This window comes from Ambystoma mexicanum, chromosome 9, assembly GCF_040938575.1.
Source record: "Ambystoma mexicanum isolate Mex_15411 chromosome 9, UKY_AmexF1_1, whole genome shotgun sequence".
Lineage (NCBI taxonomy): Eukaryota > Metazoa > Chordata > Amphibia > Caudata > Ambystomatidae > Ambystoma > Ambystoma mexicanum.
The window spans coordinates 136056017-136344374 of record NC_090931.1 but is presented as its reverse complement, the minus strand read 5'-3'; the positions used below and the strand labels follow the sequence as shown (position 1 = coordinate 136344374).

The 288358-nt window shown below is 45.0% G+C and overlaps 1 protein-coding gene across 2 annotated transcripts; it reads right to left on the bottom strand.

The window, feature by feature from the left end:
• Positions 1-82685: 82685 nt before the first annotated feature.
• Positions 82686-265314, bottom strand: LOC138489597 (protein EURL homolog). Of its 2 annotated transcripts, none has more exons than XM_069617305.1 (5): positions 265224-265314; positions 207067-207218; positions 88563-88691; positions 87087-87149; positions 82686-82924 (listed from the first exon to the last, which is right to left on the bottom strand). In XM_069617305.1, the coding sequence occupies exons 2-5, from the start codon at positions 207191-207193 to the stop codon at positions 82755-82757; spliced, it is 489 nt and encodes a 162-aa protein (XP_069473406.1). In that variant the 5' UTR covers positions 207194-207218; positions 265224-265314; the 3' UTR covers positions 82686-82754. The 2 variants fall into 2 exon arrangements, with proteins under 2 accessions (XP_069473406.1, XP_069473405.1); XM_069617304.1 differs by lacking the exon at positions 265224-265314 and adding an exon at positions 252677-252763.
• Between the last annotated feature and the right edge of the window lie 23044 nt (positions 265315-288358).

Here is a 288358-nt window from a genome sequence, read left to right as displayed (position 1 = left end):
CCAGAATACAACATGGCCGTCTTGACCTCTGTACATAGCTAATGTGTAATTTGCCTGCAGGCCACTTGTTAAGGTCATGATCTGAGACCTTGTCCTTCACTGACCTATGTGTAGAAGGATTACTTGTGCAATGAAACTAATCCACAAGCATATGTTAAGACAATGTATTCAAATACTGAATGAAGAACGTCTGTTTAAACTACATTGCATTAATGTTTAAGAAGGCCTGCATGGAAAACTTTAGAATACACAGTTATTGCATACGCTTGTTGATACATGTATTAAAGGCAAACCAGTTATATGCTGTTATTAGAGACTTGCCACGAGCCCTAGATCGATAATGTATTAAAAGGAATATTCACCCGAAGTGGGGCTGGGCATCGCGCCCACTAAATGTATAAAAAGCGAATGCATTCTAATGTACAGCGTCTCTCACTGAACACACTGAACCACGCTGGAGTTCGTTGTGTTGTACTGAGGGCCGATAGCTATCTGATTTTGCTCTGTTTTTGTAACTGGATTCAGTATAAAATAAAGTACTTTGTATGTTCCTTTGTAACCCGTGTTCGGTGTATTTCCTTCTGGGGTACTCAGCCTCGATATTCTTTTTCTGTTTTCACAGTTGGCGCCCGAATAGGGACCCTCAAGATTGATGCCGGTTTGGTGAAGGTTGACACACGCTATCGGACCGGGATCAGACGGTGTGACAAAAAAGAAAGGGGCCCCTGGATGAGACGCGACACCTCAGCAGCACTGCACGACCCGATCCCTGGACGATTAGCTTGTGGTCTGAGACGGCATCTTGACGAGGGTCCACTTATCGAGGCGGGCAGATTTGCCGAAATCACCATACACGAGGTAAGATTAATTAGGTAAGATTCTTAGAAGTACCGATCGGTTCTCCTTAGGTTTGGTCAGGTGAGTCGTGACCCGATTCTTAATTTAACCCTGACGATTTGAATTTTGTCGCATTGTATCTGCAGACACAATTATTGACCAGGTAACACCAAGAATTTGAGATATGCCTGGGAAATTGTCTACCTGCTTTAGGGCATTATTCTGCAGTGATAGACAATCTTTGGAATTTAGCCGTCCCGCACCACAGGAGGGGTTGCCGGCATGTACTATGTACTGTAAGTATGGCATTCGAAGTATAGTATTTAATGATATTTGGCACAGACAAACCAGACATGCCTCCGAACTTCAGTGGCCAATCAATGGTAGTTTTGAGATCCCTCGTATTGAATATTTGGAGTCAGTCTTGTTAAGGAAAAAGCTATACCTGCAGCATTTGATGTTTTGCAGAATTGGAAAAAAGAAGCGTTCCAACAACTTAAAGGTAGAGAGAAACATGCACATCGTCATAAAACGAACGCTGAAAAAGCATTGTTATATGACCAAAACAAACAGTCTGAGGCGACTAAAAATATGGATAGGGCTTTCTCACTTGGAATTCAGAAAATCTATCCTTCTAAAGATCTTCATATTTCTGATGAGTTCATTGACAAAATATTAAATGCATGAAGGCCTGGTGCCTCTGCGCCACCTCCGTATGTTCCTCTTCCCATTTCTGTACCTCTTCCTGCTGTTATTCCTGCTCTTCCTGCTCAATCTGTTGTTTCTATTCCTCCGGTTTTTGTCCCTCCACCTGCTCCTCTGCCTCTTTTTATCATACCAGTTATAGTACCTCCATCGAATTTGCCTGCTCTCTCTCTTCCAAGTGGTCCTGAGCCGCTTGGAATCAATCGAGGTACAGGAACAAAAGTTGTCAGTCGCAATACTGTACCGCCAGAGAAGAAACGTGAGTTAATTGCATGGGCTAAGCATTGTATGGAGAGGGATGAATAAGCTAGTGTTTTTGCCACACTTTGTAATACGGATAATTTTCCTGAGAAAAATGTTTTTATTGAAGGTTTAGGGATTCAGTTATGTATAATGTGGGGAAGATTAAATAATGCGGATGTTCCGCAAGGGTTAAGGGATCTAAATACTCTAGCGCTTTCTAGAGACATTGTCGAGAAGGTAAATGAGCACGTCGAGAGGTTATTTGGGTATAGAAAGGAGTTAGAAAAGTTACAGAATGAGGATGATGAAGAGGATAATATGTATGTACAGAAACGGTTCCTTCCGTGTCGTTAACCGATATTGGAGGAAATGCGAATTTGTAAGAAAGACGCGATTAGATGGATTTCAGACATAACGATAACTCCAGTTAAGGTATATGACACATATAGTCAATATATACGTTAGAAATGTAGAGGAAGGCGATACAGGTAATGGTAGAATACCTGCAGGATGAATGTGTAAAAAGGAAGATTAGTTGTCCCACAGAGTTATTGAGCATTTATAGGAGAGCTTTTTCACTTGACACTTCTTCGACTGCCTTAGCGCTCGACTTGGCTCTGTTGCTTAGTAAGCGTTCGGAGTCACCTATTTCTCAGTTGCCTATGAGAGAGCTTCCTCCGACATTTGTCCCGAAGGTTGAGGTTGCAGCCGATGCTATAAATAATATAGTCGCTGTGAACATTCCTGCACATTATGTAGCACAGTTTGTTCACGTCCCGTTCTCAAGACAGGAAGTGAATACTATTAGGCAATCTATCCCCGATATTAGGAAAAATCTGACAGGGTTCTATAAAGAGATAGAATCCGTTATGCAGTCCTCAGTGTTCACCTTAGGTGACATTGATTTGTTGTTTCCTGTACTCATGCCCGTAGATTTATGGAAACAAGTTAGAACTATTGATGATGTACCCGGGTTGGGAGATACATGGGCGAATATAACCAGACTCGATGGGGAAAGGCCAGCTGGCGAAAGACCGCAACAGGTGATATTAACTCTGCCTGATAGAATCATTGCTAAATTAAAAACCATAATTCCCAAAAAGAGAATTATTTGGGACAAGCTTGCGGCCTGCGTCCAAGGAAAGTCTGAAGGAGCTAACGAGTTCTTTAATCGGTTCGAACAGGTATTCTCGGATTTTAGTGGACAAGACTTAGGCACAGAGTCTGGGAAAAGGTTATTTGTAGACAAATTTGTACGTGGATTGCTGCCTGACTTCCAGTCACAAATTATGTCTTCTGAGAGTGCTTGGCAGGCGAAATCACAATCAGAAGTACTGCACATGGCTCAGTACTATGAGAACCGTGTCAATAATGAAAAAGATAGGATTGAAAAACGGAAAGGCGATTTAAAAACTAAAGTGCTATTGCAGCAAATTGTTAGGGGCCCCAGAGGGGGTAGTTCTCAGGTTAAAGGTCAGTATGTCCCTCAGGGGAATGTGCCCTTGGGTCCTGTAAATATTAACCAGTGTGCTTATTGTCATCGAGAGGGTCATTGGCGAGCACAAGGCCCCGTCCTTCAACAAAGGTCGAATAATACATTTGGTAATATGGGTAGGCGATCCAGAGGTCACCCGGGCGTAGGGGGCCCTGATAGAGGTCAGTTTACACAGGACCCTCAGCAACCTTTTTCGCAGGACAATCAGACTCCGAGTGCGGACACCAGGAATATATTTGATCATCCTTCCGCTGCATATTTATCTGAAGAGCTTCCTTTTGATGATATTCTGTTTCGTTAGGATTGCTCGAAGCAGGGTTTGGAACCTACACCTATTCCCGTCAATCAGAAAGGTCCCCACGTTGAAATGGTGGTGGGAAATAGGAAACATCAGTTTGTTATAGACACTGGAGCACAGAAGTGTTCCATTGATCATTCACGGGTTCCAAACAAGCCACTGTCTGGGCCAGCCAATGTTTCTGTAGGGTTTTCCGGTACACCAGTTGTTTGTCCGGTTTCTATGCCGGTACCAATTTCTTTGGGTCCCTTTACGGACCAGTGTACATTTCTGTTGACTTCGGATTGCGGAGAGAACTTGCTGGGGTTGAATTTGTTAAAAGAATTAAATGCAGTGATTTATTGTTCTTCTGATAGAGTGCACTTGATGATTTGAACCACAGCTCTTTTTGACTAGACCTTTGCCTCCAGAATTCATTGATGTACCAGAGAGCTTGTGGGCTGTTGACGACAATGATGTCAGTGTTTTACAGATTGAGCCTGTTAAAATAGTTTTGAAACATGGAATTGAGCTGCCACGCATTCCCCAGTATAAGATTTCGGTTGAGGGCGAGCGAGCTTTGAAATGTATTGTTTCCGATTGTGTGCATCGTGGTGTGATTGAAGAAATTTCAGGAAGTTTGTGTAATAGTCCGATTTTACCTGTGTACAAAAAAGGCGATAATGTAATTCCATTCCATTTTATAATTGATTTACGTGCCATTAATAAAGTTGTGGCACCAAAATGTCCAATTGTGCCTGATGTAACGAAAATCCTAACCATGATTCCAGCTACAGCTACTTACTTCAGTGTTGTGGACTTAAAGAATGCGTTCTTTAGTATTCCTATACACAAGGATATTAGATATTTGTTTGCGTTCATCTTAGCGCGTTCGTTTACATTTCCTCATGCACCTCAAGGGTACACAGAGTCCTAGTGTTTATAGTATGGCTTTGAAAGAACAACTTGATACCCTTGATTTGCCCTCTACCTGTACTTTGCTTCAGTGCGTTGATGATTTGCTTCTAGCTGCTGACTCTGAGAGTGCCTGTAAGGAGGGCACTGTGTTATTACTTATTCATCTAGCTAAGCATAGTCACAAAGCTTTGCTTAAAAAATTTCAATATTGTTGTCAGGTGGTCGCCTATTTAGGCTATCTCCTGTCAAAGAATTGAAGAAGATTGACACCTGAAAGAATAAATCACATTTCTGGCATGTCTGTCCCAAATACACAGAAGGAAGTTAGGGCCTTGATAGGTATGGCTTCTTACTGTAGGTTGTGGATCCCGAATTTCTCACTACTGATCAAACCGATGGTGGCTTTGACAAAGAAGGGCATTTCTTCGCCATTGCCATGGAACACGGTACACCAGCAGTCGTTTGACTTGCTTAAGACTGCATTATGCTCTACACCAGTTTTGGGCACACCAAACTATGAAAAGGCCTTTGTGTTGTTTGTGCATTAATGTGATGGATGTGCTTTGGCTGTATTAACGCAGGAACATGGAGGGAAGAATAGGCCGTGCGGTTACTATTCTTCCGCCCTTGATCCTGTAGCATGCACTTTGCCAAGATGTTTGCACGCTGTCGCTGCTGCTGCTGCGTCTGTAAAACAGAGTGAGGGAATGGTCCTAGGCCATGATCTAACCCTGATGGTGACTAACTCTGTAGATGTTCTATTGAACCGAACTCAAACGCAACACCTCACTTCTGCACGGTTGACAAGATATGAATTGATCTTGTTTGCTCCTCACATTCAAATTAAGAGGTGTTGTGTCCTTAATCCGGCTGAACTCCTACCTTTTCCGCAAGATACTACTTGCTGCGATGAAGAGTCACATGATTGTTTGTATACAACCGAACAAGAAACAAAGGGTAGAATTGATTTGAAAGATACTCCTTTGGATAATCCACAAGGAGAGCTGTTTTGTGACGGCTCCTGCTTTAAACTTCCGGATGGTACATCCACAGCCGCTTATGTAATCACTACATTGAGCACGGTTGTGGAAACTAAGAGAATTATGCATAATTCTGCGCAGGCCGCAGAGATTATAGCATTGACTCGAGCTAGTGAACTTTCCGAAGGGCTTGCAGTAAACATATATACTAATAGTCAGTATGCCTTTGGGGTGGTTCACAACTTTGGGAGACTTTGGTCAGAAAGAGGGTTCCTAACTTCGCATGGCACCAAGATTCAACATGGCTCCCTAATAGTACAACTACTCTCAGCGCTTGCGCTCCCTACTCAGTTAGCAGTTATGAAATGTGTAGCACATCGAAAGATTGTAGATGATATTGGAAAAGGGAATGCTTTCGCTGATCAGATAGCTAGACAAACTGCCACAGATCTCTTCACGGACATGTATGTTTCAAGGGAGACTGTAGATGCCTATGTAATGGATGAGGGTGTTGGGTCTGTATGGGATATCCAAGCTGATGCCACAGTGGAAGAGTCTAAGAGGTGGGCTGAAGGCTTAGGGAAACTTGATGATGATGGGTGTTGGGTTGACATGGTCGAAAGAAAATGGCTGTTACCTGACGCCTATGTCATGATGATGGTTGTCATGGCAAACGGCCCTACACATGTTTGTGCCCAGCAGGTTACGAAAATGTTAGAAAAGGTTTGGGCAAATGACAAGTTTTTGAAAATTGACCAGCGCTATGTCCAGAACTGCATGATTTGCCTACATCACAATGTGGGAAAGGGGAGATCAACTCCAAGGGGAAGTTTTGGCCCACCTTCTGTCCCCTTTGAAGTTATTCACTTTGATTTCATTGAAATGGAACGATACAACAATCTAAAGTATGTCCTTGTGGTCATTTGTGCCTTTGGTAAATGGGTTGAGGCTTTCCCTGTTAAAGATGCTACAGCCATGACCACTTTGAAAACCATGTTAAAGGAATACTTCCCCCGGTTCGGTTTGCTGAGAGTTATCTGGTCGGACAATGGTCCACATTTTGTCGCCGCTGTAATTCTACAGATATGTACAGCATTACGAATTGACAAACTGTTCCATTCGGCCAGACATCCTCAGAGCGCCGGACTAGTAGAAAGACACAACGGTATCATCAAGAACAAGCTCGCTAAGATGTGTGCCAGCACCAAACTAAAATGGCCGGACGACTTACCGATCGTGTTACTAGCCATGCGTACAACCCCTCAAACTAAGACTGGGCTCTCTCCATTTGAGGTGGTAATGGGGAGACCTGCCAATATCTGGAACCTTCCAAAATGTCGAATTTTAAAGAATGTTGAAAATGTACTACTTTCAGATTATTGTAGCCAATTGACTAAAAACCTGTATTTGATTTATCACCAGGTACGAGAGGCTTTACCTGTGCGATACGAGGGCCTGGGCCACGGCATACGGCCTGGGAGTTGGGTGCTCGTCAAATCATTTGAGCGCACCTCCTTCCTCGCGCCTCGCTGGCGTGGGTCATTCCAAGTCTTGTTGGTCACCCAGACAGCGGTGCGGGTAGCTGGACGAAAGAACTGGATCCACGCGTCGCACATCAAGAAACTTCCTCGCCCTGTGCCACACGCTACAGAAGAAACAGAACCCTTCGCTGATACTGCAACCAATGATCCCAAAGCAGTAAGCAGCACTGAGAGTGTGTCGGAGAATATCTCAGAGCCCGGGAGGCTTGGGGAAGCTGCCATTTTGTCTCCACACTCTCCACAAATTTTGCACCCGGAAACGGCTGTTTTAAATTCAGCCCCTTCACTTTCTTCCGACACGTTGCTTCCAGCAGGAAGTGACGACATATTGTTTCCGGATCAATCAGTACCAAGAAAAGTACGATATAACTTGCGACCACAAAGATAGACTTACGGCACGGTTTTGCTGTGCTTCTGATAGATTTACGGTTCGGCTGTGCATTCGGAGAAGGAAAAGCGTCATCGAGGGCTTGCTGTTGCCCAAATTTGAGAAAGGGGATTCTGTTGGCTAAGGGTTATGGATGCACTAAGAAGCCGCGTGACCGGGGGGTCGCCAGCAACAAACATTGGGGTTTCCATCTGAAGACTACGATGCCCGCCACCGCTACCGCTCATATGGGAATTGTAAATAAGGGGGTGACCAACCGGGACAATGGACAAAATGCCTGGGCCCCCGAAAACTTATTGCTGTATTCTTATAATGATATTTGGTTTTTTAATAGTCGCTGTTTTAGGATTATGGTACCTCGAGGAAACTCACTCTTTAGAACTTTTGTTGCCTACTGAAAGTGCACCTATTGTTCCTACTCCCTTTGTACATTTGCATACTTCATCCCCTAGGGATTCCCAGCACAGACAAAGGTACCACAATAACACTCTACTACTTATCATGAATGCTACACATGCCATTTTTAATAAATCCAACTGCTGGGTCTGCTCACATTTACCACAACACGGGGATAAGGGGCAAGGTTGGTATATTCATCCTTTACCGTTGACAACTGCCTGCTATGCTTCTCTTAGAGCACTGTTCTTTGGCCGATGGAATGATAGCATCTCAGGGAACTTTGATGGCACCAATTTGAATAGTTTTGAGAAACGTGTCTTGACTCCCCTGGGATGCTCGCTTTTTGCAAATAGCAGTAAACCGAATGTTGCTTCTATTAGGCCTTCTGACAAACTGTCTCGTCCTTTCCAATCTTTGATTTCCTTTAAAATGGCTCTGATAGGCAATAAGGATGCCATGCCTCCTTCTTACACTGTTAATCATGGCCCCGATTCAGTTTCTTTTTGCATACAGAAGAATGGAACTCAGTCAATGGGAACATTTTTAGGTTGTGCCAACGTTGAAAATTTGACTGGGGAGAACAGACCTTTGTATGTAGGCGAACCTGTCTACTTTATCTGTGGTAATGTAGCATTCCCGTGGTTGCCCAGGGATTGGCAGGGAGCCTGTTATTTAGGGATCCTGTTACCTGGGGTGTTTATAGCTAGTACAAAAGAAGTTTGGAGGTTCCGTCCACGGCGGGATGGGAATGGTGACACCCCAGCACAAGTCTTGGGAGATATAGCTAAATCAGTTGTGCCATTTTGGGGGCAGATAGCGAATTCAGAAGATATCAGAAAACTAGCGAGAGTACTGGAGAGAACCATCAACCAGACCACGGACATACTCTATAATATGACGTTAGAACAAAAGGCGATAAGATTAGTAGCACTTCAAAATCGAATGGTATTAGATGTCATTCTAGCTGAGCGTGGTGGAGTATGCAAATTAGTGTGGTCCGCTTGCTGTGTTTTCGTACCAGATTCCTCCCCAACTATCTTCAAGGCAATACAGAATCTGCACGTGCTTATTTCCGAAGTGCATGTTCCCGAGGGAAACTGGAATCTGAGCGCTTGGTTCTGGGACTTCTTACGATCTTGGGGTTGGAAGGTGCTTTCGGTCTTATTGATTATTTTTGGAATACTGTTGTTTCTTTATTGCTGTATTCAGTGTCTGCCTGGTATGTGTTCGATACTAGGGTGATGTTGCGCACAAGCGATAGGTTCAATAGGACATAAAGTGTATGCCCCAGATAAGACTTCCAAAGAATACGTATTGAAGGATATTTTAGCAAAAGACCTAATGGCAATAGATATTTCTGATAGTGATTCAGGATGCATGGACAATGATGCATGGAGTTATTTGCAAGGAGATCCAAAGTAGTTTTTAGCACTTGGCATAGGCCAAAAGGAGGGTTTGTCGAAATAGAAAGTATATTGTGCCTCCTATTGTAATAACTATATTAATATTGGCCTACGCCAAGCTGCTCGAAAGTCGCTTGCGAAAGAAATCTGTGTTGCAAGGTCCTGACCTTAAATCCATGTAAGCCGCCATTTTCGGTCAAACCGCCATTTTAGGATTTGTTGTGTAAAAGTCACCCTGGCCCTCATTACGACCCTGGCGGAAAGTGACTGACCGGACCGCAACAGCGTAAATAGCGTTTCCGCCATTGCACGAAGGAGCAAAGAGCGGTCCATTCCGACCCATCGGGCACGAGCACCACGCCATGGCGGAAGTGCAAAGTCCGCGATGGCGCAAATGGCCCCAAAACGGCCCACACCGCCGCCGTACGTCGCCCTAGGTGCAATACCGCCACCCATCACAGCGGACACCGCAGAGTGCGCCTACCGGAAAGTACGGTGACCGGAAATATACGGAAACGGAAGTAAAAACATGGGCCCGGAACGGGAAACAACCCGCCGTACACCTATAAAACCACTAAAACCACACTACCACTAAAAACACAACCCTGAGACACACCCCAACCCGTCATCCACCCTAGCGAAACCAAGAAAAATGGGAAAAGCAGCGAAGAAAGCGTGCGACCGCAAGCGGCAGGTCCACTTCTCCCGCGAGGAACTCACCGTGCTAACAGAGACCCTCCAGGAGAATGCTGCCGTCGTCTCCTCCACGCAAATGACCAGGACGGCACTTGCGAACAAGAAGGCCATATGGGCTCTGGTAGCACAGCGGGTAAGCGCGGTGGGGACCGCACCCCGCACACCACAACAATGCCGAAAGCGGTGGGACGACCTGCGGATATGCGTCCGCAGCATACTCTCTGCCAACCGCAACATTGCCACAGCCACCGGGGGAGGTCCTGAATCACCCATCAAGTTGACCCCCTGGGAAGAAATCTGTGCCTCCACCATCGGAATGGAGAGCATTGAGGGAGTCGGAGGGATGGAGAAAGGAGTGCAGACATCAGAAGAATCAGGTAGGTGGGCCAGATAAAATAATGCTAAAACCACAATGTCCAATCATGTGAAGTACCATGTGTCCACATAGTGCAACAGGAACACATGTCCAGGAGAACGTCCACACACATCGCCCTCATAGCGCACCTTAAAACCACAATAAATACATAAATAATTAAAAACCCCTAAAACACCCACCACACGTCCAGCAGGCACACCCTAACTGCAGGCTGCCAAACAACTGCACCCTCACCCCACACACAAATGAAAGCACCTCTAAGGCCCCGACCCAAATCACCCTCATGTACCACCCCAATGCATGTGATACAATGCCATTCCAATACCCACAGACCCATTAATAACCCTCGCCCTCCTTTACTCCACCACAGGGTCCGATCCAAACGACGAGCATCAGGACACCCCTACCAGCACACCTGCAAAGAGGGCCAAGACCAACGGCCAAAGACCCTCCACCTCAGCTGCACGCATCAAGACACGGCAGCAGCACAAATCAGGTGGCAGCACAGAGGAGGGAACATCAACAGGCACCCCAGCAGCCAGCATGCCCACTACACCACCACCACAGGTCCCCCCAACGGATGCCACAGAAGGCACTGGCTCTGGTGGCAGCAGCACCATAGGTGACACCCCAATGATGGCAGCATGCTCCGACACAGAAGACGGAGATGTCGAAGTCAGATCCATCCATGACCTGTCCCAATCCCCCTGTCTGTCCCATCCCGTACAACATGAGAATACCACGCAGGGGCACCCACAAGACGACGACTGCCCATCCCCCCCAAGCCCTGTGGCAAGGCAACATGAGGTCAACAGCCCCTCTGTGACCCCCCCGCAAATGGCCATGGCCCAGCAGAGGCAACAGTCCCTCGACAAGTTAATCGGGCAACAGCAGCAACTGGCCACGCTCCTCAAGGACCATGCCGATGAATGTGGGGGCACTAAGGCAGACATAGAAACATCAACTGAGACACTCAGGGCAGAAATGGAGAGAGGTACAGAGACACTAAGGGCACAAATGGAGAGAGGTACAGAGACACTAAGGGCACAAATGGAGAGTAGCACCGAGAGCCTGAGAGTCCAAATGGAGAGAAGCACCGAGAGCCTGAGAGTCCAAATGGAGAGAAGCACCGAGAGCCTGAGGGGGGAACTGCATGCGACGTCCAAAGACGTATGAGCCGAACTTGCTGCAGTGCGCCGTGTGCTCACGGAGCTCTCACAAACCCTTAGGGACATGCATGGACGTGAGCAGGCAGAGACATCTTCCGTTGCTAGTTCCGTCCAGGGCAGCCCCCAACGTAGATCTGGGAGGAACCTGCGCTCCACAGGCAGGGGTGCCCCTGACACCCGCAGAGGGGGCTTGCAATAGCGACAGTCCACTGACAATGAGCATCTTTGGACACTGGTGTTCGGGGGGGAGGTAGGAGGGTGGAGGGGGTGTGTTGGGCTCACTTGGGTGGCGGGTCGATAGGGTGTTCACCATGATATCACATATGCCATAAACAAGTGCACGATCAACCTATGAGATGTGTCGACAATGATCATTATGTACTAGGCCATCCTAGGCGTACAGTCCATATTGTGCAGGTACCAGACACACACAGTGCCACGAGTCCCGTGTCCATGTATCAGCCACCAGGCGTGAGTGCTAGAAGCATGCATCAATGAGATGCTGACGAATGTCACGGCCCTCCGGTGCCTCGCAGACTCCTTGAGGTGCTGCCACATCCCCACCCTCATCATGACCATCATCAGGTGCTTGTAGTTCTGCGTCTGGGGGCATGGGCACATTTCTACGTACGCACATGTTGTGGAGCATGACACATGCCATGACCATCTTTCCAACCTTCTCATGGCGGTACAGGAGTGCCCCGCCAGACCTGCTGAGGCAGCGGAAACGAGTCTTCAGTAGGCCGAATGCCTGTTCAATGACTACACGGGTACGTGAGTGGGCATGGTTGTAGTCCTCCTCATGCTGGTCCCGTGGGTTCCGGACTGGTGTGAGGAGCCATCTCTTCAGTGGATACCCAGCATCACCTGTATGTGGACGATAAACGTATGATGTGGAATGCCATTGCTACGTACGCACACCCCCCCCCTTCCTGCCAGGTCATTGCCGCATCACATACCCCACATCATCATGCATGAAAAGAGACTCACCGAGTAGCCAGGATCTGTTCCCTGCGTGTCGCTCCATGTAGCGTGGTATAGTAGAGTTCCTCAAGACCATAGAATCATGGGTTGATCCAGGGAATCTGGCACAACAATGTGTAATGATCCTGTTGGAGTCACACACCATCTGTACATTCAGGGAATGATATTGTTTTCGGTTGCGGTACTGGGCCTCCATGGCATGTGGGACGACCAATTCCACATGGGTGCAGTCGATGGCACCAATGCAACCCGGTATGCCGGCAAGTGCATGGAATCCCACTTTAGTGTTGGTAATGTCCTGCTCCGAGCGTGGTAGAGAGATGTAGTCGTCTGCGTGCTTCAGGAGGGCATCGAGCACTTGCAATAGTGTCCGTGAGAACAGTGGCTGAGAAATGCCATGCAACTGTCCGACTGTGTGCTGGTAGGTGCCCGTGGCCAGGAAGTGGAGTACAGACACCACCTTCAGTAGGGGTGGGATGGCGGTTGGGCTGTCTATCATGCTGACGAGGTCAGCCTGTGTCATGTCCACTATTGCGGCTATGGTGTTCCGGTCCAAACGGTAGAGGGTGTGGATCTGCTCATCAGTGAGGTTGAACGGATGTGCTCGGAGGCGTGGGATTGCGGGCTGCCTGCGTGGTGGTAGTGGCTGTGCTGGCGGCCCTTGCGGGCCCTGCCTTGGCCTCCTCCTCCTCCTGCGTCTCCTCCGTGCGGCCGGTTGTAGTTGGTGTTCGTCTTCTTCTTGGAGTTGGAGTACTTGCAGTGCTATCAGGTCCCCCAGGGCCAACATCGCGAGTCCTGCCGGTAGCATTTCGGAGTGGGTGTGGTTGTGGGAGGAGACTGGGTGTGCACTTTATGTGTTTTCAGGCTGTATGGCCTCCACCTGTGGTGATTCATTCCACCTGTGCAAGCTGCTCTCCCCTTTGGGCGAGCACGTCCCGCACACAACGCTGCTAATCGAGGAACGGCATCTTGCTATTGCAATCATGTATTTGTACCCGATGGCCGTGTAACATTTGTTGATATGTACATTCGGCTATGGTCCCATTGTTTCACATACAATCTTTGCAGTCGCGAACAGACTTGTGATGGGTCAGTGGAACGTAGTACTCGAGTAACGGTGGGCCCTCATGCATCACTGTACAGGGTTGCAACGACGGGCGGGGCGTCCCATTAGTGGGTGATGGCAGTTGACATTTTCACACACAGCTGCACTAGCTGGATTAATTTGTGATTTCAAACGGCCACAGATGCCTTTTCGACGTGATGTTGCAAATGAGGAATTCGAAGGCCGGCGCTTTCGGTCTTCGGCTAGCTGAGAGGAGATGCCCAAAGGTCTGACTGCAAGTATAATGTTCTATTGTTCGATGTCCTTGAGACAGAGGCCATGGCGAGGAAGCAATGATTGATATGAATAGTTTGGGATGCGCTATATTGACGTGGGCGATGAGGCCGGACGTTCCCAAAATCATGTAACTTCACAACACAGAAATTACGGGCTGGGACACTGTGGATTTTGCAGGCTGCATAACGCACAGACTCAATGGAAATCCCGAATGTCTTATGAGTAAATATTCCGGTGTATTTATAACAGGATGAGGGAATGATGAATGGATGCATGGCCAGCTGATTTGATACAGGGTTTGCCATGTACAGGGCTTGTTGGAATCTATCCGCCTCCCCTGCGCTATGTGATGCAGGGCTGCCATAGTGGCACCATCGTCTATCTGGCCTTGTTGAGCCCTCCCTGTCTCGACGCGCCTTCAGACACTTGTGTCCATGCACGTTGACATTCCCATCTGATGGAATCTGTTTTGACAGACGCATGCACAGGTACACTCGTTTGGGATGGTGTTTACACCTCGATATAGATAGTTATGAGTGGCAAGTGGTTTTGGGGTGGTGATGATCCTTTGGAGTGGGCTAGCATGCATATGGCTGTGGATTTAGTGTGGTCATTGGAGTGAGTTGTTCGAATGTACTTCTGATGGCCATTCTGTTCTTTTTCTTTTCTTTTTGTTGCCAGGTATCTCCTACCCTTTTGCCACTGCCATCTGTATGCCACTCCTGCAGATGGCGTTTACTCCCGACACCTGCTGCTTCGTGTTAATCAGTGGAGCAGCATTACGATCTTATGGGACGATCGCCAATGGGCCACATGCCCTTACGCAGTACTAGTGGCTCGGAGCAACATTTCGGCCTTTCAGTTGGACTAGTGCCTCCCCATTGGGACGGGCCTGCGGTTCTGTGCGCTTCCATGTTGCCTTTTCGTACGTGAATGTGGCTCTGTGTACCATGATGGGACAGGGCGTCACACAAGTAGTAGCTGGTCATTCCTTGCGGATGCAGCCCACAATGGTGATATGTGTTTTGGAGTTCATGGACTGATGGCTGTATGAGCTTGGTGATTTAGTTGTGCATTAAATTTCTATTCTGATATGGCCCGTGTAGCGTTCTTCTTTGCGAGTGATGTGGCATATTCCTATTTGGGGAGCGATGTTTTGCGAGGAGATCTGCATTGGGTTCCGGTTTCGGAGTATAGTCGCGTGGTACTGTGCTGGGCGCGTTTGCCTACGGAGCACAGTGAGGTCAGGGATGGGGGATGCCAATATGACTGTTTGGATGTTGTCATGCTCAGGGGCGGGGGATTGGGTTTTGTGTAACAGACGACGGTCAGCCAGGTGGACTGGTGGAATGTTGTGATTTTCGTATTATTGCTGGTCACAGGTGCCTGTGTTTGCGTGCGTTTCGGGGGGGGAATGTGGTCATGTCCATTGGAATGGCTTCTGTATTCGTGCCATCTGTGCCCTGCAGCTCCCATTGGCCCCTCTTGTGGATCTTTTGTTCGTTGGCATGCATGGGTGACTTGTACATTTCACTGGTAGCATTGTGACTTCATTGCACCTACGAGGAGTTGTGCTTTGTGGGCAGGAAGCGGTGTACAGGCACTCAGTGGGGCCGTTTACGGTTGATTCGCGATGCCGTACTTCTCACCATGGCGGAATGGTGCTTTCCGCCATGCTTGATGGCGTTAGGTACATGTCCGCTAGGGTCGGAATTCGCGTACCCTTGCGCCATGGTGGTATTTACGGTTTGGCATGGCGCGCGCGCGTACTTGGTGCAGTTAGCGTTGGCGTTCACTACGGTGTCGCTAATGACTTCGTACTTTGCGGTGGCGGGTCATAGTCGCACCGAGCGCTATTCGATGGCGGTATTGCATCTCCGCCATCGTTTTCCGATTTCCGCCAGGGTCGTAATGAGGGCCCCTGTGAGCTAAAATGGTGGACAATGTCATTCCAGAATACAACATGGCCGTCTTGACCTCTGTACATAGCTAATGTGTAATTTGCCTGCAGGCCACTTGTTGAGGTCATGAACTGAGACCTTGTCCTTCATTGACCTATGTGTAGAAGGATTACTCGTGCAATGAAACTAATCCACGAGCATATGTTGAGACAATGTATTCAAATACTGAACGAAGAACGTCTGTTTAAACTACATTGTATTAATGTTTAAGAAGGCCTGCATGGAAAACTTTAGAATACACAGTTATTGCATACGCTTGTTGATACATGTATTAAAGGCAAACCAGTTATATGTGGTTATTTGAGACTTGCCACGAACCCTAGATCGATGATGTATTAAAAGGAATATTCACCCGAAGTGGGGCTGGGCATCGCGCCCACTAAATGTATAAAAAGCGAATGCATTCTAATGTACAGCGTCTCTCACTGAACACACTGAACCACGCTGGAGTTCGTTGTGTTGTACTGAGGGCCGATAGCTATCTGATTTTGCTCTGTTTTTGTAACTGGATTCAGTATAAAATAAAGTACTTTGTATGTTCCTTTGTAACCCGTGTTCGGTGTATTTCCTTTTGGGGTACTCAGCCTCGATATTCTTTTTCTGTTTTCACACTATAGCTGCCGGCCCCTGAGTTGTGATTGATGCGGGGGGGGGGGGCGTTTATTGGTGGTGTATTCACGGTGAGCCGTGGATAAGAAGAGTATTGAGAAGGGCCAGGTTTTAGGGGCCTTCCTGAATTTCAGGTGGTTTTTCATTTTGCAAATGTGTAATGGAAGTGAATTCCAGTTGATTGGCACTTGGACGGAGAGGGAAGAACAGCCAAGTCTAATGCTGCTGTGGGGTGGTATCACTAGGCGAAAAGCAGTTTGAGATCTGAGGTTCCTGGAAGGTTGGTAGGGGACAATTGTGTCCCGGAGGATTTCAGGGCCAGTGTTGTGGATGGCGAGATGGGTGACACACATGGCTTTGAAGGTGATCTGATGAGCAATAGGGAGCCAGTGGAGGACTCTTAGGATAGGGCTGATGTGTTCTCTGGCGGGCGGGTTAATGAGCAGGCATGCTGCCGAATTGTGGATTCTTTTGAGTTTCCTTAGTTAGGCTGCTGGGGCTCCTAGGTAGAGGCAGTTTGCATAGTCTAGAAGAGAAAGGATGGTGGAGTTGATGGCTGAGAAACAATGAGTATATGTGAGGTAGGGGAAAATCTGCCTGAGGATACTTAGTTGGAAGACAATACGCTGGTGGTGTGTTGGGTGAGGGATAAGTCTGAGTCAAATTCACATCTAAGGTTTTTAACCACATTGGAGGGTGCCGTTGCTTGTCCTAGTGAGTTGGGCCAGGGGATTGGTTGGGGGATGAGTCATGTTTTCCCACAGACTAGGATTTCAGTTTTTCCAAGGTTGAGGATGAGGTGGTTGGTCGTCATCCAGTGATCAATGTCAGAGAGGCACGATGACAGGTCCGGGCTGCCAGAGCCTTCAGAGTTTCGGATTTTGAGGATGATCTGGGTATCGTCTGCATAGTTGTAGCAAGTAAGATTGTACGAGCGGATGATTGCAGGAATGGGTTGTATGTAGAAGTTGAAAAATATTCGCAGTGATGTGGACGCTCCTTTGGGGGACACCTTTATAAGCTACGTGATATGGATGTGAACTGGTTGAGATGCATGATTTATGACAGGTTAGAGATAAAGGAGGAGACGATATATTGGATTTGGGTATTGGACTAATAAAATAAAGAGTGGGAACCAGAAGAAACAGGAAGACAAAGCTAGACACTGAGCATGCATATATTACACACAAGAATATTAGCACACACCATTTATGGCATTCTGGAATTTCTCCAACTTGCTCATTCTCTGAAATCCTGCCATTTTCAAGATTCCCCATTATTGCTATACTCATTTAAGGAAGGAAAAACACTACTCCACCAATTGCAGTATAATCAGTATTTGCAGTAAAGCCTCTACGATTGCTATAAGCAGCCTCTTATTATAGGGCCATATTTAGGATCCTGCAAAAACATGCGGATAACCCCATCTCTTCTAAGATTGTCCACCTCACACTCCGGTCTACCTTATTGCTCCCCCAACATTTACGAGAAACAATCGGAATGTAACAAGGGAGAACCTACTACCGTTACTCCATCCCATCACTAACTACACTTCTACTAGCTCAGACCCTACTGCTCTTGTAGAATTGTACAACGACACAATCAAGCCATAGACAATATAGCACCATTAAAATTGTGCAAAGGTAAGCCGCCTGCACACTTAAACTCGTGGTTCACCCCCAATCTTAAAACATTACGGAACGAAAAAAGAAATGCAGAATCTTCTTGGAAAAACAACCTTACATTAGAGAATAAGGAAATTCTCTCCAAAATATCTTCTAGATATAAATCCGAGATCATTCAAACCAAAAGAGACACCTATAAAACTACAATCAATAAAGCCAACTCAAACACAAGAGAACATTTCATCATTCTAAGAGGATTAGAAGCCCCCTCTCCTCCATCAGACACTTGTAACAAAGACAAGGTATGGTGTACAAATATTCAAGCTGTGCTTTCTAACAAAATTGAGCTCTTAAAAAAGAAAATTGGAAATAAAAAACAGAGTCTCTCTGGGAACCCTTCCCTATTGAAGTCACGAATGACCTCTACAAAACCTGCTCACTGTTTCAAATTCACTCCACTCACTATCCTTGAAGTGGAGCACTTAACAGCCCCCCTCAAACCATCGAGATGCCAGGGGGACACCTGCCCTGCAAAGATTATTAAAGAGGCAGTTAGGGAGCTAGCTCCATTTATTACGACTCTAAAGAATTCTTCCTTCAACACATGCACTGTCCCAACTAACTTAAAAGATGCCTGGGTCCTCCCACTACTAAAAAAAAAACCCTCGACCTTTGTATACCAACAAACTACAGACCTATAATGATTGTTCCATTTTTCATGAAAATATTGGACAAGGCGGCCTACCTACAAATTCAGAACAACCTTCTTGGCTTGCCACAGTCAGGTTTTAGACCCAAACATGGACCAGAAACCTTAATAGACCTAAAAAGCCAAATTGACGACATTAGGGACAAAGGTAAACTCACCCTCCTTCTCCTATTGGACCTCTTGGCAGCATTTGACTTAGTGGACCATAACGTTTTATGTGATCACCTAAAATCAGCTTCCTTCTTTTTCCGACGAAGCTACCGCCTGGACACAACCTTTTCACCAAACCGCTATTTGTGACCTTGACAATCTGGGTGTCACCTACACCAACTATGCCAATGACACCCAGATTCCCATCCCCATTACTGGTGACCACAAGGCTGATACAATTATGCTCAACAAAATGTAGCTCATCATTCAGGCATGGATGGATACTCATTGCCTATGTCTTAATGATGAGAAGACCGAGCTCCTGCTCATTGGCTCGTCAGTGTGACTAAATACATTAAGTAACTTATTCAAGTCTTTCAACATTGACGGCAACACTATTGAAGTATCAAAGGTGGTAAAAACCCTGGGTTTTTATCGCGACTCAGCCCTAAACTTGAAAAGACAAGCACCAACATGTGTTTACTCTTTCTGTCCCCACAGGCCATCCCAGCCCCCTCTGCACCCCCCGTGATATTCCGTGTGCCCACCCCTTCACGCACACATGTGTAGACTGTTTTGCTTGATTCTTCTACCCTGCTCCCACCCCCTCCAGCCTACTTCTGCAGGAGTCTGTCCTGATACATTCTGGTTTCACCATCAACGTGTTGTGGCCAATGCTGGATTTGACTTTTATCGACTTCATTGATTCACGGTGAAGTGGGAGAATGGGACAAAAGACTCTCCCCAATCCCCTCGCGCCCCTGGCCTAGAGGATCGCGACCCCGCCACCCGCCACGAGATGAATTTGCCTATTTACCAGATGACCAAATACCCTGGTACAGGAACATACGGATGTGCCCACCAGCCTGCCCACCAGCCTGCCCTGCTCAAGCCGACACCTGCGGCATGGATGAACTCGACTGAACCATTCAACAGTAAATAAACACATCGTTAGAGATGCCATGACGACCTAGCCAACGGTCAGAACACCCGTGCAACCATGCACACTGGACACTCCCACACCAATCCACACGAAGAACATATTCAGTGCTATGACGTAGGTGACTGGCACACCCACTGACGCGCACCTTTATTATTTTTTACATAGGTTTTTCAAAATGCAGAAACGCAAGACGCACAAAGCACTCATCTAAAATGCTTGCTGACGCTTCTCCTAACCCATGCATTGTGATGAAAAATGCAACGAAGACATGATACTGGATATGAAGCAATATGATACCGTAACTTAAAGTGCCGTGCATTAAACATCCCCACCTATGCACCAGGCCCAAGTAGGCCGCAAGCAAGAGCCTCCACGAACATTGAACGAACAAGAGTACAATTGCTGACCCTGCAGAATGAGCCCAGCGAGAACCGACAGCCAAGGGGGCAGTGTTGCAACTCGCATGCCACAAGCTGAAGCCAAGGTCACACCTGCAAACTAAGCTAGACACACAGTGAAAAATACAACATTAAATGTGCAGAATTCTGCCTCAACCACGGTCTCTCCTCACGTGACCAAGCCAAACCTGACAGGGTGCCAGACCCAGGAGGGAGAAGTCGTATAGGTCCCACGTTTGAGACACAGGCTGCAACAATGAAATGACCCAATGGACACCTACAGCGGTGGGAATAGTCTGCTCTCAGGCATATGAGCAAATCCACGCATTGTCTGCATAAACACATAGTTACATATTGTTGCAAATGACAGGTACACCGCGAGCTGGGAACAACGATGGTCCCAGGCTGGGGGGCTCGTGAGTGGACCAATCAGAACATGGGGCACTCATCACTGACGCCATTAACATTAGCCAATCATCAGGGGTCGTCGTGTAACAATTTTCATGTATCTAATAGAAGGGACAACCCAAGTATACCACCTGACTGACCCTTAACGACTAACAGCGTTCTCTATACGTATGCTATACTAACCCTACCACTCGAGGAACCAATCCAGAGTGGCGATAGGTTTTTTGCTAACTTTCCCAGGTGACGCAAGTAGCGCGTCATACTGAGGCAAAAAGGGGCCTGCGAGCCCCACGAATTTCGAGAGTCAGGACGGACGCGTACGATCCTAGACCCATCCCTGCCGTTGTTCAATAAACAGCAGAACCACCTTGCTTCTTGTGTGTGTCTCATACTCATTTCTGGGATACGCGGGAGGAGTTGGGGTCTCCCTGCCCGGAGGTCCGCGGACGGCCCAGCCGACCCCAGGAGAATTCCCCCCGACAAGTTGGAGGCACTGCTGAGATCTGTTTAAGATCCGCATTTTTATTTTTCCGAGTGCTCTCGTTGCGAGGAGGCCCGGCGGCGCAGCCCCCTCTGCCGCTGCCCCCTTTTTGAGGACTACAGGACCATCGCGGAACTGCGAGAAGACCGGACAGCGCAATCCGGATATTGGCCTTCGGGAGCCGGTTGAGAAGTATCCCGCCCGCGGTTGGCGAGTGTCCAGACGTGGTCCAGACGAGGGGAGGTGGCGAGCCGCTTGGAGGGGTGCAGTCGAGCGGCCCCGCATCAAGAGAACTTGGTGAGTATGCCACGCCCAATAAGCAATGTGAAATTGTGAGGGAGGGGGGAGGAATAGAATACGGGAGGTGGGAGGTGTTACACAGGTGCGCAGCAAAGGTTTGATAAATTAGTGTTGACGGTGAAGTGAATGGTAGCTGGACAAGTGCGAGAGCAGTCCGCTACGTTACGAAGAAGGAGGGGGCGGAGCACGAAAACATCACGTGCGGCCGCTCGTAGACACTGATTGGCCTAGGTCGCAACCACCTGTAAGGGTGTGTGTGTGTGTGTGCGGTTTCCTACGAATTGGTGATTATTGATCAATGAGTAGATGAGGATCCCTATTGATCGAGCAGAAAACTCGATAGATAGATGTAGTTTCCCTGTCGGCGGTAGCTAGCTGGTTGCCTAATACGGAAGATAATTGGCTGGTTAAGCCCTCCTGTCAAGGGGCGTATCACATGCGAGGCGACGCAGCGTGCGCAGTCTGATTATATTGTTGATTACCTTGTTCCAGGCGTGACAAGAGGACAGCTGTGGGGTTAACGGGGGTAGATTGCAAACTTATTTCAAACTTTTAAAAACATGTAAAGAACTTACCGGTAGTTTTGGAAGAGGTCGGTGACGTCACCAGTAGGGCTTTGATAGGATATCTCGAGCACAAGGCATTGTTGGAGAGTGGTGGGGAAGAGAATAATGGTAAGGGAGTGGAGACGGAGATAAACGGTAACGATTAGATCGGGCCAAGGTGAAGAGAGGGACGTGGCCGCGCACGGAGAACGCCGGCCACGACAAGTGAAGAAAGAGGAGGAGGGGTGAAATAAAGTGGGACGGCTGTATAAGAACGTCACACAGGGCACGCAGCCGCAGGGGGCTACGTGCGCCTCGGCCGTAGGGGGCCGTAACGGTTTTAGGGGATGGAAGAAAAGAGAGAAAAGAATATATAAATGCAAATGCTATATTTTACTATTTTCTTTTAGCGGACAATCGCAAGTCCCCAAAATTACGGGGCCAGGTAAAACATCTGAAATTGTATAGCGCTCATTATTAGCAAGATAACCGCTACCATATAGAGGGAGGATAACAACTCAGTGCTACTATGTCATACGGGACAGGATCGGGAGGGTGGGGGAACACCCTCACTACCCTGCTACAGCATATATGTAAAACACTGTCACCACATAGGGAGAAACTGATCAAATACAGCATAGAATGGACACAGGGGATGGACAACAAAATGACGAAACCATGGCCGCCTAATTGCAGTTTCGACCCATATATCCAACACTCACTATTAACCCATCTACATAACACATATAAGGGGAAGAAGTTGACACACCACGTGGAGGTGTTTAACTTATGGAGAATGTTCCAGGGGTCCCGACCAGGACCAAACGGAATGTTCACTGTGGGGGAAACAAAGGAAGAGAAGAAGATTAAGGAGGAAGAAGAGAATGGGGAAAAAGAGAGTGAAGGCACACAGTGCACGGGGAACGGACAAGAGGGAGGAGAAAAGAGTAGCAACCTAAACGAAAAAGAAATAAAAAAGGAACAGGGCGACGACATGCCCCTAGCGAAGGAAGTGAAAAAAGAGGAAGGGGGTTATATCCTTTAACGGAACTACGAGAAATAGTGAGAGAACAATTAAGGGCGGCTGAGGGGTACTCGAACCCGGCATACAGCCCACCACCATATACAGCTACAGGTGGCCACACGGGAGGGGAGCAGACAAGTACGGCAGGGTCAACTTATACGAAGATGCCCGCAGGGGAGGGGAGGACTAGCGAAGAACAAATCGCAGCAATAGGACATGATGAGTGGGTAGCTGCGCAGGTATTATTAAAATTACGAGGTTCATTAACAGGAGAAGAGAAGGAGGTAGTAAGGAAAATGGACGAGAATAATGAGAGAAAGAGCGAGATGAAAGGGGAAGGGGGGAAAAGAAAGGAGGAAGAGCTGTTACGAGAAAAAGAAGAGTTTTGGAGGAACGATTAGCAGAATTAAGGAATGAGCAAAATGCCCTGATCAAGCAGCTTGAGAGGGAGGAAAGAGAGAGAGCACGGGAAAGGAAAGAAAGTAAGAATAAGTTGGAAAAAATGAGGGAACGAACTGAAGAGCGAAAGAGAGAAGCTGAAAGGGTAAAGGCAGTAGCAGAAAGGGTATCCCGAGCAGCACAGCGTGACAAGAAAAGAGAGGAAGAAGAGAAAGAAAAAGAAATGGAAATATGGAAGAGGAAAATACTATCAGAAACGACCAAGAAATACGAAGAAGGGAGGATGATAGAAAGCATATTAGAGCGGGAAAGAGAGAGATGGGAAAGGAAGAGAGAAGAGGAAAGGATATTGGAAAAGATGAGTAGTGAAGTAATGGAGGAATTAATAAAGAAAAGAGAGGAAATAGGTAGAGAGATAGCGGAGAAAAAAGAAGGGGAAAGAGAAGATAGGAGAGTGAAGTAAGGAGATATGTACGCAGAGACACAGAAGTAGCAACAACATCAGCACAAAGGGGAGCAATTGGTAAAGAAGAACCGGGAGGAACGGATTTAATAGACTTAAAAACAGTAACGATTAGGGAGAAAAAGACAGATTGGGGGTTGTCGCTCCTGGATGACCTTTGTAGTGAGGAAGAAGAAGGAATGGAGAAGGAAGGAAGAAATAGGGAAAGGGAAAACTTAGATAAATTGTACATCACCCGGGCTAACAGGGAATCACCATGGGCCTGCAGAAGAAAGGAAGAACTGGGGGGAAGTGAGGGGGAAGAGCAAGGAATGGCGGGAAGGCAGACACGTGCAGCTACACCCTCATCATCCCGTCCAACATGCTCCACCACCCCACACTCATCTCGTGTCTAATATGCCCACCTACACCCGCACCCGCCCCTCACGAACACACACCCTACGCAGGCAGGCTTAGAGATCTCCCTGGACGCAGGCAGGAAGAACGAATATACACGCCCGCATTAAATAAAGGAAATGATAAAAGAAGGGGAAAAGATGGAGGAGAAACAGTTACGAGCAGGGGAAATATGGACACAACAGACGATGTAGACGACACGGAAGAAGAGGAGGGGTATACGGACTCGACTCTGGGGAACACAGGGGGTCAGACAGGACACAACCTAATGCCACTTTTGGAGAGGGGAGGGGTTAGACCACAATACGTCCCTTGGAAGCATGCAGACAAGGAAAATATAAAGTGCAGGCTCCCATCATTAAGTGGAGGTGCGGGGAAATGGATATATGAAATGGAAAAACACACCGCAGGACAGAAACTGGCAGTAGGAGATGTAGAGGGCCTCCTAATATCATTATTGGGGGATGCAGCAGATGACATCTGGAAGAGAGCAGGCTTCCCCGGGGTCACAATAACAAACACATCACACGACGGGGCGCCATTCGCAAACTGCAGACATGCATTATGGCAAGCGCTGAGGGTACAATACCCAGACACATCAGACATAGGAGCGATTACATCACGCAAGATGCGTGAGAACGAAGATCCTGTTGATTATATCCAGGAAATCCAAGAGAAGTGGCGTATGGAAACTAGAGAACAATGGGACAAAACACCAGCAATATTCTATTATATACTAATACAAGGGCTCCCAGAAGCAGTGCAGAAACAATTGAAGAAAGTAGTGGGGATAGAAGCAAAAGCATGGCCAGAAATACAACTGACGATAGTACATCATTGTAGGACATGGCAAGAAAAGATGAAACAAAAGGAAGAGGATAGAAAAGCGGAAGAGGCTAAATTGGTGCAGAAAAAAATTACTAAATACATGATGGAGGGTGCACTAATAACTACACCTACAACAATGACACCAAACCCCACGCAAGTAGTGGCTGCACAAGATCCCTCCCAAATACAATCACCACAGATTGTAGCACAACAGCTGCCACCACCCCCACCATACACGACTAACATGGGAGGAGGATACTCAACATCAGGAGCTGGATATTATAATTACAACAGGGGAAGGGGAGGAATGATGAGGGGGAGGGGATACGGCTATAACACACAACAGCAAGGGGGAGGATTCAGAAGCTTCTACCCCACTGGGCAACCAGTATACCAGGACAATTCAGGGAGTTTCCCATGGCAGACCAGGGAACCACCAGTATGTTGGATTTGTGGATTATTGGGACACATGTCACGCACATGTAGAATGAGACCCGGCACACCAGCATGGGGAGAACCGGGACAACAAGGGCCTACAAGGGAACAGCAGGGCCACCAACAACAGCAGGCACTGCAGCCGGGAAATGTGCAGCAACAACTAGTAACACAACAACAGCCACAGACATACTCACCACCACAACAACAGGTAGCGATGACAAAACAACCTCAAGTGCAGCAAGTACAGCAACCCGCTCAAATTCAAGACCATAAAGTAACCTCTACCAATACACAGCTACAGCAAACACAACTGGGAAGGGTGACGGTCCTGGGACACAACCCTTACACAGGAGGTGGTCAATCATTATACCCACAATAGGACAGCCCACAGACGGCCTTGGTGTGTCCCATCCTGTCGGTAACACCTAATAGTGCGGAGGAACCACGCATAGAGGTAACGATAGGTGACAAAAAATTGTCATTTCTTGTTGACACCGGGGCAACCCGGTCTTGCATAAGGGAAGGTAAATTTAAGATGTCAGGTGAGGCCATGAACACCCAAGGATTCTCTGGGGTTAGGGGGTTGGTTCCCTTTACTGATAACATCCCCTTATCGATAGGGGATTATGACATGTCCGTCCCGCTTTTATATTCAAGAGACTCACCAGTAAACATACTCGGGAGAGACATAATGAGCAGGTTGAATATGACAATCTCCTTCACGGAGGACGGCATAATTTGTTCCACTCCTGGAATAAACATGCTCACTGCACGGCAAATTATGCAAGCATACTGTGGACAGACAGTGATTAGGGCTGAGCCAGTAGATGGCAAACTGTTCCAGTACGGAACAGACATGGCATTCGCATGGATGCCAGGAATAGAAGGAAAGATCTGGAGGAGGCCAACAGCCTATTTGTTTAGACCAGAAACACCAGCCAATGAACCAGAAGGAAAAGTGATTTCAGTGAGCATGGAGAGCATTATAGCGACTGCTGATTACATCGCAGTACATGCCCAAGACAGGGAAGGAAGAGCATGGAGGGCAGTGATAGCACTAGCTGAGGGATGCAGGCTCACCCAGGTGTCAGATGAGGAGCTTTTTTCAGAAGGAAAGGAAGAGGGTGAAATGGTATTTATGATGAGCGTAGATATATGGCTAAGAGTGACATACAAACAAGTGGCACAGAAAATTGCAATGGCACTTGAAGCACCCATATCCACCCCAGTTCCCTTTTTTGAGGAGGATATGGCAAAAGTTCCAACATCATTGTGGACTACTAGTCCCTATGACGTGGGGTGTATAAAAAGTATCGGGGGAGTAAGAATAAAATTGAAAAAAGGTGCAATACTCCCTAGAGTGAAGCAAGACCCACTATCAAAAGAGGCAAATGAGGGCATATATGAAACAATAACGGCCCTTATAAATAATGGCATATTGGTACCATCAGAATCACCATGTAACACAGCCGTATATCCAGTGTACAAAGCTAAAGGAGGGTCTTGGCGTTTCATCCAGGACCTCAGGCCCTTGAACAACATAGTGGAAGCAGAATACCCCATAGCAGCAAACCCGGCCACAATATTGTGTGGAATTCCAGCAGAGGCATCACGATTTACAGTGATTGACCTCAGAAATGCCTTTTTCTCAATACCCCTGCATCCAGATTCACAAGATCTGACAAGCTTCACGTACAGAAACACAAAATGGAAGCACACCAGATTGCCACAAGGGTACTGCGAGTCACCCTCAATTTTCAACAGAGTAATACAGATGGACTTGGGAAACATTGAATTGGAAAGCACAGTGTTGCAATATGTTGACGACATAATAATTTGCAGCACAAGCGAAAAAAGATGCAGGGAGGACTCATTGAAGATGCTGACAATATTGGCTGAAAAGGACTACAAGGTAGACAAAGAAAAGTTACAGTACTGTCAGGAACAGGTATTATACATTGGTCAGCTGATATCCCAACACGGGAGAAAGGTTGCACCACAAAGAGCACAGGCTCTATCAAAAACGCCATTGCCACAAACAGTGAGGGAGCTTCAGCAGTTCCTGGGATTGTGCAACTACTGTAGAGCATGGGTATTTGATTACAGCTCATACATAGGACCCCTACTTGAAGCATTGAGAGAAGCTAACAAAGGGGAGAAAGAATTGGGGTGGACAATGGAAATAAAAGAGGCCTTTGATGAACTGAAAGACGCAATATCAACTGCTCCGGTACTGGCCACCCCAGATTATGAACGACAATTCTTTATATTTTCACATTGCGACTCAGCAGTAATGAAAGCAGTGTTGGCTCAAAAAACAAGCATGGGATACAAACCAGTAGCATTTTACAGCGGTCACTTGGATCCTGTTATGTTAGGTCATTTACCTTGTGAACAAGGTCTCACCGCAGCTGCCTTCGCGATAGAGAAATCATCATCTATTACAATGGGGTGCCCAACCACACTATTTGTGGAGCATGCACTATTTGCAATATTGAAGAAGCCTAAGTCCACACTAACCACGCAGAGGGCGTCAGGTTATGAGATCATCTTATCTAGACCAGAATTATCCATTGTTAGATGCAGCACAGTTAATCCTGCAAGGTTTATAGCGGAAGTTATTAAGGAAGGCGACTATGCACATGATTGTACGCAGACTACTGAAATGTACTCATGTACTAGAAAAGTTGAAGAGGATGCGCTAAATGGAGGAGAGCTCTTGTTCATTGATGGGTCATCAACAATAGACCAGAGTGATGGGATAAGGAGAACTGGGGCAGCAGTTGTAAAAATGACAGAGGAATTGGTGTGTGTGGCGGTGAAATGTGTACAATTACCACAACATTACTCTGCTCAAGCAGCAGAATTGGTTGCACTGATCTTGGCGTTGAAGGAAAGCTTTGACAAAAGAGTAACTATATATTCTGATAGCGCATATGTCACGTCTACTGTCCACTCGGGATTAACAAAATGGAGGAGAAGAGGGTTCAGGAGAGCTGACGGCACCCCAGTGCAACATGCTCTCTTATTAGCTGAGTTAATTGAAGTAATAAATGATCCCCAAGAACTAGCTTTGGTCAAATGTCTCGCACACACTAATGGAGAAGATCAAATCTCAAAAGGAAATGCAGCAGCAGACGTACATGCAAAGTATGCTGCTTATTTTGGTGAGATATGGAACCCCCCAGAGTCAGAGAGAGGGAGAGGGAGGGGGATAGCTAAAGAGATGTTGATGAGAGAAGGGTACACTCATCTCCCAGCCACACAGATAATGAGTTACAAGCGGCTGCACCAATGGCAGAAAAAGAAATATGGGTGAAAAGAGGATGTACAATGTCGCCAACTGACGCACTATGGCGTCAGGGTAACACTGGAAAGATGGTAATGCCATTGGCACTATTGAACACCGCCCTGAGCCAACTCCATCACCCAGCTCATACAGGCAAGGAAGTTATTGCAGCACGAATTAGGGAAGACTGGTTCTGCCCCGAGTTAAATTCCCATGTGACAAATTTTATCAGCAATTGTCTCACATGTCAACCGTTTACGGCCGGTCACACACTGCAAGTGATAAAAGGTACTATACCCTGGCCAGAGGGACCCTTCCTGCACATCCATATTGATTACATTGATATGATCAACGTATGTCAAGGAAATAGGTATATGATTGTAGTGGTATGCCCATTCTCCAGGTGGATTGAGGCAGGACCCTGCTCACATCCAGATGCATTCAGAGCAGCTAAATTTCTAGTAAGGGAGGTTTTTCCCAGGTGGGGAGTGTGCGAGGTACTGCGGTCGGATAACGGTCCGCATTTCGCTAATGAAATGTTCCACCACATCACATCCTTACTGAACATCAAGCATAAATTTGCATGTGCATATCACCCGCAGGCCAACAGTGTATGCGAACGCCTGAATGGCCTACTGAAGGAGGCAATTGCAAAGATACAGCAAACAACAAAGAAGAGTTGGTTGTATTGCCTTCCGCTAGCTCTATTTGAGCTGAGGAATAGACCAGGCTCCGACCACCACCTCACTCCTCACGAGGTGGTGACCGGACGTCAAATGCGCCTTCCTCTAACGCCAACATCAAGAGCATTCACAGACTATGAAAACACTGCAACTGTTCTTGGTGATGAAATGTACCAATATGTGTCTTCTTTGATTACTAGTGTAGTGTTTGTGTCTCAACAGCTCGAGCGCACGCGGGGCGGGTCTAAGAGTTATCGACAAGAAGACGCGGACAAAGAATTGGAAAAGGAAAAACTGTGCAAAATTGCTAAAGGTGACCACGTGCTACTCCGCAATTTCAATAGAAAGTGGAACAGCCCACGCTTCACTGGTCCCCACCTGGTAGAGGAGGTATCTACGAGAGCAGTAAAGTTGCAGGATAAGCGTGCTTGGAATCACCTACACGACGTGAAGATCTGCAAACTCCAGACCCGCCCTAGTATCACCGACAGGCCCATTGGAAGAACAGCAACAGCATCACCTACGGAGAAAGAGACGTCTACCACAGCTGACGACATTTGTGTCTCCATACCCTGCCACCCCCCAGAATACCCAGAGACAAGTACTGAAATAGAAACTGGTAATTCCCATACCGCCCACCCCATGGTCACACGATCAAAGAGTAAAGAGACTTCCGCCAGTTGAGCCCCAAACCCTCTGCCCACAAACCCCCTACCCACTACAGCCACCACCCAATTGAAGGACATTGTTTTGCACATATACACATGTAAACACTTGTAGGTTTTCTTTTTCTTTCTCGCACATGCAGGTACCGTGTATTATTGTATTGCTAAGAAAATAAGATATCAACCAGCGCACATTGCCCAGGAGTAGATGCTACCCTCAGACGATAATTACCCTGAAGCCCTATCACACCAATTTGTATATCACATAAAAAGGCCAAAGTACCTAAAAAGAAGGAGGATACGTGTTTACTACACCGCATTTATCTTGGCCATAGAACAATCAATGCCCCATCTTCACCAACACTTACCTGCCCTAAGGGACAGGTCGCTTAGATTGGCGTGGGAACAGCTCTTCGCCTGGGCACTGAACGACTACTTGATAGGGAGGGCTTCATAACAACAACTAACAATAATAACAAGCGTATTGAGAATTTTCAGGCGGGCAACTTTAACGTCGCAAGAATAAGCTGCCGGACTGCAGCAAGGTAAGAGCAAATGCCGGTGAGACTAGCTTTTGTAATAAAGATGATAGGGGTTTTGATGATCACTGGTTTTTTGGCTGCCTCTGTATGGCAGAAAAGTTATGCTATCAATATTTTGGCTGCACCCAAACCTAATGTACCCCCACCCACGGCTGCAACAGGTGTTACGTCAGGTGGTACTAGCAAACCTCCACATAAGGGAAATAGAGTTAAACGCAGCACATACTCAGATAATAAAGGCATTGATAATTACATAACAGATTCAGCACACGTCTCGAACAACATGTGGTACCAGCACATGACCCAAATAGGTAAGCAGATAACAGAAGACAGCTGCTATGTCTGCTCATTGATCCCATACGCCATGAGCGCTTCTCGAACATTCGTTGCCACAGAAATAGATGAAAAGACAGCACGATGTATAATATACCTGGCACTATTCCAAACGAGAGGGAGATTTCAAGGGACGGTGGTGAGACTGGTGTGGAAAACGCGAGACACATATCCATACAAAAATAACTTCCTCAAGTCTTATTTGAGTTACCATAAGAGCAGTTTGCATGCTGAAGCATTCAGATACATGACAAGTGGTCCTGAAAAGGGAGAAACGAAGAAAGTAACACTGCAACACCTACCATGTGACTGGTACGCCACTGAAGTTCCTGGTACACAAGGATGTTGGGAAAGACCACTGGTAACAATAACAGGGAAGGTGTACATGAACAACAAATGGGACATAGGAGTGGTTGGCAGCAACATGGTAACAAGAGAAAATATTACCACTATTGATGAACACAATAACAGATGTTGGACGATTTGGGGCAAGTACGTACCGATGCTGACGTGGATGGAGAAGGATGAAGACCCAATGAGCATACTGCCGCTGTCTGCACCTAAGCTATGCTACCAACACAGAGGAGAAGTGGACGTGGGATACAACACCAACTGTGCCAGAGTGTTAGAGCTACCAGAGGGGGGAGCAGGAACAGCAGTATTAATGGACCACTACTGGGCCTGCGGAAACAAGGCATACCACACACTGCCCCCTCTGTGGAACGGTATATGCACAATGGTACACATTAATGTACCATCACTAGTGGTGCCCCAGAAACATGTGAACATGCCGAACTTCCCTAAAATGGATGAAGGAAACAAGAGGAAGAAGAGGTCTGTACAATCTCAGAGGGGGTCAGACAGCGAAAACAACAACAACAATAATGTCCTGAATAGAAAAAAAAGACAAGGAGAACCTCTGACAGGAAATTACCTATGGGGAAGGTCGGAAACAGCACTCACTTCAATCCCACCAGAACACAGACTATTCAGCAGAGCAGCAATGTTTTTCTAGTCAATAATACATCCGGGACTACAAGCTAACGCAAACGCAAAATGGCTCCAGATAACCCGATGGGAGCTGATGATGACAATTAATTCTACAGTAAATTGATTCAACGCAATAAAAGAGGAACTGCGAGCAGTGAGGATGGTAGCACTACAGAACAGATACGTATTAGATCTCCTTACAGCAATGGAAGGAGGAGTTTGCGCAAAGATAGGACAATCATGCTGCACATTTATTCCTGCTAACGATGCTGACAATGGTACACTCACCGAAGCAGTATTACAACTGGCCCAGATGCACTCCAAAATGATGGAAGAAAGTAAAGGAGTGAAGAAGGATGACAGCTGGTTTTCATTGTTATGGTCATGGATGCCATCATGGCTGTCGGACGGACTGAAGATTATAGTTGGATGTATAATACTGGTTGGAGCCTTACTGATCATAATAAGGTTCTGGAAAGCCCGGAAAGCATGCACTATAGACGAAATGATCGAAATGGTTGGTATGCACCCCTTGATGCCGACTGATGATGGCCAGCACACAGACACAATAATAAAAGAAAGGGAAAAATTGCGCAAACAGATCATCACCAACCACCTGGACCCGCCATCCGTGAAGCTCGAAAACCCAAGAAACCCGAGGAGCTACATCGGGAAATGGGTATACTGCACACCTGGAGGAAGCTGTGTGTATATGTATTGGTCATTTGAAGACCATGTCAACCACTATGGACACCTGGGAGGAGTAACTAAAATATGGAGAGTAAGAGGAGATAAGGAAAAAGATATGTTTGTGGTCGACAAGTCGACCAGAGGGGGGACTGAAGTGGGAGAATGGGACAAAAGACTCTCCCCAATCCCCTTGCGCCCCTGGCCTAGAGGATCGCGACCCCGACACCCGCCACAAGATGAATTTGCCTATTTACCAGACGACCAAATACCCTGGTACAGGAACATACGGATGTGCCCACCAGCCTGCCCACCAGCCTGCCCTGCTCAAGCCGACACCTGCGGCATGGATGAACTCGACTGAACCATTCAACAGTAAATAAACACATCGTTAGAGATGCCATGACGACCTAGCCAACGGTCAGAACACCCGTGCAACCATGCACACTGGACACTCCCACACCAATCCACATAAAGAACATATTCAGTGCTATGACGTAGGTGACGGACACACCCACTGACGCGCACCTTTATTATTTTTTACATAGGTTTTTCAAAATGCAGAAACGCAAGACGCACAAAGCACTCATCTAAAATGCTTGCTGACGCTTCTCCTAACCCATGGATTGTGATGAAAAATGCAACAAAGACATGATACTGGATATGAAGCAATATGATACCGTAACTTAAAGTGCCGTGCATTAAACATCCCCACCTATGCAACTCGCATGCCACAAGCTGAAGCCAAGGTCACACCTGCAAACTAAGCCAGACACACAGTGGAAAATACAACATTAAATGTGCAGAATTCTGCCTCAACCACGGTCTCTCCTCACGTGACCAAGCCGAACCTGACAGGGTGCCAGACCCAGGAGGGAGAAGTCACCTAGGTCCCACGTTTGAGACACAGGCTGCAACAATGAAATGACCCAATGGACACCTACAGCAGTGGGAATAGTCTGCTCGCAAGCATATGAGCAAATCCACGCATTGTCTGCATAAACACATAGTTACATATTGTTGCAAAAGACAGGTACACCGCGAGCTGGGAACAACGATGGTCCCAGGCTGGGGGGCTCGTGAGTGGACCAATCAGAACATGGGGCACTCATCACTGACGCCATTAACATTAGCCAATCATCAGGGGTCTTCGTGTAACAATTTTCATGCATCTAATAGAAGGGACAACCCAAGTATACCACCTGACTGACCCTTAACCACTAACAGCGTTCTCTATACGTATGCTATACTAACCCTACCACTCGAGGAACCAATCCAGAGTGGCGATAGGTTTTTTGCTAACTTTCCCAGGTGACGCAAGTAGCGCGTCATACTGAGGCAAAAAGGGGCCTGCGAGCCCCACGAATTTCGAGAGTCAGGACGGACGCGTACGATCCTAGACCCATCCCTGCCGTTGTTCAATAAACAGCAGAACCACCTTGCTTCTTGTGTGTGTCTCATACTCATTTCTGGGATACGCGGGAGGAGTTGGGGCCTCCCTGCCTGGAGGTCCGCGGACGGCCCAGCCGACCCCGGGAGAATTCCCCCCGACAACGGTGCGTCACCCTTTCTCAACACTCATGCTGTACCTCCTTTGCATCTTGTACTCATGGTGGCCTGAATCATGCTGTTCCCGTCCTCATCTTGTATCCTGGCTTGCGACATTATGTGTTACTACTGACTTCTGCAATTGTATTCACTCTCCCCTCTTGTTTCTCCACTCTTTTTGACTGCTAACTCTCTGTTCTTTCCTCTGCTCCCTTTCTCCCTTTTTCCTATCTCCTCCCCTCCTCCCCTTACTTTCTTCTATGCACTTACTCTATCAGAAATGTGCCTGGACCTAGTATGATAGCAACCTCATCGGTGTACTCCCCCCTCCCTTTACTTGTTCCATGATCCCCCCTCCTCCAGCACTATCGGAAATTTCATCAGGCCTAGTATGATAGTTACTTGTTTTGTTCTTACCCTCCCTTTCTGCACCCCTCTGTCTCACCTCTAGTTTTTCTCCAGCTCTACCAGACATATTGTCAGGCCTAGTACTGTAGTCGCCTGTCTGTCTCCATTTCCTTCCCACTCTTCCCCTCCCTTATCTATGTCTTACACTATCTGAAATGTCGTCAGGGCAAGTACGATACTTAATTTCCATCCTTACTGTTCATGGCCCGTAAAAATGTCATTGTATTTTCACTTATTTCCTCCCTTGTCTTGAAACACTTTGAAACACATTGTGTATAGGCACTATATAAATCAACTACCATATCAATGCCACAGCCTCGGCTATGGCATGCACGTGCAAGCTAATTAATGCATGCAAACCATTCCTCTCCACTTCTAGCCGCATCACCTTGGCCAGGGCACTAATTCTGTCAAAAATAGATTATTGCAACGCTCTTTACCTAGGGTCAAGTAATCATAATGTCAATAAATTGCAAATGCTGCAAAATCTTGCATTAAGAACTGCGTTAAATATTCCCAGAACACAGCACATCTCTGATGTCAGACGCAACACCAAATGGCTATCTGTGAAGGACAGAATCAACCTTAAGTCATTAACCCTTACCCACAAAAGCCTCGCTAACTCAGCCCTGAAATATTTATGGGACAAATTCTCCAAAAACATTTTGGTACGACCCACCAGAACCCCATACTCTCATTGCCTCAAGATCCCCAGATACAACCTCAAGAAAGCAAGGGCAAGTAGATTCCCGGTTGTCGTGATAAGCTTGTAGGCGCTTGCAGTAACCTGCACTTGCACTAACCTACTGAGCTATCTTGTGTATATTAGAGCTTATTCGAAGCGTGGAGGAAAATGCTGAAATCAGCCATGTCTCTCGAACTGGGTGAGCCCACATGCTTGTAAGGGGTTAACTGCGAAGGCCCTTCATGAAGACATAAACATCTAGCCTTTGCAAGAGGCTCTACGCAGACCTTGGGAGCCAGGCACAGCTTTGCACAGCTCTGCTCGTCTTCGCTCTGTGAGTCAGGTTTACTGATAACACAAGAATGCCAGGCCTTCCCCAGAACAACGTGCACGAAACCTGGGAGCCGAGACTGGCTGTTTCCAGTCTTGTTACTTTCCATGCGAAAACATGTTTACTGCCCGGAAGGATGAGCCCAGAAGCTTCTCGAAGAGCTGGTACGTCATAGTGATTGACGTGCAGCCCCTAATAAGAGAACTATACCTGGGCCAGTGAGTGAGGGACTCATCCTGGGCTGTTTGTGAGATGCGTGGACGAAGAGGAACAGTGCCTGGACGACCAGCTGTGCACTATCTGGGCCGAGACTCCTAGCATCACATCCCCGCTCTGGTGTAGGACTGTGGGGGGCTTGGCCAGTCCTCCCCTCCTCTCTTGAGGAGTGCCAGGCACCTGTAGCGGCGAGGGTCCCGGGTGTGATCTGATTGTACCGTCATCTACATTTTATAGGAGCATAAGATAATAATTGCATATTCATCCATGACTGACAATTGATATTATCAGCTTGCACTTTTATTCCCATATTACTGTAAATCGCTGCTAAGTTCTCATTAGACACTATAGAAATAAATGCAAGCATCATGTATTCTGTATGATTGGCTTTCTTCCAGACTGATTTCATTGTTCTTCGTATAACCTTACTTGTGTGGGAAGGTGATTAGGAGTGATTTATTTGCACTAAGGGCTGGTCCCAGATGGGTGCGGGTTCTCCCTTTTCACTACATTTGGCATAGTCGATTGCTGGATTTACGAGCACGATGCCTTTCTGGAAAAAACAAGCAAAAGATTAATGCAATGTGGGAGATAGTGCACTCTGTCACATTCCAGGATGGCCGGCATCAAATGCTTGGTCGGGTGTGGCAGACATTTTGCATCAGTACTCGGCACCGAGGCCATGGGACATGCTTGAAAATGATGTTTCCCCGGCGGTAATTAATGAGTGCTTGGAGAGTTTGCCACTTGGGAAATGCACACGGAAGCTAAAAGCAGCAGGAAAGATAGGCTGGTTATTCCTGCAGGCGCTCAGGAAGTTGCATGAGAATGAATTGCTTAAAGATGCGCAGATTCGCAAAATTAACTGATGAGATTTCCCTGCTCCAGGAGCAACAAATAATTTTGAGAGAGACCCTTGAATCGTCCGTTAAGCGGGCTGATCAGATGGAGGACAGATGTGCATCCTTAGCTGTGCGTGTAGCCATGCACAAGCCAGACAGTGGCAGGGTAATCCATCAAAGATAAGGATTCGCGCACTAATTAGGAAAGATAACTGGGACCCAAATTTATGGTCGGGTGAAGTTATTGACAGCGAAACTGAAGAAACATGTGACTGGGATGAATCTGTTGAAGTCAGGTTTGCAGAGTTAGACTGCTCTGACGAAGAGGAGCTGGAATGTGTTCCAAAGAAATGTGTTTATCCAGCGCGGCCGTTAATCACTAACAAGTCAAAAGGCCAAGCTGGCGGTGGAAACATTCAGAATACTAGAATTGTTCGTGATTATACACACACTGAACTTTTAGATGTTGCCAAATTATTCAGACAGAAGGCAGTTGAAGCACTTCTGAAGTGGTATCTTCGTTTGTGGGATACAGGTGCCGATGCGATCTTCTTAACCCCAGAAGAACTGTTAAAGATGGGTTCACTCACTACTAATGTAATGCTGGGGCAGATAGTACGTGGTGCACTAAGGCAGCAAGGCTCACATTCCTTGTTTAATTGGCTTCAGACTGCCCTATTGAATTTGTATGGGAGTCCGATGGATATGGAAGAGAATTGGGGCATTTGGGGATCAATAACAGAAGCAACAGATCAACTTAGAGAGATGGGTTTACAGTGTGCACTGTACAGTGCAAATTTTGCAGGGCCTGACATGGAGTTGTTTACAGCTGGGATGCGCGCATGCTTGCTGAGAAACGCTCCAAGCCATATGAATGGAGCATTGCTTTCATTGCTGGGTCCAGCGCAAGGCAAACCCATTGGTGAAGTGGCCCTTCTGTTAGGGCAATTAGAAGGGCTGGAGGTGCGCAAAGCGGCTCGCCTAGTGGCTGCGAGTAATGACTCAGAGAAAAAGCGTGGCAAAAATGTAAAGTCCAAAGAGAAAACTGATACCATCGAGGTCACACGCAGACAAATGTGGCTGGACCTGCTAAAAGCGGGAATTCCAAGGGAAGAGATAGACATAAACCCACACCTGTGCTGCTTGAGAAATGGAAGAAATTGAGAAAACAGGGATCAGGAAAAACTGAGCCCTCCTCGGCACCCCCTGAAGAAGAGGTGTTGAAGCCCAAAGAGCGAGCAAAAGGTTACCCTGATTTAACAAAGGACAAGTTGATTGAAGGGCTGGCTCTGTTGAGGTACGGTTAATAAAGCGAACCAGTCCTAGAAACAGACGCCCTTTTGTGCCACTTACATTGTATTTGGATGAGAAAGTAAAACATGTCTTGCCTCTATTAGACACAGGAGCTGAGGTAACCATTTTGAATAGCAATCCCAGTAAATTATCTGGTCCCAGAGTCCTAGTCAATGTGTATGGGGGAGCAGAAACTGTTGCAAAAGCTTTTAATGTAAAAATGTCAATTGGCGAGGGATTTCCTTTCACAGCAAATGTCTTGATTGCAGATATACCGGAATATATCCTTGGCATGGATGTGTTGTTGGGCAAAAGTGTGACTACAGATTTAGGTGAATTTGTTTTTGGCAATCGGAAAGTCCATGTGAGAGTTGTTAACCCCGTGGTGGTTGGGCATGCCAAATGGTCCCCCTTGCATTTACCACCTCCTGCTGAGCCAGTGTGCGTGAAACAGTACAGTTTGCCAGGAAGACATAAAGAGATCAGTGAAACTATTGAATCATTGGGTAAAGCTGGCATAATGAGGCCGGCAGTCAGTCCATTCAACTCGCCTATCTGGCCTGTCCGCCGCCCAGATGGGGCGTGGCGTCTGACAATTGATTACCGCATTTTCAATAAGAAGGTGCCGCCCTTAGCTGCGGCAGTGCCAGACATCATTACTCTTATTGAAAACCTTACTAAAGAAGTGGGTGAATGGCATGTGGTCCTTGACCTGGCCAATACATTTTTCTACATTGATATTGATACTGAATCACAAGACCAATTTGCTATCACTTGGGGAGACAGACAATTTACCTTTACTAAATTGCCCCAGGGGTATTTGCATAGTCCCACTCTGTGTCATGGATTGATTGCCAAAGACTTAAAGATGGTGTAGTTCGATGATGTGTATGTTTCTCATTACATTGATGACATCATGCTGACCAGTGCTGAGGAAGAACATGTAGAAAAAGCTGCTGAAAAGTTGATCACACACATGCAAGACCATGGGTGGGCCATAAATCCCAAAAAGGTACAGGGACCTGCTCAAGAGGTGACATTTTTAGGTGCAATCTGGTCTGGGTCAGTAAAGAAAATTCCCGACCCTGTAATTGACATGGTTCAGCAGATGGCTCCACCAGCAGATAAAAAAGAGGCACAAAGATTAATTGGGTTAATGGGTTTTTGGAGAAATCACATACCTCACTTAAGCCTGATACTGAAACCCATCTACAAAGTCACCAGAAAGAAACATGATTTTACATGGGGCCTAGAGCAACAGTTTGTCTTTCAGCAGGCTAAGGACGCTTTGCAGAATTACATCACGCTGGGCCCCATGACAAAAACGGATCCTTTTGAACTGGAAATTCTTGTCTACAATGATGTTGCTGTGTGGAGCTTGTGGCAAAAGCAAGGACAGAAAAGAATGCCGCAAGGGTGCTGGTCAAGAAAGCTCACAGATCCTATGACAAGATACATTCTGCTTGAGAAACAAGTTGCTGCAGTGTACTGGGTTGTAGTCGAGACTGAAAGAATCACAGGCAAGCAACCAGTGACAATTTGCACAGAAATATCGATCATGGGCTGGGTGTGCGACACTGCTGCAAGCGGGAAAAGTGGCAGAGTGCAAGACGCCACTCATGTCAAATGGAAATGGTATTTACAGCAACGTGCAAAAGCTGGCTGCACAGGGGTTTCCAGACTGCAGGAATAAATGCTGGAGGCAGTGAACTTGGAAGCGATGCTTGAACCGAGCACCCCTGTGGTGCTGCCAGAATCTCCCTTCAAAGTCGCACCCGCCTATGATACATTGACAGAGGAAGAACAAAAGTCTGCATGGTTCACGGACGACACCGCAAAGTATGATAAAGGGCAAAGACACTGGCAAGCTGTTGCATTCCAGCCCCACCGAGAAACACTGCTAATGAGAGAAAGTGTGGGAGGATCCAGTCAATATGCTGAACTGCAGGCGGTGTCCTCCGTGATTGAACAGGCAAAAGAGACAGAGACTGCATACATATACACGGACAGTTGGGCCACGTATCAAGGCCTGACGCATTGGGCACCTGCATGGAGAAGAGACGGCTGGCAGAGCAAGAACACTCCGATCTGGGGAGGGCCAGACCTCTGGGAAGAGATGTGGTGCAAAGGTGAGAGGTGCAAAATCACTCACTGGCTGCCCTGTTCAACAACGAAGTGGATCAAATGGCAAAGATTTGCCCAGTAACAACACCTGAAGAAGCTGAGGTATTGCAAGGAATGGCGGACTGGGCACACCAAAGCTCAGGGCATCTAGGGCAAACAGGAACATATCAATGGGCTAAAAGGAGACAATTGCCCATTACCATGGATCAAGCCAGACAAGCTGCCTCCCAATGTTCTGTGTGCTGCAAAGTGAAGAACTACCCTCTGGAGAGGAAGCCTCAAGGCCCTTTGAGAAGAGGTGAAAGAGCTGCTAGCGTATGGCAAGTTAACTACATTGGCCCTTTACCGCCCGAGAATGGAAAGCACTATGTGTTGACCATGATAGACACATACTCTGGACTGCTGTTAGCTTATCCAGTCGCCCATGCAGATCAACGGGCTACCTTGCAAGGAATGGAATACCGCATCAGGCACTATGGCATCCCGGATGAAATCCAATCAGACCAAGGCAGCCATTTTGCTGGACACAATGTGCAAGACTGGGCGTTAGAACAAGGCATCAAATGGACACTGCACATCAGCCAGTACCCAGAATCCTCTGCTCTGGTGGAACGCAGCAATGGGCTGCTCAAGCAACAAATAAAGAAGCTGACTAAGACTCACACTCTCAAGGGGTGGTCCAAACACCTGACACAAGCACTGTTTGAACTGAACAATCGTCCGCTGGGAAACCGCCAGACACCCTTTGTGAGACTGACAAGTGAGAAGGTAGAATCCACAAAGTCTCTTGTTGTGTGGAAAACCAACAAAGAAGCAAAGCTGCCTGTGCAAGCTACTGCAGGCAGCATTGGACTTGATCTATCTATCTGTGAGAATGATGTTATATCAGCGGAGCAAACCAAATCCATCTCGCTGGGTATTGGCATCAAATTTCCGTCTGGCACTTATGGACGCATTGCTGCACGATCCAGCCTGGCGAAAAAAGGCATTGACATTTTGGGAGGTGTGATTGATCCTGAGAATAGAGGTACTGTTTCGGTACTCTTACATAACGCTGGTGCATCTGCAGTACCATTAACCAAATATGACCGAATCGCACAATTGATTTGCGAGCAAGCAGTTGTTCTCATAGTGGTTGAAAGTAAGCAAGCCCCAGACACTACACTGAGGGGGGAAGGAGGCTTCGGTAGCACAGGAAAAAAGGTGTGGGTTCACCATCCAAACAAAAAGCCTGAAGCTGGGGGAGTGTTAAGTCAAGGTGTTGGAAGTACTTATGTTGTACTTTTGCAAAATTCTGACCTGCCTGTTTATATTCCCGCTACTAGGCTCACACCACGAACGTAGAGCAGTATGCAGGGGATGGGATTTACCTTGCTGTGGGTGCTCCTGGCCTGCCAAGCAAACACTTTCTCTGTAAAGAATGGGTTGATGCAAGACGCTACATGGACTCTGAGAATCGCATGTACTACACCTGATGCTCCAGTCCTGCGTGATAACTACAACCGCACCGTAACCTGTGAGAAAAGCGCTACAAATGAGTATCCACATGGAACTGCAAAAGTGATAACTTGGCATATTGTCGGACACCTTTTGTCACTGACTCATATGACTGGTGCTTATGAAATCTTAGGCCCAAACGTTTCAGTGAATGGATCCAATAATTTGTTTGATGTTTCATGTTTCTTCTGTCCTAAGAACTGCAGCGAGTGTACTCGCCAAGATTTTTGGGACTATAACTTGACTAAATGCGTTTCATACAATTGTACGTTGAAGCATCCACTGCCGGGTGATAGTATGGTGTCTGTATCTAAAACTGATATTGTATATGGCAGGCATCCCACATGGAGAATGGTTTTCTTCAAGTCACACAAAGTAGAAACTGTAACCATGCTAGATTTTCCAGTAGTTAGACAACACTTATACTGCAGACACGTGATGCACGCGTCTATCATTACAGAGGTGCACTTAGACATAGATTTATCACGAGGCAATGTTTCCTTAGTACTACCAAGCTGCTATAAATGGAGTCAATTTCTATGGCCCATCGCCAAATTGCACGTAGCTAGGGGGTTAGATTCATTGATTGCGGGGGCAGCAGGGGTGGGGACAGGAGCTTTAAATGCTTTTGACATAGAAACTGTGCGCAATAAGTTAGCCTCTATGGGTTCTGATGCCAGCGCCGCTATAAAACTCCTGGCCCAGTGGGGCCCATTGATAAGCCCTACCCTGCGCAACACTGCTACAAGTATTGGCAACCAATGGAAATGGCAGAATTTTAGCTATGAAGACATTTTCTCTGCCATAGGACAGGTCAACAAGACTGCTAAAGACACACGATGCATTTTATGGCAAACATTGTTAAATCAGCAGGTGTTGGCTTTCCGCTCCGAATGGGGGCGACTATCCTCAACCCACTGGCACACAGAGCTACAGTTACCAGCAAACATATGGATTAAACTGCTTGCTTTTGATTGCATGAATAACACATGCCATGCTTTAATGCAAGTTAGTAGAACCGCTCATGCTTTAGAAATATGATGTCCTTTTATAGTATTGCCTATAAAAATCAATGGTTCTTAGTGGGTGGCACAAATACGAGGCGAATGGTAAGACAGCCAAAAGTACACCTTCCACAGTCACACCTGCATGCCCTGGGATCAGGGGTGGGTGTGTCCCCAAACAGGGAGGATTCCTGACCCATGCATGCATCCCGTAGCAGGGGAGTGCACCTGGATGCAATACCACATTAATGGGACTGACATTTTCCAAATAGATCAGCATAAATCTTGCGTAGTTACTAATCATTCCTTGTTTATTAACAGTTACAGGTTATTAGGGAATCCTCAAGTATTTTGCGTAGATCAGGTTGTGACTATCTTAGACATTGTTACTCACACCTTATATTCATTAACCCAGTGGTCTCACACTACTTTGCATGCCGAGCTGACGCATTTGCTTAACTGGACTCTACCCTATGGGGTGATTACTGCCCGGCTTCAAGCTATTAGACAATTTGCCCAAACTGCTTGGAAAGATTTCCAGACGCTAGCTACCTCAGTTATTTCTGCTGAGTGCAAGCTGATAATAGACAGGAACCAATTAATCAAAACTGATGACCATCTGCAATCAGTTACTACTCACCACTGGTGGGATGTATTCAATGGATGGTCTCCCTCCTCCACTAAGCTGCTTAATATAATGCTGGCTCCATTGCTGTGGCTGCTGATTTCCCTAATATTCATTCTTATCATTTTCATTTGGGCTCTTGCGCAGAATGTCTTTCCTTTATACTAGAATGACTGTGCTAGAAAAACACGTAATCGGCCTTACATAACACTGTACATGCTTCTAAATCATGGACCTGAGTCAGCATTTTCAGGTCTCACTTCAAAAGGGGTGGAATGTTGTGATAAGCTTCTAGGCGCTTGCAGTAACCTGCACTTGCACTAACCTACTGAGCTATCTTGTGTATATTAGAGCTTATTCGAAGCGTGGAGGAAAATGCTGAAATCAGCCAGGCCTCTCGAACTGGGTGAGCCCACATGTTTGTAAGGGGTTAACTGCGAAGGCCCTTCATGAAGACATAAACATCTAGCCTTTGCAAGAGGCTCTACGCAGCCCTTGGGAGCCAGGCACAGCTTTGCACAGCTCTGCTCGTCTTTGCTCTGTGAGTCAGGTGCACTGATAACACAAGAATGCCAGGCCTTCCCCAAAACAACGTGCACGAAGCCTGGGAGCGGAGACTGGATGTTTCCAGTCTTGTAACTTTCCAGGCGAAAACAAGTTTACTGCCCAGAAGGATGAGCCCAGAAGCTTCTCGAAGAGCTGGTACATCATAGTGATTGACGTGCAGCCCCCAATAAGAGAACTCTACCTGGGCCAGTGAGTGAGGGACTCATCCTGGGCTGTTTGTGAGACGCGTGGACGAAGAGGAACAGTGCCTGGACGACCAGCTGTGCACTATCTGGGCCGAGACTCCTAGCATCACATCCCCGCTCTGGTGTAGGACTGTGGGGGGCTTGGCCAGTCCTCCCCTCCTCTCTTGAGGAGTGCCGGGCACCTGTAGCGCGAGGGTCCCGGGTGTGATCTGATCGTACCGTCATCTACATTTTATAGGAGCGTAAGATAATAATTGGCCACACGCCGTTCGAGGAGATCTCGTTTGTTGGGATGTGTCCGAATCATGTGGAGGTGAAATGCATGCGACTCGTGCCCTAGACATATCACGGCACCCGGGGTGAGAAGATCCCCAACATTCAGGGTTTACCCGCAGACATACAATATATCTGCATTTAGCGCCGGGTTTCACAAGCGAGCAGCTGAGCTTCACTTTCCTCACGGCTACTCTCAATCATGACATTACTGCCCAGCATGCAGCGCCGGGGTACTCAAGCGAACCGTTGAGCACCGTGTAACATCACGGTGGCTCTCAATTACGATATCGCAGCCCGCACGTGAAAGTGTTGTTCACTTTCGGTTTTGTTGTAGCTGCACAGCAACGTTATGCACCATAAGAGTGTATCTCACCCATCTAAACCTGACTAACTAGACAAGGCACAATCCCCGCACTAATATGCATGACCACTAAGTCACATACGTGTGCACATTATCTTAACGCTATTGAAGTGCCAACTAATGCATGTTTTATTAAACAGCATCGTGTATTGACTTTTTACCCGTCTATTTTCCCAAATAGGTACTGAAAGGTGACTTTTAGAGCCAGTACACAGCCATCACTGACTAGGAGTTAAACCGAATCCGGGTTCAACAACTTACCCTACACGTAGCTGGAACACCATCAGGGGTGAGTAGCACTCCTCACACTTTCTGGATACTGTGTAGCACCGATTGAGCACTCAAGAGGGTCCTCTTTGGGAAACTAAGTTTTCACTTGTTTCTATGTATAGATAAGACCCCTATGAGAAGACTGGTGTAACAAAATTAGAAAAAGCTAACTGCAATATGATATTTAAGACCATCTACTGCCCACAGAGACTGACATACGAAGAGGTAAGCGACCTGCTCTCTATGTCTTTTAGCATCAGGATACTAGTAGACAAACGCTGTATTGATAGATTCCCTTTTATATGTATTCCCCTTTAGGGAAGAAAAGACTGAAGAGTTTGCGGTCCCAGAGTCACAATTGAGACGCTCTCCACACAGTGATTGAAGGAGCACAAGACATCCATTGACAAAAGTGTCTTTTTTATTAAATCTTTTCCCTGTACTAGTAAGGGCTACAGGGAAGTCCTGAAGAAAGCGGAGAGTTGGTCCATACCCGCTGAAACCGGTGGACAAAAAAGTGGCTTGGCCTGACGAACCAATCCCCAGAACCCATATAGAACACACTATGGGCCAGTAGTACGATTCACTTCCAGTCATTTTATCTATTCTTTCAGTGTCCAGAGTATCAAGAATGAGACATTGAGAAATCCATGAAAAATTACTCTCCATATGAGTGTAATTAGCTGCTTGTTTTTGAACACTGTGATAAGCCACACTACATGGAGACAAGAACATTAAACTTATTTACATTGATTTCCATGACAGTGGTCAGTCAAAAAGTCGAATGACAAAAATGTGTAAAAAAAAATATTGACAAAAAAAAACTTGAATGTATTATTTTTTTATTTATATGTATTTTTTGGGTTCGGTAAGCAAAAAAAAGGGGTAAAATAAAAAAAAATAGAAAAAAAAGGGGATTGGGGGGGAACTCCCCCATTTCGAAAAAAAAACGTATTGAAAAAGAAATTCAACTTTTTTTTGGACATTTTGTTTTCTACATTTTGACTTTCGACATTTTTGTTTTTGACCAAATGACTATAAACCTTCCATGACCAAGTGTGCACTTCGTTTTTAGCATTTGAAGAAAGTAATGAGATAGGACAGGGCAAGGTCTTTTCTATCCCCTAACCTTTGTAGGTGACGCAGCAGCGCACCACAAGGTTAAGCACATCTACTTTAGGGACAGAAAGAGCACTTTAGGGAAAGAAAGAGCTCTTTACAGGGACAGAAAGTTATCTATAGGGAACCTAGCTTGAGGAATAATTTTGAATAAAGATATTCTGTCTTTTTTGTGTTAAACAGTATGGGTGTAGACAGAATTGTCAACCCAGTGACTTGTGTTGTGTGTAACTGACAATTGATATTATCAGCTTGCACTTTTATTCCCATATTACTGTAAATTGCTGCTTAGTTCTCATTAGACACTATAGAAATAAATGCAAGCATCATGTATTCTGTATGATTGGCTTTCTTCCAGACTGAGTTCATTGTGCTTCGTATAACCTTACTTGTGTGGGAAGGTGATTAGGAGTGATTTATTTGCACTAAGGGCTGGTCCCAGGGGGGTGCGGGTTCTCCTTCTTCACTACACCGGTACTAGCTTCCAAGCTATGGAACTTTCTGCCGGTAGCCTGAAGGTCAGACCCTCCTTCCACTGTTTCAGAAAAAAATCCACAAATTGGCTTGTCTCTCTTGATGTCTAACCCGACAGTTTCATACCTCAACTGTACATAAATGTCATGTAACTCTTACATAGCTGCTGCTGCCTAGCTCAACATTTTGTAATGTAAATTGCCTGTATTTTTTCATCCTGTATTCTTTGGCCTATTCATTATTATTTCCTGTAACCTATGCAAACGCACCCAGTTACCTACGGGTTAGGTGCACAATATAAATAAACAAACAAAACAAGTGCAGGATAAGCTCGGAGAATAAATACAAAAATAGCAAGCACAATTCGATGCACATTTCTCTCGGGGATAACCATAAACCCAGTCGAATAAGTATTCAGTAAGGAACGAATCAGGGTGCTTTTCCCTCTTCCACTTGTCAAAGCCAAATTCAATCTCCAACTCAGGCATAATTATGATGTAGCAACAACTTTCTAAAGTTCATTTTCAAAGAATTCTGTGGCTCAAGAAACAAATGTGCACGCCTGCTATAATATCTATAAGGAGTGCCCAATGAGAACCACAGTCCAAATGCAAATCTGCATTTATTAATCAATCCGCTGGTTTATCGTCCTCCTTCCTCGTCATCGATCGAGTTTTCACACGCTGAAATTCTTCTTCTTGTCTTGCTTCCGGACCGATCATTGGGGGTGAGACGGTCTCACCAGTAAAGAATGCTGTACCTCATAAAAGTAAATATTATAGTTGCATCTCTGGTCTCCAGACACAACGTGAGAGGAATCATTCAGTAACATTGAGGGAGTGATCCAGTCATGTTATGATGGTGAACCTAGATTTCTTCACCATGTCCTAATTAATCTATGCCTACACACTTAGCTTAATGTGGATGGCGTTCTTGAAGTTATACTCATTTCAGTAATATATTATATTAATCACCAATGTATACATTGGTATATGAATAGATGTTAATGGAGTGTTCCATAGATGGTATGAGGCTTTATAGATGAAACAACCAAGGGTAGCTCAAAGGCAGTTTAAGGCATGGTTAGAGGAAAATTATTTGAGGTTATCAAGGAAGGCGGCTACCTAGTTAGATGAACCCATTATGGTTGGGTACGTTATCTGGACAGTAGATCATTTGGGGAGGGGTAAGACTTTGGACAATGGCAGCATGCCCATTGCATTTTTCCAAGACTACTTGAAGCAATTGTCCCCAAGCTACTTGAGGTTTACAAAAAGTATTGGGGTTGTTTGTTTTGCTGAGAACAATGAGGGAAGTTGTGTTGGTTCTTCTCACCAAGTCGAGAGTAGAAGAAAATGGTGTGTGAGCTATTTGGCTGATGATTGTAAATCTTAAAATTCCTTGGTACTGGTAGGGGGATTAGGGGATTTGAGAAGGTGGTCTCAGCACTGATATATAGCAACCAAGCTGGCTTCATCCCTGAGAAGGACACCCCAAATCATCTAAGAAGGTCTTTCTTCTTGCTACACAAGTGTATCGATACAGTGTGGCTAATGTCAAGATCAGCTGCAACATGCGTAAGGCATTTGATACAGTGGATTGGCAATTTGTGTGGGGCATCATGGACTGGCTGGAGTTTAGGATCCAATATCTAAGATGGGTGGTGTTAATATATAGTTTCTAGAGTAAATCCAAATGGTGTGATATCAGGGGAGTGGATAGTATAGATGGGGTCCAGACAAGGGTGTATAACATCTTGCCATTTATATTTACATTGGGTGTGGTAGGTAACTGAAATGTTGGAGGAATTTAGTCTGATCTCAGACATGGGAATTAATTGAGCCAAACACAACATTTATACAATTGTTGTTGTGATTGGGACAGATTTGGGCCATTTAATTATGGATGTCACTTCTACGAGGTACTCATACTTGGACATCCGAGTGAGTGCACATTTTGAATGGGTATTTCATCACATTGTAGAAAGTTGGTTGGAATCGTCCTCAGGGTGATGGCACTTGGGATTGTTTCCACTTTCAATCATGCACAGAAAACAATTGCTTTACCCAGGATTTGCTATGCGTTCAAAGTAAAGATCCATAGAAATTACTCCCAGGAGTTAAATGTTCTATTGGTGCAGTTGTTGTGAGTGGCTGATCTCCCCATATAGCATTTGCCACCATCTTCTTTATAAGAAGGGGGTTGTAGGGTATACTACTGGATGGAAAGGCGGTTCAACATGGAATCTAAAGGCCAAGTGGTGTCTATGATTGAGGCAATGATATGACCCATGGTACTTACATGAATGGGCAGATATGGGAAGTCACCCTACTCTAGTAGACATAACCATTAAGGTCTGGGTGATTGTGGTGAAGAAACCAGGGCACAGGATTACGTTCCAGCTTGAAATGTTCTTTAAGAGAGTCACTTTTTGTTACTCTGGTCAAAGGGATAAGGTGTTGGGCAAACTGGTGCAACTCTTCCCTGAGGATAAATTGGTTGCATGTCAGGAAATGGTGGTTGTTCATTTTCAGACACATCTGAATTTTCTCAATTTTGCTGGACTGACTGTGTGTGCACCGGCTATATGGGCAGACTTCCTTCAGAAACCAGGAGAGGATTGGTGAATAGGATTATTAAATCCATGTTGGAGGGTGGTTGGAGCAGTCTGAAATATGTAAAGTGGGTTTTCCACAACCTTGTGTTATACTAGAGGGAATTGGAGCTTAAAGGGTGGAAGACTTGGGGGAGCCTCTTTCAGATATTGAATTGCTATAAGGTCAATCACATACTAGAGAGGTGTCACTGAATGCCAAATTCAAGCTTGCTCATTATAACGGTATAATGAGGGTGAACATGACCCCAGTAGCTTTGCCTAAGATAAATGATCATTTGGAACTCAAGTACTGGTGCTGCAATGTGGCTCCAGTTGACAGTCTACGTATGTGGTGCATAAGCAGGGCTGCCACTAGGTTGTTCAGCAGAATCATTGCCAAGCTAAACAAGCTAAACAAGATAACATGGCTTAGTCTACAAGCCTTTGTCAAGCCTTGCCTGCTAGGGTCAATCCAAAATAAGAAGAGAGGAAAAATCTATTAGAACCCATTTCTTTGGGTCTTGCACCTAACAGGAGCAAGTTGTCAATGACTTGAAAGAGGTCAGGTGGCCCAGATTTCATGGGCAGGCTTGATGATGTGAAGAGATCGATAGCAGCTGGGAGGGATATAAGGGCCGAATTGCAAAAGGAAGATGAAGACTTTCCCTTGTACACAATCTAGCATGACATAATGGATATACTAAAGAATGTCAGGCCACCATGATATATTAGCATAAACAGCATTTTCAGCGTGCATACGGGTGGCTTATTTAGACTTCACCATGGTCATAAGTAGGTTTTATGTTTAACACTGGGGAAGAGTGTGTCATACTGTGTTGATATTATCCTTCAGTAATGTAGCCAGAACAAGAATGGATGGCATGCATTCTGGGAATAAGATCTCTTTTCCACAAATGAATGGTTATTCTGATTTGGTGTTGATGTTGCCAGTAATCATGGCCCCTTGATTCTTCAATAGGGTAATTAAAGGTGTACTCAGCTTCACTATATGTTAATATTTAGTTGTTCAGTGTATTGTTAATGATCAAAACTCAAGAAATATATTTTAATAAACAGATAGACTTTGCTAATGATTTTTGCCTGAGAATGCTATTCTTTTTCTATAGGCAGAGGTTCAGCTTGACTTTGGATACCAGACATAAGTCTTACTGTCCCGATGAAGAAAACTGGAAGTCTAGCTGCTATTACCTTTGATGGAAACATATGTGGTCCATATTAGACAACCCAGAAATTGATGCAGAATGAGGAATTGATCTTCTCCGGGGGAGGGTGAATAGGAGTAGTATATGGGGCCCCCTTTTATGCACATCAACATTTTGACAGGTGGATCACCTCAGCTTCCGGTCTTAATCCCTTCCTCTTTTGATCAGGTTTTGATATAAAGTGAATATAATTTGTGTATAGAAATTACATTAAAAATGATATTGGTTTGATATCAAATGTATATTTCATATAAAGTGTGTATAAAACAATTATAAATGTTTTGATAGGATGTTGAGATGATTTTATATAAAGTGAATATACATTTTATATACAATGTGTATAAACATTGGAGCAGTGGGTGATGGTACTGCTTGGCTGACTATGGAGGGCGAAGTGAGCTCTAAAGACAGGGACTATGAATTTAGGGTTCTGCAGAGTGGTGCGGTAATGACACCGGAGAGGGGTTTAGCCTTTAATGTTATATGAAGCGCATAGAAATTCTATATATAATATCGATGATGTTATGATTTTATGATTTTTATGACACTAGCTAGAGAGTTAGCTTTAACGGATGGTAATATTAAACTTGGTTATATCTATGATATAAATAGAGGATGGCACGGCAGACCTATGTGAATTCCCTTTACAGGCAAAGTGTGGTTTATAGTGATAATGCAAAAGACCAAAAAATATTGGGTTTTCACAATGAATGTTTGAATTTTTAAGTGAAGAGTGAACTTTTACATAAAACAAGTGGCTGTTGGCATTGCGTGTTTGTCTTTCCTTTAAATGAAGAGTGCCACTTTTACATAAAACTCTTGGCTGTTGGCAATGCTTACTTCACTCTTAATGAAGACAATGCACACGCCTGAAACTTTGACATAAAAACTATGGCCTTTGACTATGGCCCTCCTTCTGATGTGGGTGGTAACCGGTTGCCACCAACCCAGAAATACTGAATCTGCCACCTGACTTCCCGGTGCCACCAGTACATTAAAAGTTCCGGCGGAGCAGGAAGTCAAGCGGCAGATTCGGAAACTCCCCATTCCCAGTTCCATAGGACTCCATGGGAGTGGGGAGACAGAAGCACCAGCACTGTTGCTAAGGGTGCCAGTGCTTCCGTGTCGACTCTGCCTACTGGGGCTGAATCACCCGGTAGGGTCAGACCTGCCGGGAACTATGGGCCCTGCATGCAGACTCGTAGTGTGGCAATCTGGAAACAAGGGTGTCGGTGAGCTTACTTGGAATGAGGCCCAATATGTGTTTCTTTTAATTAATGAAAGCAGTTCGCTTTATAAGCAAAGTGTATTTCACAGAGCCTATAAAAAAGTCCAAACTATTGGCTTTTGAATATGCACGCATCACTCTAAATGAAGACAATGCACAAGCCTGAAACTTTGACATAAAAACTATGGCATTTGACAATGTGTGTTTCTTTTAAATTATGAAAGCAGTTTCACAGAGCTTATACAAAAGTTCAAACTATGGTCTTTGACAATGCTTGATTCTTAATAATTTGCAGGGGAATTTCAACATGGGGATGTTGAACGAAGTTTGTTGAACCAAGTTTAAATAGTGTCAACACTTACCATTAAACTTTGACTTCACCAGTCCTATACAAAAAACACCAACTATTGTCTTTTACAATGTGTGGTGTGTTTCGAAATGATCACACTGCACATTTCTCTTAGAATGTTGTTTAAAAGTGCTGCCATGTGTGCCACAGAGAAATGACAGAGCTGATCAGCTGTGAAACATCACTGCGGTGGGGTGGGGATTTTTATCTGCCAAACTCAAGACTTTTATATTTTTGAAGAGCGCATCATAAAACACAGATGACAGGCCTGTTATGGATTGGCAAGCTTCACAGAATATAGGGGAGGTGGTCTGCAATACACAATATTGTTATCAATGACTGGCCAGAGGGAGCTAGGTAATTTTAGATGTGTTATAAAAGCTAATATATTTAGCAAAGTAAGCAAAAAATACATACTTTCAGGAAACCTGTTTTATTTATAAGAAAACTGTTCAGGGAGGGGTTGTGTCTGGGCTTGGGATTCTGGCAGAGCTCTGATCTGGTGTTTTCACTGCTGGATGACTAATTGACTGGAACATCTGATTGTAACACTGTGAGGAAACCTTGGTATCTGAAGTTAATTGGATTTAATCATGACTCGTGGCCCTGGGGAAGAGGAGACCCCTGCAAGGCTTTTTGATTGAAACAGGCCTTGTCATTTATTCAGATAACACCCAGATAATGTGAGTTGTATTTACTTCCAAATTAAACAACTGTGTGTATTTTAATTACATGTTTTAAAAATGTACAATTTTTATGGACTTCTACTATCGAGGGATTGACAAAACATTTCTTTAAAAAGTGTTTGCAGACTTGAGGGATATTGGATTTCACTGATATTGTGTCATGACCACTGTGAGGTCGCACAAGTTGTGCCACAAGCAGGCTCCCACCAGAACCCTGAGGGCCTTAAAACCACTGCAAAAGGGCTCCTGGAGCCAGTCCTGGCGCTTTTGGCACCAGGCTCATATGTAGGAAGGAAGGGCTGTTCAAACTAGGTCCCATTTATGTACATGGGCCTTTAAATCCAACATGAAAGCCCCTGCACAGTCTAGTTCTAAGAACCAAGTCGTGCGGTCTAGTGTTTTGGGTGTGGCAGGCCTGGAACTGCTTTCCCTGGTACTACTTTACCTGGGCTATATAAACCGCACCCTGACTGCAGAACATACTTCGAGTTATTCTGCAACCCACAGCGTGCCGCTCACCGTGTCCAGCTCCTGGTCTTCAGCATCTTCCTGTAATCCTGCAAGAACATGAACACGATTATTCTGTCTAACCTGGGAAAACACCATCCAGCACTCAGAATCTCAACTGGGCTGCAGTCTGTGGAAACCCGAGAGAAGAAGAAACATCACTCACCTGTGAGTACTAGCTTATGGACTTCCGGCTAACCGCTACCCCAGCTGCTGTTCGAACATTGCGACCTGCAATAACGAGAAAGGGAAAAACAATATTAGAATGTGCACTTCCAAAACATCAAATTCCATCAGTCTTACCAGAAATCCATTGCGCTATGCCACGCTTGCAACCAGAGCACCACAGCAACGTCTGCAAAGGAAAAGAGACATATTTAGGTTCACTTTCAATATTAAACAACCGCACATCGCTGTACTTACCTTAACGGATTCCGGGGGCCTTTTTTTCATCGCGCTCTCATCCACTCGCAGCACCACAGCGGCCTGTGAGAAGAAGAAGAAAACACAGGTTAGCTTTAAAAGACAAAAAAGGCGCTGAGCTTCGCACTTTCTCTTACCTAGAAACGTGCCTCTCCATCCGGCACGTCAGCATCAAGACCTTCGCACCTGAAAAGAAGGAGATAAAGACATTAACTAATTCCCACCATAAACAAAACAAAGACTTACTATTAACAAACCTACCTGCCTACCAGCAGACTCGGGGTCACAACAGGCCTGGGCCCAAGGAAAGCATACTGCACCAGTGAAACAACTCGGACAGCTCACCAACAAACGTCAAGCGCCCCTGCACAAGAAACGCAGGACGGATAGCTCACCCTACAAATAACTAAGGTGAGAAAAGAACCCAGTGAGAAGGGAATCGGTCAGAGGGAGGTGGGAGATTCACCCATTAGAGACAGTTATCACAAATCCTCCCTTCTGTAATTGCAGATTCATTACTCAGCACTGGGCAACTATGCATCCAGGGTTCCAGATCTCAGAGCCTTCCAGACGCCCCCGGGGATGTCAGGTGAGCGTAACATATTGCACACTTTTCTTCTTCTGAGGCAGGTTGCTTAAAATGTTTCTAGTGTTTAAAAGGGACTCAAAGGCGATAGTCTGTGTTCTGTCGATTTAAATGTAGGCTATATGCTTTTAGTGTTAAGAAAGCTTTGTGGATTTACATGCTGTCTAGGATAATGTGTAGAGGTTTTTGTAAGTGTGAAATATTTAGATTGTATTCAAATGTAAAGAGCACAGAAGTGTGTGATGTTGTATTTCACTGGTATTGTACACTTTTTTTCTGAGACAGGTTTATTTAATATGTTTATAATGTTAAAATGCACTTATAGGCACTGGCCTGTGTTCTGTGGATTTACATGTTGGCTAGGATAATGTATAGAGGAGCAGTTACACAATCAATCAGGCACTTAAACATTAAAGCTTGAAAAGTATGAGGTCAAAGTTATAGAGGGGTAAAATTCCTTTTTAATATTTCTGTACAATTATTTAAGCCTACACTGATCTAAATATACACAATGGGTGGGTTTATTTAAGTAATGCTGCAAATGTAGGCCTTTCAAGCCTATAACCTTACACCCTGCAGAGATGACAGTTTGGAACAAAATGTAATCTTCATCGGCCTGCACGGCTCCCATGACTTTAAACACTGTGCAAGTTTGAAAATGTGTTTTATAGTTTACATGCCAATACACCATAATATTTATTTATGGGTCTTTCCAATGTATTTTCAATAACATGGAATCCATCTTTATCAAAACACTTGACCTCATTACGGGTCCGGTGGTAACCCTGCTGGTGCTAGTGGCGGGTTGCCGCTGGACCCGTGATATTTTACTGGCGCCTGACTTCCTGGTGCCACCTGCTCATTACGAGTCTGGCGGCCTGGGACGTCAGGCGCCAGCAAATTGTAAGTCCCCATTGCCATAGAGTCCTTTCGGACTCTATGGGAGTGGGGACACAGAAGCACTGGCACCGTTAGCAATGATGCCAATGCTTCTGTGACCAGTCTGACTACTGTGGCTGCAGCGCCCGGCAGGGGCAGACCTGTCAGGCACAGCGGCCATGGCAGGCAGACTCAGAGTAGACACAGCTTGATCTCACTTCCAAAACTCCCCACCCTCCTTTTTTGTCATCCCTTGATTTCTGAACCCCCTTATGACAACCAAGCAGTGGGATCCATCGTGGTGCCTTTGGCCTGCATCCATAAGCTGAGACATTCCCAAGGCACCTCCTTGCCGAGGCACATTAAAGAACCAGAAGAACAACTCCACTGCGTTGGGGTGCCCTGACATTCCATCAGCGCTTACTAATAGCTGCAATCCAACCATACCGTTAATGAACCAGAACAACCAATCTCCATCGTTGGGGTCCACAAGCCTTCCATCGACCCCTGCTGGGGCTGTAATCCAGTCATGCCCATTGCAGCATTTGCAAAACAACAGTGTTGTGTTGGAGCCCCCCATCCATCCGCCCTTGCTGGGGCTACAATCAAGCTATGCCCCTTACTGCATCTGCAAAACAATTCTGTAGTGCTCGGGCCCCCAATCCATCGACCCCTGCTGGGGCTGCAATCCAGTCATGCCCATTGCTGCATCTGCAAAACAACTGTGTTGTGTTGGGGCCCCCAATACATCGGCTCTTGCTGGAGCTGCAATCCAGTCATGCCCATTACTGATCCAGCAAGAACATGCAACCCCATCCTTGGGCCATCAAAACATCCAGGATTTGTTGATTCAGATGCACAAATCTCCATAAATCCAACAAGTGACACTTGTTGGCCGGCACAGGTCATTTGTTCGTGGTCTGCCTGAAGCATCATCATACTGCTGTTAAAATACACACTGGGCCTCATTACGACCCTGGCGGAAATCAACCGACCGGACCGCCATAGCGTAAATAGCGTTTCCACCATTGCACGACGGAGCAAAGTGCGGCTCATTCCGACCCATCGGGCACGAGCACCACGCCATGGCGGAAGTGCAAAGTCCGCGATGGCGGAAATGACCCCAAAACGGCCCACACCGCCGCCGTACGGCGCCCTAGGTGCAATACCGCCACCCATCTTAGCGGACACCGCAGTGAGCGCCAACCGGAAAGTACGGTGACCGTAAATATATGGAAACGGAAGTAAAGGCATGGTCCCGGAACGGGAAACATCACGCCGTACACCTATAAAACCACAAATTCCACACAACCATTAAAAACACTACCCTGAGACACATCCCAACCCGTCATCCACCCTAGTGAAACCAAGAAAAATGGGAAAAGTAGCGAAGAAAGCGTGGGACCGCAAGCGGCAGGTCCACTTCTCCCGTGAGGAACTCACCGTGCTCACAGAGACCCTCCAGGAGAATGCTGCCGCCGTCTTCTCCACGCAAATGACCAGGACGGCACTTGCGAACAAGAAGGCCATATGGGCCCTGGTGGCACAGCGGGTAAGTGCGGTGGGGACCGCACCCCGCAACCCACAGCAATGCAGAAAGCGATGGGACGACCTGCGGATACGCGTCCGTAGCATACTTTCTGCCAACCGCAACATTGCCACAGCTACCGGGGGAGGATCGGAATCACCCATCAAGTTGACCCCCTGGGAAGAAATCTGTGCCTCCACCATTGGAATGGAGAGCATAGAGGGAGTCGGAGGGATGGAGAAAGGAGTGCAGACATCCGAAGAATCAGGTAGGTGTCCCAAATAAAACAATGCCAAAACCACAATGTACAATCATGTGAAGAACCACGTGTCCACATAGTGCAACAGTAACACATGTCCAGGAGAACGTCCACATACATAGGCCTGATAGCACACTTTAAAACTCACATCAAATACATAAATAATTAAAAATCCTAAAAACACCCTCTACACGTGCAGCAGGCACACCCTAACTGCAGGCTGCAAAACAACTGCACCCTCACTCCACACACAAATGAAACCACCTCCAAGGCCCCGACCCAAATCACCCTCAGGTACCACCCCAATGCATGTGATACATTGCCATTCCAATTCCCACAGACCCATTAATAACGCTCGCCCTCCTTTACTCCACCACAGGGTCCGATCCAAACGACGAGCTCCAGGACACCCCTACCAGCACACCTGCAAAGAGGGCCAAGACCAACGGCCAAAGACCCTCCACCTCAGCTGCACGCATCAAGACACGGAAGCAGCACAAATCAAGTGGCAGCACAGAGGAGGGAACTCCAACAGGCACCCCAGCAGCCAGCATGCCCACAACAGCACCACCACAGGTCCCCCCAATGGATGCCACAGTAGGCACTGCTTCTGGTGGCAGCAGCACCATAGGTGACACTGCATTAATGGCAGCATGCTCCGACACAGAAAACGGGGATGTCGAAGTTAGATCCATCCATGACCTGTCTCAATCCCCCTGTCTGTTCCATCCCGTACACCATGAGGATACCACGCAGGGGCACCCACAAGACGACGACTGGCCATCCCCCACAAGCCCTGTGGCAAGGCAACATGAGGTGACCAGCCACTCTGTGACACCACCGCAAATGGCCATGGCCCAGCAGAGGCAACAGTCCCTCGACCAGGTAATCGTGCAACAGCAGCAACTGGCCACGCTCCTCAAGGACCATGCCGATGAATGTGGGGGCACTAAGGCAGACATAGAAACATCAACTGAGACACTTAGGGCAGAAATGGAGAGAAGTACAGAGACACTAAGGGCACAAATGGAGAGTAGCACCGAGAGCCTGAGAGTAGAAATGGAGAGAAGCACCGAGAGCCTGAGAGTACAAATGGAGAGAAGCACCGAGAGCCTGAGGGGGGAACTGCATGCGACGTCCAAAGACGTATGTGCCGAACTTGCCGCAGTGCGCCGTGTGCTCACTGAGCTCTCACAAACCCTTAGGGACATGCATGGACGTGAGCAGGCAGAGACATCATCCGTTGCAAGTTCCGTCCAGGGCAGCCCCCAACGTAGATCTGGGAGGAACCTGCGCTCCATAGGCAGGGGTGCCCCTGATACCCGGAGAGGGGGCTTGCAATAGCGACTGCCCACTGACAATGAGCATCTTTGGACACTGGTGTTCGGGGGGGAGGTAGGAGGGTGGAGGGGGTGTGTTGGGCTCACTTGGGTGGCGGGTCGATAGGGTGTTTAACATGATATCACATATGCCATAAACAATGCACGATCATCCAATGAGATGTGTGGACATTGATCTTTGTGTACGAGGCCATTATAGGCGTATAGTCCATATTGTGCATGTTCCAGACACACACAGTGCCACAAGTCCCGTGTCCATGTATCAGCCACCAGCCGTGAGTGCTAGAAGCATGCATCTATGAGATGCTGACGAATGTCACGGCCCTCCTGTGCCTCGCAGACTCCTTGAGGTGCTGCCACATCCCCACCCTCATCATGACCATCTTCAGGTGCTTGCAGTTCTGCGTCAGGGGGCATGGGCACATTTCTACGTACGCACATGTTGTGGAGCATGACACATGCCATGACCATCTTTGCAACCTTCACATGGCGGTACAGGAGTGCCCCGCCAGACCTGCTGAGGCAGCGGAAACGAGTCTTCAGTAGGCCGAATGCCTGTTCTATGACTACACGGGTACGTGAGTGGGCATGGTTGTAGTCCTCCTCATGCTGGTCCCGTGGGTTCCGGACTGGTGTGAGGAGCCATCTCTTCAGTGGATACCCGGCATCACCTGTATGTGGACAATAAAGGAATTTTGAGGAATGCCATTGCTACGTACGCACCCCCCCCCTTCCTGCCAGGTCATTGCCGCATCACATACCCCACATCATCATGCATGAAATGAGACTCACCGAGTAGCCAGGATCTGTTCCCTGCGTGTCGCTCCATGTAGCGTGGTATTGTAGAGTTCCTCAAGACCATAGAATCATGGGTTGATCCAGGGAATCGGGCACAACAATGTGTAATGATCCTGTTGGAGTCACACACCATTTGTACATTCAGAGAATGAAATTGTTTTCGGTTGCGGTACTGGGCCTCCTTGGCATGTGGGATGACCAATTCCACATGGGTGCAGTCGATGGCACCAATGCAACCCGGTATGCCGGCAAGTGCATGGAATCCCACTTTTGTGTTGGTAATTTCCTGCTCCGAGCGTGGTAGAGAGATGTAGTCGTCTGCGTGCTGCAGGAGGGCATCGAGCACTTGCAATAGTGTCCGTGAGAACAGTGGCTGTGATATGCCATGCAACTGTCCGACTGTGTGCTGGTAGGTGCCTGTGGCCAGGAAGTGGAGTACAGACACCACCTTCAGTAGGGGTGGGATGGCGGTTGGGCTATCTATCATGCTGACAAGGTCAGCCTGTGTCATGTCCACAATGGCGGTTATGGTGTCCCGGTCCAAACGGTAGAGGGTGTGGATCTGCTCATCAGTGAGGTTGAACGGATGTGCTCGGAGGCGTGGGATTGCGGGCTGCCTGCGTGGTGGTAGTGGCTGTGGTGGCGGCCCTTGCTGGCCCTGCCTTGCCCTCCTCCTCCTCCTGCGTCTCCTCCGTGCGGCCGGTTGTAGTTGGTGTTCGTCTTCTTCTTGAAGTTGGAGTACTTGCAGTGCTATCAGGTCCCCCAGGGCCAACATAGCTAGTCCTGCCGGTAGCATTTCGGAGTGGGTGTGGTTGTGGGAGGAGGCTGGGTGTGCAATTTATGTGTTTTCAGGCTGTATGGCCTCCACCTGTGGTGATTCATTCCACCTGTGCAAGCTGCTCTCCCCTTTGGGCGAGCACGTCCCGCACACAACGTTGCAATTCGATGAATGGCATCTTGCTATTACAATCATGTATTTGTACCCGATGGGAGTGTAACATTGGTTGATATGTTCATTCTGCTATGGTCCCATTGTTTCACATACTATCTTTGCAGTCGCGAACAGACTTGTGAAGGGTCAGTGGAACGTAGTACTCGAGTAACGGTGGACCCTCATGCAACACTGTACCGAGGTTCACCGACGGGCGGGGCGTCCCATTTGTGAGTGAAGGCAGTTGCCATTTTCACACACAGCCGCACTAGATGGATTAATTTGTGATTTCAAGCGGCCACAGATGCCTTTTCGACGTGATGTTGCAAATGAGGAATTCGAAGGGCGGCGCTTTCGGTTTTCAGCTAGCGGCGAGGAGATGCCCACAGGTCTGACTGCAAATATAACGTTCTATTGTTCAATGTCCTTGGGACAGGGGCCATGGCGAGGATGCAATGATTGATATGAATAGTTTGGGATGCGCAATAGCGAAGTGGGCGATAAGGCCGGACGTTCCCAAATACATGTTACTTCACAACACTGGAATTACGGGCTGGGGCACAGTGGATTTTGCAGGCTGCATAACGCACAGACTCAATGGAAATTTCACATGTTATGTGAGTATGGAAACAGGCGTTTTCATTACGGGATGAGGGAATGATGTATGGATGCATGGACAGATGATTTGATACAGAGTTTGCCATGTACAGGGCTTCTTGGAATCTATCCACCTCCCCTGCGCTATGTGATGCAGGGCTGCCATAGTGGGACCATCGTCTATCTGGCCTTGTTGAGCCCTCCCTGTCTCGACGCGCCTTCAGACACTTGTGTCTATGCACGTTACCAATCCCATCTGATGGATTCTGTTTTAACAGACGCATGCACAGGAACACTCGTTTGTGATAGTGTTTTCACCTCGATATAGATAGTTATGATTCGCAAGTGGTTTTTGGGTGGTGATGATCCTTTGGAGTGGGCTAGCATGCATATGGCTGTGGATTTGGTGTGATCATTGAAGTGAGTAATTCAAATGAAGTTCCGATGGCCATACTATTCTTTTTCATTTCATTTGGGTGACAGGTATCTCCTCCCCTTTTGCCACTGCCATCTGTATGCCACTCCTGCAGATGGATTTTACTCCCGACACCTGCTGCTTCGTGTTAATCAGTGGAGCAGCATTACGATCTTATGGGACGATCGCCAATGGGCCACATGCCCTTACGCAGTACTAGTGGCTAGGAGCAACATTTCGGCCTTTCAGCTGGACTAGTGCCTCCCTATTGGGACGGCCCTGCGGTTCTAGGCGCTTCCATGTTGCCTTTTCGTACGAGAATGTAGCCCCTGTGTACCATGAAGGAACAGGGCGTCACACAAGAAGTAGCTGGTCATTTATTGCGGATGCAGCCCACAATGGTGAAATGTATTTTGGAGTTCATGGCCTAATGGCTGTATGGGCTTGGTGAATTTGTTGTGCATTAAATTTCTATTCTGATATGAACCGTGTAGCGTTCTTCTTTGCAAGTGATGTGGCATATTCCTATTTGGGGAGCGATGTATTGTGAGGAGATCTGCATTGGGTTCCAGCTTCGGAGTATAGTTGCGTGGTACTGTGCTGGGCGCGTTTGCCTACGAAGCCCAGTGAGGTCAGGGATAAGGGCTGCCAATATGACTGTTTTGATGTTGTCATGCTCAGGGGCGGGGGATTAGCTTTTGTGTAACAGATGCCGGTCAGCCAGTTGGATTGGTGGAATGATGTGATTATCGGAATATGGCTGGTCACAGGTGCCTGTGTTTGCGTGCGTTTCTTGGTGGGAGAATGAGGTCATGTCCATTTGAATGGCTTCTGTATTCGTGCCATCTGTGCCCTGCAGCTCCCATTGGCCCCTCTTGAGATTCATTTGTTCGTTGGCAGGCATGGATGACTAGTACATTTCACTGGTTGCATTGTGTGACTTCATTAGACCTACGGGGAGTTGTACAATGTGGCCAGGGAGCGGTGTACAGGCACTCAGTAGGGCCGTTTACGGTTGGTTCGCGATGCCGTACTTCTCACCATGGCGGAATGGTACTTTCCGCCGTGCTTGATGGCGTTAGGTGCATGTCCGCTAGGGTCAGAATTCGCGTACCGTTGCGCCATGGTGGTAATTACGGTTTGGCATGGCGCGCGCGCGCGTACTTGGTGCAGTTAGCGTTGGCGTTCACTACGGTGTCGCTAATGGCATCGTACTTTGCGGTGACGGGTCATGATCGCACCGAGCGCTATTCGATGGCGGTATTGCATTTCCGCCATCGTTTTTCGATTTCCGCCAGGGTCGTAATGAGGGCCACTGTCTCTAAAGAAATACATAAAAAAATGCAAAATCAGAGTAGGTCATTTTTTACACAATGACAATTCCTGTCAATACATATCAAGTCCAATATAAAACTGCTGCATTTGTCCCCAACAATCTGTGTTTCCCTTACACAGAAAGAATAGGCACATTTTGTTTTGCTCTTGTGCCACTTTGCGTGCAATGTAAAATAAATTGTGACACCTACTTAAAAGTATAGCATAAATTCAACACAATCTAGAACATGAACAGAGACAATCATGAACACTTAAAAAAGACAGCTTTTACACATTACGAAACACCTCTTTGAAAAATCCAAATATCCATATAAATGTAACACCCCGACACTTGGGTAAGGAACTCATGGTGGCAACAGTAAAGAAATACACAAATGATCACAGTTCAAGGGTGTTTATTAAACTGTATATGCGGGTTGGAAAAACGCCTAATCTAAACCTTAATCTAAGATGGGAGCAAGCGACGACCATCATATAATAATAAGGCCGTCCTAGTGGTGTCTTGTCAAATAAAAGGGCTTATACTAAGAAAAACTGACTGCCAATCCTTACGCTAAATGCAAACAAAGAATCTGGAATAGGGTACACAGGAAAGAAAGAAGTATTCACAAATAATAAGTCAGGATGTGCGAGTCGGGCCTCCCTTCCCCACATTTTGAGCACAGGATAAGGTGGGATTCTGGAGCACAGCACACGCTCGAGCCTTCCCAGCATGAGCCAACAGTTCCGATCTCAGCTATCAGGGCCTTTGGAGTTAAATCTCTTTTCTACAAAAAAGTCTCTTGCCTCCAAGGACCTGGTGGATCCAAAATAATAAACCAAGTGTTCCTTTCCATATGCTTGCTGGGTGATTCTCACCCCGGGATCCCCCGATTCTGGGCTCAGATCCACAAAAAGTTCTCAATGATGTCAGGACCTTTGGTAGCTGGGTTTCTTGCTTCCGAGGGCCTGACCAGTTTAGAATTGCCAAGCAAAAGTTCCAAAGTCCTTCTTCTGTTTGTACTTGGTTGATACCTCTTCATGCCTGGCTCCTCCTCTTCTGGGCTCAGACCCTTCTCGACTGTTTACCTCCCTCGGTCGGGTTCACCATGGATTTTCAACACAATCTGCTTTGTAACGTTGATAAATCTTAAGATCTTATTAAAAAGTTCACTGTGGACATCCCTCTGCCAGGTTCACTCTTGTCAACACACTATTTACTGGGACTTCAGACTCTGCCCCCTTTTCATCGGCATCCCTCCGTCGGGTTCACTCTTGCCAACTTTTGCAATTCATACACTGCAGGATTCACTTCCCTTAGCTTTACCTTCATTTGCCGGTCAAAGACTTTCGACTGTACAGAGGATTTTGCTAGACCCCGTATGACCTCTTTGACCCTCTTCTCGCACCGTTCTCAAAGTTTTCTCATAACGGTACTTTGAACAATAGGATAATCGCCCAGAGTTTCTCAAGTGAGCACCCACGTGGTGCTTAATGCCTCTGTAGCTGGTTTTCCCTTCTAGTATTAACAGATCTTTGTACTTTCTTCAATTAGCTGTTTGCTACTTTTGTCCACACAGTTCGGTTTCTTATCGGCTCTCCCTTTGACTCACCGGCTGCGATTAACCACTGGGCTTTTCTTGTCTCTGTAGTCAAGGCCAGTACCACGGAGACAAGTGTCTCTCCTCGGCTTGGTTATCAGCGCAGGAGGGCCCCATGCACCATTGACATCTCCTGCAACACACGCTGGCTATTGTTTGCGCTCTTACGATTTTTTCGGTGGAGGTTTCATGGGCCTTGGTCAAAAAGGGCAAGGTCTCTTCTTTCCTTGTCACCCTCTAGGTTTGTGCCATCTTTCTCCTCCTCTTGAACTGCTGTGCTGAGTTAGCTCTCTCGTTGTGCGGTCTGCCTTGCTCATATTGTGCTCTTGTGCTCCTCCTTTTATCCATGTGGCAAAGGGAAAGGGCCGTCAGGTGTGTGTGATTCTGGTCAATTGCCTGACTTTGCCTGAACTTTGTATTGGGACATGTGAGGTAAATGTCTCTGGTGTTAGTCTGTTGTCTTTTTTGTTGAGCGAAAGTGTTTGCATTGGAAAAGGGGGGGGGGTGTTTTGGAATATCCTACGTGGTAGGATGTGAAAAAGGTGTTGAAAGAAGGGGGATACCGCATCCCACCCGTCAGTGTTCCACTCCCACTCCCCAATGACCCCCCCATCCAGGTGATCCTGCCTCACTGGTACACCCCCAGGAACTGGGTCCAATAGCGATGGACATGTCCTGGCCACCTGGATGACAGACCCCCAGGGACTAGCTAGAGAGACACCTTCAGGGTTCTTACATATCCTTCCCCTATGCAAAGTGGGTATACCTGTTCTTTGGTTAGATTTCCTATTGTTAAGACTGGTCAAAGAGCAGGGGTGAGAGAGGTCCAGGAACTCTTGCATATTCCACTGATAGGTAGAGGTGAAGTGATCTTATCTGACTCTCTACAATAACCTATGAATTGGGTTTCAAAGGCTGTCTTGGGTTTTATTGGTTCTGAGTTTTCCCAATCCCATACTGGAGAGTTTTGGGAGTCGTACATTTCCTGCCAGGAACTCTGGGGCAGAACATCTCCAAACGGGAGGGTGGAGATTCCTGTAAGAGAGTAGAGAAGATGGGAAGTCTCGCCCCAGAATAACTTCTTCAGGGAGCCCTAGAATTATTACTGATGGTATTCTCACAGGACTTATCCCAGATTTCTATGTGTACTGGTATTTTAGGATATATTTTGTTTTAGAATATACTTCATTATCTCCATGTACACAAGTTACTCGGGCTAGGGTCGCGTGGTTTAGGCCTTGCGGTGTAACTAAATTGGCCCAAATAGTGATCTGCTTACTACCTGAGTCGATTAAGGTGTTTAACTGTTTCTCATTCACCAAAGTCTTTTCATAGGTGAACTTGGTAGGGGTTTGACATAAGCAAATGCTATATGTCTCTAGCTATTCCTCGGTTTCATCCCACTCTTCACCCTTCAATTAGCCTATTTCCATAGGTTTGTCTTCTATATTCTTTGGACAGTGTCTAGCTAGATGTCCTGTTTCTCTATAGGAAAAGAGCAGAGGAGGTGGTTTGCTTCCTTTTACTTCCTCCCTTCTGCTTTCATCTTTATTTTTTGGATCAGTTTTCGGGATCTCTACTCTTTCTCACAGCATACCTTACTTGACTCTATATGACCTTGTTTATCTATAACCTGGGGTTGAGTGCAGTGGGTGGGGTTATGAGCTCTTCGATCTTCCCATCAATGGACTAGCTGGAACTATTTAGCTGCATCTGCGTGCTTTTGCACAGGATCAATGGCCATGGCTAGGATAAGTCGATTTAATTGAAGGGTGGATTTTTGTAAAGAAGGGGGTAAGGAATTTGTAAATTGTTCTAAGGTAATCATCTCTGAGTTCTTCTAGAGTTTTATTACTAGCCCATAAGGTCACCCTGTTTTTGACCCGTTCGCCCATCTCTAAAGGAGTTTCTCCCGGGTTCAACCTAATGGCTCGTAATGTCTGCTGATAGAAATTGCAGGTTTGCCCCACTCTTTTCCACAAGCCTTCATTGATGGATACGAAGGAGGCTCCCTGTGCAAGGTTAAGTAGTTGATAGGAAGTGTGGAGTTCCCCTTTCAACAAGGGCCCCAAATGGCATCTCTTAAGGTTCTCTCCCCACCCAAGTTGTTTGGCCAGGTGTTCGAAGGTTTAGGAAAAAATGTCCCAAATCTTCACCTTTGAGATATGGTTGAAGTACGCCCTGTGGTAGTAAAGGTCTTGCTTGTAATTCAGTTAGTCTAGTTACATTTTCCTGGAGTCTGTTTTCGGCCTGCATCTGATGGGCCGCCAATTGGGCTATGATATTGGTAAGGTCGGCCATTTCTTCCAGGGGTGTAATGGTTCCCCCTGTGGTGTCTGAAGCAGAAAATAAACAACTCTTGACCTCCTTTGGATAAGGTTTTAGTATCCTCAGAGTGCTCTGATTCTGAGTCTGTCAAAGGAGTGGACTGGGAAAGATTAGGTATTAACCCTGATGGTCCATACTAAATACCATGGAGAAAAAAAAGGCTTGGAGGGAGGAGGATTTAGAGCACTGGGTCTGTTGACAGAGAAGACCGGCCAAACTTTTAGAATTATTCAGTCCCACAATTGTATCTTATAATGAGAGAGTGGAGGGGTATCTAGTAAGACTTGAGTCTTAAATAACAGATCCTGTTGACTAGATGGAATAAGTAACTGAGTGGACAACACCTCTTTCAATGTGGATACCCGGTCAGAATCTAGGAGATAAATTCTTTTACTTTCCCCTTTCGTTTGTACCACAATTATTAGCATGGGTTTCAATTTTTATCAGTTGAATCCCATCCCACTACTGACACCATATGTAAGGAACTCATGGTGGCAACAGTAAATACAGACACAAATGATCACAGTTCAAGGGTGTTTATTAAACTGTAAACGCCTAACCTAAATCTAAGATGGGAGCAAGCGTCTACCATCAAATGAAAAATAAGGCAGCCCTAGTGGCGTCAACATATTCTAAAAAAAAAAAATATTGCCAAATCCTTACAACTAATTACAGAAAGAGTGTGGGATAGGGTTTTCAATAAAGAAAGAAGTGTTCACAAATGATGTCAGATGTGATTGCCAGGGGTCTTCCTTCCCCACGTTTTGAGCACAGGACAAGGTGGATCTTCTGAACACAGCACACAATTGACCCCCCCCCCATCCAGGTGATCCTCCCTCGCTGGTCCACCACCAGGAACTGGTTCCAATAGCGATGGCTGTGTCCTGACCACCTGGATGGCAGATCCCCGAGGACTAAAAAAGGAGCCACGTTCAGGTTTGGGGTAGTATTATGGTATTTCACAGGCAGTGTTTAAAAGCGCTCAAGAAGGATGGGAACACAGGGAAGAAAGATCAGTCGCTCAGAGCCCTTGCAATTCTGAGACGATAACGGTCTGCGCAGGCAGAGTAAGTAAAAAAGATACATTTAAAAGTTTGGATACAGCAAATAGGCCTGACGGTGATTCTGCTCTTTTTATGAAGTGCACATTAAGAGGTGAAGACAAGGAAAACAGACAGACGATCTTCAGGCATAGATGCATTCAGATTGTTCAAGTTTCTCACAATGGGCATGAATAATTAGGTGCTAAGACATTAATGCTACCAAGTAAATGCAGTTTTTTTTCAGATACAACATAGTTCACCTTGCTTATTAATTTCTCTCATTTGGGAATAGGACTTACATTTGTAATGCCTCCAAATCATTTTACTCCCAATTTTGAAAATTAGGGAGTACAATACTCCCACTTACAGATCTTATCTGGGGCACTGTATGTGCCTGTTGTTTTATATGTAATGGACGCACACAATTTGCCTCTCCCAGACACACATTCTCAGAGTGTTGCTATGGGCACAGAGGATAGGCCCCAATACATCATTGAAGGCACCTGGGATGTGGGCTCACTATGTGTGCTCCACAGGGGCAAGTTTTTATGTGAAGTATGCTTGCACCAGCTGGGCGCGTGCTGCCTCACCATGTGCCCTTTGGCCAACCAAGGCCAAGGGTGGTGCCTGTGGGTGCGGGCGGTGTCCCCCCTGCATTTCCACTGGCACGTTGTGTGGTGACATTGTGCAGTACACATGCTGTCACTATGATTTTACATACTACTGCTGGTGCATAGAAACACCCCCACCCCCAGAGTGGGCAAAGGAGCAGAACTGTGACTTCACCACTCCAAATATGCACTCCACTATGGCCCTAGTGGCTACATGTGCTGTATTGTATATCACCTTAGTTGGTGTTGCAGGATTCCGGTTTGGTGTGATCATGAATGGTGACAGCGGGTAGGCACTGTTCCCTGAAAATGTGTGCATGGTTGGTATTGGCATTTATTGTCAGGGTTTGTTGTTCAGTGTGTCACATGCAAGCTTGTGCCTGACAGTTCATACTCACAGATGAGACATGCGTTGGCATTTTTTCCAGATGCCAGGGCCTGATGCAGTGGTGACTGGCGGAAGATGTAGCTGTCACATGTGCTGCAAGTAACATTGGCACACACTTCCATGATAATTCCATTAACATCACACACTACCTGCACATTAATAGAGTGCCAGTGGTTTTGATTCCGTTAGATGTGCTCCATCAATCTGGAGCTTGGGGGGTGTAGTGCTACATGTGTGCAGTCAATTGCACCTACTACACAAGGGAAGTGTGCTACTGCATAGAATTCCTGGATCACTGTCTGCCTTATTGTCAGTGTTTGGACTGTATATATATGTGCCTGCTCACATGTGCATGTGCTGTTATACATGACAATACCTGGGCATACAGCGGGATTGTGTGGCTATTGCTGTGGGTTCGCTATAAGGAACCAGTTGCAAAGAAATGGAGTGCATTCAGCACTTTTCTCGGGGGGGTAAGGGCCTGGGAGCAGATGGTGGGTGAAGCTACGTCATCTTTCCACTCCCTGACGAGGTGTAGGATTACATGGTGGGGGGAACATGTAGCTAGCATATATCTGGTCATCTGGCAACCCAAACAGCGTGGTGTGTTTTGTGAATATCCAGGCCCTGGGCATCCTCCTCCTCCTGCAATGTCCGTGCACGATAGCCCTGCTATTGCTGGGTTCATCGTGGCTGTAGACATTAGTTTGGTGTGCATTGCATGCTTTATATGCATTGGATCCTATGCATGTTGAAGTTTACGCCTGCCATCCGGTGATGGATCACAGAGTTTGCGTGTACCTTTTCCAGGTGCGAGGTTGCGCATTGTAATCCATGAATATGATTGGCTTTGCGTGTGAAGGGGCGTGTGTTTGCTTAGCCGTGGACCGTTCCTCAACATGCCCACATGTTCCCTTGTTCTTGCTCATTCTGCATGTTCCGCCCCCTATTTGGGTCTCTGCGTAGGCCTGGCCCACACTCTGTGAAATGTCTTGCGCAAGGCGCTCGACCGCACACCGAGACATGCAGAGCCTGTGCAAACTCCTTGCAAGTCCCAGAAAAGTCCTGCATAGTCGATTCCATGAATCGACGAACTGGGTTTTGCGTGCAGAAAGGTGCGCAAAGTCCTGATTTTCCCCACAATAAATTCCATGAATCGGGGCGGTATGTACATTACTGCCGAAAGACTCTGCAACCACCGGGGATCTAACCCCTTCATCCCAGGTTGCTATGGTGACCGAGCATGGGACCGACCCATTTGCCTTACTTGTCGGCATTCCTGTTCTTCATTTCCTGATAAACATTTATATCAAGCATTTGCATTTTGGATTTTTTTTTTTGCTTTAGTACAATTTTTTGGGCAATGGTTCTCTCTAAGATGACATTGATCATGTAGAACTGTGTACTCAATCAACACCTGTTTGGGCTGCGTAACTTGTTTGGGGCGACACCCTTCTGTTTGCCTTTGTCTTAGTCTAGTAGTCCTGAGGTAACTACTAGTCACTCCTCTGTGCAGCAGCCCTTTCCTCCCCTAAAATCGGCTCATTGCTTCCATTTTAAATTGTAGTTCCCATATTAGCATTTTTGTAGTCCCAGCGCCTCCTATGCACGGCATACCTCAATACAATTCCAGAATCGGGGCATTAGTCTGCTCTGTATTCAAGAAGTATGAGGTCATGAGTTTAAATGAAAATCCCAAACATAAAAATGTGCAACATTACAGCGTTCGGATTTTCACACAATGGGCCTCATTACGACTCAGGCGGTAAGGGTTTTACGGCGGCGTTAACAGCGCCGACCCTCACCGCCTGAGTACGAGGTCCCTTAGCGCCATGGCGGACTTAACACCTGCTTTTAGCAGGTGTTAAAATCCATGGCGCTAAGGGACCATGGAGTTAATTACGCCACCGTAATTTACGGTGGCGTAATTAACGCCTTCCCCACTCCCATTATGCCCTATGGGGCAAAAATGGGAATGGGGAAGGGTAAATGGGGATTGGGGACTTACCGCCCCGCCAAGGTCGGAATGGGGTGGTAAGTCCGCCAACCACCATGGCGTAAAGGTAGTTTACGCCATGGTGGTAAAGTCACGGCCCAGGCGGTAACTTACCGCCTGGGTCGTAATGAGGCCCAATATGTGCGTTGTTTTTATAAACAGATTTTAGAGCATTCTATTTTAGTTATACATTGAACTGCATGCTTCCAAGATCCCCACATTTCTAACTACGATCTCTTCTTTGACCAACGGTAGCAGGGTGCAGCAAGGAAAAGGTCATGGGGAGAAGCTGCTACCCATGTCAGTCCCCAAAGGATGTTCATTGTTACTTCCTGTGACAAGGTCATTAATCTGACCCTGCCATGAGGGGGTAAGAACCTCTTTCAGCCTGGGGTCAGAGGCCTACAAGTGTCAAAGCCAGAGTCAGTCCTGCCCCAGAGGGGACAGTGGCAATTGAGACTGCCCAGATTCCTGTTCTCTTCTCCAGTGCAGTTATGATATGGGCAGTACCCATTTGCATCACACCTTGCCTCTTGATGCAAATGCTCTCCAGGTCGTCTCTTTTTGTTCCAGCTGCAGAGTCAATGCTGCAGCCGCATGTAGAAAGAAGCCAGTGGTGAGCGCTTAACCCATCAGTATCCCACACTAGGTGCTTTGCAGTGCCAGAGATTCCAAACTGGTGAGGAACGACACGGGCGAAGCCGCAGCGAAGACCCTACACCGTAGCTTGCCAAGCAGCAGAGTGCTTCGCACTTGCACGTGAGGTATTGGTTAGTGAGTGCAAGTGGTACTTGTGTTTTGACTGTTTGTGGGAAACCAACAAGTGAAATTATTAGGGGGAGTGAATGTGAAGTGTTTGTGAGAGTGAAAGGTGCTTGACCGAGTAGAAGGTGGGGGCAACAGTCGTAGAAGTGTGAACAAAGGAGTAGCATTGTGGCGGACAGAGAAGTAGTGTGGAGGAAGGAGTAGTAATGTGGAAGAGGAAGTTGTAATGTGGAGGGGGTTGTAGTGGGGAGGAGGGAGTAGTAGAGTTCAGGAGGGACTAGTAATATTGAAGGGTGGAGGCAGCAATAGAAGGAGTGAGATACATAGGAGGAGTAGAGGAGGAAAGACTCAAGGAGTAGAAAGAGTCAAGGTGGGTGGAGTTGGGAGTAGGATAGTAGAGAGAGGAGATTAGTGAAATGAGACAGGGGGAGGAACATCAGAACGTGGCAGGAAGAAGACTGAGTGGGGCAGAGAGTCTCAAGGCACATCCCCTATTAGCCACTAACACATTGCCAATGGTGGGATAGCTTAGAAAGTCCCTGATGGAGTATAGATAGACAAGGTTTCTGACTTTAGGTTAACCCTGTCAGCTAGCTCAGATATTTGACAGTAGGGGTTGATATTCTAAATACTAACCTAGAACTAGTGATGACTGGATTAGGGTGAAAAATGCTATCTCTAGATGATAGAGAGTGGGGGCGGCCCTAGCACCCTGCTGAATCCACTAAAAAAAATTATCAAACCTTCTCTGGATGTTGGAGTATTCTGTGAGCCATCTGTGGCATTCCTCAGAACCATCTTCTATGTCCTTAAACTGCAGCTCCATTCGCAGGGTCAAGTACTCATAACAAGGGTGGCAAGATGCCCATTTTACATTTAGTGTGGCGAACAGAGCTACGTCATCGCAGCATTTAATATTTCATGGTGTGATGGCTACGAGAACAATATTTTATAGGCAAATATGAATTCAAATGACAAGAATGATAAGTTGACATACATAGGTGTCTTAATTATTACACCTATGGAATAGAGATTTCTTATCAAGGCAATGAAAACATTATGTTAAGGATTTTAATCAGGCGACCCACACCTTGGTCTTGGCCTAATATGTAGCGCACAACTGAGATCCTTTTCTCCTTATTTTAGACAGAGTCAATTTGAGATGGTACACCACTCGTGTCACACCCCCTTTTCAAATACCCCGGGTCACTATGGACCATGAACCAGGCTGATTGATAAAATGCAATATTTATTTAGTTTAAAATTCAAAAGAAATCATGCCATTTTTAATATGGGGCAGCAATCACCAATGGGGTGATAATTACAATGAGAATGTAAGCAATGCACTTGGTTTAACCTTCTAGTGGAACATACAGGGTAGAGCACTTTTTTGATTTAGGAAAGATAGCACCCAAGTTAGGATTTCCCCCTGCTATATTCCCTCAACCCACAAAAAATCAATTCTAAGTGGATGGAAAGACACTGCAGGTAATCAGGAATAAGATGCAGAAAACGGAACCCAAATCTGACCTTCCCTCACCAAATAAGAGTGGACCCCTTGCAATGTTATGAAATGACACTCGTAAATGGACAAATAAATAATTAATGTGCGGTTAAAACTCTAAGGTAAATACCATTTCTCACTAAAACAACAATGCATAGACACTAGCAACCACAAGCAATGGATTACCAAGAGCATATAATTAAAAAATGAGTGGAAAGTTTAAAACATGTCGCATCAAAATGACACGGGTAGAAGTTGCATTTTCTTCATTCCTGTTTTAAATTACCCAAACGGTTTTTAATAAAAATGGGTGAAATACTCTGATTTGGAGTGTGGTTTATGGGTTGGGGGATATATATATATATCACATGGACACTCTAGAGTTCAACATAGGTCTCTAGCTATGAAACTGGATGAGTTATGCAAGATATAAAAAGGTGCGCTTTGAGCAAAATGAAGCCTTGAAATAGGAAGGGAAATCAGTTGTGACAAGAACAATTTTACTTTAAACTAGAGTATTCAGACTAGACCACCAAAGATGGACACAGTAAGATCCAAGGCTGATTCGCGACATCCGACCCTGTCATTCCAGCGCCCAACCCTGGCGGAAACCAGTCCGATCACTCGAAATATAACTAATGGCTTCGGATTTACGCAAGAAGAAATTACTAAAGAGATGGCGCTAGCACTAGAAAGTTACCAGGATAAGGATAGGATGGCTTAGAGAGTGGCATAAGGACAAATGCAAGACAAGGTAGGCTATGGATTTCTATGGGGTAGGGATTATAATTACAATCCACTTCTAGTTTGGGATTTTTGGACCGTCAACAGGTTCTGGTCACTACGCGGCAGCGCACCTGGCAAAGGACAGCTGGGCAAAAGACAGCTAGGCAGATCGGGTCACCGGATGGTAATTCTGGTTACTGGAGGGCACAGGTACCTCTGGATGCAGTTAGTGGGCAAGCAGTTAGTGGGCTGCAAGCCAGGATGGTTTAGGATGCTTCCCAAAAGAATACCACCACTTTCCCCTTTGGTTATTTGGGAATTTTAGTGGGATTTCAGAATTGAGGCCTTGCTGGGAATATGATCAGCACTGCTTGGGTTTTGCAGTGGGCCCTGGAGTAGGGTCAGCAATGCTTTGGCCTTGTGGTGGGGTCTGGACTCAGCAGGGTGAATGGAAGAGGACGCTGGCAGAGGAAAATCAGGAAGAGTCTGTCGAGAGTCTTGTCAGGGACACTTTATATAGAGCATGGTGAAATCATAGACTATATTGCTGGGCCGGCTTAGCTAAGCACGCCTCTAAGCAACCGGATTGGACAATCAATGTTGACTGCCGCTCCTAAGATTTGACCCAATTTAGGAGGTTGCATTTTATGGTGTAAAAAGACTTCCCACAGACCTTTTTGCCAAAAATCAGTCATAACAGAATTTACACATTTGTACATATGCCGCACATTAATAAAGGACATAATCAGGTTACATATTTTATGTAGAGCATAGCAGTCCAATTCTGCAATCTGTGAGACATTGTTTGGTCCGTTTAATACTTTATAGTAATTTTGAGTATGAAAGATTCGGCCTAAATTACCATAACTTTATACACATGTGTGGAGGATCATAAGGGATGTGAGTATAAAAATGTGCATTGGCAACATCAATGCTTTTCTTGTAATCCACAATACTTTGCCACTTCAATTCCCAAGGTGTCAGTGAATTCTACCCCGTCTTCAATGAAAGCCCATAAAATCAAATTTAAACTGTAACATTGTTGCATTTTTACAAAGTCTTGCTGCAGAGATAAAAGTTTTTAAAGTTTATTTATGAAATGGTCTCTGTAAGCAAATGGCAATCCTTTGTCTGTCACTGGACCATTTCCTTTCTCTTCAGCTGCCACCAACTGTCATTTCCTTCAGAGCAAGGTCGGGGTTTTCCAGCTTGATTGAAGATGTATTGCCCCTTTCCCACTTCACACTTTCTTGAACTGGGAGTTCCATTGTCAGGGGTTTCAGCCCAGACTAGATTCTTTCCAACCTAGTAATTATCATTGGGATGTTAGTCTCTGCTGAGAGTTTTTATGGTGGTTCCCTTCCTCTGGGGGAAGCCTTGGCTCTGCCAACTGGAATAACCCATTTTGTTTAGAGCTTGCAAACTCCAGCCCAGGTGGTTTATTTTATTTTGGGTCCTGAATTTACACAAACCTGTGGAATAAAATAGCCCATGTGTGTATTATCACCAGCAACAAACCCCCGTCACATTGCTAGATAAGGCAGTCTTTCATTCAACAGTTTACTTTTAAACTGGCATTGTTCTCCTTTTTAGTTTGCAAAGCACATTTTTATACACATGTGGTGAAAAGCAGGCATTTCATTTTAAATTCGGTTTTGCATCTCCATCAGATTCCCACACTGTCTTGCAGCTATAGTAATTTCTTGAATGCAGGAGTTTTGTTTGAAGCAGAGATCCCTTGAAACTGACATGGCTCAGATAGCTGGAGTTTCTTTGAACTACTGATCTTTGATACTTTGTACAGAAAATGAAGGTGTTTTCCCGTGTGGGTAAAAGTGGAGTTCATTGTTGATTTTTCTCAGAGTTGCTTTGACAGGGCCTGTCATTCAGAAATCATGCCTGGTTTTGCTGAAGCACAATGATAGATACTGGGCATGGCAGGGCCTTATTAATCACAGTGGTTTCAGGAAAAATGGATGGAAATAGCGTCAGAGCAGCATTTTTTAAAGGTGAAAATGTTTCCTTTTTAATGGGGACTTTGGTCTGGCAGAAAAACAGCTCTGCTTTTTCACTCTGTTTCTTATGTATATGTAAGAACACACTGGCAAGATCCCTTAGTGTGTCCCCTTGTTCCATCCTGCCCACTATGTGCTTGGCAAGATTGTGCAGGCATCTTTTTGTTGCTGCAGAACGCAGTTTTGAGGCCATGGTGAGCACACTGGAACCAGCACAACCATTTTGCTGTTTCTGTTGAAGCGCAGCTTGGTTTTGGAGAAATTCTGTTCCGTGCGTCAATGTAGCCCACAATTATTGCAATAAATGATTTCCTTAGTTAGGTAGAGTTTTTACATCAAACATCCTCCAAATGTGATCAATTATAGAGAGATCAATATTATCAAAAAATGTTTATTGTAAATGATAATATTTAAATCTCCCCAAAGCATGCCAAGTAAGTTGCCGCCATTACCGCTGTATACAATCCTGATATGTGCATGGTAAGGCCCTGCTTTTTCCAAGGACAGTCCATGCCTGTTGGCAACCGACTTAGTGGCCAAACTTCAGTTTTATTACCGACTAACATGGCTTGAATTATATTGCCTTGGCAGTACTGCAAATGTGCTTTGTGACATAGAGGATCCTGCATCTGAAATTCAGATCCTAAGGTATCTGTCTGAGGTTAGACATCTCTTTACTACTTCTCAGTACCCTGGAAGCATTGACAAGAAGTACCTAAGTAGCAACCAACTGTATACCGGTATAGAAGAGAATATATTGAGCAGGGTAAAGTCACCAAAGGCGTAGCATTGTTTTGGTCCTAAACATGCATGCCAAATGATGATTTGTATCTTTGAAATAGGAGGTACACAAATAAATGGTTTTGGGTGACGATGAATGGCAGAACATATCTGTATTTGAATCCATTGTAGAACTAATACATATAAATGGTGTATAACACACATGTTTGTTAGACGGAGTGTGCTTATGAGTAGATGTATGCTACTGGGAAATGAATAACAGAGGGAAGTGTCTTTGTAAGCACGGTTGCGTTGATGGTCGGCAGCTGTGAATTTGTTCCCATTTTGAATGTACTTTTTCACATATATCATTGATTTGGAGAGGTAGGTTTGGTCAGAAGTAAATCTTTTCACTTACGTTAACATTTTTTTTGATAATATTGAGCACTCTTTGCAGAAATAATTGATCACGTTAGGAGAATGCTTGTGGTAAAAACAAATACGAAGGAATTTGTTCCAACAACCTTGTAAACACCTCGACAGGAAATCTATGTTTGAAATAGACACACTTTCTGGGTTATGCGCTTGTCCTTTCAATTAATCCAACACACAACTATTACTGAGGTTTTCAAAAGAACATCTTTGTTGCAATTTATTGATTTCTTGACTGTTCACTACTACTGACACGTGCTTCGACATGTGGTTGTTTTGAAGGCATTACTACATACAAGTAGAATTATTCAGTTCAAAATAAATAATGTTGCCATTCACATATATGGAAATGAAATATTATACAATTGAACATCCATTGTCATTACCATTCCTTGTCCCAGGTTTGTAAATTCACAGATTTTCAAAAGAAGTAGAGAAATGTATGCAGTTCAAAATAAGTGTAGAGGAGCAGACATACACATCTGCAGTAGTTCCTTCCCCCTACCTCCCCTGTATTCGAGTCATGAGACCATGCCCTGTCTAACTTCAGCTACTGTACCAATAATACAGCAAGCATATGGAAGACGGCATCCATTAAGACGACCATATCGAATGTACCCTCGAGTTGACGACAACCTACAGGAGGAACTCCCTGAAGGAATATAAGAAAGAGCTAAGATGATGAACTGAGGATACCATGGCACCTTTGTACGCCAATGCATTTATGCATCGTTTTGAGACCGAACATATCCTTGACAAATATGAATGGAATGACCAATTGAAGGTATGGCTACGATACATAGACGACATCTTCGGGATATGGAAGGGAACCAGAGAGTCATTGAAAGAATTCTTCATGTGCATCAACCAGATCGACGCACAAATACAATTCACAGCAGAAATAGGTAATCCCAACATTCATTACCTTGATGTGGAAGTTAAAGTCAACCAACAACAGATTACTAGCTCATTGTATATCAAACCCACAGACAGAAACAACCTTTTACATCGCATGAGTTTCCACCCGCAGCACACGTTACATAACTTACCATATGGCCAAATGCTACACCTCAAAAGGATGATCAGTGATCAAGTTGAATTGAACCAAGAACTGCATAAACTTCAGAACAAACTACTCGCCAGAGGATATAACCACGAGGAATTGGATCAAGCATCATCCAAATTAGCAGTTAAGACCAGAGTCAGCACACTCGAACAAAGAGCAAAGAAAGACGCTCCAACAATAAAAAATTCTCAACCCAGAGTGCAAAAATGAAGAGATGTATCACTAAACACTGGGCCATATTACCAGCGATGAACGCACAACAGAATTATTTCAGACTAAGCCAGTGTTTGTGTACCAACGCACAAACAATCTACGTGACCTTCTTGTTAACACTAAAGACAAGAAAGACACACACCAGAAGCACAAACAACAGGGAACACATCCGTGCTTGAACTGCAATAATTGCAACAATGTCATTAAAGGGACCACAGTATCGCATCCCCATTCTGGAGAAAAAATTCAACTCAGATGTTTTGGAACATGTAATACCGAGAACTGTGTCTACGGCATACGTTGCAAATGCGGGCTATGCTATGTAGGGGAAACTGGACGGAAGTTGAAAATCCAGATGAATGAACATAAGTCTTGTATATGTAACAAGAACACAAACTCAGCAGTTGCCAGGCACTTTGACCAAAAACACCACACAGCAGCACAATTGAGGTTCCAAATACTAGAGGTACTGAACAACCATCAACCAGGTATTGATCCAAAAAGAAGACGACAACAAAGCGAAGCATATTGGATAGATCGATTGGACACATTATCACACAGAGGAATGAATGAAGAATTTTATTTGAACTGTTTCCTATAACTCAACTCTATTTACTAAAAAGCTTCTATATCAAAGACCATTTATTGAGCTGAACTATTTTTTGGCTAAACATATTGGCGCTCCCAAGATTTCACCTACGTGAAATATTCCCAATTTGATCCTCAATAACTTTCTATTTTTATGCTCATTTATATTTTTTGCTATTCATGCATTTGAAGTTTTATTGCAGCTTGAGATACCACATGCGCACCAAGATACATACGTGCAGTTTTATCACTTATTTCAGTGCCCCTAACAAAATGGCGCCCATCACATGGACAAGCGTCCATGTTGAGTGTGGCGGTTACCGTAGCCACCGGAGCCTCGTTCCCATAGCAATACTTCGTGTTTACTTAGTCAGGAGATAGCAGAGGGCAATGAGTCAGCGTGAGACAGCTTCTACGTTACATAGAAGGTAAGTGACATTAACAGAGATAGGGCCGATCAGTACTCTGCAATTGGATTACACTTCAATTAAGGAACGTTACTTTATTTGCACAGGTCTATGTTTGTATCAGAACCACAGCGGCCGCACTGCAGTTTGAAGCGCAAGGAATTGCGTTCCTGTACAACATTGTTAAAAGTCAGATTCTCGCGAACTATTGCGGTTTGTATGATAGAGCCACCTCCCCGCATGTGCTCACAAATGATTTTACAATCTAGTATCAGGCACAACATTAAAACAAATTCTATCAAGATAGATAGATGTAGTACACCCACTCTGGAAGCATGATTATTTTCACACGAGGAGCACAAATTCACTAGCATATGCACGCCATCACAAACACTAAGCGTGAGATTTAACAAGGTGCTAACCATGCGTTAAATGTAATAACAAAACAGTACATTGTGGTGAAACACATGCTTAATGAAGAATGTTTATTTCTTTCTCTCTTTTCCGTGTATGTTTTATCTTCACGTATGTGGGTACCATTTTCCAATTTGTTATGTTTTCCAATCTGTTACGTTTGCTATTTGTTCAATTATTTTTTTCAATTTGTCATTTAACTTTGGTCACATTTATGAATAATACTGATATCTGTTATGTAATCTGGCTATTATGTTGATTAGACAAGGCCCTGATGAAGGACTACATAGTCCGAAATGCATTGGCCACTTAATGATGTTTGCTTATAGAAAAGCAACAGTACACCAATTTTTGAAGATTAACAAATAAATGATACAACTTATGAACCAAACATTTTCTAACTGGATCATTGAGATGTTGTAACATTTGAAGAATCCCGACGGGATATAAGGGTGTGCGTTCCATACCGCAGGCAACATTGCCTAGGTCTTTTTTTCACAGTAATGAACTGAGGATGTCATAAGAAAGTGTGCACGATGTCCCGAGATACTGAATGAAGATGATGTATAGATCCTAGACGACAAATGATGAAGTAAAGAATCAAGTGAACTATCAAAGTGGAAAAGAAGAAGATTACACATAAACAAAGTGCTGCACAAAACAGAAGTCTTTTTTTAACCTTAATTGTCATAAGGCATTTGTCATTGAACAATACTTTGCAATTCAATACAAAACCACAAAAAACATCAACAGGTTTGCCCCAACCTCCCCACCCTCCCCCAGGCTGTCTTTAATGAATGTACAGACACTGAAATGCAAGATAGATCAAGTCATTGTATAGGCTAGCTATAAGTAGCGAGTAGAATTCAGGCGAAGTGCCATTGTATAGAAACTGGACATTGGTACCAAGAAATAGTAAGCCACGAAATCATTGAGAATGAATGAAACGCTGTGTTGCAGTAGAATAGCAGGCTGGTGAAGCTGTATGGCGAGGCTGTCTAGCCTGAAGTCAAGAACTAAGAAGTCGAGGTCAGCTATCTGCTCTGAAGAAGAACAAGTGTGCGGAAGATGAATCATCTCACGTTAAGGTGCAAGAAAGAACACAAAGAACACAAGTCTTAATTCTTTTAAAGCATTTAAAAGCTTGCAGAATGAACCAAATCATGGTCTCTTTTCATGTGAGTCAAGAATGGAAATAGAGTTTGAACTTGGAGTTCCAGACACAGTAGCAAGTGCCCTCCTGTGCATTCCCACGATGAGAATACTCTGAAAGGACAAGTACAAAGACAATTTCATGGCAGACGGCATGGGTGATGAGAGAGGCTCGGCTAATTGGGTGGTGAGGTAGCTTCAAGTCCTATCTCCTTGCACCGGGGACTTGGCTTACGTGCTGCTAGATTAACCAAATGTTCCAGACATGGCACAAGTGTGCCAACCAATTTTATTAGTCTGTATTACCAAGGACCTTATAGCTTGTGGGACCAATGAAACACTGTATATCTGATTTTTCTGAAATTACATGTTTGAAGAGGTAGGCATAAGTTGTCCACCTGATAAATAAAGGACAGCCAATAACAATCCTAGCTCCTATATGATTGTATATATAGATGTTTCCCTTAACCAAACCAGACCCTTGATAGGTTTTTACTATTGCCACATAATATGACATCACTCTGATGCATAATGAAGTATAGAAATGGTATTCTTTGTGGAAGTCATTGAGAGACTGAACGTCTGTCAGTTGATGTTCGTTGTAACCTCCCTGTTTTAGATCATTGTTAATAAAACAGTAACTTGCCATCTTTTTGAGATTGTCTGGTTATTTGGACTCCAGATTATTCTGGTGCAATCCCATCTAATAACAGATGCACATTCCAAGGGCCATAAGATCATAATAAAGACAAATAATAAAGTAGAAGTATAAAGCTCCATTAGTAATCTGCTTTACTGCTGTAGTACCTAATATGAGATTGATATTAATTAATTAGAATCGTTAGCATACTAAATACTAGGTCAATGTTATAATGTCTTCATAGGTATAATTGTACTTCTGTGCACGTGTTGTCATACCATACAACAGGAGATAATATCATTGAGCACCAATTGTCTTTTATTAACAAAAGATCACACCGGTGTGGGTGAGCCACTTTCTTTAAATTCAATTATTTGGAGAATTAGGATTCCAAAGACGAATTTTGTCAAGTTTTCAAGACTAATATCTTATACCTATAAAGACATGATAACACTGACCTAGGATTCAGTATGCTAACAATTCTAATTAATTATTATCAATCTCATATTAGGTACTAAAGCAGTAAATACAGATTACTAATGAAGCTTTATACTTTCTTCTTTATTATTTTTCTTTATTATTTTGAACTGCTTCCATTTCTCAACTTCTTCTGAAGATCTGAGAAGTAACAAAACTAGGAAATGGAATGGTAATGACAATGGATGTTCAATTGTTTCATATTTCATTTCTATGAATGTACATGGCAACATCATTTACTTTGAACTGAATTATGCTAATTGACTGTATATAGTAATGCCTTGAAAACTGCCACATGTCAAAACACGTGCTGGCAGTAGTGAACATTCAAGAAATCAATACATTGCAACAAAAATAGTTGTGTGTTGGATTAATTGAATGGACAAGCGTGTAGCCCAGAAAGTGTGTCTATTTCATTTAGGGGTCAGTCTCTACTTTCACAGGTGTGCAGCTGTCCAATCCAGATATTTTTGATAAATTAGAATTAGCAGATCAAACCTAAGCGCTCCTACTATCCATGTCGCCCCTCTATACCTTACCTAGGAAATATATATAGACATGTATTTTACGCTCCTTCTGGTAATGCATTAGGGTTCTCATTACGTTTATGTAAACAAAACGATAATCATTACAGCTATACATAATCAAGTCTCTCCATAAATGGTGAATTTAAAAAAAAGGATTATAATATCTGTTGAGGATTTCTAGCGAGAACATAGACCACTTCAGGGAGCTAGGACCCTAAATACTAAAATGGTCTCAGCATCCTCCCCCATGGATTGGGTAAACAAAAAGCATAGATTACATGAAGATGGGATCAAATTCTAGATCTCAACATTTGCTTCTCACATTCACTCAAAAAGCATTATTATTTTGCATTATCTGCTCATTTTATTTAATGAATGATTTATAAAAAAGACATTGGCAAATGCGTGAAAATAATTAAAAAAACATTACCAAATAATATACAGATCACATTAAAATGTTGGTTTAATAGGACATTATAATATAATAGCTCTTCTTCCTCTGATTTATATTATGTGTTTCTTTAGGTTCACTTCTATGCTTATAAAGCATAACTTGATGATAACTTGTTTGTTTGTTTGTTTGTTTATTTTATTTATAATGCACGTCAGACCCAGGGGTATCAGGGGGCAGAGGAAACATGAATATTTTCACCTTAAGGTTTCATATTTACATACAATGAAAGACAGAGTATTTGCAGAAAGTATAGCGTTGGTCCGCTATTTGAGAGGTATACTTGATGCATAAACAGATGTACACATCTGTATATAACACAATGATGGTTAATGAACAGAGATATCTAACACAGACCATAAAACAGGATACATAACGTTCTTCAAGAGGGACAGTATGATTGGGATCACCCTCTTATGAAAGTTTCACATTTTTAAGGTTTCTCAATCTTTTCGGAAGTCCGTCCCATTATTCGGCACCAACGAACACTATCAAAGCACAACTATCTCGATAATTGACCCACATAAGACTATTTAATGAGTAGATTAAAGTCTTTGACAAGTGGCCTTTTCTGTGTGCTCACAAAGTTACATCCCACTTGTGTCGTCGTCTGTTTTGGAGCAGACGGTGCCCGGCTGCGTCATCTTCAGCTTCTCGCGGTTTTTCAACAGTTGCTCAATGGTGATGAACCGGTATTGGAGCTCCCAGAGGAGGGAGTCCTTCTGCTCGAGAGCTTCACTCAAGTCTTTAAATACAGCTGGGGAAAGGCATAAACAATATCATACGTATGTATTTGCTTTGCGCCACAATGCAAGTCTCCAGTTACTGCGCATATAGTCAATATCACAACTACTTCATAAAAAACAACATAAAGGAAGCAATGCGTCCTGAACACATTCAGCTATTATTCCATTATTGGTTCAGTAAGCATTTTTTGTACAAACAATCCCCAAGTCTGCACGAAGCACTAAAAATGATTTTCACATAAGGCACAAAGAAAATACTTATTCACAGAAAATTTGGAAAGTGCATGGCTACCAGGATATTTCATTTTCGGTTCTTTGCTTGACAAATTCCAGTCAGGTTTTCACCCGAAAGATGGTTGCAAAGTGGTGCTTGGGACGATGCTCTTCTGACAGCAGACAATGGAATGGTCACTTTGCTCTGCCTTTTAGATCTAGCAGCAGCATTTGACACAGTGGACCACGCAATACAATTAACAAAGACCCTCCCTCATGGCCACTTGTCACCTGATGGTTTTAGTTTAGTTCATTCTTTCTTTATAAGCAGAACCCACCAAGCTCTCCTGGGCTATTTCTCAGCTGCTAACATCATGTGTGGAGTCCCCCAGGGATTCCCATTATTGCTCATTTTCTATTTGAACCCCTCTTTTAATGATCAATAACTTGGAGGTATTAAAACAGTATTAATTTGATGAAACTCAACTTTGCATCCACATAAAGAATTATAAAACCTAGTCTCATTAAGTAGGGAACTGATTTGAAGCCATAAAAAAAAATCATTTGTATCCCGTTTTCCAAGATCGATGAAGACAACAAAGAGGTCATATATTTCTAGGACCAAACACAAAGCCTCTTCTTTCCTGTTGGTGTGGAATGGAAACTTATAATCTGCATTTAAGAATATTGTGAAACATAATACAACACATAACACATGTGTATATATAACTCTTCCCCCAAAAGAATATTCAGCTCAATTGTCTGTTTTTTAAAACAGCAAACCAACTCATTTCTGGATACTCGCATTACCCTTAATCTACATGTTTCCGTCCATGGCCATGATGGAGTCTTTCTTCATGTTCCATGAGGGAAGGCCTGAAGCTTGGATGTAATGTATTTATGATTCAGTCTAATCATTATTAACAGATGGAATGGTAATGATTCGAATGTGGTATCATGTTTATTACCAAAAAGGTGTTTTATTTTTGTAAAATGCATGCATCAATAACAGTTTCTTCATCTCAAATGCAATTTTTGTGTATATAATTGAGCACTTATCAAAGGAATGCTATGTGTTGTTGGCTAAGATGGCATGGAGATGCTTGGGAATGTGACAAAGCAAATGAAAAAACAATGGGAAAACATAACTGGGTGACTATTCACAGTGAGCATAGTAAATGTTGTTTTCTGAGAAAAATATGCTAAAAAATGTAGGTCTTCATTTCTAATGACATTCAAATAAAATAGAGAACTCTTGAATTGCTCCATGTCAAAATTGAGATATTCATCCAGTCCTGATTTTAGAGTCGTAAAGTTGCATGGCCCAGTGGTACATACTAGAAAGCTAGTATTTCTTAAAAGACCCGCCTGGCATAGAGTACTGTGGTGTATCCAGTGGATTCATCACTGATTCCCCTTCAATGACCTCCTCCCATGTGTCCAGGGGACGGCAGCCGGTACCTGATCCTGACCCTGTGGTGGCCGGTTGTGTAAGGAAGGATCACATGGGAGGAGGCAACTACCAGGGGAGGTGGCGGCTCCATTGGATGAGATGCAATATTTCCACCTCTCCCCTGAGGACGATCCTATAATACCTAAGTCCTTAATGGCTTGTTGTCATTTTACCCTATAATAAAAGTCAGAAAAACCCTTCCTCTGAAACATGATAGTCAAACCTCCATTTGGAAGAACAAATATGTTCGGGTACGATCCTTTAGTGGAAGGTGCTAGGGCCCGAATGTGATTAATGAAGCGGGAGGCCACGTGCTCCAAAACCCTTAGACCACCCGTGTAGGCCTATAATGAGTGTAACACAGTAAAAAGAAAGGAGCTGGGTCTTGGATATCAGCGCTCTATCCTATTGATGATCTAAAGATCCTGTTTTAGTAATTAATTGAGTGCAATTGACATTTACAAAATGTCAAGAAATGTTTTAATTGTCCGATTGGCAAATGTTGCTCAAATCCCAGTCCATAATCCGCATGTGGAATTGAAATGTGTAATTATTATCAAGTCCTTTTCAACAGACCATACGCGTAGTCCAAAACAGAATTAAATCCAAATCATGTATCATGTGTCTCTTGATTTAAGCAATCGATGATGAGAAAAATTATGTATTGTAATCAATTCCGGGTTAAATCCCTAATCCCATGCAGAGCAAAATATCCTGGATTCCAATGAGAGATGGTGTTTCGCACGGTATGGTCTGTTGAAAACGACTTGATAATAATTACACATTTCAATTACACATGCAGATTATGGACAGGGATTTGGTTGCTTAATACAGATCGAACTGCCTTGAGGACGACCCAGTTGGGGTCGAAACACGTGTTGGCTGAGCAACATTTGCCAATTGGACAATTAAATCTTTCTTGAAATTTTGTATATTTTATCAATTGCACTCAATTAATTACTATAACAGGATCTTTAGATAATCAATAGGGTAGAGCGCTGATATCCAAGACCCAGCTCCTTCCTTTTTACAGTCTTAAACCCGCATTTGGGACTCAGTCATTCAATGCTGATACATAACATGTTCTGCTTGTGATGTATTTTTATGTGAGACGTTTGAACAACATTCAAGAACATCTATGGACTTCAACTCCCATAAATCCTCAAGTACTGAGAGCAAGGAGTCTATGCAGATCAAGAGAAGCCCGAAGTCTAACGTGCAGGCTAGTTTTATTACTAGAACTAAAGTACGCGGGACATTTAAAGATGACAGAGGCAGTGCGAGAGAGGATCATGCAGGAGAAAGCAGTGAGCAAGGGACATCGAAATCGTTGCGGTGGCTCGCAATTGCGAGGCACACATACCGGCATGGCTAGAAAGGAGGAGAGGCGCAGCAGGCACACCGAGGGGATTGTGAAAGCATTGAGAGCCGCAGCAGAGCTCCTGGAGGTACGGTTGTGCAGAGAAGCAGTGTTCTCCTGTCCAGATCACAGAGGAAATCTTGCAAGTGATCGTGCAAGTGCAGGAAATGCTGGTGGGATGTCCACACTGTGTAGAAGCCGACCCAGCGAGAAAGCTTCATTGCCAAGGCACGCCAAGAGTCGGAGACGCCATGAGCAACTAGTGAGTCTGTCCAAAGTCGTTGGGGACCCAAGGGCATAATGACGTGCATGTGACCAAATGACAATGGTAATTTCAAACACGGTCAATACTCAAAAGTGGTTGAATGCAGACAAAAGCCAATACTGTTTCAAATATCCAGTAAGTTGAATATTTGAATATCAACGAGACAATGTACAGCAACAAACCAATAGCAAAATTAGGTGCATGAGATGCCAATGTGGGGGATAACTAAAACAAGTGTACCATCAGCAAATACATCGAGCACGTCAAGATGTATGTTATCGTGATATAGTGCAAAGGACAGTGAAACAAAATAATAAAAAGTCCTGACAGAGATATTTTTGGTTGTGAACACTTTGTGCTAACATCAAGTCAAGACATTTCCTTGCACCCCTTTGTTGTTTGTTTATAGTGTGAGGGTCAGTATAGAATGTGTGGACACAGGGACGGCTTTTGAGTTGCTGACTACCTGACACAGACAGGTCCTTCATTTTGGTTTTGAGGCAGGAAAGCTCCTCTGTGGATTAGGGCTAGAGGGGTGTTTTTCCAGCCCATTTTCTGTTTAATAAAATCTCTTATTTTGAAAATAGCACCACCGTGTCGGCCTGTCATTCCTGACTCGTCACAGAATCCAAGATCCAAAAGGTATTTTCTTATTCACTCAGGTGGTCTAACATTTAGCAAGAGGATTAGGAGAAAATTATTATATTTGCTAAAGGGCATTCACTTCACAAATGTAAACCTACATCTAGTAAAATGTGTTAAGTGCCTCGTATACAACACAGCATTTTCTGATTAATGAACGTACGCTTGTTCAGTAAATTCTCTTGTTCTGGAAAATAAAACGGGGCAACCAGCCTATATCTACCAATATTTGGAAAGTACCTCGTATCCGACACAGCACTTTCTGATAAATAGACTTAAGCTCGTCCAATGACTTCTCTTGCACTGGAAAATAAAATGATGAAAGAGACAAATTAATTTTAAAAAGGAGCGAACTTAAACAAAGACAACACACTTGCTGTTAATGTATCACCAATCTCACAGTAACAGTTACTCCTGCGTGGTCATGTACCACAGTGAATTTCTCCTCCATAATAACCGTTTGTAAATTAACAACATTGTGGAAGGCTGCACGTTAAAGCCCGCCCCCGAAAGGTTACTTCAGCACGTACCTTCCTCTTGACCATTTTAGGGGGTCCCCTTGCACCACCCCTCTTCTGTGTGGCACCGCAGCCCCCCTGCTGATCCATTAGCCAAGGTTGTCCCCGATCCCCCTACTTGCCTTTATCGCCCCGTGTTACAGCTTTTTTGTGGTTCTAGACCACTTCCACCAAGCGTGCCGTACAGTGTGTGGGTAAACAGGATGCAGTATTTTGTTAGTCGCGCTTTGTGGTAGCACTCTGGAGATCACAATCAACTTTTTCACTTATGTTGGACTTCTATTGTGATTCTTTATGTACTGTTTATATTCCTGTGTTTTTATTGATGTATATAAATGTTTGTGCAAGTTTTTCTTTGTAAACCATAAACAAAATAGCAAAAATAAAAAAAACAAAAAATGAAATTCTATTTTGGGATAAGCTCCCATAAATGTCAATGTGCAAAATAAAAGTGTGTGTTATATTACTTTGTAATAAATATATTTGTTATGGTAAACCTGTGTAACCATTTTAATTTAGAAAATCAATTACTCAAACCCAGAATGATATCCTTTCATTTTAATTCAAAAGCCATAATGTTTCCAAACGTATCTGTATTGGACTTTATTGTAGTGTGTGTCTCTAAAATGTGAATTACAGGTTAAACCACTTTCCCCAAAATTGCTTATCTCACCTTTTGTTTAAAAATCAGGTATTTTTATTTTCATCAATTTTTCATGAGCAAATCCCAATTCATAATCTTAAATTGTATTTTGCAAACAATTAATAAATAATCTTTCAAATCCGATAGTTATTTTCATCCATTAAAATGAGCAAATCCCAATTCATAATCTTAAATTGTATTTTGCAAAAAATGAATAAAATCTTTACAATCCAATATTGTTATTTTCATCAATTTTCGATGACCACTTCATAACCTTAAATTGTATTTTTCTAACAATTAATAAATGATCCCAATGTGTTAATGTTCAAAAATGATATGTATCTTGTAAACTAATAATTCCAACATGTTATGATCACCTCAAGTATTTGATTAATTTCAATTTTCAAATCAATGTGATAACGTTGCTTCTCCCAAGTGACTTATTTTAAGCAAGTAAAGCTGCATATATATATATAGGCTGTTCTCCTGGTCCATTAGCAAACCACCCACGCCCTAATGCGTTGTTGTCCAACTGAAAGAAGCAATTGCACCTACTCTGCTCGCCGCTGAGCGTTGGTTCCCTCGTCGCTGTACTATTTGGCCCGCCATCGTATTCCATATCTCTGTGGTTTCGCTGCATGCCGCATTGGTCAACAGCAAGATCCCCCATCTGTTTTTCAATGGCTGAAATACATGAATGTTTGGAAGTCTTAAGGGTGCAGAGCAAGGTAAGCCAAGGAACATTAGTGCGAATTCAGAAAGGAATATATGTAGACAATGATCAGATGCTTGCATCCCTGTGCATCAATAGTACGCAAAACTTTTGGTCAATTATAAACAACCAAGACAAGAAATCAATCAGTAACAGCACTCAATGCAACTTGGTTACAGAAAAGAGCTGGACAGACTATCTCACAAAGAACTTCAAGAATGCATCAGAGATCTAGGAAGAAGAGCATGAAGCAGTTCAGTGGTAACTCAAATTTGACATAAAATTAATAGAAGAACGTATTTTGAGTTCCTCATCTTCGAAGGCAGCGGGACCCAATGGGTTAACCTACCAGGTTCTGAAAAACAATGTTAAAACATGGGCAAATCTCCTGTATAATCTCTATAATGAAATAATAGAGACAAAAAGCTTTCCGTCGTATTGGAAGCAAGCAGTAGTAATACCATTCTACAAGGTGGGCAATAGATCTCAACCAGAGAATTATAGACCAATCGCCCTCCTTGATATTGAAAGCAAAATATTCATGAGGGTTCTCTTGATAGAACTATAGGACTGGGCAAAGACAAGAAATATCATCTCCAAGTTCCAAACAGGATTCAGACGTGGCATGTCCACATCATTAAATGGTTTTGTTCTGAGCCTTTTAGCAGAAAATTCTAAAAATCATGGAGAGGGCCTGTTATATGGAGCCTGGATAGATTTCTCCAGGGCATTCGATCTAGTCAACAGGGAGAAACGGTGGGCAAAACTGAGAGACTTGGGTCTGCCAAGAAGGTTGTTGTCAATACTAATCGAACTGCACAAAGACGATGACAAAGATTGATGTTAAGAGTAGATGAAGTAGGCCATCTGACAGATTCAATTAGTGTCGAACAAGGTATGAGACAAGGTTGCTTGGGGGCACCATTCTTGTTTAATCTGTATCTGTCGGACCTGGGAGACTTCCTGCAATCATGGGTTATGGCAAGTCCAAAACTGAGCTCCATCAACATCTATTGGCTCGCATATGCAGACGACATCGTCCTGATTGACAGGATAGCAATATTAAGTATTTACACAAAAATGAATGGTCTGCAAGTAAACCCAAGGAAATCCAAATTCTTGGTGCTGAAACATCCTAATAGGCACATCCATTATGGAAAAAGGTTCTTTGAAGGGGAAGCCATCACAAGAGCAGATGAGTTGGTGTACTTGGGGTATATGGTATACTCCTCACCCTCAGCCAACAAAGTAGAAATGGAAATAAGACTTAAGGTCGAGAAAGCGGTACCGCAGATGAAAAAGATCTTCCATGGCCTCTGCACATTTTCAATTATGCCATTACTAAAGTTTTATGTTGCCAAAATAATTCCAGTCATATTGTATGGCATGGAGGCCCAACCGATATTATGGGACATAGAGTGGCAAAAAGTGGAAATCCAAGTATGGAAAAGATCCTAGGGCTTGCCCAATTATGTCCCCATGGCAGTCTTAAGATTTGAACTTGGCCTCAAATCATTGCGGCAACAGGTGGCCTGGAGATTGCTCTCACTATACAAGTTAATAATAATTCCGCAAAGGAACTCTCTATACAAGGACATAAATCATTGCGGCAACAGGTGGCCTGGAGATTGCTCTCACTATACAAGTTAATAATAATTCCGCAAAGCAACTCGCTATACAAGGACATAAAACAACAATATCAATCAGACAAGTCCAAGATTTTGCAACAGATGGAAGCAAAAGTGATGAGAAGTCTGATAGAGGCTGACTTATCGGTGGAGACACTTAAAGAAAACCCCCAGAAAATAAAAAAAGAAACAGAAACAATGGACTGGATTAAAACAGGGATGGAATTGCGACTCATACAACCAAAGAATAGCTTCCCAATCATAGACAAAAAACTGGGAGGAGTACAAAAGTACTTACAAAAACATCCAGATAGTGAATCAAGAAATATCTTTCTTCGAACACGTCTAAACTTAATTCACACAGGCGAAATTCTGAGTATTAGAGGGCAAAGGCAGAATGCCATCACTTTCTGCAATGTTTGTGTAGACCCAAATAAACAAAATCTGCAGCATCTACTTCAAGATTGTGAAGGGACTTGGGAAACGAGAGTAATGTACTTTTCGAAGTTTGTAAATAAAATGGAGTACCTGCTTTCAGAAAACTTTTGCGACCTTTTGACATCAGGACACAGCACTGCCTTAACAATTGCAGTAGGTCAGGTCTTAACAAAGATCGGCCTGACCTCTAAAGAAGCACGGCAGACTGTGACCAGTGCTCCAGAGGAAAATAAGGGGTAACGCGGGAGTAGCAAGAATATTCTCCTTCCAAATTGCTCTATGTGGACACTGGAAAGACACAAGGGGGTTGAGAAATATTAGATGCTGCATTTTGGGCCTGTTGATTGAGTAATTTTTTTCTTTTTTTCTTTAATTGTAAGAAATGCAAAGAGTTACTGAAAATGTTAAAAGCTGGAAAAAGAATGTTTTAATTTTGTAAAGGTCTAAATGATCAAAACAAATAAACAAAAAAAATATATATATATGTATATGTATATATATATATATATATATATATGTGTGTGTGTGTGCCTGGAACACAAAAAGAGTGTGTATGGTGAGTTACAAAGACTCCAAGTGCATATTGCGCAATTTGTGCCTATCACACTTTCATCAGGTGTGGGTCACTGGAAATAAAGTATAACAAAGGAAGGTGAAAGGAGATTAAAACATATGATATTATTTTCTGAAATATGCTTCAAGCATTGGTGGAAGTAAGCAACTTTTGTGGAGGGGTATGACTCTCTTCCTATCTTTCCAATTTGTTTGTTTAAACCTTCTTCCACTTTACCCATCCTCTTCCCAGTGCCCATTCCTAATCCCGCTTAGACCCAGGCCTGGATAGCCGTATTGGGGCATAATATGCCACACTCCGAACAAGTCTTGCCAACGTAAGATCACTACAGTGCTGATTGGTGCAGTATCAAAGCTGATTAGCGGCACAATAACATCACAAACACGTAGCCAAATAAATATATATTAATAGCATTCCAATGAAAAGAAAACAAGTTTATCATTCATGATAAGGCTTCTTTTATTTACTGTCTAATAATATACAGTGTTGCATTGTTTGGCCCCAGGGGGGTAGAATCCAGGATTACCAAAAGGGCTATGATTTTAATGAGGATGCAGAGTATGTGAATTGAGAGTTTTTACCATACCTTGGGCATACTAAAAACCTGGTATCGCATGTGTGTGGCCCCAGAGGACCCTTGCGGCTCCCTGCATATCTTCACGTCATATCATTGGCATTTAATCTTTTGAAATATCGGCCATAGTGTCAGACTATCCAGTACAGCTTCTGGGCGCTGCAGTTACCATCTTCAGACATTTGCTACAATGCCTGGTCCCATCGCTTTTTTAATCACTGGGTGCTCCACCCCCAGAAGAACAGCATATTCATGTGTGTTTTGTACACCCTTTCCAGTGCCAAACCCCAACTCTTCCATGGTTATGACCCTCCAGATGTGCGGTACTTTAACTACCATTATCCTCAGCCAGCATGGTCATTGGTGAAGGAGGGTGACATAATGAGTAGCCCTGCGTGGTGGAGTACATGTTTTATATTTTTCTTTCATATTCCACCCCAGCCCCACGAGCCTCCACATCCATGTAGCTTGTTGTCTACTTTTGGCCCCCTTATTATTCTGATCTCCCTGTACATATTCCATCCTGAGACAAATCTGATCAGTTCATCAGCCTTCATACATGTGTTTACCAGGGAAAGATGTTTGCTATTTCAGATCAAATCAATTATCTTTTGGTCTTAAAGTGAATGACTTTTTTCTGAAAGATAAAATATGCAGCCACCTATTATCAGTGTTTCAGCTTCTCTCAGATTAAAATTTCAACTAACTTATGTTTACTGTATTTAGGACGGATTTCACGCAGTAGGGGTCTTATTGAATTCAGCCAGCGCTGTTGTATTGGAAATTAAATCGAGAAAAAACAATAAGAAAAGAGGCTTTTGCATCTCAAGAAGCACTCACGGAGTGCCAGCATTGCGGCAGTTTGCAGTGGTTGTTCAGTGTGTCTCCTTCCATGAAAGAGTCCCTGTGGCAACCTGAGAGGCAAAAGGAGGAAGCAAATTCCTCACCGTTCTGGTGTCAAGTAACTTCCCTTGCATTGGCTGGAGGAGCAAGCTATCGTACAGCAGCCATTGTGAGCTCGGGACCTCCGAGCTCCAGGGAAAACTTCGCCTCCCAGCTGGGGGATAAATAAAACACGGACACAGGGCGTATGTTGAAACACAACTTGCTTTATTCGACACGCCAGTATAACTAACTTATTGCCCCCTTCATATCCTGTTTCTCCCCACACACCCTCCCTAACCCCGAAAGTCACTTTCCTAGAGTGTTGGCCTAAATGTTGGCCATCCTCCACAACAATGTGGGAGGGCTTCATGTCTCACATGCTCGCGACATGACATCTCCCCCCTTTTTAACGTAGTAGAGCACTCAGTTTGTCAGCCCATTTCCTCAATCAGTCGTTGAGGCTTTATGCAACATATCTGCAGCCTCGTGGGGAGATGTAGCATCTGTGGGGACGGTTGTTCTCCTTCACTGATGGCTTCTTCTTCAGACTGTTTGCCGTCCCCTTGATATGACTCATCCGAACGCCTGTCATCCTGTCTGTCGTATATGTGCTCCAACGAAAGGGGTGTGCGGGTCCCTGATTTTCCTGAAGTGTGACAAGTTCCTCGTTATGGACTGTTGTCGATCTCCATGGCCGTTATCATGGTGCCCTTTTTACTGGTCATGATTAGAGGTTCAGGTGCAAATGTAGTGTCCTCCGTCCGACCCTTTGGCTGCTGTACCAACACGTGATCTCCAGGTTCTATGACACACTCTTTGGCTCTTCGTCGGGCGTCTGCCCTGTCTTTCATTTTGTTTTTCTCTTCTTGGTCCTTGGTCCTTGATTGTTGTTCCAGGAGTTCTGGCTGTGTCAGTGTGTGTCCCTCGGGTAGTCTTATCTTGATGTGTTGGAGGAACACCAGCTCAGATGGGCAGACTCCTCTGGTACTATGTGGCGTGTCACGATATTTTCACAGGAGCTGGTATAGTGCTTGTTCAAATGGCTTATTGAGGAGGGTGGCTATTTGTAGTGTCCTCTTGATGCTGGCCATGAATCTCTCGACTATGCTGTTAGCTTGCAGCCAGTGTGGTGTTATCTTTCTATGCTGGAACCCCATTTTCCCCTGGAAAGTTTAGAAAATCCTGGCTGGCGAACGGAGGGTATTACCCAAATTGACCTTTTACAATTGACCTTTTGTCCTAATTGACATAATTATAGTGGTCCTAATTGACCTTCTGCACAATTGACCTTTCTATTATTTTAGTTATTTTGGGTTGGTTTTGCATTATAAATAATATGAGGGGATTGGATGGGAGGGTGCAGGGTTTTTTGGATTGGGCGGAGGTTGCAGGGGGTTTCCCCCGCATATATGTCCTAATTGACCTTTTAAATTAGGTAAATTCTCCTAAGGTCAATTCTCTCGAGGTCAATTGTGAAAACGTCAAATAGTATACATCCGAACAGAGGACCGTTGTCTGATGTAATGATTTTTGGAATCCCGTATGTGGACAGCATGCAGTCCAGGGCGGGAATCTCACATGTGGCTGCCATGCTATCGACCAGCTGAGCATCAGGAAAGCGTGAGTGTTCATCAATTAACACAAGTACATATGCGCCATTGCCAAGTGGTCCAAAGAAAACTGCTGCTAGTTCTTCCCACACATACACTGGGAGTGGAGACATTTGTAGAGGGTTGGGATGCGGAGGCTGGGCCACTTGGGTGCATATGGAGCACTTGCCGACAATCTCTTCTACTATGGTGTCTAGCTTGGGTTACCATACCTTTTGGTGGAGGAGGCATTCATTGATACCACCCGCCGCCCCCCCGGTGGCCTTCGTGCGCCAGCATGACTGTCTTTTCCTGTAATGAGTCTGGTATGATCACCTTGCAGCCCTTCATGATGATCTGATCGTCAACGACTGTCAGTTCGTCCCTCACCAGGTCCATGCATCGTTTGTCCTCCTTCACCGACTCATTCTAGTTTCTAGCCTGATGTTTCAGATGGGAAGTTTTTCCTGACTTGATGCAGTGGGCTACAATTGTGAGGGCCCTGTCTCGCTCTGACACATTCGCAAGGGGGGCCCAGTCCACAGGGAGGGGCTGTAGATAGTGAATGATATAGTTGATGTAGGCATCCGTGATGGAAGGTCATGCTTGAGCAGGGCCTGTGGGGTGTCTAGACAAATAGTCAGCTGGGTTTTCTTCCTTTCCTGGGCGATGCCTAATGTCGAATTTGTAGTCCTGTAACCTCAATCCCCATTGTGCTATCCTTGGGGGCATTCTGGAATTTGGGTCTCTGTAGATTATCAGGAAGGCTTAGTGGTCAGTGATGACTGTGAATGAATTTCCTTATAAGAACAGGTGGAAGTACTCACAGGCCCACACGGCCGCCAGGCTCTCCTCCGCCTGGGAGTATGCCTGTTCTGTGGCAGTGAGTCTTCTGCTGGCATCAGCTATGACAAATAGGTTGGATAAGTCAGTTGGGTCCCGCTGTGGGAGTATGTCTCCTAGCCCGATGGGGCTGGCATCAACTGTTACCTCAGTTTTCCTTTCAGCATCGAAGTATGCCATTCCTTCTGCCCTGGCAATGTTGTTTTGTATGGTCTTGAAGGCATGCTGGCAGTCCGTTGACCACTCAAAAGGTTGATCTTTGCACGTGAGTAGCTGAAGAGAGTTGGTGACCGTTGTGTATTCTTTGCGATATCATGAGCAATAACTTCTGAGTCCCATAAAGGAACACAGTTTGGATGTGGTTTGGGGGTGGGGTGGTAAATCAGTATTAAGGGCTGCCACCTTACCTGGGCCAGGCCTCATTCCTTTCTCCGAGAAAAAGTGGCCGAAGAATCCGAGGGAGCCTTTGCTGAATTTGCATTTGGATTTGTCGAGTTTTGGGCCTACCGCTTCGAGTGCTGAGCAAACTCTGTGCAGGACAATATCATGCTCTTCTTTTGACTTGCCGAGTACCAGGACGTCATCCGAGTAGTTGAGGCAGTTGAGGACATGTCGAATTACTTTATGTATCTCCCCCGGAAATATTTCAGCAGCAGACGAGATGCTCAAACTGAGCCGTTTGTATTGGAATAAACCCATGTGAGTGACAAAGGTGGTAATATACTGTGACTCTGGTGCAATCTCAATTTGATGATACCCTTTTGTGAGGTCCAATTTCGAAAAGACTTTTGCACTCTGCAACAGGTGTATCATATCAGTGATCCTGGGTGCTGAGTGTCTTTCGCGCTCGATCACTTCATTTGCCCTGCGCATGTCCATGCATAGCCTTATTGAGCCATCTGGTGATTTCTTGGTACTATGGGTGATACCCATGGGCTGGGCCCTGTCACTGGTTCGATGACTTACTGTTGTAGGAGTTTGTCGATCTCTTGATCTACTTGCTGCTGTATATTAACGGGTATGTCCCGGTAATGTTGGGCCACAGGTCTGACCTCCGAGTTGATGTGCAGTTGTATTTTCCAATGGTTTCATTTTCCGAGTCCTTTGAACAGGTTTGAGAATGCTGCGTCGATGTCCTCAGGCTTTGCAAAGTATTTGTGGGCCATTAACTGGTACAGGATGTGTAATAGACCCATTTCCACTGCCGTCCTGAAGCGGAGTATGCAGCCGCTGTTGATTTCTGTTTTCAAGACGTGTAGCAGGATCTTTGCGGCATGGGCCTTGTGTGTCCACCAAGCTGTGATGACACCCTTGCATGGTAGTGGCAAGGTGGACCTGTAAGGGTAGACGTCGACTGTTGACTTCTTGAGCTTTGGGGCCTTGGAGATCGAGTTGTAGGCCTATTCACTGATTTATATTGACCCTCATCTGTGTCAATGAGAAACTCTAATGGGGGTGTAGTTGACATGTAGTGTGAGGACTGGGATGTGTTGGGTGGCTGTGCTATAGTTTAGTGCCCACACATAGCCCTTCTTCCATTGATCTTCCCCTGTTGACGGAGAGTCACTGCGGGAGGGTGATCGCATTTCGATGTATTGAACAAATCTCCTCCTGCCACTGCGTCTTGAGTTTTCAGGCGTTCGCTGATCTTCTCGAGCATATGAGCTCCTATTTTCGCATTCTTCTCGCCTCTGTCCTTTGGTTTTGCCGTCATGTTGGCTGCCCTGTGGGCTTGTCCGTGTGGTTCTCTGCCATTCCCTGAGGCCTCTCCTGCTTGAGGTAGGGGCGGGTGCGTTTTTGCAGAGGGCCCTGAAGTGGTTGACACCACCGCACCAAGCACATTGCTGGCCCAGGACTTGGTATTCCCTGGTGTGGGATATTCATATCCGCATCTGAAACATGTGGCCTCCGAGCGTCTGGCTGGCTGATCGGGTGTAGTGAACAATGTGTTAATAGCATCAGGTTCAATGGGGTTTTGCTGTATCGAGGTTTTGTCTAGCTTGTCTAGCTGTGACTCCACCGCCACTTCCGTGCGAGCTAGGGCTAGGATTTCTTCCAACAACCTCTGTTTTTGTAGGAGTTTCTTGCACAACATTTGTGATCACAGCCAGCTATGACCTGGGATTGCAGGGCTTCTTCGTTGGAGTATCGCTAAAATTTGCATTTCTTCAATTTTATTCTGAGTCTCATAACAAAGTTGTGGAGCGGTTCTCCCTTTTTCCTGACGCATTTTATGGAAATTAGGTCTCTCATAGTCAATGTTGGTGTGGGGTGCAAAGTATTCCGACAGCTTTTTGTGTAGGTTTTGGTACATGGCTGTCTCCACGTTGAGTAATTCACCCGCTATGTCCCTTACGGCTGGTCCTACTGCCATGGACAGGGTGCTCTTCAGTCGTTCATCATCCATGAGCCAGCCCCATGGCTCCGACATAGAATTTAAAGTCTTTTAACCAGGTTGCCCATCACAGCCCTAGGTTACTGCTATCCCAGAGGTCGAATGCGTGGGGCAAGTGTAATACTTGCAAAGCAACCCTGGAGGGGGTTCGGGTCCCGCAGTCGTCGATAAGATCTCGTCATCAGACATGGCATGTGTTCAATGGCTCTTTGAGTGAATTCTTTGCCTTATAGGTGTGAGGGCAGTCCCCCTGTCCCTGGTGCACATGGTGTACTTCCCGTTGGATCTAGATAACAATGTTTATAACAAAACCCACTAATAAAAATCTCATCCCTCTGCATACACCTCTAAAACTCTGAACTAAACACAACCACACCTCCAAAGCACAACAAACCACACGTACTTCACCACACGGCAACAGCAAAACAAACTACACATAGCCTTACAAAACAGCACATGAAGGCTACCAACCAAAATATACACCCTCGCTCAGTGAACAGCGTTAACCGAACTGAAGCTCCCCATAGCACATCACAGCTCTTTCACCTGCCTTGTCCCACTAACCTGCCTTACACTCTTGCCTTTCAGAGCCTTTCAGAGCGCCAGGGGACCACTCAGGTGGTGACAGTGCATGGTATAAATATCCTGTAACATAACATAACAGTGTATGCTAGAGCTCAATCCCCGAGAGAGGCAAACAAGTAATACTGCATTCGCTAGGCGCAACAGTTTATTCTGCTGTGGAATTCTCTTGGTTTGTGCCACGTGAAAAGTAAACTGTGTTCCTTCCCTCTACAACGAAAAGGAATGTATTCCCCTGAGCGAGAAGACCTTTATAGCTCTAAGCCATGAACGGAATGGCTTTGTTAAGAGTATGGTGCTAGAGGTAAGAAATGTTGGTCATGGTTTTGCTGCCATTTTTGCAGTCCACCACATAAAGAGGTTGGAGGTGAATCAATGGAAATGCCTCCAACACTTGCCTAGAGGTATTTCTTCCAGAAAGTAGGAGGAATTGTCATGACTCGAATATGGCCTCTTGTAGTTCCTCCATTCTCCAACTGAATCCTGTAGCACTTCCTAATATGTCTATCATCCCTACGTCGGGGGCCTACATTGCCTGTAACGGCTCGCCAAACCGAGCCTAAGCCGGCCTGAGCAAAGCAATGGCCTCAGCGAGGGCTCTGGGCCGTTACTGGCCATGTACACCTCTCCTACCCACCCAGACAAGGGATTGATTGCTATTCACACTGCGGGGTTCTGTCTGGGATCCAAATATATACATTTTCTTTTTTCGGGGGAGAACCGGACTCTCTGCATATTGCATGAACTCAGTTTCCCATGAAAACAAGAAGACTTCCGCCATAGTAATTAGAAAAGGGATCTCTTCCCTTTTCCATTTCGGGATATCTTGGAGGAGGAGTGGTGGCTAGTGGCGGCCTGGGGAGGCAACAGCGAGGGGCTCATTGTTGCCTTCCCACTATCAATAGGGCACCAACTAGGGAAGGGCCTTGGGGGGCTGCAAAATGTGGCCAGTGTTACACTGTGTGTTCTGGCCCGAATTTCCAGCCACCTGATTGGCTGAGTGCCCTTCCCCCCCCCCCCCCCGTGCGAATGGGGAATAGCCACATCTTGCCATCTGCAGATTGACCACAATTACAAGGTGCTGTAATGGTAAACAAGTCTAGGGGAATTACCACAGAGAAGGCTTCCAAACTCATATCGAGGACCAATTCAGGTTAACCGGGGAAGGCTGGAATATAACTCAGTAATGTAGGAGAAACAGAAAGCAACTGAAACACTACACGCCTCTGTTACCTCGTAAAATAGACCTTCTCAATGCATCCCATCAGAGTAGCCTCCTAGAATATATCGGTTTTACAGCGAACAGACCACCCATGCCCCTAAAAGACGTGACATAGGCAAATAGGCTTCTGTCATGTTACTCACAGGCTGCCAACGCCAATACATCTCTGTAGGTTTGGAACCAGCCTTCCACATGTAAAAGCATTTCTTGTATACATTAAAGAGGGGCTTTTCACACGAGCATTCCTAATAATTAGTTCAATCACAATACTGCAGGTTAACCAGGTGTGGGGGTTTATCCACAGGGGCGCCTATAGCGCTTGACGACAACTACATCAGTAAGAAATGACATGCCAGACTTAGATCGGGTATTAAATGGCGAGATAGGTCCCAGGGAGCTCATTACAGAAACGTTGCACCAGTGAACAGTTCAAGTATGCACAGTATTAGAACATGGGCAAACACTGCCTGATAGAAATCCATTTCTTTTCATTTCTTAATTTGCAGGTTTATGCATTTGCACAGGACACGCATTTGAGCGTGTCCCCATTTTGCATCATTTTATTTTTAACAATGGGGCTCTGTATTCCCCTACCTCTAAATGTTTGATATACAGCCTTCCACCTTTTCTTACATATGTTTTCTATTTTATTTGTTCCCTGAAAAACGAGCAAGACCAGTGTATATACACAAATGAACAGGTTGGAGGTGAATCAGAGGAAATGCCTCCAACACTTGCCCATAGGTATTTCCTCCAGAAAGAAGGAGGAACCGTCACGACTCGAATATGGCCTCCTGTAATTCCTCCATTCTCCAACTGAATCCTGTGGCGCTTCATAATGCGGCTATCATCCCTACGTCGGGGGCCTACATGGCCGGTAACGGATGATGCAAATCCACAAAGATACAAATGCATTTTTTTTTAAATTATTTTATTGGCATAAAAATGCCTTTAAAAAAGGAGATCGAATATTACACTACAGTTATTCACTCTTCTCTCCTTAAATGGCCGGGTAGCTCTCGTCTGTTGATACCTTAACATCATGAGTTTGTAAGTTGCGTTCGATCCTTCGCCAGTTGAGATCCTCTTTAATGCGATCTCACAGTTTTGCCCTTGTTTTAGGTGTTATCTCAGTAGTTTTTTCAACAGGCTTGCCACCAGTCGTCCGCACTTGGTGTTTGAAATTTCGTTAATTGAGGCCCTAATGTCAGTGTTCTCTCCCGATGTAGGCTTTTGCAATGGAGTGTTAGATGTTTTAAAGTTTCTTCCTTCTGATTGCAAAATCTACAGGCTGCATTGAGTTCTTCTGTTTTGCGTTGCTCTCTAGACCACTCTCTTGTTTTAAATGCATTTAGTCTGAAGTGTAAAAACAAGGCTCTGCTGCCATTGTCTGGGAACAGATCGATATAAGGCTGTAGGGTGTTTAGATTTCTTGCTTCACACGGCACCTCCTTCATTAAGTTGTTAGCTGATCTTAAGTTCCCAGTCACGATCCAGTCCAATCGCCACACCTTAATTTTTGCAGCGTCCGGATTGTCGTGTAGAGTTTTTAGGTCGATGTCATAAAAAGCCAAAATTTCCTCGCAGCGTTTATACCACATTGATAGCAGACAGTTGGGATTTCCTTTGCTAGGATTTTGTAGTATTTCAAATTGCAAGGCCACTTTCTTCATGGTTATCTTTCTGAAGAGGCTCAGCAGGTTCCAACTAACCCGTGCATTAATTGATGTTAAGTTTAGCTCGTATCTGATACATGCAGTTGATGTACCCTTTGGTAGTTGCAGAACTCTTACCCAGAAGATGTTTTCTAGGGTAGACCAAACATCCGCGGAGCAACCGAGGGCATTTTCAGCACCAAAGATCAGGGCCGGCACTACCTTTTGGCAGTAAAAGTTCCTTACCGGTTTTATTGAAAATTTTCGGTATTTCTTGTGTAATACGCTAGCTTGGCATGCAAATTGCCGGCATTTGGATTTGGCTACCTGTTCCCATTGACTGTCGTTCAGGCTTGAATTAATTTGCATGCCTAAGTATCTTGTGTTTGTTGTGTTGTTTAGCCACTCTTTTCCCAAGTGCCATTTAGGTTTTTTGTGCTTTGTTGTTTTCAAGTTTTGCAGTGTTAGCACCTCACACTTTTTTTGTTGATTTGTAAGCCTTTAGCTCTCACATATAGGTCTACTGCATCAATCTTTCGCTGTAGGCCTATGGGTGTTACGTCTAGCAATATTAGGTCATCGGCATATAGCATCCAGCTTAATGGGGCTCCGTGTATTTTTGGAGAGAAGGAGCGTACGCTGTCAATTGCTCCTCCAATGTCCGATAAAAATAAATTGAATATTATAGCAGCCAGTGGGCAACCCTGTTTAACCCCGCAAAAGGTGTTTATCGCTTTGGACAGGGTGCCTTTTTGGTCCAGACGGATTTTGATGCTTGTGCCAGTGTGTAGCTCTTTGGTGGCCGCTATCAGATCTTCCGGACATTCCCACGTCTTCATTTTCTCCCATAGTAGTTCTCTATCTATGCTGTCGAAGGCATGTGAGAAGTCTATCAGTGCGAGGTACACCTTAGTTCTTGTTCTTATGGCTTCCATTTTAAGGAGGTTGATTAAGAGAAGATTCAGGGAGCAGCCTACACCCTTGACAAAGCCAGTCTGACGTGGGTCCAGATGTTTTGAATCAGCTGCCCATTTCACAAGTTGTTGTTGTAAGAGAGTCGCGTACACTTTGCCTAACACATCTAGCAGCGCAATGGGTCGGTAGTTTGTTGGATCAAATCAATTCCCTTTCTTGAAAATAGGAATGGTTATTGCGCATTTCCATGAATCCGGACTTTTGCAATTAGCTGCTATTCTTTTGAACATCATGTGGCATAGCTCTGCCCACAGCTCTGGATTTTCTTTGATTGTGTGGTTTGTTAGACCGTCCGGGCCTGGTGCTCTAGAGGAGCTAGCTCTTTTTATTATTTCCTCAATGTCGTTTTTATCAAATTCCAACTTCCATTTTTCTAAGGTAGATGATGGTGTCTCTGCTGCGGTTGTTCTTTTGCTGTATAGCTTCGAGAAGTGTTTTATCCACTCGGCTTCAGAAATTGCGTTTGTCAGTAATGCCATTTGCGGGGCTCCTTCGTTGTTGATTATCTTCCAGAAAGCAGAGGAGTTTTTGTTTTGCAGTTTTTCCATTATTAGTTCTGAATCGTTCTGCATCATATCTGCTTTGTGTGATCGTAACCAGTTTTTGTACTTTTGTTTGCAATTTCTTTTTGCAGTTAAGTAACTATTGGAGTCAGTTTTCGGTAGATGTCTTATTTGCGCTCTTAATTCTCTCTTTCTTTTTCTCAGCTCTAGATCAAATTTATGTCTTGCAGCAAAGCCACGAGCTTTGGATCCTTGATGTTTTTCTTTGTAGTCGTCTAAAAGATGGATGTATTCAGTCTCCTTTTGCTCATCTACATATGTGGTTAGTATGTTTTTAACCTCTGTTTTCTTTAATTTCAATCTCACCCTGTTGGATTCAATCATTACCGGGAATTTCCATGTTATGGGTTTGACTCCATAAGCTGTGATGCATGACAGAATGACTAAGTCATGATCACTATTGGTCATAGGGTGCACCGTGAGTGATATTGCATGTTGATGTATTTTCTCACTGACATAAAAGTAGTCAAGCGTCGATCGTTGGGTGCCTCTAGACCAGGTAGGTTGAGCTGGGATATCACCTGCTAAGTTTCCGTTCATCAGCATGAGGTTTCTTAGCTCCATCTCTGTCGCCCATTGACTGGCGAGATGTGTTTTGTTGGGATTTTTTGGGTTCGATTCATTGTTTGCTGTTAGGCAGTTCATATTCAAGTCTCCACAGATCACAGTATCAGCACCAATGTCTGCTTCGAACCAATCATCTATGACAGTTGTAACTTGATCTATATATCCATTGCCACTTATAATCTTGTGGTTCCAGTATAGATTCAGGATATGGATTTTCTTGTTTCCTACGCTGCTTTGAGCAATTGTTGTTGCCCGAATGTATGGAGTCACGTTTTCAGTATTGAGGATTTGATATCCAGAGCTTTTTTTGATCATAGTAATAAGGCCTGCCATGGGCCTACCCGTCAGTTGTTTGATGGCTGGATTAAAACCGATCTCGTATTCTCCGGAGATGGGGCAGTTATCCAGCCACGTTTCTTGAAGGCACACGACATCCAACTCTGGGAAGCAGCTCTCTTGGTATAGATGCGCAAATCCTCTGGTGTTCCAAGAGCCAAACTTGACTGTTGGGGGCGAGTTTTCTAATTGGCGTTAGCTTTGAGTTGTTTTGTTCAGGGCTTTTGCGAGCCACCCCCAGTTATCCGATGATTAGTTTTCGTTGTTTTCCAGTTCCACTGTGCAGTTTTTCTTGTTGAAAGCTTGGGTGCCAGCGACTGTGATTTGGATTTGTTCCACCGAGTCGTTTTGGACGTGTTCCACTTTTCTCAGGCCACAGTCACTGTTGATGCACTGATTTCTATTGTGTTGGCCAACCTCTTGCGTTTTCTCAGGGCTCTTTGCTTCCTTACTTTTCTTCCAGAAGGATGAGACTAGCTGTGGTTCTGTAGTTTTATTGGAGTGGCTTTTGTGGTTATCTTCGTTGGTTAGTTCCAAAATGTCGAATCCGAGCGACAACAGCTCTGGCGATGCATCCAAGATACTGTTGGTTATCATTTTTGATTTCAGATGTAGTAGAACGAGGTCATTTTGGCCTTCCTGTGGGAATTCCACTGTTTTGATGTCATACGATTGTATCGTTCTCAGAAGCGGGACGCAGTGGAGTAGTCGTAGAACATTATTACGGTTCATGATCACGTCGTCTTGACTTTCTAATATTTCAATCTTTATTTTATAAGTGGATATGGCAGTTTTATTGCCTAGCTGTTCGTTTTGGTGAGGGGCATTTCCTTTATATTCGCCAGGCGCTTGTTTTATTGCGGGAGCTTTGATCGCAGAGGTTCCTTTCCCATAGCACTTGTTTGGTGCAAACTTTCGAACATCAGCATAAGGCTCTCGATTTTCGTTCCTGCGATCTGGTTCTGGCAGGCTTTTGAGAATTTTTGTCTTTTGACAGTCTCTATCCTCGTTTTTCTTGAGCAGCCTTTCCCGTCTTTCTGTCAGAGTGAGGAAGATAGAACTAGCCTCCACCGGTGGGGCTTTTTCGATGTTTGCAATCTTGTTGATCATTGTACAGGTTCCTTGTAGCATTGAAACATGTGAGGACAACAATGTAGATGTTGATTTTTGTTCTGTATTCCTATTTACTGTGTCTCGTGAAGGATCATTAAGACTTGAAGGTGACCCAATTGAAGTCTTAGGGTCGATTGGCTCCAATTCGTCAGTGTGCTCGTAAGTTGACATATTTATCAGCTCGTTCATTTGTTCAGCTTCCTTATCAGATTCCTCGCTTTTTTGATTTGAGAGCTCGCCTATTACCTCCTTTTCTGTGCTCTTTTTATTCAGGGTTGGATCCACGGATTTTATGTTCTGGTTTACAGTTACATTTACTGTTTTTATGTTAGGTAAGAACTTTCTGGAGTTGTTTCCACGTCGAGAGTTCTTAGTGCGTTGATTTTTTGTTTTTTTAATTTGAGGTTCCTTTCTAGTTTGGTTTGGATGTGTCCCCGTGATCTGATTAGTGTTTTGCTTGAAGATCGCAAAGATGCCCTTATTTCTTTCAGTTTCAGTGTCAAGATGCCCAGAGGCGCAGTCTTGTAGTCTGGCGCCTTTCTCGATGTCAGTTGAGGTAGTTGGTGTTTGTGGATCGAGGGAGGCTGGATTCAGTGTCGATCTTGTTTTATCTAAGATTGTTTGAAAGCAAGGCTTGTTAAATTGATCCTGTGGGTGCATGTTAGATGGAATAACTTTTGTTGCGTTATCATGTACTTCAGGATTTCTTGGCTCCTCCGATCTTGTGTCATCATATAAACTTATCTGCTGTGTGGCGTCATCTTTGGTTAGATCTATAGGTGGAGGCAGGGGGCTAGTCACCCCTTGGCTTTCGATTGTTGTGCTCTCGTATTGTTGCAATGGAGAAACTCGTTTATTCAAATTGGGCTCCAGGTTGGTGCTCGCCTGAGGACTTGTTTTGTTGTTCATACAAGTCAACTCTTGAGAGTCCGGACGGATACTCATGCATTCATCATTGGCAGACTGCGTTGGAATTTTCCTTGTTTTTAGGAGGTTGAGTGCTTCTTTAGCAATTTCTGCCAGTAACTTTTTTTCCGAACCGTTAGATTTCCTTTGGTCCAGGAGAGTATTCAAGTGAGCCTCAATTCTTTTGTTGGAGTCTCGTTGCACTTGATTTGTTAATGTAATTTTCATGTCCAGACCTACCAGTTTTGAATTAATCATTGCAACTAGTGTGGACAGGTCTCTGAGGTTCCCATCTACTTGCTCATACAGTTTTAAAAACGGAGCTATAGATATTGCAAGAGAGGACATTACAAGCGGTTGTATCTCTTTCATTATACAACTGACTATTTCAGAAGAGAACTCCTCATACTTATTTTGTGGGAGTTGGTGCATTCGAGGTTTGGGGCAGCTTGGTTTGTTGTACTGTGACTCTGAGTAAGAAGAGTCAGACGATGATGACGAAAGGGGGGTGGGTGATTGTGTCGTCTCTGGGAGGCCTCCGTGCCTAGATGGGGGTGTTGATGGTCTCATTAAAGTTTGTGAAGGGATCTTTGTGCCTTTTCTCTGTGAACACGGTAGGGTAGGAGATAGGCTGTGGTCAATGCGCCTGCGTTTCCCATGAGCGTTTTTCCATTGTGATAAGGACGGAGCTCCCAAGGTCTCCTTCATTACATCTACAATATCTTCAATGGCCTCGGTGACACTGGGCTCTTTGATCGAAGTGACCAGTTTGTCTTTTGCTGTGGCGCCTCGTGCTATATTTATTAGTGTGATGTCGTTTAGTATCTTGTTAACGACCTCCAATGAGTTTCTCCTGTTGGGTCCTGTAGCGATTGTCTCATTGATGCGAAGGGTCTCAATTGTGTCGTGATGTGCTTGGTGGAAGACCTCATCGTCATTTGAGGCACCGACCCAATCGTCCATATGTCCCGTTTTTTGCTTTAAATGCAGATGCTCTTCTCCATTTGCTGGTAAGCTCTTCGGGGAGGTTGTGTAGGAGTCGTGTCTATTTATGTATGGGCTTTCCTTCGTCGCTTCCATCTCAGTATCCTGTGGTAGGATGCCACATTTGTCGTGGATCGAGACCTGGCTCCTATCGCTTTGTAGAGGTAATTTGCAAGGAGAACCATTCGTGCCTGACTCGGCGTCACAGATATCGTTGCTCAGGGGCACGCTTGAGGGGTCACTTTCTGGGACTCCTTTTGTGTTAGTGAGAGCGAGACCTATCGCAGCTGGGCAACTTGCTATCCGGTTTTGACCCGCGTTCTGCAGACTTATAGTGTGTCGCTGGTTATTGATCATATCATCAGGAATTTTCAGTGGTTCTTCTCTTGTTTGTATCTGATCTAAGTCTTGGTGTAGATCTTGTCTATTTTCGGGGTCAGATGCTGATGATAAACGGTTTGTCTCCCCCGTGCAGTCACCGTCACAGTCTGACTTGCATTCGGGTTTGCGATGGAGCTTGGTCGACTGCCGCCGTAGGGGTTTACATGAGGTGGCCAGCGAGTTCCATCTTCGTAACTGTGATCTTGTGTGTGGGTGTGTCAAGCTTTCCGCGTGTATGCGGCCAGCAGACAGTGTTTAGTCGGTACTGATAGGTCCGCATTAGGTTTTCCAATATTGCCTTGTGTATCAGCCATTCTCTTTTTGGTGTGAGTGCTCGAGACTCTACAAGTGTGTGGTTAGCTCAGCTCAGTTATAGAATGTTCTCTGAACTGTGGGGGATTAGGGATCGAAGGGATCAGGCCTGCCGCAGACTCCCGGCAGCTCCCACCCAGGTGGTAAACTATTTGAATCTGACGTTGTACGCTTATTGATTGGCGTTCAGAAATAGATAGAATTGAATATCTACTAAGGGTGCGGGATTGGCTCACCTTGTTTGTCCGGTGCAGTGAGTTCAGCCGGTCTCCGAACTCAGCTCTGGGAAAGATTACCCAGATGTTGTTTATCCGTCAATCTACTAACATTGTCTTGTGCGCCTCCAGCGCCAAACAGCCGCACAACAGCCAGCGCCCTTTACCCCTCTGGGCTTATCGCCGCAAGGGTGGATTGGGCTGTGTTTTATGGCGAGAAAAAGGTCACGTGACTGTTCACGTGACAGCCACGGTGCTCCGCCTCCTCCTGGAAGCGAGCGTGTGACTTAGCGCGAGTTGTTGTTGACTCCCAGCGCAGGACAGCAGGACACAGCAGCAGGCAGCAGCAAGCAAGAAAAGCGTTTGTTTTTCCTTCAAAGGTTGCAAAACACACGCCGCTCGCCTGGATTGGGCTGTGTTTTATGGCGAGAAAAAGGTCACGTGACTGTTCACGTGACAGCCACGGTGCTCCGCCTCCTCCTGGAAGCGAGCGTGTGACTTAGCGCGAGTTGTTGTTGACTCCCAGCGCAGGACAGCAGGACACAGCAGCAGGCAGCAGCAGACAAGAAAAGCGTTTGTTTTTCCTTCAAAGGTTGCAAAACACACGCCGCTCGCCTGGATTGGGCTGTGTTTTATGGCGAGAAAAAGGTCACGTGACTGTTCACGTGACAGCCACGGTGCTCCGCCTCCTCCTGGAAGTGAGCGTGTGACTTAGCGCGAGTTGTTGTTGACTCCCAGCGCAGGACAGCAGGACACAGCAGCAGGCAGCAGCAGGCAAGAAAAGCATTTGTTTTTCCTTCAAAGGTTGCATTAGTGTAAATGCATATCACCAAAGAATATATATTTACACTAGGGACAAAGTTCCTCTGTGAAGGCTCCAGACTATAGGCCTCATCACAAGGTGGGCGGTATCCCACCGGTACATCTGCTGGAATACCGCCCAATGCAATTACCGTTACCGCCAATAGGTCTGGCAGTATTACCAAGTGGCGGTGTAACTCCCCATTTTTTTTATCCATAGGACTGAATGGGGCATTTTCAGCACAATTACTGTGGTGGTAATTGCGCCTCTGTAACTGCACCGAGAACGTGATTGGGCGGTACGGTAATGCGGCGGTAACTGTATTACCACTGCATTTTTACTGCAGCGGCCAATTTGTGATGAGGCCCTACGTAAAAAGGTTCTTTCCAGAATTTTATTGGGAGTCCACTTAACGTAACCCCAGAGCACTGCCACATAGGATGCACTTTTGACTGATTAATCATACATCCAGTCGGCTGTCTCTGCAGGATACCTGCAAACGGAAATGGGCCCCCATTAGCCTAGGACATTCTCCGAGCTTTCCTGGAAACATGGTTAGTTTAGTTAAATGAAAATCCCAGGAATCAAAGCAAATGCAGGGTTCGAAATGAAGATTGGATGAGCAGGAGCTAAAATCAGCTCTGCGTGTCCAGCATTAACCAGTGACCAGGAGCTACCACTGGGGAACAAGGAGCTAGTGCATAGTGTTCTGCAAGTCTAACTTTCACATAAGATGCAAACAGATCACTTTGTCCGTTATTTACGGCCCCTTATGCTTTAAATGTCATAGAGATGTGGCCTAATGCTCATTTAAACACTGTCCCAAACGCACAGATTTAAATCCACCTAGATGCGTTTCATCGACATCAGTTGGCCTGCAAAGCTAAAATCAGCTCCTGGCAGCTCTTGGTGTCTAGGCCAAAAGCAGGAGCTGAGGAGCTCCCACCTTGCCTCAATTTCGAACCGTAATATGTAGCAGAGTATTGTTAAAAGATGACTGTCTTTGGTTGATAAAGCTCTGCGTTATGACGTCATTTCATTGCGGGAGACATTTCACTGGGTTTTTCTCTGCGGATATTTTAATGAAAACATTCATCTAATTTGTTAGGGGGGTTAGAAAAGTATATATATGGTGTGTGTTTCTTCGGGAATAGATACAAAATCTAAGGGGATAGGGGTTGGGGAGAAACACCCGAAATTTTAAAAATTGTATTTGTTTTTTTCATTAAAATATCCGGAGAAAAACCCAGCGAAATGTCATCCCGCAATGAAGTGACATAGAACCAAGCTCTGCATAGAATGGTGCAGCCCCATAAAACAATGACATTAATCTCATGTGTAGCAAACATGTAAGCATGTCATGTACTGGCTGCATCAACAGTAGTGTTACACTGAACTGGAGGTGCACTTTAAGGGGAGGGTTTGCGGTGACACTGTGATGTGTGTGGCTTTTGAACTAAAATGGCCTATTCCACACTCAAGTCACCATAGCCATTACACATATCTAGGGTGGTCCTGCTTCACTATATCTTTTTAAACCCCTTTCTTCTTTTTCTCCAATGCATTTTATTGGCTTTGCATACACTGACGTGTAGACCCCACTGTGCTTTCTAGCCAGTATATAATGTCAAAGGTTTCCATAGCACAGTTAGAGGTCATGCTATCAAATCAGCTTGCTCTGCATGCAGTAATACTGGAATACGCAGATTACCAACATTTATTTTTATTTATTTATTTATTGCATTTATAAAACGCACTGGCAGCCCAGGGGCATTGAGGAGCTATTACATGAAGGTGTCTTAGTTACAGGTACATACTTTGCTTACAGGTTACATTCATGAGATGAATGGGTACAGTGTACAATAGATAACGGTACTTTAGTATGTGGGACGTCCAGCGTAACACCAACCAACACGTCGCCCAGCAAGTGTGTACGCAGATTCAAAGGTAAAGGTGCCAGGACCCAGCCCTGGTGGACATCTCGGGCCTGATGACTCACAAGAGCGTTTTTCTATGGGATTGCGCCATTATAAAGCACTTCTGTGGATCAGGCACCTAGTCTCAATCGTATAGTCTCAATCGTAGGACCAAGTTCACTTCTCAGAAGGCTTTAACCAAACCTGGGCACAATTATCTGACTGGCGTTTCATCGGGGTAGCGATAAGGAAAGGGGGACAACCCTAGGGAGGCAGACCCCCACCTTTCCACCAGCCATACTGACAGAAGCGCTGCATGTACTAAGCCCCGCCTCCACATGTATTCAGTCCAGCGGTCACATAGTCCTGACACAGCAGTCATCTCTGCACCTGGACACGATGCTCTGCATCATTTTAATAGTGTTTTAAACTAGTCATCTCTGCCAGTAATTGAGTAGTCACCGAATTCTAATGATTATTTCCATGCAATGTAATGCTTTTTTATTTCCATGTTTGCACAGACAGACTACAGACTTTCAAAGGACCTTCCACGCCACACAGCGCTTCAGAGCCAACCAATGGCAGTAGGCGTTATGCACATGTTAAATAACATAACTGGGTATGTGTTGGTGAACTCCTTTAATTGTGCAGTTCATGCTTAGTGGAAAGCCCATTTTACATCTGACAGCAGATCCAAATGCCAAGATCGTTCTAGTTATTGCTTAACAAAACCTTAGAGGAATCATTTTATAAGGTTATCAGCAGGGGAGTTGCTAGGTCTGGAAAAGACCCGGGGCTAAGCTGATGTCAGAACTGTTGGGACTGGGGGCTAGCTAGCCTTTTGGCTGTAGATTCTGAGATTCTATCCGGGGCTACAACCAAAAGATCAGGTGCTATAGCCCCCTTAGCCCCCCCTAGCAACGCCCCTGGTTATCAGCCCGGTTAGAGGGAGGTCCTGCCACACGGCTCCTAGGTACCACTCCGCGGGAAGCCAGAGACTGAAGGGTCATAGTTAGCATAGAGCATGCCCACATTTCAGTAGATCCAACGTGATACCAGAGGGCATTGGTCTTAAAAGCGGCGTCCGGGAGGGAATGGGGGGGGTTATATAATTAACCTTCTTAAAAGTAAATTGGAATATGTGTGTGTCCAAGAAAGATTGATAAGTCTGTCAATGCGAGGGCCATTTCCTCAAAGCTGCCTAGGCTGCATTTTGCGTTTACAGGCGCTTCTTTGGAATAAGGATTCTCAAGTACTGGGGCCAGATATGGGGAGCAGTATTAGTCTGAAATCCCCTCCATCTATCCCTTATACAGAACATCTGGAGCCAGTGTTCAAAAACCCCTGGGGTCATTAGATATGTCCAAGGATTTATTTATTTATTTATTACACGCACTAAGCCCGGGGGCATCAAGGCACTAGATTGCTGATGCACAACCCTTGTTCTGGCGCAAGTGATGAGATGCACAGGCTATCTCCTTCAATTGTGCCCAAAAAAAAACATAGAATCCACAAAGAGCCTCTGAACCTGTGCCCTTTTCACCCAATGTTTGCGGAGTTGCACAAATGACCCCCTCTGGGGATTTCAAAGTGCCTCACCAGTGCACAAATATGCTTCACTAAGTGCCAAGGACGAGGTATCTCGTACTTGGGATTACCTCCCCAGTGCCAAGGACGAGATAGCTCGTCCTTGGCACTTAAGGGGTTAATAAAGGAGAAAATGTTAGAAGGCTTTGCATGGTGAAATACTGAAATCACCAAAAAGGCCTTGGCACTGGGGGCAAAACCCATGGCAGTTAAAAGGTTAACATGCCCAGACAACAAACACCTCCCCTACAGGTGCAGGAGGATGAGCAATGCCTGCACGGGTCATACCTGACCCTTTCAGGTATTTGTTTTTAAGTGGCAAAGCCGTAGAGTAAACCCGCTGATGCCCCACTTGTATTTCTGACCCTCAAACAGGGATAGAAATAATTTTTTCATTTTTTAAGCATTTGGTAATTTATTTATTTATTTTTTAGGCTTACATAGCGTGCCACGCTCCAAGGCATCTGGGCGCTTTCTTACAGAAGAGGTATATTACAGTTACAATTGTTGCACAGAGTATATATACAGGACGGACATAATGCATGTTATTAGCAGTACAGAAAGAAATGAATAGGCAATGGACAGTCTTTACATGGGGGAGGGGAGAGGGCAGAGGCATGGTTGGGCGCATGTGAAGTCTGTGGCAGTGGGAGGGGTGCATTAGTTACCCTGGCTTTGAATAAAGAGGTGCGTTTTGATGTGCAATGGCAGGCCCTTTAAAGCCTGTCACTGAGACCTGCGCTTTCAGGATCCCTGTGAATGCTGGCAGCGTGTGATGCATTAGGGCTAGGAATGGACTCCTGGCACAAACGAATGCATGGGTTGAGAGGTATAGCTCCTTTGTGGATAAGGTGACCTGCCCAGGTCCAACAATTAAATGTGCACCCGCTATGGTATTTTTAGATGCCCAATTTTTGGAGATTCTGGCCCATTGTGTTTAAGAATATTATGGTCTATGCACTGGGGGTAGCTTCGGCTTAGACGGTTTGTACTCAACTCTTATGTTTCCCTTTGTTGAAAAGCAACACTTGTCGGATCCTCTTCCTTGACCAATGGCCTGGCAGTACGTGGGTTTCTCTCCCATGTAACAGACACATTTCGGGTGAATTTTCCTATGGGATGGTACGTAGAAGAAGTTGGCACTAGGTTTTGATTCAACCTGCGCAGCACTTGGGTGATTTTGACGAGCTTGTTATGTTTTTTGCAGCAAGGTCACAGGATTAGGAGGTGTTGCTCACGCCTGTTGTATTGATTTGAAGGGGATTTGTCCTGGTGTTACGCTCACCTGGTATCCACGGGGGCACCACATGATACTGGATGAAGGTCTAAGCGCTATACCGGACCCCACTCTGCTTGGTTATGTGCCAGACATTGGGTAGCGCCTATAACAGGAGAATGGAGGGTTAAGATACTGGTTCTGTGATGGGTGGACTCCCACCTCCCTCTGGTCCAAATCCCCTCCCTTGGGGTTATTGCTCACCTTAGGTTTTTGTGCATTGAACTCTCCATCCTGCGTCTGTGTGCAGGGGCGCTTGATTGGTGCGGCCATTTCGTGTACCTAGTTGCTTCACTGGTCCATGTGCCCTTATGTCGGGTCCAGACCGGCTGTGACTCCGACTCCGACTCTGCTTGCTGTCTTCCAGGTGAGTTATACTGCCTTTTCTGTCTTTATTCTGTCTCTTTCTTTCCCTCCATTTTCTCTGTCTTCTCAGCGTCTTGCTCCACTACGCTGTTCCCTAACAATGTCTCTTTTTGTATTCACAGGGATGGTTGCGATCTCGGAGTTGCCGCGCTGATGGCGAAGACCATGGTGAGTTATTGATGTGCGGAGCTCTGCGCTGTTTATTGGTGTTAATTGCTAACCTATGTTCTCTTCTCTTCTTTGTACAGGTTGCGGTGATGTTCGGGAGTGATGAGCGATTGAAGCGCTGCTTGCCCAGGTAAGTGCTTTGTTAATGCTGACCTTGTTCCTTCTCCCTTGCAGGTTGCGGTGAAACCGGAGATGGGGGCGAGGTAAAAGAAGCGCAGGGTGCTGCCAGGACTCGCTGCTTGCCCAGGTAAGAATTGTTATTAATGCTGTCCTTGTTTCTTTACCTGATGCAGGTTGCGGCGAACTCCGGAGATGGGCGAGGTAAGCGAAGCGCAGGATGGATTCAAGGCCGGTTACTTCACAGGTAAGTGTTCTTGCTCGCTAATGCTGTTCTTGTTCTTCCAGGTTATTAATGGAATCCGGATCTAGGGCTTCAGGATCGGGCCACCAGAGAAGCAGATGAGCAGGAGCTGGACACGGTGAGCGTTACGCTGCAGGAGTGCAGAATAACGTGAAGCGTGTTCTGCTGTTTGGGTGTGGTTTAAATAGCCTAGGTAAAGTAGTTCCAGGCCAAGTAGTTCCAGGCCCAGACACACCCAAAACACTAGACCGCATGGCTTGGTTCTAAAGAACTGAGCTGTGTAATAGGCCTCCATGTTGGATTAAAGTCCAAAACTGGTATTGCTTTATTCCTTATAATGAGCCTGGCGCCTAAGGCGCCAGGATTGACTGTAGGTATGTTTCAGATGGAGTTGATAGCGCAGTGTGCCTGGTCCTTATAGGCTCCCCAGCTTGTCGAAGATGATGGAGAGAACAAAATGTGGTCTTAGCTGGTGGCAAAAATGCTCGTACAATGACACTCCCAGTCAGAGCAAAATGGCCTCGCATATTTATATTGTATCTATATTTTCTTTTTAAAAGTGCCTACTGTTCCACACATGCCCAGTTTGCAAGATAAGTAGACTGAGGCATTTAAAGGTAAAGGGCCTGATTCATGGAAGTGTTTGGTAGTCTGTGGAAGTGGGAGGGGTGCATTAGTTACCCTGGCTTTGAATGGCGCAATCCCATAGGAAAACGTTCCATGAATGAGGCCCAAAGTGTTTTGCCCGGAATCACACATTCGCTGGTGAGTAAGATGAGATTGGAGCCCTGTCTCCTGATCACAAATTCTGTATCTTCCTCCTACAAAAACTTGATACAAAAATACATTCTGCCTACCCAACAAATATATATATCTATGTCCCTTGGGTGCTAGGGATTGGAATTACTTTCCTTTTTTCACCGAAAAATAGGGTGAAAAATATCTTTTTAGCTAATTGATTTGTCTTTAAGATCCGGGTACCAGGGACGATCAATACCCGCCATATGTAGGGACTTTTCATTTCTTTGACTAAAGAACTCATTGTAGTTCCATCACAGATCAACCGGATGCACTAACTGTATCATATAGAAAGTGATGGCATGAAAAAACACCAGATCCATTTAATGTCAAAGGTGAAACAGCAAATCCGAGAATTCAAAGATGGTTGGTTAAATGCCAGGATGGACACTTTCCCAAATGCCTTTCTACAGTGTCTGATGTATGGAAGGTAGACGAGAAGGTTGCCTGAACCTCCACCAGTGCGGGGGGACAGGTTTTGCTTACATGCCTCAAAGGTTGCTAGTATGTGGCGCCCCCTACTTGTGGGGTCTAGAGGTTTTCAGCCATCACCGGGCGTAGGAGTGAGGGGGCACCCTGAAGATTGCAGCCTATGCACCTTGGATTACAGGAGCTGAGAAGTAGCCCTGAATAGCCCTTAAACATTTTTTTAGATGCTCTGGCGAAAGCCAGGCGAGATCATTTGCAGCAAAAGACAGAGAAAGCAAGGCCATTGCTGTGTGAGGGAGGGCCACGAACAGAGAAAGCAAGGCCGTCGCTGTGTGAGGGAGACTCACGAACAGAGAAAGCAAGGATGTCGCTATGTGAGGGAGGGCCCCAAACAGAGAACGCACGGCCATAGCTGTGTGAGGGAGGGCCACGAACAGAGAAAGCAAGGCAATCGCTGTGTTAAGGAGGGCCACGAACATGGAAAGCAAGGCCGTCGATGTGTGAGGGAGGGCCCCGAACAGAGAAAGCAAGGCCATCGATGCGTGAGGGAGGGCCCCAAACAGAGAAAGCAAGGCCATCGCTGTGTGGAAGAGGGCCCCAAACAGAGAAAACTAGGCCATCGCTGTGTGATTCAGGGCCACAAACAAAGAAAGCAAGGCCATCGCTGTGTGAGGGAGGGCCACGAACAGAGAAACCAAGGCCTTTGCTCTGTGAGGGAGGGCCACGAACAGAGAAAGCAAGGCCATCACTGTGTGAGGGAGGGCCACGAACAGAGACCGTAAGGCCATTGCTGTGTGAGGGAGGGTCATGAACAGAGAAAGCAAGGTTGTCGCTGTGTGAGGGAGGGCCAGGGAAAGAGAAAGCAAGGCCGTTGCTGTGTGAGGCAGGGCCCGGAGCTGAGAAAGCAAGCCCATCACTGTGTGAGGGAGGGCCACGAACATAGAAAGCAAGGCCATTACTGTGTGAGGGAGGGCCATGGACAGAGAAAGCAAGGCCGTCACTGTGTGAGGGAGGGCGACGAACAGAAAAAGCAAGGCCGTCACTGTGTGATGGGGTCCACAAATAGGTCAGTATGACATTCCCACCTGCTGTCACAAACTGTTACCTCAATCCAAGCAAATGCACGAAGTAGTCTCTAAAGTCCCTGATATTTTTTTGCTGCTAAAAATACAGTACTCCAACTTCTCTTGAGAAAGACAGTTACACAGTAAACCATTTACTAAAACTGAAAGCCACCAGTTGATGTAACTTACTCTATGTTTGGTTTTTTTTGTGGGAATGAACATATAGTCACTTAATCCATATCAATAAAATAAAACATGTTAACACTTCTGTTAATTAAGCAATAATGCTGCATTCCTAGTGCATTAACAGGTTGTAATCGCCTTCAGACCAATTAAAGGCGCCAGCCAAGCAAGAGTGGTTACCGAGGTCCCAGGGACAGGGCCGCAACGAAACCTACATTTTGGGGTGTGCTAGAAGTGCTAACTTTAGAGGCGGTGTAGGAGGGAAACACGTACTTGCGCGGCGTCATCTAACTTCTTTACGCATTCTAATGAGACTCTGCTAGTGCAGCTTCAATGTTACAAGCATTTAACTCTCTCCTTTAAGTTTCAAAGCACCCACTTTAGTCGTGCTGTTAGAATGAGCCCGCTCTATCCCCGTCCAGTCACTCCCATTGCATGCAAGTGCTAACCCCACATCAGGATTTCAATCGCCTAAACAATGAGGCATATGAGCGAAGATGCTAACAGTGAAATGCTTTATGTTAGTAATTCCAGGCCTTTGTCGAAGCCCAGGCGCTGTCACAGCTCTGTAGGTCAGCCAGGTCCACCCAACATAGCCCGAAATGTCTGGGGTGGGGGGGCTGAAGCCCGCTCAGCTCAATGGAGTTGCGCCACCGCCCAGGGACATTACCACCTGGCAATAGTCTGATGAGGGGCATTGTTGCCCATAGAGAATCCACCCATTGAAGGTAGAATGTTCTGTTTAAAACCAGGAGAGGAAAAGGAGAAACCGTGGAATGTAGGAACAAAGGCCTTACCCCAGCCACTAGTGCCCTCGTGGAACTGACATTAGTCCAATGCGCGAATCATTGCATGATAGAAATCACAGGTAACTTTATTCCAAACCATTCATGAGAAAAAATTGCATCTGCACAGTGCTAAAACACGGGAGGAAATACGGAGCACAATATGACATTCTGATATTGTTAACCTTTCTTCGTGGAGAGTCTACTCTGCATTCATTGCAGAAACATATACAACACATCATTTGTTTTAATTCCAATGAGAAATCCCTGCTGCTTCTAGACTGAAAAGACGCCCTCGTCTTCTTGATGAAATATTTAAATTGCCAGTAGCATCACATGATTACAACGTTAAAGAGCTGGGAAATGCGGCTGTGACTGCTGCAGAGCCTTCAATGTGCCCTCCCGCAAAGCGTGAAGCCGTGTGCATTCCTGGCGTTGGCTTTTGCATTCTGGGAGTTGTAGTTTTGCTTTCCCAAGTATGCATGCTGGACTACAATCCCAAAAGGCACAGAGAGGACGGGGCAAGGCGAGCTAGCCACTCACGCCTGCCATGGGGCAATTCCGACCTCTGTTGTTGACGCAAAGTGAACTGTATTCTTTTGTCAACACCGAAGGATGAAAGCTGAGCGGATCGGTTGGGAGGGCAGCAGCAAGCGCTTAACCTTCTGAGTTATCACGCTTCTTGTATACAGGCATACAGGCACATTATCACCTGCGGAGACAGGCCGTGCAGCCCCAGAATAAAGACTAAGGCGCCATGATGGAAAATAAGCAAGGAAACAAAGAACGCTTTAGAATAATATTTTTGAGATTTGGTTCATATGGCGCTCTACCTGAACCGGTTAAGCTGCGTCTTAGCTCCCTCTTCCGTTTCTTTTAACTTTCTTTTCAAGGTGTTCTGGCACAAAAAAGGCAGCTCCGGCAAGGTAGAAAGCCTGCAACATTAGCGCTCAGCAAGACAGCTCGGCGGGTTGGGCTCCGGAGACAGGTATGTTGAACGCGCAGATCCAGGCATGAATTTGACAACGCAGGTTTCTGCTTGTCCGGGTGATAACACCGGTGCCGGATATGTGGGTGAAACATACGAGTTCCTAGGGTGCCCTCACACATGGATCGGTTTGTTTTGCGGCCTGCGGCCCGTCAGAATGTTCGACTTTCTACGTCCTGCAATAAGGGCCTACTCTAAATGTCTAAACTGTTGGAAGAGATCAAACACTGACCACGAAACAAGTGGTGTCTCTGGTGTGTTTCACCGGGGCACTGTAAACGGGGGTTGTCCATTGCTCGTGCCGGGCAAATGGCCCATCTCAGCCGGGTTCAGAGGTTGGTATATATCTGCCATGTTGTCTTGGGGAGCATATGATTAGTGACGTCACTCATTTGTACAAATGATCACAACGCCAATGGAAATTAAATTCGTTGAGCCAGGATTCGAATTTTCTACCCACCGGATATTGGCGTCAACCTACTTTTGGCAGAAGGAAAAACAAAGACACAACACGCAGAATCGAACAGTTCGGGGAAGCTGAAAAGGCGGGATTCGAACTCGTATCTTCTGCCCTGCTGCCAAAGAGGTCAGTTATAGTCAACAGACAACACTCGTTTACCTCAAGAGAAGCAGAACGGGGACAGCCGTGTCCGTCTCAGCCAGGGTCGTCCTCTGAACTACAGCCTCCCCTGACCTCTCCTTTCCTTCCTCGGGAGGTGGGGGGGCGGTGGAGGGCTCCACCCCCCCCCCCATTGTGCCTGTTCCCAGTATTTATCTGAGCAGATTACACTGCTGAGGAGATAAATGCACCCTCCACCTTCTGTCCACGCCCGCACCAGACTTCCAGACTCCATGTTAAAAGTAGTTGCGCCACCTAATCGGTCAACTCCAATTCGGGTACAGGCCAGTGAGGGGGAGGGGCGACACAGATTTCACGTTGTCCTGTGTCAGGAGAGGGTCTATTAACGATGGGTGTGGCCTTTAATCCTGTCCATGCTATACAGGGAGACAGAGTGGGGAAGAGAGTGACATCGGAAATCTCATGTTAGGAGTCAATGTCTCACATAACAGTAACAGGTTGGTTGAGCATTCTAGGACTGGCTGAAGGTGTCACAGACAGGCGTGCAACGGACCCCATTGGGCTATTTGGGTTTAAGCCCCCTTGTGGTGATGATAAGCGGTGATTCCTGTGGGGCAAGCAGAAGAAGGAAGGGACTGGTACTTAAAAAAAAAAACATACATTAAACAAGTCATTGTGAAATACACTGTCAAGGCGGAGCCTCGCAGGCCACTGTCTGTGACATACTTCAGGATTGGCTAAAGCATCCAGTGTGGAAGTACATGCTGGGCCGCTGCGGCCACACTGATGGATGACTCTGCCAGGTAGCCGGGTACAAGGAGCTAGTCTGCTGGTGGAGGGGTGCCTAACTCGTGCCTCAGGGCGGGCAGGAGAGCCGATTTATGAATTTCCGGGGGGCTTGTGGGGTGCCAAATACAAGAAGTGACATCACTGGCAGTTATAGGACCGCAAATGTGCATGTAGTCGCCAACTTGGTGCAACGGCGCGCGGGCGGGGGTGGAGGCGTGCGCAGCGCAGAACAGCGGAAACATTGGCTAGCATGTACTGCATATACTAAAGTCAAGTAAGAAGGAGATTTAAGCCTTCGAGTTGCATTCCAGTAGGCCATCACTGCCCCTACTCCACACCTCTATAATCATCCAGGTTGTAGTAGCCCTCAAAAGGCAGAGCAACACAACTAGGATGGGAGAACGAAATGCCGTCCCATCCTGTCTGTGTGTCAAACGTCAGAGCAAAGACTGTGCGTGTGCCTCCTACCTTGGAGCACAATCTCACTAATTTGGTGCAAATCTCGCAAGTGGGAGCATGGGAATCCCCTGCGTGTGTGTGGGCTGAAGACCCCGGATCACATGCTCACTTCTTCAGTGTGAAACTCTGGCCAAGGCTCTTTGGGCAAGCATTCAGGTTGGGTCTCACACCTTTAAACAGTGTGATATATTGAGTGGGCACCTCACTCCCTGGAGCATAGTATCAACCGTTGCTTGTAATCTCACAACTGAATGTACAGTTTCACTCTTGCTCATCTCAGTGACCCCATGTATATTAATGGAGTCAGTCTCCCATCTGGGAAGACAATTATATTTCTGTTAAAACACTCTGAATTGTCACTCCAGTTTTTTCGATCTACAGATCCATACCATATTCATTCAATGTGTGTGCAGGTGTGATAACTTGTGTCTGAGAGAGCTCATTCTTTCATTCAGGAGAGATAAAGGGGTAACAACCCCCTGTATGTGGGATCAGGCTCATTTTGCTCCATGGCCCGTCCAGAAGGAGTGAGCAGGTTTTAAGACCCTGCTGATTCTGCTATCCGACAGGCTCGAGCCTTCTATCCCTTGCCCCATCATGGCTCCCAACATCCTGAGCGGCAGCTTATGTACAGCAGGCAGCTCCGGACATGCCTGTTGCCAATTGAATGTAGACAGATCTACTATTTAGACATTGGGAGAGAGCCATGAATCCACATTGGTGGTGAAGAAGCACTCAACATACAGAACACAATGGTACAGTGTTGCAGTCCTGCTGAGAAATGACAATTCTGAGCATGTGAGCAGTAGGCTGGATCAGTGCTGCCCCATAAAAGGTGTAGAAGCCTCCGTGAGAAGCAGGGATGTCATTTCACCAAAATGCTAGGTGTAGCGGAAGTGACATCACATGACCGTTGACCCCCTAATGACATCACAGGAAGTGATGTAATTTTACCCCACCCCGAAGTGATATCGCGGGAAGCGATGGAACACGAACTGTCACCCGTTGACAAAACAGGAAGTGGCATCACATAGCATTGTACACTATGAAAAATATGGTTACGATATCACTATAATGTGATGTATACATTCATACAAGAATGTATCGCCATATGTAATGTTAAGATCAGTGTGTATAGGCCCATATTACCAAATTGATGTGAATGCAAGGAGACGTCCATGACCAAATGATAATGATGTGTTATTATATAGCACTTACGCTTAAGCGCTTTATATAGAAAAAATGTACACCCAATGTCACCCAACCTGTGTTGGTACTCATTTATCAACCTCAGAAGGATGAAATGCTGAGTTGAGGCGTTTAAGAACAGACTAAATCAGTGACTCACCCCCTGAAGTGTGCCTGAAATAAACCCTTAATGTGTCTAGCATTTATAGTATAGAATTCCAAAAAGACACATTATTTGGTATTCCTATTCTTTCTTATTTAGGGTCAGTGCTGAAAGTGTTAAACTTGTGGCACTCCTGTTCTTATTTTTCTTATTTGTTTTTTTTAAGGGGCCTGAAAAAGAAAGCCAGCCACTCCAGAAGTAAAGAGCCACATGGTGCTGGCCACAGCCCAGGAGATTGCATTACAAAAAAAAAAGAAAAAAAATAATTACATTTTTTTTATTTTAGAGGTCTCAAGGTAGACCACAGAGGTCGCAAGGGAGACCTCAGAGGTCGCAGTTGCGACCTCTGGCGACCCCCAAATGACATCCCTGGTGAGAAGTGGCAGTACTGTCCCAACGGTGAGAAGTGTAGTATTTTCACATTAACTATGCTTAAGAACTTTGGGTTATTGAATAGTGCTGCTACATTCTGAGTAATTCCATCCCTTTAAATATATGAGCTCTTGTATAACCACAACAGTGTTGAGTTATTCTGATGATGGCAGACTTGCTCAATAGTTCTGGTTCTGTATCATTAAATGTACTTCAGATCTTTAGAGTATCGGAAGGATAGCTCAGGGGCAACGTGCTCGCCTTGGAAGCAAGATGACACAGAGCAACACAGGTTCGATCCCTCGGTCCACACAACACAGGTTAGCTCCCTCGGTCCCCGCAACACAGGTTTGCTCCCTCAGTCCGCGCTTAGAAACCTCTGGGTAGTACACGCATTATAAATAACCAATTAAAATAAAAAGAAATACATCTGTTGAGAAGTGCTGGGGCCTTGTCAATAACAGTGTAGCAGCTCAACTGAGAAGTGCTGATGTTGTCCATCAAAAGTATAGCAGCCCCGCTAAGATGAACTAGCATTGCCTCAACAAAAGCATAGTATTATTGCTGAGAAGATTCAACAATTATAGAAGCCCTGTTACAGCAGTACTATCCCATCAAGAGTATAGCGAGCTAACTGAGGAGTACCAGCATTGCCCCATTTCAAATATGGCAGCTCTACTAGAAAGTGCTGGCTCATATACCTCCGCTCCCCGCCCATAGCATTCACCCTCACCACGTGCACACTCAGAGACATGCAAACAGTCTCATTTGCCCTCTCCCTGCCACCTCCCTCACTTTACATCTGTACCTCCATTTCTAAAAATCCTTCTGGGTTGGGTGTACCTCTACATCTGTTCACCCCTCTTGCCAAGAGCGGTGCACAGATGTACAAATATACCAAACCCAAAACGATTTTTAGAAATTGAGAGACAGACTTGTTTTGCATCTGTGCCTTAGAAATTGAGGGGCAGGCTTGTTTTGGATCTGTGCCTCCATTTCTAAAAATCGTTTTGGGTTGGGTGTACCCGGTGCACAGATGTAGAAGTATAACCAACCCAAAATGATTTTTAGAAATTGAGGGACAGATGGAAAGCAAGAGCCTCTTGCTTTGCATCTGTCCCACAATTTCTAAACATTGTTTTTCCCCGGCTTTTACCCGGGCCGCCAGAGAGACACAGTATGGATGGAACAAAGGGCCATCCATACTGCGTCTCTTCTCTCCGGCCCGGGGGGGCTCAGCCCGACTTCATTCTGCCGGAGGGGGGGGGCCCGGGCCCTGCAGTCCACCCGTACTCGGCGCCCCTCAGGGCAGGGACGGTGTCAGGGCCTTTCAACTTCAAATGAAAGGGGCCTCAAACCTCAGGGTTGCCTCCATATTGCCAGTCAGCAGCCTAAAAATATGGCAATATGTTCCTTTATGAATTACTTACGTTCTGGAGCTTACAGTGTGAGCTTTGCAGCACTCGCCTTATAAGCTGAGTTTGCTGGAGCTCGCCAGGCCATCACTTCCATTGGGGAAAACAGAAGTGTTATCACTTCTGTCCACGCCCGCACCAGACTTCCAGACTCCATGTTAAAAGTAGTTGCGCCACCTAATCCGGTCAACTCCAATTCGGGTACAGGCCGGTGAGGGGAAGGGGTGACACAGATTTCACGTTGTCCTGTGTCAGGAGAGGGTCTATTAACGATAGGTGTGGCCTTTAATCCTGTCCATGCTATACAGGGAGCCAGAGTGGGGAAGAGACTGACATCGGAAATCCCATGTTAGGAGTCAATGTCTCACATAACAGTAACATGTTGGTTGAGCATTCTAGGACTGGCTGAAGGTGTCACAGACAGGCGTGCAACGGACCCCATTGGGCTATTTGGGTTTAAGCCCCCCTGTGGTGATGATAAGAAGGAAGGGCCTGGTACTTAAAAAAAAAACATACATTAAACAAGTCATTGTGAAATACACTGTCAAGGCGAAGCCTCGCAGGCCACTGTCTGTGACATACTTCGGGATTGGCTAAAGCATCCGGTGTGGAAGTACATGCTGGGCCGCTGCGGCCACACTGATGGATGACTCTGCCAGGTAGCCGGGTACAAGGAGCTAGTCTGCTGGTGGAGGGGTGCCTAACTCGTGCCTCAGGGCAGACAGGAGAGCCGACATATGAATTTCCGGGGGGCTGGTGGGGTGCCAAATACAGGAAGTGACATCACTGGCAGTTATAGGACCGCAAATGTGCATGTAGTCGCCAACTTGGTGCAACGGCGCGCGGGCGGGGGTGGAGGCGTGCGCAGCGCAGAACAGTGGAAACATTGGCTAGCATGTACTGCATATACTAAAGTCAAGTAAGAAGGAGATTTAAGCCTTTCGAGTTGCATTCCAGTAGGCCAGTACTGCTCCTACTCCACACCTCTATAATCATCCAGGTTGTAGTAGCCCTCAAAAGGCAGAACAACACAACTAGGATGGGAGAACGAAATGCCGTCCCATCCTGTGTGTGTGTCAAACGTCAGAGCAAAGACTGTGCGTGTGCCTCCTACATTGGAGCACAATCTCACTAATTTGGTGCAAATCTCGCAAGTGGGAGCATGGGAATCCCCTCCGTGTGTGTGGGCTGAAGACCCCGGATCACATGCTCACTTCTTCAGTGTGAAACTCTGGCCAAGGCTCGTTGGGTAAGCATTCAGGATGGATCTCACACCTATAAACCGTGTGATATTTTGAGTGGGCACCTCACTCCTTGGAGCGTTGTATCAACCGTTGCTTGTAATCTCACAACTGAATGTACAGTTTCACTCTTGCTCATCTCAGTGACCCCATGTATATTAATGGAGTCAGTCTCCCATCTGGGAAGACAATTATATTTCTGTTAAAACACTCTGAATTGTCACTCCAGTTTTTTCGATCTACAGATCCATACCATATTCATTCAATGTGTGTGCAGGTGTGATAACTTGTGTCTGAGAGAGCTCATTCTTTCATTCAGGAGAGATAAAGGGGTAACAACCCCCTGTATGTGGGATCAGGCTCATTTTGCTCCATGGCCCGTCCAGAAGGAGTGAGCAGGTTTTAAGACCCTGCTGATTCTGCTATCCGACAGGCTCGAGCCTTCTATCCCTTGCCCCATCATGGCTCCCAACATCCTGAGCGGCAGCTTATGTACAGCAGGCAGCTCCGGACATGCCTGTTGCCAATTGAATGTAGACAGATCTACTATTTAGACATTGGGAGAGAGCCATGAATCCACATTGGTGGTGAAGAAGCACTCAACATACAGAACATAATGGTACAGTGTTGCAGTCCTGCTGAGAAATGACAATTCTGAGCATGTGAGCAGTAGGCTGGATCAGTGCTGCCCCATAAAAGGTGTAGAAGCCTCAGTGAGAAGCAGGGACGTCATTTCACCAAAATGCTAGGGGTAGCGGAAGTGACATCACATGACACTTGACCCCTAGTGACATCACAGGAAGTGATGTCATTTGACCCCACCCCGAAGTGATATCTCGGGAAGCGATGGAACATGACCTGTCAACCGTTGACAAAACAGGAAGTGGCATCACATAGCATTGTACACTATGAAAAATATGGTTACGATATCACTATAATGTGATGTATACATTTCATACAAGAATGTATCGCCATATGTAACGTTAAGATCGGTGTGTATAGGCCCATATTACCAAATTACTGTGAATGCAAGCAGACGTCCATGACCAAATGATAATGATGTGTTATTATATAGCACTTACACTTAAGTGCTTTATATAGAAAACATTTACACCCAATGTCACCCAACCTGTGTTGGTACTCATTTATCAACCTCAGAAGGATGAAATGCTGAGTTGAGGCGTTTAAGAACAGACTAAATCAGTGACTCACCCCCTGAAGTGTGCCTGAAATAAACCCTTAATGAGTCTAGCATTTATTGTATAGAATTCCAGAAAGACACATGATTTGGTATTCCTATTCTTTCTTATTTAGGGTCAGTGCTGAAAGTGTTAGACTTGTGGCCCTCCTGTTCTTATTTTTATTCTTTTTTTTTTTAAGGGGCCTGAAAAAGAAAGCCAGCCACTCCAGAAGTAAAGAGCCACATGGTGCTGGCCACAGCCCAGGAGATTGCATTAAAAAAAAAAAAAAGAAAAAAAAATAATTACATTTTTTTTAGAGGTCTCAAGGTAGACCACAGAGGTCGCAAGGGAGTCCTCAGAGGTCACAGTTGCGACCTCTGGCGACCCCCAAATGACATCTCTGGTGAGAAGTGGCAGTACTGTCCCAACTGTGAGAAGTGTAGTATTTTCACATTAACTATGCTTAAGAACTTTGGGTTATTGAATAGTGCTGCTACATTCTGAGTAATTCCATCCCTTTAAATATATGAGCTCTTGTATAACCACAACAGTGTTGAGTTATTCTGATGATGACAGACTTGCTCAATAGTTCTGGTTCTGTATCATTAAATGTACTTCAGATCTTTAGAGTATCGGAAGGATAGCTCAGGGGCAACATGCTCGCCTTGGAAGCAAGACGACACAGAGCAACACAGGTTCGATCCCTCGGTCCACGCAACACAGGTTAGCTCCCTCGGTCCGCGCAACACAGGTTTGCTCCCTCAGTCCGCGCTTAGAAACCTCTGGGTAGTACACGCATTATAAATAACCAATTAAAATAAAAAGAAATACATCTGTGTAGAAGTGCTGGGGCCTTGTCAATAAGAGTGTAGCAGCTCAACTGAGAAGTGCTGATGTTGTCCCATCAAAAGTATAGCAGCCCCACTAAGATGAACTAGCATTGCCTCAACAAAAGCATAGTATTATCGCTGAGAAGATTCAACAATTATAGAAGCCCTGTTACAGCAGTACTATCCCATCAAGAGTATAGCGAGCTAACTGAGGAGTACCAGCATTGCCCCATTTCAAATATGGCAGCTCTACTAGAAAGTGCTGGCTCATATACCTCCGCTCCCCGCCCATAGCATTCACCCTCACCACGTGCACACTCAGAGACATGCAAACAGTCTCATTTGCCCTCTCCCTGCCACCTCCCTCGCTTTGCATCTGTACCTCCATTTCTAAAAATCCTTCTGGGTTGGGTGTACCTCTACATCTGTTCACCCCTCTTGCCAAGAGCGGTGCACAGATGTACAAATATACCAAACCCAAAACGATTTTTAGAAATTGAGAGACAGACTTGTTTTGCATCTGTGCCTTAGAAATTGAGATACAGACTTGTTTTGCATCTGTGTATAATAAGTGAGTAGTGTGGAAAAGGTGGCCCAAGAAAATGTGTGGATGCGCAACCTTGAGATATTCACAAATCACACTAAGATAAGTAAAAAATGGATACAGCTGCAGCCGTGTGGTTAGACTGGTGATTTTCCACTGTCACCTTGAAAAACATGTAACTTAAAAAGTTGCTAGCCTCACAGACTGCGCTTAATCTTGCATTTATCACACTCTTGTGGCATTAGATAGGTGGATTTGTTCAATTTGTGAAATATATTCATTGATTAGAGACACACCTGGTAAGTGTTAATAAGTAGGGTTCCAAGTTTTAATATCAATAGATACACAAATCACTTAAAACACGTTATATCAATCTGGCAATGTCAATTGTTCATTGCTAAGTGCACCCTAGTATTCCAGAATACTTTACGCATTAGAACATATTATGCCAAAAATATATTGAACCTATTATACCAAAAACACATTACGCCAACACGTGTTTTGACCTTCCTAGGTCGTCTTCAGGGCGTCTAAATTACAGACAATTAATCCAACGTATAACTTAAGTAGATAAATCCTGATTTCCAGAGGTGGTCAAGGAAGGGAACATATACAACGAAGAGGTCAAATAATTTCCCAAAAGGAGAGCAAATGATAGAATCAGGGAAACAAAAAACAAAAAGACAAAAGAGCATTAGTATAATTAAAATGACATTGCTATTTTCAAAAATAAACTAATGATTTAAAAACTTAATCAAGAGGTTTTCACTTGAAGAAGATTGCAACTTTTCTATGAAGCTTATTGCTGTTGATTTGGTGTACCGGCAATATTAGTAATTATTCTGCTTCGACAGAAAATCATGTAGCAAGTGCCGTGACTTAACATAAATATCTCACCTAATGTGAAAGTCTTTTCGGGTGCTGAGGCCGTGTATTTTCCGCTGACATCATTAACAAAGACTTATTGGTGATGAAACGTTACTATTTTAGCAGCAGTCAGATTTCCTGAAAGTGCAAGTAAGTATCTTAGTGCTGGGAGTCACATTAGACCAAATTAATTTGTTTTAAAATATAAGTAACTTTTAGAATGCCTTACTTTTTACCTGAAAATGTGAACAGAGTTTTGAAGCGAGAAATAGTTTACGTTCGCCTGCTATACGTTTTCTTGCCGCGTTCTGCAACGAGAGAGGTGAGTTTGTTTGTGGTGTGCGTGTTGATTGAGCTCCTCTAATGGTATTCAGTTAGTTTAAGGATATTTCTAACCTGTCTACGTTATTCAAACTCACCGGCTTGGCTGCAATATACTGACTGATGTCTAACGCCTTCGGGCAGTGAATGAATCATCGACGGGTTCGTGTCGTTGCCATGGTGCCCTGGTTGCTGGTTCTGATCATGTGACGGTCACATGCTCCATCTATGGGGTCATCTGACTATGGTTGCTAAGCAACTATACTCAACAGGAAAAGGAAATCATTTAAAAATAGTGCTTCGTTTCACGGACTTCCTACATGATTTTTCAGCCGAAATGCAGGCAAGAAAATACAAATAGTTGTATATTCAAAGGTATTAAGAATATATTTGCACATGGTTAAGTAGTTCCGGAATATCCCAAATTTTACTGACTTACTAAAACCCTGCATCATTATTTCTTACTGTTCATAAATTTATAAAAAGACATTTAAGTCATGATCCTTATTTAGACCAAGTGATACACAACGAAGTTTGCAAATCATTTTTGCTTCCTGTTGGCGTAGCTTCAACTCTCTGTCACCTCCTCTTGGATGGGGTGGGATCTGCTGTAGTCCAACATATCTGATATCTTTTACATCGTCCATTTGGTGATGTTCCTGCCAGTGGGAAGCCAACGGTAGTCTAATATCTTGACTGTTTAAGCTGTTAAGATGTTCCCGAATACGGAAGCGAACTTCCCTTATAGTGCTCCCGATATACACTTTTTTACAAATACATTGTATTGCATATATCACAAATTTTGATCGGCAATTAATAAAATCCTTAATCTTAATTTCCAAGTTTCCATGACATTTGAATGTTTTCATTGGTGATAACGTATATTTGCAAAAATTACACATTCCACATTTATAAAAACCCGATGGTTGAGTCTTAGAAGTTAGCCAATGTTCCTGTCCAGGAGGTGCAGGTTTCAGGAAAGAAGGGCATAGCACATTTCTAAATGTGGTAGCTTTGGTAAAAATTATATTAGGACATTTTGAGATGTAATTATGAAGATCTGTGTCCAAAAGTAATATATGCCAATTTTTCTTCAACATTTGGAAAATAAGTTTACTGTCCCGTGAATATTTGGTGATAAAACTGACAAATTCTGGATACGGTGTTTCCTCGCCTTTAGACTTTGTTTCTAATAGTGCTTGTCTAGATACTTTCTGTGTTAAATCTATTGTTTGTCTAATCAGATTTTTAGAATACCCTCTTGCCTGGAATCTTGCACCTATGGACTTACATTCTCTTTGAAAACTTTCAAGTTGACTGCAATTCCGTTTTGATCGGAGAAATTCTCCTCTTGGTATATTTTCTACGACACTGCGTTTGTGGCAGCTAGCTGCATGTAAAATAGAGTTGACTGCTGTGTCCTTCCTATTTGTGCAGGTATGTAATTCCCCTGCATCTATTGTGATTTTGAGATCCAAAAATACAATCTCCTGTGAGTCAATTTGTCCTGTAAATTTAATCCCAAAGGTATTGTGATTCAGGTAGTCTAGAAAATTTGCATATTCATCTCTTGTGCCTTCCCATATGGCCAGGACATCATCAATAAATCTTTTCCAAATAATAATATGGTCTTGAAAGGGGTTGTTATGAAAAATATATTTCTCCTCAAAGTATGCCATAAACAAATTAGCCAAAGATGGGGCGTATTTTGCTCCCATTGCTATCCCTTTTGTTTGTGAAAAGTACTCTCCATTAAAAATGAACTGATTATGTGTTAAGGTGAAATCCAGGAAGTTTTTGATCATTTGGACATGCATATAATGAGAGGCAGAGAAGGTCCTGAAACTATAGTCTATTGTTTCCAAAGCCAAAGAGTGGGGGATCGATGTGTAGAGTGATGCTACATCTAGTGTCATTAGTGCATAGGTAGTTTGCCATTTAGTCTCCTTCAAAATTTGTAAGGCATGCATGGTATCCTTAAGGTATGCTGGAATTTTTGGTACCAAATCCTTAATGCTACTGTCAATATAGTCAGCTAATGGCTCCGTGGCCCCACCTTGTCCACTCATTATCGGTCTTACTGTGGGCAGATGCTCAAACGGTTTATGAATTTTCGGAAGAAAATATATTGTAGGCATGAGTGGTTTGGTTACAGATAGAAATGCCTTTTCATCGTCCGTTAAGAGCCCTTGGTCATACCATTGTTGTAGTATCAGGTGTAATTCTTTTACAGTCTGATTAGTAGGATTGTTGCTGAGTTTTTTGTAACAGCCAGGAATAGATAAATGTTCGTCTGCCATTTTGATGTAATCTGTTCTATTTAGAATGACTATATTTCCTCCTTTATCTGCCTCTTTCACAATTATAGAATTATCATTGCAAATCCCCTGTAAAGCTTCTCGTTCAATTTTGGTTAGATTAGATTTCTTACTTTTGATGGATGATTTAATGCGATCCATATGCGTATGAATGTCCTTAGTGACTGATTTGTAAAATGTGTCAATCACATTTTCCCCTCCAAAGGGTGGCACAAATTTGGATCTTTTTTTATGTTCCTTCATCTCTAAATTTCTTGAATGTATTCCTAATTCTTGCTGTATGTCTTTCATGGTTTTGGGTTCTTCTAAGGTTAGATTAGAGAGTATCTGAATGTTTTCAATTTCTTGTATACTCGTTGTACTGATCGGTGACATTCTTTCTGGTTGTGTCCAAATGATTGGTTTATTGTGAAAATATTTTTTGAGTTGATTAAGTTTTTAAATCATTAGTTTATTTTTGAAAATAGCAATGTCATTTTAATTATACTAATGCTCTTTTGTCTTTTTGTTTTTTGTTTCCCTGATTCTATCATTTGCTCTCCTTTTGGGAAATTGTTTTGCTTCTGTGCCTCCATTTCTAAAAATCGTTTTGGGTTGGGTGTACCCGGTGCACAGATGTAGAAGCATAACCAACCCAAAATGATTTTTAGAAATTGAGGGACAGATGCAAAGCAAGAGCCTCTTGCTTTGCATCTGTCCCACAATTTCTAAACATTGGTTTTCCCCGGCTTTTACCCGGGCCGCCAGAGATACACAGTATGGATGGAACAAAGGGCCATCCATACTGCGTCTCTTCTCTCCGGCCCGGGGGGGCTCAGCCCCGACTTCATTCTGCCGGGGGGGGGGGCCCGGGCCCTGCAGTCCACCCGTACCCGGCGCCCGTGAGGGCAGGGACGGTGTCAGGGCCTTTCAACTTCAAATGAAAGGGCCTCAAACCTCAGGGTTGCCCCCATATTGCCAGTCAGCAGCCTAAAAATATGGCAATATGTTCCTTTATGAATTACTTACGTTCTGGAGCTTACAGTGTGAGCGTTGCAGCGCTCGCCTTATAAGCTGAGTTTGCTGGAGCTCGCCAGGCCATCACTTCCATTGGGGAAAACAGAAGTGTTATCACCTCATTGCTTTTCAACAGTGATTCCTCCACTTGCTTACAAAGAAGGATTCATAGCCCATTTCATAGCTATTCAGGGGTCATACAGTGTTTCAGCTCCCTTCTGGCTCGCTGGCTCATGTTAATGTTAAAGGATATTTGTACCGCGCACTATCACCACTGGAGTGGTCCCCTGGCGCTCTGATGATAATTAGCGGCTATTAACCGTATCCATGGGTGCCTCAGATTGCTTTCTGTTCTAAGCAAGGGGGACCCCCAACCATCATGATGAATGTGCACCCACACATCTTCAGCCTGGCCTGCCCTGGGTGTAAGAGTAATGAGGGTGTAATGAGTGTAAGAGACATGCAGTGGGGCGCTAGTCAGTGTGCAGGACTTCCTAAACAGAGGGTCCTTGAAGTCCAGTGACACAGAGGACCCACATCTGAGTTCGCCGTTAAAATTAGTGTAGAGAAATTCGACATTCTACCCTCCAGTTTACAGCACTAACATTCTGAAGAGGGTGGAACGACTGGAGGGGATATGTCCTCCTTTCCAGCTGTAAATGCTGCTAAATTCTTTGTTTATGGGTCCAGCGTGTGCACCAGTTACATTGAAAGCATTTCTCAAAAGTCTGCGACTTTTCCTGTTTACAAAATTGTCCTTGACCTTTTCTTGACCTATGCTGTACCACCTGAGTATATGGTAGCGTTGACAGAGAAGCCAGGCTGATCTTAGGAGAGAGCTGTAGGAAAGTACATAGAACCCGTAGTATACCAATAATTCGATAGAAACACAACCAGAAGTATGATAAAAAAAAAGGTTCATTATAAATACAATTAGGCCAAGTCTTGGGGTATGTATTTTGTCATAGTCATACACATATTATAAAAACACAACACAATTCTTGAAGGTACACAGACCAAATCATAAAACATCTTCAGAATACTTGGAAGGTATTCAAGGGAAGTCAGACCTTATCATACACATTTAGTATAGGCCACACCTATTCATGGGAAGTAAAACCATTAGTTACTTTTAGCTTACTTTACAGTAAGTCAAGGGTAGTATCCTTGACCTTTCAGTAAATAAGAAAAGTGAATCTGCAGACCGAGAAATGCCTTCATTATAATGGAAAATGTGTGCAGTATATGTTAGACACCTCAGATGTTCTGTAGTTTAACTCATTTTATTACCTCTAACCCTACATCTCAGTTCAGGTGCTGGGACAAGGTCAAGGTACCTGGCCGAGGCGATGCTTTGTGCCCTCCCATCACTCCAGACCACAGACGGACCGGTACCCATAGAGTTCTTCGACTCCTGGCTAAACAACTCCCTCATTCCCCTAACCCCCTCCAAGCCCTCCACATCCCGCAAAGGAGCTACCCCCAAATGGTTACCCCCCAACTTGAAGACTCTAAAAACCCATCACCGATCCCTTGAGCGTAAATGGCGAACTTGCAGAACCCCGCAAAGCAAATCAGTACTCGCCCACCACTACAGAAATTACAAACCAGAGATCCAAAATGCCAAAAAAGCCTATCACAATAAAAGGATTCTGAACTGCCGTAGTGACCCTGCAGCGCAGCCCAGACTGCGCCCTCACAAATGCTTTGTAACTACCTACATGAACACTTCCACAAAACAGCCCTAGACAAGAAGGCCTCCCTCAATGCCAAACTATCCATCTTATCCACACGCTCTACACCTACTCTACCAGACCCAACCCCTCCTCCCCCGAGAACCCTCATTTCTGCTCTTTCAAACCTATCTCAAGCGAGGAGTTTGCAAATCTATATGTCAGCCGACCCAACGGCTCACTCTCAACTATTGTCCCGCCTCTCTCCTCAAAGAAATCATCACCTCCACCTCTGCATGAGAATTGGCGAGGTCCATTCTTAACGACTCCCTCACCTCCGGCAACTTCCCAGAATCCTTCAAAACTGAGCACATCAAACCTGTGCTTAAAAAAACATCACTCGACCCTCTCCTACCAATCAACCACAGGCCAATCTCCAACAGCAGATTTCCAACAAAAATCATTGACCACACTGCGTACTCACAGCTCAATGGTTTTGTGGAAACGATCTCCTAGACCCCACGCAATCAAGTTTCTGTCCGCATCACAGAACAGAAACCATGCTGGTCTCTATCTGGGATGACCTCAAAGTCACAGCAGACTCAGAAGGATGCGCAGCTCTAATTCTTCTTGGCCTCTTGGCAGCGTTTGACACCATCAACCACATGATCCTCCTTGACAGCATGGGCGTAGGAAATGGGGTGTCAGGGGGGATTGATTGATTGATATTTTATTTCTATCGCGCTCGTACACAAGTGTTTCAGAGCGCGACAAGGCAAGGGAGGGGAACAGGGGAGAACAAAACAGCGATCTTACTAGGCCCAGTGACATTGAGAACGCGCAAGTGCATGGGAGAGGGGGAGGGGAAAAGTGCATGGAAGGAGGGAGAAGTGGAAAGAGCGAAGCAGAGGAGAAACAGATAAATAACAATAAATAAATAATAAAGGCAGCAAACAGTGGTAATGCAGCCAGCAATTTGCAAGTGCTAGGTTTAAGGCAGCAGACAGGGTAGGTCTGATAAGTGCAGGAAGAAAAAGATGGGCTGTATGGGTACAGATACAGACCCCAGTGCAAGGGGTGGCCCGGAGGCAGTGCGGGAGGGTGGCAGGGTGAGATGGTACCTGTGCCCGAAGGACAGAGGGTGGCCAGGTGCACAGTGCCAAGAGAGAACAGATCAGCAGGGGAGAGGGGGAGCGAAGGCATAAGAAAAGAGGAAGGTCTTGAGGTGCTTCCGGAACCGGAGATGGTTCTCCTCAAGTTTTAGAATGGCAGGGAGGCTATTCCAGAGGGAGGCCCCAGCCAAAGACAGAGATCTACCCCGAGCTCATTTCTTTGAAAAACAACTGACCCCGAGGGAGTTGGAGGTTGAGGAGCGAAGAGCTTAAGAGGGGAGGTATTTGCAGAGGGATAGCTGAAGGTATTTTGGACCCAGGCCCCGCTGTGGACAATGCAGAGGGTTTTGAATTTAATCCTTGCATGCACTGGTAGCCAGTGGAGAGATTTCAGAGCTGGAGAGATACGATCCTAGGGCTTGAGGCCAAGGACAAGTCTCGCAGTCCTGTTCTGGACTAGTTGCAGAGGGCGGAGAGTAGAGGAAGGTAGATTTAGAAAGAGGCTGTTACAATAGTCCATGCTAGAGAGAACCAGAGCTTGGGATACCATGAGCTTCTGGGGGAAGGAGAGGAAAGGCAGATTACCTCTGAGGAGGTGCAGTCCCCCCACAATTTTAGGCAGGGGGGATACCATATGATTTATCCCCCCCAGAATCTGGAACAAGGGGAAAGAAGGGCTCTTTATTTTTCCAATTGCAGTGCAGGGCATCTTTTGGGAAATGTGCCTTTCTTATTCCAAATGTTTGAAATATATACAGAAACTGCTTACCTTGCAATTAACTGCTCAGTATTTATTTATTTTTGACATTTATTTCAGCGCACAAAACCCGGAGGTATCTAGGCAATAGTTACAGAAAGTGCATATTCAACTTTGGAATTTACAGGTGGTACAATTTGATCACAGCACAAGGCTGGGAGGGTCACAATTAGGTAGTTACATATAGGTACAGTTCAGTCCCAGTACAGTGCTGGGTAGGTCACATTAGATAGTTGCATGTAGGTACAGTTCAGTCACAGCGCAAGGCTGGGTGGGTCACAATTAGGTACTTGCATGTAGGTACAGTTCAGTCCCAGTGCAGTGCTGGGAGGGCCACATTAGGTAGTTGCATGTAGGTACAGTTCAGTCCCAGTGCAGTGCCGGGTGGGTCACATTAGGTAGTTGCAACTAGGTACAGTTCAGTCCCAGTGCAAGGCTGGGTGGGTCCCATTAGGTAGTTGCATGTAGGTACAGTTCAGTCCCAGTGTAGTGCTGGGTAGGTCACATTAGGCGGTTGCATGTAGGTACAGTTCAGTCCCAGTACAAGGCTGGGTAGGTCACATGAGGTATTTGCATGTAGGTACAGTTCAGTCGGAGTGTAAGGCTGGATGGGTCACATTAGGTACTTGCATGTAGGTACAGTTCAGTCCCAGTGCAGTGTTGGGCGGGTCACATTAGGTAGTTGCATGCAGGTACAGTTCAGTCCCAGTGCAGTGCTGGGTGGGTAACATTAGGTAGTTGCATGAAGGTACAGTTCAGCCCCAGTGCAGTGCTGGGTTGGACACATTAAGTAGTTGCATGTAGGTACAGTTCAGTCCCAGTGCAAGGCTGGTAGGTCACACTAGGTCATTGCATGTAGGTACAGTTCAGTCCCAGTGCAAAGCTGGGTGGGTTCCTTTAGGTAGTTGCATGTAGGTACAGTTCAGTCTCAGTGCAAGGCTGGATGGGTCACATTAGGTAGTTGCATGTAGGTACAGTTCAGTCCCAGTGCAGTGCTGGGTAGGTCACATTAGGTAGTTGCATGTAGGTACAGTTCAGTTCCAGTGCAAGGCTGGATGGGTCACATTAGGTAGTTGCATGTAGGTACAGTTCAGTCCCAGTGCAGTGCTGGGTAGGTCACATTAGGTAGTTGCATGTAGGTACAGTTCAGGCACAGCGCAAGACTGGATGGGTTGCATTAGGTAGTTACATATAGGTACAGTTCAGTCCCAGTGCAGTGCTGGGGTCACATTAGGTAGTTGCATGTAGATACAGTTCAGTCCCAGTGCAGTGCTGGGTAGGTCACATTAGGTAGTTGCATGTAGGTACAGTTCAGGCACAGTGCAAGGCTGGATGGGTCACATTAGGTAGTTTCATGTAGGTACAGTTCAGTCCCAGTGCAGTGCTGGGTAGGTCACATTAGGTACTTGCATGTAGGTACAGTTCAGTCCCAGTGCAAGGCTGGATGGGTCACATTAGGTAGTTGCATGCAGGTACAGTTCAGTCCCAGTGCAGTGCTGGGAGGGCCACATTAGGTAGTTGCATGTAGGTACAGTTCAGTCCCAGTGCAGTGCTGGATGGGTCACATTAGGTGGTTGCATGAAGGTACAGTTCAGTCCCAGTGCAAGGCTGGATGGGTCACATTAGGTAGTTTTATATAGAAGCAGCTCAGGCACAGCGCAAGACTGGATGGGTTGCATTAGGTAGTTACATATAGGTACAGTTCAGTCCCAGTGCAGTGCTGGGGTCACATTAGGTAGTTGCATGTAGATTGTAGGGTATTTTGTGGAGATTTGGGGCCTGACGGTATTTTATTACCGCCGAAAAATAACTTAGCAATAATCACTCTTTGTATTCAGATTTGGCCATGTGCAACAATAATACAATGGACATGCATTATTTCAGCACCCAGACCTGCATATTTGGTATACGTGGTTGGTGGTATTTTGGTGAGCATAATTCCCTTGTTTTATTTGTGGCCCCAATGTCCAGAATCCCTTATCTTTGCTTAGATTTTTCGTGTGATCACTAGAGAGACCTCAGACCTGCATTCTAGGAATACCACATTTCCAGTGATAGTGTTGGTGTGCCACCATGGGCGAACTCACTGACTTATTTACGACAGAGAGCTATATGTGGTAGTCTTGTGGTAATTTCCACTACCTTATATACGGTAGGGAGCTATGTTCAGAGAGTCTCTCTTCCCGTTGGCTCATGTACCTCCAACAAGCTATGCTACAGTCACTCACAATTATTCATACTGATTCTGACATGCACACATCTGTCTTAAAATGACCATTGCACTGTTTAAAAATCTCCCCACATCATCGGCATTGTAATGGTAAATAGAAAATAAAACACCCGTCTGTTTTCAAATATTTTCTGTATTATAAAAGCTGCATTTAGACACGATCTCATTCTTTACAGAAATAAATAAAATGGTACAGTCAAAGCATTGTCTATGACACACTGCAAAGAGCGTGGCGGAGAACAGAACTCAAATTGCAACATTGGTATTTGATTAAGACACGCACAGGAATCCTACACTGACTGCATATTACCGTACACACTCAGCTCCCACACTTCTCATTACCTTATCTTTTTAGTTGTTCTCTTTGTGAATGTGGCTCTCTTGGATTAACTCCAGCAAAAAGGAACGCTTGCCTTCTCAAGCCGGGGTCATTGCCTGGAATTCTCAGCTTTTTCAGATAGGAATGCCTCAGCCAGTGGAAAGGTTTTTCTTTCAGCTCTCCCCAATCTCGACTGCAGCAGGACACAGGAATCTGCATTCAGTCAGGACCCCACAGCCAGGTCTTCTCCCCAGTAGTGCAGAAAGATGTCTGCCTGTCTTTTTCCTTGATACTGCCCACTAAAACTTTCCTCTCAGCCCTCTGTATGACGTGTCCCAATGAAATCCATCATCTCTCATCCTCCTACTCTTCAACAATAGCTTCGCTTATACATTTGCAATTGTTGCAAATCTGACTTCCTTCTTCCTGCAGTTACTGTGCACAAAAACACAGAGAATCAGGCAGAGAAGAGAAGAAAAAATCTCTGCACACGCATTTAAATGGTTTTCAGAGTATGCCTAATTCTGCAGTGGAGAACACATTTTATTAGTGGGTTATGTTAAATAAGGTTTTATTAGTCAGGTTAATTGTTAATAGGTTAGCTGTTAATTTTCAAATGTGTCTCTAGCAATATAGGCATTTCAGGTGAAAACTAGTGTGCATTTTTAAATGAGCACGTGTGCTTTTAACTGTAAAAATAGATTTGCATCTTATATGTTAAAATCGTTTTTGACTGAATAGCCTGTCTTTCCTTGTTAATCTGGCAACCCATATAGCAATGCACCGCACCCTTGTGGTGGTGCTGCAAAAAAATGTGCTACTTGTGCAGTAGTGCTGTACTCTGTACTGTAACACGCCAAATATCCTTACATATACCCTCCTTTTGTTTTTAGAATCTGGCCATGATTCAAGCCAATTCCTAAAAACAACTTGTTCTTTCTTTTTCTTTTAAAATGCATGTGTATTGGGATATCTTTCTCTTCCTGACGTAGTCAGTAAAATCAGTAACATTTTCATTTTTACTGATAGCACAATCAACCATCCACCCATGATTAGCACCAGGATAGCCAAACCCACTATTGAGCGTTCCCCCCAGGTTCCCCAATTGACACAATTGCATCCTTTGGAACCTGTAAATAAAAAACATTATATTTTACCTGTTTAACCACGTATGTTCCATGGTTTAAATGTACTACCGTCATGTTCTTTAAACAGGTGCTGACCAGCCATTTACCTCTGACCATCTTAGCCTGTGCCATTTCTTCACTCCCCATATTACTAATAATCACTTCACATCCCTCTGATATATTTGGGTCAGATTTCAATCCACAAATAGCATCTGTGGCATCAGGAACAAACGGTTTACCTGGACACATATAATTTTGTTCTTTAAATGTTACACATGTTTCCAGGTTTGGTATTAAATAAACTTCAGGTTCCCATGACTGAAATGCCACCACTTTTGGAGTCTTAATCTTAATGAATTTGTCCTCTTGCCAAAATCCCACGTTGTGTACCCACTTCGTTTGATAAATAAGTTCAGGGGCTACAAATGGGATGCATAGCAAAAATCCGATCTCTAGTCTTTCCAAGTCCACATATAACGGCATTGCATTCCCCATTTCGAATGCAATTTTTACCTGTATAAGGTCAATTTCCCTCCTGGTCAATCTTTCTATCATTTGACGAATGATATCCTGCGAAACAAAATACAAGGGAATATGTCCTTGAATCAATTGTGAAACTGCAGTTTGAACTTCTCTCATATAATTCGTTAATAGTCTATCAACAGGACTCATTATGTTCAATATTTCATTTAAAGTTCTGTCATGCTTAAGTATTATTTTAGTCGCCCGTTGCATCACATCCGCTTGTTCATTTAGAATGATTGCAGTTTCATTTATGAATCTTACTTGTTCATCCAGTCCCCCTCTAATTCCATCTAATGTGTTTTGTATTATTTCTAGGTCAATACTTCGTTGTTGTGCTTTAGTACTCAGTGTTCCTACCGAAATAGAATTGGCTGTTGATATTGTGGTACCTATTATTGCTCCAATTATAGACATTACCATTGATATCGCGAGCATCACCGCACCTCTCTTTCCTCTCTTCTTCTTAATGTCTGCTGAATTCACGAATGTTTTTTCCAATTGCATTAATATATCTCTTATTGACTGCTTAGTGTCCTCTTTTCTTATTTCCAGCCATTCTTTAGTCTGTTCAATCTTAATTCCGGTATTGTTCAAGTGTTTTTCAATCAAAATCTCAGGATTTAACGGAATGTATATATTTTGGAAAATCATCCTTCTATCACTCATGATGAATCCTGGTGCGTCTTCCACCGCGATACCAGATGCTGGTCCAGGTTCAATGACAACCTGTGCTTCTGAATTCTTGAAGATCCCTCCAAATATCATCATCATTAAACAGATCATTGGTATCATCTTCAATGCTGATCGCTTTGTAGCCTTGGTCTTCACCCCTCTTTGGGGCTTTCCCGGAATCCGTCCTCGTGGGCTCCAGGACTCCATCGTCTCCCGTGGGCTCTGATCCCAGAACCTCCGACCAAATAATGTTAATTGTCTAAATCAAAATAGAAAATAAACAGATTAAGTACATAGCACAATACTAACTTCATCCTTTTGCCAAAAATAAAACATGCTTGGTAAAAATATTTCGTTTTTTTTTTTCCTTTCTTCTGAAATTAAACACAAGTTAAAAGAAAACAAACACATATAAAACAGCATTCAATATTTAATACACTTTCTCTCTGCACACCAACCATGAGCTTCCATTATATGTGCATTTATTTATTTATTTATTTATTTATTTATTTATTTATTTATTTATATTTATTTTATATTATATTTTACATATACTACAGTGTTTATGTGCCATCATAACAATCAACTTTTTAACTTCTTTGTCACTGCCTCCTGATTGTACCCATTTATTTTCTCTTTTTGTGTTCAAGTGATTTTATCTGTTTCTACATGCTCAAGCCGCCTGATCTCATGTCTGGGATGGCATGGTTTGATTTGATTTACATGGACAAACTGCTCTATTGCTGTTTCACCTTCATTTTTCAAAATGTTATACACTACAGGAGAAACCTTATCTATAATTCGAAATGGCCCCTGCCAGGCTGCTAGAAATTTAGAATTTTTCTGTTTACTTTTTCCAAAATGAAACTTGTACACCTGATCCCCTACATTGTATTCCTTTACTGATGTCTTTTTGTCATAATATGACTTAGCACTGTCAGCAGCCCTTTCCAGATTTCTCTGCACAAAAGCAAATGCATGTTGCAAATGCCTCCTCAGTTCATCAATATATTCATGAACCGTGGATGCACTCACTAGAGTTTGCTCATGTGTTCTGTATAGTAGGTGTTGTGGTAACACCATTTTCCTACCTGTCAAGACCTCATGGGGGCTAACACCTGTTGCTTTGGCAGGAGTCGACCTGATTGCCATCAGAACCAACGGTAAACGTAAATCCCAGCTGGAACCTGCTTCTGCCACAAATTTCTTTAAAATATCCACAACAGACCTATTGCTTCTTTCAACTGTACCTGAAGACGCCGCCCGATATGCGATATGTAGTTTCCTTTTCACACCTAGTATTTGCCATACCTTACTCATTAGAGTACTTGTGAAATGACTTCCTCTGTCTGACTCAATTCTTTGTGGCAACCCAAACCTTGAGAACACATGGTTCACCAGTAATGTGGCTGCTGTTTGCGCACTACAATCTGGTGCAGGAATGCACTCAATCCACTTCGACATCAAACATACCACACTCAAAATATAACGGTGTCCCCTGCTCGACCTTTTTAAAGGACCTACATAGTCTATTTGCAAATCTGACCATGGGAGAGTTAGGCCTCTTTTCATCAATGGTGCTCTATGCATTGGTGAAGCAGGTTTAAATTGGGCGCATACTAGACATCCTCTAGTATATAATTCCACATCTTGGGACATATGTGGCCAGTAAGCATAATCTTTTAGTATTTCTAATGTTTTTTTTGAACCTCTATGGCCTGCAGTTATGGCATCGTGTGCATGGTGTAGCATTAGTCCTTTGAATGAAAGGGGTACTACCCACTGTATTTGCCCTGTTATGGACTCTCTAATCATGAGTCCATCCTGTAATCTAATTCGTGTTTTGTTCTTTAATAACACCCTCAACTCTTCTTTTCCCATACAATCATTTTCTGTTAAAGGATTTTGTTCAGGATCTATCAAATGATTATAATAGATTCCCAAAATTTGATCATTCTTTTGTGCCTCAATCAAATCTTGGTCTGGCGTGTCATGACTCCACTGCACCACCGGTTGATCTACCTCCTTTGGTGCTTTAGAACGTGTGACTGCATCAATTTGTATTTCACCCATTAAATAATCAATAGGTAGCAATTCTCCCATCACAGCCCCAATCTTAGCCAGATGGTCTGCCTTATCATTTCCCTCCTTATCCTCTCCTGGTGTTTTTAAATGCCCACGAATATTTCTCCAGTATATTGTTAAATTATTTTCTGACACCAATTTGTCTATGGCTTGTATCATTTTTCCATGTTTAAGTGGTTTTTTGTTGTATGTAACCATGCCTCTTGCTTTCCAACCAGGCAAATACTCCACAAAGCTATTCCGTGCATAGTCAGAATCAGTCACCAGGACAATTTCACTGAACTTTTTATCAACTGCAGTAGCAATTGCTTTATAGATGGCTGCCAATTCCGCCACCTGACTGCTCCTATCTCCAATCCTCATCCCTATACTAGGAACGCCTTCACATTTCAACCAGACATTTCCTATTCCTGCCACTAATTGTTTATTACTGTCATTTTCAATGTGAAAAGCACAACCATCCACATATACGGTTGGCAAATCCTTGCATGTTTTTTCATCAAAAGCTTTGTGTGGTGATTGTTCAAATTCCTGTAAACTAGCTTCCACTTCCATTTCATTTGGTATTTGTTCAGCTGCACAGTCATGTAAGTCAGCTAACCCTTGAGCAATTGGGCTCTTTTTATTTTGTCCATATCTTACTTCTACGGGAAAACCTTGTAATGCCAGCGTCCATGAAGTGATTCTGGATTGCGCTAGATTGCCTGATCTAATTCTTTTACTCTCTAAAAATTGCAAAGGTTGATGATTTGTTTCAATAATCACCTTTTCTCCCTGAACAATGGGGCGAAAATGTTGTAGCGCCCACACAGTGGTTAATAGGGCCTTCTCACATTCATTAAATTTCATTTCAACTTGGGAAAATGCCTTACTTGCATATGCAATGGTTTTGTGATTCAAATCGTGTTTTTGTGATAACACTGCTGACATACAATGTTCAGAAAAGCCTATTTCTATAAAGAAATCCCTGTCCTTTATGGGGTATGCTAAACATGGTGCCTTTACAAGACATTCCTTCAATCTAGCCACTGCATCAGACTGCTCTCTTTCCCATCTCCAGGGAGTATTTGGTTTAAGCAGTTTAGTCAATGGTTGAGTGATTTCTGCATAATTCTCAATGAACTTTCTGTTATAGCCTGTCATCCCTAATAAACTTTTTACTCCTTTCACATTTTTAGGATCTTTTAATCTTTGTATGGCCTCTATTTTCTTCCTTTGTGGATTTAGCCCATGTTCAGTCACTTCATGCCCTAGAAAGTTCACTTTTTTCTTGCACCATTGTGCTTTTTGCAAAGATACTTTGGCGCCTGCTTTCTGCAATTGGCCAAGCACATGTCTTATTTCATCAAAATGGCTTTTAAGGTTTTCATTTTTTATCAGGACATCATCCACATAAACTATTGTTCCTCTTTCCGCTGCATCCGGCATGGCCTTTCTCAAAAATATGCCAAATTCACTCCCACTATTGATGTACCCGAACGGAGCTCTAAGCCAGGCATATTGAGTCCTGTCAAATGTAAAGGAAAATAGGTGTTGTATCTCCTCTGCCAATGGCACACACCAATATCCAGATGTGAGATCTAATGTGGTAAATACATTTGAACCATGTATCTGAGCTAGGCCCTGATCAATGAATGGTAGTGGCCACCTAGATACTGGTACTCTTTTATTTAACTCTCTTAAGTCTGCACACAGCCGCCATTGACCATTTGGCTTTAACACACCTAAAATAGGCGTATTGGATGTGCTATGAATGGGCCTAATTATTCCCCGTGATTCCAAATTTTTAATAATCTCTGCCAATGATTCTAAACATGCCAGCGGTAGTCTATACTGGCGTGCAAACACTGGATTTCTGCTACAACCTTCTGGTAGTGTGGCCACATGTAAATCAGTTAAACCACAATCATAAGCATCTTTTGCAAATACATCCTTAAACTCCATAAATATTTCCCTCAGGTCGTTTCGATCCCCATCGCTGTCACATGCATCCGCTAAGGAGATCTGCTCTTCTACCATTCTGGAAAATTCTGGAAACTCTTCTGGTAAAGGAATCTCAGCGCTTTCCTCTAACTGTGTGGCTGTGTCTTTTTGTAGAGCTGCCACTTTTAAATATTTTGGCATATCAGCTTCCACTTCAATGGGCTGATTTCCTGTTTCATTTTCATTTAAATTAAATATTATGCAATCCTCTTGATGGCAGCACACTGTCTCATTTGAATCATAAGGATACACAGAATGAATTTTAAATATTCCTTTGGGCTGAGAGTCCAGGTGTTCTGGCAACTCGCCCTTGGCATCTACATATTTTTCAGGAATATTCCCAATCACCATGTTATTTAAATCTGCCGTATAATGTGATTTTTGTATGGCCATTCCTAATGGGGAGTTTTCCTCTAAATGAATATCCTGACAACCTTTATTATTTACCATGATTTTTACAGATCCCTCACCAATGTCTACCAATGGAATGTATTCATAATCCAGGCCTTGCTGTTTTATGGATTCATTCAGGCATACAAATGCATCAGAGCCTTTCATCTGCTGCCCATTTTTGCATTTCAGTGTTATTGCAAACTGTTTTGTAAATGCAGGAATAATAGTATCTTTCCTTATTTGTAATTCGATGGCATAAGGAACCAGTTGTGCACAATGATAAGCCCTTCTTTTGTCTTCAAATTCAGGTGCCGGCCCACCTAGGCGTGACCATATTTTTTGATTAAGGAAATCTAACACCATACACATTCTGTGCATGATGTCATTGCCCATGTAAAATTCATTTTGTGCTCCATTCACTATCCATACATTATGGTAAATTGTTTTCTGCCCAATGCTAATTTTAAGCATGCATCTGCCTGCAATTCGGTTTTCAAAGTCTGGACTGTCCAACCCAGAAACATATTGGTTTTTAATCCTAAATTTCGGGATTTCTTCCCTCTCCATAATTTTTTGCAACAATTTCTCATTAATGAAACTCCTTTCATGTTCAAGCGCTAAAGTGGCTTTTATTGTTTTAAGATAATCATTTATACCAACGTGAACCCATGGTTGCTCATCTTCCATGTGTATTTCTGCCAGAGTGGTAATGTGTTTTTCTGAATCTGTTTTAGGAACAGTATTCTGTTTGCATGTATTCTCTTTTAAATAAAAACGTAATGTGTGCTCATTTATAGCAGTCTGCCAATCTTTCCTTGGGTCCAAGTATATTTGTACAGGTAGTTATTCATTGTCGCTCTGAACTTTGTCTTGACACATTAATATAACAGTGACACTAGGTATGCAGCTATTCTGGAGATATACCTCCACAGCATCATTTGTTTTGGCAACGGTGTGACATTCTTTTATATTGCTGTTTTGTGATTTTAGTTTCTTAGGCCTCAATGGTTTTTTGGTTAAGGACCACAGCACTCCATTCACCCCATCTATGAGAGGAGACAATCTTTTCAGGCAATCTGTCCCCATCAGAAATGGAATTTCACAAATAGATGTGATCAATACCTCTTGTTTCATTCTGTGCTTTCCTATTTTTATGTCAACCTCAGTTACACCTATGATGGGCACCTCCTCCCCATTAAAGTTATGCACTGGGCCTTGATTTTCCTTCACTGTGATCTGACTCTGTGGAGGCCTCCCTTCATTGATACTCTTTACCAGCTCCTTGGACATAATTGTGGCCTGTGCGCCAGTGTCAATCATAGCAAAGGTGTGGCATTTTTCTTCTACAGTGATGGGTGCATAATATCTGTCCTCAACTTCCTCTAATACACATAAGAAATGTGAATTCTTACTGATTTCAGGGCTCACCTTTCTCAGGTCTTTTTCACTTTTGGCTAAGCACATTGGTAAATGAAAAGACATTTTTCCCTCCTTTTTACCCATTTCTGTGCGAGATATTTTATTCATTTCTCCATGTTCAGAGGTTTTTTGGAGTGTGGCCACTGTTCGCCCATCCATCTGGGTAACATCAGAGACCACATTACAACCTTCCAACTGAACATGTGTAACAACATCATTCAGCAATTTGTCATTTTTTAATTCTGTGCATTTGTGATCATTTAGTGTAATACCAGCCCTTTCAGCCTCTTCAAAAATATGTGGCTCAAAGAATTTTTCAGGTGATTGACTTGTACCCTCCTTGTGAGTATTTCCTTTTTCTGTCCGTGTTTGGTCATTGTTTTGCTTGCCCAGGGAAGGAGCTATGGCATCCCCACTTACTCCCTGTTCACTGGTATTCCCCATGCATGAGTCATTTTTCTTAAATCTGTTCCTTTGTTCTTTTGGAATTCCTAATGTTTCTTTTTCATTTGTGCAAATCTTTACTGTTTTATTTAGCTCTAAGCTAAACCATACCTCTTTTTTAGAAATATTTGCACTTTCTGTCACAATTTCATTTACTGGTACTTTCATTTTTAATCCATTAGGCATCTCAGAGTCGTTATGCAAAATTATATCAGAGCAATCGGTCATTTTGGCACTCCAGTTATCATGAGTACTTAGTCACTTTTCGGAAGCCCCCCGGTCATTGCTATGGCCATCAGCCCCCTCTTTGGAAGGTTGTTTTTGCGCTGTATAGAGCTTTCCTATTTGCTCAGCTAACATTTTCACTTGGGCCTCAAGGCACTGGAATCTTTCCATCTCTCTAGGATCCTCTTTCTGTGGCCTAGGTCGATATTGGTTGTTTTCCCCCTGATTGGATCTATTCTGATACCTCTCAGGTGATTGATACCGGTTGGGATGGTTTCTGAACTCTTGATTCATTTGTGGAGGGGAGCGGGTTGCACCCATCCTTTGATTATAGTCCCTTGGTGGGGAATCATTGTACTGGCGTGGACTGTAGTTCACGTTTTGCCTCATGTCCTGTCTCTCAGATTGTGGGTACTGGCCCCTATGTTGATTTCCATTATCAGTAAATCGATCCACATATCGGGGCCTATCCTGATTACCATATATCATGGTGTTGGGATCAAACCTACTCTGTGTCCCCAATGACTGGTAGGGACCATCATTTCTTTGATCTTGATTTTGTCTCTGGTTATTGTTCATACCTGCCATATCAGGCCGATATCCTACTCGGGGTCTGTCCCCTTGATACCTAGGGCTGATGTAGCTCTCCCTATTACTAGGATCATGAGATTGGAACAGGAAATGGCGATCTTTGTTGATTGCCCCTTTGTTCAGGTGTCACATTATTTTTACCTTGGCTTTGAGCAGACTCAAGGGACATTTTGGCTGACCTGATTTCCATTACTGTGGCTGAGGGTTCTTTAGATTTAGGCCTAGTATCTTTCATTTTATCACTTTCTCTACCCTGACAATAGAGTACCTCATATAGCTTGGTGCTTTGATGTACAATCCATTCAAGGGACTTGTCACGGTCAAATTCACGGACCAATTGGGATATGATGTCTTTCTGTAGCCCATAGAAGTATGCGGTTTTAAACTCATTGGAATTTGAGTCAAAAGATACATCAAAGCGAGAGAATGCTCTTTTTAAGTCTTGTAAAAATTGGCGAGGGGATGTATTAGGTCCAGCAGTAATAGTGTACGCGACTTTCTTTGCCTCCTGCAATGACTGAAAAGGAGAAAAATGACGCCTAATTTCTTTTTCAAACTCCAGCCATGTCATATTCTGCTGTTCATTTAATCCCCTTATGATGCTGGCCGTCGGGGCATCTAAAGTTAAATGAAAATATTGTCTGTACTGTTCCCTAGGTATCTGGAGTGCTTTAAAAATGTCATGCACCGCTTCTAAGTGATCCTCAATGCAGCATTCACCTCCCTTTTTAAATGGTTTGATCAGGGCTTTAATGGATTTCATTATTTTTATGGGGCTACTTGTTGCAATGCATGGAATTGCACTATTTTGTGAGTCAATCCTGTTTTCAGGTGTATGAGATTGGTGACTGCCCCCAATGGGAGTATCAAATCCCCCAAGGGCGCTGCAACCAAGTTCAGTCACCGGCCCAGTCACTGGGGCACTAGCTCTTTGGGCAGAGCTAGAATTCACCTCCACTCCATTGAATGTGGTACCCTGCCGCCTCTCTTGGGACCTGGGAATGCACATTTGCTGTTCTAAGTCCTTACACTTTTTAAGGAGTCTATTGGCTTCATCATGCAAATAATTATTTTCATCACTCATTTTATTAATCACCTCCTGCATTTCGCACATTTGCATTTGGCATTCATTGAACTCTTTATTTCTCTTGTCTCTTTCTTGAATCATTTTAATCATTTCTTGTTCTGCACTCTGGAGATCACCTTCTTTTTCACAATGTTCTTTTTGTAAAATCTGCATTTCTGAAACAACCTCATCTTTATCCTGCCTAATGTGATCCACTAAGGCTTTTAAATGTGCCAATTCTTGCTCACTATCTTCAAATTGTTTCTTGCTTTTGGATAACTGAGTATCAAAGTCTCTGCATTTTAATTGCATGTCTTTTTGGCATACATCCAATTCTGCTCTCAACATTTCCTGATTTTTACTTGCCCCCTCTAATTCAGTCTTTAACCTGTTAATTAGCTGAGTATCATTCTCTTGCATTCGCAGGGATTTGTTTAAAATAAACCATATTTTGCCGCATAGCCGTATTAAACAGTCTTTCTCTGCACTTTTATCGGCTGCATTCAATAATCTTGTAAGGCAGACCTGAATTATGCTGCCTTCTGCAAAAATATTGTCTAGTTTTTCTTTCTGCACCTCACCCTGAATGCGGTTACTCCATTCTAACGTGCTATTCGAAGACCAATTCCCATGTGCAAATAACTTTGCCTCTAAATATTGCACTAGATCTGAGAATGTGGTTTCCCTTTGTGACATTCTGAAATTCGTTTTTAGTGGCACACTGCTATTATAAAATGGGTTCCCTTTAATGTGCAAATGGCAGTGTGAGACACGCTTGCCACGCCCAGTAGGTACTCTATGATCACTTTCCCGGCCAACGCACCATAAATATGTAGGGTATTTTGTGGAGATTTGGGGCCTGACGGTATTTTATTACCGCCGAAAAATAACTTAGCAATAATCACTCTTTGTATTCAGATTTGGCCATGTGCAACAATAATACAATGGACATGCATTATTTCAGCACCCAGACCTGCATATTTGGTATACGTGGTTGGTGGTATTTTGGTGAGCATAATTCCCTTGTTTTATTTGTGGCCCCAATGTCCAGAATCCCTTATCTTTGCTTAGATTTTTCGTGTGATCACTAGAGAGACCTCAGACCTGCATTCTAGGAATACCACATTTCCAGTGATAGTGTTGGTGTGCCACCATGGGCGAACTCACTGACTTATTTACGACAGAGAGCTATATGTGGTAGTCTTGTGGTAATTTCCACTACCTTATATACGGTAGGGAGCTATGTTCAGAGAGTCTCTCTTCCCGTTGGCTCATGTACCTCCAACAAGCTATGCTACAGTCACTCACAATTATTCATACTGATTCTGACATGCACACATCTGTCTTAAAATGACCATTGCACTGTTTAAAAATCTCCCCACATCATCGGCATTGTAATGGTAAATAGAAAATAAAACACCCGTCTGTTTTCAAATATTTTCTGTATTATAAAAGCTGCATTTAGACACGATCTCATTCTTTACAGAAATAAATAAAATGGTACAGTCAAAGCATTGTCTATGACACACTGCAAAGAGCGTGGCGGAGAACAGAACTCAAATTGCAACATTGGTATTTGATTAAGACACGCACAGGAATCCTACACTGACTGCATATTACCGTACACACTCAGCTCCCACACTTCTCATTACCTTATCTTTTTAGTTGTTCTCTTTGTGAATGTGGCTCTCTTGGATTAACTCCAGCAAAAAGGAACGCTTGCCTTCTCAAGCCGGGGTCATTGCCTGGAATTCTCAGCTTTTTCAGATAGGAATGCCTCAGCCAGTGGAAAGGTTTTTCTTTCAGCTCTCCCCAATCTCGACTGCAGCAGGACACAGGAATCTGCATTCAGTCAGGACCCCACAGCCAGGTCTTCTCCCCAGTAGTGCAGAAAGATGTCTGCCTGTCTTTTTCCTTGATACTGCCCACTAAAACTTTCCTCTCAGCCCTCTGTATGACGTGTCCCAATGAAATCCATCATCTCTCATCCTCCTACTCTTCAACAATAGCTTCGCTTATACATTTGCAATTGTTGCAAATCTGACTTCCTTCTTCCTGCAGTTACTGTGCACAAAAACACGGAGAATCAGGCAGAGAAGAGAAGAAAAAATCTCTGCACACGCATTTAAATGGTTTTCAGAGTATGCCTAATTCTGCAGTGGAGAACACATTTTATTAGTGGGTTATGTTAAATAAGGTTTTATTAGTCAGGTTAATTGTTAATAGGTTAGCTGTTAATTTTCAAATGTGTCTCTAGCAATATAGGCATTTCAGGTGAAAACTAGTGTGCATTTTTAAATGAGCACGTGTGCTTTTAACTGTAAAAATAGATTTGCATCTTATATGTTAAAATCGTTTTTGACTGAATAGCCTGTCTTTCCTTGTTAATCTGGCAACCCATATAGCAATGCACCGCACCCTTGTGGTGGTGCTGCAAAAAAATGTGCTACTTGTGCAGTAGTGCTGTACTCTGTACTGTAACACGCCAAATATCCTTACAAGATACAGTTCAGTCCCAGTGCAGTGCTGGGTAGGTCACATTAGGTAGTTGCATGTAGGTACAGTTCAGGCACAGTGCAAGGCTGGATGGGTCACATTAGGTAGTTTCATGTAGGTACAGTTCAGTCCCAGTGCAGTGCTGGGTAGGTCACATTAGGTACTTGCATGTAGGTACAGTTCAGTCCCAGTGCAAGGCTGGATGGGTCACATTAGGTAGTTGCATGCAGGTACAGTTCAGTCCCAGTGCAGTGCTGGGAGGGCCACATTAGGTAGTTGCATGTAGGTACAGTTCAGTCCCAGTGCAGTGCTGGATGGGTCACATTAGGTGGTTGCATGAAGGTACAGTTCAGTCCCAGTACAAGGCTGGATGGGTCACATTAGGTACTTGCATGTAGGTACAGTTCAGTCCCAGTGCAGTGTTGGGCGGGTCACATTAGGTAGTTGCATGCAGGTACAGTTTAGTCCCAGTGCAGTGCTGGGTGGGTAACATTAGGTAGTTGCATGAAGGTACAGTTCAGTCCCAGTGCAGTGCTGGGTTGGACACATTAGGTCATTGCATGTAGGTTCAGTTCAGTCCCAGTGCAAAGCTGGGTGGGTTCCATTAGGTAGTTGCATGAAGGTACAGTTCAGTCCCAGTGCAGTGCTGGGTTGGACATATTAGGTCATTGCATGTAGGTTCAGTTCAGTCCCAGTGCAAAGCTGGGTGGGTTCCATTAGGTAGTTGCATGTAGGTACAGTTCAGTCTCAGTGTAGTGCTGGGTAGGTCACATTAGGTCATTGCATGTAGGTACAGTTCAGTCCCAGTACAAGGCTGGATGGGTCACATTAGGTACTTGCATGTAGGTACAGTTCAGTCCCAGTGCAGTGTTGGGCGGGTCACATAAGATATTTGCATGTAGGTACAGTTCAGTCGCAGTGCAAGGCTGGATGGGTCACATTAGGTACTTGCATGTAGGTACAGTTCAGTCCCAGTGCAGTGTTGGGCGGGTCACATTAGGTAGTTGCATGCAGGTACAGTTCAGTCCCAGTGCAGTGCTGGGTGGGTAACATTAGGTAGTTGCATGAAGTTCAGTCCCAGTGCAGTGCTGGGTTGGACACATTAGGTCATTGCATGTAGGTTCAGTTCAGTCCCAGTGCAAAGCTGGGTGGGTTCCATTAGGTAGTTGCATGAAGGTACAGTTCAGTCCCAGTGCAGTGCTGGGTTGGACACATTAGGTCATTGCATGTAGGTTCAGTTCAGTCCCAGTGCAAAGCTGGGTGGGTTCCATTAGGTAGTTGCATGTAGGTACAGTTCAGTCTCAGTGTAGTGCTGGATGGGTCACATTAGGTAGTTGCATGAAGGTACAGTTCAGTCCCAGTACAAGGCTGGATGGGTCACATTAGGTACTTGCATGTAGGTACAGTTCAGTCCCAGTGCAGTGTTGGGCGGGTCACATAAGGTATTTGCATGTAGGTACAGTTCAGTCGCAGTGCAAGGCTGGATGGGTCACATTAGGTACTTGCATGTAGGTACAGTTCAGTCCCAGTGCAGTGTTGGGCGGGTCACATTAGGTAGTTGCATGCAGGTACAGTTCAGTCCCAGTGCAGTGCTGGGTGGGTAACATTAGGTAGTTGCATGAAGGTACAGTTCAGTCCCAGTGCAGTGCTGGGTTGGACACATTAGGTCATTGCATGTAGGTTCAGTTCAGTCCCAGTGCAAAGCTGGGTGGGTTCCATTAGGTAGTTGCATGTAGGTACAGTTCAGTCTCAGTGTAGTGCTGGGTAGGTCACATTAGGTCATTGCATGTAGGTACAGTTCAGTCCCAGTACAAGGCTGGATGGGTCACATTAGGTACTTGCATGTAGGTACAGTTCAGTCCCAGTGCAGTGTTGGGCGGGTCACATTAGGTACAGTTCAGACCAAGTGCAAGGCTGGATGGGTTGCATTAGGTAGTTACATATAGGTACAGTTCAGTCCCAGTGCAGTGCTGGGGGACACATTAGGTAGTTGCATGTAGGTACAGTTCAGTCCCAGTGCAGTGCTGGGTAGGTCACATTAGGTAGTTGCATGTAGGTACAGTTCAGTCCCAGTGCAGTGCTGGGTAGGTCACATTAGGTAGTTGCATGTAGGTACAGTTCAGTCCCAGTGCAGTGCTGGGTAGGTCACATTAGGTAGTTGCATGTAGGTACAGTTCAGGCACAGCACAAGGCTGGATGGGTCACATTTAATAGTTGCATGTAGGTACAGTTCAGTCCCAATGCAGTGCTGGGTAGGTCACATTAGGTAGTTGCATGTAGGTACAGTTCAGTCCCAATGCATTGCTGGATAGGTCACATTAGGTAGTTGCATGTGGGTACAGTTCAGTCCCAGTGCATTGTTGGGTAGGTCACATTAGGTAGTTGCATGTGGGTACAGTTCAGTCCCAGTGCAGTGCTGGGTAGGTCACATTAGGTAGTTGCATGTAGGTTCAGTTCATTCCCAACGCAGAGCTGGGTATGTCACATTAGGTAGTTGCATGTAGGTACAGTTCAGTCCCAGTGCAGTGCTGGGTAGGTCACATTAGGTAGTTGCATGTAGGTTCAGTTCATTCCCAACGCAGAGCTGGGTAGGTCACATTAGGTAGTTGCATGTAGGTACAGTTCAGTCCCAGTGCAAAGCTGGGAGGGCCACATTAGGTAGTTGCATGTAGGTACAGTTCAGTCCCAGTGCAAAGCTGGGAGGGCCACATTAGGTAGTTGCATGTAGGTACAGTTCAGTCCCAGTGCAGTGCTGGGTAGGTCACATTAGGTAATTGCATATAGAGCCAGTTCAGGCACAGCGCAAGGCTGGATGGGTCGCATTAGGTAGTTACATGTAGGCTCAGTTCATTCCCAACGCAGAGCTGGGTATGTCACATTAGGTAGATACGTATAGATGCTGTTCACTCACAGCCAACACTGGGAGGGTCACATTAGGTAGTTACATGTAGGTAGGGTTCAGTCTCAATGCAGCACTGGGAGCGGTAATTACATATAGGTACAGTCTAATATTGACACTCGAATATATCGGCTGGGAAAGCCTCGCCTCTAGATACAAGGGGCTACATCAGGCAACAATTAAGACAAGTTGGCAAGTATATGCAGACTGGGAGAGCCTCTCCTCATATTGCAAGGGGCTGCGCAAGGGGGCAGGAAGTCATGTTGGTCCGGTAACGTGGATTAGCAGGGCTTCTCCTCCTATAGGAGGGGGTTACTTAAGGAGCAAAAGTAAGGTCATTGTATCCGTGGAATAGGGGATGAGTGGATGCAGAGCTGTCACAACCCCTCCCCCCCTTTATGTAAGAGGCTGCAGGGCAAATCCCAGACATCAATGATAAGAGAATGACCCTGTCAAAGACAGTAAAAAGATAGCAGTATTAAGTCCACAAAGTAACATTTGCCTTGTATAGTTCATAGTAAAACAAGTATTATCATACAAATAAAATGTATGTAACTGTGTAATTTAGTGAAGCCTTTCTAATTACATATTTTTATGCAAATGTCACCTCCTAATAAACAAGAGTTTAGCAGATAATTTAACCATTGAGGTATCCTTCTCCAACAAGGAGAAATATTGAATCATTATTTGCTCATGTGATAGTATAGTCAGACATTGGGCCAGGTTATCAAAGAGCAGCGCAAATGAAAGGAGCGCAGCAAGTGAACTCTATTTCATTTTGCTGCTTTCAGAATTTCTCAGATCACCATATTCACCAAGTGACCTGAGCATTTTTGTTGAGCCCCCTTGCATACATTAGCATGCTCCAGACACTAATGTATGACAGGTTCCGGGCAACCACGTGATGGCTGCATGCACATTTCACCAAGCCGGGCCATTAAAGGGCCCATCTCTGCGAAATGCCCAGAGGAAAAAAAAGCATTTTCATTCCTGTTTGGAGGATGGAAATGGTATATTATGTTAAGTTATTTATACTGCACACGCCTGCCATTTCCATGGTCTCCAGGGGCTCCCATGGATCTGTAAGGTAAAGTGGGGTGGGTTGATGCATGCAGAACCAGGAGTAACTAGAGACTGTGCATGTGTGCTTTCTGGGTGTGTTTTGTTTTGTACACCGCATGCTTAATGTTGCCAGATGGGCAGGGTCCAGTGTTTGTGCTGTTGAGTGTTGGGGAATATTGGGGATTGTGAGTTGGTTTGAGATTGATGTGCAGTTTTGGGTGTTTAGCAGGGTGGTTTCTTAGCCATCTGGGCATGGGTGGTAAGTGTGCGGTGATGGTGGGTGGTAGAGAAGAGGGAGTGGTAAGTAGAATTTTGGGTGGTATCTGGATATTGTGCAGCTATGCTATGGTTTTCCTTTTGCAAGGCATTCACCTTTCATTGGCTTGAGGTTAGAATTGAATTGGTGGGACGAGGCTACAGGGAAGGAAATAGATTAATATGGTAGAAAGTATTGTGTAGGGGACTGTTAGCTATCACTTGGGTGGGTAATTATCCAGAGGGGATATTTGGTTTCTAGGGTCCTTGTGTGCATGTTTCTTGAAACATTGGTCCGAGAATTGAGGAGTGTTCGGTTGTAGGGGTCCTTGCGGTTCTGTCCCTTGAGGCTAGAGTTCCAATGCCTTTGTGGATGTGGTTTGGGCATCTTATGGGGTTGAAAGAGCCTGTCCATGGTTTGGACATTGTATGAGGTGGAAATGGCCTGCCTATGTGGGTGATCATTGAATAGTTGTTGTTGATCTGTTTTTATCTCAGAGAGTTGAATAACCAAGTTTTAAGCCATTTCCAGAAGATTAGCTGGTCTTCCGCCATCCTCATTTCCTTTGGGATCGAGTTCCATAGATTGGCTTTGAGAATGGAGAAAACAGTTACTCTGTGTTTTGTTTCTTTTTGGAGGTCAGTGCTAGAACTTAAGGATCTTCTGGGTTGGTATTGGGTGATTTCTTCCTAGAGGCTTCCACGTCATGTGGTGGGAGGAGCCATCGAACTTCAAAAAGAAATAGTTTCTTTTTGAAGTCACTCTGTCTTTATGAAGAAATTATTTCAGTTCGGAAATAATTTCTTCATAAAGGCAGAGTGACTTAAAAAATAAACAATTTCTTTTTGAAGTCCAAGTGACCCCCAGGACATGTGGCAGTGGGGGCCCCCCTACAGCATGGGGGCTGCGGGAGCACCGGCTATGTCAGTGATTGGGTGAATATTGCGCTGGTTATTGGAGATGTGGTTTCTGGGAGAGTGTTGTTAGTGGTCCTCCTGGATGCCTCTATGGCTTGCTGGATTGAGCATATTTTGACTCCCAAGGTGGTCTGGAATACTCTCACAATAAATTGGCAGGGTACAGTGCTGTTACTGCATGAGGTTGGGTTTTATATATCCTTGGTAATTCTGTACGTTTCCATTTGGGGGTTTGTTTCCGATTGGATTTGTGCAGCGTAATGTCCATTCTTGGCTTTGAAGACTGCCAATCTGTATAGATGAATTTGTATTTGGTAGTTATTTTTGTCCAGTTGTTTGTAGTTTTTCCTCACATCTTTTCTAGTTTACAGGTTATTTTCTTGAGTTCTCACAGTTTCTCTGTGAACCATCTAAGAGCACATTTTTTGGTGTGGGTTTGAACGTTCTTAAGGATGCCAAGTGGTCTACTCCACCTATGATCCAGTTGTGAAGGTTCTTTTCAACAGTGTCTGGTGTTGTTTCATGTAGTTGAGAGGAATCGGGTTTGATGGTTTCTAGTAGTTGGGTTAGTGTTTCTAGATCAAGCCTTTTCCAGTTTCTTTTTGTTTGTCATTGATTGCTTTAAGTTTGTGGGTATTGTACGGGTTGGTGTTCTAACGGTGAAAGGGATCATATGATGGTCCCTCCAGATGATTGGTACCAGTGGGGCAGTAGTGAAGAGGTCATGCCTGAAGAATATTGCGTCAAAGATGTGTCCAGCTCGGTGGGTGGGTCTGTTCACCATTCGTTTGAGATGGAGAATTTCCAGCAGTACGCTGATGGAGTTAGCTTTGGTTTCGGCTGTCTCTAGATAAGAAGGAAGAGTAGGGAAGAGTATGTTGGATTGTTCGTCGAGTTTGACTAGTGATTCTCCGTTTTCTATGTCTGTTGAAGGTAAATATGTGGAGGTGATTTGGTTTTTGTTTGCCATGGCAATTCCTCCCATCTGCCTTCTCTGTTTGATTGCATTAGTTTATAGCTGCCGGGTATGGCTCCATGAGTGATTACTTTATAGTTTTCTGATAGCCATGTTTCTGTGAGGAAGAGGGCGTCAATGCCGCCTTCGCTAACGAGGTCGTACATTTCTGTATGGTGTTTTGCCATAGATCGTACGTTAAGCAGGCTACGGTGCAGCATGTGTGCTTTGGAGGACTCTTTGTTGGATGCTTTTCCTGGATGTCCAGTGTGTGTGAGGTATGTGGGTTATCTACTAGTTTGCTGGGGTTGGTTGTTTCTTCGTGTTTGTCTAGATCCTCTGTGCCCTTGTTGAGGATTTCCAGGGCTGTCACATTTAAAACAAACAATCATGACAGAGTGAGAGATGACCCTGTCATGACTTGCGTATCCTCACTGCACCTTCTTCCAAAGGCGGAGGGGGATGACTCTCATTCCAGGGCATTTAAATACCCTGAAATTGCCTGTTATTTGCACATGTGTGCAAAGCGGGGAAAAGGGCATCTGAATGAGTGCATCTAGGTTGCACTCATTCAGATGACCCTTGTGAATTGTGCTTCTCCTTTTTTTGGCTCAAGTGAGGAGATGCGCTAGCACATCTCACATGCGTCAAAAAGGTTATGAAAATCTGACCCATTGAATTTTTCTAATGATCCGCCCTTGGCCTTGCTCCACCTATAAGCCACAACTATTGCATTACAGTACAGCTAGAGAGAAATGGCATATGAGAAGGGACACAAAGGTTGTAGGTGCTGTTTGGTTATTTGCCCACCCATTGATTGCCCATGGCCATGCTAATCTCTATGGCCATCTTTGAGCTTGCTTTAATCAAGCCTTACCATCTGCACTCAAAGTGCCTGCCAATGTGTTTTCAAAGCAGTCTTCTGAGAGTTAATTATTTAATTGGAGCTTCAAACGTGCAACAAATGCAATAAACATTTCTTAACCAAGTCTGCCTTCAGCCACTCGATTTGTAGGCACTATGGATGTCCTTCATTGAAGTCTTATGAAAAACAAGCATTGGCAAAGCCACCAATTTTGGTTTCTGTATAAGTATTTGGCATGTGTCAAGCACTGCTATTAGATGCCGAGGTATTCTCACAATGTTGCACCTGCTGTCATCAATGGGCAGTTAATACCACTACAGCATGGCCTGGCAAGTGTCTTTTCAATGCCTACACAAATGGCCAAACTGTTGGCATTTGCCAATGCTTATTTTTCATTTTGGCTGAAAGTTGGTAAAGCAGAACATCTTTAAAAAGTGTGAGAATAAAACTTGAATGCATTTCTTTTTTATTAATTAGGTACATTGAAAGGACATGCATTCTGAGATGTGGTCAACATTAAGAAACTCCTTTAATTGCCAAGTATGAAGCAGGCACAACACATGCCCAAGCATGCTTTGGCAATAAACATGCCAGAATTGCATAGGCAGCACGGCCCATCATGGAGTATACACCCTACTGCCCACCCACACCACACAGCCCTGAGTATAAACCCAACGCAGCACTGTGCATACACACCACCCCACTGCACTATGCCCACACCAGCCAACGTTGCACACATACATCACCACACTGCGCACACACACACAGAGCATTCCAACACAACACTTCACACTGCCCCCAGCATAGCAATGCCCATACTTCACCCTACTGTGCATAGAGTACCCAAGCACTGCACTGTACGATCCAGCTGCCCCCAGCACCACACACATACAGCCCCTATAGAATATGCAGAAGTGCAGTGCTATCCAAGCATACTGAAGTTTGGGCTTTCAGTGCTGGTGTTCATAATGCTATCTTGCTCTACTGTGAAAACTACAAATAATTTAACGTGGCATCACTGTGCTAGTTGGTCATATTTGAATCTGCCATTGCATATGATAAGTTGGCATATTGGTATCTAGCCTTTTTGTGCTGAGTAGATATAATGTAACCTTGCATTAACCTCATAATTGAGCAAAACATAATATTGCACTGCTATGCTAAATGGGCATAATATAGCCAGTGACCTCTTTGCTAAATGGACATAATGGAATCTGGCATTGCCTTTTAACTGGGCAATCATGGACACTGGCTATACTATGCTAATTGTGCATAGCCTCGCTAATCGATTGAGTACCTAGGCATTGGATGGTAATTGTGCCTGAACCCGATGTATTGATGCCAATACCTATTAATGGTATGAGTACCTTGAATTATGATCAGAAAACATTGCAATTGTAAGTACTTGGGCTTTTGATTGCATTACGTGGTACAGGGTAGAAATATATGTTGCATGGTGTGAGTACCAGAGCACATCATGCCCATACCTGACAAACAGTGGTACTTTATGGGCCTATGATGGAATAGCTGGTAATTAGCATGGGTACCTGGAGATTAACACCAATGCATATAAAATGCTTATACGTCAGGCCAACACTATTTGCTTTACCAGTGCTTGCTCTAAGTGGAGTCTAAAATGATGCAGCAGGAAAGCTAATAGCCAAATTAGTAATTTCATCTATCAACCTTTTTTATGGACTTTTTTTCTGAACTCTTCCATTCCACTCTTTCACTAACCAGGGAGAAGCACTGAAATTATAGTAAAATACCCGGTAGTCAAATATGCCCTCCTCGCTGCACAATTCAACATCTTATCAAGCATCCACAAGTATTCTTCAGTCCCAAAACGGGTGGATATGTTTCTAAGGAATCTTCCCAGACAAACAGCTTTCTTTGCACAGGTGAAGCCGAAGTGTTCCAGTTTCCTTCTCTGAGGCTGAGAGAAGCGTTAGTGTTTTGCGACGACTGAAAACCTGACTGTGTTCAAGTACATCTTATAAAATACTGAATTATATTCTTCTGCAATACATAAAGATATCCTGCATCTGGTAGAAATACAAGCAATGGCAACATCATCTGCTGGGGAATCTAAAGGATGCAACAAAAAATAAATAAATATCAAAGCCCCCTTACACCAGTTCCACTGAGAGCTTCAGAAAGATGAATAGCACTTTGCTTAGTTAAAATCCCTGCTGTAAGATGGCAAATGCTTGGAAGTTAGTTTTAGTAGCCCACAAATACTTTATTTCTAACACTGTTTTGCTGAAAATGTGTTTATAATGAGCTTTTGTGCTGTTGGTGAGAAATCTGCAACTTATTGAAGTGTGACTGTGTTTTAAAAAATGTAAGTATTTATTTTTTTAAGAACAAAGAACACATATATTTAAATTGCTTTAAGGACTGGCACTCGACCCTCTGGCGGTTTGGATTGGGTTATGTTGTGCCTTTAGCAAAGTCCCAAAGGTGTCCCCTGTCCCCCCCAGATTTTGTGTGTCTCCTACGCCCCTGCTTGACAGACTGCACTCCCTAGGAATATGAGATTCAGCACTCAGCTGGATCACCTGATTCCTCACTAATGGACAGCAAATCACCCATCTACCCCTTTTCTCTCTGGTGCGCACCCAGTAAACGTACCCCAAGGCACCTGCCTCTCTCCCCTCCTCTTCAACCTTTGCATGACCCCCCCATGCCCAGGATCATCGCTCACTCAATCTCACCAGCTATAAAAATGTGGATGACACACAAATCATCTTAAAAATTCCTTAATTGTCCTCCAACCCTCGCCCTGATGTAGCAGCATGTCTCATCGATATTGACCGCTGGATGACGACTAACCATCGCCTTCTGAACCAAGGGAAAACATAGATCATGTTATGCAGCAGAACTGCTCCATTCCCCCAACCGACTCCCTGGCCACCCCCACTCAACTCGCCCCTCCCCCAGCCACCACCACTCTCAAAAACCTCGACTGCACAATGGACTTGGACCTAACTCTGTCTCACCACATCAACAGTGCATCCAAATCCTGTCATTTCCACCATAGGCTCCCGAAGCACACCTTTCCCTACCTCACCTACTCTAACAGACTGGCTGCCATTATGTCCATTGTCATTTCCAAAATTGACTATGCGCACATCCTCTGCCTGGGTGCACCGGCCTACCAGTTAAACAAACTCCAAAGAGTACAAAACTTGGCTGCAAGGCTGCTTCTCTCATTGGGACGAAGGGACCACATCTCACCTGCTCTCCGTACCCAACACTGGCTCCTAAATGGACGAAGGGCCACCTTCAAATTCCTATGTATTACCCACCGAGTGGTGCACAAAGCAGGCCCAAAATTCCTGCAAGAAAAGATTACACCCTACCACTCAACTCGCACCCTAAGGTCAAGCACTGCCCTCCTCTCAGTGGTCCCCACCTCCAAATCGACCAGGATCAGAAAGGTCACCTGCTCAAGCCTAGCACCAGCCTTGTGGGACTGACTGCCTCCCTGCCTTAGACAAAGCAAAGACTTCATGGCTTTCCAGAAGGCACTCAAAACCTGGCTCTTAGCCTAAAAATCACACAAGGGAATGCAGTGAAGCACTTGATTTACCACCACGACCAACAAATGGTGTGGTATCCCGCACAACACAGACCCTTTCATAGACGCTCAGGCCATACGATATCTACCCCTATTACCTGAGCCTTTGCCCCAGACTTGAAACCTGAATGGTAGTGGTGCCCATGTACTTTACCTCATCCGTAGGAATACTGTTAACACTGTGGCCTAGAGTTATCTATCGCCAATAATTCGGAGCGTTTGTGCTAGACTCGTAACCCAAGCACTAATAACACTCATGAGCTTAATCAGGACCATGCAATTTGCCCTACGCAATCAGTCCAAGGAGGCACATGCCTGCTACTCCTATGCATCTAAAAATCCAAAAGCAGAGCTAAATACCGGGGGGCCGTCTAGCACTTATTTTGCAAATCGCACCTACCAGTGAATATATTTAGCAGAACTACCTACCGGGAATCTATCTAGCACAACTATCAACCCAAGCACTAATAGCACTTAATGAACTTGATAATTGCCCTGCAAATATGCACTACGCTATCAGTCCAGGAAATGCCCTTGCTTGCCAATCCTACACATCTGGAAAAGCCTGGGAACAATATACCAAGCAACATTCTAGGACTTATTCTTTGCTAATCCCAACTATCTGGGAATGTCTTAGTAGAACTACCTATCGGGGAATCCATTTAGCAGAATTACCGACCCTAATTACCGACTATACAGTAAGGACATGAGTTGAAACAGATCTGCCTGTTACTGCCCATCAGTCTTCGCCAAAGCAATTTGAACGAACAAGACACAGGGAGGACCTTAGCCTGACAGCCCAAACCCAAAGGAGATACCACCCCCTCCGACAGGCACTGGAAGCTTACCAGGAACAGAGTCCCCCTGGAAAGCACACAGAGACTCAAACACACCATTATGCTAACTCTCTTCTCTGCACCAACAAACAATAGAATGCAGCGACACCCCTCGATTAATTGGGCCTAGCTGCACACATACCTACACACCTCCACGTCCACCTCAACAGTCTTTAGAGCGCAACGGCCTAGCTGCACACCTAGTATCATTCTCAAACACTGCCAGAATGCAGATACCAAAGTCAATTCTTGTTGCACACATTCTGCTGATCTTACACAACCACCACACCACACTTAATACTAGTATGCAGCTACACACCACTTATTGCACACTGGATGCAGACATACCGAGGGCACCCAAGCAAGTTTTACTACATTACTCTCTTTACTGACATGGACTGTGGTCCCCAAGGTCATTCAACCCACAGAGCTTTGGGATCATACCAATGGTAAAAGGCGCTATACAAATGCCCAAGAACACAACATAACGTAACATGCAAAACCAGGGCTATTCCAAGGAGAATCCCCTCACAGTGCCTGCCCTGTATTCCTGAGGGTTGTTAGGGATGCTGGCAAGCTGTAAATCTGAGCACATGCAAACGTCTTCATGGCAGGTCACAACATTGGTGCTTTTAAGAAAAGTGTTCTTTCTTCATGGAAGAATACTTTTATCTGTTTGCATGCATCTCAGAATCAGGCCCCCTGTATGGGATCTCGTCCCCTCTAAAAAGGGCGGAACACTGAGATTGGGAGCAGGTCTTCTATGGATGGGGTTGTGAATGGCTGAAACCTCCAGATAATGCTGTATATGAGCACAATGAAGCAGCGCCCCAGGTGCGCGGTATGGCACAGGAATTAAAGGGAACATGCAAGGTAGTTGTAAGTAATACAGGCTCCAGAGGAATGGATACTGTACACACTCTACAATTTGTGACCCACTAGATGTTTTGTAATACAGCTCCCAAGATTCCTCACTATTTAATATGCTGGCTAGCACTGATGGGAATTGTAGTCGAAAACATCTGCCGAGCCAGAGCTTGCAGACCCCAGCCCTAAAGAAAGGTGTTTATCGGTTATTGTGGCAAGTGAGGAGTGGGACAAGAATTTTGGGACTGTGTGTCTGATTGAAATAGAGGGATCGGGTCAGAGAAGGGTTACGCCTCTGTGGCACATGTGAAAGGTAGGAGAGTGTAGCTGCTGATTTGCTGTAAAAATATGGGAAAAAAGGAAAGAATATTGACGTTTCAGAAGGTGTTCCGTGTTCCTGCAGCGTCTGCTGGGCCTAGAAATTGTGTGCACGGGGGTACAGATGTGATGTATGGTATATCTTTGTGTACAAACATGCAGGACTTGATGGTGGAACTCAAGCACACCAGTGTGGCTGAAGTGGGAAGATTGGGTCGAAGAAAGGGCGAGGGTGTGGTGATTTCTACTACAACATTGGCTACCATTTTGTCTGCAGCAAAGCTGGCGTATTTGTGCATGGGGCACAAAAGGTTTCAAGTTGTGCAATATGTGCCACTCCCACTGAGGTATACTAAGGGCCAGTCTCGGGAGGATAGCTCAGCGGCAACCTGCTCGCCTTGGAAGCAAGACGACATGGAGCAACACAGGTTCGATCCCCGGGTCCGCGCTTAGAACCCGCTGGGCATTAAGCACGTTATAAATAACCTATCATATCAGTGGTTTGGCCAGAGTCTGCAGATGCATGCAACGTTGTGTTAAACGTGGAGGCAAAACCTTGACGTAAAGGAGTTGCTTGGACGAGAAAAAGCCTGCCCGAAGGAACTGTGCTGGAGATCACTGTGCTATATAGGAGAAGTGACACAAATGTGTGCAGGAAGCACCTGTGCAGTCAGTGACGGTGAACAGTAACTTGTGGTACGCAGCTGCGGTTGCTCTGATTCAAGAAAAAGACCGCTTGGTAAGGCTGACGGGGTCAACAGACAACAATTAAAATACCACCTACCCCAGGGGTCTGCAACCTGCAGCTCTCCAGATGTTTTGGACTACAACTCCCATGGTCCCTCACCATTAACGGTGCTGGTGAGGGCTGATGGTTGTAGTCCAAAACCTACAGAGAGCCAAACATTGCAGATCACTGATTGGTGCATTCCCCCAGTTCAGACCTTCCCCAAAAAGGTGCATGAAGATACCTTGGTGGTGCATGAGGATGCCTGGCTGGTTCCAAAAGAGAAGTTGTTTTTATTATTGAGGTTATTATTTATTCATCTCAGACTCCCAGAAAATCTATGGAAAAGGTGTATTTTAATTATTTATAATTAAGGTAGAAATATTTGACTATATGAGGGAATATTTAAATTCATTTCTGAGTGGAGGAATGTCTGATTTCACTGTGATCGCTGAGGTAGGTCCTTTGGGCGGGAAGTTGAAGGGTACTTAGTCTTGGTCTGGGTGACGGTAAAATGTGGTAGGCATACTGTTCTATACGGTATCTATCGGAATAGTTCATATGAAAGCATACATGACCAATGACATAGGTAGGCATGCATCATCCGACAGGGCGGAAGAAAATGGCTGCATAACCGACTACCGTCCAAACCTTAGAAGTAGAAGACACTGTGAACTTGTTTATGCATGCTGCAGGGGATTGGAACTGGTGCATTCCCAACTGAAACTCCACACCGAGATAAAGATACATATCAAAGATGTGCTTTGGTGGGTCGGAAGCAGGAGTCAAACGCTTGGAGACATGATTCAATTTCTTTTAATGAAAACTGTAAGTAGAAGGCCTAACTTTCCCTATTACTAAAGAAAGTTCCCTACCTATCTAAAGAAACTAAAGGTGCTCGTGTGTCGTCAAAATGTCCAAAAGAAAACATGTCCTCAGTCATGAGTATCCTATCTGGCCCTGCCACTTATGTTTATTTTATTTATTTATTTATTTTTATTTATTACATTTGTTACTCGCCCAGACCCGCAGGTATCACGGCGAGAATTCAATAAATAGTAGCATTTTTATACAGTGTTACAGTTACCATCGCACAGACCTATTTAAACTAAAATGCACATAAATCATGTGATCACATTTCTTATACTGAATTCCAATCGGTCAAAAGCTGGTCATATTTTGTTTGAACACTAGTTGCAGATCTAGAGGCGACCCCTGGTGGAACAGAACATGAGGGCTATGGGGTTATGTTAGTTGTTTAGATTCAAAGGGGGCGGTAAGCAAATGGCATTCTGTTAGGTTAATATTTGTTAAATAACCAGGTTTTCAGTGCTTTTTTGAATCCTAGTAGGGAGTCCTCATTTTTGATACTAAGGGGTAGTGCGTTCCAGTGCGAAGGGGCTAGGACTTTGAAACTACTTCCTCCTGCTCTACTGTATTTTTATTGAGGAACTTCCAAGAGGGCCAGTTTATTAGATCTCAGTGTCCTACAGGGGATTTTGTTTTGATGATGTTGTTGAGGTAGCTGGGCACTTTGTTGGTGATGCGTTTATGGACGGTGCTGAGTGTTTTGAAGATGATTCGTGCTTCAATTGGCAGCCAGTGGTTTTCTCTCCTGATGCTGGATATATGTCCTGACTTCTTTATACCTAGAGCCGCTCTGAGGGCTTTGTTTTGTAATAGTTGGATTTTATTTAAGTTGGTTTTGGAGGTTCCTAGGAAGAGGATGTTACAGTAATCCAATTTTGTTAAGATCAGCGCTCTGGCCAGAGTGATACAATTTGTGGGGGTGAGAAACTGGCGGCTGAGTGCAATACGTTTTGCTGTGTAGCATGTGGAAGAGGAGAGGGCTGCTATTTGTTTGTGCATAGTGAGGTTGGCATCTATATATACACCAAGAGTTTTAACTTGTTTGAGAACTGGGATCTGTGCACCGTCAATGTTGATGTGAGAGTAGTTAGTGTGGAGGATGTTTATTCTTTTTTGGGAGCCCACGATGAGGACCTCGGTTTTCTCATCGTTAGGGCAGAGACTGTTTGGATTATAGAATAAACTTTGTTGATAGTGTCAATGTCCTGGGTGTAGTCACCTGTGATGGGGATGAGGATCCGGGGGTCATCTGCCAAGTTGGTGTAGATGACACCCATATCGTCAAGAGCCGAGTAAAGGAGTTTAGTATATGCATTGTAGAGGGTGGGCAAGAGGCAGGATCCCTGGGGGACTCCTATGGGTACTACTATAGAGTCCGCTGCATAGTTACCGATGGCAACTCTGGATGTGCGGTCCGTTAGAAAAGATTTGATCCACTAAGTAGCGTTATTAGAAAAATTAAAATCTTTTTTTAGGGTGTCGCAAGGTTTGTCATGGTCTACCAGATCGAATGCTGCTGATAAGTCCAGTAGCAGAAGGGTGGCTAGTTTGCCTGAGTCTCTGATAGAATCCAATTGGATTTTTAAATCCAAGAGGGCAGTCTCCGTACTGTGGTTGGGCCTAAAACCAGATTGTCTGGCTCCTAGTAAATTGTTTTGTTCGAGATGGGTTTGTATTTGGTTGTAGGCTAATTTATCGATAATTTTAAATAGGAAGGGGACAGTTGTTATGGGCCGGTAGTTTGTGGGCACTAATGAATCTAATGTGGGTTTTTTAGTAGAGGAGTGACCCACGCCGCTTTAATGCTAGATGGGACCTGATTGGTATGGAAGGAGGCGTTCACGAAATTGGTAATTATGGGTGTGAGAGTAGGGGCACATAGTTTGATTAGGTGTGCTGGAAAATTGTCACCTTTGCAGTTTGAGGCTTTAAGTTTAGATATGATATTAAGTACTACATCATGTGAGACTGGTGAGAAGTTGAAGAGCGGGGTGGTGTCTCCTATGTTCATGGAAATTTGGTTAGACGTGGACGGCTTATCGGAAAGGATATTTCTTTTGGAGGTGATTTTATTTTGTAGTAATTTGATTTTGGAAGCCAGCGCATCTTGGATGGTGGTGCACCATTCTTTACTTGGTTGGACTGGGTTGATTATGGGGATCGGGTTCTCCAACTCCTTGAGTATGGTGAACAGTTCTTTGCTGTCAGAGGATGCATTACTGATTCTGGTGTTGAAGGCATTTGCTTTAAGGGTAATGATGGCTGATTTATAGATTTTGTTTGCAGAGTTGAAAGCTTCCAGAGCTTCTAAGGTATGAGTTTTATTAAGCCGGTGTTCGAGCGATCTTTTGATCTGTCTGAAGGCGACTAGTTCCTCATTGAACCAGAAAGAGGATTTTTTATCCTTGCATTTGGTTTTGTTAACACACGGTGCTAGGGTATCAATTGTACTGGTAAGACAATTGTGATAAATTTCAGCTAGGGCACAGGGATTTTCAATATTGATCTTTTTATTATTGAGAGAGGTGGCTAATAAGGGGTTGAGATTTTCTGCTGTAAGTTTCCGGGTGTTTCTTGTAACATAAGATTCCTCAACGATAGATTTAGGTAGGTCTGGTTTGTTGCACAAAATAGAAAAGTGTATACTGTGATGGTCTGACCAGGGTATCGGGTTAATGGAGACTAAGGATACTGTGGTATTGAGTGGTAGTATCCAGTCTAATGTTCTCCCTTTTGTGTGGGTAGGGGCGTTCACTAGTTGTATGAATGCCATGTCTTTGAGTGCACTGTATAATGCTTCTGCTTTGTGGTCTTGGGTGTCATTAAATCCTAAGTTCAAGTCCCCTAGGACTAGACATTTAGTATTTGGTTTAATAAATGGTGTTAGCAGTAGAGGTATATCCAAGTCTGGCTGAGATTTAGCATTAGGTGCTCTATAAATAGTTATTATGTTTAAGGTGGTCTTATGGTTTGTACCTAACTTGGCTAGCAGGACTTCGTAACTGTCTGGGTTCTCGATAGGGCAGGTTCTTATTTTAAGATGGGTTTTAGCGATAATAGCTACTCCCCCACCTACTGATATTATTCTGTCTGTCCTTAGGATGATGTAGTCTGGAGGAATGTGTCATAAATCACCAAAGTATCAACTGAAAAGGATACAGTAACCAAAAAAGGATACAATTTGGTAGGGCTTTTCCGGATCCTATCTTCACACGACTTGATTGTAGGCAGGTCAAATTAGACCTTCCAAATGATACAACTCTCTGACTGAATAAAACAGGCAGAGAGATGGATCACTGGAAAGGGCATGGGAATTGTACAGGAAGTATGCCTAAAATAGATAAGTATCATAAGACACTGTCCCACGTTAAATACTAAGAAACACAGAATTGGGATTAATTCAGACACTGACCTTAAGGCTAAACTGAAGAATTCCAGGACAATATCTTGAAGAGTCCCAAGAGTTGAACAAACGACAAAGGAAGGGAAGATTAGTAAGGGAGACTTATCCCGAACGGCACGAGGCTCTCGCTAGATACCGGGTTGGTGCACCACAGGATAGCGTCCAATGTACTGTGCACATTCACCTTCCAATAGTTCATGAAATACTTCCTTTCCCACAAAGAACAAAATAAGAATCTCACCTGTTGACTGTCACAGGTACCAAAAGTTCAAAGTAGTTCAGAAAAACTTGTGCAGGATTGCACGCGACAGCATACACGCAGCCAAGCCAGCCGCGCCTGTAGACAGCGTTTCCGCGTGAAGAATTAGACACGCGAACAGGATTCACGCAGCCCTGGACAGCCGCGCTTGAAGTCAGTGTCCACGTGGAGATTGGCACGCGAACTGGATTCACGCAGCTCAAGACAGCCGCGCTTGCAGACAGCGTCCGCGTGGAGATTTGGCACGCGAACTGGATTCACGCAGCTCAGGACAGCCGCGCTAGCAGGCAGCGTCCGCGTGGAGATTTGGCACGCGAACTGGATTCATGCAGCTCAGGACAGCCGCGCTTGCAGACAGCGTCCGCGTGGAGATTTGGCACGCGAACAGGATTCATGCAGCTCAGGACAGCCGCGCTTGCAGACAGCGCCCGCGTGGAGATTAGGCACGCAAACAGGCTTCTCGCAGCTCAGGACAGCCGCGCTTGCAGACAGCGTCCGTGTGGAGATTTGACACGCGAACAGGATTCACGCAGCTCAGGACAGCCGCGCTTGCAGACAGCGTCCGCGTGGAGATTTGGCACGCGAACAGGATACACGCAACCCAGGAATTAGCGTGTGAAGGAAAACAAGCTCAAATTAGGCCAAAGAAGATTGCTGAAAGGAATGCGAGAACGCAGGTCCGGAGTTCAGCTACAAACGCCAAAATTGACTTAATCAGAAGCAGCGAATGGAGTTTCCACGCTGCTTATGTACGCACTGCCGTGATACACGTGACGGACCTAAGTCACGTGAAAATTAACGACGTGAAAAATGCAGACGTCATTTTCCGGGCAATGCATCGAACAACCTCCATTTTGAGTAAAAAGGTCTACTGGTTCTATGGGCGTAACTCATCTTGTATGGAGAAGTTGTTCCTGGTCTAGGGGTATGTCCGACAGGCATGACAGTGCCACCCCCCAAAGGAGCAGCTTCTCCCCTTTTCGAGTGGAATCACCTTAATAAAGCAGGAGCATGAATGTTCGACAGAGGTTCCCAGGATCTATCCTCGGGACCATAACCTTTCCAATCTACCAGATAAAATGGTTTTCCAGACCGCAACCTCATGTCCAGAATGTCATGCACTTCATATTCGTCTGTCCCTTTCACTGAAATAGCAACAGGCCGTATAGGTAATCTAGTAGCATCCGAACACGGTTTGATGAGCGATATGTGGAAAACGGGATGCACTCGCCACCGTTGTGGCAAAGCCAAACGGACAGCAGCCGGATTTATAACTTGGAGAACTTCATATGGCCCAATGTATTTAGGCAACAATTTCCTTTTGCCGGGTATTCTCAAGTTTTTTGTGGACAGCCATACCTTCATTCCTGCTTTGTAGACAGGTGCAGGAATTCTATGAGCGTCGGCATAGTACTTGTCTCGTTTTTTAGCTTGTTCCAATTGCTGCTCAACTTTTTTCTGTAGACTTTTAAGATCCCTAAAAGTATGTCCTGCTGCAGGAGTATCCAAAGACAAACTGGAGTCAAAAGGAATGGAACGTGGGTGTTGCCCATACAAAGCATAGAAAGGTGAAGTACCTATAGCACTATGATAGGAATTGTTATAGGCGAACTCTGCTGCCGGCAAAACATTGAGCCAATCTGACTGAAACTGCAAGCACAAACATCGCAGATATTGTTCCATAGTGCTATTGACTCTCTCAGTCTGTCCATCCGTTTGAGGGTGATAAGCACTAGACAACCTGTCATCAATTAATAATGCCAAATTTAGTGCCTTCCAAAAACGTGACGCAAATTGTGATCCCCTGTCAGTGATGATCACTGAAGGTAGACCAAAAAAACGGAATATATGCCGGATGAATAGATCAGCCAGACCAGCAGCTGTTGGTACACCAATACAGGGAATGAAAAGCGCCAATTTTGTAAAGTAGTCCACCACCACCCATATGGTATCGTAGCCTTTATTTCTTGGAAGTTCAACCACAAAATACATTGATATCATGTCCCATGGTTTTTTGGGAACTGGTAGAGACTGGAGTAAACCCACTGGTTTGCCAGGAGTAGTCTTGCATTGACTGCATACCGAAAATGTTGAAACATAATTTATAACATCTTGTGTTATAGACGGCCACCAACACCATCTTTTCAATAGCTCTAGAGTCTTCTTCTGTCCAGGATGGGCGGCAATCAAAGAATCATGACCCCAACTGAGGGCTTTTTTCTGAATGGTATCAGTTGGTAGATAGAGTACTCCTTTTTTAAAAGGCAAACCATTGTATAAATCAATGTTCAATTCTTGGATCAATTGTGGATTTAGTTTCACCCACTCCTGTAAGTCGTTTTTTAGAGAAGGTTGTGCAGAACAACTACATATCACGTGATCTGCCAACAGCTTATTTTGTACCGATGATTCTTCTTTCACCTCTTCACCGATGCGAGACAAAGCATCAGATTTGACATGTTGTCTGGCAGGGCGATAAGTAATTTGAAAATCGTATTGAGCAAAGAGAACATGCCATCTGGCCTGTCTAGCTGTGAGACATTTCATAGTTTTAAATGACTGAAGGTTTCTATGATCGGAATACACCATCACCTGATGTTTGGCCCCAAGAAGATGATGTCTCCACTCTCGGAAAGCATCTTTGATTGCAAGTAATTCACGCTCAGTGACAGTATAGTTCTGTTCATAAGGGGTAGGCTTACGTGAAAAGAAAGCAACTGGATGCTCCTCCTTAGTTTCTGCATAAACCTGCGAGAGTACTGCTCCTGTAGCGACACTGGATGCGTCTGCTTCAACGATAAACTGACCATCCGGATCAGGATGCTGAAGTACAGGTGCAGTTGTAAATGCTTCTTTTAACTTCTCAAAGGAAGCTTGGGCATTCTGGTTCCAACAGAATGGAATTTTAGAGCTAGTTAAAGCTGTCAATGGGGCCACTGTTTTGGAGAAAGAACGAATAAATCTGCGATAGAAATTCGCAAATCCTAGAAATGACTGTAGTGACTTGACATTGTGTGGGATAGGCCAATTCAATATAGCTTTCACTTTAGAATGACTCATTCGAACACCATGATTGGTAATGTCATAACCCAGAAATTCCACTTCTTGTGTATGAAAAACACATTTCTCGACTTTAACAAAAAGTTTATTCTCTCTAAGTCTTTGTAAGACAGCTGAGACGTGTTTAACATGTTCTGGAAAGGATGATGAATATATCAAAATGTCATCCAAGTAAATCACCACGAATTGATCCATCATATCTTTGAAGATATCGTTCATGAAGAACTGAAATGTGGCGGGAGCGTTACAAAGACCAAAAGGCATCACTAAATATTCGTAAAGGCCGTACCGCGTCTTTAAAGCGGTCTTCCATTCGTCTCCTTCACGAATGCGAACCAGATTGTAAGCGCCGCGCAAATCCAATTTAGAGAAGTACTTGGAAGTTCCTAATTGGTCTAACAGGACATTAATCAATGGTAAAGGATACTGATTCTTTATGGTGATGTCATTAATAGCCCTGTAATCAATGCAAGGCCTTAGGTCTCCTTCCTTCTTTGGAACAAAGAATAAAGGAGAAGCAGCCGGCGATTGAGATGGCCGTATGAATCCCATATCCAGAGCTTTATCGATATATTCTTTCAAGACAGCATCTTCTTTGAGAGTCAAAGAATAAACTCGACCAGTAGGAATTTTAGCTCCAGGAATCAATTCAATTGGACAATCATATTGCCTATGTGGAGGAAGCTGTTCTGCCTGACTTTTGTCAAACACATCGGGCAAAATCTGCATATTCACTTGGTATATGCGTACCTTTCTGATGTACCACATTGATAGCAGAGTTTCCCTCAATAGAGGCCAACATATGTGATTTATTTGATACCACCTGGCTGGTAAAGCAATGTTCGTTACAAAAAACTGAAGGATATTGGATCAATCCCGTGACCCAGTCTATGGCGGGATTATGAAGAGTCAACCAATTAAGTCCAAGTATTATTTGGTATTGAGGAGCTGCAATGACATGGAAGACAATCTCCTCCGAATGACCATTTGATAAAGTCATCTGAATAGGTACAGTCTCCTGAGTTACCATACCGGAAATCAAGATTGATCCATACACTGTATTAACAGTTTCAGGTTTGTTCTTGTCTATAAGGGGTATAGAACATTTCTTGGAATATGTGATATCAATGTAATTATTAGTGGCTACCGAGTCAACCATAGCCTTGGAAGCCAAGTCTTGATCATTGAAACGTAACAACATCTCAACAGCTATCGGTGCATGAGCTGGAAATGTAATGGAGTCCGATGTAACACTCGACACAGGGACTCCTGCTACTGTCGAGTTTTGGCGTTTCCCGAAGGCTTATTTGGTCTTTTAGGACATGCCGCCAATAAATGCTCGGAGGAACCGCAATACATACATAAGTTATTTCTCTTTCGGTTCTCTCTTTCGGCTTTAGACAACCGGCCTCTCACTGCGCCAATTTGCATTGGTTCAGGATAATTCGAAGAATGTGCCGGTGTATCAGAACGAACTGGTGCCAGAAGAAAAGGTTTTTTCTCTCCTTTGTGGGCATTTCTTCGGGCGTCAATTTGTAAAATTAAATCAAGAAATTCTGAAAAACCTGTAGGAACCACTGGAACCATGGACAAAGCGTCCTTGAGTTCTTCTGAAAGACCCTTGTAGAAAACAGCCGTCTTCTTGTCTTCCGGCCATCGGGTTTCGGCCGTTAATTGGTTAAATCGCGCAATGTAAGCCAACAGAGGTTGAGTACCTTGTTGTAAATTCAACAACTCCAGATCTGTGGCTTGAGTAGCATAGCGCATATCAAAGACTTTGTTCATAGCCACCAGAAGATCATCGCAATCGTACAACAAGGGGCTATTTGACTCCAATAAAGGATTTGCCCAAGCAGCAGCTGTACTCCCCAAATGAGAAAGCACGAATGCTGCTTTAGTAGTAAGATCAGGAAATGAATTAGGCCGGCAAAGGAAATGAAGTCGGCACTGATTAACAAAGGTTCTATAGGTTTTAGGATCACCTGTGAACCTTTCCGGAGGAGCCAAGGGAAACTGTGTGGGCATAACCACTTTAAGAGTTTCCTGTGATAATGATGGTGTCGTAGTCCCAGATCCAGATGCAATGGCTGCTGGAATCTGTACTCCCTGAGGAGTGACTTGCATGGCATCTTGCATAACATCCATTCGATGCCGTAGCATATCCTGTGCCGTAATCATTTCATTTCTCAAGTCAGAAATTAACTGAGTCAAAACAGTTATAGGATCCGTACCCTCCATGGCTTCTGATTCTGTCATAAATCACCAAAGTATCAACTGAAAAGAATACAGTAACCAAAAAAGGATACAATTTGGTAGGGCTTTTCCGGATCCTATCTTCACACGACTTGATTGTAGGCAGGTCAAATTAGACCTTCCAAATGATACAACTCTCTGACTGAATAAAACAGGCAGAGAAATGGATCACTGGAAAGGGCGTGGGAATTGTACAGGAAGTATGCCTAAAATAGATAAGTATCATAAGACACTGTCCCACGTTAAATACTAAGAAACACAGAATTGGGATTAATTCAGACACTGACCTTAAGGCTAAACTGAAGAATTCCAGGACAATATCTTGAAGAGTCCCAAGAGTTGAACAAACGACAAAGGAAGGGAAGATTAGTAAGGGAGACTTATCCTGAACGTCACGAGGCTCTCGCTAGATACCGGGTTGGTGCACCACAGGATAGCGTCCAATGTACTGTGCACATTCACCTTCCAATAGTTCATGAAATACTTCCTTTCCCACAAAGAACAAAATAAGAATCTCACCTGTTGACTGTCACAGGTACCAAAAGTTCGAAGTAGTTCAGAAAAACACGTGCAGGATTGCACACGACAGCATACACGCAGCCAAGCCAGCCGCGCCTGTAGACAGCGTTTCCGCGTGAAGAATTAGACATGCGAATAGGATTCACGCAGCCCTGGACAGCCGCGCTTGAAGTCAGTGTCCGCGTGGAGATTGGCACGCAAACTGGATTCACACAGCTCAAGACAGCCGCGCTTGCAGACAGCATCCGCGTGGAGATTTGGCACGCGAACTGGATTCACGCAGCTCAGGACAGTCGCGCTAGCAGACAGCGTCCGCGTGATTTGGCACGCGAACTGGATTCATGCAGCTCAGGACAGCCGCGCTTGCAGACAGCGTCCGAGTGGAGATTTGGCACGCGAACAGGATTCATGCAGCTCAGGACAGCCGCGCTTGCAGACAGCGCCCGCGTGGAGATTAGGCACGCAAACAGGCTTCTCACAGCTCAGGACAGCCTCGCTTGCAGACAGCGTCCACGTGGAGATTTGACACGCGAAAAGGATTCACTCAGCTCAGGACAGCCGCGCTTGCAGACAGCGTCCGCGTGGAGATTTGGCACGCGAACAGGATACACGCAACCCAGGAATTAGCGTGTGAAGGAAAACAAGCTCAAATTAGGCCAAAGAAGATTGCTGAAAGGAATGCGAGAACGCAGGTCCGGAGTTCAGCTACAAACGCCAAAATTGACTTAATCAGAAGCAGCGAATGGAGTTTCCACGCTGCTTATGTACGCACTGCCGTGATACACGTGACGGACCTAAGTCACATGAAAATTAACAACGTGAAAAATGCAGACGTCGGTTTCCGGGCAATGTATCGAACAACCTCCATTTTGAGTAAAAAGGTCTACTGGTTCTATGGGCGTAACTCATCTTGTATGGAGAAGTTGTTCCTGGTCCAGGGGTATGTCCGGCAGGCATGACAGAATGGCAATGGAGAGTGAGGGTCCGGATGCTTGGTGGAGCCAGGTTTCCGTCACTATAAGTAGGTCAAGTTGTTGTTCTGTGATATAGTCATGTATTTCTGTGGCGTGAGCAGGTATGGACCGTGCATTAATGAGTGCTGCTTTGAGATGTAGAGGAGGGGATGGTTCTTGTGGAGGTGTGGTGATTTCTTTGGGGCATTTAGTGTGGGTCACTAGTGGAGGTGAGTTTCCTATGATGGCAAAGGAAGAGGAGGCACTTATGCTAGGATTGTTTAAGAATCAGGATCTTAGTCTTTGGGTTCTTATGAGTCCTAGTAGTGGGATTTGTTTTGTTTGCTTGACTTTAAGGCAGTTTCTGATCCGAGAGCATAACGTGGGGCCGGTCCTAGATCTATGTCTGGAGCGTCTACGTGAGCTGAGGACCGGAGTAGTCATTTTAGGTGGTTTATTAGTAGTAGTTAAATAGGGTGAGCTGGTTCTTTGTGGCTTTTGGATCCCTATGTGGTCTGTAGGACCATTAATCAGGTGGCGATCTTGGGGAAACGGATTGGTCAGGGGCAGGAAAAGTGTGGGGCCGGGGGTGGGGTGGTGGCGGAGGCATACTACTCTGGAGAGGCCATTACTATGGATAGTAAAGTGGGAGCCTGTGCAGGGTGTATCATACGGTACAATACAAAATGGAAACATCATGAGTAGCAACCAACCTGGCATGGTTTGGTTAAGTGAAGAGAGCTAGCTTGGTGCCGGCTAGCCGTAGTGTAACTGAAATGTCACACCTATAGAATGGGTCTGGGCGAGTAACAGTACAGGAGGCTGCTGCTACGTGAATAGGGTCTAGAAATGCCAAGCTAGGCGGTGCCAGAAGCATTTACTCAACACATTACCAGTGAGCTATGGTACTAGAGCAGTTATGTGCTGGAAAGTAATAGCAAAGGCCGGGCTTATTAATGACAATCCGAGCAATCTAGAGCGACTGTGCACCTATGTGCTGGACAAGGCAATAGTAGGACTGACTAAATACATCAGAGCAGTCTAAAAGCGACTGTGCACCTATGTACTGGGCAAAGCAATAGTAGGACTGACTAAGCACATCAGAGCAGTCTAAAAGCGACTGTGCACCTACGTGCTGGACAAGGCAATAGTAAAACTGACTATACACATCAGAGTAGTCAGATGCAGCTGAGCACATATATACTCGAGTTAGCTACAGTAGCATGGCTTGCTCACGACCTTACAGGCATGCTAAGTACTGCTGTGTATAAAGCAATTGCATGATATAGCAATAACATTGAAGAGACATGGCAGTGCAGTATTAAATGTCGAATTAAATGCTAAACGGCACGCTATACATGGTCAACTAGTAAGTACAGCACTTCTGTGCATAGGGCGGAACACATTTGGGTACAGAAAATGTAGGGCAGTACGAGTAGTACACTTTGCTTAATTGATATGAAGAGAGTCACTGGTGTGAATGGAAAGGGGCTCGTAATAACATACAGTGGAAATTAGCATTTGGAATTGTTTGTGGAGTGTCTCACCGTAATAGCAACAGTCCTGGAGGGGGAAGAGTCAAGGCAAACCAGGGGAGCAGTGCAGTGACTAAAGGTTCGGAGGTTGTCAACGAGCTCCGTGATCAGCGCTGGAGCCTGGCATGCAGCAGCTGTAAGGTTCAGTGGTCGGCAAGTTGTTGGACAGCGCGTTGCGCCTAGCGGCTGCGATGCGGCACGACAGGCAAAGACAGGTGCCTGGTCCTTAGTAGTGGTCCTTCGTGGGTGGGACCCGGCTCTCGCCTTCCGGTGCTTCTGTGGCCCGGAAATAGGTGAAGGGCTCCAATCAGCTGCTGTAGCACTCGTTGCTAGGCAGCATGAACACAGATGCACAATAAGTTATTGCAACGCCATTTTGGGCTGCCTCGTGGAAGTTCGTCATTATTTTGGGCAAAAAGCGTGAGTGCACAGATGGGCACGCAATTAGGTAAAGGCACAACTCGTGTGCAATGGAGGCAATCAAGGTAAAAGCACAACTCGTGTGCAATGGAGGCAATCAAGGTAAAAGCACAACTCATGTGCAATGGAGGCTATCAAGGTAAAGCACAACTCGTGTGCAATGGAAGCTGTAGGCGCTGGGAAGCTTACCCCCAGCACAATGGACAGTGCATGGCGACGCTGATGTTCCTCTCCAGTGTAACAAACCTAAATAGACCAAGGGAATGATTTGCCTTCGCCTGGTCCCTCCTCCAGTCCATTCAATATTGCCTTGGATAATGCGATAATACGCCCTCTTGGTAGAACAGACAGTCTCTGTGATCAGCTCTTGTAGCTCCTCGAGAACACTTTTCTTTCTCGTGCTTTCGGTGGTCTCCTTTTTATAATGTCCTTTAAGATAACCTTTCTTAATACTCGGATTATTGCTTGTAGTATCTTGCCTGGCCTTCCCTTCGGGAGTACTTGAACAGGGTTTTCCTCTGCCCTTTATAAGCTTCTATTATCATCAGTGCTCAGCCTTATAATGTCTCTAATCTGAGTGGTTATATCCCAGCCGTATTGAATAAGCGCCTCTCTTCCAGGTTTTGCACCTCAGGGTTGAGTATCTCATTGCTTATTGGTCATACAACGCTTGTGTGACCTTAGCCCTTCTCTTCTAGGATTTTCACTTCTTACTTGACTTTGTTGTGCACTTGACAACTCGTCCTTTGTACTGGGACGAGGTGACAGCTTCATATAATACGTTTCTTACCTCTCTTAGTCACTCGTTGTTTGTCTCCAACTTCCATCACATAACTTTAGCCCTGCTTTCTCGTTCGTGTAACTGGGACGAGTTTTCTCTGAGTGATAGCGATATCCCGTGGCCTGCCACTTCTCACAGTCCCCAGGTACCTCTTATTTGGTAGGTGCCGGTGGTTGGGCTCTGCTCTCGTTCGGATCTGTTCTCTCTGTTATTCTCGCCTTAACATTCTCGGGTCCATTTTGGACTCCTGCTCCGTACTGGTGCTGTTGGTTGGAAGGGAGCCTCACTTCCTTCATGGATGGTATTGGTGTTGTTCTTTCATTGCCTTTAGCCCAAGACAAGGATGACACATTCTGAGGCTTATCAGGTAGTCCAATGTATGCAATAAAATGTGTTGGTGTATGGGAGTTCCTCACAGGAAGTCCTTGGCTTCAAAGGGAGAGCCTCTCCCGGTGAGGTCCCACTTGCCTCAACCCCTAGGGAGCTTTGCGGAGCAGGCTCGCCTCCCGAACCTCACAGGAGGGGGTTTCCTCATGGGGACAAGGGGAGAATATCTGTGATTTGTCACAGTGCCTTCTTCCAAAACAGAGAATGCAAGTGAGTCACAAAAATGAACTCCTTTTAAGGCTTACTTTATACTCAGGATAACTGCTAGTTCCCAGGAATGGAAACATTGTGTCGGTTGTGACATGGAGGTATCCGGTCACGCTTCTTGGTGCCTGGGCCAACATGGGTCAATGGCACCTTTCTTTCTGTACGCCAAAAATACACGTAAGGTGGTTTTATATGTTGATACTGATTTCCATGGAGCATTCACCACCAGTGTTTTTTTAAAGAAAATGGCACACCTATGTAGCTCATTCTAAAAATGAAATTCTGTCTGGTCGCTATTAAAAAAAGTTATCCAAGGGCAAACCCAGAAAGTGATGGGCGGGAATGTTGATGTCAATGATTCTCAGCCACTGAAAATTGTTCTAGTTAGCATCCCAAGTTAAGTATTTTTATAGTGCCTCATTAAATAAAGAAGAATGCCATTGGTTGCCACACAATCGCCACTTGAATGATGAACAATGGTGTTCGTGGACAGTGGAGCGCTGTGCTGTAATCAGGGGTTTCAGACAAGCTGCTGCTGGTGCAGGTTCTGTAAAGCTTGGCCCGAAAATGTAGAGGTCAAAAAAACCTGCTGTGTAGGACCATTAGGCCATGATCTTACACCACGGTGTCCAGTCAAAGGATCGAAAATAAAGGATCGAATTTTTTTTATTTATTATTTTTTTTTTTTTTGGGTTGGTAAAAAAATGTTTTTTAATAAAGAAAACGGGGGTTTGGGGGGGAACCCCCCCAAAAAAAATAAACAAATACAATTTAAAAAATTCGACCCTTTTTTTCAGTCCTTTGACTGTCGATCAAAAGGCATTCGATCCTTTTGTTTTCGACCCTATAACGGGCAACCTCTTACCACCTATCCTATAGTCCACTCCTTTGACAACATTTTGAACATTTCTATACATGCTGTGCTCATTTTTATATGTGGTCAGGGCCCGGGGGGGAGGGGGGAGACAAAATTTCAGGGCAGCCACCTGCTGGTGTAGCAGTGGCGCTCTATTGAAATGGAAAGCGCTCCACTCCCATGCTGGAGCGCTGTGCTTACCACTTAATTAGAGCGCCGCTACTACACCAGCAGGGGGCTGCCCATGCTGGTGTAGCAGTGGCGCTCTATTGAAATGGAAAACGCTCCACTCCCATGCTGGAGCACGGTGCTTACAACTTAATTAGAGCGCCGCTACTACACCAGCAGGGGGCTGCCCATGCTGGTGTAGCAGTGGCGCTCTATTGAAATGGAAAACGCTCCACTCCCATGCTGGAGCGCGGTGCTTACCACTTAATTAGAGCGCTGCTACTACACCAGCAGGGGGCTGCCCATGCTGGTGTAGCAGTGGCGCTCTATTGAAATGGAAAGCGCCCCCTCCCATGCTGGAGAAGGGTGCTTACCACTTAATTAGAGCGACGCTGCTACACCAGCAGGAGGCTGCCCCTGCTGGTGTAGCAGTGGCGCTCTATCGAAATGGAAAGCTCTCCACTCCCATGCTGGAGCGGGGTGCTTACCACTTAATTAGAGCGCCGCTACTACACCAGCAGGGGGCTGCCCATGCTGGTGTAGCAGTGGCGCTCTATTGAAATGGAAAGCTCTCCACTCCCATGCTGGAGCGCGGTGCTTACCACTTAATTAGAGCGCCGCTACTACACCAGCAGGGGGCTGCCCATGCTGGTGTAGCAGTGGCGCTCTATTGAAATGGAAAGCGACCCCTCCCATGCTGGAGAAGGGTGCTTACCACTTAATTAGAGCGACGCTGCTACACCAGCAGGAGGCTGCCCCTGCTGGTGTAGCAGTGGCGCTCTATCGAAATGGAAAGCGCTCCATTCCCATGCTGGAGCAGGGTGCTTACCACTTAATTAGAGCGCCGCTACTACACCAGCAGGGGGCTGCCCATGCTGGTGTAGCAGTGGCGCTCTATTGAAATGGAAAGCTCTCCACTCCCAGGCTGGAGCGCGGTGCTTACCACTTAATTAGAGCGCCGCTACTACACCAGCAGGGGGCTGCCCATGCTGGTGTAGCAGTGGCGCTCTATTGAAATGGAAAGCTCTCCACTCCCATGCTGGAGCGCGGTGCTTACCACTTAATTAGAGCGCCGCTACTACACCAGCAGGGTGCTGCCCATGCTGGTGTAGCAGTGGCGCTCTATTGAAATGGAAAGCGACCCGCTCTCATGCTGGAGCACCCACCGCCAGCACTAGAGCGGGGTGCTTTTCATTTGAATAGGGTGCCTTAACCATGCCAGCTCAGGGCAGCCCTTGAAAGACTCCCCTGAGATGGTGTGACAGGGAGCTGACATGGCACCCCGGCCGACCACCCAGGTCGCCCATGCCTAAGGCGACTGTGTGCGGGGGATAAGAAATTGAGGGGGATCCTTAAGACCCAAATCAGTGTCTGGGGCGGGACCTAAGAGAGGCCTGGAATATCCTACAAAATATCGTAGCTAGGGAACCTTTAACATTTTTGTGGCCTATAATTAATAAAAATAAAAATATTCCAATACAAAAATAAAGTCAAAACAAAAAAGGTCAATTCCCTCTGTTATTTTGAAGGAATCCACCATTTCTATCTATTTAGTGCATATAATCATACAAGCACATATGAAACGGATGGTGTGATTCTAAACATGGGGTGATAGCGACAGCTATTGGGCTAAAAGCACAATGGTCACTCATCATCTTATCATTGGCTTTTGCCCAAGAGCTATTTTGGACCCAGCCCGGGCTATGTCCCTAAGAGCTGTGGCCCACTTAAAGCCCAGGAGTTGTAGCTAACAAGTTGCACGAAATGTTGGTATCTGGTAGAGGCATACATTCCTTAATCTATGGTGACCAGACGTCCCAGTTTTGTCAGGACTGTCCCAGCATTTCCCCTTTCGGCCCTGTGTCCTGAGGCTTTTTTCAGTTTAAAAATCCATCCCTGGATTTGAGGGTCGGGTGCAGAGTGTCCAGTTTTTTGCCACACACGATTGCAAATTCCAGGATGGGGCCGGGAATCTCTCTCCCCGCTCGCTTTTCACCCCCTCCCCACACCTTCCCCCTTCCTCCATGTCCTCTCTCCTCCAAAATGCACGGAGACAGGCCACCGACATAGAAGGTGGACAACAGTTTCATCGGCATCAGGTTTGTGTTTTCGTCCTTGTGTGCTTATTGCCTCTGAAACTGTAGTCCTGCTTCTATGTCAGTGGCCTGTCCCGGTTTTTTATTTTGGAAATCTGGTCACACTACCTTAACCTCTAAAATGAATTCTGGTTGATATGGATAATGTTTTTTTTTTTTTTTATCCCAGATGATCGCTGTGAAATGTGCTCATGAATGCATTTGTGTTATTTGTTTTGGCACCCCGCAGCTATTAAATAAAACATTGCTGTGATTGATAAATAAACAAATAAACAAGAACAGTAGACAAATGCTGCTCTGAGCTATTATCAGTGGTTTGAAAACATAAGCACAAGCATTTCCCTCACATTATTAGCTCTCAGTTGACCCTTTCCCCCATCCCCAAGTGGAGCGGTGTTGTGTTCAAGTTATATGTACAAATAAAAGCTCACATAAACCGTATATTAGACATCTATAGCAGATGTATTCTGGTCCTCTCAGTTACAGGATGTATTGTTTCAGGTAAAGGAATCACCAGACATAGGTATTGCATGCATGCCAACATGCCGAATTCCATTGTGACGTTGCTAGTCATTACTTTTTTTTCATCTGCATCCTGGTATTTGTAGCCCTGGATTTCTAAGGGTGAAATCCAGAACTACAAGTCCCAGAATGCAAAGAAAAAACAGGACTGGACAAGCAACAGAATGTAATGGGGCAAGACACCAGCACATCCACTACCTTGAGGAGTCAATATGTATACGGCCCCCAGCTGGCTCAACACTCAGCCAGGTTCTAATGACATCACACAGACCTGCCAATGAACACTCCAACCTCGTGGAGACACATCTAGAGCAGAGCACGAAGACAGGAAGAGCAGGGTGTACCACGTGGGTATGTATAGCCATGTACCTCTTGCTTTCTGATCGTATAAAAGCTACAATTCACTCAGGTGGGCCAATGAGGGCTACATACATCTTAGGTCACTAGTGGTAGGGTGACCAGACGTTCCGCTTTTGCCGGGACTGTCCGGGTATTTGCACCTCTGTCCCGGGATCCCGCCACTTTAAAAAAAAGACATTCCGGGATTTGGGGATTGGGTGGATAACATCCCGGTTTATGGCCGGATATCATGATTTTTCCATTGGTTTGCCAAAAACCGGGATGGCATGCACACAAGCCCCAAATCGCGAATGGGGTTTTTACACTTAATTTAGCCTAGGGAACTCGGGCGCCGCAACATGACATGGGACAGGCCACCCACACAGAAGTAGGAAAAACTGAGGTTGGCAAGAAAGGACAGCGGGGTTCAGCGCAAGGACCTGTGTTACTTAGAGTGGTGTGAGAAGCGCTGCAGGTGAATGCAGAGGTAAAGACTTGCCAAGTCTTCCACCAAGTAAGACAGAAAAGGATTGTTTTGCAAACGCACTGCGCACAAACACAAAATGAGTATAGTTGGTGTGGTATTTAATCAACACTGAAGTAGCCTGACACGTGTTTCGAGCGACTTGCTCTTCTACTGAGGCTGCGGTAAAGGTTTTCTTTATTTAGAGCACCATAAATATGGTAAGCGAATGTAGAAATGAAATCGTGGGCTCCACTGTATTATGCAGTTGCAAGTGCAAATTGGTAATGCGTACTCGCGTTGCCACATCGTTTCTGCTGCATCTGGGCCACACAGAAGTAGGACTACAGTTTCACTGCTGAAGCTGTAGTCCTACTTCTATGTCAGTGGCCTGTCCCGGTTTTTTATTTTCAAAATCTGGTCTCCCTGCTAGTGGGCACATGCGGAAGGGATGATAGCCCAGAGGCCACGCCCCTTAGAAGCAAGATAACACAGAGATAACACAGAGCAACACAGGTTCAAATCCCGAGCTTTTGAGACTGGTCTCTGTTACCCTCTTAGAAGGGCCAGTAAGGAGGACGCGCACACGGAGTGGATGTAATAACTTCTTTATTCATCTAATCTCTAAACGGAACTGGCGCCTTCGCGCCTTACCCAGAACTCCCCGTTCCTCCTTCCCACTCCCCAATACAATAACTCCGCCTCCCCAACGGCGGGGGCTGCACTCATTAACTCTCGAGTGCCTGGCAACAGTCTCCGGTAACAAGTGCATTACAAATATTCATTAATTAATGTGGCCTAGCATACCATGGGCACGGTTTGGGACAATTTGGGATCGGTGCCATGACCTCTGCGATGGCACAGACGAGCTGACATGGGAAAATATGTGGTGTGTTCCGATTGGTTAAAAAACGCCAGGCCCACCCTTTCAATCGCACATGTTTTTGTTCCCATCAGAGAGATTCCAAGACTACTCAAGCACCCCATTCGCATTCGGTGGAGTGGTATTCTTGAGTTCGGGGTACGGCTTTAATTAGGCAATCACAGAACGCTGCGAATGCTGCAATGTGATGTTCACAGTCAGTGGGTGCTATTGGTAATAACCGGAAATGTGGAACAATGCACCAACCATTGGCTCAATGCTTCGAACAAGGTCTGGCAGCACCGTTACCGTGTACCACTAAAAAAGAAAAAAAACTCACAAGTCTTTTTATTGTAATTTTTTATTTAAGCTTTATATGCAATGTCAACTTTTGTGTAGGCAGCGGAAAGGCACTTGCCAGGCACTGCCGTAGTGGTAGTAACTGGCCATTGATGGTAACAGGTGCAAAATGGTATGAGTACCTGGGCATCTAATAGCAGTGCCTGGCAAATGCCTTATACTTATACACAAACCAACATTTTTGGCTTAGCCCATGCTTATTTTTAACAGGACTTCAGTGAAAGACATGCAGAGTGCTTATAAATCGAGTGGCTGAAAGCAGACCTGGTCAAGACATTTGTACTACACCAGTAGTGGGCTTACAGCTCCAATTGAGCTAATAACACTCAGAAGACTGCTTTGAAAAAACTTGGGCAGGCACTACCAGTGTAAAGTTTGATGGTAAGTCTTGATTTAAGAGAGTGCAAAGAGTTCCCATAAGGTGGGATTATTTAGGAACTGGGTGGGAATGGCCATAGGGGTTAGAGTGGCCATGGGCGGTCAATGGGTGGGCAGATAACCAAACAACACCTACAGCCTTTGTGTCCCCTCTTATATGCCATGTCTCCTTATCTGTTCTCTAATGCAATAGTTTTGGCTCAACAGTGGCAGTGCGAACTAATAGCCCAAACTAAAAAAAGTGGGAGCTCTCCATGGTAGTTGGAAATAAAAGGGGTGCAGGCTTATCTTGACGGGCGCTCCCTGCATTCTGATTAGCAGTAGCAGACCCTGCAGGTGCTAAGGTGAGTACCCTCTCATAAAACAGGATGTCTGAACTCGCCTTTTCTCAGCAGACAGGCTCTGACATGTTTGAAATGCCTGAGGTTTCAACCAGGGCAGGTAAGGGAGCAGCAACCTTTGTCTCGACAAAGCTGTGCTCTGTCCCAAGGCCTAAGGGCCAGCCCAGGGAACTTGCACATCTGTTCCGAATCCAAACTCTGGCCAATGGGCATCATGGAAGGCTAAATGCAGAAACTGCCAAAGCCTTGCATGCTGTCAGCAGCTGTCCAATATGGTATGTATGTCTTGAAATTTACAGACATGTTTTTGTTAGGGTGAGTATTCTGACCAATGAAAAGAGCAGCATAGTCTAACTTCCATTACTCGCTCAAAAGTGTTTCTTGCTGAATCATTATCACAGACATGTTTCAAACTTAACATTGTGGGCATTCGTATGTTCCCAGAATGATCTTTGCATGTATGTTGATAGTCAGATTTGGGTTCACTGAAGAGATACTGTGTGTTGCGTGAACTGGCCTAGAACCACGCCCCTTACCCCCCTACTACTCCCCCCCCACAAGGAAGAGAGGGTTCCCAGAGTAAATTTTGTCCACTTCCAAAACTGGTTTCAACCTTAATTAGAAAGTCTAATCCAATGCAGACGTGAACCCTATGCTATGTGTGCGTATAGAGACACAGCACTGTAGTCACACCTCAATTGTGACATCCCACAAGACTAAAATACATGCCTGGGGCTGCTGTTGGTTCTCTTATTCAGAGAGACGTCTTTATGAGGGTGAGGGGGGGACGTCTAGGCTGATATGTGAATGTATATTCTTCACTGGTAAGGTGGGTGTACCGTAAATGGTATTGTACACCTTTCTGAGTCTTTACCATCCCATATATACCAGGTAATATTTGTCTCTGCTGGTTCTCGGGCATATTATGTGACCATTATTTATTTATTTGTTGTGCATTTGTTAGACGCTTATTCAGTAAGTCAATTCTGTTTCAAAGCGCCCACAGGGCAACAGGGAGGGAACATGGGATAGAAAGCTGCAATAAATACAATGGGGGAAAAATGATGAACCTATTATTCCTTGTGAGTAATCAGAACATGCAAGTGCAGCGAAGAAGAGGGAAGAGGGGAAGTGGGAGCGGGGGTAAGTGCTAGGATGTCCGTGCTGGTGGGTGAGCAGCAGGTGAAGTGCATAATATGGTAGGCGCTGTGCTGCCAGGACGCCGAGGATACATAAGAACCCTGGTGCCCAATCACAGTGACTGTGAAATTAGCAGAGGAGGAAGAGGGGAAGGAGGAGGTGAAGAGAAAAGTCTTGAGGCGCTTCCGGAATTTGAGGAAGTCTTACTCAAGATGAAGAGGAAGGGGAGACTGTTCCATAAGAGGGAGCCCTCTGTATAGCGAAACGCTTTACACACAGAGAGTTGGTGCCGAGGAACGTAAAACTTACGAGGGAGAGTATTTAGTAATAGAAAGTTGTATAGTTGCTAAATATTGTACTTAAAATGTGCCAGGTGAGTTTGTGACTGTCTGGGAAAATATACCCTGGGAACGATTATATTCATGCATGGCGTGAGTAATGTAGGCTATATAAAGATAGGGAGGAGTTCTGTTTATTCATATCAACATAGTCATATATGGAGCAGTGTTTATAGATAGATGGTTACATGTTATTATAAATCCCTCCTATTTTAAGATGGCAGAGTATGCCCTTCACCCGAAGGCTGGGATATCCCTGATGGCCTATGATAGGATGGGCAGAGCGGTTCCAATTGGATTTATGCATGTTTAAAGGCTGGGTGTTTAATAATGCCCAAATTATTCAAATCATTTGGAGTGGAAACACAAAAAGATTTAACATTTGAAAATAAATACCTGTTTGCTTGACCAGCAACAAACCTTTGTCATCTTTTTCTTTTGTCACTCAACTTGTTTTGATTTAGTTTTAGTGTTGTGCAATTAAATTTGACCTTATTCTGATGTTAGGCCTTTAATCAAATTCAAAATGTGTCAAAGCCAAAAGCAGCAGAAAACATCAAACCCAGAACCTGTGAGTCCGAGGGGGAATGGGGGGGCAGGTGGGTGTGTGTGTGTGTGTTCGCGTACATCCCGCGCGCGCACTGGGTGGATGTGCGCACTGGGTTGCATCATTATTTGTTTGGGAAGCCTAGCAGTGGCATGTTTTGGTATGTGCCTGCGCTGAGCTACATAACTTACACCCTTACCTGTTTTGAAGTGCTACACTCAGTTAGGTTTGGTATGCTGCGCTGTGTTATGTTACACCATGTCATGTTTTAAGCTGTAGAAACACGTTGTGTAATGTCTTGTTCTGCTCGGATCAATGGGCTCTTTCCCCAAAGCTAAATGCATGTTAACTCAAATCTAACTGAGTGCTACTGTATGTACTCCTTCACTCCTTTTGGGAGAAGAGGGGACTATGATGTCGGTGTCCTTTTATACTAGATGGTTAGGTCATGTTATATTATGTTGAGGTTTAAATGTAATGTTTTGCTTTAAATGGCTAATTTTCAAGTGCCCTTGAAACAGCCATGTAACTGCAGGTATCAAACTCCTAAACAAGCAAAAGGAAAACTAGAAGGGTAGACTGGGAAATCTAATCTGTTAACCGGACCATAGACCCCTGTTTTGACATAACATTTCCAGGATGCCCTGGACACAGTTACTGCAGCCCAGGGTAAACAGCTAGTCAAAGGCTGGAGTATGTCAATGAACTCCCATAAGCACCCAGCCTCAGCCTACGAGGATTCCTGTCTCACACATCAATATAATCATTACCTTAAAGGCACTAGCAGGACCAAGTACCACTTGGAAGGCCGGACAGGGGCTTCTGCCACCCAAGGAAGCCCCAGCCGAAATCCCAGCCAAAGTTAGATGTGCCTGCATATCCATCCAGCTTTCCCCTATATAGAACCAGTTGTTTGTGGCCATTCAGGGTTTACGGGAGTAAATCGAAGGCCCACTTGTGTTTTCTTGGGCATGGCTCAACATGCAGTGAGTCAATTCCAGACATACCCCCTGGCGCAGTGAACACGTCTTCTCCAGCTATCTCTCCTGTTGGTGCTGTGCCCCATAGACTACAGTTGAGTTCCAAGATACATTTGTTCCAACTGCACACATAGCTCCTCTACCTTTTCCTTCTCACTCCTACCTAAATATCTTATCTATTCCACTCCATCATCCCAACTATCTACCAGGCTTTGCTCCTCCCTACCACTACTGAATGGGTTATCATTCTCCTCCTTTGCCTCTCTAGCAGGCAAAAGCTCTTCAACGCCATAAACCATGGCAGAAGGTGCTATACAAATTCAAGAAAGATGACATAAAATAGGGCCAGTAGTAATAACTGGTTAAAACTGGTTTGAACCACAAAGTCTTTCAATTATTTTAAGGCGTGGTTTTATCGAGGCCAATCCGGTGTATAGCAGGTTTCATTGATTGAAACCAATATTATGATTACAACCAAGATTTAAGTAAAGCACTTCAAGGCTCGCAGACTGGCCTACATATGGTTCTTAGAATCACTAATTCCTCATAAATCATAATCCTTATGGTGAGATCAACGCTGGGGAACACGGGCATACATATTGACCCATTTTATTAGTACTCGGTTTAGAAACCTCAAAAAGAAAGTCCAAGGGTTGGACTCAGCCCTGGTGGGATTCAAACACGGGAAGTGCAGGCTGGTCCCATGTCAGAGACAAGCGCTTAACCCTTGAGCTATCTAACCCACTTCATAGGTTTGCTTGGGATTTGAAAGGAGGGTCGGCTGGCCAATTGCAAGCAGTCACAATGTCTGCCTTGTGCCTGGCAATGCATTTTGTATACTGCAAAATATGTGCGCACGTGTGAAATGTGAGGTACTTGACACTACCAACTTTACACCAGCCCTTCTGTCCCTTTCTTTAAAGTTTGTCAATAATGTACCCAGTGGGCTGAGCACTTGTTGAAGAGATAGTGGTGTAAGCATCAAGCCAAGGGTGCCAATCAAGACACGCCCACTCGTTGTTCCATTCTGCCAGGCTCAATAAAAAAAGGCATCATGGAGTTGGGTATAAAATAGGATCTGATTAATACAGTGCTTTGAAGCTGCAGGTTGTCAGATCTATAGAAGCACTATATTCTTTTTTATTAAGTTATCCCAGCGTCATCCACAGCAAGGTACCCACTGTCCACCCTGCTACCTAAAGGAAAGGCACCAGACCACCCAGTGAGAGAGGACTCAAATACACCTTTATTTCAATGGGGGGTCCAATTCTTGGCCCATAGCTCCTTCAAGAAGAAACGCCTCGAGACATCAGCAAAGCGGGTTGGTTGAGGTGCTGCTATGTTTGCCAATAGTATATAGCAATAGGAAGGCGTAAACTAGTGCGGTGTGTTTTGGGTTGTCAAGGTTCCTGGGCTCTGGAGGATGGAGTTTGGCCAGGACTCTGCTTCCCACCACCTCGTCTTCTAAATGGAGACACAGCATTAAAAAAATAAAATAAAACGGAGGTTAAAGCAGCCGTGGGGGAAGAACGCTAGACTTATCTGTATACCCCTCTTATGAAGAAGAGGGATATTTTTCCCAAGAAAGCCCCTGTATTTCTTCATCTACCACTGATCATCATCGACCCCCTTCTCATGTGCCTGCAGACTGATACTATCACAAACCGCTGATGATAAACAGCACAAAACTTCATGCATTCTTTCATGATCGACCCCCTTCTCATGTGCCTGCAGACTGATACTATCACAAACCACTGATGATAAACAGCACAAAACTTCATGCATTCTTTCATGATCGACCCCCTTCTCATGTGCCTGCAGACTGATACTATCACAAACCACTGATGATAAACAGCACAGAACATCATGCATTCTTTCATGATCGACCCCCTTCTCATGTGCCTGCAGACTGATACTATCACAAACCACTGATGATAAACAGCACAGAACATCATGCATTCTTTCACCGTTGGCATGGGAGAATTTTGCACCAATACCAGAGTGGGGGACAAGAGACGCTCCTACCTATTACACTAAGTTCAAAACAACACAGCTGGGAACGTGCCACGACATCTCCCATAACAATTAGATGGAAAGGGAAGTGGAAATCATGCCTACGTATAGGATAACCGGATACATAGAACAAGATTTTTTATAAGGACTAAGAGATTTATACCCCACTAACCATACGCTCAAATCTCTGCATACCTAAACTCACACGAACATCCACACAACCATCTTCTCGCTCAGCAAACCGCATCCACTTCACCACACCGCAACAAACAAACAACACATAAACCACCCCAACAGCATCCGAGGTCTCACATCAGTCCGATATTCACACCAAAGCTGAGCGCATGGTAAAACCGAACTAAAGCTGCCAACAGCACACCACTTCTCTCACCTTGCTACTCCCTCTTCAGTCTACTAACCCACCCAACTTTCTTGTTTACAGATCCGCCAGAGCGGCTGGGGACCAATTCCATTGGTAACGGTCTGCGGTACAAATACCTTTAACATTTAACAATTTCAAGCAAGTGTTACTCACCAGGATTACACTGTAACATTTAAGGGAAAGGTGAGAGTGGAATTGTTTGGTGTTGGTCCAGTTCGGGATATTTCTTTAACATGAATGCTGCTTTTAGTCAGTTTATTTGGACAGTACCCCTTAGAATACCAAACCAGAATTGGGCGAGCCAACAGGCTTGGGTTTGCTGAAGGATATTTTTTGGTCTTCGCCCCTTTCTCCAAAACAGAGAGAAAATAAGAGGAGGCAGGCTATGGCCAATGCAGCGGTGCCCCTAGTGGATTTAGGATTCACTGCACCCCCAAGCACCAGCCACCACCCCTGTCTTGGTGTCAATCAGTCTGGTGTGTGCCGCGCTCCAATACAGGGTGACACCCGTGATCCAATACAGGGTCTGAAACCTGTGCATCTCCAGATGTTTTGCAATTTATCCCCCATTAACCCTAGCCAGCACAGTCCGTGATGAGGGCTCATGGGAGTTGTAGTCCGAAGCACCTGGAGAGCCTTGCCATACATCGCTAACAATATCATTGCCCACCTATGGTTTGTACTTTGAGCTTAAACTGAAGGTGGTTGTAAAGAACCGCAGAGGAGGAAAACAAATCTGTCTTTAAAGCATCACCTATACGTCCAACATCTACATCCCCAATAAGTGATTCTAAAGCACCACCTATGAAGCAAAACTAACTGTGGGAATGTGGCGCCAGCTACAAGACAAGCTATGCACCCTGAGGCTAAAGCACTACCGATGTGCCAAACCTACACGAGCTATCAAAAGCAAACCTGTGAGCCAAAACTAATGGTGGGGCTTAAATGTCACCCAGGTCAAAATAAAAAGTGATGTAAAAACGCCACCTATGTGAAAACACTAATGGCAGCACTGGAGCATCCCTTGAGTCAGAGCGATTCCGCTTAAGGACACCTACCTATTGTTTTCTTGCCTCCACAATGTCACCTCTCTCACTCCATTCCTCATAATGTGTCACTTTGACAGATGGAAATATCAGAGCCAACACTTTGTCACTACCGTGTAACATTCCATCTCACAGTATTTCTCTTATTTGTAATACAACACAAAGGGTTCAACCATATGCAAATTCAACATGACTGTAACTCCTCTGGATGCAGTAAAACCAAAGCACCTATGCCATGCACCCCTCCCTACCATGTTCTGCCCTTATTGCGGTGCATGTTGAGCCCCCACCCAGAATGAGATGTGTTCCCTAGGACTGGGCATAACCGCAGGGATTTTGAGCATCACTGAGAAAACAAAAACAAATACAGGTGGGGCTGCTAGAACCAAGGCTTCTTAACCAATGGGAGCTCCTCTGGGTGCTCTTAGCCACGTGTCATCTGTGAAGATGCCTCCCGTAGAAGAGTTTTGACAACTCAAGAAGATTCCAGTTGCCAGAATGCAATAGATGTAATACATCATAGCCCTGGTCATTACCTAAAGCAACCCAGGCCCCTCCAAGCACATATCACTTTCAAACTTCGCACCATCACACACAAGGTCAGTGCCACTGCCTAACAAAAGAGCAGAACCCACATCACACCAGTCTGACAATGGTCCAGGCCCAAGCCCACAGCACTTCCAAAGTTTGCGCCATCACACACACAGCCATCTAAAAAGATGATATGAAGTACAAGAACAGAATCAACGATAGTAGCCAGAAATATCAACACATTGTCCAACACGTAGATCCGTTTCCAAATACTCTGCTCCTCCAAATTTCCCAGAAGAACTCTGACATGTATGAAGCATGGTTGCCTCCAGAAAACAAGTTCCATGCTCAACTTGTTCTCCCAACATCTCACATCTTGACATGGCCCACTAGTCTACACCCACATGCACTTAACCAAAGAGGGTTAAGGACCAAAGAAAAACACACACATCAATCATCTATGATTGAAAGCATAAAGGCCATGATTGTAGCCTTGGTATATCTCAAAGTTGAGGATGGACAAGGTTCTCCTTCTCCCGCTAAACAGGATTTGGAGAAGGGAAATGGGCAGAGACAACAGCTGTTAAGCAGCGGAGATGGTTGAGCAGGCGTACCAGTGCCTGTCCGCCATTCCACCCTGGCTTGGCGATGAGCCTGGTCATTTCACTCATATGATGTGGTTCAAAGTGGACTTCAGGTTCAGAAGTTGCACACCTTTTCCGAGTTGAATTATATACAAAAGGAACATTCCCAATGGTGTTTTTCACACTAGCAACTCCTTGTGGGGTTTTCACCCTAAAATCAAGGAGTCAAGCCTAAGATGCGGCAGCCCAAAACACACCTACCTGCTTGAGCCTTGATATTTGGGTGAAGACTCAATATTAAGAATTGCACGCTGAGGATCCCTTGTGACAAACATTCTCTCTTTTAGTTAATGCCTTTTCTCTGAATGCATTATTTTCTTCAAAAGAGAGACCATCAGGAAATGCAAGAAAAAAAAGAATAATGTGCAAAGACAACTGAACTACACTGGACTCAAACTACAAACTTGCGGTCTGTGTAGGTTGGTTGCAATTCATGTGAAAGCACAGTTTACATAAAATATGAATTTTATTTTAAAAAGTGTTTTGTTTACAGTAGAAAAAAAAGTCACTTCTTAACCGTGTTGAGTCAGATAAGTACATTTCATCTCTATCTATCCTTTACACCCGTGAAGCATACATGCGTTAGCACTCATACTCTCAGACGAGAAAATCACAGAACCCACACACCACAGATTCTAAAAAATGCCGTGCTCCCAATTGTTTGTATCATTGCCTACAGGTCACAAATTCATAAAGAAGTATTTTCAAATTCCCTGTCTAATTCCATTGGCGTGTATCTAGATAGACAAATTTCAGCCAACTCATGAGGCTAGATCCTAAGAACATGTTATCTCTACATGTAATTTTGCCCGGCATGACATGTTTCTGTTCCTTTTGCCATCTGTGTAGAAACATTCATCAGGGGCTACTTGCAGTTTTAAGGAGATTTTATTCATAGTGAAAGAGATCTCGTCACCTCAATATCAACAATGTAAATATCACCTGAGTCAGGCAAACCCAGACTCCAACAAAAAACAAAGAAATAGATGGTGACTTTTCAAAACTTTCCACGTGTAGGCATAGTGGCCCCCATTGCAGTTCCCTCTATTTGATGGTATTGAATACCCATAAACTCAAAATAGTTTTGAGTTAAAGCTAGATCCACACAACAAAGTAAGAATTAATTTTGGATTGGATCTGTGTCCAACCTGTTCCACAGAGCCTCCTCAATAACTTGCAATGTTTCTCTTTGGGGTATTCTTGTGTAGAGCAAAACAATGTCAAGACCAATTAGTAGATAAATAGTGGGGTCAAATTCCCACTTTTCAATTAAGCAAATTGCATCCCTGTTTCTTTGATATGCAACTGCATATTCTTTACTAAATGGTTCAAAAAGTGGTCTGCAAATTTAGAGAGCAGTTCAAGCACCTAGTCTATGCCTGAGGCCATGGGGCGCCCAGGAGGTTGCTGTAGATTTTTATGTATTTCTATGGAGGCAGTAGAAATAAAGGTTATCGGGTTATCATTAACTAGAATGGCAGCTTCTTGTTTACTTAACCAATACCTGTCAACTGCTTTTTGAATTCTGTAAACTGACCAAAAAAACCCAAGGAAGTTATTATAGGGCTCGGAAGGAAATGGCCCCAAAAGCATTCACTAATTGTAATACTGCCTGTAGTGTATATGATTTCTTGCTGATGTGGCCAAAGATACATTGGAACAACCATTAGAAAAATCGGTAACCAGTGATTTTGTTGCAGGAAAAAGCAGAGTAAAAGATTAAAGAGTACACAATATTGAATGTTGATAATAAAGAGGGCACACAATATCTACTAGAGGTTTAAATATTGAAATACATGTAGGAATGTAGAATTACAGGTGTGTGTTTCAGTTGTAAAAAGAAAAGTTCAATTAGACATCAGTATAAAATAGTCTAACGGTGGGGTTTGGGGTGAAGAGGGTTCACATATAGAAGTGGTCACAGGGGTTTGGGAAATGTCCCCCGTAAAGGGTATTTCTAAGTCAATTGTAGGTAGAAAGTAATTTGAGTTAATGAAAAGACATCAAAAACCAACAAAAACGGCAATTGAATTATTAAAAGGTCCACTATATGGCAGTCTCAGACCATAGGAACAGAATGCATGTAGATATTAGGCTCGATGAAAAAGGTACGTTGTTATCTAAGTTTTGTTATATATGTATTTAAATGTTTTCCCAGCATTACAATCACATACAACCGAAAAATGGAAACTCAAATTATTGAACATAAGAACTGTTTAAGAACATAAAGTGGAGAATGCCCCACTAGTAAAACACTTTATGGATAAGAATCATAGACATGAGGATTTCAACTAAATTTAAGGAAATAACAAAAAAGAGAAGGAAAAGAAACTGCTTAAAGCAGGACTAGAACGTATCTTCCTCACTGAGAGCCACTTGAAAGGTTTGAAGGAGGATGTGGAGTAGCACAAGGTCAGGCAATAAACTAGGCAATCTGATGAGAACATACATGCTGATAAATACACATACAGAGTTGTAAAACCAAGGCTAAATATATCTTCACTTTTAGATAGAGTTGGTTTTAATTCATGAAATTTCAAAGAAAAAAAAGACAGGCTTCATTCTATCCAAGATACACAGTATGTGAAGAAGAGTGCATCTTTTTAAAGAAAACATACTCTTACATGCTTCATCATCTTTAGTTGTAACAAAATATTTGCCTGTTAGACATGTATATGTCATTATAATAAGATTGTTCCCAGATGGCCACCGCTAAAGCTCATAGACACCATGTGTTTGACCTGCTCGTATCTGCGGCCTCCAGCTCCCCAGATGTCCTTATCCTTCTCAATCTCTCCTCTGCATTTGACACAGTTAACCATTCCATTCTCATACAAAGGGTCCATGATACACTAGGGATCTCGGAACAGGCACTGGATTGGCTGCCTCTTTTATCACTAACCACTCTTCACAAGTCATCCTGGGCCCTTATGATATAATATGATATGGCATTTATAACGTGACTATACACAAGTGTTTCAAGGCGTGACTAGGCAAGGGAGGGTGCACAGAGGGAAGGCAGAGACAACAATCTGACTAGGCCAGGTGACATTGAGATCGCGCAAGTGCAGGGGACGGGGGAGGGGAAAGTGCAAGGGGGAAGGGGGGGACAGTGCAGTACGTGGGATCAACAGTAGAAATAAATAAAAACCAATAAATAAAAAGTGCGGCCAGCTGGTGGCAAGTTCAAGGGTAAGGGCAGACCTCAAGTGTCAGTGCTGGTAGGGGGCTGTTGGGATACTGTGACAGCTCCCGAGAGCAAGGGTTGCCAGGGGGCAGTGCAGGTGTGCAACTGGCGGGGAGGGGACCTGGGCCGAGATCAGAGGGTAGCCAGGTGACCAGTGCAGTTTCAGTTTCACTCAGGAGTTCAGCAAGGGAGAGGAAGCGAGAAAGCAGAAGCAAAGAGGAAGGTATTGAGGTACTTCCAGAACCGGAGATGGTTCTCCTCAAGTTTCAGACAGGCAGGGAGGCTGTTCCAGAGGGAGGCCCCAGTCGAAGAAAGAAATTACCACCAACTCGTTGCTTGGAGAAGCGACTGACCCTGGTGGAGTTGGAGGCGGATGAGTGAAGAGCTTGAGAAGGAAAATATTTACGAAGACAGAATTTAAGGTATTGAGGCCCCAGGCCCCAGAAGGCCTTGTGGACAATGCAGAGGGTTTTGAACTTAATCCTCGCAGCCACTGAGAGACAGTGCAGAGATTTCAGTCCTGGAGGAAGAGATATGATCCCTGGGCTTGAGGCCAAGGACAAGTCTCACAGTCCTGTTTTGGATGAGTTGCAGAGGGTGGAGAGTATAGGCAGACAGATTTAGAAAGAGGCTGTTGCAGTAGTCCAGCCTGGAGAGAACCAGAGCTCTGGAGACTGTGAGCTTCTGGGGGAAGGAGAGGAAAGGAAGAATACCTCTGAGGAGGTGCAGCTGGCAGTAGGACTTCTTAGAGACGTCAGAGATGTGAGGAGAGAAGGAGAGTGTGGAGTCATAGATGGCACTGAGGTATTTAGCCTCACACGTGGGAGCAGGAAGAGGGCCAAGAGAGGCCGGCCAGAGCGTGACAGGAAATAAGGGAGCCGGTGTGCCATTGAGGAGAATCTCAGTCTTACTGGCATTAAGGCAGAGATCATTGGTGGCACACCACTCCTGGATAGCAGACAGACAGTCAGAAATGAGAGAAGGAGAAGAGGTGGCAGAAGGGAGCCTGAAAATGAGCTGAGTGTCAACCGCATTGCACTGAAAGTTGGGGCAGAGAGCAGCAATGCGGTAGGCAAGAAGTGCCAGGTATTGGTTGAACAGCCAGGGAGAGAGGTTATACCCCTGGGGAACACCACAGGTAGAGAGAGAGATAGAGGTGAAGAAGGACCTAAATTGGAACTGGGAGGGTCGATCGGAGAGGAAAGAGGTCAGCGAAGCCAGGGCCTGATCGGTGATACCCAGGTTATCACAGAGACGGTTGAGCAGGATGGCATGGCTGACCATGTCAAAGGCAGAAGAGAGATCAAGTAAGATGAGGACACAGGGGGTATTGGAATCGAGGTTTCAGATCAGGTCCTCACAGATGTTCAGGAGAGCAGTTTCCATGCTTATGGCAGCTCTGAAGCCAGACTGATGGTCATGGAGAAAACCAACAGATTCAGTGTGAAGATTAAGCTCGGAGATGGCCAGCTTTTTCAGGAGTTTGCCCAGGAAAGGAGTGATGGAGATCGGGTGATAGTTAGCCCGGCAGGAGGGGTCGGCTGAGGGTTTCTTAAGAAGAGGGTGCACAAGGGAGGTTCAGGGGGGTAGGGATGACTCCAGTGGCGAAGGAGTGGTTGCAGAAGTCAGCCAGAGCAGGAGCCAGGGTGTCAATGTGGTCCTTGATGGTTTTGGAGGAACAAGGGAGAGCCTGTTTTGACGAGACGTTCATAGATCAGACTATTCTAGAAACCTTGTCTGTGGAGAACAGGGGAAAGGAAGAGAAGGAGGGAGGAGAGGTGGCCAAAGAGGGGCCAGGTGAAGAGCGGGGACTAGAAGGAGGAGGGGAAGAGGAAGAGAGAGGACAGGATGTCCTGAGTTTTAGAGATGAACTGAGAAGCCAGGGCTGCGCAGAAGGGCTGGGAGGGGACAGGAGAGGTAGAGACTCCAGCGGGATTGACCAGCTCCTTGCAGGTTTTAAAGAGTTCAGCCGAGTTGTTGGAATCCGCAGAGACACAGGATTTGATCTTCATGGTGCGGACAGAGAGCTGGTTTTGCCTTTGGAGCAGGTGGCAGGCCAGTTTGTCAGAGGATGTACCTGAGGCACACCATTTCCTCCCAGCCACCCTTTACTTGCATTTAAGGGTGACAAGGTCTGAGTCATACCAGGAGTTGCACTTGGCTTTGAGCTTCAAGCAGATCCTCATGACAGGGGCAAGAACATCAAGAGTATGAGATATAGCAGAGTGGAGCATGGAAAATGCTGTGTCAAGGTGTGAGTCAGCCGAATGGCAAGGGGGGGGTGAGAAAGTGGTGGCAAAAGGCTCAACTGACACATGCTTCATGGGTCAGATAACCAAGAAGGTAAGTGGCAGTGCTGAAATTGGCTTGGCATGAGTGGTAGAGAGGGTGAGATGGGAGGAAAGGAGAAAGTGATCACTCCAGGAGAGGAGTGGTGAGGAAAGGAGAAAGTGATCACTCCAGGAGAGGAGTAGTGAGAGGGATAGAAAGGGGAAGGTCTGAAGAGATCAGAACATCCAGAGTGTGCCCTGCAGAGTGATTCGAGCCAGAGGGGAGGATAGAGAGTGAGATAGAGTCGCAGAGGTTGTGAAAGAGTCCACAGGAAGGACAGGACACATCCAGGTGGATGCTAAAGGATCCAAGAAGGAGGAGTTGAGTGGTCAAGACCAGGAGCGAGGAGGAGAGGTCCGCCCACTCAGAGAGGAAGGAAGAGATTTGACCAGGTGGCTGATTGATAGTAGCCACAATAAGGGAATGGCCAGGAGAGAGAGCCTGCAGACAAGGCATTTGAAAGAGGAGTAGGCCTGCGTAGGAATGACAGAGGCAGGAATCCACTCTGGGGATATCAGGGCTACACCCTCTCTGCAACGGTTGGATCTGGACACAAAGAGGATCTTGTAGCCATCAGGGTGGAGAGTGCCTCCTCTCCTACTTCCATCTCCACCTGTGGTGTTCCCCAGGGCTCTACACTCTCCCTTGCTCTCCTTGCACCCTCATCTCCTCTTTCTGCTCAAACCTCCAGTGTTACGCAGGCGACACACAGCTGTTCATCAAACTCCCTGCTGACCATCTTGCAACCTCCATCATCCCTGACTGCCTATCTGCCATGCAGTCCTGGTGCACCTCCATTGATCTCTACCTGAACGCCTGTAAGACTGAGAACCTTCCCATTGGAACCCCTGCTCCCCTCCTTCTTCCCCTCACAAGATCCTTGGGCTCTCCCCCTGTGCCTTCAACTAAAGGCAGAAACCTTGGAGTCATTTTCTACTATCTCTCCCTCCTCCCTAACACTCCAATGTCCTGCCAAGAAGTCCAACTATCAGCTCTTCCATCTCAAAGGAAGTTGACCTGTTCTCACGTTCCCTCAGAGGCTCAATGTGACTTTAGCCCTAGTTATCTCTAGACTTGACTACTGTAACAACCTCCTCTTGAATCTTTCTGCGGCCACTCTGCGACCCCTCCAACTTATCCAGAATAGGGCAGCGAGACTTATCCTTGGCCTTATGCCCAGGGACCACATCTCTCCTACACTAAAATGTCTTCACTGGCTACTGGTTGCGGCACAGATTAAATTCAAATCCCTCTGCATCATCCATAAGGCTGTCTGGGCCCAGGGAGTACACTTTCTTCAACTTTATCTCACTAAATACTCTCCCTCTAGACTACTTTGCTCCTCTGGCACCAGCTCTTGGTGTGTTAAGTCTTTTGCTAAACAGGGCGCAGGGGGTCTCTCACTTTCCCATGTGGGCTCCCTCCTTTGAAAATGCCTCCCCCTCACCCTACACCTTGAGCAGGATCTTCTCAAATTCTGGAAGCTCCTTAAGACCTTCCTTTTTTCTTCCTTTTCTCCTCTGCTAATCCCACAGTTGCTGAATCGGTGTCCTGGGCCCTTATGCATCCTCTGGGCCTTCACCTCCCACACTAATTCTTCCCAGCTCCTGTCTATCCACAGCACTTTGCATCTGCACCCCCAGAACCCCGCTCTGGAGGCTCGCACTTACACCTCCCGCCGCCCAGGCCATGTAGCACTCAAGATTCCTAGCACTTCGTCTGTGGCTCACCCACGAGCTCGGACTCCACACCACTTACCCCCTCTTCCTTTCTGCACTTACACATTCTGGATATTCACAAGGCATAGTAGGTTTGTCCCTCTCCCTCTTTCCCCCTCTGCTCTTAAATATTGTGTTGTAACATATTTCCCACCCTCCCTCCCTCCCTGCCCTGTGGGCACTTTAAAGCAGTATTTTCTTATTGTATAAGCGCCTAACAAGCAAACAATAAATAGATAAATAGGGTTAAAAACGGAGGCGGACCTAATGAATAACATGCTGATAGCTGACGAAATCGCAGAGCACACTTTGCTAAAAAAGAAGTTACTCCCTCCTTGAGAACGCCAAAGGAACCCCAAAGGAAGTAGACTATTCCACACCTAAGGTGAATGGTAACTACACTTTAGAATAGAATGAGAACGGGACGAATGGGTCTTCCGTATGCCCGATAACTTAAACATCAATATGGTCCACATGTCCCCTTGGCGAACCGCGAATCGACCCTGTGAATTGGATGCTGTGCTCGGGTAAGTACCTTTTACCGAGGGGTCAAGTCCTAAAAATAAAAGTGGGGGACTCATCAACAAACGCAATGGGATGTGACATCACCAGAAATTAGCATATCAAGGTGAAATATGCACATTTCATTCATTTCGCTTTGCATAACCACCCAAATTGCACACACACAAAACCAAGAGAGGATATTTTCTTCTAATTGTGTTTTTGAAAACATTAAAAGGTGTGCATGTTTCAAACTCCAATAACCAATACTAATGTTTTCCCTGGAACATGCAGTAATGAAATGGGACATTTCCCCTTTACTTGTTTGTTATTTTTCATCAGGTTATAGAGTGCAGTGGTGAAGTGTCGGGGCTGCAAACCTGACGACTGCCCCCCCTGGGATTGCTTTCATTCATACATTCAAAGAAGACCTTCTTTTAAATGTAGCAGCACTATCAAGATGGTGATTTGTGCGGTCTGGTTATAAAGAGACAATGGTTACTCACATAATAAATATGAGATAATTGAACGCACGAGCACTACTGTCCTTGAGGTGATGGCACTGCATGTCTATGGATGAGGCTTATCCATGGGGAACCGAGTCTGATGATACACACGTGTGTGTATTTTGTACAGATGTAGGACTTTTTAGTGTATGTAGAAACGTTACACAAGCAGTTATGAATGGACCCATTATTCAGACATGCTAAGGTAATTGACTTTTTCAATACATTTAATTTACTAAACTTAAGGACTATTTTAAGCATTAATAGCACTTTGCTTTTTGTTGGAGTCTGGGTTTGCCTTACTCAGGTGACATTTACATTGTTTATATTGAGGTGACGAGATATCTTGCACTCTGAATAAAAGCTCCTTAAAATTACAAGTAGCGCCTGATGAATGTTCCGCACATATGGCAAAAGGGAGAGAAAAATGGCATGCCGGGCAAAAGTGCATGTAGAGAGAACATGTTCCTTGGATCTGGCCTAACAAGTTGGCTGAACTGTGTTTATCTAGTTATGTACCAATGGAGAGACCAGGAATTTCAAAATAATTCTTTATGAATTTATGATCTATTGGCAATGATACGCCAATGATAGCCGGTCCGATAGCACAGCTTTGACCTCTGTTCAGAGCCTACTGACGCAGGTTCGAATCCCGGCAGGGCCAAACTCAGCCTTTCATCCTTCCGAGGTCGATAAATGAGCACAACACACTGTGGGTAATAATAAGCAGCGCTCAGATACCCGAGGGTTCATAGCGCTATATAAATGCTAAATTATTATTATGATACAAACATTTGGGGGCATGGCATTTTTTAGAATCTGTGGTGTGTGGGTTCTGTGATGTTCACGTGTCAGAGTATGAGTGACAATGCATGTATGCTTCACGGGTGCAAAGGATAGAAAGAGATGAACAAGTATAAGAAGTGAAAAGGTTTTCAAACAAGATGTATTTTTCTACTCTAAATAAAAAAACATGGTCCCCCTAAAACCAGTGCTTCCCCTCTGCCAGTCCACTAATGGGAAAACAATGATTATGGTCCGTCTGTAATGGGGACACATTGGGTTCATTGACGAGGGTTCATTGACCTACATATTTCTACCAAAAGAGCACTCCATTCAGGGATCTGCAGCCTGCGGCTCTCAAGAGGTTTTGGACTACAATGCCCAGGATCACTCAGCATTAACTGTCCTGGCTGGGGCTGATGGGAGTTGCACTGCAACATATCTGGAGACTCAAAGGTTGCAAACCCCAGACTTAAGTATTAGTAGTAGTAGGAGTAGCAGTATTCGTCTTATTATTCATGGATTATGGGACAGTAGAATTAAAGGTGAGGTTAGACATGCTTGGGATGGGTGTGCAATGCCCACCATGGCCATGGCCAAGTATTCATTTAAAGAGGGTGTGCACAGAATGTGGCCAGGATGGCCTACATGAAAAAGGAGCCAGCCCTTCCTGGTAGTGCTATCTCGGTGCTGCCTACAGACTCATGTGTTCAGCCACCATCTGTGGATTGGTGTCCTGGAAAAACCCTGAGAGATTTGATCATAAAGAGCCCCAGGCCCCTGTAAAAGACATTTAGTGGTATCCAGTAATTGGATGGCCTTTGGGAGCCTTGGAAACTGACCCAACCAATTCTTCTTAAGATCTCTGCAGGGAATGTTATGTTATGTATACTTCTATAGCGCCGGCAGCCCACAGGCATCAGGGCACTGGACTCAACTTTTCATAGACGAGAAATCCAGTGCCATTTTCAAGGCACAATGTTGTGCTGTTGTAGATTCCTGTGACAATCAGAGGTTTAGACAGGGGAGGGTCTGAGCGGGCAAGCCCCACCCAAAATCTGTAAATGCCCACTCAGCAGCATTGTGTGGGCAATTATAGATGTTAATGTCTCTGCAGTGGGTCCCAACTGCATAGGCTTCAGGCCCCAATGGTCAGACCATCCTGGCTACGCCTCTGGTGACAATCACCAGTTTTAAACTGGCATTCTCAGATGTGCAACAAAAACTCCCATGAAAGTCCATGACAGACTGTCAACATTTTTGATGCAAGAGTTTGATACGCCTGTTGGACACACATTCAACACGCTCGGCATAAATCTGAATAACCAAACGGGTGTTATGTTATTTTAGCACACCACTGCCATTTGTATCTCTCCAGTCACTCTGGTGGATCTGAAAGAGAGTGGTTTGGTGTGTTAGGATGAGAGGGGACGAGCAAGACCACTGTGCTTTGTGTTGAAGGTGCAAATCAGAAGCAGCCTGAACTTTGTGTGCGTGAGGCAGCTCTCGAAGTGTATTATTTTTTTATTATTTTTTTTTTAAATTTCTTTATTGGTTTTACAACATCAGAAAAATCAATCATTAATCAGTGCAATATTCGTAGACCTGAACAGCAGGTCTGTGTATTATTAATAATAATAATTGATATTGATATTGTATTTCTATCGCGCTCGTACACAAGTGTTTCAGAGCGCGACAAGGCAAGGGAGGAGAACAGGGGAGAACAAAACAGCGATCTTACTAGGCCCAGTGACATTGAGAATGTGCAAGTGCATGGGAGGGGGGAAGGGGAAAAGTGCATGGAAGGGGGGAGAAGTGGAAAGTGCGGAGCAAAGGAGAAACAGATAAATAATAACAAATAAATAAATAACAAAAGGCAACCAACAGTGGTAGTGAATTGAAGTGAGACCTGGCTTCGGGAAGCATTGGAGCACTTTACAAGACATAGGGGGAAGGACACAGTGAGGGAGTGATGTGCTGGTAGCATGGAGGGCTCTGTGTCCACTGAGGAAACCTCGTGCTTGCAGTGTCGGCATGGCACTAGTCAGCGCTGGGTGTGTCCTTTGGTGTCCTTTGGTGTTAGACGTGTAAAGTTGTGTTGTTTGGAGTCTGCGGTTGGGTCTTGTACAGGCCATGTGAGAGTGGCTAGTTTGTGCTTGCCTGTAGTGAGCAAGGTGGAGAGATGAGGGGTTAATTGGTAAGGTAGTGGGTTGATCCTGTGGTTGGCTCTATCAAGAGTAAGATAGTGATCCCACCCTTTGTTGGGGGTGTGGTGAGAGTTGTTGGGATCTTAGTGGTTGCAGTGGGCGGGTGTCCTCTGTCTGGTTCTTGATATTCAGCGCTTGGCGTTGCCGTTCTCTTAGGGGTTTGACAGTGCCTGGAGACATTGGCCTCATTACGACTGTGGCAGCCACGGAATCAACGGTGCCGGTAAGGGACCAGCACTGTTCATTCCAGGTCGCCACATTACAAGTTCTGCAGTGGGTCCCGCTCTGTACGCCTGGCCAGACTAGACGTGCAGAGCGGAACACGCTAGCAGACCAGGATTCTAACAACGGGCCCGTCATTAACGGGCCTGTTGTTAGCATCCTCCCCATTCCCATTGAGCCCTGAAATGTGAATGGGGATGTACCGGGTCCGGGTCCCGCGAAAGGGAATTACTGGGCCCTCCAAGGTCGGAATGGCCCAGTAAGTCCCCTTTTGCGGGACCCAGACCCAGACCCTAAGGACTGCATGGCTACCTCCAAACTCGTAATGAGGCCCAAGTTATGGTTCGGTCATTGATGATGTTCTCAGAGTGCCATGAGCTGGCATTCCCTTGGGCTGCAAGAGCAAGGCTCATTTGGTAACGCATGGAACCAGAGTCAGCGTGAGAGCAAAGGCAACACTTTAGAATATTAGAATGAACGATGTTCCAGCAGGCAGGGAATTTGGCAGACCAGAGGCACTTGGTTCTTGAATTCCATAAAGAGCTCTGTGAATTGTGAATCATTCCCTTGATGCATGTTCCCATGGTAACTGGTGATGCTGGGGCAGGGAAAAGAGGGAATGTCTCGTTAGGAGCATGGCGGAGTGCAATATCCGCCAGTTTTCCGCCAGCGCAAAGAAGCCATTTTTAAGTTGGCACTGCCCCCGCTTTACACCAGGTGACCTTAGAAAGGGAAATAAATAGAATAAAAATACCTTTATTATGTTGTGCTTTACGTTTATGGAATTTTGCAACACGGTCTGGTTATCAGTTTACAGTACGAGTGTAGTGCTTTTTGAAAAATGTTAATTTTAAAATAGGGATAATTGTTTGATGGTCCTAAGAGCAGGGATGTTCAGTATGTGTCGGCTGAGACGTACAGCAGCACTGATGACTTTATTCTGTAGGTGTTTGTGAGTTTTCTTTTTCTTTTAATGTGTTCTTTTGATTCTGTGCTGTTCTCTGTATTCTGTATTTAACTTCACTATCCTCAACTTTTTCATAAGTAGTTCAACTTTCAAAAGTCCTTGACCCAGAGGTTCAGAGGAGACATGTATGGGGAACCATTGGTCTGGCAGTGCACTCTGACCCCTGGCCATGGTGCATTGCTCGGCTGTACATCCGATATAATCGCGATATAAACGCATTGAAAGGCAGATCCAGCCACATCACCCGACTGCATGGCGTCCCTAATCCCACCTGCACCCATTTTCAACTCGTTCCCCAAAGTTCCATATCATGGTTGCCGCCTTTTCCAACCCCTTGACGTGCCCACTCAAGCGGCACCATCAGCAACTCCCCATACAACAAACCCCACACAATGCAAACAAACAACAAACCCCACACAATGCATCTGCCTTGGAGAAGGGGCTTGAATGAACACTTGTGTTATATGTTAGGATTCACCAGATATCGGTCGTCGAGTTCCCTGAGGTGCAATACTTCCAACGGGCTGACTCCGCCCGCCTTCAGGCTGAAAAGGGGGTGCATGAGAAATCTAGCGGTTGCTAGCCCACGCTCTCCCGCCGGATTTAAGACGTGAACGAAATCACCTCAATTTCAGTGACAAAGACAAACACTCTTGAATACCGCGGAATTGGAAGGATAGCTCAGGGGCAACGCTCTGGTCTTGGAAACAAAAACGAACTAAGCAGCACGGGTTCGGTCACAGACTGCGCTTAGGGGCTGGAATTCAGCATGGAGTGCAATATAAGAAACTGATTTCATTTGTATTCTTCCCACTATGCACCTGAGTGTCTATAGTGTCTTTATATCAAAACATTTTATGAGGAATGCACTCACAACAAAACTTTTATGACGAAAAATATAGCGAAATGTATTTATTTTTTAAAACATTTTTTGGGGGGGGGGGTCCAGGTCCCCCCAAAACCCTGTTTGCCCACTCCTAAAAAACCACCCCAACCATTTCCCCACACTATTTAACCCTTTACCCCACCCCCAAGTGCAATAAAAGATTCGATATATGTTCATTCTTTATAACATTTTCGTTATAAGGACTGCATCCCAACAAAAATTGTTAAATGTGTTTTAAGATGGGGACTTGCTTTTCGCCAATCACTGGGAAGCCCTTGAAGAATTGACCTACTTATATATCCCGTGACCTTCTAATCTGCTACCCCTTCATCTGCCCCTCAATTATCCTCACTCTGTTCTGTCCTCCTGCTTTGTGCTCAGAATTATTTTGTAGACAATGTGGCGCATTACAAAACACTAACAAGGAAACAATAAATAAATACACATAAATAAAACAATTGAAAATAAATGCAATACAAGATTGCCTGAAGCCCAGATGTGTCCAGACAGGCTCTTCTGGACCGGACTATGAGCAGGGGTCGAAGTGCACAGAATAAAGCAGTGGAACATTGCCTCCCCACCCCTTGCCACACCCTCGCTTGCCCTTGCTTCGCAATAGCCCCATGCTCACCCTCACTGTCCCCCGCTATACGTGGGTGCTGCCTTTACTCCACCCCCACAAGTGTGCTTTAGAACTCTACTCCAAAGACTAAAAGAAGTGCAGTGAAAGGAAAGGCCCCCACAGCACGCAGCTTCACACACAGTGCCTTTTCTAATCACCCACTATTCGTACCTTCTGAAGGGACATGCCAAAGACAAAAGCCTCCCTCCTACCAACCCATTACCTACACACGCAGCTCTGCTTTCAGCAATTCCATGTCAATAGTTCTCAAATGCAGAGGACAAACGCTGATCACTGCATCTGCAAGACAGCTCAGCGGGTTGCGAGAGCAGCGTCGTCTCAGCGGGATCCAGGGTCAAAGGCCCATTATGGGGGCTGCAAAAAGCAAAAGTGCCCCACGCCTGCCGTTCCAGAAACGGTGCTGAGGGCAACTAAAGGTAAGGGAACGGTGGGTGACGTTCCTAAAAGTAGAAGGACGTTGTCCCCTTTCGTTCACCCCTGTTCTGGCTCCAAGGCCATAACAGTGGTGGGTGGTGTAGCACTTTAAAAGTGCCGAACTAACCTAACATATAGCTATGACACCCTATGGGACAGACCAACACTCAATCCTGCTATGCAACATGCTCTGTAACCCTTACTTTGTTCTGTGGTCCCGACGGATCCATGCCCTCCAATCAGGTGCGGCTCGCCTTGGCTCCGGACGGCTGGGTCAGTGATCAGGGCCGCCATCCCTCTGGTCAGGTGCTCCCGTGTTTCCCACTCCATTAGTTAATGACCATTAGTTAATGACCTGAAAGGAACAATGACACCTGTTGCAGTTTGTCTTCTGACATCATTTTTTTTACAAGAGGCTTTGCTTAACACCTAGGTCCACACACCCTGCACTCCCCACCCTCCCTGAGACGCTGTGATCTGTCCCCACTGTCTCCCCCCCTGGTTGCTTGCAGATCCCCCCTTCACCCTCCCCTGTTAACTCCCCCCTGCTTTTTTCTCTACTTCCCTCACTGTGTCCTTCCCCCTATGATTGTAAAGCGCTCTGTTGCTCCCTGAAGCTGGGTCCACTCCATAAATACCCTAATAATGATGATAATAATAATAATAATAATAATAATAATAATAATAATAATAATAATAATAATAATAATAATAATAAAGGCTTTCTGGGACTAAACGACTCACAAAGTGCAGCTGCAAAGAATAATAGTCAGTAATAGAAACAAAACTACAAGTCCCAGAATGCAAAGTGGCCTCGGCTGGAAAGCAAGGTTTTAGCTGGAGGGGTTTACACAAGACACAAAGGCTTTTGGCCACTGTTTCCCATCACATTTCTGCATACATCCTTCATGCTTTTGGGGGCATGCTTCTACTGGGGGGTTCACATTTAAGAATGGAGAGATGATTTATTGCTTTTATGATCTTCACCACCCCACTCAGCACGTAACACACACACCTATGTTTTGGGGAGCAGAAGCTTATCTTTTCAAAAGGGAGCAGGCACTTCTAGGTGCCTGGGGGTTGCACTTCCTCGTAAGCTCTTAGGCTCGTCTTGTTCTGAATGTTATTCCTGAACATATTTATGTATGTAGTTCGATGGCGCTTAAGGAGCCAACATGCTTGCTTTGGTGCACCTCCATGTGATAGGGGTCACCTGCAGACAGCCCTTTGTCCATGTGAGGCATCAAAGTAGAATACGTTATTTGAGTGGAGTTGGGTCTGCTACAGCGCCACCCAGTGGCCATCACTGGGCGTTGTGCGTGTTTCAATAGGAATCCCAGATCCACAAAATGGATGTGCTTTGAAATTGCCAAAAATCAGCGCCATTCCTCTGCAGCTGTTTGGACCAGGTGATGGGGAAGGCTCAATGCAGGAGAGGTTCATGTCTGAACTATTCAAGCATTTTTCTTTGAAGTAAGAGAACAGCGGTGTAAACCACTGCTCTCCCACCTGCATTTCTATCCTTCGTACAAGGATAGAAATGCATGTTTACTTTTTTACAGGTGAAGAACGATGGTCTGGAGGGTTGCCCAGAGTAATGCCGGAGGTTAAGATTAATTCTAAACCTTCCAGGCATCACCTTTTTTGTTTTGCTTCAGTCACCCAGAGTGGGACGGGTATGCCCAGACGTGGGTCACGTGCCTGCTGGGCCTAGAGACCCAAGCTACTCCTCACTGATGACGCCCATTGAGGCCGAAACATGTCTGCGGATGCTTGTGGTCACGTGCAGAAGGGATGTGACCTAGCAGTTCTGCCTGAACTGCCCGTTTCGGGGTGGGACCATGCCTATGGTCTTTCCCCTTTTGTAATGGCTTGGCAGGTGAAGAAGGATGGTCTGGTGGGTTGACCAGAGTAATGCCAGAGGTTAAGATTAATTCAAAACCTTCCAGCCACCACCTCTTTTGTTTTGCTCCTTGAGTCTTTGGCCCTTGCCACAGCTGTCAGCCAAATAGCGCTTGACACTGGTTACTGTTATTTCCATCCGGAACAAAGACAACCTGTAAACATTCAGTTACAAATAGTTACTAGGGTTATAAAGATCGGGAAGGTGGGTCGTACTAGCTGGCTGGTAATAGTCTGCCAACCCAAGGAAACAAGATCAGAGGCACGGTTACCCTCAGGTTTTTAGGGCCACCGGCACCCAGCAGCGATTTGTTTTCTTTCAGTAATTAGGTTTGCAATGTGAGCACAAACCTGTTTACTAAGACAAAATCTGCAAAGATGGCCGCCATGTAAAAAAGCAAATGGAGCTCCACAAATTATTTATATTTGCTTGGCGGTCCAGAAATAAGAAAGAGATGCAGTCTGTAGTGAGACGAGGTAGCAGTGAACATTTGTTTAATGTTACTGAAAGCTTTTGGGGCATGTATAGGGAGCGAGAGAGTGGCAGTTAGCCAATTCAGAACATAGGCTTACAGCGGCTAATAAAGCCTGCTCTCTGAGCTCCCAGATTCTGTGACTCCCTTGCTGCAGGTGGTAATCAGGTGATTAAGCTTGATTTGGGGGCCCATGCCAGCCAGTAATGGCCCGGAGCCTAAGATAAAATGCCTGAGGGAAGTACAGGCTGTTAGTGAGAGCTAAGAGCCATTACCACGTGGTACATTCTACCACTGAAGGATTTATTGTCATTGGACCTAGGGTAAACATTCAGGGCGCTAAGGCCGATTTATTTTGGAGGAAGAAAATGAGCCATGGGAATCCTGCAACCTTTCGAAAAAAGAAGTAACATGGCCACCATTTCAGTGGTGGCCGGCACTCCAGCAGGAGCCCCTCTTCCATTTCAGTGGAGGCCGGCTCTCCAGCAGGAGCCCCTCTTCCATTTCAATGGTGGCCGGCACATGGCCACCATTTCAGTGGTGGCCGGCACTCCAGCAGGAGCCCCTCTTCCATTTCAGTGGAGGCGGGCTCTCCAGCAGGAGCCCCTCTTCCATTTCAATGGTGGCCGGCTCTCCAGCAGGAGCCCCTCTTCCATTTCAGTGGACCCGGCTCTCCAGCAGGAGCCCCTCTTCCATTTCAATGGTGACCGGCTCTCGAGCAGGAGTCCCTCTTCCATTTCAGTGGAGGCAGGCTCTCCAGCAGGAGCCTCTCTTCCATTTCAGTGGTGGCCGGCTCAGAGCAGTGGGAGGTCTCAAGTAACCAGCAGCTTGATTGGAATTCAGACGTACAACATCTGGTAAAACAGGTGACTGAGCACCCAGATCGGTTGTGCTAATGGCTGAAATGTGCTTCATAAACAACAGATTAGGAATAAGAAATTATCAAACAAGTAGACATGACCTCAAAAGGTTAATCCAGTGCTTCTCCGACATGGGTCGTCAAATCTGGAACCCTCTCACATCCGGAATCTGTGATCCTGCAAACGATCAACCATTTCACTGTTGTCTGAAAGGTCCCCTTTTAAAATGACTTTTATTTCCTGCAAGATTGTTCATAACCCCACCTTCGGTCCACTAATCCCTCATCCTTTTGTCTCCAATGACATTGAACTCTGTATGTTTTGACTAAGCAGGTTGACTCCTGGTGCTTTACTGTTATCATTAATTCTTTATTTATTTCATTGAGAGAATATTACTGCTAAGTCATTTCACATTTCTAAATTGTTCTTCATACCTCCCACCGAGACTTAGGTTTGTTCTCGCTGTATGACAATTTCTTAGCTAAACACAAATACAAACTGGTTTAAATCAGATGACTTGTTAGTCCACGCAGGCTTACCAAAAACAGGCTGAAATTAAACCCCATGAAATCTGAGCTCACCCTCTTCAGGGTGTGAGATAACTCTGATCTCCCTCAACTCCCACCTCTAAAGCCCTTGACTCTTAACTCTTCCAATTCTTCGCATGAGGAATTAATGAGTTTGACTGGATCCTGCCAGAGACCCCAGGTGGGAGTGATCTATTATGCAGACTTTTCCAGCTTACGTGTCTGAGACAAAACAGGTGTTTGCTGTCTTCCCTGAGGTCATCTCAGGTCACCCCCCACCTTCAACTCTGAACAAAAGCAACTCTGTGAACGAGGCTTCACTTGACAACGAGATGGAAAGTCACCTGGGGATGAAAAGCTTGCCTCAGAGACCCAGCAGGTTATTAAAGTTGGGAGGCTGGACCATTTTAGGGTTCCTAAAATAGCTTTCAGTGAACATCAGGGGTCACTTCAGAGCTACCAGTATTATTGACAGAGGGTCATTGCTTCAATAAGGCAACTCTAGGCATTTGCTTAGGGGCCACCAGGATAGGGTCCAGGCACCTGGAGGTTCTATTTAGGAGCTAAGGCAATGAACTCCGGCCCTTTTATGAGGCAGAGGAGATTCCGAAATGGCACGTCTCAGGTGGAGGGGAAGGGTTTTATCTGTGCACCGACCTAGTACAGACAAATCAAGGAAATGGTCCCAACTTCCCTGTTAATGAAGGTCCTCTCCTCCAGCCTGTGTTTCCATGGTTTACAGGGGGTCACTCTATTTCGAATCTTGTCCCCACCCTTTGAAAATCACTCCTTAGGCAGGTGTTGACTTCCCAAAAAACAGCTTAATGCAATCTTTGCCAGTTAACATAGATTACCCAAATCTTCCAAATGTATTTATTACATGACTTTCTGTATCTTGATGGTGGAAATGTATTTTTACTGTTTTCACTTAAAATAAAAGTAAATTACATCTAGATTGACTGCCTTATCAGGAGTTTGGTAGTAACCCTTAAATGCGGCGGTAACGCTATTAGCACTGCATTTAAGGGTCCGCCAAATCACGGGTTTGGCAGGATTTTCCCCAGCTCAGAGCTGGGGTTAAATCTGCAGCGAATTTGCTGATTTTTGGTGCTGTTACCGCTTGCTAATACCGCTAAAGCTAGTAGAGCCGAAAATTCCCCATTGGGCCCAATGGGTAATGTCGAATTCCTGAATGGGCCCAATGGGGAATTACCGTTCCACCAAACCCGTGATCCGGCGCTAATAGTGGCAGCGGGTTTGGCGGTAACGCTAATAGCCCCGGCGGTATCCCGCCTGTATAAACGCCGGGATACCACCCAACTCATGATGAGGCCCTTAAACTTTTTGATTTGTTAATTTTTCAGGGGAAGGACCTCCAAAACCATTCTCCCCATCCTTGAACTCAAACCTGCACCCAACAAATAATAGAGAGCACTGTGCGCCCCACCACACACTCACGCTCACCATCTGAACTCACATTTTTTGCACGTTTTTTACACTGATTTGCCCCATTCCTCTGACTACCCCTGAGTTCCTTTAATGTTTTTAATTGTATTCTTTTTAATTCAATATTCTTTTTAATTCAATGTAAAATCAATTCGTAAAAAATTAAGATTAAAAGGATATTGTAGGCTTCCTACTTACTCCCTTTAAAACAAGATAATCTGATTGAACCCCAGGTATTGCCAGGCAGCATAGGTACGGTTTGTTCCTTACTGAAATTGAAGGTTCCAGCACCCATGTCTCTCTTAACTGGCTTGTAGTATAAAAGAAAAGAAAAAAGGAAAGAAACTCATGGGCTAGTAAATAACACCAGATATCAAGGCTCGGGAGGATAGCTCAGGGGTAACGTGCTCGCCTTGGAAGCAAGACGACACAGAGCTACGCAGGTTTGATCCCCGGGTCTGCACTTAGAAACCTCTGGGTATTAAGTGCATTATAAATAACCAATCATATCATATCATACCAATACTGCATTGAGTGTACGAGAGACGTTATGCGCTCAGACAACTGCATCGAATGAACCCTCGTACTGAGGTGGTAGAAGGAGATTTGCAGACACCACTGAATATGATGGAGTTGTAAAGAACATTTGCCAGGTGCAAAGTGATATCATAAGGAGAAGATACAATGATGCACCAAAACTAAATGAGAACACTTAAAGAAAGAAGATGTAACTGAAGAAACAAGAGTAAATATACATACAAGCAAGAAGAAGAAACCATATATACAAAGTAGATAAGTAACCAGATGAGTTGTGAATGTATATATGCAGAAACACGAGGTAGATGAGCCACATAGAAGCTTGCTGCAGTAGAAAACATAACACGGGTAAAGCGGGCATGTTGAAAAGATGGATTCTGGCTCTCAATGATATTAAGCGAAGAGCTCAAAAGACCAGTTCTGCGCGATAGACCAGAGCTGCAGAGCTGACATAGGCTAGAAATACAAAGTCATGCATGTGCAAAGGATAGCTGCTGGCCAGAGATCAAGGATGCCACAGCAAGAAGTTACTGAAGGGAATAAGGGGGGTAACGAGAATAAGCAACATACGCAGGACATATTTCTCTTAGATTAAGTAAATGAGCAAACATTTACGCGTGCCAAGTATTGACAATGCAAGATGTGGAAAAGTCTATGCGAGGTAGTGCAACTAACTCTCCAGAGACCAAGAGAAGTAATGACACCCAGCTTAATTGAATTTAATAGCACTAAATAAAAGATCAAAATGGACAGAATTGCGGTCTCCTCACACATGATACAAAACTTAAAGAAAAGGCCAATTCATTAAGCTGCAGATGAAGACAGCGTGTGCCTACACTCCCTTAAAAGTCCCACAGAAGAGAACAGTCCTCAATGTCAGCTACAAAGAAGAGGCCTTGGCTGAAAGCTTGGCTGATAAGAGATGGTAGAACTAATTGGGCAAGTGGGCAGTAGTCTGACGTTGTTCTCTGCACCTGAGTTTCATTTTGCTTACGTGCTGCTAGTGAGCAGAGTGTCCAAGGTTCGTAGAGGATGCCAACCTATCATGAGGGCCTATGCAACGATGAGCATTCAATGTTACATGAGCCAATCCGCTACTGTTATACTGTTATAATCTGTATTATATGTAGTTAGAAGGAAGTTTGAGGCTTGCTGACTAGAGAGGAGCAGCCAATAAAGTAACTAACACTTATAGCCTCTATAAGCAGCCATGTTCGCTAACCAATCCCCAAGTCCGATGGGTTTTATTATTTGCCACGTAGGATGACGTCATAGCTGATACACATTGAGGTATAAAGTCTTTGTGTACCTATAATGTAACTGTGTGTGTGTCGACTACAAATCGTTGTTTGCCAGATTGCCCTACTTTATTGAATTGATAATAAAGTAGTATTTTGCCATATTTTTTTAATCTGCCCAATTATTTGGGTCCAAGATTATTTGTTATGGTAATTCCATTCTGCGCATAGATAAGCCCAAGAAGTGCTACTGCACATTTGGTAGCGGTGCAGATGGTTCAAGATCTAGACCCTCTGAGGCTTGTTGTCGTCCACCATTACCTGGAAGACAGCAGAGTTTTCTGCAAGGAGCGGCACTACAACACGTGTGACCCGACAGACGGTTGGCAGGAGGCCCTTTGAAGAAATTCTTGTCTGTTCCCCGCAGGCGCCCGTGGACTGAAGGCAAACTGGTCCATTGGGGAAGAGTAGATACCGAAGGCCTAACCTGAACAACGGAAATAAGTAGTAACATCGAAAGTGGCAAATAAAAGGGGAGGGGTCATATTGCATGTATATAGTGGAAGAATGTAACAGGATTTGTTAGGGAAAAGGAGATACCTTGATACCTGTCCTCAAGAAGGTAGAAGGGACCGCCCCACACTCCGGAACAGAGAATTATTGAAGGGGTTCCTGCAGCTACAATCAAGGAAGGGTGTGCGATACACTCCTAAATGGGGTAAAATAGAGATGAGATACGTGAGGATGAGACAAGACGATCATAGAAAAAGTGAGGACACATGTTTTGGGGGATTTCGAAAAATATCAGTGTAGAAAATATAGTGACATGTTTTATATTAGTGGTGATAAAATAGGTTGAAGGCTTAAAAAATATAAGAACGATAGCAATACAATTTGACAAAATATTAGACCCTCGAAAAGAAAGTGGTTGTCGCCAATGGGGAGTATTTAAAGAAAAGTAGAATGTAATCAAACCTAGGTGAGTAGTATTTGAGAAAAATATGATGTAATAGGATCCTTAAAACTATCAATAATAAAAACAGCTGAATAAAAAATTGATAAAAACTATAAACGAAAAGATAAAATGGATTGCATTGTATAAAATTGGAAATTGTTTGAAAAAAATGAGTTTTGGTATATACGGGCAGCGATTGATGGTGCTGGCCCAAAGTGATTGTTGAAGTGTGATTAATTAATTAAATAATAAACAAAAACATTCCGGTACGTTTTGACAGTCAAAAATGACATGACATCATAGGGGACACTCCCCTGTTACCTCTATGCAGGACATTACCACGATACACACCTAAAATAATAAAGTACCACGAAGAATGGGTGAAAGGAAATACTAATAAGACACTCATGCCGTGGCCTCAAGAAGGTTCATTATCAAAGACAGTACTGCGACACATGACAACATGCTTGAATGCTACGTACACGGGGAAGAAGCTACACAAAATGTTAGCTGTTTTAGAACTTTGGAAGATGTACCAGAGGGAGAAAGAAGATCCGCCAGACATGGAGTGAATGCCTAATCGGCATAAAGAGGAGGACGCACCACCCTCAGCTCCTCTTTCTCCTCCTAAAAACAATAGCACGACAGAACACAAACAGGGGATTTATCCTTTAAAGGAATTAAAAGCAGCGTCGGGTATTTTAATCCAACGTACGCAGCTCCCGCTTATAATAGTGAAGACAGAATGGAAGAAAGTAATACTAAGGAATGTAAATATATGTCCATATGCAACGAACATAAAGAGCATGATGAGAGAAGGGACAGACAGATAGAAATAGAAGAGGAAGCCAAGAGACAAAAAAGAGAGAAAGAAAAGGCACGTGGAATGACAATAGTACAGAATGAGCGGATGGGAGGACAGATGCTATTGAAGTTAGATGGGAAAGGCATTGACGATGTTAAAGTAAGAGAGAAGAAAGAGACGAAAGAGAAAAGGACTGGGAAAGGGCATGCAAGGGAGAGAGAGAGAGAGAGAGAGAGAGGAAATGAAAGGAAGAAGGGAGAAGGTATGAAGAACAGAAGAAAGAGAAAGAGAGAATAGAAGAAATGTGAAGAAATTGAAGCCCGAAGATTGAAAGAACGTAGGTTGCAAGGAAGGCGAGAGGAAGAAGAAACTAGGGAGATGAGAAGGGAATAAGAAATGAGAGAGTAGGGGACAAAGAGGTGACAACATAGATCATATTGTTAACAGGAGTATGGTACCCCTCAAAGCACAAGAACGATGGGAAGAGGAGAGAGGATCACAACAGCATAGGGAGCTGCAAGGGATACTGAGAATACAGACATGGGCTGATGAGCAAGAGGCAGAAGGCATAGGGAAAAGGATTGGGGATCTAAATAGACAGATGAGCCAGAAAGGCAGCTACAGGGCTATGGGGAGCATCGCTGGATCTCCACCAAAGAAACCAGAAATAGGGCAAATAACACGTTGATGAAAGAGCATAGAACGCTGTCCCTATGCAGACTAGATCTTGATGATGAGGAAAGAGATGTCAGCCATACTAGTTGGGGTGTAATGAAAAGAAAGGGAAGAGAATGAAAAACCGCAAAGAGAATGCTCATGCAGCTTTTCGAAAGACCCAAACATAGGGAGAGGGGTGAAATGGTTAGATTTAGAAGACCCTAAAGATCAAATGCCAGTGCCAACACCATATTCTGAACGACCAACAGCATGGTCACACAGTGCATGGGATATGTCCCCACCTTATGTAAGCAGGTTAAAGTCGCTGCCAGGAAGAAGATGAACGGGTGAAACTAGCCCCACTTGGAAGATGCGAAGTGTAGGGGGATATGATTTTGAACCAGGGTCTACACAACTTCTGTTATTAGAGAAAGGGGGAGGATGACCACAATATATTCCATGGCCACAAATGGACAAGGAAAATTTGAAATGTAAATGACCTATTTTGACTGCAGGTGTGGGAAAATGGATTCATGAGTTAGAGATAATGACAGCGGGAATGACGTTAGCAGTGGGCAACATAAAAGGCCTACTGGCAGCCATTCTAGGGGAGAGAGCTGATAACATTTGGAGATGAGCAGGGTATGCAAGTGTAACTGCACAGAACACGACACATGACAGAGCACTATTTAATAGTTGCGGGGCAGATATATGGAGGGCACTTAAAGTTCAGTATCCCCACACATCAGACATGGGTGCAATTTTGACTAGGAAAATGGGAGAAGACGAAGAACCTTTTGCCTTTATTCAAGAGATTCAAGAGCGATGGCGTCTGGAGGTGGTAGAACTGTGGAATAAAACAGTGGCATAATTTTATCATATTTTATGTGAGGGACTGCTCGAGCCAGTGCAACGGCAGATGAAGAAACAGGTAGGGATGGAAGCAAAGCCAGGGCGAGAATTACAGTTGACTATTGTACATCATTGTTGATTGTTACAAGAGAAAAATAAGAAGAAAGCTGAGAATAGAAAGCAGAAGGAAGCAAAGTTAGTTCAGAAGAAATTATCAAAGTTCGCTATAGAAGGAGCAATATTGGTGAGTGATAAAAGTGTGGGCACACATGAAGCATAGTCAGTACAGCAAAGTAATGTAATGCACCCTATGGATCAGGCTGGGTACAAGTTTTGGCCAAAAGGTAGAGGGAATGGACCTAGACGACCATAGGGATTTCAAAAACCCTCCATGAGGAGGAGGATGTAATGGGGGACAGCCACAACAATGTTGTAATTGTGGGAGGAATGGACATATAGCACGAACATGTACGAGCAGAGGATGAAGTATGCAACAGAACTGACCAGCTCCAACAGGGGGAATGAGCCATTCTCAGCTGTACAATACAGAACCACAGGAGTATTATGCCCAAGATCACACACAGTATCAGAGAAATGCACCACAAATACAGCAAGCACAGCAGGTCCCACAGCAAATACAATCGCCACATGGGCAACCACAGCAAGCACCTATGCAGACAGAACAAGCACAAGCACACCAACCACAGTATATAACTGCCTACTAGTGCCCAGATTTAAACTAGCCACTATTGGAGGATCCAGCTTCCCAGTCAAGGCAGCGCAATTATGGAACGCCCTACCTCATGCACTCAGATCTAACCAAACGTTCAACAACTTCAGAAAGAACACCATAAAATGGCTGACTGAGAATGAGATTTAAATGACTCTCTACCCTTGCACTTCCACATGTACTTACCTGACACGCAATGACCTGCTATATTGCTCACTTGCCACCGACCTGCTATATTGCTCGCTCGCCATGGATTTGATTGATTGTCTGCACTTGTTTTACCTTGCAAAGTCAAGTAATGTCCACTCTACATGCTCTGTAACCTGTAACTTGTAATGTATGTAACCAAGCTGTAAACTTCCTTGTTCTCTTGCGCCCTGCTACCCCAGGGTCCGGTGCGCACAATAAATAAACAAACAAACAAACAAACAAACAAACCCCAGTGCAACAAGCAACAGTGTTGAAATGGAAAGCAAATACAGGAGATCCACAGGCTTCCACACCCAGGATATGGAGTGTGGCAGTAGTGGGAGGGAATCCTTTTACGGGTAAAAGGATGACTTTATATTCACAATAGGAAAGCCCACAGAGCGACCTGATGTGTTCAGTATTATCTGTGACACCAGACCCACAAGGGGAACCAAGGGTCAGGGTGACGATAGGAGGCAAGAAATTTGGTTCCTTGTGAGCAACTCATTCCTGTGTTCAAGAGGGAAAATACCCAATGTCTGGGATTGCCATGAATGCACAGGGATTCTCTGGGCCACAAGTTTGGTTCCTTTTATTGACAAATTACCACTTTCTATAGGTGAACAAGACATGCCAATGCCACTACTATACCCGTGGCAGACCCCGGTTAACATATTAGGACTTGACTTGATGACAACATTTAACATGACAATATCCTTTACTGACAAAGGGATAATAAATTCGACTCCAGGGATACATTATATGAACTAGAGAGAATTTATACTAGCCTTCACAGGCCAAAAACCATTACAAGGGGTTCCTTTATAATCAGAAAGAGTTTTGTATGGAGTGAATATCTTGTTGACATGGCTTCCTGAATTGACAGGGAAAATATTGAGAATATGTGATGAATTTTTGTTTAAACCAGAAATACCTATGGATGATGAGGAAGGACAGGTAATTCCCATAGAGCTAGAGGCAGCAGCAGTAAATAAAAAAAGCAAGTAACAGGTGTGGATTCGAAAAAATAATGGATCTGTGCGCTAGTAATCACTAATAATTTATGGTATGAAAAGTAGTTGAGGAGATAGTTAAGGAGCACCTCAACTCCCGCCAACCAATCCACCCCGGTTGGAATAGAATTAAAGTATTAGAGGAGAGGGGGTGAGTGTGCGCTTTACACTAGTACAATAAAAAACAGCTTGATAAGTAGTTCGATATTTAATTCACAACAGCCGGCACGTGTTTCGACACACAGGTCGTCTTCAAGGCGCACTTGAAATTCAAATAATAATAATTTGGCATTTATATAGCGCTACGAACCCTCGGGTATCTGAGCGCTGCTTATTATTACCCACGGTGTGTGGTGCTCATTTATCGACCTCGGAAGGATGAAAGGCTGAGTTTGGCCCCGCCGGGATTCGAACCTGCGTTAGCAGGCTCTGCACGGGTGTCAAAGCGAGCGCTCTACTCGCTGTGCCACTTGACCGGCTTAAAGAGCTCCTGATAGCAGGCCGTATGTTAGGACGGCTCAGTGGATAAGAACAATCAAGGATGTTCTACCGGCAAGGTGAGTATCATGCCACAATGGCGAATAATATATAACTCGTCAAATCGAACTGCAACAATCAAACGGGAAGTCCCAGGTTACTGGAACCATCATCTTTGCAGAAAGACTTAGAGAAGGTGCCAAGCATCCTGTGGACTAATAGTCCATTCAACATGGGTTTATTAAGTGGAGCAGATGCAGTGAAGATCAAGCGTAAACCAGGAGCAATTCTACAATGTGCAAAACGGTATCCTATGGCCAGAGAAGCAGATGAAGGCATATTTGAGACTATTTCCACCGCACTAAAGCAGGGAATATCAGTGCTATCAGAGCCTCCAGGTAACATGGCTGTGTACCAAGTGAAGAAATGAACTGGGGGGTCATGGAGATTCATTCAAGATCTCCACCCCCTAAACAATATTGTTGAAGCAGAGTTTCATTTGGTTCCGAAACTAGCTACAATATCATGTAACATCCAAGCTAAACCTAAATATTTTACCACTATATATTTAAAGAATTTGTTCTTTTCAATTTCATTTCATGAAGACTCACAGGATTTGACTTTGTTTTCATATAGAAACCAGCGCCTGAAACACATGAGGCTGCCTCGGGGGTACTGTGAGTCCTCATCCATCTTTAATAGGTTCCTTCAGATGGACTTGGGCAATGTACAACTCGAGAGCACGATAATCCAGTATGTGGATGACACTTTGGTGTGCAGTAAAACAGAGGGAAGGTGCAGAGAGGACTCAGTCCGACTAATGACAATACTAGCAGAAAAAGGATACAAGGTAGACAAAGAAAAATAACAATATTGTCAGGAAGAGGTCCTGTATATAGGACACCTAATCTCTCAAGAGGGGAGAAAAGCGACAACCGAGATCAGAGGCAATCATGAAGACTCCAAAAGCTGAGACAGTAAGGGAAATGCAACAGGGGCCTATGTAATTATTGCAGGGCCTGTGTTTCTGACTACAGCACATATATCTGACCACTTTTAAAAGGACTCAAGGAAGCACAAATAGGCAAAAGTAAAACAGTATGGGAAGATGACATGACTGAATGATTCAAAGAATTAAAAAGGGAGCTTTGTACAGCCCCCATTTTAGGAATACCAGACTATAGTGAAGAGATTTACTTATTCTCGCATTCAAGTGGAGAGGTGATGACAGCAGTGCTTACACAGAAGAGGTCATTAGGACATGGACACAAACCACAAGCTTATTATAGTGGGATTGTAGACCCAGCAATGAAATGACTTTTTCCTTGAAAACAAGCTTTAGCAGCTGCTGCTTTCGTGATTGAAAAGGCTGCCAGTATTACAATGGGATGTTTAATAACAATATTTGTCTAGCACTCCCTATTTGCCATTTTGGAGAAACCTAAAAGTACATTGACTACACAAAGAGTGTCTGGATACGAGGGGATTATTTTGAATCCAGCAGTCAAAATTGTTAGATGTAGAATAGTGAATCCTGCTTCACCTATAGCAGGACCAGTAGAAAAGGAGGACAACGTACATGACTGCACAACGTATACTGAGTTTTATGATGATATACCCCATGTTAGAGAAAATGCTCTCGCAGGTGAAGAGGTTCTCTTTATTGATGGTTCTTTGAACATTGATCAAATGACTGGCAAAAGGCATACTGGGATGGCAGTAATGAAGTTAAAAAAGAATGGTCAATTTGAAGTAGTGACAAGGACAAGTTTGCCTTCAAATTGTTCAGCACAGGGTGCAGAATTAGTGGCGCCCATCTCCGTGCTTCAGAGATTTGAAGATGAGGAAGTGACATTGTATTCTGACTCTGCCTACATGATGACAACCGTACATGCAGAGTTGTCACGTTGGAAAAGAAGGGTATTCCTCCATCCAGACGGTACTCCAGTGCAACATGTGTCTCTATTGGGCAAGCTTATTAAAGTACTAAGGCTCCCATTGGCTATCACCATGGGGAAATGTGCCACCCATACTAAAGGGGCGGACCTAATTTTAAACACAGAACCGAAGCAGCAGATGACCAGGCAAAAAGAGCAGCATACTTTCCAAATATTTCTGATTTTAAATTAAAAAATGTTAAGCAAGGATCAGAGCGATGCATGTTGATGTAGGAAGGATTTAATATGTTAACCATTGGACAGTTAATTGAGTTGCAAGGTCGAGTCCCACAGGAAGAGCAGGACCTATGGAAAATACAGGGGTGTTCCTTGTCCTCCACTGAGAGACACTGGAGACAGGACAGCACTGAAAAGCCAGTTAGGCCTCTAGCATTATTGAGGTGATGCTGGATCAGCTTCACTTCCCTGTGTACACCACAAGAGAGAGTCTTGCTGCTACAACTAAAGAAGACTAGTTCACACCAAATTTATTAGAACATGTGCCACATCTTATTGTAAATTGAATTGTGTGCCAGAAATATACAGCAGGGTACACCTTGTCAACAGTGAAACGAGCAATGCCTAGGCCCAATGGTCCATTTCAGAATCTACATAGAGATCATTTGGATAGGCTACAAGTATGCAATGGATATAGGTACATGCTGGTAGTAGCATGTCTCTTTTCCAGATGGATCGAGGCAGGTCCATGCATGCACCCTTGTGCCACATGTGCTGCCAAGTTCCTCATGCAAGAGGTGCTTCCTATATGGGGTTTGTGCAAAGTGTTGCGGTCTGACAATGGCCTGCATTTTGTAACTCGAGCAGATAGTTCTTCTATTTGGAATAAAACATATGTTTCCCTCAGCCTATCACCCACAGGCGAATGCTGTCTGTGAGTGGTTAAACTGACTATTAAAAGAAAGGATAGCTAATATTAAAATGTCCCTAAAGAAGGGGTGGCTACATTGCCTACCCCTTGCTTTATTTGCTATAAGAAATGAGCATGGCTCAGATCGCCACCTAACTCCCCATGAGATGGTGACTGGACGCCACATCAGAGTACCTCTTGCTCCTCCCACATGAGTAAAAACTGATGCCCACAGTCTAGCAAAAACATAAAGTGATGAGATGCATGATTATTTTAGAGGTATGACCGCTAGTGTTTCCTTTATTTCTCAACAGATCAACAATCGGAGGGAAGGGAGGAAGATAACCAACTGATTTAATTGACTCTATTAAGCAGCCTGTTCTGTATCCATTTTACCAGCTGCTTGTGAAGAGCTTTGTTAGAACCTGGATCAAGCACCGTTTCGAAGGACTATATTAAGTCGAAGTGGTCAACACCACTGCTGTTAGAATCCAAGGGAGAAGAGCCTGGCTGCATCTGAATGATGTAAAGCTCTACAAAGGAGAGACCCTGACCACTCCGGCACCCTGTGACAGTGAAGCAAGAGAAGAAGATCCATGCATGAAGATCACATCAGCTACCAAGGGCAAGGATAAAGAACAAATGGTTTAAAAAATAGTATGGAACAAAATTGACATTTCCTATGTCTAAAAGGAAATGAATGGACTTGCTGCTGTTCCAGAGCTTTATCAGTTGAATTCAAAGTAAAACTGAACATTGAAGTGTACAACACATTCTATGTTTCCTGGCACATTGCACACATTTCTGCATGCTGTATTTGTATATATTCTTCAAACCTATCCAGTTTTTGTGAGATGGGATGTGGATGTCATTGCCTTTTTTGAAAATCCTAAAAACAGTCCTATCATTCTAGAATTATTATAGCCATCATTATTCAGTTCTTGTTATAACAAAATCACACATTTAAAAAAGTAGTTGAAAGGTGAACACAGTAAATAAGAAATAGAAATGTTCCATTATATAAAACGTACATTCTCAAGAAGACCGGCTACTCCAAGTGAGATCATGTGGCATTTGAATACTATGGCAATACGTTTTACAACTACATTTTGCCTTATGTGTTGTTTGCATTTTCTTATGCTATTTACATTTCATGAGATATTGTTTTATAATTCAAGTGAAATACCTGAGAATGAGACAGATCTTTCTATTCCTGACTAAGGCATGGGTGATATTTTTTCTGATACTTCTGAACAAATTGCCCGATCTAAAAGGGATGTTCCGGAAGACAATGAAGGTATAAATGCATATCTTGACAATCTGGCCCATTTAAAAAATAGCATGTGGTATCAACACATGAGAGGTGGGGAAGAGAACCTCAGATGAAAGCTGCTACGTATGCTCTCTCATCCCTTATGCCATGAACGCAGCCAGAACATTCATTGTAAGAGAAATATCTGCACACGATGCGAAATGCCCCAGCTGTCTAGCAGCATGTACAACAAGAGGACAATTTGAAGGAAGATGGGTAACCCTACCATGGCATCGAAGAAATCTGTTCCATATGAAGATTCTTACGTAAAAGCACTGAAGATGGAAAAAGACATACGTTGGTTGAGCAGAATGCTCGTATATTCATCCCTGACTGGAGAACAAATATGGGCTGCTGAACAGAAGAGGTTGGGATGTTCAATGTACAGGAAACTCCAGGATTGCCAGGATGCTGGCAGAGACCTCAGCTATTGGTATATGGAGGAGTTGCCACCCGCACAAGATGGGAAGAGGGAAGGTTAGCATGCAGTGTACATTTATTGATGTAATGATTCAGTAGAGATAGTGAAAATTATAAACAACGGATGCCTAAAGTCATGGGCCAAGTATTGCAAATTGCTAACATGGGTTGAAAATGAAGCAATAAAGAATGCAACAACATGCTTCAGGAACACAGGCCTTGATGCTAGTTGGAGAAAAAAAAGGATGCAAGCAGATGCTCGAAGTACCAGTAATGAATGGAAGAAATGCCATGCTAATGGATCGCTATTGGGCCTGTGGATCAAAGGCTTATATGCAGCTGCCTAAAAATTGGGGAGGAACATGTTCTTTGGTGTTCATACATGTTCCTGCATTGGTGATTCTCCAAAGTGATCTCCATATTGACAGTTGTATGAAAATTGATGCACACTTAAGGACGAAGAGATCGCTTAGCCGCACATGACAAAAGAGGGAGAACTATTTCTCAGCAAAATCAATAGAAACCTAATTTGTCATTCCAGATGAACATGAACTGTTCAGCAGAACACCAGTGATATTTACAGCTACAGTCATGCCAGGAATCCAGACTGCAGTAAACGCTGAGTGGTTACAGATCACTAGGTGGGAGCTCTTACAAATGATCAACAGAACAATAAAAGTGTTTAATGTGATCAAAGAAGAACTGAGGGAAATTGGGCTCATGACTCTCCAGAACAAGTCCTGGACTTAATTACAGCAATGGAAGGAGGCTTGTGCGCCAAGACTGGGCCTTTTTGCTGTACATTCACACCTGCCCATGATGCAGAAAATGGAACCCTGACCAAAGCAATAACTATGCTGTCAACCCTGCAAACAGAAATCAGCAGCAACACACGGTCCCGCTCTGTTCACCGTGCATCCAAATCCATCCCATGAATAGGGTGAGGAAATCAGCCCTTATTATTGCGCATGCTTCACCTCGGCATCACTTTTTGCCAAAGCAGCTGTAACGCGCCCACAGCTCCCATTACGAGCATTGCGAAGAGCCTGATCCCCCAGATTCAGTCCTAAGCTTCTGTCTGTTTTGATAATGGTGGCTGCAACCTTCGTTTCTAAGCAACAGAAGCCTTTCTTCTTCGACCTCAACATCCGCCAGCAGGTGGATACGCCTGCCAGTGACGAAGGCCTAGACAAAGGCTCTGTTTGCCCCTATTGACCTTGGAGCAACAAGGTTAACAGCCCCGGTGGACTACCTATTCCAAAGCAACCGACGAGACAAGTCGCTAAGTACTTTTTCCACTACAGTATGTACAACAATGTATGCACTCGGATCCTCCCCATGCATCTGTTTGCCTCATCCATAATATGAATGCCACTCCATTGCGGCAATATACTACACACCTTCACTTAAGGCTGCTAATGTTTACATTGCACTCCCTCCTATGCTGTGTGGCCGCCTTTGTGAGTGCAGTCACGGTTACGCTAGAGACGCCTATAAAGGCAGCTGTTCCATGCCATAAAGCTATGGCCAATAATTCCTCACATGCATCAGAATCTTGCTTGTTATACATGCCTCCTGATGGCTGAGGCGGCGTAGATGCCCACTAGTGCCCTACTGCACTGTATTGTTTTTAACACTGCCCAGTTACAAACTCATTGCCTGCTAACCTATGACCTAAGCAATCTAGCCTACTGCTTCATAATTGGAAGAGCCTATTTTATGATACTTGGACTAGCCCACTGTTTTTATAATCGAACAGCCTATTGCCTGATTTTAGCAGCTGCCTACTGCCTTACATAGAGACAAGTTTATTGTATGTTTTTATATTTGAACAGCCTATTGTTTGATACCTGAACTAGCCTATTGCCTGCTATCCGCATTTGCCTATTGCCTCATTGTTGAAACAGCCGTCTGCACTAACTCTAGGACTAGCCCGCTGCTTTTCTACTCCGATTATCCATTTGCTTGTTATTTGCACCTGCCTACCATCTGACACTTGAACCAGCCTATTGCCTCATAATTGCATACCTGCCCACGGCCTCATACTTGAACCAGCCTACTGCATTATATTTGACTAACCTCTTGCCTTTATACTTGCCTTCGTCGACTGTCCTGTGTTTGGACTAGCTGATTGCTTCACACTAGGACTAGCTCACTGCACCGCATAGCCCTCTGTGCCAATTGCAGCATAGCCAGATGCAACAGCCTGTAATGCCCCACACATAAACACTCACCTAAATTTGCCTATGCGCAATCTCACATCCTATAGGGCACAACATGTACACCTCATTATTAATACTACTATTAGTACTAGGTTTCTCAGGAGCTGCCTATGGGCATTCTCTACCCCCATACCACATAAGCAGGCACTACCCTGACTCAAACATGGTCCCAACCAATGACCCTGCCTCCGGGATCAGAGCCACCCCTTCCTACCATTGCTAAACCTCGACTTTCCGAAGACCCCAATCAGACCCACTGCTTTCCTACCCAAACTACACCTTGACACCACTAACTACTCTAAGACCCACTCTCTCATCACGTCCACAGTAAACCCACCCACCAACAAGCATGCCCAGTCGCCCTCCATGATGACACACACCTAAGCACCATGCCACATCAACAACAGGACCCTTAGACTCCGCGCCAGACTACTAACCCACTACCCACCACCAACCAAATACAACTATAACAAACCCACTCCATCCACCAAAAAGAAATCCAGGACTAGGATCTCAACCACGAATAAAACTACAGCCTCCCAAATCAGGCTTCCCCCTAAGCCCAGTCTCACTTCCTCCACCTCCCACGGTGCCGACCTCACGTTCAAGAGAGCCTTAATAAATGCCAGGTCCTTAATAGCCCATGCCACCAATATTGCAGACATCATCCTAGCCAAAAGGCTTGTCTTCCCAGCAGTGAATGAATCCTGGCTACATGTCGCGGCCGGGCCTTCACTCCTTCTAGCAGTCCCAGACAACCTCTCCATGATTAGAGTGGACAGACCCGAATCCAGAGGAGGGGGTATCACCATCATTTTCAAGAATACTCTTGACATGAGACTAATCACCTCACCATGACTGTCCTCATGTGAACAACTCTCAGCCAAACTACAAACCTTGCATAAAAGTAGCATCACAATTCATCTAATCTATCAACCTCCAGGGCCCATAGGCTCATTTTAGGAAGATATGATAACCCTACAATCCGACAATACCAAAACCTCCTAGCAAAATCTTATATTGGGCGACTTCAACCTAGACTTCAATGACCCTAACGACCTACAAGCAGCATCGCTGGCCAACACCCTATCCGATCACGGATACCTGCAAAAAATCACCCAGCCAACCCACGAGAAAGGGAGAGCCCTTAACTGGGTAGCAGACCTAAACTGCAACATCACACTCACAGACATCCAACCCCAACCATGGACCGATCACCACCTCCTCTCCTTCGAGGTTGCCACACACAATACACCTGATAAAACCAGCCCCATAGCTCTGCCATGTCCAACAAGAAATAAGCAACACATCACTGCAGAGGAAATCATGCCACTGGTGATCCCCACCCTTAACTCTATCCTAAACACTACTGACCCTAACCTACTAGTAGACACCTACAATCTTACCATGTCTAAAGCCTTAGACGCAGTTGCTCCCATGAAAATGTGCAAAGGCAAACCAAGAGCCCACTTGAACTCCTGGTTCACCCGAGCTAAAAACACTCTGATCTGAAAAAAGAAAGCTCGAATCATTATGGAAACACACACCATCCTTTGAGAACAAAACCAAGCTGGCCAACCTCTCAGCTAAATACAAAGAGATCGTCCGCACTAAGAGCAATACCTACAACAACAGAATTAACCAAGCCGGCTCCAGCACCAAAGAGCTCTTCATCATATTGAGAGAAATGGAGACACCTAACTCCCTACCGACACGTGCCCAAAAGACAAGCCATGGTGTACGAGCATACAGAATGCCCCCACCAATAAAATTGGCACTCTACAAACAAAAAAAGCAAACAGACGGCACAACCTAACCAACACAGCCATCAACATAGCCTCAACTCCTCCACCTCAAGACGATTCTACCCAACACTCCCGAGGTTTCAAATTCTCAAAAAGCAACAGTAACTAAAGTACAAAAAACCATTGCCTCCCTAAAACCCATGAGATGTCAGGGTGATAGCTGCCCGGCGCAGATCATCAAAGATGCTGCCAGAGACCTAGCCCCCTTCTTAACAAAATGAATTAACGTCTCCTTCTCAACAGGCATTGTACCCGGCAACCTGAAGGAATCCTGGGTACTCCCACTTCTAAAAAAACAAACTTTAAATCCCACCATACCCACTAATTACAGACCAATTACAATGGTCCCATTCTTGCTGAAGATCTTAGACAGGGTTGCACAGCTGCAAATCCAAGAATATCTAGAAACAATCTGTCTTTAGACCTCAACATGGGACCGAAACAGCCCTGATTGACTTAAAAAGCCAGATTGACGAACTCAAAGACAAAGAAAGAGTCTCAATCTTGCTCCTTCTGGACCTATTGGCCGCTTTCAACCTGGTGGACCAGGCTGCGCCCACCTTACCACAGCGGCCCACTTCTCCCAGTCGGCAATCACATGGATCCAATCATTCCTCAACAATAGGACAATGCGAGTCTTCTTGCCGACTGCAGTAGCTGACCCTATACCGATCACTTGTGGAGTGCCATAGGGCTCATGCGTGTCCCCTACCCTGTACAATATCTTCACAAAGTCTCTGTTTGATGAACTGGACAGTCTGGGTGTCACTTACATGAATTATGCTGATGACACCCATATCCTCCTCCCTCTTACAGGTATCTATGACACTGATGTACAGCTTGTGAATGATATCTATCTCATCATTCAGGCATGGATGGCCACCCGTGGCCTCTGTCTGAATGATGACAAAATGGAACTTCTGTTGCTATGCTCCCCACCCAACCTAAACAAGATAAGCTCTAGCTATAACTCTTTCAATATAGATTGGAATAATATCCGCGTAGCCAAAGAAGTAAAAACACTAGGTTTTTACCTGGACGCCACCTCCAACTTGCTCAAACAAGTCAATGCGACTTCCTCAGCAACTGGCTATACAGGCAAACTAATAAGAGCCTTCAAACCACTTCTCTCAACAGAAAGCTGCCTTATCCTAGCCAGAGCACTTATATTGTCCAAACTGGACTATTGTAACGGTCTCTACCTGGGTACTAGCAAGTTTGTAATCAACAAACTTCAGATACTACTGAACAATGCACTTAGAACTGCCCTTAACCTACATAGAAGAAAGCACATTTCAGCTATAAGAAGACAACACAAATGGCTCTCCATAAAGGAAAGAATTGAGCTAAGAACCCTGTGCCTCGCTTTCAAATCCCTGAACCACACAGCGCCACCCTACCTAACAGAACATTTCACCATCAGACCTACCACGCATGCCACCAGCTCAGCTCACACGCCATGTCTACTTATCCCCAGATACAAACTAAAAAGATCAGGAGTGAGCAGCTTCCATGTCATGGCTTCCCAAATGTGGAACACCCTCCCACCCGCTCCCAAGACAACCAGCTATTCTCCAACTTTCGGAGAGGTGTCATTTCCTGGCTGATTAGCAAGAACTGAGACAAGGTTCTCTCACCCTTTCTCAAATGCCTATAATTGCCTACTTCTTGCCTCTTGTCTAACTCAAATGTATTACCATGCTCAACTTTACTACCTTACTCAATTATATTTATGTCATGCTCAACTGTACTAACATACTCAACTGTGTTCTTGCCATTTGTACGTCCACCTATGTAACGGCAATCTGTCTACTGCCTATGTTCTTAACACTACTACTGTGACCTAACTGTGCTCAGATACCTCAAGGTCAGGTGCGCTATAGAAATAAAACAAACATGATTCTGAACTCAAAAAACAAGGCCTATTCATTAAGCTCAAGATGAAGATAGTGGTGTACCTACAGTCCCTTAAAAGTCCCAGAGAAGAGAACAGTCCGCAAGGTCAACTACAAAGAAGAGGTCTTGGCTGAAGGCTTGGCTGATGAGAGATGGTGGAACTAATTGGGCAAGTGGGCAGTAGTCTGACGTTGTTCTCCGCACCTGAGTTTCATTTTGCTTACCTGCTGCTAGTGAGCCGAGTGTCCAAGGTTGGGAGGGGATGTCAAACTATCATGAGGCCTTATGCAACAATGAGCATACAATGTTGCATGAGCCAATCCGCTACTGTTATACTGTTATAATCTGTATTATACGTAGCAAGAAGGATGTTTGAGTCTTGCCTACCAGAGAGGAGCAGCCAATAAAGTAACTAACACTTATAGACTCTAAAAGTAGACCTGTTCCCCTAACCAATCCCCAAATCTGACAGGTTTTATTATTTGCCACATAGGATGACGTCATAGCGGATGCACATATAGGTATAAAGTCTTTGTGTACCTGTAATGTAACTGGGAGTGTGTGGACTACAATTCATTGTTCGCCAGATTGCCCTTCTTTATTGAATTGATAAAAAAGTAGTATTTTGCCATATTCTTTGAGTCTGTCCAGTTATTTGGGTCCAAGATTATTTGTTATGGTAATTCCATTCTGCACATAGATACATCCAAAAAGTGTGACTGCACAGGCTCAGCACCATGGTGCCAGATTTGGCTGTGTGTGTGCTTTAGTTTGCTGAGAAATTGGCTTGGTAGCAGCAGAACATAAGGAAAGATGCAAATCATTGCATTTGAATTACATTTCTTGCACATTTTCACCAATTGGCATAATGGGGGATTCACAGGGTGAATCCGATGAGAGTCAAAAGAATAAAACAAAGTGCAAAATACAAAAGATATGCCGGTTAAAAGTACTCATCAAGGCTCAAATGCTAATTCTCAAACACTGCAGTGAGTACTGTGAGAAAACTGAGGGCGTCCTCACATTTACTCCCCTAGGATCCTTGGCTCAGGAGGCATGGGAAGGGCCATCACTTTTGGATCCCGACCCTGCGGCAGACAACTGAAGGAGGAACACCTGAATAGGGGGTCCTTGGTGATTGGAGAGGGGATGCCCAAGGCTGAGACATGGTATCACCCCTTTCCTTATACCAACCTGCCCTACCCTCCCTTAGCCTTCATGGGCTATTGTCAATCCTGTCCTATGTCAATTCCTTCCAACCTACAGGACACGGAGGTCAGGAAAAGGCAACCGGAGATACCACCTATTTCTCTTACCAAACCCCATTCTTACTGGAGAGTGAAGAAAGAACGACCAGAGTCAAAAGGGACTTCATCTAATAAAGTTCATCCCCCTAAGATTACACAAAGTACTGGGACGATGAAGAAGCCTCATAGAGTAATGCATGACTCCCATAGGAAACACCATTGTAGTACTGTGACGAAGAAGAGGGAGTCGGGAGGAATACAAACTTCCTATGTGAAACACCACTATGGTACTGGGATGAAGAAGATGCAAACAGAGGCACATCAGCATACTCAATGGAGATTTCCCAATAACAAGGTCAGGCAAGGTCAGGCAATTGAAACTAAGTATACCCACCTGCAACCCATTAACCAGTCACAGGTGCACAAAAAGGAGGGAGAAATCAGCAACAGCTGTAGCAGTCCTGGGAGTGACAGAAGCAGACGTGGTTGTGAAGCCAGAAGAGAAGCTAAAAGGAGACAAGACTCGCAGATGAGCAGTTGTGTGCAGTGCTGCAGCTTGGAAACCACACAAACCTGGGGACTAGGAAGGCTGTTGGTCCTGGAAGGTGTGGCTTAGCAGCTGGAGCTCCTTGGGACACAGGCAACGCAGAGGAAAGAGGCCAGCTTAGGGGCCATTCTTCCATCCATCAAGAGGAGTGCTCGCCCTCCTGGGGCAATGTGATAGTGCTGGAGTGCCTGAGGGGTAGAGGAAGAACCCCTTGAGGCATTTCACAAAGATTGTGGCAAGCACAATAAAAAGCAAAGTCCCTAAAGGGGATCCGGTGAGTGTGAGAGGCTGAAAATCTCTGTGTGACTTTGATTGTGAGTGCTATAGGAAGAACTTCTATGCTATCCAGTTACAAAGCAGTAAACATTGTATCAGAGTGGTTGTGTTCCTTCAAAGAAGGGAAGGGACGTTTTTGAAAGTCTCCATTTGAAATGTACTTTAAAGTAAACAGCCGCTGCGTCAAGAAAGGAGACATTTAGAAAAGGGGAGCTGTGTAAAGCTGTGGAGTGTAAGCAAAAAGGCATTGAGCGAAAAGGGGGCGCTATTTGAAACAATTAAGTGTGAGCAAAATCCCCAAGAAAAACAATAAAGAATAATTAAGGCTGGAGAGTGATCCAGGAGGGCCACAGAGACCACTCCATAAAGATGTATAACTGGAAGGTTTCCAGGCACAAGTGTGACCCAGGAAAACCACAGAGATCCAGCAAAATGTTAATTGAGAATTGAGGTTGCCCCCAGGTGGGAGAGTGATCCAGAAGGGCTATAGAGACCCCACCCTAATTAAATATATACTGGGAAAGTTTCCAGGCAGGGGAGTGACCCAGGAGAAGCACAGAAACCTGGTAAAGAAAATATGAAGAAACAGTAATGGATAAAGAAAGTGAATGTTGAAAGAGAATCTTATTTTGGCTAATGAGCTTTAACAAGAGGGCACAGCTAAAGCCCAGGGCACCTGATTGCGCAACCTGTGATGGGTGGACCGTGCGGTCTGACAACTGCGCCACGACCAGGGAAGACCCCAATAGAATAAGTGAACCATGTGGCAAGTTGAAATTAAATAAACCAAGAGGAGTCATTGAATATGGGAAGGGAACTCCTAAGGAAACTAGTTGAACTTTTGTGTTAACAAGTTGAACTTTTGTTCTCCATTGAATATGGGGAAGGGAGCCCCCTACAGAAGAAAATTGAACTCTTGTGTTTAGAAAAGTGGAACTTGAAAAGTTGAACATTGGTGTGAAATTAAAAGAGTCTGAACTTGGGCAAGGGAAACCTGAGAAACCCATTGAAGAGTGTGTACCAGAAGGTGTTGAGTTTGGGAAAGGGGAACCCAGACAAGCCCAAGGAACTTTATGAACTAAGCTACTAAGAACTTTGGCAAGTGAATCCTGATAAGGCTGCGGAACTTTGTAAACCTGAATGCCTTGAACTTGGGAAGGGAGCTATAGAAGAGCTTCTCTATTGGGAACAATTCTCTATCTTGCTTCCGCATTTGTGACCATAAACCCACCAGATTAAAATAAAACGGTTTACAGTAGACCTGAATGTGCAACATAGACCATGTTTAGTTTATTTCAAACTGTTCACATATCAAAAATCATCAAAACAATACAAATATTTAGGTCTGTTAGCCTCCTTTCCATTAATTCCTTCTCTCTTCAACCATTTCATACCTTAAAAACATTATTTAAAAATTGTATTCCTGCAAAAATACTAGTGCAAGATCATCCCCCAAGAGAAGAAGTTCCACAATTGCCCTATAGACAATGTACCAACCCTCTCAGCAAATTTCTTTAGATAGAATGTTCTCATAGTAGTTAAGGCAGGACAGGAAGTTACAATTTGTTCTAAAGTTACTATTACTTTTGAACCTTGACAAAATGAACAGATCTTGTCATTGCAACCTCTCTGTTTCTGAGCAAATAATATCTCCTTAGTCGGATAAAGACTTAATCTTACCCGTAGAAACGGATTCCGATAGTACGAACTGGGAAACTTCATTAAATATTTAGGTACGCTATTCAGCGTTTGAGATTCAAAAGAGAGATCCAGAGTGTAACGTGTTTTATGCCACGGCACACTCTGGTCAGAGACTTCTATCACTGACACTGAAGGTGGCACACAATAAACACGCCCTTTTATTTTATTTGAACCCTGGATTCTTGGTTTGAAGAGGCACCCACCCTGTCCCACACCCACCTTAACAAACACCCCGTGTCGCAGTGGACTATGAACCAGGGCGGTGTGTAACAAAGAAATATTTATTTTAAAAATTCACAGAAAAGTCAGAGCAGAATACATTTTAGGGCAGTATGATGCACAATGTTATAATACAATTAATTCAACTTTCTGATATCATCTACCTAAACCTTACACAGAAATGAAAACGCAATCACTTTTCTTTGTCAAAATCATGGATGACTCTTATGCTAGTCTCCCCCTGCAACACCCCCCCCCCCCAGACACCTGCTAACTAAATTCTGTGTGATAGAAAGCACTGGCAAGGAGCCAGCAAGAAGAGGGAAAAATCATTTTTTTTAAATTGACCCACCACTCCAGAATGGGAGAAGAAAATTAAAAACTTAAAATTGAGCAAAAATAGCACACGCGGATTGCACCTGTTACTTGTAGGTCAGTTTACACTTGCGGTGGGATAGATAGGACGGGATTTTGTGTGGCTGTGCTAAAGAGGCAAGAACGCTTACAGGCTACTGAGCAGGGTGTTAAAGCAACATGAACACAGGTGAGAAAATCGATTTTGGAAGGAACACAATGCAACAAAAATCACGCGGCAGAATTGCAATTTCTTATCTCGAGCTTTAAACTAGCAAACAGCTAAGGAAATGGGCTTAGCAATCAAAATCGGAAATCGGTTTTTGTGATGGGGAACAAAGGTACAGAACAGGTAGGATACCAAGGGAAAGGGGATACTCTTATGGGATGATGATATGGGTTTTATGGGGAGAAAGGCAAAACGTTTTTTAGAGAAAAGCACAAGACATGGGCAAATTCGGTTTTTGATGCAAACAGGCTAGTTTTACCAAGACTTTGTTTTAATCGCTAGATTATTAAAGAGAGACACTGCACGCAAGGGGGTTAATTTGCAGTTTTAACCAACCCGCGCCACGTACCTCTTTATAGGGGAATTCATTAATTTATTTCAAATAATACTAATGATTTACACAAATACTTGAAAGAAATGGAAAAACAAGATGCTAACAAATATGAACTAACTCGAATTCTTCTAGAGAAAGGGTAAACAGAGAATACTAACAGTTTGGGAAATGAATAGGGTTTTTATAAGGTTTATATAGGATCTGAACAAAATGCAAGGGAAAAGAGTAGGATATGCAGTTTTAGGGTGTGGGGTGATGTTGATACTTACAAAATACACTTGAGTTGGGTAATTTGGACAGCCAGCCAGGTCTCAGGACAGCAGGGCTTAGGCTCTGGTCACGGACAGTGGGGTCAAGAGATCTGGTCACAAGGACGGCTGGGCTCTCTTGGATGGGAACAGTTGGGCAAGGTCTGGTTACTGTGGACAGCGGGATGAATCAGCTGGGCAAAAAGGTCTGGTCACTAGATTGTCCTAAAGGGGTCAGCAGCCTTTCCTCCTTTCTCCCTGAATTATTGGGATGAATGTGGCTCTGGATAGGTGGTTCTGGATAGGTGTTTGTGGGTGGGTGGTTTTGGATAGGTGGTTCTGGGTAAATGGTTCTGCCTGGATCTAGGTCAACTACCTGTGGACCTGGTTCTGGAATCTTGCAGGGTAAATTCTGGATGTTGAATATCTCGCGTGCCTGCCTGTCTACCCCCTTAGGTAGGCAGCGTGACATCATAGGATTTTTACAATATGGGCGGAAGTACCCTGGACCTACCCCTCGCATGGGAAAGGTCAGGCTACTGATGCCCCCACCTCCCTCCGAGCTGATTGGTTTAAGGGAAATCGAAAGAGAGCCTCCCTCGGCGCACTGACTGCAGCCTGACACCGAGGGGCGGCGAACCGCACAGAGCTACCAGCAAAGGTGACCGCTGGTGCGCCATAGTCGGAGGCGTAACGCAGATGCCTGGTGCAGTGCCGAGCGCCGGGGTAACCTGAAAGATCAACGGATACTCGATCGACTCCAGAAGGGGAGCCCCGCGTGAGACCAACACAGCAAAATGCGGCCAGCGGGAAGGCTGAAGAGCCAAGAGTATGTACCCGACCGGATGCGCGCAGAGGGGCAGGGAACACATCCAGGACAGCAGCGGACACCCTGTGCAACGGAAACAGGCTGAACAGGACACAAACGGATGTGCTGGGGAAGGCGCAGTGCGGGACGTAGCGCTGTCAAAAAAGCCACATTAAACCCAGCTTGTGGGTCTTCGCTGCCGTGCACAAGGACAGAACGGTGCACCCGCCCTCGTGTAGGCAAGCAAAGAGGATCAAAATGTAAAACACCACCCATACTATGTAAACGTTGGCGCATGTGGGATAACGTGAGCGCAGATTCATGAGAATTCCAGGGAATACAACACAAGCCCCTGAACGTAATAACAAAACTGACTGCCAAACCCAGCGCGAAATCCAGCAGACCACACCTTGGGCCGCGGCGAGGATCCATACAGTGGGGCAGTCGCTGCCATAACGGTCACGGGCACACGATCCAGAATAGCAATCACCCCCCGGATAAGCAGGCGCAAACCGCGACAGACAGCCCACCGACTGGCATCACGGACCCTGCCAGATGCGACCAGCTGACATGGGGAAGGATAAAATAAGAAAACTGACAAATCAAAGCAAAATGGATCAATTTACCATGACCACGGCGAGCTACCAATTGGAACACGAACAACCAGACACCATGGTGGAAACAGAGAGCATTATATCCTTGAAGGACATCATGGCTGCAATAACAGACTCCAGAACCTCCATGGAACAAAAAATGGACGGCATCAGTACAGATGTCTCACTCCTTCGCCATGATTTACAGAAATTGACCTCCCGCACAGGGGAAGTGGAACAACGAATCTCTGGGACTGAGGACGGGCTGCGCACTATTGAACAAAGGATGGCTGGGGTTGTAACATGTCTGAAAACACTGGAGGAGAGGGCAGAAGACAGTGAAGGGAGATCAAGACGAAATAACGTTTGCATCCTCGGCGTACCGGAAAAAACCAAAGGCCCCTCCATGGAATTGTTCCTTGAACAATGGATAACCGATATGTTCGAGCCCCAGACATTCTCAAGGTTCTTCTCAATTGAATGCGCGCACCGTGTGCCCACTAGAAGACCGATACCCGCAGCACCTCCACGCACCATAATCGCAAAACTGCTGAATTACAGAGACAGGGATGCACTACTCCAGACGGCACGGGCCAAGGGCACACTGACCTTCAATGGGTCCAGAGTGGCATTCTTCCCAGACTATACAAGGGAGGTTCAAAAAGCCAGGCAGTCGTTCGATCAGCTTAAATGACAACTCCAGACACTAAACGTGAAATATGGCTTAATATTTCCAGCCCAACTCAAGATCTATCATGGAGGTATAACGATGCACTTCACTGACCCAAAAGAAGCGTGGAACTGGGCCGAGAAACACATTGAAGGCGACTGGAGACAGGGGAGTAACAATAGGAACAGAAATAGGAACCGGCGAGAGCCACCAGAAAGAAAGCGCCCGGCCCCACAATCACCGGTGCAGGAACCACCACAATAGGAGGAAATGGACTGAAACAGTAACACTTACAAAGAGAATCACCCCGCCGCGACCCAATTAATGGGATATCATACTGCCTCGATATAAGCGCGGCATGCGGCATGCGGCCCGCGGAGCACGGATGTACTCAAAGTAACGGCCAACGCCACACCCTCGACTCGAGGACACCAGACCCGCAATGAAGTAGTAAGTCGGGGGGAAGGTGAAAACAGTTCATACTAAGTTAAATCTGGCAACATAGTTGTTAAGCGCCAGTAGAGTTAGGCTGACAGATACTTCATGTTGAGGGGGAGTATGGGGACGGGGGATGGGAATTTGTTTTATGTTAGTTACTCTCCGGGAGGTCACACTACTTTGTTAAGAATCACACCGTCTCTAAAACACACATTGTCATACCGCTACTGCTAGCAGCCACGTAACACAAATGTACAAACATGTCCCGACGGGAAACCAACCTACACATAATCATGGCAAACCTTACCACGGTGCAAAACCACACAGCACCCTCAGATACCTGACACATACAGTCGTCAATTACACACGATTCAAATGGCGGGAGTTATCAATGTGAACAAAAATAGAACAATCCGAGTGATGACATGGAATGTGAATGGGCTCGGCAATAGTATCAAAAGAAGACTAGCACTGCAATCACTGAACAGACACTCCCCAGATGTGGCATTCCTTACGGTGACACATCTAGCCGGTACCAATTGCACATTCTTCAGGCGCACCAATTACAAGTTAGCATTACACGCTGGTTTTACCATGGGGTCATGAGGGGTACTAATCCTGGTACACAAAAGACTCCCCTTTGTGCCCATGTCCATTACACACGACACGGGAGGGAGATTTGTACTCATGACAGGAACACTCTGGGAACGCTCTGTAACCATGCTAGCTGTATATGCACCTCCCAACCTACTAACCCCCCTGATCAATGACATCACGCCTCTAATCATGAATAACGTTGCAGACCTGACATTAATTGGGGGAGACTTCAATGAAGTAATGAATGTCGACCTTGATAGAACACACATAAGATCCAGAAACCCGAACACACGCACCAAACTTGCCACATTCGCTGATGCACTGGGGTTGCAAGACGTGTGGAGGACGCTACACCCCTACACAAGGGAATACTCATACCACTCCGGAGCACATGCCTCGCTGTCTAGGTTAGACTATTTCCTGTTACCACTAAATAACATACATGAGGCACGCGTGGCACAATTTCTCTCCAGAGGTATTTCGGATCACTCTCCACTCATAAAAACAATCAAAACCAACAGATCGATCCCCCCACCCAGCTGGCGATTGAAAGGCTACTACCTAGGCTTCCCAGACCTAGTTGAGCACATCCAAAAGACTACTGAGGAATATTTTGAGATGAACACTGACTCAGTAAAGAGCCCATTAACATTATGGGAGGCCCTCAAAACAGTGCTCAGAGGGCAAATCATAGCCTGGACCACAGCCCATAAGAAAAAACACCTCAAAACAATACGTGATGCCGAAGCGAAAGTGCAAAAAGCAGAGGCTGATCACCTAACCCATGACCAACCGGAAACACACCGCGCACTACAATTAGCGCAGACACAACTACAACACATAGCCCTAGACAATGCAAAGCAGGCACATACTGCGATGCGGGCAAAGATATATGAAACAGGGGACAAAGCCGGGAAAATACTGGCATGGCTAGAACGAAGAGACCTGGGCCTCACCCAAGTCAGGCAGTTGACAACAGAAGAATCAGAACCATTAGTGACCGACCTAGATATAGCGGAAGGCTTCGCAAAATACTATGCTGAGCTATACAAGGCACCAACCTCACCACCCGTAATGGACATCCTGGAGGAAATTACCCTCCCCACCCTAAACACACAACAGTCTAATCTATTAGAACAAGTAACACTGAGGAAGAGCTAACCCAACCCATGTCGGAACTCCAATCGGGCAAGACCCCAGGCCCGAACGGCTTCCCCATAGAAATATGGAAGAAAATAGGCGCAAATATAATTTCCCCGCACCTGCTACACTTACTACAACACTCACACTCACAGGGCTGTCTCCCCCAGACCTAAGAAAAGCCACAATAATAGTTCTGCCCAAAGCAGATAAACCACCCGACAAGTGCAGCTCCTATAGACCTATCTCTCTTATAAACTGCGAGGCCAAAATACTGGCGATGGTACTAGCCAACCAGCTGCCGCAATTCATACACACACTGATACATCCAGACCAGTGTGGATTCATGCCACAGAGGTCCACTAGGCAGAGCATATACAGACTTCATACAGCACTGGAAAAACTACCTGAGTTACAGGACCCCCTGGCCCTACTCGCCATAGACTTCGAAAAGGCTTTCGACTCTATCTACTGGGAGGCAATCTGAGTTATTATGCAGCGCATGGGCATAGGACCGTACTTTATGAGCTGGGTTAAACTGCTATATAACCGCCCAGAAGCAGTTACAAAGGTAAATGGAAATGTTTCGAACCCTTTCCAACTAGGCAGAGGCACGAGACCGGGCTGCCCTCTATCAGCCCTGATCTTTGCGATAGCAATTGAACCCTTTGCAATTTTATTGAGATCCACACAAACATGGAGCGGCTTCAGGTGGTCAGGCGACTGGGATGACAGGGTGTCCTTATACGCGGACGACCTGCTAATATACTTGAAAGACCCACGCAAATCCTGCCCCATAGTGATGCGATTACTAATTAGGTACGGCACGTTTACTGGTCTCCGCGTCAACTGGACTAAATCCATACTACTCCCACTGAAGCAAATAGATAACGCGGTGCCAGACGAGTGTCCATACCATGTGGAAAAGGAGCAGTTCAGATACCTAGGCACTCAAATTACGAATAACCTAACAGACTATGTGCCCAAGAACCTACACCCAATAACGGCGAGATTCAAGGAAGACGTCCGCCATTGGATGTCCTTGCCACTACCACTACTAGGTAGAGCTGCACTTTTTAAGATGATGGCGCTCCCCCGCTTTCTCTACACACTCCAAAATGCTCTACTACCTATAGCGTCCAGTGAATTCCATAAAATAGATCAGACACTGAGAAAATTGCTATGGAACGGAGGTCACCCTCGCTTGGCACTCGCCACACTACAAAGATCTGTATGGGAAGGTGGAATTGGGCTCCCCCGCTTGCAAACCTACTACTGGGCCAGCCTAATGGCAATAGTGAATGATAGACTCCACGGGGACACCACACTACCGCACAACAGAGAGCAAGATCCCAACCAATATGAAAGATCCATTATAAGGCACCTCTACCGTAAAAAAGACCGATCTGCTGCCCCGTCCATGCTGTCACACATATCTCTAATATGGACAGATACACACAAATACTTAGGCTGGGACAAAAAGTTAACTCCAGCACAACCACTGTGGAATAACAAACAACTCCCGGAAGTGAACAAATTACCAAAATGGTACTCCTGGGCCCAATTAGGTATTACCAAAATTGGGGACGTAGTGAGAGGAAATGAAATAATACCATTCGCAGACTTAACCACTGCCTTTTCACTTCCAACAAATGAGCAGTATCACTACACACAACTGAAGCATGCGCTGCAAATCCGTCTCCCTGAAATGGTTGACATGCCCGATTACACCCCCTTAGAACGCAACCTATTCCCAGAAATGATTAAACACAAAGTTACGTCCACCATATATAGTGCCATAACATCCTTTGCCACCGGGGAATTGTCGGGTCTGAAAGCCAAATGGGAGAGGGACGTAGGTGACATACTTCCAGAGGAATGGGTAACTGCCCTGATGTTCCCCAGAGAAACGGCGATCTCTTCCAGGCTCAGACTAATCCAACTAAAAATATTGCATAGAATATACTACCCGAGGGTGTCATTATTCAACTGGGGCAGGACCACTAACTCATCCTGTCTGAGATGCAAACGAGAAGAAGGCTTGTATTACCGCATACTATCGGACTGTACCGTAATTCAACAATACTGGCAGCAGTGCTGCGATGATCTCTCAAGGGTGTTGGGCAAGATGATTCATAGAAGCGCAAAACAACTACTGTTAGGGATAGAAGAGGAGGTAGAACTATCACGATACGAAAAACTGCTCTTATCTACTACCACTGCATTAATCAAGAGAAACATAGCACAACTCTGGGGCTCTCAAACGGCACCAAGCTATGCGCAATGGACCACGGACATGAACATTTGCATTGCAATGGAGAAGAGAGTCTACACGGCTAGGGGATGCCCTGAGAAAGGCCCCAAAATTTGGCAAAAGTGGGAAGACGCACACTGAGAGGTAACCTCCACCAATGAACCGAGATAACACCCAAAGACATGTATGGGAATCTAAAATTACGTGATACTAGCGCAATGAACGCAATTAGATGTGTTAAGAGACTCCGTTGTAGTGGACCCATGGTGTGAAGTTGTTGTTTGGTGGGAAAGGGAAATAACCGTTACCTCGCTGCGCGAGGCTGTATGTTTTTATGTCTAAAAAACAATAAAATGTTGTTTAAAAAAAAAGAAATGCCTTTTTACTGCCATTGCAGTCCACCACATGCCAGGAAGACACACATAAATTTACGTGTCCAAAAATCACATAAAATACTGCCATAATATCGAATTGTTGCTTATTTAGGGTGCTGAAACAAATGTCATAATGTACAGTAGCTCTTTCAAATCAATGGGGTGAATTTTTCCCAGATCTGGCCGATCCTCAACCCCCCACAGCCAAATGTCCCTGCCAGGCTTGGCTTGCTCAATGGTTTCCATGACTACCCTTTGAGTCCTCCTGTGTATCCTGGGCATGAATGGAAAGAAAATCACACCTACGAGGCATACCCCAGGGCTTCACCCTCACCCTTTGTCCTTGGGGCAGTTCTCCCAGGCAGTCTGGGGAATCTGTAATTATCACACAATCAGGTCCCAGAGAACAGAGCACATGTCCTTTGCAGTATCTGTTCATGGGTAGGTGCAACATTGGCCCATCTGCCAAACTGGTTTGACAGAAACTCCTGGGCCTAGCTGGGATGATGTGTCTTTTGGGGAACAACCAGCACAATATACATATTTCTTTAGCCCCTCTCCCCACATGTAAAATGGTGTTTCTGTGCGAGCCACGGTCTTATTTCACATTTAATTTTACTAATGTAATTTTCTTGCTTTGCCAAAACCAGGTTTACACGTGTTCCTTTTCTCTCCTGTTACTGTCAAAAAATGCGGTTTCTTTTGCGTTAACTTTATGAAAGGCTCTTCCCAGATCTCATCAGTTTCTGGACACAGAGATGTGCTGAAAATAGTTTCTTGGTAACTGACACGATGTAAGAGAGAGCATCTTTCCTTTGAAATGATTTGCGTGTGTTGATTTATTCCCAAAAAGTCAATCCAAGCTGTGCGGACTTAAAGCAGAATTCTTTTGCTTTTCATGGACTTTACTTGATGAAAACAATGCAGTTCAGTGAGGGATGGCCTTATTTGATAGTATTTACATGTAATACACGGCAGGGCTGAGTTTAAGTAGACAAAACTGTGATGTTGGAAATGAAAGAAGGCGCCAGTGCAATGCAGTCTGGAATGCAAGACATGTTCTTGTGCAGCCTTGAGTTTTTGCAATGACAGAACAGCAGTGCAGAGCCATTCTGTATTTAAGTTATTTTCTCTGGATTCACATGAAAGGCAACACAATGCAGCCATTCTTGGGGTGTCTGTGTTCAAATCTCCCCCCCCATGTGCTTATCTGACCAAAAGCACAGCCGTTTATGGGGGACTGCTGAAATGCAGTTTTTGTTGTGGGACGGGGGGTCTGCCTTAGGCCTTAAATGTACCCCACAAGAGTCAGTTTATAGGCGCTTCTCTTACTTTTGTGTTTCAATCCAGTCATGCCATCTAACCTTTTGTTTGACTGTCATGGCATTTTTTATCAGCATGTCCAAAGATGTATCAAGTGTATTCAAGCAATCAAGGCACTTATCTTGCCATGGCTTAACTGGCCAGCCAGGCTCTATTTATCATCGCAAATGTAGGATTTTATACAGATAAGCCAAGGTTACGTATCAAGGATAAAGATTGCCAGAGTATTACTGAGTACAAAGATGGGAGGCCAATTTCATATCTAACAGCTGCAATTGGGAGGCTCTTTGGCAATGCAACTGCCACACCGGCTGCACACATATCTGGGGCACCCACGCACCTTATGACTCTCTCTCTACTGACTCGAACCACGGTTCCCGAGGGCGTCAACCTACTAGCGCTTTGAGATCATACCAATGATACATAAGGCGCTATATAAATGCCAAATAACATAACAAATAACATAACAATGATAAAACCTTCTTCTAAAATAGCGCTTCGAGTGACTCCCAAATTTGCCACAACAGGTTTAAAGCTGCCTCAGCCCCATACGTTAGGATAGGTAGGACCTTTTGGTTATAGAATGTCAAAATAGGCATCATGGAAAATTGACCATATCTTGCTTGTAAAATTGTCCCCTGTACTGCCAGCATTTTTGCTTTTGATCATAGTCCCATCATCGATGGCTTTTCATTGAGGTTTTTATTGAATTGATTCCCCAAATAGACAATTGTATCCACACTCTCCAAAATGTTCTGTCCCACCCACCATCAAATTTTTTTTGCTTTTCTCCTAAATCGCCAAGGATCAAAATCTACATTTTTCAACATTTATATTTAAACCATTAGCTGTCATATATAAGTGTAATTGGTCCAATCTATGTTGGAGGCCTGTGGGAGTCTAGAAAATTAAGACCAGATCATCTGCATAGAACATCCACGGGGTGGAGGGCTGTTAATACTCGGTGCGAAGGCAACTGCCTTATTCAAGGTTTCCTGCATGTCTGTAAAGTATAGATGGGCACCCCTGCTTCAATCCCCTTAGGGTTCACATTTATTTGGTTAATAGACCCTGTGAATTTAGCCTAATTTGCACAGAGGTTTTTTGAATAAAGGGCTTCAATTGCTTGTAACAAATCGCTTGGGCTATTCCAAGAGGCAATTTTCCCTATAGAATGTCTCCATTTACGCTGTTGAATGCTTGTTCAAGATCTATAAAGACTAAAAATAGTCTTGATCTGGTTTTAATGGCACTGAGTTTCAGTATGTTCAGTAGAAAGAGATTGTAGTCAGCACCAACTCCCCTTATGAAGCCTGTCTGACGAGGGTCAAAATTACCCTCCGTATTTATCCAGGTCATAAGCGGGGGGCGTATGATTGATGCAAATAATTTGCCCAAGACCTCCAGCAACACTACTGGATGATAGTTTCTCGGGTCCGTCTTGTCCCCCATTCTTGAAAATCAGAGCTATCATTGCTAAATTCCCATAAGGGGGAAGAGTCGCGACCCTCAAAACCTCAGTGAACAGCATGAAGGCAAAAACAGACCATGCCTGGGGGGCTGCTTTAAGCATGGCATTGGTTAACCTATCCGGGCCTCATGCAACATAGACAATTAAAATGCCCACAGCTGCTGAGTAGTGTGTATAGAATTCTACACTATGGCCAAAATCCTGAGCACATATATCTGCACCATGTGTAATGCCAAACATCACCCCTCTTACAAAGGCAGATGAAATCAGCAAATTGCTGAGGTTGAAAACAGTATTGTTTGTCCTCCCCGTAGTGTAATAGGCTTTAATGTGCACAGTTAACTTTATCTATAAGCCAATAATTCTAATATGATTAACCTATATAATTTATAAAAGTAAAGGTGGATTTTAATTGTAGTATGTCGGGGGAAATGCAAATATATGCATTACAAATGTTGATGGGAAATCCAATGGCAGGTGGATAAAATGCAACTCTGAAGAGTATGTTGATTTGTTTGAGGAAACACTGGGCCTCAATCCATTTTGAAAGTGTGTGCCTGCTGGCAGAACGGATAGTGGTAGCTTGGCAATTAACCATCTATTTGCTGACGCATGTAGTCAGCTGCACCAGCAACATAATTTAGATACTTCTTTCACTAGCAAAACATATATTAGTGTGTACACTGATCATCTGTTTCAGATGAATACTGTTAGAATGTTGAGGGATCATTGTATTTAAGTACACAGCTCTGTGGGATTTCCCATGCGGGCTGAAAACCGACCTTTAGTGTCTAAACCATGCCATCTTTACAGGCCAACCATGGTGTTCTTTGAGGAAGAAAGTGACCTTCTCTGGTGAGGTCATGAAATATTTCACTCTTCGCGCAGAGACCAATATATTCAAAAAGGTCTAAAGATATGTGACATCTGGGGTTGGGGAATCAGTCTGGGATAGCATAGATGCCTGCATTTTCTTCCTGTGTTCATACGCAGGGCTGCTATTAAAGATCTGGCGAACCATCCTATAGGTCGGCTGACAAAGCCTTGTTTTGTCAAGCCACCATTACATGTCATAAGGCTATTCTTGCTGCCAAGCAATCTTTCTTTAGGGAGAAAATTGAAGGCGCTATTAATCAACCTATGACATTATTTGACTCAGTAAAACCATTCAGAATCAAATTGCTGACTCCTGCCCTCATTCGAGCAGCTTTAATACTTCCCCCACTGACAGTAGCTCAGGTGCGGTTTGGTCTACTTTCCGTTTCTTTACCCCTCAGGATATACTATCAGCTTTAAACAAGTTAAAATCTACATCCCCTCTTGATTCTATTCCTCTATCCATTATTAAAGGCATCTCTGCCGATATCGCCCTGTGGATCACGCAAGCAGTCAATAATTCCCTTACTTCTGGACATATCCCTGATGAGTTGAAGCATGCATTAATCATTCCCCTTTTAAAGAAGCCTCTATTGGATCCTTCTGTTCTGACCAATTTTCGTCCCATCTCACTCTTGTTGTTTTCTATAAAGCTGCTTGAATCCTTGATTTCTCCTTTCCTTGGCTCCTTTCTGGAGTCCTCTGACTTTTTCAATCCTTTTCAGTCTGGCTTTCGACCAGGTCGGGATACAGAATCTGTACTTGTCTAAGTGGTTGACGATCTTGCCTGCCTTGTGGATCAGAGTGGTGTTGGTGTTCTGATTTTGTTAGACCTGTCAGCTGCTTTTGACACTGTCGACCCCACCACTCTGATCACTCGGCTGTCCCGAGCAGGTCTATCCATCCAGGTGCTTGCACGGTTTTCCTCTTTTCTTTCTGGCCGCACGCAGTCCACCTTCCTTTCTCCTTTCTGCTCTAAACCTGTGCCTCTGACTTGCGGAATCCCTAAGGGCTCTGCTTTGTCTCCCATCTTGTTCAACGTTTATATCCAGCTGGTGGTCGGACTCATTAACACCCACAGCGTCATCTGCTATTCCTATGCCAACGATACGCAAAATATTCTGTGGCTTGATCTGTCTCGGCCAGATACGGCTGCATGGCTTAGGGGGTGCTTGGAGGCCGTGGGAGTATGGATGGCCGAAAACTGGCTCAGCTTGAACGGCGCAAAACAGAGGTACTGGTTGTGGGCTCTGCTCTTCCCCTATCTTTTTGGACACCAGATTTTTGGTCTCCTGTGCTTGGCCTTTGTCCACTCCCTGTAACAACAGTTGGACATCGGAATCTCAGCCTCTCCATCAGTGAAAGATCTGGTGGCTTCTGTCTGCCCAGTTGGCCATGTTAAGCTGAACACCCTCCGAAGGGTCCTCCCATATATTCCCTCACATTTCCATGCCCCTGTGGTGTCTTCCCAGGTCATGTGTGGGATCGATTACTGCAACGCACTCTATCTGGCTCAGCCTGCCTAGTTAATTCACTGTCTTCAGCTGATACAGAATATGGCATCCAGAGTTGTGTTGCATCCCCCCTTCGGGACACATATGTCACCGATCCTCCCCCAGTTACACTGCCTTCCTACCGAGAAGTGCGTTGGCTTTTTACAAGCTAGGGGCTGAATATCTGTGAGCTAAATTCTGTCCTTATGTGCCTCCTAGAACGCTAAGCTCACTGTCATCCTTGACCATCCCGGTAACTTGTGTGAAGAGCTCTTGTATAGGTGGGCGGGCCTTCTCTGTAGCAGCAGTGAAGGCATGGAAATCTCTCCAGTTTGCTTTACGGGTGACAGAACCATTTGTCCTTCTGCCGCTCTTTGAAGACCTTCATGTTCTAGTGCTTAGGTCTCTGCTGTCTATGGCTATTATGTGTTGGGTTAGTGCCAAGATTCCTTTGGGTGAGTGTTGCACTCTATAAATTTGCATAACATAACATCCTTACCTGAGGTTGAGTTCCATGTCTGATTTCCATGGCAAGCCTGCATTTAAAATGCCAGATGGCTGTGTCAAAATTAGGATTGCCCTTTCACTAAGAGCCTATTTGCAATCTGCACATAAGGCAGAGAACCGTCTGATAATACAGTTGCAATGTAGTCATACCACAGACTCTTTTAATTAGTTAGTTGCATCATGGCTTTGCTATTTGATTGGTCCACATCATCTTGCCTTTCTCACTGGGCCAATTGGATGTTGACTGGTGCCTGCATTCATAGGCCCACCAGTGCCTTTTCCAATATGATATTGGCATGATTTGAGGAGCACTATTGGAATTTCTGTGACCCCCATTTTAAGATGATTTCAGTGTTGCACTATGGGGTCCCGTTCTAAGATGGCCACTGCGGCTCTGCACAACTTTGTGCTTCACAGCAAAAGTGCAAGAATGTTAACTGAGCGTAAGGAGAGTAGCCTTTCGCAACCACTGTGACCCGCGCTTCCTGTGACACATTCAGCTGAAGGCCGCAGTTCTGAGTTCATCTGCTTTAGTGCCTTCTATGCAGACAACTGGGGCACAAGTCCTGAACGGACGCTCTAGCGCACGAAATGGGGAGTGACATCACAGAAGTGAACATATCTAAAAGTGAAATATTCAAAGTTCATTTAGTCGGCCTTTCACAATGGAGGAAAGTACACAGGACAAATGAGTATTCGCCATTCAGAAAATTAATCATCAACACCCAACAAGTTATCTGAGAAAAGATGTTCCTATAAAGCTGCTCACAAAGTATTAAAGGGGCACACCTTTTAAACCCCAAAATCTGTGGGCCTCATTACGACCCAGGCGGAAAACCCTGGTGCTAATAGCACCATAGTCCATGCCGGTAACTTACTGACTCTGCCATGGAGAAAGGGGGAATTACCACCCCATTACAAGGTTGGCGGGGCGGTAATTCCCCCTTCCTCCATGGCCCTTCCCCATTTACATTTTTGCCCCATAGTGACCAATGGGAATGGGGAAGGCGCTAAGTATGGTACCGCAAATTGCGTCACCGTACTTAGCACCAAGGTCCCTTTGCGGGTCCCTACTTTAACGGCTGGTGGAGACCAGCTGTTAAGGTCGGGTCCCGCAAAGGGACCTCGTAATCAGGCGCTAATGGGTTAATGGCGCTGCAGCCTTTTACGGCGCCGTTAACCCATTAGCGCCAGGGTAGTATCAAGATAATCCCTGCAGAGAAAAATGTAAATATCATATATTTCTTAATTGTTTTGCTCTTCCTTTCACGTCGTCTAGTGGGCAAGTTTCAGGCCAGGGGGGCTGGAGACCTACCTGGTCATAGTGGCCGGACATAAATAACCTAGAAAGGGATCATACAAACAATTGTGGTGCAAGGTAGACAGAAAAGGGGAGAAAGAAATCGGAAGCAGGAAAGTTGGAGGGAGAAATCGTAAAATGAAGGCAAAGAGGAAACTGGAAAGAAAACGAAAAGGGACTTTGAGAAAATAAAAGATGTACATACAGCAGTGAATAGGGGTGACAGAATGAGGCAGGATGCATGCAGATAATGTAAAGGGAAGCACGTGGAAGGCTCAACACGACAACGAGGAGATGCTGTGAGATCAGAGGGTGAAAGTGAAGGTAAGGTGAGTGTGTGGGCTAAAAAGAGAAGACGGAGGACAAGGGGAAACATTCTCGTTTGAGAATGGCCAAGGTGTGACGTATGAGCAAATGAGGGTTAAGGCGCTCATGTCTGCTGGAGCTCATCGGCGTGGTGGTAGGACCTCAGTGGGGTACACGCAGAAGGGCAATGCTATCACTCTAAGGTCTCTGGGATCTCATTGGGGCCTGATCAGTTGGATCACTTTAGGGGCTCCATGCCAGCATGTGTTCAATGGCACACCTGCAGAAGCTCAGTGGATGGACCGCAGGCGCTTAATGGGGTGCCTGCAGGAGCTATGTGGCTTGCCTGCAGGAATTCAGTGGAGTGTCTGCAGGACATGTGTTGCTGCGTGTAGGCGCTTAGCAGATTGCTGGCTAGGTACCCCATTGCTACAGCAGAGGTTCAACAGGGTGCCTGCAGAAGGCTGCAGGAACCTGCATGCACTCTGAGCGGTCTCTGATGGAGCTCACTCTGGTGCCTAAGTGGCAGGCATCATTACTGTCGCTGCAGGAGCCCACTCTGATACTTTTCAAGTACCTGGTGCTGTGGTTTTAGGACTTCTTTTGGGTGCATGCAGCACCTCAATTATAATAATCTGATATTTAGATAGTGCTTTCATCCAAAGTGCTTTATATAGCACATATTTACATTTATTATTACCCAATCGAAATTGGTACTCACTTTATCGACCTCGTCAGGATGAAAGGCTGAGTCTACCTCGCCGAGATCGGAACCTGCGACTTGTAGATCACAGCAACGAGCGCTTGACCCGCCGAGCCATCTTACCGGCTATTACCTGCATTTGAATTGAAATGCAGACGGGCCACCTGGTGGGGTATCGGTAGAAACACTGTTAGATGTCTGTAGGAGCTGTGTGCAGGAGTACCATAAAGTTCCTGCAGGATCTCAGTGCCACCAGAAGATCAATGAATTGATTAAAGATTAATAGAACCAGATGAGCTGCATTTCCATTGGATAAGATCATCACCGAATTTCAACTTCACTTTACAACAGAAAAGGGCTGAAGCTGCTTTTTCAAAACTAGAGGGATGGAATTTTAGTCTGGCATTTTGACATGTGTCCTGGTGGCCATGTTAGCTAGAAACAGCCATGAGCAATACTAGGCTTCTGTTTGGCCAAGCTCGTTCATAATTTTTCTAAGAGACCTCTCCAATTCTGTGTGCTTCTTTTGATCAGAGTTGATTGGTCCTGGGGTTATTTGAAAGCAGCTCCTATCACTGCTTGTGAGCAACAGTAGATGCTGGGAACCAAGTGAATTGGAAACTAATTAGAAGGCTGGGGAGCCAGAAATGAACCAGAAGCTTCCACATGTTGCTAAAGAGACTCATACAAAGCTTTACATGTCTGCACCATCTGCCCTGGTATCCTTAAACAAGCATTGCCAAAGCCAATAGTTTGACGGTTTCTAGTGTACATTGCACTTTGCATTTATAGGCGAAAGGGAGCGAGGAAAGATGTGGAGGAGGGTGCCGAGACAAGAGAATGAGGGAGGGAGGGGAGGGGAGGGAAGTAAGGACGAGCAAGAGGAGGTGTGAGCAAGAGAGCCTGAGAGCAGGATGGTGAGAGTGAGGGTGTGAGAGGAAGGTTGAGGGAGAAAGTGGAAGAGCACTGGAAGATGTGATGTGGATGCACAGATGGTTGCTATGGAGAGGATGAGGGAGAGTGAAGAGGAGAAATGAACAGGGAAAGAGTGGATAAGGAGAGAGTGTCTGCAAGCAGAGTGAGGATTAGCAAGAGCGGGAAGAAAAAAGGAGGGAGAAAAGGGGAGAGAAATAAGTGAGTAGCTGACAAAGCACTTCTCAAAGAAGAACCGAAAACTCTCACAAAAATATATGCCAGGGTCACTTTGAAAATACAATCACAATAATTTGGGAAGGGAAATAAGATTAAAAAAACCACGTATAAGCAAAATAAGAGATAGGAAATAATACCTAGCCGCACAGTGACTTATGTTATGTGAAGCACATTCAGGCAGTCTGGGACAAAGAACAAAGGAGATACATACATGCTAGGAGATTCCAGTCCAATCCGGGCTTTTACTTTGCATCCTGGGACTTGTAGTCCTGGGTTCCCTCATTAGAAACCAGGACTACAAATCACAGAATAGAAAGATAAAAGCAGGGCGGCACTACCAACATCCTAATAGTGTTAAAGCCTTACATTTAGGGGAACCACATTTCCCAACTAAAAAGCACGACATCATCTGAAGAGCTAAAAAAAGATGATCGCCCAGAAAGGCCAAGCCCACAAAATATGTCTATCAGAATGTTGAGTATTGTGGCAAGTAGGTGCACCCAGTTGGGCCGGCAGCTCGAATTAAACATTTCCGGTTCCCATTAGGCAACCCTCTGCTTCCTAGTAGAGGAAGTCGTTTGCAGCTGTCCCTTCAGCAACATCAGTGTTCACTGGTGCTCTTCAGTATTCCAGGCATCTCAAGGCTCTGGAACATTCTGGCCCTGCCGGATTTACCGTACTTTAGTTAAAGAAATCAACATGCTTGCCACGTGTTTGCTCTGCCACCTATTTTGTTCTAACGTGGCAACAATTGACCCTAAAAATGTTTCTCTTGCAGGTTTTTCTTTGTAGTGAAATGGTAAATGGTGTACGTTTGTTCTCTTCATTAAATACTGCAATTCCATTGCAAGGTACGTTTAAACTCCCTTCCTCAAATTAAGATGTTCTTGCTGGACATAGACACGACATCGCCATTGAAGCCTTATGGCATGCCTATTCACCCTCCATCATCACTTAATAAAACACAACCCTGGTGACCTGCATGTTCATCAGAACATAGGGGCTGATTCGTGGAAAAGAGAGCATAAATCCTGCAAGGACCGCACGCACGAGAATGAAACTGCGCGAACCTGTGCGCAGAATAAAAAATGCATGCCCCGAGTATTCATGGATTTTTCTGCACAAAGTAACTGTAAACGCAGGTTGCGGACGGAACGCCCCCGACATGCCACCACGCAAAGCAAAAAACAGCCAGTACAGCTACCTTTGGCTCCGCAAGGTGCGAATATACACACCCTTCAAATAGTGCGTGGGGTCCACCGCAAGCAGGCCTGCATCTCAAGGGCCCTGCGTGCAGTCTGCGGTCTGCCGTAACTGTTACCCGCATCCCGACAACATGCGTACGATGTATCGTAACTCGTGTAAAACTCTGAAAATCTGCGTGCGAACCGCCGTAAACCGTTCCTGCTCCACGCTACACTGCGTTCATGCACACCTAAATCCGATTGGATCCCCGGCTGCGAACACCCACCCCTAAATCCAACATGCAAACATACCTCCGTGCTGCGACTGCTATGCGCAAGTATACTTACACCTGCCTTTGGGTGGCGGACAAAAGGAAGGATTTGCATGGGCATTTCACAGGTGGGAGATTGCGCAGTCACATCCATGAATATGCTTTGTCGTGCGCATTTGTGGGCATGCTATGGACTGCCTGCAGCCCGTCCCTCATAAACCCCCCATTTTCCGAGTTCCGCCTCCACTCCGCCCTCTGCGCAGGTCTCGCCCACGCTCTGCATGGTGTCTTGTGCAAGGCACTCGACCGCTCGCAGAGACGTGCCAAGCCTGCGCGAAGTCCACACAAGTTAGGAAAAAGTCCCACGCAGTCGATTCCATGAATAGCCGAACGTGGTTTCGCATGTAGAATGGCGTGCTAATTCCATGAATCAGCCCGTGTGATATTAGCTTCAAATATAGAATCAGCAGCTGTCCTTACTATCAAGTTCACTGCACCCACATTTTCAACTAAACCCCTCACGTGTGAGGCTTCAGTGAGAGCCCGTGAGCTCACACTTCTACATTCTTAAATTGGCCATGTGTTGCCATTAAACCGACAATGTACAACTTCATTAATAATTATACCGTTTGCGGCGAACAGCTGATAGGCAAATGTAAACATTTCTGGAGGGTTACTGCGAATACTTTTTCCTTAATTAAACCAGCTGGAGCTGCTCCGCTGACCGCAGCAAACGTTGTAAGAAATACCCTTCACTACAGGTAATCCTATACTAACGTTACCCATTTCATTCAGGGGACGCTACTCCACACCAGTTTTATCTTTGCATTCTGGGACTTGTATTCCTAGATTTCCCCTGGGTATATCCAGGACTACAAGTCCCAGAATGCAAAGTGCAAACCAGGACAGCATGTGTTGATCAGCAGACTTTGGAAAATATCAAATATAGGGTGCAATGCACTGTATGCAAATATAGCTAACGAATACTGAAATGGATTGTGCCTTACAATGAAGTTGCTTTGCTAGGTTGAAGAAAGTGTGGCGTGGCAATGCAAAACGTAGGCACATTATACGTAAGCATTCCCCTGTGGAACACTATGCAAAATCGAGTGCCTCATGATAATGATAATGATGTGTTATTTATATAGCGCCTTAATCCAAAGCCTTAAATTAGATGCACAAATAGCTTGGTTGCCACCACACAACCGACTAAGCTACATATTGCTCTACGTGTGTTCCATTCATTGAATATCCTCCCATGTCCTATGCTTGTTGCTTAATAGGGCTTATGACATTAACGCTGCACCTGGAGCATATTACAGCAGTTTGAACGGAAGTTTGAGGATGCCAGAGCGTCATCTGAACAGCTGTGAAAAGACGAGAGGCATGAGCTCCAGTGCGGAACAGATACCAGTGCAGCGGTTTGTCAGTGAAGGCTCACAGTCTATCTACAGTCATAAGAAAACCTGTGCATGGAAGGGATGCAACCAAAAAGTTGTAGTCCCTTTGAGGATTGATTCCATTGAGGGAGTGGCACTAGCTAACGGCGGCCAAGCGTTGTAAAAAAGGGGGGAGGAGGAGACACAGCTGCTTGCGCAGTGGGGAGACCGGGTATTCGGACAGGGTGTTGTGATCGGACCTTGGACACACACCAGATGCAAAAGTACACCAATGTTAGACCATGTATCACAGTTTCACGAGATTGTTCAGTGAGCCTATGTGCCTGCTGCACGACCAGTCTGCGATCAGAGATCACACACTGACACACTCATGCAGAATGAGTGGGTGACTGGGCGGCGGCTAGCACGGCAGGTCCCTCTCCACTTCCCCACGCTATCCTGCAGTATGTCGCGGCAAAGGGCAGCTCTACAGCACCCCTGTGTGCATGATGAGAAAAAGGTGGGGGACAGACAAAGGGGAGCCCAGTGAAAACCCAGGGCAAGGTAAAACAAGACAGTCTGGGCCTATGTTGGCACATTTCAAGATGGTGGCTCTGTAGGAAAAGAATGGCTGACAAATTCAGCACTGTAAAGAACCAAAAAAGGGGGGGGGGGTGTTTTGAGGGAAGATCGGTTGGAATGGGAGGAAAATCATATAGATTTGACTTGGAGATGGACGTTAAAGAGGTGGGACACATAGCCAAAGAACACAAATCCATCCTCATATGTCAGCTGCAATGAAATGCATCAGAGACCCTCATTCATAGCCCCTATTACAAGCTATTATGTTAAAGCTCTTATTTTAATGACAATAGTTTCAGCTTAAAGGTAGTGCTTTCAGCTCCACCTAATAGCCAAAACTAAAAAGTTAAAACATGCCTTAAAACTCCAATTGTTCAGGCCTATAAAGGAGGTCCAACATAATGGTGAAACCCCAAACAATCTGTTCACTACAGGGCAAAACATTCAGACTGTACGACTCCAAACTTGAATTATTACTACAGGGCCTGCGCTAGGTTATGGTTACGTTGCTCAACCCACAGGAAGAGCACTTTTTGGGTGGCTTATAAATTTGCCCTCCCCCCAGACGAATACGTACCAAACTTTGTAAAAAAAAGTATATGGTCCCGTCAGAACTCTTCTGGGAAGTTTGGTGCGGTTTCGTCAAGTGGGGGTGGGGGGCAAAGTTGTTGGTGGGTCCCATAATTTCTGTTTCTTCCATAGACATAATGGAAAATAAATGTTGCTCACGTCTAGAGCCCAAACCGCTCGATGGATTTTCACCAAATGTGCGGCAGGAGGTGTGGCTTGGTCCCAAAAGCGTGCTTTTGTAAATTTGGTGTACATCCGTCCAGTAGTTTTTTTTTAAACAGCCAAAAAGTAGGTAAAAGAAATGAGTGAAATCTGGGTTCATCCGCAGACTCACTTCCCTGTTCAGTCTGCGGACGGGCATCCGATTGGCCTAGAGGACAACGTGATGCTCGCAGACATTGGACGCGCCCACTGATTGGATGGTGAAAAGCGTGAAGTGCGTCCGATTTTTGGAAACGCCCGCCATGTTGAATTCGCGGATAGCCGCCGGTGTCCACAAACATTGCGATAAAAACATTAAAAAACACAACATTGCACTTGTCAAACTTATCAGACAATCTCTGGGGAGGTGAGGAGTGATGAGGATGGGATGGAATATGGCCATAAGAAGCCAAAAACGAGTGTTTTCATCCCCGAAGTTCGCAAACTTTCCAGATGTTCGGGTACAGTCCTGTGATGTCCGCGAACACTTCAGATGTTTGGGGACATCTTTGCCTATTTCTGCATTACAGGGTTGGTGAAAAACAGCGTTTGGATGGCTTATAAATTATAAATTTGGCATCACTCAATGAAATGTTATTCTAGACCTGATTCTGGAATGGTTCTAGAAAGTGTGGAGCTGTTTTGTCAAGAGGGAACATAATTAGATGGGGGGTCCCAAAATATTGTAAAGACTTATATATGTGGAGCCATTTGATGAATCTGCACAAGTTAGCAAAACGATTTTTAATCTAGATATAAATGTTTTTGCAAAGTTTGGTGGGGTTCTGTCAAGAGGGGGCAAAATTAGAGGGGGAGCTAAAATATTGTAAAGGCTTATAAATGTGGTGCCATTTGACAGATCGACACAAAAGTTTGCAAAATGATTTTAGATCTAGATATAAATATTTTTGTAAAGTTTGGTGGGATTTTGTCAAGAGGGGGCTAAATTAGGGGGGCCTCAACATTTTTAGGTGGCTTATAACTTTGTTGCCGTTTGACGAATGTGGATTAAGGTTTTCAGAAAGATTATTGACCCAACCTTGGATGTTTGTGTAAAGTCTGAATGGATTGTGTCAAGTGGGGCCTATGTTACATGACTATTGTATGTACATACATTTTGAAACTTTTGGAGAAAAGAAAAATGGGCGGATTTCCAGCAAACCTGTGTAAGGAGCATTGGCAAGAACCTTAAAGCATGGTTTTGCAAATGTGCCGTGTTTTACAATAATTAGTGTAATAATGTACGTACAAAAAAGTGATATACCTTTGGTGAATGAGGTATAGCCTGTGGCCATGGGCAGTGGCCAGATTGTCCGGTCCATGGCATAAGGACATGACCCAGACAACTGGTTATGACCATCAGGGATGACAAGTGGGATTCAAGTGGCCATGTCTACCTGGGACCGGGGCTATGTGGTAAAGTTATTAGAAAGTGGCATAGGTTTGAAAGGGCAAAAAAATGTGCTTGTGGTAATATGGTCATAGGGTTCTCTCTTCGCCTTCTGCAGGCTGCCATGGAAAGGGAAGAGGGGCTCTGTCCATGGAGCGCAAGCCCATGCTACCTCTTGCTGGCAAACAGAGGCAATTTATTGGGCATCCTGGAGTGGCAGCCCTCCCTCGATTAGTGAAAGCAAAATCCAAACATGTGTCATTAACACCCGCGTTTGGGGATTGACTTGGCACAAGCAAAGGGATGGCCTCGAACAGGCTGTAGCTGTTAATAGCCAAGCCAGCCCTCAAATGTGCACGTTAATGCCATTAGCACCTCGGCTAGGTGCCCCAAGGTGCTTATGGCATTTAGTCTGTGAAAAATGGAAAAACATTCCCTTTGATGAGGCACGAGTGTGGTCATACATCTCTCTCAATGGGAAAGTATCCCCAATGCAAGATGTCGGCCATAAATGAGTCAGGGGTTTGGGAGTGAGCCCTTTGCCATGGTGTATGGCGGGCAGGCATCAGGAGGACGATGGGAGTGACCCGCGCAGAAGGCAAGTGTGGTGAGAAGGAGGTGGGGCAAGGTGCATGGAGAGGTATCTGGGCTGAGAATGGAGAAGCCGGGGCTCTAAAGGACAATGGTACATTTAGTGGAGGGGAGCCAGCAGCTCCTGCGGGCTTTCACTGCTTCTTCACACCTGGCGATGGAGGAAGCTGATTGGCTGGATCCCTCACTCTGGGTGCTAATGGTGGATAAGGCCCAGCCCCAAAGTTCCAATGTAAACTCAGGTGAATTAAGTAGGTACAGAAAATGACTGCCCCCCGCGCTCACTCAACTTCAGAGGTACTGACTCTCATAGGAACCCTAACCTCAGGGGATAGGGCACAGGACTATATGAGGTCAGAATCACAGACAGGAAGTGTGGGCTTTGGAGCAGGAGTTGGAGGCAGAGTTTGGAGCAAGTTGGCGAGTGAGAAAGGAGTTTGGAGAGTGAGTGCTAAGAGGAGGAAATTGGAGACAATACAGGAGTATGTTGGTTGGAGATATCAGCAAGAGGTGGATTGGAAACAGTAGGAGGAGGTTGGTTGGAGATATCAGCAAGAGGTGGATTGGAAACAGTAGGAGGAGGTTGGTTGGAGATATCAGCAAGAGGTGGATTGGAAACAGTAGGAGGAGGTTGGTCGGAGAGGTTAGGAGCTGGGGTGGACTGGGAACCAAAGTAGGCCCTGAAAATAATTTTCAGATTGGCCCCATATTGCACATTTTCAGGAAGCCCAACCCTGTTCCTATGAAAACATTTGGAAATGAAATACAAAAGAGGCCCAGGGTGTAGAGGCCTACCAGGAAATCTCCAGAGTTCCCTGTAGGCCAGTCCAGCCCTGATTAGGAGGCAGCTGGCTGGAGAGGACTATAGGGGTTTGGGTTGAAACAGCAGGAGGCGGTTGGAGAATAGTGACAGGAAACTAACAAGAAGATACCCAGCAACATCATGAAGGCAACATGGTCTAAGGCAGGGGTCAGGGCTGAGACGCTGATATGAAGGGAACAAGCATCCACTGGCAGGATGGACAAGCACATTGTGTGGCATCGAGGAGATGCATGACCACAAAGCGAGTGAGAGGCGGTGAAGACGGAGGCCAGGACTCCAGGGGAGGAAGGTGATAAGGCAATCGTAAACTCACCTTTGGAAAGTGGGGAAGGCACATGCAGTATTAAACCTGATGAGAAGCTGTACCCCTACTTACAGCTCATGGAAGAGATCCAGCAACATCTATTGAACTACAAGATGGACCAGCGGTGGTTATATCCAACTAACCACCATAGGAAAGCAGGAAGAAGCACAGAGAGAAGACCCTTCAGGTTGTCACAATCCCGTTAGCTCTGCAGTATACAGCCCCAGTGTTGACGGTTTGGCAGCTTCCTTTGAATCTTATGCCTCGCCCCCAGAAACTGTAACTACAAGTCCTGGGAGTTGAACGACCCGGTGCGGATGTGGTGCGGATGTGCCTCATCAACATTGCTCTGATGCCTGCGCAGGAAGGGATGAGCATGTTCTACAATCGCAGGAGTAAAAGTAGCTTCCAAACAGCCCTCTATGGTCTTCAACAAGTTTGTTTTGTCATTTGGAGTAGTGTGTGTGTCTGGATCCGAGTTTATGTGTTCTGACTCCCAGACCTGCCTATGCTCTGTACTCTTGGCTTGATGACTTTGGCTACTGTTTTTGTCTTCATTAGCAACTTGACCTTGCCTTTCCTTCCTACCCTGAATTTGGAGTTCACTGGATATCGTTACACATGTGTGCCCTGTTTAACACGGGACTGTTCTACTGGAGTTTAGCTGTATTGTTGACATATACTCTGTTGTGGGGGTTTGTTCCCAACCATTGGGCTATTTGCTAGAGCCACTCCCATGTATTTCTTGGGTGGCCCTACCCTTTCCTTTATTGGCCCTGGGGATGGTTCCGGTCCTTCTAGGTTGTGCTAGCGACCTAACAGTTTACTTTAGTCTTTCCTAGGGACCTGGTCCTGTTTCCCTTAGCGCAGGGTTGTCCAACTCCAGGCCTCGAGGACTGGATCCGTGATGGGTTTTCAGGATACCCCTCATTCATTTTCATGAGATACATTTGCATACAATGATTCTAAATGTATTCACATATTTCCTCATGAATATTAATGACGGATATCCTGAAAGACCATCAGGATTCCGGCCCAACAGCCAGACCCTTATGCCCTTCGGTTCTTTAGCATCTGTCCTTGTGCTATTGGGTTGACACCTCTGAACTATTGACTCAGGATTAATTCCAGAGGCATTTACCACTTAGGTTTACAGTGATCCAAGAACAGTCCCCCGAAGGTACAGGTGGGCTTTTGAGAAATTACTGAAGGGGACCATAGCTTGTTAAATGTTATATTGTAATAACACTGAGCATTTGTTTTCCTTTGACAGCCTGGGAGAGAGCCAGTAGCATGCCTTCCACCTTTCATTTGATCCATCAGCCACCTGGATACCCTATCTTGGAAGGCTGGTGCATTGGCAGGAAGGACATTGCAGCTCCTTGCTTTTCCACAGGGGGGGGTAAAACCCCTGAAGGTGATTAGTTCTGACACATACTTTGAGTGATGGATGGGAAACTACTCCAGGGTGGGAGACTAAAGATTAGGTATGAGGGTGGGAGAATAGATACGGGGCTAGGACTAGGATGAGTGAATGTGACAAGGAAGAGGGATTTGGATTAAGATGAAGGGAGATAAGGATAAAAAAGAGGAAGGGGGACGATGAAATGTGAGAGGAAGAAGAACTAGGACAAGGAAGAGGGACTAGGATGAGGAATTAATATGTGTTTTGGGGAGTAGAATGAGGAAATGAGGCCAGAACAAGGACTAGAAATGTGGATTTAGATGAGGAAAAGGGATGAGGAAGGGTGGCTAGGGCAAAAAAGAGAAAGAGGTACTAGGATGAAATAGGGACTAGGGTGAGGGACTAGAAAGAGGGGCTAAGATGAAGAAGAGGCACATGGATGCAGATGTGAAGATGGACTAGGATGGGAAAGAATGATGCGGACACGGATCAAGAAAAAGAAGCAGGATAAGGAAGAGGGCCAGGGAAGGGGAAGAGATACTAGAACGAGGAAGAGAGACGAGGAAGAGGGAATTTGAAAAGGAAGTAGGACTAGAATGGGGGACTGGGAAGAGAAAGAACAGAGGTACTCAGACAAGGAAGAGACTAGGATGAGAAAAAGACACTTCAATGAGGAATATGGACTAGAATCAGAAAGACGGATTAGGATAAGGAAGAGGGACTACAATAATGGAGAGGTATGAAAAAGAGCAACTAGGTTGACGATGAGAATCTATGAAGAGGGACTAGCAAAAGGAAGAGGGATGAGGCACAAGGAGCAGTGGTTGGGAAGAAGGACAAAGACAGGGAAGAGTGACGAGGGTGAGGAAGCCAGACGAAGATGATTAACTGAAAGTGGGATGAAAAACAGGGACAAGAACGAGAAGGAGGGTACGAGAACAAGGATCTTAGATGGAGGTACTACTAGAAAGGAGAGGGGAAATGAAGAGAAGACTAGGACACATAACAGTGAGTAAGGCAAAGTATGAGGGCAAGGAAGGGGTACAGAAACTAGCAAGAGGCACTAGGATGAGAAATAGGAAGAGGGACTAGAAGGGGGAGATGAAGAGGGATGAGTATGAGGACTGGGTGAAGAAGAGGAGCAAAGATGAGGATGAGGGCCAGGTTAAGGAAGAGGGATTAAAAGAATGTTGTTGCCAATAACGGCACGGCGCAGTGATCCCTTTTGCCCACATACCACGCAATACTCCAGCCCCCCACCCCCACCCCACTTACCTGTGCTGCGGTGCACTTTTGTGTGTGCCGCTGACTGTCCTGTACACCTGCGGTGTCAGTTCCTCGCACTTATGTGGGCAGTGCTGAGGCCGCTGGGCCCTTTTTTTAAAAACAAGTTTTTCTTTCCTATCCCCCGCTTATCGCAATGGTAAGCAGGGGGCACCCCTGGAATCCCTGACTCCTGTTACTGCGACCAAGGAGAGCGGGGGAAACCCCTGCAGCCCCCACTACATTTGGGCACAGTAATGGGAGTCAGCATTTTCTAAAATGCCAACAGCTCAGTCAGCATTTTAGAGTCGCAGTGATGGGCCAGTTCCAGCAAAATGTGGTCTAGGATGAGTAAAAGGACCTAGAATGATGAATAAGAATGGGGGAGAGGGAATAAGTAGAGGGAATTTAATGAGGAAGGAGGACCTAAGCACCACCTATAAGCTGAAACTATTGCATTGGGGGTATAGATAGGAGGGAGATCACATGTGAGGCGGACACACAGCTTGTGGGTATTGTTTGGTTATTAACCCACCTATCGACAGCCCATGACCACACTAATCCTTATGGACATTCCCAACCACTACCTGCCCATAATGTGCCCTAAACACATGCTCATGGGATCTATTTGAGCTTGCTCTGTCAAGTAGTAACATCAAACGTTGGCCTGACAGTTTTTTTTCTAATCAGTATGCTGAGAATGAATGTCTTAGCTGCAAATGGCTACTGGTGTATTGAAAATGCCTTAACCAAGTGTGCCTTGAGCTACCTGATTTATATCTCTTCCATGCACTGAAATCCTATTAAACGCAAGGTGGTACAACAAAGTCAACAGTTTTGGCTTGTGGTATGATAAGCACTTGCTAGGTACTGGCATCATATGTCCAGGCAATCACTCCATTTTCCAGCTGTTGGGATGTTATGACCAGGTAGTACCATTAAATCAATGCCTTGCAAATGCCTATCCTATCCCTACAAAAAAGCCCAACCTGTTGGCTTTGACAATGCTTGTTTACTTATGCCATAGAAGAATTGCAGACATTTTAAGGGGCACGACTGTTCTAGTTCTGAGGCCACAATAAATAAATAATTCTTGAGCTCAGAGAACTTTTGAAAAAGGTATATAGGTAACATTGGTAATGCAGGGTCTAAAGCGTGCAGGATTTTATGTTGGTGATTAGCTGGTTATGCATTACAAGCAGATCACTGACACACCTTTACTTTCGACTTTGAAGCCCAAAACGGACATTCAGACTAGCCCATACATGAATAGGCGATGCATTCTGGGTCATGCATCCATTTTATCTTTTTGCATTCTGGAACATGTCGTTTTGACATTCCCATTTAAAATTCAGGACAAGTCCAAGAATGCAAAGCAAACTCTAAATGCAGATGACCTACTTTTGCGTGTTATGGACAAGCTTCAGAGCTCTCGATATAGATAATGGAATATGTAATGTGATGGTGTCTAAGACCCCCAAGAGCAGCAACTGTACAATGTAAGCACCTATTTGATTTTGCTTTAACTGCATTGTTTCTGTTCCTGCTTTAAGTGGCAAGTCTCTTCCAGCCACAAGGTATTACATTTTCAATTGGCTGGGGCCTTCAGGCGCCTTCACACTGGAGCCATGTCAGCTGTACATAGCCCACAGAGTGCCGTTTTATAGTTTGCATTCTGGGTAATGTAGTCTTTCCTTTATAACTAAATGCAAAATTAAGGGCAGGATGCGTTTGAGCATGTGATGGCGATAGTGGGATGTCTTGGTAAGATTGTGTTTGATAAAGGAGAGATGATCATCAAAATTTCCTTCAGCTACTTTGGATGGGCAGGCCCTGTAAAAGGGCCAGGAGAAAAGGAGTGTATGGGGGATTCCTGCTCCGATTAGGATGGTCTCTGATTTGGAAGCCTTCAAGCAGAGGCTGTTGTCAAGCATCCAGTCCCAGATACGGGCCAGATAAGTCTAGATATTTGCAGACCGCAGAGTAATTTGTTACTTGGAGCGCTCATGGCAACACCACTTGAAAACAATGACCGTCTTCTAATCTTGGTCCACATTCAGGAGTGTGCACCTTCTAACATGTATTCTCTTAACTCACACGTTCTAGGACATGTGTCTTCCACATGATGCTTAATCTGAGTTTTGTCCCTCTACTGGGGCATGTGTACCTTTGGGATTGCACGTTCGCCCCCATAGGGGCATCTTGGCGCTCTTGACAGATAACAGATGTTTATTGTTACCCAACTTAATAGTACTCATTTTATCGACCTCTGAAGGATGAAGGGCTGTGCGGACCTGCTGGGATTTGAACCTGTGACCATGAGGTCAAAAACAGGGCCCTGTAGTGGGCACATTAGCCCACTGAGCCACAGACCCAGCCCACTGTTCTTTGTCCAGCCTCCATGTCTACCTTTCTTGTGGCTGCCATTGTTACTGTGTGTGATGTACCTGTGCTAGAACACAAGCCCCCCACCCCAACCTGGACTACTAACTTTACCTTTGCAATGCCATTTATTATTCTGATGTCAGCACAGAGGAAGGGGGATGGGTGCTTCAAGGGGTGCTGCATAATTATTTTGATTGCTGCCAGGTAAGCCTATCAAGCTTTGGGTTATGACTGCAAGGCAGGGTAGAGGTGTGTGTGTGGTGGGTGAGGGGGGGAGAGAATTATTGGCTTCCTTAATTTCTTTTTTTTCTTTGTGCCCCTGTCCTCAAATGCCTGAAGATGGCCTGTTGGACACACATGTACAAAAACGAATGTCCATGTAGGCAATGGGGAAAGGGTCTTTTTTTCTCCCACTATCTAGCCGTTTCCCCTTATATTCTAAGGCTGGGGATTGTTTAAATGTATTGCTGGTCCTAGAATATGGCCAGGAGGTCTATTATTGGGAGGAAAAAAACATTGTTGAAAATGGGCCTCATTATTAGTGAGCCTGTCAGGAAACACAGGTGCCAGTAAAAAGTTAACGGCACCGTTTCAGTCTGTTGGTGGGGGCACTGCACTACCGGCAGGCCTCACCTGCCGGGAGTTCAGGCCCCTTCCGGCATGTCTCTCACTGCAGCACCGGCATTGTTACTTACGGTGCAGGTGCTTCAGTGCTCTCGTCCCCATGAAGACCTATGGCACTCCGTGGGAATGGGAATTTACCATACCGCTGCTGCCTGTGATATCCCGGTCGAACACTTGTGTACAGGCGCGCTATAAATTACTTATCATATCATGTCAGGCGGCGGTAACAGTAATACAGGGTTTCCAGCAACTCGCCGGAAGCACCAGTGGGTTACTGGCAACCTCGTAATGAGGCCCAATATTTTTTCCAACGATGTCATCACATAGAACCGTTCATGCATAACACGCAAAGTGTATCACTATAAAAGATATGCACACATGGATGCACCATTCCTGACAAACATACATCACATCGTACCCCGAGGTCTGCCACCTTTGACTCTCAAGATATTTTGGACTGCATCTCCCATCAACCCTAATCAGAAAATTCAATGATGGTGCATCATGGATGTCGTAGTCCAAAACAGTTGGAAGGCCGCAGGTCGCAGGCCCCTGATCTACCCACTCTTTTTATCCAACCACAGACAACTAGTGTAATGGCCAATGCTATCAACAGTGAATATGTTCTTAAAATATACTCTAAAAAATTAATTATACACATCTAGCCCCAACTCGGGTCTTTTGAGTTATGTAGTGTCATTTCAAGCTCCGTCTTCAGTTCTTATGGGATTATCTGCAAATATCACACATAACTAGGCCACTACTGCGTATCACCCAACATAATCACTGCACCCAATCATCACCCAGATAATCACTGCACTGAATGCTTCGCGCACCCTCGCAAATGCACTAACCTTCTTCAACAAACTGACACGACACTGACAGCAGGTGCACACTTCCTGCAAACCACATCAAAGTCCCATTTATTGCAACTGTGCCACCCTTCTCCAACACATAGTCCACTCATTACAAGTGCGTGACGCCTCTCTGCCAAGTAACACACTCTAAGCAAGTGCATGACAGTAACCAGTAAATAGATACCCATGCTTAACACAGAAAAGCGCTGCAATATAAAAAGCCAGACCTATTGGCTTTGTCAGTTGTACCTGTGTTTGAGAAGTAGCGCCCGAGTGGTGCCAGCTGGCTCAATATTCTGTCCCTGCTTGGCTGTGTGCCTCTGGCCTTGGGCTTTTCTGCAGGCCCGCGGTGTGATGCTCACTGATGTCACAAGGGGGCAGCCTGGAGTAACTCAGAGGCTGCCGGTGGCTGCCGGCCACTCTCCCTAGAGCCCCGTGTCGCGCCGGTGCTATAGACGCAGCTTTACTTGACTGGCAGGCTTTGGAATTCTTTCTGGCATTATAATACCGAAGGCACTGGCCTTTGGCAGATGGGTATTGCTCGTGCAGGCTTCGGCGGCGTGCTCTCTCTCGCCAGCGCTCTGGCCGAGCTCCATGTTGACATTCCGTTCCCGTTTGGCCTTCACGTTCCTCCAGAGCACAGACCTAAGACCGTGCAGGGGTCTCCTGTCACTTTATGCAGATTCAGGGAAGGTTGTGACAAGGCTTCTGCCTTCAAATGTGCCTTCTGCCTTCAAATGTGGACCCTCTGATGGCCACGTGTGTAAACGAGGCCCCATTATCCACGGTGTTTGCTTGGAAGCAAGGAGGCATACCATCGAATCCCGATTTCACCATTTGACCAAACTGTGATCCTGGGCAAAATTCAACCATGTCCCACCTGTTCCATTGTCTCTGATACACTGTGGAACTTGGAAACAGTAACGAAGCTGCAGCATTTAGAAACAGCCGGCGTAACTGTCCTTTAGGCGCTATATAAAAAACGGGACATTTTACACTCTTTGATTATATATACGAAATTGGCACAGCCATTTAAACTCCGGTTGGGAAAACGAGTGCTTTAACCCACCGGAAAATATTAGTATTTTTCAAAATACATTCTTACAGGGCTCAAGTCGAGGTTAGACGCGGGGGGACGGAGCCCCCCCACTTTATTCAGAGGGTCCCCCCCCCAGCTAAAACAGATGCACTGAATATCCTCGTTGAATTTATGAATTAAAGCAGACCTCAGGGATCAAACAGCATTTATCAAGTTTGCAGGCCAGACACTTCACCACTGCACTATATAACGTGGTCAAAAACAACAAACAACTAAAGATGGCATTTCCCATTTTGGTACTGCAAGTCACGGGGAAAACATTTGAATTGGTTCTTGGAGTTTAAAACATGCACACCTTTTAACGTTTTCAAAAACACTATTAGAAGAAAATATCCTCTCTTGGTTTTGTGTGTGTGTGTTGATTTTATGAAAGGCAAATGCCATTCGTACTGTGCAATATGTGTGGTTATGCAAAGCCAATTTAATGAAACATGCCTATTTCACCTCGATATTCTAATTTCTGGCGACGTCACATCCCACTGCGTTTGTTGATGATTCCCCTCACTTTAAATTTTAGGACCTGGCAGCTAATTGTTAACATAACACCTTGGTGCTAATCGCTGAGTGAGGAGGGATGACAATTCCATAAAAGATGGGATTTCCTGTTTTATCATGGAATGTTCACTTACGATTCCTATGTAACCCTCGGTAACAATGTTTCCATTATCACTCATTGGCATCAGCTGGCAAGCCACAGGATGCCTGGACATGATGCTGGTTTCTATGCATTAGTTGTGTTCATCTCCCTATAGAAAAAAGTCTTCACTGTGCAAGAAGAATTTTAAATAAGGCCCAACGAATATTTAAACATTTCACCAGTGGTCTATCAAATTATACTCCACAAAGTTGCCCCCTTGGTGCTGGGTGAGTAGGAATTCGGAGGGGGAAGAGGCAAGGCTCTTTCTGTTCATTATTTTGACATTTTTTAAAGATACATAGATAAGCAAGCAATGCCAGCATGTGAACAACTAAGCATGCTGTTGAGTGTACAAAGGCAATTTGCCCCTAAGGATGGTGAGTTGGAGGGGCACATAGGGTGGGCACAGACGCGGGCACCTAATAAAAAAAAAGTGTGGGAAGATAATCTAGGGAGACGAGCAAGCTTTGAGTGTCTTGTGTAAGGCTTGGTGGTCCTGGATGTTCCTGACCGACCGTAAACGGGGGAGAACTCCAGAGGCAGGCGGCCACAACACTGAAGGTGCCTCCTCCTGACCTGGCCTCTTGTGCTGAGAGTGCTAGAAAGTGAGGGAAGATAGAACAGAAATGGGACCGTCAAAGAACATAAGCGAGTTCATTAACCACAGTCAAATCAAAAAGCAAAAACGAATCTCTCCAGGAGCAAATAAGTGGGTTTTAAGAGCTTTTTTGAAAGAGGAGGCGGAAGAAATGCAGCAGAAGAAAAGAGGAAGACTGTTCCAGAGAATTGGGGCAGCAAAATCAAACATGGAATTGGCCACCGACGTCCAGCTGAGAAGAGTCGTTAGAACGAAGACATCCCCTAGAAGTAGAACGTTGGATGCGACTGGCGAGATCGGCAGGGCCAGAACCGTGAGGACATTTATGGGTCAAAGTTAGAATCTTGTGTTAAACACATTCCTGGAAGGGAAGACAGTGTAGAGACTGCCTGGCAGGAGTGATGTGATCCCGGCAGAAATGATTACAAACAATATGAACTGCGCTGTTCTGGATAAATTGTAATTTATGACATTTAGCTTGTGAAATACCTATGAAGAGACTGTTGCAGTAATTCAGCTTTGAACCCAGAATTGCCCACCTAAAAGACATCAGTTGGTGTCAGAAAGGTGGGATCTGATGTGTCTCAGTCATCTAAAATGATATGCATTTGAGGATCTAAGCTAGAGTAATGAGAAGCAGTGGGGAAGAGGAGGGGCAAGGGAGTGCAGGGATTGGCTTTGTGAATAAAGAAATGGGGTGCAACCTGGAGTAGAATGCATAGGGATTTAAACAGGATCTTTTTCGCTGCTGGCAGCCAATAAAGGGAGTTGAGATCAGTCGAGGTGTGGTCTCAGCAGGCAGAAGGTGACTGGAGGCTCTTGGCACTCCCTACATTCTGGAAGGGCGGCTGCAAGGATACCAAGAAACACTGCTACCATAATTGAGCCTAGGGAAGAGAAAGGAATTGATGGGTCACTTAGTGAATGCATGAGGAAAGGTATTGCTTTCCTAAGGGATCGCAGAAAGAAGCACAAACTGTTGATGAGGTTGTCATGGGGATGGAGATGTTATCATCCAGGTAGAATCCAACGTTTTTAATCTTAACGGAAGGTGAGTGATGAGCGCCCACGGTAAGGGAGCCAGCAGGAGGAAGTCCAGACCCTAGCTTGGTGGTTAAGAATCAGTAGTTCAGGTCTCTGGCTGGTTGAGCTTCAGCCAACCGCTTCCGTGCAGCGTCAGAAGGTGGTGGCAGTCGAAAAAGTGCTGGTGGTGACTAGAAAATGTAGAATTTGAGATTTCTTGGCACAGCAATAGAAGGTAGAAAAGCTGATGTGTGAATTGGTGACAAAGAATAATGTCAAACAGTGTGAGGAACATATAGGAACCCTTCTTGAGTGGCACCACATTAGACAGAAAGCATCTTGAACTTCGAAGGGGGACGAAGATCTGTTAGTTTCTATCCCAAAGTAGGGAGAGACCCGGAGAGGACCGGGCCTCTGAATTTAGTATGATCCCAAGAGTGATATGCCATGGAGAGATGCAGCCATGGCTAAGCCTCTGAGGGTAAGACGATCCTCAGTGTAGAATGCCGTGGAGAGGTCCATATAGATAACATGAAGGTCGTGAAGGACAAAGACATGCACCAGCGCCATGCTGTGGGGTAGGTTCTAGCTCAATGATCATTCAATGTGGGTGTGAAAGAAGGATTGTAGCTGGGAAGTGATGTCAGAAAAAGGCAGGGAGAGACAGGTTGGAAGCTGGATTGAGTTTCTTGGTTTGGTTGGTTTCATAGAAAGTTTCTTTGGGTGGTATGCTGAGCATTCTTCGTCCACAGCAGTTTCTTCTGGGCAGTTTGGCATGATTCAATAAAGGTTTACTTGGAGGCCAAAGGTGGAGACAGGTACAGGACATTTAGACGTAGGCAACCCTTTTTGTCGCTTTTGCCACACAGGAAGCCCTGCCTTAAGAAATGTCCCAGACTGGTGCAGGAGACACTCGGCAAAGCCACTCAATGCCACTCAATTCTTAAAGCACCTTCATCGTGTCAGCCCACCACTGATGATCCCCATTCCACAAGGCAAACCTTGCATACCACTGAACGTCCCTTGTACTCTAAAGTTCCTAATATGAAGCCAATCACTTTTGTGATGGTTTCCGCGAATGCCCGAGGGTGAATGTTGGCTTCATGCAATGTGAGTAATCTGGCTGGGTAAACCGATACCAACAAACATTTTGGTTGCACACCAAAGCCCTCCTGCATTCCTACACCCAGACCCAACACTACTTCCGAACCGTCCCAATCAGGCTTCACTTCCCCAGCGTTCTAGGTCCCGGACATGCTTCCTCAGTGACATATCTGGGCAAATGACCCCATGCATGAATGCACACTTCGGGCACTCCGCCCTCATTGCGGCCCATACCACATCATCAGAACCATGGCTGGACCATCACCACCTCTGGGATTTACCCTGAGAAGTCACTCACTGTTTCTTGTCACCAAATGTATGCCCTGACACATTTCTGGCACCCTCGCCTACGTCATGAATTGTTATACTTCTTTCCGCCTCATCGACGACACCGTAACTTCAGTGAGAGTGGTGTCATATCCCTCCGCCCTCGTACGTTTAACCTCTGCCATTGTTCCTGTCCCACCCTCCTTGGCCACTGCCTCCACACATTTGTGTGATAATTCGTCACCGCATGACATTATTATTTTTATTATTATTATTGTACTTATTGAGTGTGGACCTAGCTTCGAGAAACAACTGAGCGCTTTGCAGAGGTATCCCACAATACAGATGCCTAAGAGAGAGCTTTACAGAGGTATACAACAATACAGATGCATAACAGAGCGCTTTACAGAGGTATAAAACAATACAGATGCCTAAGAGAGAGCTTTACAGAGGTATACAACAATGCAGATTCATAACGGAGCGCTTTACAGAGGTATGAAACAATACAGATGCCTAAGAGAGAGCTTTACAGAGGTATACAACAATACAGATGCATAACGGAGCGCTTTGCAGAGGTATACCACAATACAGATGCATAATGCAGCGCTTTACAGAGGTATAAAACAATATAGATGCATAACGGAGCGCTTGCAGAGGTATACAGCAATACAGATGCATGACGGAGCGCCTTGCAGAGGTATACCACAATACAGATGCATAATGCAGCGCTTTACAGAGGTATAAAACAATATAGATGCATAACGGAGCGCTTTGCAGAGGTATACAGCAATACAGATGCATGACGGAGCGCCTTGCAGAGGTATACCACAATACAGATGCATAACGGAGCGCTTTACAGAGGTATAAAACAATATAGATACATAACGGAGCGCTTTGCAGAGTTATACAACAATACAGATGCAGAACGGAGCGCTTTGCAGAGGTATACCACAATACAGATGCATAACGGAGCGCTTTACAGAGGTATAAAACAATATAGATGCATAACGGAGCGCTTTGCAGAGGTATTAAACAATATAGATACATAACAGAGCGCTTTGCAGAGGTATACGGCAATACAGATGCATAAAAGAATGCTTTACAGAGATATACAACAATACAGATGTATAACGCAGTGCTTTACAGAGGCATAGACCAGTATGGATGCATACCTGAGCGCTTTACAGAGGTATACAACAATACAGATGCATAACGGAGTGCTTTACAGAGGTATACCACAATACAGATGCATAACAGAGCGCTTTACAGAGATATAAAACAATATAGATGCATAACGGAGCGCTTTGCAGAGGTATACGGCAATACAAATGCATAAAAGAACACTTTACAGAGATATACAACAATACAGATGTATAACGCAGTGCTTTACAGAGGCATAGACCAGTACGGATGCATACCTGATCGCTTTACAGAGGTATACAACAATACAGATGCATAACGGAGCGCTTTACAGAGGTATACAACAATACAGATACATAACGGAGCGCTTTACAGTGGTAACAGAACAGAGGTACAGATGTACAGTGGGGAGTAGGATACAGAGGGGCAAAGAGGAGGGTACAGTGCATCTGCAGGGCCTCTCGCACGGAGGGGTTCGCTGCCAGCCACAGCTTGTGCTGGATCTGCTTGTTGGAGGTATGGAGTCTATGTAGATCCCTTCAATCCTCATCTTGAGTGCCAGTGAATTTGCATGTCTCAATCAGCCCTCTAAAGGCAGCCAAATAATTGTGCAGCACGCCACCCTCAATCTTGTTCTGTAAGAAAAAAATAAATGTCTTGAAAACACGGCTGGATTTATCCCCACGTGAGGATATTAAGGTAGTTGTTTCCCTCTCATGCATGGATGAGGTCACCTCTGTCTCCTCCACTTTCTCGGATCTTCCGCAGGGACAGGGAGGGTGCAGAGTACCCTCAGTCCTTTGCTGCCCAGGGATGCCAAAAGGGGTGCCCCCTTCTGAGTGTCCCCACAACCGTATCCATGGATATTCGGTTGCCCGGTTTGCTGGAATGCAACGAGAAAGACCCTCACTCAACTGCCTGGAGTCCTCGACATTCACCCTTTCCCCCGCCCTGATCCTAATCATTCTAGTAGCCTTTACTCTTCTACTGCGCTACCCTCACTCTCTACACAGCTACCTCCATGTTCACTTGCCCAACCTTTCACCTTGAGACCATATACTTGGTGAGTTTACAGCAGGGCTCCCTGCCCCTCATGATGGTGAACTGCTCCCCCACCCATCCCCTGGTGTCTTGTGTGAAATACACCTCTAGGCGGCTTCTGTTCCAAACAGGTGCAGGGGGGTGTGCATCGCAAAGGAGGACCATTCTAAACCATGTCATGCATTATTTTCTGAGTGCAACAGCAAAAGTATGCACCACTGCTGGCCCGGTTGCATGTCTACCCCTTAAACAGGCATCAAAATGCTTTCCGGTCAGATTCCCCCATAACTTTTTTTCTCGCAACTAAATAGATGCCTTAGCGCATTTCATCATTTGTGCAAAAAAAAGTGTGCCGTGTTCAAAATGCTCTTTTTCAACCCTTGGTGTATTTGTGCAAGTCAGGGGGTGGGTGGCCTTTGCACATTTCAATGCACATTCCGAATTCACAAACGTTATGCACTTTAAAATGCACAGAAAAGAAGGAAACCCCTATGTCCTATTTGGGACAGGTGCAGAAGGACGTGCATTGCATGGTAAGGCCACCCCCGACACTCTGGTGCAAATTTTGCAAGTGGAACAGCGGTGGCATGAAATGCTGCTTTTCTACTTGCCTTTCTATCTCTCAGACATTGAAAGAAATGCTCTTTTCTTTACATTTCACAGAAGCGCTCCCAGAACCCACATCTCTGCTGGGGGCCTGAAATATATCAGTATAATGTATGCAAGTGGGCTGGCCAGCACAACATTTGCATTGTTGGCCAGCCCCCACTGAACGGCACAGGGCGCCTTCATAAATGGCCTGATTCACAGAGCGTTTTCCTATGGGAATTCACCATTATAAAACACTTTCCTGAGTATCTGCCCCTTTGTCTTTTTTTACATTTCACTGTGACATGTCTGGGCTGCTTATTAGGAAATGTGCTTCCAGCTCGGCTGCCCGGGCCCACCGAAATGAGCAAGGCCCCCTTTGAGAAAAAGGAGACCTCTGTATTTCTCAAAAAAGCGAAAAAATAAAAAAAAGGCCCACACTGTGCACTTTTTTTCAATTGCACTTTCTTCTGAGAATCAGAGTCCTCAATATGTGAAACAGCTCTTGTCATTATTTCGTTCGTTTGCTATGGCTCATGAAAGATTTTGGCAATGTTTTAAAGTTTACATGAAACGTCACTCTATTGCTATGGGGATTGTGTATATAATCAGCCGCATGACTAATGCTTTGGAATAAGTAATTGCTGCCAGGTGGTTAAATAACAGAGTGCTGAAAATGACAGGTATGGTGTCTCAGGGGTGTCAGAGGCGTAGCCAGGATTGTCTATCAAGTGGGTCCTGAAGCTCATGAAGTTCGGCCACCTAAGTAACATTACCACCTGTAAATGGCCACACAGCGCTGCTGAGTGGACATTTACAGTGTAAGGGTGGGCCTTGCCCACTCAGGCCCTACCCTGTCTACGCCTCTGAGGGGTGCTCTGACTCCCCAGATGGCGACTGGACATTCTCGGAAGGTAGGCCACGCGCCATTCCGAGCACTGTTGCAGTCAGCCGTCGGATTATCTAATATTTGCAACAGTGCAAACCATGGAGTGAATGCTTTGAAAATACGGAAGGGGGCAAATACGATTCTTCACAATCCATACTATCTTTAAAAGTTTGCACGAGGGCAAACATACATCAGACGGTTTGGGCACTGCGTGTAATGCATCACGCATGAAGAGAGCTGTTTACTGCATTTATTTTCATGTTTAATAGCACACATAGTAAAGAAAGGATCTGCTTGATTTTGAAAACCTTGTTTTAGATATTATGGCTAGGCGCTGAATCTCTCATCCAAGCAGCACTACTGGTGTTCAATTCATTGGTCTCATTGTTTTGCAGACAGGCAAAGTTTCGATAATCTCTGATCTCTTACACTTGACTTATCACATATCTCAGTAAAGGATGTGCCTATTCCCTGCAGTGATATAAATATCCATAGATAATTGGGATGACATGTGATGCATATGATTTGATAAATACAATGAATCAATCTCCTATGTATTGTTTGTGCAGAAGGACTAAACCAATTTCCGATACATGACATAATAATTAATGCCCATGGCGCTCTAAAGTATTTAGTGCAAGCCCTTGTTTTCACGGTGGGATTTTTGTATCTTTATGTTTAAAGTAGTCCTCTTGAATGTTTGTCCTGATGAAGACGAGAGGCAAGCAAGAGATGCGCTATCCGCCGAAACTCGTTGACATGTTTAGCATTGAATGGTTTGTATTGTCATGATCTTAAACTACAGATTGCTGTGTCTTCTTGAGGAGTTAGGAATGAAGTGTATCGTATTGGTTAATTATTTTGTTTTCCATGCATAAGTCAAAAATGCGTAATGTGACTTTTCGTTGTTATGCAACATATGTGTTTTAGCTACTGTGTTTATTGGCTTTTCTAACAAATGATGAAAACGAAATAAAAATAATTGGTTGTAGTTATGATACAGTCAAAACGTTAGTGTTGTTATTCTATCCCTAGCACAATGTATGTACTTTTAAGACAGAGTACGCGTAGAATCGGGAGAAATGCATAGCTCATCAGATGGCTTGGATTGCAGGCCCATACCATGAGTTAAGGCCCGCACTTTGCGCCTTTTCATTGACTAAGGGCCGTTATGATGTTATCTCCTAAAGGCTAATTAAGATGTTATAGACCTGGATTGAGAGCTATACTGGGTGTTATGGGTTCCAAAGCCCGAGGTAAACACATGAGCGCCCGAGCAGGGGATTGCTGTAGCGCAAGGTAGGGGATTGCTATAGCGCAAGGCAGGGGATTGCTGTAGCGCAAGGCAGGGGATTGCTGTAGTGCAAGGCAGGGGATTGCTGTAGCACAAGGCAGGGGATTGCTGTAGAGCAAGGCAGCAGATTGCTGCAGTGGAAGGCATGGGATTGCTGTAGCACAAGGCAGGGGATTATTGTAGCGCAAGGCAGGAGATTGCATTAGCACAAGGCAGGGGATTGCTGTAGTGCAAGGCAGGGGATTGCTGTAGAGCAAGGCAGGAGATTGCTGTAGTGGAAGGCAGGGGATTGCAGTAGCGCAAGGCAGGAGATTGTTGTAGCGTAAGGCAGGGGATTGCTGTAGCACAAGGCAGGGGATTGCTGTAGAGGATTGCTGTGGAGGAAGGCAGGGGATTGCTGTAGCGCAAGGCAGGGGATTGCTGTAGCGCAAGGCAGGGGATTGCTGTAGCACAAGGCAGGGGATTGCTGTAGAGGAAGGCAGGAGATTGCTGCAGTGGTAGGCAGGGGATTGCTGTAGCACAAGGCAGGGGATTGCTGTAGAGCAAGGCAGGAGATTGCTGCAGTGGAAGGCAGGGGATTGCTGTAGCACAAGGCAGGGGATTGCTGTAGAGCAAGGTAGAGGATTGCTGTGGAGGAAGGCAGGGGATTGCTTTAGCACTAGGCAGAGGATTGCTGTAGAGCAAGGCAGGGGATTACTGTTGCGCAAGGCAGAGGATTGCTTTAGCGCAAGACATGGGATTGCTGTAGTGCAAAGCAGGGGATGCTTATTTCATATCACAGTATGAGTAGATGTATTGCCAGGGCTCTGGTGACATAGATATGGGCCTGAGCGTAGACCGTTATTTGGAGGGCAGGACTTCCAGCTCTGGTGGTCTGTGTGGGACATGGGAGGGATGATAAGGTTTGTCTCTACATGAAACTCTCAGCTTTATCTATGTGTGCAGAAAATTCTGGCAAACCACAGTCTGGTGCAAAGGGATAGCATACCTAAACCGTTGACTTTCGGCTATGCTTGTCTAATCCAGGAGCTAGTGTGAGGCACTGAGTTGGGGCTGTGGGGAGCATCACTGACATGAGCATCCGATGCATGAGGGAGGAGGTGTAGTGGAGCAGTGGTGATACGGGGGAGCTTCGGGATGAGGGAGCAGAGCCATTCTGGAGGAGGGTGCGGGCAGGGGTGGCCAGAAGAGAGAAGTATGGTGGGGGTGGCATCGGGAGCAAAGGCAGTGGAGGTACCTTGCAGCACCGAGGGAGCAAAGCCTTCTGCAGAATAGAAAGTCACGGGGAAGATAAGGCACTGGCATATTTGCAGGTTTTACTGCTTTGTATGGCTCATAGATTGACCAACCCGAGTGCTCAAGGGGCATCCTGTGGGTATAAAAGTCAGATATTCAAAGCAAATGCCAAGACTCATGTCAGAATCTGAATGCAGTATTACTAATAAAAAGCTAATCAGTGAAAAGAAACAATTCCAATAACTTTATCAACAATCTCTACCACAAGGTTTCCAGAATGTTTCTTTGATGATGTCTGGTTGAGTTGTCAGAGCTAGCATGACATCATTCGCTAGATGGTACCTTTGAAGGGACTATTTACTCACCATCAAACTACCCATATCACGCACAGCCGGCATTCAAGGAGGACCTCCTACACATGCTTAGCTCCAGAATCAAAGCTACTGCAAAAACTATCCTTCTTGGAGACCTCAACCTAGGCCTCAATGACTGCACTGACACCAAAGCTGCCTCCCTAGCCAACGCCCTTAATGGTCTAGGATTCAATCAATGCATAACAACTCCCACCCATTCTAATGGTTGCACCCTCAACTGGCTAGTAGACCTCAATTGCCAGATCGCTGTGCTCTCCAATCTCCCCTGCCCTTGGACCTATCACCATGTTTTCTTATTCACAGTACCTCTCAACGCCACCCACTTGCATAGCCCTAGCTATGCCACCCACTATTTCACGCAGCTCACAAAATCTTACTAAGGACAGAATCCTGCCCCTGCTTAGGACTCTACAACCACTGCTTCCACCTCTCACAGACCCAAACACGATAGCCAATTTGTGCTCCAACATGATGCTGTGTGCAGTCGATATCATTGCCCCATTTGCACCCCGCAAATCCAAACCCACCATGCACATAAATTTGTGGTTTACACCAGACCTCTTAGCTCTCTGTGCCAAAGAAAGTGAGGCAGAGGGCAAAATGAGAAGAACACTGTCAGATACCCACAAGGCCATGTTCGCCTCCTCCACCAAAACATACCAGCTAGCCATCCTACAGGCCAAATCTGCTACTTACAACACGAGAATTGCCAATGGCAAATTCAACACTTGTGAGATATTCACCATACTCAGGGATCTAGAGGCCTCCACCTCGTCATCACCTGACTTTGTCAAAGGCAAGACTTGGTGCACCAAAATTCCAAATGCCCTCCTTGATAGAATTACCATGCTTCATGATAAAATCCAACATAAACAAATCACCACCAACACAAACGTACAAACCACCCCCATCAAAGCCTCGTGAGATCCCCCCCCCCTCTTGGCTTTAACTCTGTCTCTGAAGCCGAGGTCACTTCCATATTGAATGCCCTGAAACCTTCAAGATGCAAAGGAGAAGCTTGCCCAGCCTCAGTTATCAAAGACTGTAAGACTGTGCAGAAGCCCTGGTCCCTTGGAAGCTTGGGTTCTCCCACTGCTTAAAAAAACATCACCATACCCTAGCATCCCCACCAACTACTGACCCATCACCACAGTCCCATTCCTCCTTAAGATTCTGAATAGAGCAGCCTACCTTCCAATTCAGCACTACCTGGTGTCGAACCACATCCTTGGTATCCATCAATTGGGATTCCGTCCAGGTCATGGCAAAGAATCAGCCCTACTTGACCTGAAGAACCAGGTCAATGAAACTAAGGATACAGCAAAGCCATCTCTCTTGCTACTCCTTGCCCTTTCAGCAGCATTTGATCTGGTTGACCACAAGATCTTCTGCCAACAACTGACCTACGCAGCCAACCTCTCACCAGAAGCAACCACCTGGGTCTCCTCCTTCCTGGAGTTAAGAACAATCAGAGTATTATGGAGAATGCATGTGCGCCCCCAGCACCTATCTTTTATGGGATCCCCCAGGGATCCTGCGTCCCCCCTGCATCCTACAATATATTTAACAAACCACTCTTCGACCTCCTAGACGCTATCGGCATCTCCTATACCACATACACCGATGATACCCAAATTCTCCTCCTCCTCTCTGGCAATTATCAAGACTCTGCAAAATTAAACACTGTCTACCAGATCATCCAGGCTTGGATGGCCACGCACCTTCTCTGTCTCAATGACAAGAAGACTGAAATCCTCCTTGTGGGCTCCCCCGCGGTGCTCAAAAACCTCAACTATCAATATACCTCCTTCACCATTGATGGTATGAAGATCCCTGTTTCCTCGACAGTGAAGACACTGAGAGTCTACCGAGACGCTTGCCTCTCACTCATGTGACAAGTCAATGCCATCTCATCTTCTGCTGCCCATACCGTCAAACTTATCAATGATTGCAGACACCTCCTGTCAGCCGACAGACACTTCAACGTTGCCCGGGACGTTTTCAGTGCCAGATTAGATTATTGCAGCACCCTATTTGCGGGCACCTCTAAATGCAACATCCAGAAACTGCAAATCATCCAAAACAATGCGCTCCCTGTGGCTCTCAACACTCCGAGGTGAGACCATATCTCTCCCACTAGAAGAAAAGTTATCTGGCTCCCTATACAAGAACAAACACCTTTAAAACATTGTCAATCACCCACAGATGCCTCTCCAACACTGCCCCCCCAATTCTCCCAGAAAATTACCAAAGCACAGTCAATGAGACCGACTAGATCCATCTATACCAACTGGATCATCTTGCCGAGTTCAGACGGGCCCGAGCTGGCGGCTCGAGTTTCCCGGTTACCGCGGTCAACCAATGGAATGCCCTTCCACCCACCTTGGGAGCTGAACAATCTTACTGAACCTTCTGCAAGAAGCTGAAACCCTGGCTCTCTACCTAGAACATTCTTCTCCTCTGCTTATCTCTCAGAGCCTCCCCCAACACGCCAAACACTGACCTCCACTCCTGCAACCTTTTCTACAGCAGCGCCTCAATGCCCAAGGGTTTTGTGTGCTTAAGAAATAAAGAAAGAAAGACATACTTATTGAATAGAAACCATTGCAGAGTGGTACCTGGATTATCAACAACACGTATTCCAGAATTCCACTTTGTTTGAAGATGTCACAGTAGGTCTCAGTACCCAACAAGACATGGGCAGCCTCTTTGGGAATAACATTACGTAGTATGGACGTTGTCCTTTCCTGCTGGCCATCTATGAATGCTGACAGAATGTTGGTGCATGGTGTGACTGACAGCGCAGGAGAATGTTGATGAATGCCTGAGTGTAAATGTTCTGAATGCATCAGGTGGAGCCCTGATCTGGAGTGCAAGAGGATGGCCGGTGGGTGGTGTGAGAAACCTGAAGGTGTCTCACTGTCTGAACCCTGGGGATCTCTTTCTCAGGTGGCCAGGGCACGGCCATCGCCCTTGGATCCAGACACTGGGGGTGGACAAGTGCGGGAGGATCACCTGGGAAAGGGGTCCTCAGGGAATAAGGGTGAGATATCCGATGGCGAAACACGGTATTTCCCCCCTTTTGACACTTCCTCCACCTTTATAGGTTATTCTAAATCCTGTCCCGGTACCCTCCCCCTAATTCCAACAAGTAACAACTCAAAAAGGAGGCATGGGAAAACCAGGAGAAATAAATTGCAATTACCATCTTGTGTATTACAACTGCAGGACTACCCCCTGTCTCAGACATGCCCCTACCCGACATTCCCTCAGTTGAAATAGAATATTGTTTAAACAGTTCCATTATGCCCCACACCTTTCTGTAAAATCACACCAGCACATGTTTTTACCGTCACACACTCACCCTGTTTATTTGGGCAAAGCCATACACAGTTTTTCCCCAAAGAATCATAAAAACCACAACTCTCCACATTGGCTTTCTCTACAAGACGAGGAAGAGGGGAGCTGAAAGAATGAAGATCTCTCACAACACCATTGAGAGACAGAAGAAAGACTATGCAATACTAAGACTGGATTGTCCCGCTAATGAGGCCAGGCAAGGTCAGGCCTCCTTTTCTAACTACTCACATGTGAGTCCACTTGAGACTCCCAGGAAGTATAAAAGGCGGAGCAGGAGAGCACACTTTGAGTGAGCTGGGGATGCTGGAAGGTGTTGAGACGGCAGAGGAAGAACAATTGAGCTGCAGAGACCCTGGAAGACCTGGAGGAGGAGGGAACCACCACACTGGACCTTTGAATGAAAGAGAGGCTGCAGTGAGGGGAGAAAGCTGTACCTCCAGGAGATAAAACCAGGGGCAGCTGGGATCGCCTGGCGGTGTCACACCAGCGCTCCTCCCCTGGGCCCAGCAGGCAAGCCTAGCTCTTTGAGGGGAAGGCGATGAGGGCCTGACCTTGGGACACATCCCCATTGAGACTTCAGCAGCTCCCAAAGCTATGGACTGCTGTTTTTGGGAGCTTTGAAATAGGAACAAAATACATTGCAATGCATTCTGGGATGGGAAGCCCAAAACAGTTTTTTGGGGAAAACTAAAGGGTTTGCACCGGGCAGAGGGAGACTCTTAAAGCAAGGTGAGAAGGTCTGAGCCTGGAAGAGTGGGACGTGGGGGTCTGGACTCAGCAGAGGGAGACCCTAAGAGCGGGAAGGCCTGAGCCCGGAAGAGGGGGATCTGAACTTAAAGAAAACCCAGTGAAGGGCCAGCAGCAGAGCAATCCGGCACCACGTGGGTACCACGTGGGCGCTTATTCGAAGGACTCAGGCTGGTCCCCTTTGTTGTAACTACAAATACCAAGAGGCCGTAGGAGAGGCCGGCGTAAGTGCTCAAAGTGGTCATACAAGGGTCGAGCAAAACCCCTTGTACAATCGAAAGTCTTTGACATGCTGAGTGAACTGTGTTACTAGGGGCAAATGGGAAGCCGACTGAGGGATGCCTACAAATTAGGTGGACCAGTTACAAACCTGAGAACATTGTATTCATAGAACTGCGTGAAGTCTCGCTTGGGGCTTTAAGGAAAGTCTGGCTGGGGGCTTTAAGGAAAGCCTGACTGGGGGCTGAGACCCAGACTTAAATATGAAGTGAACCTAAGGGTTCTAGAGTGATTTGCTTATGAACTGTGGCAAGTGTGAACCCGATGGAGGGATGCCAAAAGAAAGCTAAGGGAAGGGGGCCCCGCATTGTGATAAAGCAAAGTAAACTGTGTATCTGGCTGTAGTGAACCCGACTGAGGGAGGCTAACATTAAGAAGGGATCGGAGCCTGGTTCAGGGGGATCCAAGGGTGAAGAGTCATCACGCAACATAAAATATTACAGAAAGGGACTTTTGTTTTGTTATTTTTCACACATCAGACCACACTTGGAGGCAAGAGACTTTGTATGGAAGAGACTTGGCCACTGAAGGTCCTGATATTGCTGAAAGGAACTGTAACCTCGTGTTGGAGATGTCCACGTGTGTGTTGTGCTCAGGCGTCCCGCCTTGTCCCGTGCTAAAAACGTGGGGATGGGAGACCCCAGCTGTACCATCCCAACTTATCATTTTGGTGAACACCTCTTTCTTTTCTGTTGAATATTATCCCACACTATTTTGTTGCTTAGCAGTAAGGATTGGCAATAGATTTTTTTTAAAAAATTTTTTTAGTACAGGCCCTATTTATTTGACAAGATGCCACTAGGACTGCCTTGTTATTATTTGATGGTCGTAGCTTACTCCCATCTTACATTTAGGTTTAGATTAGGCATTTTTCTCACCCATTTATACAGTTTAGTAAACACCCCTGAACTGTGATCACTTGTGTCTGTCTTTGATGTTGCCACCATGAGTGCCTTACAGTGGCCTCATAATGTAAATACTTAGGAGTAACTGAAACAATACAGCAACTGCATATGTATATTAAAGCAGACCTGGTCCTCCTAATTAAATGGATCGCAGGGGGTCTGTGTCTGGACTACCATGAATGCCCACCAGGACACAACACTTTACCAGTCTGAGACAGACCAGTCTCAAAGATGTCCCCGTCCTAAATGTACAAATGTTAATCTATTAATGAATAAGGTGGCACGCTAAATGACTCATTTTATTCTCCTTTTATCCTACTGAGATTTTTGGGATAGCGTTTATAGTGTTTCAGGCTCCTAGGACAATGGATTGATGACTTGGAAGAGACTCGTCCTTTGTGTGTGCAACACTGATGCTCAAATGGAAGCCTATAGGCGCTGTCTTGGTTATTATGTAATGCATAGGGTCCTTACATTGCGTAACCCACAGACTTAGCCACGAAGGACTCTACTTGAGAGCTGCCTTGGGTTGGAGGAAACTATTCTGAGGAAGTTGGACTTGGCAGCTCAAGCGTTTTCACCCAGATTATATTGCCCATACTTAACAATATAATTTTCAGGGGTCACCAAGTTCAGTCTTCGAGAGACCCAGTCGCACCATGTTTTCAGGGTAACCACTGACTATGTCAATAACTCCCCTTTAGTTTCTCAGTATTAAAATGTATTTTGCTTGGATATCATGGAAAGATTAAGCAGATTTGCCTACTCAGGACCAGCCTTGGAGACCCCAGAATTAAAACTATTCATTGGCTAATGCATCCCTCTCCCACTGATGGCAAAGGCGGACCAATGTATGGCTATCTGTTCACGAGCCGCTCCCGTGTGGACTGCCATATAATTGACAGCTCTATCTCCAGCTGTGCTAAAACCCCCGGGACATCACCACTTCTTACAGGTGAGATAGCCACCTAAAAAGCAGAGGAACCTATCATCACTATCGATTGTTCAATCAATTACTTTGTTAATACTTCCAATTGGGAGTAGGGTTCCACCACCTGGAAAAGGTGCTCCAACGCTCCTATCAGGGTTCACAGATCACATTATAGGGCCGAGAGGTTGGAGACCCAAGAAGGGCAAAACAAAATCTTCTAGACGGACAGGCCAAAAAATGCCCAGAAGAACCTTCTCTCAGGAGAGATGGAGACAAAAAACCAAGGCCTGATACAGACATAGAGGATCAACAAGACTGAGAGAGGAAGGGGAAAGCTGGAGTCCTTACAGGATCCTGAAATTCAGGAGTAGATAGGGATGTCAGACAATATTCTGCAGTGAACTAACATTTTCCAATTTTACAAAAAGCTTAACTGAGTGACAGATTAATCTTGAAATGTTTTAATTGTGTGGAGCAACACTGTGACTCAATTCATGCAACACCACTGAGTGTGATGCAGGCGTGAAATAAATCACTGCACCTGAGATTTAAGATGGAACAAGTCAAATGTAATAAGTGGGATTCCATTGCCTACCAAAGAATAGAATATTCGGTCATCAATGAATCTCTTGATAGAGGGAGTTCTGCAGTCTGGGCCCTTGAGCTGATAACCTCTTCTTTCCCATGTGTTTGTGTCTCTGGATGGCGGGCTAAGAGCAGGTGTTCATCATCAAGGGCATGGGCTTCGTTCAAGCTTTGGGCCAGCCAATCCATTGTAGGTGTAGGTCTGCAAAGGGAGGACCCACAAACAATCCTTCTCTTGTCACATACCCACCCTCTGGAACTTGATCCCGGCATTTGCTTGGAATGCCCTCACAATTCGCCACTTTCGCAAACCTCTCAACATGTGGCTTTTTCAACAACACCCGACAAGGAACTAATCCCAATGGATGCACAGACCACAACTCATATCTCACAATACTGCGCTACTTCAAAAAGATGCCAGCCAAAACGCTGGCTACCCACACCCTGTGCATCACTCTGCTGCTCTCAAGCTAGGTTCATGCTTTAATCAATAGAATAAAACAAACAAACAAAAATATGTGTTGTGCGCCGAACTCTATAGAGACTTCAATGCCATTCACTAGCTGTTCAGTGGGACCATGCATCCAATGGAGAGTCAGTGGAGTAATTTCCAGACAGTCAACAAAGGATCCCTGTACTTTTGGCAAATATAGGATACTCTGATTATATCCTTTAAACTGGCAAATTAAAGGCCAGTACAGATAAATGCAAATTTCCCAATCCAAGTCTACCTCTATGAATCAGTACAGTGCAATCGATTTCTAATAAGACATATTCATCAAATGTAAAAAAAGAGTTACTAAGAAAGACATAGTTCTGCTGTAAACACCCAAGTAGAAAAAAGTACACATAAATCTAGAAAGGAAAACAAATTACACAATCAAGCAGACATAAATACATAAAGCCATTTTAAAATCCCCTCATGACTTCACCGATGGCTCATAAGTACCGCTTTGCCGTGTGCTCTGGACCTGCCTCTGTCCTCGTGTGGCTGCTTTTCCGAGGACTTCACAAGCTACAAACTTTAACACAGCGTTCACTGTGTGTTCACTGTGCATTCCCCATGACTTTGATTGACTTTTGTCCAAAAACAACGCCCTCATTGTGGGGAGTGGCTACTGGGATTCTCCCAGATTGCATTGCTATATTAGCGAGATTATCTGCGCACAGCGCGCGCGCACACAAGCAAGTACTCGTAAGTACTGCTTTGCCGTGTGCTCTGGACCTGCTTCTATCCTCGAGTGGCTGCTTTTCCGAGGACTTCACAAGCTATAAACTTTAACATAGGTGACGAACTTTGCAGCTGGACTTTACTAGCATTGCTGCCACTTTAACGCTGTTCTGACGTGTGTTTTCTGTTCTCTCCAGCGTTCACTGTGCGTTCACTGTGCATCCCCCGTGACTTTGATTGACTTTTGTCCAAAAACAACGCCCTTATTGTTGGGAGTGGCTACTGGGATTACCCAGATTGCATTGCTATATTAGCGAGATTACCCGCGCACAGCGCGCGCGCACACGAGCAAGTACTCGTAAGTACCGCTTTGCCGCTTAGCCGCGCGGCAGTAGGGGGTGGCCCTGACGCCTTTTGGCAATTTATATTTTTTGGCCTCGCAGTTTAATCCTTTGCTTCAAAAGGTACGTGGTGTGTGTATTTCTTCTCTTTTATGGTAACGCCCTACACCATGTCTACTTCTATCAAATCTTTAAAATCAGGCATGCCTAAAATTGGTGCTGACCTATATAACATCTCGCCTTTGGACTCTCGAAAGATCTTTTTTGCTAAGAGACTAAAAGAGAATCAAGAGAAAAAAAACGATCAATTTCGTTGAATGTTGATATTCGTTCCTTTTGTCAAACAGATGGTCTGAAGAAACAAAATGTAGTCTCTATAGAGACATCCCCTGTTCCAAAATTAAAATCATTGTGTTCCCTGTCTGGTGCTATACCTCCTCAGGAAGCTCCAGTCCAGGGAAATTTACACGAGTTGAATGAGAATACTCTGAATATGCCTAGTAAAGAATTAGCTCATGTTTCCATTGCTTTGGCATGTAAATCAGGTGAAATATGTTTAACCCAAATTCCTGAACTCGATGCTAAATTACCAGTGGTTTTAACTGGGTCACCGTTAAAAAATCCCCCTTTGTGCTCAGTGCAGGCGCAACGTTTATTAAGAAATGAATATGAGAAACTGACACTAGTTGGTGAAGTTGACGCAGAGGCGATTGACTTCATAAATATATCAAATTCCCACGAACCGGCTACTCCTGATGTGCAATATATCTGTTCTAATACAGGTCATTTGATACAACTTAATAATTGCTCTGCTAGACAGAGCCTGCCCATTAGCGAGACTAATTCAGTTTTGCAGGATAAACATGAGGATAAGGACAAACAAGAACTGTATAAATCACCTGTAATGTTCGATAAATCATCTTCCAGTGGTTCTAATCAGTCACTCTCTTTTGTAGCGCCCACTCCTAGGCGCACCCAATTTCATGACCCCATCGGCAATCACCCATATTTCATACAAGATCCACAGGCCAATTATAATGACAATAGGTTCTCTTTCCCTGAAGTGCCTGCCCTTAATAATACTTTAACTGCTATGAATACGGTGCTACTTTCCCTGGCAAAGTTATATGAGATGCTTGATGAGAAACTACAAAAACAGACAGACCTTATTCAGCAATCCCATGAAAATATTCTTTGTGAGATAGGAATAAAGATTCAATCTGTTACCAATTTGTCATCTGACCATATTAATCAGGGAACTCAGACGAACCTAGGTGATAAGGTAATTTCCATTCATCCCGTCCCAAAAGAGCACGTACCATCTGCAACTCACCCTGACATTGTTGTTATTAATGGTCCTCAGGAAGCTACTCAACTAACTTTGAAGGAATGTCCATCCATAACAATTGAGCTTCTCTTGAAAACACCAATTACCACTCTGGCTCCGATGTTCATCAATACTAAAACATCTTCCTCAAATATTACAAACCGTAATGAACTATCTAATTCAATGCAAATTACTAGTGAACAGCCTAGTAGAATTAAAAATAAGAAAGCATCAAGATTACTTATGACAGCTAAAAAAAAAAGACGTTTGCACTTTAAACAGGATATTCGGTTGCAAAGGAAGGAGTCACTAACATACAAACCGTTGGATGACTTACTGGCTGTTTCAGCCTCCGCGTCTTTCTTGCAAGCTTCATGTTCCATTTTGCAAAACCAATAGCTTCTACACTTTCAGCAGAAATAGGGAAGAAGTCACAAATAAAAGTGTTTATAGGCACTCAAGCAACAACAGCGATCACAGATATCACCTTAATGCCAGAATGTAATTCGTTTTTGGCCATTCATCACTCACATGAAGGGCTAGCTACCAATACTGAGTGTACAAGAGCTACAAAATGAGATACGAGCCTCTTTTGCAAACTATAACAAAGAAATTAAAAACATCAAACAGCTCATGTTGCTATCGAAGCAAGGGTTGAACCCTGATGCTAGTCAGTTGCTGCAAGCCACCTAGCCGAATGTTAAACCGCTTCTGAAAGGCCCGGGTTTGTTGAGTCGGGACTATGATTCACAGGTGAGCATGAACTCTAATCTGGCATCCCCACAATCATTAGATGGCAGGTTAAATTCAGTGCCTAATGTTGAGCCCGCATCATCTCTGTCCACCCATAAGGGCCAAGCTCAATTTAAAAAACACCATCGCTTATTGATCAAATGTCGAGGCCACCCCTTCACTAAATATGATCTCAACCGTGCTAGTATGCTCAACATCTGCACGGAAATAACGGCTTTAGAAGATCTCACCCCAGCAGACATCGATTTAGTTGAATTTGTAAATCCCCCCAACCTCACTGAGGCACGACTGTACATCCGATCGGGTGTGATACTTAACACTTTATGGTTAGCTTGGACAGCCTTTTACAATCTAGGCTTTATCCTGTGTCAAGATGTGTATGTACAGGAACAAAAACGATGGTTAAATCAATTCTGCCCCAAACTAGAATTTACGGGACAAAGGTGTTGCTCAAATGAATTCTGAACCAAGCTCTAACGATGCATGGGTGAATCGAAGCCATGGTGGAAGATCATAACAATCCCAGACAGTTGTTTCTGTTAGCCTTGTCTCCTGGAACACTAGGGGATTCAAACACCTCATTAACAGCAAATGTAAGTATCTTTTACAATATGACGTTATAGTCTACCAGCAGACATGGCTTCGAACGGCCCCAGTCTGGGATCTTTATGACATTTATCTGGTACCTGCCATTGCATCTCTAATGGGCAGGCCGATGGTAGGCCTAATGATGGCTTTTCGCAAGGAGAAAAACTTTGCTGTCGTATGGCATAGATCCCCGTCGCCTTGTTATCAAATCATAAAAATACAACAAGGAGTAACCTATTGTGCCATAGTAAATATCTACTGGGGCAGGAAACATCTCACCTCGGATGAATTTTTTGATCAACTTAACAGCATCCTGGATCAGCTTCTTTTGGATAATTCCATCATGAACTCTTTCATCATGGGTGATTTGAACATGTATTTACAGTCCGAATCTATGTCATCTAGAACACCCGATGAACATCGCTGGTTAATGCTGTTGGCCAACACAAATTTTGTAATGCTGAATGGTTCAGTTCAGGGAGATGTTCCCCCGAGGGCCACATGGCATAACGAGAGCTGTCATTCCACGCTAGATTACATGTATGTCAATAACCAGTTTTTTTCTAAAATTCTATCTTTCAATATAAAAGCTACAATAATGAGCGATCATAGTCAACTGACTGCCTGATTCATGGAATTATTTGCGTGAAAAACGCAGATTTGCGCGCCTTTCTGCCCGAAAATCCCCATACTACAAACAGGGATTTTCGGGCAGAAAGGTGCGCAAATCTGCGTTTTTCACAGAAATAATTCCATGAATCAGGCTGTAAGTTTGACCTGCAATTGGCCATCAATACAATCTAGGATCATTAATTTAAACACAACGGGTTTACTAGTCAGCAATGCGGATAACTGTATAAAGTGGTACAGATCTAAATTACTTCGCTATAAGAAAAATTTGAGTGATGCATATGGTGAATCCAATGCTTCTGACAGCCCTTGTTACGTCCATGCTATGCAATTATTTTCATCCAAAGGTCCAAATGCTCACGGGGACCACTCTAATCATATTCACAACTTTGACATAGAGGTAAAACATAAGAAGAGTGATTTAAGAAAACACATAATGATGTTGTCAAAGGACCCCAATGATTCCTTAGTGTTCAA

Excerpts from the sequence above, each read along its gene's own strand:
- LOC138489597 (XM_069617305.1), bottom strand. The coding sequence starts at position 207,193 with ATGGAGTGGGAAACACGGGAGCACCTGACCAGAGGGATGGCGGCCCTG. Across the intron at positions 88,692-207,066 it reads CGTCGGGACCACAGAACAAA|CCATTGAAAAACAGATGGGG; the intron begins GTAAGGGTTACA and ends CATGTATTTCAG. Across the intron at positions 82,925-87,086 it reads AGTGCTGTGTCGGATACGAG|CTGTATTTAAAGACTTGAGT; the intron begins GTACTTTCCAAA and ends GCCTTTCCCCAG.